At 39.1% G+C, this 259,032-nt stretch overlaps 2 protein-coding genes across 2 annotated transcripts; both read left to right on the plus strand.

Annotated features, from left to right (window-relative positions):
• Positions 1 to 1,345: 1,345 nt before the first annotated feature.
• Positions 1,346 to 18,189, plus strand: LOC122892599 (serine/threonine kinase receptor associated protein). Its single transcript, XM_044229298.1, has 10 exons — positions 1,346 to 1,807; positions 2,526 to 2,661; positions 8,678 to 8,759; positions 9,334 to 9,406; positions 11,724 to 11,820; positions 12,357 to 12,494; positions 13,905 to 14,041; positions 15,922 to 16,071; positions 16,795 to 16,860; positions 17,606 to 18,189. Exons 1-10 carry the CDS (start codon positions 1,696 to 1,698, stop codon positions 17,665 to 17,667), a joined length of 1,053 nt encoding a protein of 350 aa, XP_044085233.1. The 5' UTR covers positions 1,346 to 1,695; the 3' UTR covers positions 17,668 to 18,189.
• A 3,770-nt stretch (positions 18,190 to 21,959) lies between these two features.
• DERA (deoxyribose-phosphate aldolase) lies at positions 21,960 to 137,569 on the plus strand. The gene is made up of 9 exons (XM_044227039.1): positions 21,960 to 22,058; positions 69,245 to 69,342; positions 70,707 to 70,854; positions 72,346 to 72,441; positions 74,458 to 74,592; positions 90,521 to 90,649; positions 132,040 to 132,152; positions 136,397 to 136,546; positions 136,864 to 137,569. Exons 1-9 carry the CDS (start codon positions 22,028 to 22,030, stop codon positions 136,918 to 136,920), a joined length of 957 nt encoding a protein of 318 aa, XP_044082974.1. The 5' UTR covers positions 21,960 to 22,027; the 3' UTR covers positions 136,921 to 137,569.
• The last annotated feature ends 121,463 nt before the right edge of the window (positions 137,570 to 259,032 follow it).

Genomic DNA, 259,032 nt, shown 5'->3' on the forward strand with positions numbered 1-259,032 from the left:
TTATTTTATTCAGTAATGCAGTTATCCAATCAGTAAACAAACATTTGTTGAGCTTCCACTAAATGCCATTCACTCTTCAGTACTAGAGTACAAAGATGCCAAAGCCATAACCATTGCCATTAAAAAGCTCATAATTTTGTGAGTGAATGGAGTCTCCGTGTGTTTTAGGATCACAGGGTGAGGTCGGCCAAGAGGAAGTAGAACCAAAGATATTGGAAAACGCATAGGGCAAGTCTATACAGATGAACAAAATACTAAGAAAAAAGAATGTGGAAGTACTTCAAGTCCCCACTCAAGACTTGAATTTTGAAATATACATTTATTACAAAAAAAGAGGAGGGAGAAGGAAACATTCAGTCATTTGTGCTGATTTATTAGATGTGCTAAAATATTACAGTCTTGGGGCTAAAATAGTGAAGGAATCACAAAAATCTCTGTCTCTGGTTTACATTCTAACATCAAAGGAAGGAAACAATTTGCCCCAGAAAGGACGTTTCCTGCTTACAAAGGTTTTGTATGAAGGGACAACCGAGAGGTCCCGTTGTTACACAGAGCAGCAATACCCATACACCAAGTGGGGTGGCTGCAGGAAGGTAATACCAAAGTTTCTATTTATACTTAGTTTTTAGATACTTCTGTGTTTTTTCCTACTTATAAAGTACATGTGTTTACCATACACATTATTATCTCCATAATAAAGTGCAGACTCAATTTCATTGATGCGAGTATTTTATCAAAAAAGTTTGGGGACCACTGTTCTAGAGTCCTTCCAAATCCTTAAAAGGAAAAGTGATTTAAATTTAACTGTTTTAAAGTCACAGAATACGTCTAAAACGCGAGCAGTACAGGAATTTTTATACAGAGCACCTGGAGAAATTGTTTTCTTACGGGCCTTAACTTGTAGACAACCCGAGGGGTTGCCTTTGTAGTTGTTAATAAGAACTGGAAAAAAAAAAATTCTCAGACGATGTGTGGCGGTTTGGGCCGCCCTGGGCACAGCTCTGCTTGTTCTGTCTAGATGTTGGGATAACAAGCACAGTCCGGCTGGTTGGATTGCTGAGCGCCTCATCCACACGGTCCAGCGTCCGAGACGCGCAGTCACTCACAGCTCTCGCACTCACCAAACTCCGCCCGGAGACAGAAAGACCGTTTGCGGCTGGTCAGAGCTGGGCACGGGGGCGCCCACCCGAGAGTCTAGAATTCCTCCAGGCAGACGTAACCGGCGTGGGGCTAGCGTCACGTGCCCAACGAGTGCGGCTTTCGCGCCTGCGCGCTGCTGTCCTCATGCGCTCTGCGACCCGGCAAACTTGCCTCCTCGCTAGATCGTCACTTCCGACGGACGCTTGGCGTCATTGGGATCGTCATTTCCTGCCAGTACCGGTGTGGACCGTGCGGGTCGTGGCCGCCGGTTCTCCGGTTCTCCCCCTCCCCTACTTTCCTCCCTCCTTCCCTCTCCCTCCCGTGGCGGCTGTCGGTCGCCCGTCGCAGACTCCCTGACCCATCCCCAACCCTTTCCTGACCTCGGTCCTATCCGATTGGCCTCTTTTTTCCTGTTTTTGTTTTTTGTTTTTTTTTTTGGCCCAGTCCCTGCCGCCAGTGTCAGGGCGGGGGCCTTGAGCCAGAGGCTGCGGCGGAGGAAAAAAAAGACAAGACGACCCTCGACACCGCAGCGGGATCGCTCGGTTCGCTGCCGCCATGGCAATGAGGCAGACGCCGCTCACCTGCTCGGGCCACACGCGGCCTGTGGTTGATTTGGCCTTCAGTGGCATCACGCCCTATGGCTATTTCTTAATCAGCGCTTGCAAAGGTGAGCTGGGCCCCTGGATCCGGGTCCCTGAAAGCTAGGACTGGGCCGGAAGGTAGAGTGGCGGGTACTCCCCGTGCGGAAGCGGGACCTCAGTCTTTGAGATCCGGGCCAACAGGAGTCTGATGGGGGAAAACGGTGTATTAGGGAATTCTGCAGCTGGAGCCAAAGGAGGCTGATTGTCTGACAAGGCTAAGTACTGCCCCCAACTTAAGCCTCTCATTTTACTTTTGTTGCTGTGTCTGGAGAAGCGGGATTGTACCCTTGTCTAGACGCCCCAGCCATCATATACTGTAAATAATCTTTCAAGGATGTGGGGAATGGAGAAAATAGGCCAGGCGAAGTGGTATCTTACCTTATTTTACAGACTTGTTATTGCCTTTATTTTACTGGACATTCCTTTGTGGTATTAACCCCACTTTTTCAATTGGAAATCGAGGTTCAGGTTAAGAAGTTTGTCCAAAATAAGACTCAAATCAAGGTTATTTTGATGCAGATCAGTATTCTTCCCACCGAATTACAAATGCTTCAATGAGAATGTCTGGCTCAGCTCTTCAGTTTTTTTATTTCTGGACTTTTTTAGTGACCCCAGTGGATGAGAACAGTTACACAACAAAAGCATATTGACACTTTGTTATTTGACACGATCACTTTATGTTTGAGTCTTAGATTTTAAGTGATTCGAACTTCTAAATCACACGTCTTTTTAAATGTGTTTTAGATGGGAAACCTATGCTCCGCCAGGGAGATACAGGAGACTGGATTGGAACATTTTTGGGTCATAAGGGTGCTGTTTGGGGCGCAACATTGAATAAGGATGCCACTAAAGCAGCTACAGCAGCTGCAGATTTCACTGCGTAAGTATAGCCAAATCGGCCAGTTTGGAAGATCTCCACGGATAGTGTTGTGAAGTCCTCAGATCTTCAGCCTCAGTTATTCATAAAATTCTGCCCCAATGCTTACTATATAGAGTACATGATGTTTGACCTCACTAAAATTCTACTCTGGTCTTTCTTGCTTTTGTTCCTCTTCCGTGGTTCTCATCAATTTTCAGAGACTTTAAATGACTTAATCTGTATGTCTGGATTGGGACCAAGGAATCTGCTTATTGACAAGCAGTCTACATAATGAATCTTGGAGGTCATGCTTAGAAAGGTTCAACATGTGCTTCCTGAGTGGTATCACACTCTTCTGTGATGCCCTAGTGCTGATGGCCTAGATTTTAACCCTCTCTCACTCTGGTTTTGTTAACTGGCTTCACCCATATTTAAAACTCCTAAACTCAATTACTCTTCATTTTCTAAGTTTTTTAGAAAATGTTGAAATTTAAATATTCTTGATTTTTTTCCCCTTATGTGTACGTTGATTCTACCAGCAGAGTGTCTCCGATGATGTTTTTTATGTCTCTACCACTAGTACCTTTCCTGTCTTTTCATCTTCAATAGTCTTCCTAAAAACAAATTTCATGTCACTTCTCTAATGATGTTCCTGGCCTCCCTCTGCAGTTTCAGTGGTTCATGACCTCAATGAACCCAAATATAACCTGAGAAGCTTTAAAATACTCAGATGCATGTGTCTGACAAATTCTGATTTAATTGGCCTGGGGATGGAATCCCCAACATCATTTTTTCTTTCCTAAAGTTCTTTTAGTGGGTTAGGATGTTAAACCTTAGAATCACTGGCCTAAAGGGTGCCTGGTTGGCCCAGTTGGTTAAGCAGCTTCCTTTGGGTTGGATCATGATCCCAGTACTGGGATCAAGCCCCACATTAGGCTCCCTGCTCAGTGGGGAGCCTGCTTCTTCCTCTCCCTGCCACTCTGCTTGTGCGCACGTGCTTGCTCTCCCTCTCTCTCTGTCAAATAAATAAAGCCTTAAAAAAATAAAAAAAGGAGAATCACTAGGCTAAAGGTTAAATTTCAGTTGTTGGCCAGTTTAAAATTTGGCCTCATCCTAGTTTATCATTATCATCTGAATCTGCACACCAAATGCTCTACATCTAGTTATACTAAACTTACTGTTGGCCAGAATACACCTTAACTATTTTGGTTTTTGGCTTTTGCATGTTAGAGTGACTTGCAGTGACCCACTTTCCCCTTCAGGGTACTTTCATAATTTACATAATCTTGGTATTCTAGTTCCTAATTCTATTTATGACTTAGTAGACCCTTAAATGTTTAAACTGATGAAGGCAATGTCAAGAGCTATTGTATATGATAGTAAACCTCGTTAGACTCGAGTCTGGAAAGTAAATGTAGTCTTGTTTTTCTTTCTTCTTTTTCTTTCTTTTCTTTCTTTCACAGAATTCCAGACTAGGAGCAATTGTAAATGTGTTGCTTCTTTGTTTTAAGCAAATCAAATATACCAAGTTTATTTAAAAAAATTAAGGCAGATTGATTGTGGTGATGGATATGTGGCTCTATGCATTTGTTGAAACATGTAGATTTCTGTAGCACAAAATGAATTTTACTGTATATAAAATTAAAAAATAAATTACAATTTTTTTAAATAAGGAGAGGGAGATGTAGTGCTTACCTGGAATTAAATTTGAGATGATAAGAGAGCTGTAAGAAAAGTTTTAAGTGTGAGCAGCCTGAACTTTTTTCTGTGTCTTCAGTGGATAGATTTCTTAGTATGTTTTTATGCATACTAAGGCTTTGTCCTGGACCTTGTTGTGATTGTATGTAATATGATGAAATAAGGAGCTGCTTGAATTTATATAAATCCTTTAATGCCAGTAGCTTCAGGTCAAATATTCCTTTAGATATCAGCTAGCTTCAGGTCAAATATTCCTTTAGATGTCAGCATGCTACTTGTAATGTGGCGTTCTCCTTTGTTAATTTGGCAAAAGTGATTCTCAGGTGGAAGGCATATGGTGAAAGGGTTCATTCCTTGTGCTCACACTTTACTTGTGTTCAGACTTCTAGCACTTTTATAATACTTAATTTATGTGTTCTTGCTTTTTGAGGTCAGGTTCTATTTTTTATATTCTCTGGCTTATTTAATACCTTATGTTTGTTGAGTAAATAACTAGAGGAAGTTTTTTAAACTACAGGGTAAAGAATGGGTGAATGATAGATCTTAATTTTGCTTCTGGAACACTTGGATATGATACCCATGAGTTTAGCTTTTTTCCCCCCTTATCTCCTCCAAAGTTTATTTTTTGCTCATTCTAGCAGGAACATTGTCATTGGGAGTGAATGTCATTGATTCTATAACAAAGATAGAAATCGGGATTTTCAACTCTAGATTTCAGAGGTTTGGTAGGTTGATTTTATTTATTTATTTGGTAGGTAGGCTTTAAAAATGCATTGATCATTATTGAAACTAGGTCCCAGTCTGCTGTGATAAGTTAGTAGTTAATAAAGTGGTATTTAAAATTAAATATAATTATGTTTTAAATGTAACAAGATGTTAGACACTATAAACAGCATTAAAAAAAAGACAAGCTTTTGAATTGCAATTCTGAAAGGATACATTTTTGTTAACCTTATTTCTGGGCCCTATCAGTGTTAATTACTTGAGCAGAATGCTCTGTCACCTCCTGCCTCATGGTCTTGCCCTGATTTTTAAGAGACTTGTGCAAAAACTTGTTGGGAAAGATGCCTGTTTCTGTAAAATCTGCGAAGACTTTTTTGGTTTGTACGTTTGAGCAAGTGATAATACAGTCCTTGGGAAGATAAAGAAGTAGACAGAAATTGCTGCATATGATAAGGGCCTCTGAAATGGAGAGTGAAAAAGGCGTGGAAAAATATGGCACTTTAAATACTTAATATATTGAGTCTTGGAAAGAGTAGTCAGCATTGTATCTTACTGCCAGAGGAACAGTTATCTTTATTTAGGTCACTTACAGAACATTAATAACCCAAGTCCCACATTCTAGGACATGACTCTGGGTAGATATTCAGTGTTGTTTTAACATTTCTAGTCTCAGTGTCTATGTTTAGAAGTAGCCCTGTGTGAGCGTGAGCCCTGTATCCTGATTCTGTACTCGAATCCTATGATCTTGGGAATTCATTTAACCTCTTAGTGTCATCATCTGTAAAAATAAGAATATAAATAATACTTATCAAAAAAAATAGTTACTTTAATGTCAGTTGTGAATATTAAATGAATTAAAATATTTCTAATATTTAGAACATTACCTAAAATCTAATGAGTATGTAAGTGTTATGTATGTAAGGTAAGGATAATAGCTATCATTCCCACTAGACCAAATTCGTATTTGTTATTTTGGAACTTCTGTGGCTAAGGCCATGAAACGTTCTGGTTTTGTGCAAGGAAGGTTGAGGAAATTTAAATATTAAGAGGAAATGCTTTTGGTCCCCCCCTCCCCGCACCACCCGCATTTCCTGCTTTATCATGGTGAAAAGATGTAAGCATTCACTTTGGTTAGGCCTGAGTTGATGTGCTAGCTATGCTTTGTGTTTCTAGTTTGGTCATGGGTTGCTTCTTAAAACTTCGGCTTTGGTATCTTAAAATGGGTATAAGACCACATGGTTATTGAGAGGATTTGAGAGATCTTTTTCCACTTTCATCCTTGGAGTCTAGCATAGCATCTTTGCATAGTAGCTGCTCAGTAAATAGTAGCGGAGTCTTCTCACTTGTTCAGTGTCTCTCTTTTAGGAGTGGGAGTGTTATATATATTCTCTTATAATGATTTGTATAGAGCTTGCTGTTACGGACCTTGAACCAGCTAAAGACTAGCTTCCTCAACTTAACCTGATTAATTGTAGTTGGTATAAATAATTTTTAGGAAGTTCTTCCCCCTCCCCCATTCTTATGTTTCCCAGAAAATTCATGAATGTTATGTTTATGTAGAAGTGAATTTTGCTCTTATGGAGCAAATATATTCAGAGCTGGTCTGTGGGTCAGTTGGGAATGCTATCTTGAGGTAAATTCAGGCAGTTGAGTCAGGTGATGAGTAGTACACTATTGTATGAAACTCCCTGCTCTTACTATCTTTAAATTCATGAAGCTAATACAAGCTTTATTTCCCATGATCCTCTTCTTAGCATCTCCACTTTCATCTCATTAAAATCATCTAGAGGGAGTGCCAAAAGTAGAGATTATTTTGCTCTGTTCCAGAGGATAATTAAATAGATCTGGAGTTGGGCCCTGAAGTCTATAGGTAACCAAAGTGTATGATCACTTTTCTTTCTTTTAAAAGACAATAGAGAGATCCATTTTTCTCTGAATAAGGTTGTTGATACATTGAAGGTGGTGTTTTTGATGACTTAGTCAACATGTTACAATAGGTAGGCAATGTTTTTCACCCAGAAAAGCTTAATTTTTTGTTAATCCTTTAAAAAGTTAAGCAGCCCCTCTTTTGAGACTTGAGATAAGTCTGTTCTCAGGATATGAAAAGTATTGAACAGATAGCATTAATCATTGCATGCATGAAACCGGATATAAGATGGGTCAGTAGTTTAGGGAGGTGACAAGTACTTCATGAGTTGTGCAGAAGATAAATGCTGCGGGGTTACCTGAGGAAAGGATACTGTTAATGATGCCTCACTGTCCTGATTTGAACCCTGCAGCCAGTTAGGTAATATCAGTTTCATGCCTGGAGATTGAAAACATTTAGGTTATTCCAGAATATTTTTTGGGCTGTTAGCCCTTTTTAGGACTCTTAAGTGTTTAAGTGTGAATCATGTATGTCAAAGTTAGTACAAGTGATTGGAGCATGCTGTGTCAGAGAGTGTTCTCTTCAGTTTTAGTAGTGCTTCTAAATAGGAGGGAAAAGTCTATAGATCTTTTGGGCCCTCCTGGATGATACTACTTTGATCATGTGCTCCCCCACCCCTGTTTATTATTCCCTTTATTTTAAAAAATAAATGCCAATTATATTAAAACGAAAATCTTCATGGAGTGTAGCTTGTTCACTCTTAACAATTCTTTTGCCAGTAGTGAAGTTTTCTTGTTTATTTTTCAGTGACTTCTTCTGTTATAAAATGAACATTTTTTTTCCTTCTTTAGTCTTTTTTATTGGGAGAACCCCTTACAGTATTTTTCCAATGTATTATTTAATCATTATCCCTTGATGTAATGCATACATATGTATGTGTATAGACACACATAGATTTTGTGTTGAGGGTGTCAGAAAAACAGTTGAAAGATTAAAAATCCTGTGTTAGCATTATATAATTGAAAGCTGATATTTTGGGGGTAAGTTAATTGGATTAGAATTTGAGAATTTTAAGAGTCAACTTTGAGGAAGAGATGGGGAGAATATTTTTTTCTTCACTGCCTTGACTTAAAATTTTATGTAACCTGTATTAGGGCCTTTCATTCTCCTATAAATTCTTTTTAGGATTTTTTATTTTTCATTCTTTTTTCTTTTGTTTTGCATGTACATGAGAATAGAGAATAGAGAAACAAATTGGAAAGATGAAATTTAAAATTGATTAAAATGTTTTACAGTCTTGGGGGGCTCAGTCGGTTAAGCCTCTGGGATCAGCCCCTCATCGGGCTCTGCTCAGCAGGAGCCTGCTTCCCCCGTCTCTCTGCCTGCCCCTATGTCTACTTGTGATCTCTCTCTCTGCTAAATAAATAAAAATCTTAAAAAAAAATGCTCTACAGTCTTGCTAAAAGGATATTATGGCTGTAGGCTAAAAGTAAGGATGGGATGGTTCATGGTTGTCGTTTACTTAAATTTGTAGGTCTTTTCCATTGTCAAAATAAGATTTGTTATATGGCTTCTACAGGTAAATTTCCTTTAGAGTCATTGAAATATTTAATCAAATGTATCTTAACAATGAGGGATGTTAGAGATGGGGGAGACGTAGTCATTTGTATAACATTTCGCATACCTAACTTTATTTGGTTATCAAAATTGCCATTATATTTATCTTTTAATTTTACATTTTGCTTTTAGCAAAGTGTGGGATGCTGTCTCAGGAGATGAATTGATGACCCTGGCTCATAAACACATTGTCAAGACTGTGGATTTTACGCAGGTATCAGAAAATAGAATTTATTTTAGGGAGTTAAATTGCTGTTACTATAGGACATAATAATGGTTGTATATTTGATTGGTTTGTATATTTGGTGGGGGATAGAAGGTGTATGGTGGCTTATATATGATTTAATTGCAGATTAAGCTGTACAAATTAATTTATTTGGTTACTCCTAAAATACCGTGGAACTTTTGGAGCACTTTTCCACAAGTAGCAACAAGCATCTAAAATGTGCAGATAATGTTTCCTTACTACTTTCAGAAGAGAGAGGATGTACTTGAGATCATCAAAGATGTGTTACTTAGAAGGTAGGGGATCAGGGCAGGAGCAGGGCAGATGGAGAAAATTCTTGTGGTAGGTGGGTAATACATTTGAACTGTAGAGCTTAAAAGGTTTGGCAGTTATAAGAAAGGTAAGTGTTCTCTAGTATTCTCTCAGAAGTAATTGGCATTTATTGCATCTCTTTGTGATGTCTGCAAACTTTATTTGGATTTTAGTTGGTGTTGAAGTTTTGAAGAAATAATAGCTATTAAAAGGCTTACTCTGTTAACAGTTGTCTTGTGTGTGTTTTCAGGATAGTAATTACTTGTTAACTGGGGGACAGGATAAACTGTTACGCATATATGATTTGAACAAGCCTGAAGCAGGTAAGTGTAATTTATATGTGTTATATTATATTTTCTTTTAATTTAAATAAGTTTTCTTGATTAAAGGAATCATGTTCAGTACTCAAATTTGAAATTAAAGATAGTCACAAAGAAAAATGAGAACAATTTATCATCCATTATTAATCACTGTTAATATGTTTTAATTTTTGATTCATAGTCTTCCAGTCTTTTTTTCTGTGCAGTTATCTTTTTCTAATGTTACTACATTGTGCTTGTATCATTTTCTTAAAAATGCAAAATTTATCTTGCTTAGTTTTTATCATTTAAGTTCAAAAAGGTGCATGACAGTGTTAACTACTTTTTGGCAAGAAGGAATGGTTGTCTGTAGAAGGTGAGAAGGGTGAGAATTTTAGTGTGTGCATATTTTGTCCAGATTTTTGAACCATATGACTATATTAGCTAATCAGAAGAATTTTTAAAATTTAAAAAAATTACAGTTTTTTCATGTCTTTAAATATTCTGTCAAGTGGATTAACCAGTCTCTTACTGTGGCCCACTTGGGCAGTTTACAAATTTTAAATATAAGTGGTGCTATGCTTAACTGCCTTATAGTTGCAGATATTTCCACAATTATTTCTATAGAATGACTACATAGAAATAGAATTGTTGGGACAAAAAGGAGGTGTACTTGGAAGACATTGGTAGGTGTTACCAAAGTGTAATACCAAAGTATAAAAATAAATATCTGTACCTAACCTGTTCTGGCAAACACTGGTAACTAACTTTGTCTTTTCCAATTTAATAGGAGAAAAATGATTCTGTGATGTTAATGTGAACTTGAAAAAAAATTATTCATGAGATTAAAATACTGTTGACTACTGTTTTAGTGTGTTTGTGAGTAATAGTCTGTTTATGCCCTTTGCCAATTTATCTGTTGTGATGTTTATCATCATCTTCTGGTTTTAAGATTCTTCATTATATTCTAATTTGTTGTTTGCTTTTAAATTTTGTTAGTAAGTTTTTGGTGGTGAAATTTATTTCCTTTATGAATTCTTTTATTGCACAGAAGTTGGGAAAGATGCCTTTTCTTTCCTGATCCAGATATTCATCTCTTCTGTGGTATCTTAATGCTTTTCTAGCCACATAACATATAATACATATTTCAAAAGCTACCAGATTATGATGAGCAGGATTTTGTCTTTTTTATTTTGTGTTCTTATATTTTTGTATCGTGGGTATTATTTATTCATGAATCTGAACTTCAGAAGTTTGTAGGAAAGTCAAAGCTATATTGGATATTAAGCAGTTATTCTCAAGATAGGCTCTTCCTAAAAGCATTTCTGCGATGAGCAAACAGACTACATTTATGGATGATTCTTCATTGGCACCTGGAGCTATTTCTCTTCATTCTCTTTGATAACTTTATGCCAAAACATAACAAAGTCCTCGGACATCAATCAGTGTGCTTTTCTGATTCAGCAAGGCAGTTCAGGCCTTGGGCAGACATTTTTCATTTTTTGCCTTTCTCAGCTACTTTCTGAAAGTGGCTCTTCCACTGTGCTGGCGATGGAAATAATAGCAATTAACAGCTTTTACTGTATGTCAGACTCCAGGTTAGAACCCTTCGATGTGTATTCTCATTTGATCCTCATACTCAAACTATGAGGTGTTGTAACTGTTGTCATCCCATTTTACAGATGAAGAAATGAAAGGGTTAAGTAACCTTTGCTTCAGCAGATGAAGTAACTTGCCCAGAATCAAGGTAGTTGTTGAATGGCTTTGCCTCCAGCATCTGCTTTTGCCCAAAGAGAACACTGAATGGTGGTTCTTTTTTTTTTAATCCTTTGAAGGGAAAGTCTCCAACAGAGACAAGTTCCTTTTTTGTTTGTTTTAATTCTTTACTGTCAATGTAGAATATTCTAGGGAATTACTGCACTGCATTTTATTCTTGTTTTCTCCTTTCAGCCTCTACTTCCCTCTTTTTTCCTGTTTCTACCAATAGTGGCTTGGACAAGGGTCCCAGTGTTAGTGATAATGTCGGATTAGCTTCTTTTATTTCATTGTGCTACCATAATGCTTTTGAAAGCAGAAACAGAGCCTGGAGGGAGTGATGTATTTACTCTCGATACATATAGCAGCATTGTTCTTGGGTTCTTTGTCATGCAGATAAATTTTTGTTCCAGTGTAGAAAAACTTACTGTAGTCTTTGGAAACAGTAGGTTTTTATTGTGTTGAGCTTTGAAAAGTTACAGTTTAAAGTGTGCTTTTCTTTTTACATATTTAGTTGTTCCAGTATTGCTCAGTTTAAAAAAAAAACAAATAATAACAAATGTATTTTAAATTGTTTCATTTTAAGAACCTAAGGAAATCAGCGGACACACCTCTGGTATTAAAAAAGCTTTGTGGTGCAGTGAGGATAAACAGATTCTTTCAGCTGATGATAAAACTGTCCGGTAAGTAATTTTTCTTTAGTAATTTAAAGTTGAAAAATATTTGACCTTAAGTGCTTATATTTTAAATATTTCTCATAACTGTATGTAGGAAGAATTATCTCTAAACATTGAAACTTAAGCTGCACATAGGTTGCATTTTTCAGATGCTGACCATTTACTGTTGAAAACCTGGAGCAGAATCCACAAGACAATTAAAATTACATCTTTATAAGCCTGTGCTCTTAACCTGATTCAGTGAACAAGCTGGCTACAGAGAGGTCCATGAAATTCTCGAAATTGTATACACAATTCTGTATGCTGACACCTGCTATTTTTTCCTGTGGGCATATATATATAGCCATCATCAGATTCATACATTTAATATTGTATAGGAACCGCAAATTTTTCTGTGTCATCTATAACATATGAGTTGGAATAGAGGAGATTTTATTACAACTGTGATTATTCTTCATTACTTAATCTGTAGATATAATTAAGAATTAAGCTTTTTTCTTGAATGAGTAAATACCACCATATTTTCGTCTTCCTTTTTTCAGCCTTTGGGATCATGCTACCATGACAGAAGTGAAATCTCTAAATTTTAATATGTCTGTTAGCAGTATGGAATATATTCCTGAGGGAGAGATCTTGGTAATAACTTATGGACGATCTATTGCTTTTCATAGTGCAGTAAGGTATGTCTAAGAAATACCTTTTTTTGTTTGTTTTTTTTGTTTTTTTTGTGACTTAAAAACAGAAAGGCACATGTGAAAGGTATTTAACTCTTTAACAAGGCAAATCTTGGCCTATACTATATAATATGGGGAAAATGTTTCCATATCATTTAATAATGTATATTTTAAGTATTTGATATACTGAGAAATTAATCCAGTTAATTTCCATTATTTAGGGGATGTTATTGGTAAATTTGGTAACTTTAAAATTTTCTCTTTTTAAATTATATTTTTCTTAAAAGCATCCCTAGACTGTTGTAATTAATTTTCATCAGTGTATAAAGCCACAGTGATCTTGATTCTCTTCTTAATTTTTCCTTGACAATTTCAGAGAAATAGTGACTTTTTTCGTCTATTCCAGTTTGTGTAGACCTAATGATGTTTTTTAAAAGCAGGTTTAATTTGTTTTGTGACTATAAATATAGTTAAATGCCTTTGTTGAAAATTTGGAAAAGATAATTCAAAAAAATTTACCCACTATTCTTTAACCGTAGATGCCACAATGTTAATGGTAGTTGTATTTTCCTTTAGTCTTTTTTTCTTTGTTGCACATGTGTAACATATGTGTGTATTTGTGTGGGTATTTTTTTTTTTTCAGTTACTAGGGACTTTGTAATTTTGATTTTTTTTTAAACTGTCCTTAGCTATTAAAAGTTGTTTGAAAATATTTTTGCTTGGAATATTGCATTATCGGTTTTACTAAATTATGTATCAAATTCTCTGAAAAGAGCTGATGTCCAAACTCGTTGATGTTCATGTGAAGCTATTTGTATGCATTGATTTTTATTATATAGCTATAGTTTCAGATTTAGTTATTCTTTCAAAAGTTCAGTTGTAAAAACAGAATCATCTTTAGCAGTTTTATATTTTTGTGGTTTGATGGTTTTGTCATAGAAGCTTATAAATTCTTAGCAATTGAGAATAATGTATAAATAATGCATTATGTTACTTACTATAAAACATTTTCTGTTCTTAAAGATAATGTGTGGTTGTCATAGAAAAACCAAACAATACAGAATTAAATTTCTTAAAATGCAAAAATCTGAATATATTAGCCAAACTGTTGTTAATTAGCCAGCAGTCATTTCCAGGAAAGCACTCACTGCACAAAGTGTCTTTGTATTCCTGAAATGAACTCCACTTGGGCGTGGTATCTTTCTGGACTTTATTTGCTAATATTATTTAGAGGTTTTGTTTTGTTTTTGTCTCTGTTTTTGTTTTTTAAACATCACTATTCATGTTTGACTAGATGAAGATACAATTATTTCTTGGGTTTCAGAAATTAGGAAGAGTTTAAAAGTAACTGATTATTTCCCAGTATCATTTATGTAGTATTCAAAATTTATAAATATTATTTAAATTATTTTCCAGTTTGGACCCAATTAAGTCCTTTGAAGCTCCTGCAACCATCAATTCTGCATCTCTTCACCCTGAGAAAGAATTTCTTGTTGCAGGTGGTGAAGACTTTAAACTTTATAAGTATGATTATAATAGTGGAGAAGAATTAGGTGAGTTCTCTTTTTCCTTCACAGGTTACATTTATCAAATGCTGGGTTTCAGTAATTAACACCTAGCAAATTTTTCAGCTAACTAAAGCTTGCTATTTCTAGGTGAAAAAAGGAGAGGATTTTTTTCCACTTTTGGTAGAAGTATTTATAGAGCTATAAACAAAGTATGCCAGACCCTCAATGCCAGATCCTTGTCCTTTTAATGTAAGTTCATTGTATTCTGATAGTCTGTACAATGGTGCAGTATATTTATTGGCAGTAGGAGGAAGCATTCTTACATCAGAATCCTGTTAAACAGCTATAAGGGTATTTGTTCCTTCTGAAATGTAGTGCTGGTATGTAGCCCATTTACCTGGCTCCCCCTTTTGCCAATAAAGAATCTCCAAGCTCTGTAGAGAATAGTGTGAACATGTATGTAATAGTGATATGTATATAACAGCTATGGTATATTACAGGGACACCTTAGGAATCTGAATTGGAGGGGATTTTTGTTTGAATTTTTTTGGAATCTGACTTTTGTTTAACTTTCATAATAGTCCTTCATAAAGGGAGGGGAAGTGCATGTAAGATGAATTTGAAGTGAATGTACATTCTAATTTTACATTTATCTGATTGACTAGGTATGTCATAATCATGGTTCTTGGTATCTACTTTTACCCTTCACAAAATTTGTTTTTTGAACGATTATATTTAGTTTTTATAATTTCTTTTTCTGTAAGCTGCTGCTTTGTCTAGCTGTCCTGCTTTACCACCCAATGAAATTTAGTTTGTTAGAATTATATACAAAAAAAAAAAAGGCAACCTTATGTTTTGTTTCTTTGGGAAACTAATGGATTTGGGTTGGAGAAGTGGAAGTTTGGTGAATGGATCATATAGACTCTATTATAAATGCATATGGTTCATCCTTTGTTGTTTGAATATGTGACTTTTAAATGAGAGATCTGTTTTATTATCTTTATTTAATGTCAGTTTTCAAAGTTTCAGAATATTTTGTCCCTATCTTTTTATCCTTTTTGAAAAAGAAGTAAATTATTTGCCTGAGCTCTATGGTCACAGTGAACACTATACCACACCTCTCATTCTTTGTACTCTCATGAAAATTTGTACTCTTGTGATAATACTCTCTTGATATGCACTGGTTGGACAGAGGTGCGGAAAGATGAGGGTCCTTGAGTTGAATGGACCTGAAAACAGAATAGAAGCAACCATTGGTCTAGTAAATAGTAAAGACTTGGGAAACTACAAGGTGATGAGGCATTAGAAAGTAGAAGAGGAAAGTTTATAAATAAAGGTATGACTTAAACAGAACAACACTATGACTGATCTGTACATTTTCTCATTTGATTCCCCAGACTAAAATATTTAAGGCATTGATATTGTATCTTCATGTTCTATGTGACAGAATGACTAGTAGACTCTAGATAGTCTGGTAGGAAATTAAGAGGCAGAGTGTGTAAAAGAGCTCCATCTGGTGGCTCTCTGTGGTCATAATAAGAATTGGTTCCCTGGTTAAATAGGCCTTGATTTTAGGATGTGGAAATTAGGATTAAGCTGACAGACTTTAGATCTGCTTTCTCTAGAATTTACTCCCTTCCTTCACCCTTTTTGGGATGTGAAGCCTCTTTTTTTTTTTTTTAAAAGAGGGACAGTATGACATCGTAATATGTGCTGGAATTGGAAGAGGGTAATTTTACAGAGGAATGTTATGTATCACTTTATGATAAGAATCACTTTATTTTTAATGAAGTTTAGTTCTTTGAGTTTGCACTTAAGAATTTCACATTTTCCAAATAGTACAGACAGTATTTTCCTTAGTGTATCAATCAATACTTAACTGACATTTAAGTATTAAATTATATAATAGCCCTTCTCTTTTTCAGAATCCTACAAAGGACACTTTGGTCCTATTCACTGTGTGAGATTTAGTCCTGATGGAGAACTCTATGCCAGTGGTTCTGAAGATGGAACATTGAGACTATGGCAAACTGTGGTAGGAAAAACATACGGCCTTTGGAAATGTGTACTTCCTGGTAAGAATTTGTCTTCAAAGTTATCAAGTTAAGGGGATACCCTGGCTGGTTCAGTTGATGGAACATGTGACTTTTGATCTCAGGGTCATGAGTTCAAGCCTAATGTTGGCAGAGTTTACTTTAAAAAAAAAAAAATGACAAAGTATCAAATTAAGCTTCATAATTTTATGTCATTTTTCATCATTAATTTTATTTCTATGTTTCTGTCCTGTATAGGTTTTAATTTAGATTACTTAATAACGGTTTAAACAGAGAAGCCCATAATTATAAATTGGCTACTGTGTTACTTTGTTTGGTTAAATTTTTTTGTTGTGTTTTCTGTTCTTTGTGTGTATGTATATTTTCTGTTCCTGAATTTTTTATACTAGATCATTTTATGAATGATGTGGACCTATTTCAAAATTTGCTGGAGGACAATATAAAGAATTTCTGAGTAAATGTATTTAATCTGTGGCATTACTCACTGATCCTTACTAATAAGGTGGACATGTTTTTAATAAAAATACTTATTGATCCCAAAGTAGTTTGGTATGAACTTAAAAGTGAACTTTGAGGAAAGACATACTCTTTTAAAATCGCAGTTACTAAAAAAGAGGAGGTTCCTATTAGGTTTGGTAGTTCATTGCTTAGAATAGTGTTGGTGTACTCTTCTTACTAATTAAATACTGGAAGTTATTGATAATATCGTAATTGATGTAATCATGGTTGCTTTTCATTTCATAGAAGAAGATAGTGGTGAGCTGGCAAAGCCAAAGATCAGTTTTCCAGAGACAACAGAAGAAGAGCTAGGTAAATACCAATGAATTAACTTTTGTAGAGTCCTGGGGGGTTTAAAATTGAAGTGTTAGGTGAGTTTTGTTGACAAAGGAAATGTATTAAACATGAACATGCTTAAACAATGGTAAGTTTATATATTTATATTTTTATATACATGTTTATAAAATAAATAAGTATCCACTGCATAGTAGCGGTCGAGATGTAGTGTGGATCTGAGGTGGTTACCGTTATAATACTTGGAGTCTAACTTAAGGAGACAGTTGCTAAAATAAAAAAGTGAATTGTTACAGTTATATTTGTTATTTAACATTTATTAAGCACTTACTGTGTACCAAGTATTGTTTCCTAGATCTAGAATTACAGATTGTAAGATACATCAATCATACAATATTGTTTGAAACTTGAATAAATAAAGGAGGGGGCCAAATCTTTCAAGATATGACTTCAATTCAGTGCTTATTAGATAGTTGGAATCACTGAAAGCTTAGCCCAGAAGAGGGGGCCCTGGGAAGTTATGGTGTAAAAGAGTTAGATGGGTGAAATAGATGAACTATTTTTCCATTGCACTTTGAATGGCTTGAGTCTAGTCATGAATGGTATGAGCCCTTGTTCTCTTACCTCCCCTCACCAGCACACTGAAAAAATCTTTTTTATTTTTTCATTACACAGAAATGTGGTTAACACAGAAATTTACACAGAAATTTTCTTTATTAAGTTGACTAATTTGGTCATCGTTGTTGTTATTTTTTCATTACAGAAGAAATTGCTTCAGAGAATTCAGATTCCATCTATAGTTCAACTCCTGAAGTGAAGGCCTGAGCATTGGGCATATGCCACAGTTAATGTACAAGTTATGGACTAAAACAAACAAGCAGAGAAAAGCATCAGCCTCCCAGAGTTACTCTCTGCTTAAGGCAAACATGAGCAGTAAATAATGGGGAATATGAATTAGCTCCAGTGCTGGAACTAACTTGGTGTTACCTGTACATGAAAAGGCAAGAGTATCAGATGAAGGAAGGTGGAATTAGGCTCTTGTGGTATGATGATGGCCTGTTGTCTTTTTAATGAATATGTGCGAGCCAACATCAATTTCTCTTCTTACAGTTAGAGTTCTTGTAGCTGTTTATGTTATTATGGAGAAGAAAAATATATTGGCCTATTTTTCTGACTTTTCCCTTAAAACAGAAAGCCCCCTTTTTTTTTTTTTTTTTTTTTTTTGCTTTAGTTGTAAAGAAGAGGGAATACGTGATAAAGTAATTGGTTTGATTTCTCTTTCATTGTACACTGCTTCTGAACATCTAATTGTTTTAGTTGTCTAAATAAAATGCCTCTAAAACAAAACAATGTTTGTTTCCTGGGAAAAATATAGATTTGAGTTTATAAATGGAAATTGTCAGAAAAGGTTTTTTTCATCATAGCTATATCAAAAGACAATATGGTTAAATGATCTTTCGTAAACATATTGTTTCCTAATTTTAAAATTCAGTTACTTGTACTGGATTTTTTAAATTTCCATGTTTTTCGCTGCGTTTGCACTTAACCTTCCTCCAACATTGGACAGAAATGCTTGACCTGCTTCTTAAAAAATTTTTCAACGTAAAGACTTAAGTGACACGTGCCTAGTTATAAGAAAAAAATAAGGTGAGTCAGAATTGGCCGAAAACAGGAAAATCACTTAAAATCACACCATCCCCCAAATCTTTTAAAATTCAGTGAGCATTAATGGCACTTTTATGTATCTGTGTGTCTGTATGCAGTTAGAAAATATTTTATAAAACTGGGATAATTATAGACCTGCAATGTTTATTTTACTTTATCTTTTTTATATTTTATCTTTCAAGTGCAGATAGTGTTCAAAAAACCTTTTTACCAACCTTCTAATAAAGTGGGTCAATTGGGTTTAGACTTGTACTTTTTTTTTTAACACATGAGGAATATATTAAATTAGTAATGGAAATACTTCAGACCAATGAATAATATCTCTGTCAAATTGCTTTTTGTCTCCTTATTCATCTGTGAATGACCCTTGATAACTTTCCTTAAAAGAAATAACCAAGGAAACAATAAGTTTACTCTGTCTTCAAAGCCAGCAGCTTAGTATCTTCAGATCTTGGACTCTCATGATACCCTCTTTCACTTAAAAGGACATGTGTGACTACATTGGACTTACTGGATAATTTCCCCAGTTCAAGATTCTTAATGACATCTGCAAGCTTTTTTTTGCTATATAAGATCATATTTGTAGGAATTAGGATATGGACAGTCTTTTTGTGTGTGCATGTGGGACATGGACATCTTTTGGAAGCCATTAGTCTGCCTATCAACACTATGTAATGGTAGAATTTTCTAGTAGAATTAACTTCAGCAAAAAGGTCAAGCACATAACTACTTAAGTTGCACTTGTCAAATTCTCCATTGTTCTAACATGTTTCTAACCTAATCACTTTTCTGTTCTTGTTTTACTAAACGTTCAGCAGCATTTAATAGTCGTCTGCTGACTTGTTTTTAAAGATCTTATTTATTTGAGAGAGAGAGAGAGCGAGAGCACAGGCATTACTTCTCAGTTGTAGTATCATCCAGAGGTTTCGCTGAAGAAACACCAGGATTGAGTGTGGTCAGTAAATTGTCTTGAGAATTTTTCCAATCAGTAAATAAAGTTCAATGCATTCTTTTTAATGGCTATAAAATAGTATGGTAAATATGTGCCATGATTTATAATTTAAGATGTTACATTTTTAGTAGTTCAACTTCAGTGGAATTATTAATTGAGCTGCCTTTTCTTCAAGACTAAGGGCAGAGGGGTGGGGCACATAGATGTAATTTTCTAGGAGGAGCAACAACAAAATGGGAATTGAAAATCCAGACTAGGGGAGAACATTTCTTTAGTAGCTTCCTATGTTTTACATCAGGATTAATATTTTGAAACAAAAGTGATTCCTGTTGGGTTGCCATATAAGTTAGTGTACCTGTTGACTCTTCTACCAGGGGGATTGCTAAGGAAAAAAAATTGCTGGAGCAAAACCATTCTCAGGTGGTTTAGCTCTTCTTTCTTTACAAGAATGCATGCACAGTCACCAGTGGGTAGAGTGCCACCTAGACCAGTTGAGAATCAACAGAGTTCCTGAAGGCACAAAGGAGGCATCTAACAAATTCACCTGTGGAAACAAGGCCAGAGCCTATAAATGATAGCTAATGAACAGTAATAATATTTTACAGCTTGAGTCACTTTGTATAATAGAATAGAACATCAAAATACTCCAATAACCCAATGAAGGTAAGATATTACCCATTTTATATACAGAGAACCTGACTTTCAGAGGTTAAATGGCTGGTCTAATGAGTTTGGCTTCCACAAGATTTGGGAACAGCACTGTATGGTCTGGGGGGTTATATTGCCTGGATTTTAAACCACTCTCTAGAACTTAGACTAATTTCTCTGAGCCTTAGTTTCTTTCTGTAAAAGGAGATGGTAGGTCTCACACATAGATTTTCTTTTGAAATACCTAACAGAGTTTTTTGAAACACTGATAATTAGTGTAAGAACTTAACTCGTAGGAAGCACTTAGTATTATATATTTATTGTATCAATGATTCTCTAACTTTGGGATTTGGGGACCAATCAAAGAAAAAAAGGAATAGATCAGTGTAAGAGATAGAATGGTTTGCTTCTAATCTTGGCAAGTGAGGTGGTTAACATTTTTTTTCCTACTACCACAGGCTTCATAAGAGAAACGATTTTTAAAAATCCAAGTTGGTAGTGAAAGAGCTAGTCTCAGAAATAAAGAACTGTTACTTAAATTGAATAAATTTAACTTCTATAAAAGATTCAATATAATTCTTACTACCTTATTTCACTGTGAGGTAGGAGTTAGATACTCTGTAAGTGTCCTTCCAGTTCTGAAGTATGTCAGTTCTGACATTCATACTTTTGCCTAGTTCTACACCTTCCCTCTTTTGACTTAGAAAAACTGGTTATAATCCATAGTCCAAGTCAGTATTTACCCAAGGAATCTGTGCATGCTTTTAGAGATAATAGGCAAATGGAATTGGACTAGATAAAACTTAACCACTGTAAGAAAAATAGCCCAGCTAGAAAATACGCAATCGTTTATCTAACAAATATACACCTGTGACTACTGTGGGGCAATGATTCCACCAGATTGTGAGTAGAGATGAGTCGACTAGTAGTCTATGTTGAGTGACTCAATGACAATTTTAACCTTCTGGTTACAGAAAAGTTAGGCTGAAAAAAATGTTAGTATCACAGATTCAGAAGTTAGAGCTCCAAGAAATTGTCAAGGTCATTTCTTAGAGATTAGGAAAGTGAAGCTTAGAAAGGTAATTGATGTGCCCAGTGTCCCACTTAATTAGTATCAGTGCTATGCTGAGAAACCTGACTTCTCGCCTGGGTGTCCGTCCCCCACCCTCACCCCCGCCCCGGGCTTCCGCCGCCAAGAACAGAACTGCTGCTCCAGTCTAGGTTGGAAGTCCGTGTGCTCTGGGTCTTTTGTTTGCTCGCTGGCCGCCCTTAACACTGCTGCCCTTCAAGTTTGGGGCTGCAGAGCTCTGCACTTGGACAGTAACTGGGAGGGATCCTCTCCCCTCTCGTTATTTAATCTCACACTATAAAGCTTCTAAACGTATTTATTCAGTGCATTTGGCACCTCAAACATTTTAAAACGGGTTTTGAGGGGCACCTGGGTGTCTCTGAGTTAAAGCCTCTACCTTCGGCTCAGGTCAAGATGACAGGGTCCTGGAATCGAGCCCCCCATCGGGCTCTCTGCTCAGTAGTGAGCATGCTTCACCCCCTCGCTCTCTGCCTGCCTCTCTGCCTACTTGTGATCTCTGTCACGTAAATAAATAAAATCTTGAAAAAAAAATAACAAAAACGGGTTTTGGTAGCATTATTTCGGGAGCCAGTGCTCGAGTCCCACAGCTGGGGGCAGAGGACAGGAGAGGGGCGGCAGGACCAGCCCGCAGGGCCGCGGACCGAGGTCGCACCCGAGGTCGAATGTGGGGACCGAGGTCGGACGTGGAGACCGAGGTCCACGGCCCTGCCCCCAGAGGCAACGGGGCGGGGCGAGCGCAGCGACGCAGAGAGGCGGGCGGGAAGCAGGAAGGGCTGGGCGCAGGGTTGCTGGGCGGAGAGGAGCCGGCGACTGCTGCAGCGGCCCGCACCATGTCCGCGCGCAACCGGGGCACGGAGCTGGGTAAGGGCCCCGCGGGTCGTCCCCGCCCGTCTCCCTCGCCTCCCGCCGCCGCCGCCGTCCGCCGCTCGCGGGGCTCGCCGCCGCCCGGTGCCCTGGGGTCTGCTGCCGGGGTGCTCGCCCTGGCAGGAAGCGGCGGCGCCGGGTCGGTCCGCCCCCACCCCGAGCAAAGGCCGGTCCGCCGAGACTTAGGAACTCTTGTGCACATTGGCACCCAGGCCTGGTGTGGTGAGCGGAAGACCTAGGAAAGGATTCGACTTCTTATTTTCCAGCTTAAGTCGTTCACCTTCTAGCTCCCTGGTTGCAAAGAACAAACTCCAAAAACAAAACCCCAAAACCCTCGAGCCCCAAAACAAACAAAAACCTCCAACCCAAATAAAACAAGATAAAAACCTTCTTCACCCGCTCAGTGGAACCCCTGTGCGATTTAATGCTGGATTTCCGTAATTTTACCGCAGCCGTACCCCTAAAACGTCCGTGCTGGTGGAAGAGTTGTCAGATCGCTGTGCTGTATAACTCACTGTAAACTGTGTATGATTTTAGAAGTACAGAGATTTGTGAAGGCACCTGAATTATTTCATCATTTTTCATTTTACTGATATTATCAAATATGACTGGCAAGAAGAATTTAGTTCTGATTTCCTAAAATGTAAAAACTTTGTAATTCAAACATGAGACCCACCATCAGAGCCAAAGGTTAAGGCTCTCAGTTTAAGGATTACAGCTGGGATATCTGTATCCTGGATCTTCATTTTAGCTGTGTGACTTTGGGCAAATTACTTGATCACTCTGTGCTTAAAGTTCTTAATCTGTAAAATGGTTGTACTTCTAAGGGCGATTTGGAGATCAAATGAGAGGATTTAAAGTGTTTGGTACTTTGTGGGTAACTAGGAAGAGTTAATAATAGTATGGTATAGAATTATGGTTTTAGGCCTGATTTTCAGAAAATTAGTTATGATTCTATATAATACATACAAGGCACTTTTTTTCCTTTGAAAGTGACTATCCTGAAGAAATCGTCTACACTTCAAGAGGTAGTCCAGTACTTTTGTTAAATGGTGACCATGTGTCTTTATAAATACACTTGATTTCTTCACCATATTGATTCTCCTTTAGTCATTGCCCTTTATTTAGCAGATTATGTTTTAAATTCTAGTTGTATCCCTGAAATGTGGACTTTGGTAATAAGTGAGTGTTCCCTACATTAGGAGATCCAGAAAGATAGTGAATGGGGGTACAGGAATTGAGTGTAGGTCTTACCTTAATATTTTCAGGGATTTGGCTCTCTAACTTTGTACAGATTGAGGACAGTCCACTCTTTTGCCAAAACTTAGACATTTGTTTATTGTTTTTCAAGAAATACAATTGAAGCCATTTTTACTTTCTTTTTAAATTTTTTATTATTTATTTATTTTTAAAAAAGATTTTATTTATTTATTTGACAGACAGAGATCAGTTAGGCAGAGAGGCAGGCAGAGAGAGAGGAGGAAGCAGGCTCCCCGCTGAGTAGAGAGCCTGATGCAGGGCTCGAATCCAGGACCCTGAGATCATGACCTGAGCCGAAGGCAGAGGCTTAACCCACTGAGCCACTCAGGCACTCAGGCGCCTCCATTTTTACTTTCTTTTTTTTAATTGGCATAATCGACACATGACATTTTGCTTTCTTTATTAGAATGGGCATCATATCCCTACATTTGTTAAAGTAGCAAAACAATTGCTATATAGAATAATAGTAAATTTGATTTTTATGCAACTATTTAAAGGATCATAGTTTTGTTTTATTCTCTTTGTTTAAATAAAATCATAAATTTCAAAGATTTTTTTCCTTCTCTGGTATTAATCATTAATCCAGACAGAGGTTTAGCCTATAATGTAAAATAAGTTATTTGAATTACTTATGTATTGGTGAAAAAAATCATTCAGTATTAATTTATGCAGTATATTAACTAATGCCTTTTATAATTTTCTAATTAAAAGTCTTTTCGAATAAACACGGTCACTGCTTTTTTAAAGAAATTAACTTGTATTCCCTTGTTACAAAAGGAAATCATGTTTATTGTAAAAATGTTAGAAAATACAATTAGCACAAAAAGACTAATATTATTACTAATCTAATCAGTTATTTATATTTTAGTGTGTATAGTTCTAGTTAATAGTTAATAGTTAATAGACTTTTTTAAAATAAATAGGCTCATTTGAGACTGAACCTCATCCTCATGTTAAGACCCTTTAGGGAAAACATTCTTTTATCATGGCATTTTGATATGTGAAAGAAAACAAATCCTCTAACTTTAATGTTAATTTTTATGTCCGTGTTTAGTGATCAGTGCTGTCTGCTTAAGGTGTTTTATATTTAAAACATTCTTTTCTGATTTTCTCCAACTCAAGCATAAAGCTAAAAAGCCTTTTTCTTTGGGCAGTGTTTGCCTTTAGTGGATAAGTGACAGCTGTATCCTCATAAAAGCTTAATCAATTTGGAGTCAGAAGGGGGAAAAACCCCCTAAATCTGGGCCTGGTATTGAGTAGCCTATGGCTCTGGCCAAGCTACTTGATTTGTTTCCAAGTAGTTCAGTGGTTGTCAAAGCTTGCTTCCTGGACTAGCAGCATTGACAGTGTATGAGAACATATTAGAAATGTAAGTTCTCGGGACGCCTGGGTGGCTCAGTTGGTTAAGCAGCTGCCTTGGGCTCAGGTCATGATCCCAGCGTCCTGGGATCGAGTCCCACATCAGGCTCCTTGCTTTGCGGGGAGCCTGCTTCTCCCTCTGCCTCTGCCTGCCATTCTGTCTGCCTGTGCTTGCTCGCTCTCCCTCTCTCTCTCTGACAAATAAATAAAATCTTAAAAAAAAAAAAGAAAGAAAAAAAAAGAAATGTAAGTTCTTAGGCCCTGTTGAGATCTTAATGAATCAGAAGCTCTGGGGTGGGTTTGGGCCTTCTGAGTATTGATCAGTCCTCTGAGGGGTTCTGAAGCACACCCAAGTTTGAGAACCACTAGCTTAATGATCTCATGGTGCTATGGAACGCTTCCTGCCCTATGTATTCTATTAAAATGGACCTATGTTCTTTATTTTCCTAGGCACCTCCAGAGTTTTGCCTAAAGTGTAGCTACAGCATAGGCAGTGATCTTTCTTTTTGCTCACTGACGTGTCTCAGGCACCTAGAATAGTGTCCACCATACCACAGGCCCTCAAACATGTCTGTTGAATGAACAAATGAATTTAGAACTACTCCTTGCTTAGGAGAACTGGGGCATCCACCTAGACCTTCTGGATAGGCAGGTGCTGGTGGATGGACACCTTCCTCTTTTCTGAATGAAATTTAAATTTGTTACTTTTATGTCAAGAGGCTTATGAAGGATGTTGACTGTGTGGCTTCCTTTCACAAATGTGATTTTCTTTGGAGGCATCTGGAGAATGAGGCTATTGTATTAGGTGACTTCTAAGGATCTCCCTACTTGGTATCTGTATATCTGTAAGCTCTTGTGTACAGAAAGAAAAATTTCAAAGTTCTCTGAAAAACAGTTACAAAAAAAAGTAATTTCAAGCTGAATTTTAGTTTGGAGGCATAGAGACAATTCTTGGCTTTCCTGTATAGCATTAACAAGAGATGGGCTTAGGCATTTGTCCTCAATTGGAATGACCAGGGACGATGATGCCTGAGGAATATGAAGATTCTTTTACTCTGTGGAGGTACTCTCTGTAGTGCAGCTTAGAACAAACAGAAAGGGTAGCTTATTTGTTTAAAACACAAATAAAGGAGATTAGCTTTGGCTAGTTGCCAAACCAAGAACCATGATGGATTTTGTATTTTACGAAGCACATTTATTCATTCAAAAAGTAGATCTAGAGTACCCGTTGTGCCCTGGGTAGTATTACCTTGGATACAAAATGGACAAGGATAGTTCCTGCTTTCACAGACCTGGCTCTGATTCAGGGGCTGGGCATCACGCCAGAGCTACAATTAAAATGATTGCAAATGTGATAAGCAGTTATTTTTCATTTATTTTTGTCTAAGAAATCAGATAGATATGCCTAAACTGTACCTTAAATGGGTTGTGATAACCGAGTGTTCTGTCTTCTTACATTATAACTTTTACTTTCCCTTGAGAAACTTAGATAAGAACCAAGAATATAGGGAGCTCATTTTTGCTCCTGCTAAAGCACAACTTTGATGTAGAATGTAGATTTTGGTAATAGTGATTTTTTTCCACCGCAAAGTTATCTTTAAACAATTTTTTTTTTTAAAGATTTTATTTATTTATTTGACAGACAGAGATCACAAGCAGGCAGAGAGGCAGGCAGGCAGAGAGAGGAGGAAGCAGGCTCCCCGCTGAGCAGAGAGCCCGATGTGGGACTCGATCCCAGGACCCTGGGATCATGACCTGAGCTGAAGGCAGCGGCTTAACCCACTGAGCCACCCAGGCGCCCTCTTTAAACAATTTTTAAAAAAATATTTGGAATGAAATTTTAAATCTTAAAGTTAGGCCAAGCACAGGATGCTTGAGAATAATTCTTTAACACCGGCCATATGCCAGACACTGTGCCTAGATGCTAGGTACAAAGATAGTAGTTAATTTTGAGTTCCAGCTATGTGCCTGGGCCTTGCGTTAAATACATTTTTTTGTTATCTCAATTACTCATCACAACGGCCCTGTGAAGATTCTATTATGATGCCCTTTTTACAGATGGGCAAACTGAGGCACAGAGGGTTTTAAGTAACTTGCCAAAAACCAGTTAAGCAGAGCTTAGGCAGTGCTGATGCAGCAGAGCCAGAATTCAAACCTAGGTGGTTTGGTGCTGACGCTGCCTGCTTCACCACCACATGTGGTCGCTGGGTGCTAGCTGGGGGCCTCAATCTGTAATATAAGAGAAGGCAAGTCAACAGCTGGTGACCATCTTAGGTTTTGCCTGTGTCTTTTCTTAAAATAAGTCACATCTTTTTTTTTTTTTTTTCTTAACCTTTTTCTTTCTTTCTTCTTTTTTTCCTTTTTTTTAAAAAGTAAACTCTGTGCCCAGTGTGGGGCTTGAACTCATGATGCCAAGATGAAGACTCAAGTGCTGTACAGCTGAGCCCGCCAGTTGCCCACCCACCCCGCCCCAGTAATCCACATCTTAACCACTGCAATTTGTTTCAGAGAAGATAAAGTTTATCTTCAGAGAGAATGGGAATATCCAGTCTTTGGCATGTTAGGAGAGTAGGTTTACATGTTACTGAGTAAGAAATTTTCTGGGATGACATGTTAAAACCAGCCTTTCTCTGGGAACTTTTTTTTTTTTTTTTAAAGATTTATTTATTCATTTGAGAGAGAGAGAGCGCAAGAGAGAGAGAGCTGGGGAAGGGGCAGAGGGAGAGAATCTCAGACTCCCTGCTGACCATGGAGCCCAAGGTGGGGCTTGATCCCACGACCCATGATACAAAGACATGAGCTGAAACCAAGAGTTGGATGCTCAACCAACTGTTGCACCCAGGTGTTCCTGGGAATTCTTTATGTAGATATGCTGATGTGCTTCAGGGCATCATAGAGTGAGGACCTGGGAGTAATTGCCAAGTGATCAGAGTAAAGGGGTTTTAGGTTTTTTTGTTTGTTTGTTTGTTTTAATTTTATTCATTTATTTGACAGAGAGAGAGACCACAAGGAAGCAGAGAGGCAGGCAGAGAGAGAGGGAGAAGCAGGCTCCCGAGCAGAGAGCCGAGCAGAGAGCCCGATGCGGGGCTCAATCCCAGGACCCTGAGACCATGACCTGAGCCAAAGGCAGAGGCTTAACCCACTGAGCCACCCAGGCGCCCCAGGGGTTTTAGGTTTTTTAATTCCTTTTCCTTGTCTCTGTATTTTTATAAAACTCCAGCTCTCTTTAGGTGTACCTTGGCTTGCTGGGTTTAAGAACCAATCCTGTCTCTTGATGTCATCTTAAGATTAAAAAAAAAAAATAAGAAAGAAAGAAAATAAATACTGAGAATTTGGGGCATCTGGATGGCTCAGTCGGTTAAGCATCTGCCCTCAGCTCCAGTCATGATCCCAAGGTCCTGGGACCCAGTCCCACTTCTGGCTTCCTGCTCAGCGAGGAGTCCACTTCTCCCTCTCCCTCTGCTGCTCCCCTTGCTTATGCTTGCTTGCTCTCTTCCTCTTTGTCAAATTAATACAATCTTTAAAAAAATACTGAAAATTTGTAATTATTTTATTTTGTTGATTTGAGATGAATTTTGTTCATTTTGTTTTTTGGATTTCTGAGACCTCTGTAGTTATCTGAGAACTGAAGTCTCTTTAGTTGTAAACAAGACAAACAGTTTAAGGCAACAAACAAGGCAAACAGTTTAAAATCTATAGATTTTAGGGGAGAAATGGCATAAATCAACCTTGAAGAATTCCATTTAGCTAGTTAGTGAGACAGAAGGATGTTAAAATCTGTCTTTGAGTTACAAAAGCCAATCCCTGCTTAAAAACAGTAGGGTAGCATTTTCTTTATTAGATGGCATGTGAAAATTTGGCTGTAGCTTAGGTTAAGTAAGAACGGACTTTAAAACTTTATAGATTTCTGCAGAGAGTGGCCCAAGTGGAGTTAACCTGTGATTTTTTTAACATTAAAATTGATTTGTACAATATTTTAAGTTGGTGTGAATTTTATATCTGGATCCAGTTACTTTTTCTCCTTAATACTTAACATATGTATATATTTTTTAGGTTTAATAGGGTAATTTTCCAAACATTTTCTCTTTTAATTCCGGTAATCCTTTGTGGAAAAGTATTAATTATCTCATTGATGAGAAAACTAAAGCATTGAGAGCTTAAGTAAGTTGTTTAATGTTTCATAGTAAGAGTTGAGATCATGATTCAAATCCAGAACTTCTGGTTGAAAGTTCTTTGTACCATAGCTACGTGGCTACGTGTGTGTGTGTGTGGGGGGCACCTGTATGCACACATGTGCATGTATGCGTGTATGCTTATGCACGTGTTCACAGTATTCTAGGTGCTAGGAAAGAAAGATAACACGAAAGTAATTATTTTTATGTAATTATGATATTGGTAATGATGAATTTATTATCCCATTAAATATGAAATATAAACCAGAATAACAGAAAAAAAATTTTTTTTTTTTGCTCTACTTTCTTCTTTTAACTTTAAAACAGCCGCAAACTTTTAGGAAAGTTGTAAGGATAGTAGAAAGATCTTTTTCCTCTGAACCATTTGAGAAAAATGGCCGACTGACATGATGTGTCACTACTTCTGAATGTTTGAGTATTTCATCAAGGATCTGTTTCTAAATGGCTACAACGGCATCGCAGCCATTAAAATGAGATCATTAACATTGCTGCATTATTACCATCCAGTCCGTGAATTTCGTTCAAGTGTAGCCAGTTATTCAAATAATGTACTTTATTTAAAAAAAAAAAATCCAGCTCAGAATCACATGTTGCCTTTGTCCTGTGTCTTTAGTCTTCTTCAGTAAGGAATCATTCGTCTTTGATTGACTTGAAGGGTCTTCACACTTTTGCAATCTATAGGCCAGTTGCTTTGTAGAGTGTTCCTCAGTTTCTGTCTGCATTGTTTTTTCGTGGTTAGATGTAGGTTATGCATTTTTGGTAGGAATATCACAGAACAGATCTGTGTTGTTCTTGTTGCATCCTCTTAGATAAGCACACCATTTTGATTTGTCTCATTGTGGATGATGCTCATTTTGATCACTCGGTTAAGGTGGTATCTGCTAGCCTTCCCACAGTCAAGTTCGTTTTTAACTTTTGTGATTAATATGTATTTTGTGGGGGTGTAATTTTTCTTGTTGTTGTTCTTTTTTATCCAATGGAGGGCTTCAACTTATAACCCTGAGATCAAGACCTTAGCTGAGATCAAGAGTTAACTTGCTGAGCCACCCAGGCTCCCCTGTGGGGTGATGCTTTGCAACTATTTAAATATCCTGTCTCTGCAAACTTCTAATTTGCTTATGTTTGCTTGTTTATATTAGTATGTATTTGAGGTTTCGGATCTTCCCAATGGGTCATAACTGTTACTGTTATTATTTAATAGTCAGATTGTTTCTGATTTTGGTAATGGGAGCCCTGTCAGCCTGGCGTCTCTCTTCTTTTTGACATGACTGTTACCTTTTTTTTTTTTTTAAAGATTTTATTTATTTATTTGACAGAGAGAGAGATCACAAGTAGGCAGAGAGGCAGGCAGAGAGAGAGGGGGAAGCAGGCTCCCTGCTGAGCAGAGAGCCCAATGTGGGACTTGATCCCAGGACCCTGAGATCATGACCTGAGCCAAAGGCAGAGGTTTAACCCACTGAGCCACCCAATCGCCCCATGACTGTTACTTTTAAGTACTTTCTCATTTTCCAGCTTCACATCCAGGCTTATTTTATGCTTTCCCTGCCGTAGCACCAGAGCCAGCCATTTCTCCAAGGAGTGTTTCTTCTGATGGATAATGGTATTTAGAAGCCAAGATCTGGGCAGTTGGTCTGCTCATGGTAAATGGAGTGTCTCTGTTCCCAAGCCTCCCACTTGGCAGAGCTAGAGAATGTATGTACTTTACACACACACACACACACACACACACACACATACATTGACTCTATATTTATCTAATTATCATCTATCTATATCTCTCTCTATAATAAAAACCTTGCTTATCCTCCCCCACCCTGCCCTCTCCAAACAATGGTCAGAAAGGGAAGGGGGGACAAGAATGCATCTTTAAAATTTATTTATTTATTTATTTATTTAAAATTTTTCTTATATATTATAAATTTCTAGTTTAAAAAAAAAAACAAAATACGTGGAGTGCCTGCTGTTCATGGCACTTGTTTCTGGATGCCTCTAGTAATGGCTGGGATTTCAAAGTAAGCATTACCTGTTCTCTGCTCTCCCTGGAGCTCCCAGTCAACTAAGGGAGACAGTCTTGTAAATCATTATGGAGAAGTAGTCAGTTTGCAGAGATACAGAGGAATTCACAGACCGTTTAGGGGAGGGGATATTTTTGACAGGGAGTAGTTTCTGCAGAGGGATTGAGTAAAACCAGTATGGTGTATTTCGTTAACTGTAGGAGCCCAGTTTTTAGATTTCTAGTGTAATCTTCTCATTCTCTTATAAGGGCTAAGAGTAATATTTTAATGAAGAAAGAAAACAATCCTTCCTCTTCTGTGTATGAAATACATACACAGTCAATATTATGTACATTTTTAGATTTTAAATTGGGCATCCTTTTATGAATGCTTTTTTATCTTATAAGTCTTCTACTGTTTGTGAGTGTTGATGACGCTGTCTTTTATTATTCTGATACTGTTCTGATAAATGGGAAAAAAACTATAAAGTAATAATCGGGGTTGGTCGTATAATTAAATAATTGAAAGTCCTCCATGGTGCCTCTTAAGTTAAAAAAATTTTTTTTAAGCATCTAAGCCCTGTGGATTTTAATTGTTAGGAAGGAAGAGGAACTTCAGGCGCTCACTTAAAATGGGATGCCTCTGCCAGGAAAGAAAGACTAGTAAATAGGACAGCAGATAGAGCCCTTGAGGATGTGATTTAAACATGTCACTCGAAATTGTTTAAGTGGAGAGCTCTGCCCTTTTAAAACACTGTCTGTCACTTGAGGTTTGGGTCACCTTGAAATGTGTTCGTCTTTGAGTTAAAGGCATAAAAAGGCACTTTGAAATTTTTCAGTTAACTTTGGTGCGTGTTGTGTGTGTGTCTAACGGCTGTACCTCTCGTCAGCTTGCCTCAGCTGTAAGTCAGTCCCCTGGAAACCAAAGTGGTTTCAAGAGAAGGATAAATGTTTCATCTCAGCTCCAGCAAACTCTACAGAATTTTTAAAATGTTGAGACACTGGCTGCAACTTCTGACTTTCTTTGTATAGTCAGGTCTTCCTCCCCTAAAGCAAAGTCTGGGATAAGAGTAGCTTCTGGTAATTACTTCCGGAAAGACTGCCACTTAACTGGTGCTTTGGTTCTTTTGGAATGTGGTTAATGATGTCAAAACTGCCGTCTTTGGGGGCGCCTGGGTGGCTCAGTGGGTTAAAGCCTCTGCCTTCGGCTCCGGTCATGATCCCAGGGTCCTGGGATCGAGCCCCACGTCGGGCTCTCTGCTCAGCGGGGAGCCTGCTTCCTCCTCTCTCTCTGCCTCTCTCTCTGCCTGTCTCTCTGCCTCCTTGTGATCTCTGTCTGTCAAATAAATAAATAAAATCTTTAAAAAAAAAAAACAAAAAAAACCCTGCCGTCTTTGGAGTCTGGTAGGAATATCGGAATTAACTACTCTTGTAATCCAGATTTGGATAAACTTTTCAACTGAACACCTATTGGATACACTCCTGTCCCCATGGCCACAGGGTAGGAGAGAGAGAGAGAGAGAGTGTGTGTGTGTGTGTGTGTGAAGTTTTATTCAGATTTTATATTTGACACTAAACTAGGTGTCCAGAGTACTCAAGGTATGCAGACCCCTCATCTCAGATGTTGAGATCCTTGAATGAACATTTCTGAGCCCCTCAGTAGCTTTAAGAATCCACAGCAGGGGGAGAAGCCCAGGAATCTGCATTTTCCCAAGCTCCCCAGTGGGTTCCTGTGAACACTTCAGATTCAGAACCCTTAAGGAAATTGTAGAGTAATCCAGATTAATTACAGAGTCAAAGAATCTTCAATTACTCTAAATCATTTTTGACAAATCCTCTGTCTGTCACTTTTTTACATTTAATTACTTTATCATATTTTTTTATATTTGGCTAGCAACATTTCTGTAAGCAAGTTTGAGCAGAAATTAGCCTTTTATTTTTTGATTGCAGGAAGTGAAGAAATCAGCATGAAGGCATTTTGGAAAAATCAAGGGGGTTAGGCAGGTACATGGTTGCACCTAACTGAAAGTGCATTGTATTTGAAAAGGAGCACATTTTATACAAATAATGCCAATGACTAATGGGAAATATAAGTGCTTTTCATGGTGATTTTGGAAATTGACCTGAGTGTATCTTCTCCGTGTTCTCAGGCACTGGAGCAGACAGACCTGAAGATTTCTCATTACCTGGAGATGCAAGATGATCTACCAGGAAGAGTGATTTAGTTAATTTCTTGGTGGGAAAAAAAAGAAAATATTGATGTTTCCTTGGAGATTATTAATTAAGTTTGTATTGTGAATTCGGTGGGAAGGTAGGTTGTGACAATTCTTGTTATATTTGTATTTGGCCAAGTAGCTCAAGCTCTGTACGTTTTGTGTTGAGGGAGATTTTTTTTCTCTTTAATGTATAGGGAGAAACTTCAGTGCTTCTGATAGTTTTCCAAAGAAGAAACAAGAAACATATCTTAGTCTTCTGTCTTGTCTTTTTTTTTTTTTTTTTGACAGAGATATCACAAGTAGGCAGAGAGGCAGGCAGAGAGAAAGAAAGGGAAGCAGGCTCCCCGCTGAGCAGAGAGCCCGATGCGGGACTTGATCCCAGGACCCTGAGATCATGACCTGAGCCGAAGGCAGCGGCTTAACCCACTGAGCCACCCAGGCGCCCTCTTAGTCTTCTGTCTTAAAAAGCAGAGTTTATTTTCCTTTTTTTTTTTTTTAAAGTAAGCTCCACGCCCAGCATGCACCCCATGCTATGCTTGAACTCAGGACCCTGAGATCAAGACCTGAGCTGAGATCAGGAGTTGGATGCTTAACCGACTATGCCATCCAGGTGCCCCTATTTTCCTTTTTCTTTATTTCCCAACTTTTGGCTCTTCAGGATACAATCATTATTATAATTCAAATTCTTTTATTCAGCAGGTGTATACACACACACACACACACGTGTATATATATATATATATAGAGAGAGAGAGAGAGAGAGTACCTACTGTATACTCTGTACTTTCCATGTCTTTGTGAAAGGCACAAGAGCAGTAGAAATTAGGAGTCCCTGCCCTTGAGAAACTTCCCTTAATCAAACTACAGTCACTGGGGAAGCTCACTGCTATACCCATAGAGACTTTGCTTGTCATCACCGTATGCAGCTGCCCTGTTTCAAATGATGAACCAGTCAACATTGGCTTATTAACCTTTAGATTATCATTTTAAAATACTGTGGGAAATCTATTCACATAGGCAAAGATCTGATCCAGATTTCTGTGAGTGAAAACACCTCCATAGATCTGGCTTCAGGAAGAAAAAAAGTCTGTTTGAATCTATAGATGGATACTGTGTTTGATTGGTTGTGGTATTCCCTTGGTAATTACATAATATAGAGAAACGGTGGGGGGGGGGCATAGTGATTAGCATGAAGCGTCTAGGCAACAGCCATCGATGCTAACAGTGCTCCCTAAACAAAGTTGTTTTTGCATATGACCGTGGTTACTTTTACAGACCAAGTTGAAATTTGGTATCCTGTGGGATGAATGGTGGGAATCTATTTGGCCCTGTATGCCTCACTGAATGCATTTTGGTTTATTTGGGAAGAATGTAGGATCAGGACTTCAGCATTTTTTCCTACCTCTGCATCTGGTCCTGTGATCTCGGGCAGGGGATGTCAGTGTACTGGCTTACGTGATGGAGGCTCTTCGGTTGTACCTCTGTCCAACTCTGGTGGGGGATGTTGATAATGGGGGTAGGCTGTGTGTGTATGAGGCAGAGGGAGATGGGCAGTCTCTGTACCTTTTGCTCAATTTTGCTGTGAACCTGAACTTCCCTAACAAATGGAGCACTGGGTGTGATGCACAAACAGTGAATCTTGGAACACTGAAAAAAATAAAGTTTAAATTAAAAAAAAAAATGAAGTCTGTTTAAAAGAGATGGGCAGTCTCTGTACCTTTTGCTCAATTTTGCTGTGAACCTGAACTTCCCTAACAAATGGAGCACTGGGTGTGATGCACAAACAGTGAATCTTGGAACACTGAAAAAAATAAAGTTTAAATTAAAAAAAAAAATGAAGTCTGTTTAAAAAATTAAACAAAAAATCAGACACATCTCTGAGAATCCTTCCAGTTCTGAACTTTTGAATCTTCTGGTCATTACTTAGAATTACTATTCTGTGGAATCATAGGTTTATGATGTTCCCTGTGCTTGGAATTCATAGGTTTTTATTCTTCCCCTGGCCATCACTGTCCTCTCTGGCTTTTGAGGCTCTAAGTTCCAGTGATTGTTTTACATTCCCCTTTCCCCCTTCTCTGATGATTGAACATGATTGAATACATATTTTCTTTCTCTCTAGATGTTTCATGAGTGTAAATCTTGACTTCATAAATCTTTATGTAGGCAGAGCCTTTTATTTTGTATTTATTCCTCTGCATGGCAGAATATTGATTATAGTCTTACTGTATCTTCCATAAAAAATATCTTGTGGATTCACCCCTTTTTCCTCTCTTTTATTCCTATGCTAGGCTTGTTCTGTGACATATCTAAATCACAATGGTGGCCTCCTAGCTGATTTCTCCATGTCTGGTCTGTCTTATCGGCCCCAGGAAAAATCTATATTTGGCTCAACTTTTTCTTGTTTGTTCACACAGAACAAATTACATTTATCTTCTTAGATTTTCTATTTTGATTATTTGGCTTCTTTGAGATGTACTACCATTTCATGAGAAGTATATACCCCTACTTAATCAAATTAACATAACCACTGTCTTTAGTCAAAGGAAATACTTGAGTTAGTGGGGACAGCAAAATAGTGCTCTCAGGAAGTAGTGAATGGGTTTAGCTAGAGAGGACGTCTCACAAGACTGGAAGTAGAAAATGTCTATTAAATTCCATTAAAGATATATGTCGAATAGTTGAAATTAAGTAAATGTGTTCCTGACTCTACTGATTGTATGTATAGCATTTTAGAAGTAAGTTGGGTATAAAATCATAGAGACCTGTGTTTGAGTCTTAGCCCTGACGTGTCCTGAGTGACCTTGGACAAGTGATTTCATCTCTGAGTGTCAGTTTCCTCATCTGTCAAATGGAACTAATGCCTGCATGGCAGAGTTAGTGTCAGTATTCAATGAGAAATACTATTGGATCACCCTTAACTTGATAAGTGACTGATAGATGGAGGCCATTATTCCAGTAATCTTCCAAAAATACTGTATGTTTGTTTGTTTTTTAAGATTTTATTCATTTATTTGACAGACAGAGAGACAGTGAGAGAGGGAACACAAGCAGTGAGAGAAGGAGAGGGAGAAACAGGCTTACACTGAGCAGGGAGCCCAATGCAGGATTCTCTCCCAGGACCCTGGGATCATGACCTGAGCCAAAGGCAGACACTCAATGACTGAGCCACCCAGGCAGCCCTAAAATACTGTTTCCATTATTTTATCTTTTCTCTGAAGAGTCTTTGTTTCCTCTATTGGACTGTTCATCACCGTCTGCTGAGGTCCTTTGCCTTCTCTTCTGGTACCTACTGATTTCCATCTTTTGTTTATATGTTGTCATGATACTTTATTAATAAGCCACTTGAGGGTAGGATCTGTGTTTGTTAGGTCTCTGTATCCTTCCTTGCACTTAGAACAGTACTTTTCATGATGTAAGTAATTTGTTTTTAATCAGCGTTTATTTATTTATTTATTTAAAATGATTTTATTTATTTTATTTGACAGACAGAGATCACAAGTAGGCAGAGAGGCAGGCAGAGAGAGAGAGGAAGAAGCAAGTTCCCTGCCGAGCAGAGAGCCCGATGTGGGGCTTGATCCCAGGACCCGAGCCTTTAACCCATGACCCGAGCCTTTAACCCACTGAGCCACCCAGGCGCCCCTAATCAGTGTTCATGGAATGAATGAAGAAGCACTGTTGCCTTTTCTAGAAACTTACTGTGGTTTTTTATTGCCTGGTGTGCAAATTCCAGCACTTCTGTTCTTTCTTTGAGGATCCTGGGTCATTTGGCCTCCTCTACCCGCCCCTGCCCAGGTCAAGCCAGATCCTCTGCCCCCTTCTATGGAAACTTACTCCTCCTATTTGATAGCTATCTTTTAACCCTTACTTATTTTGATTTTTTTTCTCTATAAGTTTTCTTCTCACCATTTTTATCACATTTCCCTTAACACCAAGGACAATAACTACTATATAAGATGCATACCTATCCGTGAACTTTGGAGAATGGATCACTGTGGAGTATTTCACATGTTTAAAACTTATGTCACCTGGGGTGAAATTTTTGTAAAATTAACTATCTCTAAAAGATGTTTTGGTCTATTTACAAAGGCAATACACAGTCATTATACAAGTTTTTGAAAATTCTTAAATATAAAGAAGGAAATAAAAATTCCCCAGATTTATCCCATGGAGCACTAGAACTCTGAAGGTTTCGTTACTGTCTGACGGATAGTACATTGAGTAGAATTTAAGAGTTTTTGTGAGCTTGGAGTATCATCGTTGCAAGCATGTAACTCTTTGTGAGTTCTCAGATTGTAAGTACTCAGTAAATACTAACTTCTAGTATAAAAGGCATAAATGGACTCATGAGGCTTTTAGAGCTACTTTCCTCTAATTAGGTGGCGAGGCTGCTTTGCTTTTTTGGTTCACCGAGTGCATTTTTAATAAACTTTTAAATTTCTCTCCTGTGATCACTCTTCTGTAGAGGTTCCTACCTTCTGACTTGTTTGCTGTTTCTAATGTGCTTGAGACAAGAGCCTCAGGGTTACTAGAAATGTGAATAAATAAACTAAGAGCAGGAGGGTTCTGGAGGAGGTTCTAGTAGCCTTCTGCAGTTGGGGATCTGCATGAGAATTGAGCCTTACTGCCTTAAGGCATCCATTATATTATCACGAATTAAGTTCTCTCTAGTGCATCCAGAAGGGTATTCTCCATGAGGCAGAAAGAGAAAATAGTCATTCAGATCATTTTTTAATTCTCTGGTCCAGATGAGGAGCCTTGTGTGGGAAATGCTGCTGGGCTCTCCTAACGAGTCGTGTGCATGCACACCATCTGTGGATGCTGTGAAATCCCTATTCACGGATCAGAGCCCTTTCCTTTCCTTGCTCTTTGATTCCTGGCAACATGCCAGAAAGGTAAATTTGAAGCCTGCCTGCTTTTCTTTCTAAGCAGTGGTTTACTGTTATCTCATGTCACCAGTTCTATATTAGGCTCCTGAAGGATTCTTAATAAATATATATTGATGGACCAATTGATTCTTTTTAACCTTTTAATTATGAAGGTTTTCAAACATTCACAGAAGTGGAGAGATTAGTGTAATGAACTCGTATACCTGTCCCCCAGTTACAACAGAAATCAATGTTGCCACACTTGCTCTACTCGCCCTCCTTTTTTGCTGTAGTAACTTAAACTCGAAATGACATCCTGCCATTTTGCCCCTACAGCTTTGATGTGTATCTCTAGGAAAACATTCCGTTGTTACAGAACTACATTTTGGATTGTATGCTAGACATGCCACGGGCAAGCAATGAGAATGGGAAAAGGCCAGGGGCGGCGTAGATCCACCTTTTGGATCATTCATCCCGGAGTAATGAGAGTCAGCTCGTGTCGGGGATACTCCTTACGAAGCAGGGGACGTTTTGCCTCTGGGTGCACAAGCCTCTTGTTGCACACCTTAAACTCCTCTGAGGGGTCTACTTTCAGGGTACCCATCTCCTTGTTTAAACACTGGGAGAGGGGCACCTGGGCGGCTCAGTCGTTAAGTGTCTGCCTTTGGCTCAGGTCATGATCTCAGGGTCCTGGGATCGAGCCCTGCATCAGGTTCCCTGCTCAGCAGGAAGTCTGCTTCTCCCTCTCCCACTCCCACTGCCTGTGCTCCCTCTCTCACCGTGTTTCTGTCAAATGAAATCTTTAAAAAATAAATAAATAGATAAATAAACACTGGGAGAACAGAAAGTACACTTCCCACTCATGTTTGAGAGACTGATGGCATCAAGAACTATGTGTACCTGGGAAAGCTAGCTTTAATAAGTACTAAGGAGTGATACTTTAATTTTGTAATTTGAAATATTTACCCTTAGGGAATATTGGGTGATGTGGGGGGGAGCCTTCTTGCTATATCTGAAATCCCACCATTTTCTCTTCTGGCCACTCTGTGTTCTGTCGAGTCGACCTTAAGTCAAATCTCTCAGCCTTCTCCAGCTGTTAAGTTCTGCCTCCAGACAAGAGTAGCCTTCTCTGTGAAAACAGGACAAGACCCAGCTTCCCTAGAGAGCTGACACAGTTGCATGACTTCCACAGCTGCTTCGGGTCCCCCTCCGCCCCTGCCGGCCCCGAGGAGCTGGCTGCGGGAAGCCCAGGGTACCTGGGGTGCACCTCCAGAGGGAAATGCTTCCAGATGAACGTGGCCGCCATGTTGTTATCCTGGAGCTCACTCAGACCAGCTTCGGAGTTGGCCCATCTAATGACTTTGTGTAAGGAGGGGCGGCGGGGCTTAAAGTTTCTGATGACTTGTCACAGAGCATCTGAAAGAACTGGGAAAATCAGCCACCTTGTCAAAACCTGTGCCATGAAAGAACTTGGTGAGGAGACACTGCAGAAGGAGCTGAGGTGCTGGGGGAAGCCGTGTTTTGAATCAGCACCCAGCAGGTGGTGCATACCACTCAGATTCAGTTTGGAACAAATATTCCCAGGCAGTGTTGGCAATCACTGTGCACCATAATGTAGCGGGGGTTTGTTTGTTTGTTTTGGAAGACAATATCAACTCGAGCCCTGTCTGCTTACAGGCAGGGTATTTAGCACATGTTAGATGCCTGCTACTTAAGGGGTACACCTACATGCCAAGTTCCTTCTGCGTGTGTTTAAATATATTTTTGAACACAGATAAAGGCATTACCAGAGAGCATGAGACGGTGGTAAGTAGGGTTCTGGAAAGCATTTGATATTTTCTGTAAGTCAAAGGGTACGGAGGAGGTGATTTAAGGCTTACGTAATACATACGGTAGCTCTACCAGAAATGTTTCTCTTTCTTAAATTTTTCTTTTTCTTTCCAAACTTATTTCACTTTGGCTGTTCGCTCAATTCACATAGTTTAAAGGGTGAACTCTTTGTTCAAGTTTGAGAATTTGGTTCTGTAGTTCTAGGTGACCTGGATTAAAATTTTCTGCAAACAGATCTGTGCTTGAGATAGTTACCCATTTAATTACATAGAGATTTTGGGGGCAAAAGGAAGTTGGACTTTGAAGTCAGACTGCCTGGGATTCAGATCCTGATTCGTCCATCTGTGATTTTTGAATTTGTACACTTAAAATAAGGTGGTGGATAAAGGCTAGGTCGTAGAATGATTGCAAAGATTAAATGAGGTATTACAAGTTGAGCAGCTGGCCTGGTGCCTGGAACGTAGTAAGAGAGAATTATTTACCCTTCCCTTTACACAGATTCAGTAGGGATGGTGGAAAGTTCTGACCTTAAAGCCAATGAATAACTGATTTTGAACAAGGATTTTGTTGACTAGACTGTAACGTGGGGTTATGAGGAAGAGATTCTAAGGGCCTAGGGCAGTTGGAGCCCCAGTGTTTGCTGGAATGTAATGGGGTTGAAACTAGAGATGTACCCAGTACCTTTACAGTGATTTGCTTTCCTTCATTTCGAAATATGATAGAAGATAGGTATCACTGGGGTGTTTGTTTTTTGTTTGTTTTTGGCCAGACGGTAATTTATTCATCCCATATTCTTTTATTTTTCTAATTTTTTTTTCTGCCATCAGCATCTGTGGAAACTGATCAATACCCAGACTATGGAGTAGGTGTTCATTCAGGTCAGTCTCCTTGGTGCCACTCTATGACCACGTTAGGTAAATAATCATAGACAAGTACTTCTATGCCATTCAACTAGAATAGCAAATTTTTTTTGGTAAAAGTAGGCATGGGTTTCAAAATTCAGATATACAAATTTTATTTTTATTTTTATTTTTTAAGATTTTATTTATTTGAGAGAGAGAGTGAGAGAGAGACATGAGATGGGGGAGGGTCAGAGGGAGAAGCAGACTTCTGCTCCCTGGAGCCCGATGCAGGGCCAATCCTGGGACTCCAGGATCATGACCTGAACAAAAGGCAGTCGCTCAAATGACTAAGCCACCCCACCCAAGTGCCCCAAATATACAAGTTTTAGTAGCAGAATTGTAGTGATTCTCAGTAGGTCATTTAAAAAATATTTGTCTAAAAGGTTAAATATCAGAAGTAATATAAATTCACAAACTTTTGGAAGTAATTTAACATCCTTTATACAACTTGCATGCATAGTTTAGTATATCTTACCATAGAGGTAAAACTTAAAAGTAAATGTTCCTGGGAAAGGTCATCTGTTACCTTAAAATCATGAATAAAGTGCAAATGACCAATAATATGAGATTTAGGTAGGACAGTGTATGGTGAGAAGGATATTGAGGTACTGGGTAGTAGAAATGGGGCAATAGGTTTTAGGGAAAAAAAGACTAGGTTTTTTTGTTTTGTTTTTGTTTTATTTATTTTATTTCATTTTATTTTTTCAGTGTTCCAAGATTCATTGTTTACACACCACACCCAGTGCTCCATGCAATACATGCCCTCCACAATACCCACCACCAGGCTCACCCAACCCTCTCTCTCCTCCCCTCCAAAACCCTCAGTTTGTTTCTCAGAGTCCACAGTCTGTCATGCTTCATTGCCCTCTCTGATTTTCCCCTGATATATATATATATATCTCATATCATCTTTATCTGTTCATCTGTTGAAGGGCATCTTGGCTTTTTCCACAGTTTGGTGATTGTGGCTATTGCTGCTGTGAATATTGGGGTACATATGGCCCTTCTTTTCACTACATCTGTATCTTTGGGGTAAATACCCTGTAGTGCAATTGTAGGGTCATAGGGTAGCTCTATTTTTAATTTCTTAAAGAATCTCTACACTGTTTTCCAAAGTGACTGCACCAACTTGCATTCCCACCAACAGTGTGAGAGGGTTCCCCTTTCTCCACATCCTCTCCGGCACTTGTTGTTTACTGTCTTGTTGATTTTGGCCTTTCTAACTGGTGTAAGGTGGTAACTCAGTGTGGTTTTGATTTGAATCTCCCTGATGACTAATGATGATGAACATTTTTTCATGTGTCTGATAGCCATTTGTATGTCTTCTTTGGAGAAGGGTCTGTTCATGTCTTCTGCCCATTTTTGACATGAGTATCTGTTTTGTGTGTATTGAGATTGAGGAGTTCTTTATAGATCTTGGGTATCAGCCCTTTGTCTGTAGTGTCATTTGCGAATATCTTCTTCCATTCCGTGGGTTGCCTTTTTGTTTTATTGACTGTTTCCTTTGCTGTGCAGAAGCTTTTAATCTTGAAAAAGTCCCAAAAGTTCATTTTTGCTTTTGTTTCCTTTGCCTTCGGAGACCTGTCTTGAAAGAAGTTGCTGTGGCCAATGTTGAAGAGGTTACTGTCTACATCTCCTCTAGGATTTTGATAGACTCTTGCCTCATGTTGAGGTCTTTTATCCATTTTGAGTTTATCTTCTGTATGGTGTAAGAGAATGGTTGAATTTCATTCTTCTACACATAGCTGTCCAACTTTCCCAGCACCATTTATTGAAGAGACTGTCTTTTTTCCACTGGATATTTTTTCCTGCCTTTTTGAAGATTATTTGACTATAGATTTGTGGGTCCATATCTGGGCTCTTGCCTCTGTTCCATTGATCTATGTATCTGTTTTTGTGCCAGTACGATGCTGTAAAAATAAGAATAGGTTTTATATAAATTCTAGATTTCATTAACTGGTTATTCTTTATTTTCTTGAGCTTAATGTACTTAGTTAAATTTAAATGAAATAGATTTTATTATTTTTAGTTCTATTCTGTAGCATTTAAATAATGTTTCTGATATTTCCATGGATGAACTGTGTGCAGGTTCATTGTAGCATGTCAGTATCCTTGCAGACTCTTACTTGTATGACTTGCACAGCATCTGGCACAGGTAGTAGCTTTATGAATAATCTTTTCAGTTGCCTTATGGTATGAATGTATTTAGTATCCACATTTTTGGACATTTTCCAAATTTTAATTTAAGAAGGTCTGTCATCAACTCTCTCATTGGAGAGGAAAGAGTTAAATAGATTTTCTTGGCAGCTCTTAGCTCCTGGAATAATTGATCAAATCTTCTCAAAGGACTGAGAGTTAGATCTTTACCCAACAGGGGGCCACAGTTGTCTAGCTTCTTAGTGAATTTCTCTGAGGTCTAATGATTCTTTCTGAACACTAGGCACATTTAGGGGCTTGGGGGAATTCTCATCAGAAGTTTTCCTAGAGTACGTTAAATTGAAAGACTGTGTATTTGGAAATCCAGACAGGGTGTATCTTCATGAAAGTGTAAAGGAGTAAAACCAAGATCTGAGCAATGAAATGCCTTGTGATGTGGGAAATTTTGTCTATTAGCAATTTTATTTAAGATGTTAATTTGACCAAAAGCATGGAATAAGTGATTTTTAAGTGACAGTTTCAAAAGGTATTGTCAGTTTAAGGATTAGTTCTTAGCAGTGTTTGGTATATAAATGTGTGTGTGTGAGTGTGTGTGTTTCAAATTTGACAAGCATGTATGAAATCCATGTAGATCCCAACTTGCTTTGCCTGGCAGAGTCACAGGCATAGATAGAAGCTGAATAACCACTACTTGATTTAGGTGGACAGAGTGAGTTCATTTCTTAAAGGTAAAGGATAGGCCAGTTAGACAGTAAAAAAATCTGTTGAGAGGCACGTATGTGGCTCAGTCAGTTAAGCATCTGCCTTTGGCTCAGGTCGTGATGATCCCGGGGTCCTGGGATAGAGCCCTGAATCATGTCCCCTGCTCAGCAGGGAGTCTGCTTCTCCCTCTGCTGCACCTCCCGCCATGGTCTCTCTCTCTCTCTCTCAAATAAATAAAATCCTAAAAAAACCAAAAAACAAACAAAAAAAAACCTGTAAAGAACTTTTTGTCTTCTTGCTTCTGAGATACTTTCTCTTACCCTTATAAAGCAAATCATCTGAAATGTAATGATATTTTAGTCATGGTGTAAGTCCATATGTTAAGTCTTAAATGTAAGTCCTCATGGTTGGTAAGAAAGGAAAAGCTGCCTCATTTAGGCATATAATAGTTTCTAATGACATTGCTGAAATAGAGGGAAAATTAAGTAGCAGAACAGAACGTAGAGAATTATTGGGAGACAATCAGTGACCCTTAATGTTGGATGTGGCCCTGGCAGCAAATCTCTTGGGGGAATTATTAGAGTCATAAAGGAATTTGTAAATATCCAGTAGTTTATAAACACCAAGGAGAGATTGGCTCTTTGGTTTTAATCTTGGGCTCAAACTCTCAAGATCTCAAAAAGATCCCTTTCAGAGAACAAGAGAAATGTAAACAGTATTCTCCACACCCTTCTGTTATACAACATAAAGTCTGTTGGAATTGTCTTGATTAATTATAAAATGCTTCCCCTCTCCTCCCTTCTAAAATATTATTTTATTTTTATTAATCATATATATGTGTGAGTATGTGTATATGTATGTATATATAAGTATATATATATACACACATATATATGTATTTATTGACCATAGATTATACTAACTCCATCCATGTTGTCAAAAATGGAAAGGTTTCATTCTTTTTTATGGTTGAATAATATTCCATTATATATATATACACCACACCATCTTTATCCATTAATCTGTTGATGGACACTTGGGCTGCTTCCATAATTTGGCTATTGTAAATAATGTTGCAGTAAATGTAGGGGTGTATATAGTTTCTGCATTCTTTGGGTAAGTACCTAGGAGAGGAATTACTGCATCATGTAGTAATTCTATTTTTACTTTTTTGAGGGCCCTCCATACTATTTTCCAAGTGGCCGCACCAGTTTGCATTCCCACCACAGTGTACAAGGTTCCTGTTTCTCCACATCCTGGCCAGTACACGTTGTTTCTTCTGTTTTTGATTTTAGTCATTCTGACAGGTGTGAGGTGGTAGATATGTCATTCTGGTTTTGATTTACATTTTCCCCTATGATGAGTAATGTTGAATATCTTTTCATGTGTTTGTTGGCCATCTGTGTATGTTCTCTGGAGAATGTTTTTTGTTTTTTTTTTTTAAAGATTTTTATTTATTTATGAGGGAATGGAGAGAACACCATCAGGGGAGAGGAGCAGAGGGAGAGGGAGATGCAGACTCCTGCTGAGCAGAGAGACTGATCCCAGGAGCTTGGGATCATGACCTGAGCCGAAGGCAGACGCCTAACTGATTAAGCCACTCAGGCACTGGAAATGTTTCTTTTTCTTTTTCTTTCTTTTTTTTTTTTTTTAAGATTTTATGTATTTATTTGACAGAGAGAAATCACAAGTAGATGGAGAGGCAGGCAGAGAGAGAGAGGGAAGCAGGCTCCCCGCTGAGCAGAGAGCCCGATGCGGGACTCGATCCCAGGACCCTGAGATCATGACCCGAGCCGAAGGCAGCGGCTTAACCCACTGAGCCACCCAGGCGCCCCATGTTTCTTTTTCTTAATAGCTCCCTTTTCTCGTTTTGTGGATGAGGATGTTACTTATAGTCATTTTCAAGTTTTCTTCTGCTTCCTACAATGTTTTATTTCCTTTAAGTACCCTCCACTCCCTCATCTCTACTTCCTTCCACTTGTTTTGATTCTGCATCTTTCTCATTAGAAGCTTTCCTCCTGTAACAGATAATCCTTTTTGTCCATTTATATTTAATAATGAGGCATTTGTGTGGTAAAGAATTTAATCTTGTCCAAAGAGGTGTCTCTTTTTCCCTTGGCCCATGGGTGGTCATCTTAAGCTTCTGAAATGTCCTGCCATGTAGAAGTGTCTTTGTTTACTTGGGGGCTTTGGTCCATGACAGATAGTCTAACAGTGTGGTTCATGTTGAATGCTTTGGGTCAAGTGGTATCTGTTCTTACCCCTAAGGGCTAGAGACAGCATTTTTGTGGCCACTCCCCAACAAAAACTTGGGACACCAAGGCTCAGGTGGGCTTCCTTGGTTGGCAGTGCTCTTCATATTCTCACACGTTGCTACCAGGAGGCGTTAATGCTGTCCGTTGCTCCACCAAGAGAGGACGGCTAGAAGCTCTGCATTAGAGCTCTCCTGAACTCTGCCTCATATGTCTCTTCCCTTAGCTGATTCTAATCCATATCCTTTTGTTGAGATAAACTATCACTATGAGGATAACAGTTTTCTAGCTTTTGGTAAGTTCTGTAAGCCTTCTTGTAAATGATTAAATCTGAGGTGGTCTTGGGGATCCGTCCCCCACAAGCTTGCAATTGGTATTAAGAGTGAGCCTTGTCTTGTACATTTCCTCCAAGCTCTGTAGCAGTGAGAAGCTCATTTGAACCTTTCTATACATTGATGGGGCTTATAAACCATAGAGTGATCTTGCTGGGCCGTTTCATTGAAAGACTCCAAGTTCAGTGTCTGCGAATCTTTTTTCTCAGCGTGGGCAGTTTTTGCAGAACTGAATCCTCTGGTCTTTTGCTTAGGCGAGCATAGCCCTAACTGCTGGTGTGTTCAGAGTTGAGTAGGGGGAGGGTAGTAGCACTGAATACCAACTTTCATTTATTCCTTTTATTTTTCTCTATAATAGTCTTGACGGCAGAAGCAATACAGGGTGTTGAGTGAGCAGATACCTAATGTGTATTGAGCATCAAGGAAGGATTATGGATACCTATAGGTGGGCAGAGGAAGCTAGCTAGGTGAGAATGGATGGAATGGTATTCTAGGCAGAGGGCTTGTAAATTAATTTGAACAGATGTGTCAGTTTTACTTGGGAAGGAGGAGCAAGGAAGGAATCATTTTGTTAAAATGGTCCATATAATCAGAAAAGTAGTACCAGGGATATAATACCACAGACAGTTTGTAGATTGAAGGAAATACCTCTGTTGGTGGTTAATTATGTTAACTAGCCAATACCATATTTTTTTCAGATATGTAATAAAGGCATTGAAGACCTAGAGTAAATTTTTGTTTAGAAATCAGGATTTAAACTTACCACACTGGGTATGTGAAGTTTGACTTCTCATGAAAAGTTGAATATTTAGATAAGTCATATATTTTCTTGTTAATCTGTATTGAGTTCTTTGTTGACTTTGCCTTCCAGATATCACAAGCTTTTGGTTTCATAATGGTAATCTGGCCAACTAGAGTAGTTTTAAGTAGATAGTGAAACTTAGATTAGCTATTGCTTCTACCTAAGTATTTAGATGGCTTGAAGAACTTTTGAATTTACCTTTAGAATACTAAGGAATAATAAGGAAAGTATTATACTTTCCAGGTTTAAAACTTTCAATGTCTTCCATTTGTCTATTGTGTTCAATTCAATCTAATGTTAATCTTCCAGTCTTCGCCTTTCATGATATGTTCCTAGCCTGTCTTTCAGCCTTTGTTCTGTCTCTATGTTAAAAAAAAATTTTTTTTTATTATTCCTGAACTAAATTTGAGTTATTTCCCCTCAATGTTTTGCTTAGAATGCTGCTCTTGCCTTCTCAGACACCATCTCTACCTTAGAGAATGCATGTAGGGTTTCTAAGTTACACTTGTTCAGAATATCCCTTCAGGATATCCCCATTTTATTTATGTCTTCATTTGACATTATAATTTGATATCAAAGGCAAAAGAGCCTACCCATTTGGTTTACCTTTTTACCTTAACCATTTAATTAATTTATTTATTTTAAAGTTTTATTTATTTAAGTAATCTCTACAGCTAACATGGGACTCGAACTCACAACCCAGAGATCAAGAGTTTCATATTCTTCTGACCAAGACAGCCGGGTGCTCTTCTTTTAACCATTTGATTTGATTTGATTTGATTATTTTTTTAAAAAAAGATTTTATTTATTTATTTGACAGAGAGAGAGATCACAAGTAGGCAGAGAGGCAGGCAGAGAGAGAGGGAGAAGCAGGCTCCCTGCCGAACAGAGAGCCCAATGTGGGGCTCGATCCCGGGACCCCGAGATCGTGACCTGAGCTGAAGGCAGAGGCTTAACCCACTGAGCCACCCAGGCACCCCTCTTTTAACCATTTTAAATTAAGCTTTAGTTTTTTCCTTCCACGTTTTTATTTTTTTATTTTTAAAGATTTTATTTATTTGACACAGAGAGAGAGAGATCACAAGTAGGCAGAGAAAGAGAGGGGAGGAAGCAGGCTCCCTGTGGAGCAGAGAGCCCGATGTGGAGCTCGATCCCAGGACCCTGGGATCATGACCTGAGCCGAAGGCAGAGGCTTTAACCCACTGAGCCACCCAGGCGCCCCATCCCTTCCACGTTTTTAAACAAGTAAGTGTTCATTATATGGAACTGGGAGAATTTTGGCTATATTTTTTCCCTTTTTGCATTCTACCATATACACCAACTGCTCAAATAAATTAATACTGGTCTGGTATTTCAAGTCTGGAGTGTCTTGTGTCTGAATTTCAGTGTTCTCTGTGACCTGGTACCACCTTACCTGGGTGACCATATGTTTACTCTGAAACTTTTTTGCCATTATTAGTGTTCTGGGAACAGGCTATAACCATTCCTGTATTGGTCTTCCTTCAGACTATACCCAGTAGTTGAAATGTGTTCCTTCTCCTTGACCTGTGGTTAATTTCTACTAATCTCTCAGGGCAGGTTGGCTTGTTGAAACCTCTGGCCAGCCTAGAGTTCTCATAATGACAGAGTTGGAGCTAGCACCCGGTCTCTTGCCTTGTTCGGCACTGCCATGCCCTCTATAATGTCATGCTTGCTGTTCAGTGGATTGAATGATGCCTGTGGTTAAGGCAATCAGAGAAGACCTACACTGTTAAATTAGCTAAACTGGGAGAAGACCTTGAAGGACACCTATTGAGTGCCTGGCATGGGATTGGTGCATCATTAACAGTTGTCCATGGTTTTCCAATTCCAAGTTCAATGATGACGCAATCCCAGAGCCAGAATGTGGAATTCCTTTTTTCCAGCGTAGTGCTGTGTACCCAGAGCTGACACCCCCAGGAGCCTGTGAATCTCTATCGTTGCCAGTCCAGCATTAGGCCCCAGCAGATAGCCGATGGGTTTGGGTTATTACCACTGTACTATTAAAGTTTTACTGTAAACTCACTTGGAACTATAGTAAATTAAAAAAGAAACGGGAAACTATTGGACAGTTAACTGTCTCTTTCTTTCACTTCTTGATTCAAGCCAGGAGTACATTTCTGAAACAGCTTTGATATGTGAATTGCTGAGGAAAACTACATAGTGTTCCAACTTGGCAGGTTAAGAGTTCTTTGAAATAGTTAATGAAATGCTTCATACTGGGAACCTAGTAGAAATACTTAGTTTCTGAAAAACCTTTTGATAATGCTTTTCTTAAGAGTTTAAGAAAAATGCCAACAGAGTAAAAAGTATTGCTTTTTTTCATAGATTTGAACATATTTAAACAATAGTTTTAAAAAAAAAATGCCCGTGCAAAGCTGCTGTTCATTCCCTGGAGAGGTCCGTCATTGGTTGACGCCAGTTTTATTACAGTGCATGATATTTTCCGTGCTAATAGAACTCTTTGGAAGACAGTTTAGAAAAACAGTGGATGGATATCAAGTTTTGAAAAGCTAAAAAAATACACAAACCTTATATATAAATTAGGCTGAATTTAAAAACACGTGTGTCCACCACATCTAGAGTTTCATTAGTGTTTGAAAGGAAGTTTAATTGAAGTATGTCTTAGCCTGTCTAGGCTGCTGTAACAGAAATACCATAGACTGCGTGGCTTATAAGCAACAGAAATTTACTTCTCACAGTTCTGGAGGCTGGCGAGTCCAAGATCAAGATGCCAGCAGGTCTGTCTTCGGATGAGGACTGACTTCCTTGTCGATGGCTGCCTTTTCTCTAAAACTCCACATGGCAAAGAGCCAAGGGATCTCTCTGGGGCCTCTTTAATAGGAGCACTAATCCCATTCTAAGGGCTTCATTCTCATGACTAATCAATTCCTAAGGGTCCTACCTTCAAATACTGTTATACTGGGGATTAGGTTTCAACATATGAATTTTTTTGTAGGTGTGTGTGTGTGTGTGTCAGGGGAAATGCATAAACATGCATTCATACTGTGTGTGTATGTGTGTGTGTGTGTGTATATATATATATATATATATATATATGGTGAGGTGTACTAATCTAAATGTATAGATTCCTGTACAAACAGTTTCAGTGTAATTTGATGTATACATTTCTGTTAATGGAGGGTTAAATATTTACATTTTAAAGTTTGGGTGAAAGGGGTCCCTGGGTGGCTCTGTCGATTAAGCGTCTCCCTTCGGCTCAGGTTGTAATCCTGGAGTCCCAGGATAGAGCCTTGTTTCAGGCTCCCAGCTCGGCAGGGAGCCTGCTTCTCCCTCTGCCTCTCACCTGCTCATGGTCTCTCTCTCTCGTTCTTGCGCTCTCTCAAATAAATAAATAAAATCCTTAAAAAAAATGTTTGGGGGAAAATAACTCTTAATTTGCCATTTTATACTTGTGACACTGTTTGCTACTGGCAACTTTTCATATTGGTTTTTGTATGTTATGTATTACTATGAAATGAGTGGCCCCCAAACTTTGCAACCTGAAGCAGTAACCGTGTATTACCTAAAACATAACCATGTAACCTAAAACAATGACCACGTATTACCTCAGTTTGAGGGATCGAACTTGGGAGTGGTTTAGCTGTTTGGTTCTGGTGGGGTCTCTCACAAGGGTGTAGTCAAGTGACCAAGTGACCAGCCAAGGCCATAGTTATCTGAAGGTTGCCTGGTGCTGGAGCTCCGCTTTCAAAGTGGCTCCCTCCTGTGGTTGGCAGGTTAGTGCTGGTGACTGGTCAGAGCCCTCTACTCTTCATTATGTGGCCCTCAGGCTAGAGGTACCCAAGTGTCCTTGTGACGTGGCACCTGGCTTCTCCCAAAGAGAGTGATACAGAACAGAAGGCAAGAGCCACACCATGTCTTTTATTACCAGATGTTGGAAGTCACACATTGGTATTTCCCGAGTATCTTAATGGTCACCTAGGTCAGTCCTCTTCATTGTGGAAGGAGCATGAATACAGGAGAAAAGGGTCACTGCAGGCAGTTTTGGAGACTGTCACAGTTTCCCTTAGTCATTATGCTATTCATTTTAGCTTGTCTTTGTTTACCATTTCCTTTAGTTACTAAAAATTTCAAGCATTCTGAAAAGCAGAAAAACTCATGGAAAATCACCAATAGAAACCAGTCACCTAGACGTAATAGCTGTTAGTGGTTTTCAGTTTGCTTTGGCGATTCTTTTCTGAGATATTTTAAATTAAAATTATAGACGTAGTGACATTTCATTTATAAATACTTGTTTGTGTCTTTAGGGAGTAAAGATATTTTCTTACACTATCATTGTCACAATAACCAAATCTGAAATAATTCCCTGATATTATCTAATACCAAGTCTTTATTTACATTTCTTCACTTGTCCCCAAAGTATATTTTGTACCTGGTTTGTTCAAGCCAGAATCTAAGTAAAGACTATGCATTATATTCTATTGTTGTATTTGTCTCCCTTCATTGGGAATAACACTCATTTCTTTCACTGCCATCATTTGATGATTAGGAGTTATTTAACCTGTAGCTTGCCCCAACTTTAGGATTTATCTGATTATTGCCTCGTGAGTCATTTAACTCATTTTTTTTCTCTTCTTCTGTATTTCCTTTAATTTGGAAGTCGTATCTTAGTTTGGGTTCTCTAGAATCAGTACATATATGAATAGACAAATACAGATGAAGAGAGTTAATATAAGGAATTAGCTCACATGATGATGGAGTCTGAGAAGTTTAAGCTCTGCTGTTGGTGAGCTAGAGGCTTGGGAGAGCCAATGCTGCAGTTCTGGTCCAAGTATGAAGGACAGAGAGCCAGGAGATGGTATCAGTTCTAGTCCTAGTCCAAAGGTCTAAGATACAGGTGAGCAGATGGTGTAAGGTCCAGTCTGAGTCTGAGAGCCTGGGAACCAGAAGAGCCAATGGTGTAAGTTCTGGTCCAAGTCCAAGTCTGAAGGCAAGAGAAGACCAGTGTCCCAGCTCAAAGACAGTGAGGCAGAAAGAATGCTTTCTTACTCAGCCTTTTATTCTATTCAGGCCTTCAGCAGTTTGGATGATGCCCAGCTACTTTGGGGAAGACAACCTCCTTTACCCAATCTACTGATTCAAGTGTCGATCCTGTCCAGAAACACTCTTGAAGACACACATGGAAATTATGTTTAAACAAATGCCTGGGCATCCTGTGGCCCAAAGTTGACATATAAAATTAGCTATCACGTTCTTAAAACATGATTAGATTTAGATTAAACAGTTTTGGTAAGAATACTTCATAAGTGATGCTGTGTATTTTATATCATAAGGGTTATATTGAGTGTCTGGTTATCCCCCTATTTGTAATATTAAGTTTGATCATTTGTTTAAGGAGATTATAGCTGCATCTGCCAATCGTGTAATTCCAGTTTACACCCCTATTTTAAAGATTTTATTTATTTATTTGAGAGAGAATGAGAGAGAGAGAGAGCAAGCGAGAATGCACCAGCAGGGGGAGCAGCAGAGGGAAAGGGAGAAGCAGGCTGCTCACTGAGCAGGAGCTGGATGCTGGCCTTAGTCCCAGGACCCTGAGATTATGACCTGAGACAAAGGCAGACACTTAAATGACTGAACTACCCAGGCACCCCTCCACTTTACCCCTTTTGACCTGCAAGTAATGTATGTGGTCATACTAACATACCATGTGAATATCTGGGTCCCCACAAACTTTTCACTCAGGGTCTTTTGCATCTGGGTCTCTGGAATTAATTTCCTCTGCAGCATTGATTCGGGCTGCCCTTGGCTCATTTTAACCAATAGAATGCAGCAGAAATGAGGCTTCAGTAGCTGTTTGTGTGATTTCAGGAGCCCTGAGCTGCCTTGTAAGAGGTTCAGCTACTCTGTTGGGGAGGGCACTTGGAAAAGGAAGAGTTCTGGTCCTACATAGAGATTTACTGTCCCAGCAGATATTGCCTGTATCAATTATTTCATTAAGTGTGGCAAAAGAATGTAGTTTGTTTTAATTTGATTCTTTGTGTTAAGTCCCACATTTTTCTTCTCCCTTCCCCTCAGATGCCAGTACTGTTCCACAGTCTTTGCTGTTTTTGAATCCTTCTTCCCTGTCCCCAGAGGTCTCTCTTCCTTCTGAGGTTTTCTCAACAGATAGTAGCTGTGTGATGAATCTTGGTTAAGTGAACGGTTGTAATTCTTTTGTTCTGTTGTATCAAGGCTTCCTCAAACCTGTCAGTCCCCTTTCTCTATAATCTATGTGGGTTTTTTAAAAAGATTTATTTATTTGAGAGAGAAAGATAGAATACAGTGGGGAGGGCAGGAGGAAGAGGGAGAGAGAATCATATACAGACTCTGCGCTGAGTGCAAAGCCCAGCACAGGGCTCCATCTCACAACCCTGAGACCACGACCTGAGCTGAAATCCAGAGTTGGTCGCTCATCTGACTTGCCCAGGTGCCCCTATAATCTATATGTTTTTATCATTGGTTCCTCAAATGTTTATAGATGATTTTTTGCATGTCACTTATATGCAATGAGGGAGAGCCGGGCTTGGGGAGGTAGAAATTTGTATACTAATGAAATGGTCTGAGTCTCTTAGCTTTGAGGAAGCTCCTCGTGTTGGCAACATCAGAATAGTTCAACAAACAGTGCAAGGTAACCACTAGATTTTGGGCTGGTGTTTAGTAAACACCTAAGTATTTGGCGACTGATTTGGGTAAGAATTGAAACTGTGTGTTATCTATTAAGCTTCCAGTGGAGCCCAGAGGAAGGTTTTAGGTTTGAAAGGCTTGGGTAAGTTGCTCAGGGTGACATAGAGTAGGAGTTTTGATAGGGGTGACCTCGCGGGCAAACTAGAATACTTTGGACATGAAAAGAAGAGTTAAAATACCTAAAATGATACCAAAAATATTTATTTATTGACTGACAAATTGTTTTTATATTTGTAGTGACCTATTCAAGAGAAAATAGTTTTATTCAAAAACTTAAAAAAACCACTTCATTGTAAAAATACAGTCATGTGCATCAAAACCAAAATAATGTATTTGTCTTAATTTATCTCAATACATAAAACAACATAAGTTGAGTCATTGCTCTGCTTTAACCAGTTTCTGAGCTGTTATCAATCTGTTATGTCATTGGTATCTTTTTGAAGAACATTAAAAAAATTCTTTAAATAATTAAAATGTTTGTCAATTTTTTTAAAGTTGCATTTTATGTTTCTTAAATTTGAAATTCTTTTTTTAAAAACAAAGATTTTATTTATTTATTAGACAGAGATCACAAGTAGGCAGAGAGGCAGTCAGAGAGAGAGAGGAGGAAGCAGGCTCCCTGCTGAGCAGAGAGCCCGATGCGGGGCTTGATCCCAGGACCCTGAAATCATGACCTGAGCTGAGGGCAGAGACTTTAACCCACTGAGCCACCCAGGCACCCCTGAATTTGAAATTCTTGACACTTTCAATTGATTCTTCTCTATAGAACATAATATTTCTAATTGAGAAAATATTTTCTCTAAGGATGCTGTGGTATCCTGTAAGCTTAGACCTAATTCTCTAAATAAGGTTGTTCTTGTTTTTTAAAAAATTGAAATGTATCAATATTTTGGCACAACTTGTTTCACAGCTAATATATTTCTCCTCTATGCCAAGGCAAAATAATATGTATTTTTATAAGATGAAACTTGACAAATAAAATGTCTCCATTTAAGGTTCTTTTGAATGTTTTGTGAAATCCAAATACTGTAACATCTCAAGCCTTCTGAATTTCATTTCTTCCCAGTACAGAATATAAATGTATCCCATTTAAAATAGAAGTTGGTGGTACCTAGCTTCCAGAGATGGACCAGGTCTCTAGGACTGTTGTCCCTGACAGCATCAGGCTGCCCTTGACTCACTTTGGCCAATAGAGTCCAGCAGAGGTGAGGCTCTAACAGCTGTTTGTATAATTTTGGCAGCCCTGAGCTGCCTTGTAAGAGGTACAGCTACCTTGTTGAAGAAGGCACCTGGAACTCATGAGGTTCTGGTCCTCCACGGAGAAGGAGAAGGACACCTAGCGTCCCAGCAGAGCCCAGTCATTTAGCGGCTTTCTCCAAGGCCCTGGGTATGAGAGTGAAGCCATATTGCATGTTCCAGCCTCTCGCAACCCACAGAATCAGGACAAACGATAAAGGGGTTGCTGATTTTAGCCGGGACATGCTGTGGTGATTGGTTGTGCAGCAGTGGATCATCAAAACAGATAAGTTGTGGTGTTCCAAAGTGTAATTTTAGAATCTTGAAACTAAGCCTCGTTTACTGGTTGAAATGCCCTCATTTAATTTGTTGAAATCTTGTCTTTACTTCTGTGGGGATACATTTTAGTGTCTTCCTGTTTGCAGTGTTTACAAACATTTGTCATCAGTAATTGTGGTTCATGAAGTTTCAAAAGCTGGAAGCTTTTGGTGTTTTATTTACATAACAGGTTAAAAAAAAAAAAGATTTTCAACAACAATAAAGCCAACTTTAAAGGTCTGATTTACCAAATAGTTTGGGACTAGTTGTATATCAGCTTAGATTGACTGACAAAATGGTTCTTCCTCCGAGTCTTTCTAATACTCAACTGATGATGATCAGTAAAGAGATAGTATCTACTGCCAGGAAGAAGTATTTAATTTTAATTAGACATCAGCTTTCTCACCAAGATCAGGTAGTTCACTTATTCTGTGTGTATATATAAAATACTTAAAATTTGACAGCTACAGCTTGTACTTCATTACAATATGGAAGTTTATTTGGATGAAATGATAAATTATGTGTCTGTCACAACCATATCCAAGTATATTTCTGCTCCATAACTTTCTTAATAAGAAAATTGTTTTTATCATGATACTATCTTCCAACAAAATTCATATCCATGTTATCACTGCAAAATCAAGTAATTATATGTTCAACACCAACTTCTTTGAATTTACAGGGGCAGTCAAAATGATGTCAGATGTTCACCTTCAACAAAATAGACTTCTAAAATTTTTTTTTGATTTGATAAATTAGAGTTGTAAAATGTGCCAGTATTTGAGTTAATTTAACAGATTTTCTCTTTGAAGGACCTGTGCCTCTGATAGAAAGTGGTAATCTTTAGTATACATATACTAGGAAATTTGGATGTAAAAATGAACTTATTTAGAGGACAGATCTTCCTCGACTTAATGGTGGGGTCATGTCCTAATAAACCCGTCATAAGTTGAACATATTGTAAGTCGAAAATGTAATTAGTACAATAACCCACCAAACATCATAGCTTCGGCGAGTCTACCTTAAAAATGCTGAGAACACTTACCTTAGCAAGTGGGCAGGATTATCTAGCACAAAGCCTAGTTTATAGTAAAGTGTTGAGTAGCTCATATATTAAATATATATAAAATATATTAAATACTGTACTGACGGTGAGAAACAGAATGGTGGTTGTGGGTACAGGATGGTTGTCACTGGATCAGTGGTTCCCCACAATGACCTCATGGCCGGCTGGGAGCTGTGACTGCCGCTGCCCAACATTATGAGGGAGGATCCCACTACATGTTACTAGCCCGGGAAAAGGTCAAAATTCCAAACTGGAATTCTGGTTTCTACTGAATGTGTATTGCTTTTATACCATTGTAAAATTGAAAAGTTGTCAAATGAATCATCATAAGTTGGGGACCATCCATGCTCATTTTATCTGACTGGAAAGTCATGCTTCAGAGCCTTCTGTAACCACATCTTCTGAGGCTGTGTTAAATTGCCATCTTTAAGCACAGGCTTCTTAACTGCTAATTTTTGCAGTGTATAAAGATGCTTGTTAGCAGCTTTGGGTCTTGGAGTCAGTGATATCTCTGTAGAGCTATTTTGGCACGTGATAAATGTTGAAAAGCATTTTGTGCAAATTACAGATCATCAACTTTTCTAAGAAATGGAAATTCAGAATTTAATATTTCATTAAGTTCCCTTTTTTGGAGCTCATTGTTGCTAATGGATTTTTTTTTCCCCTTAAAATGAAAGGGTAACCCTATATAGGTTTATATAAAAACGACAAAAGCATTGCTTTCAGTTGGTTCCCCTCTAGGAATCTAGATATTCCCCACACGTACTGCTTAGTCACCTTACCTACAGGTTCTCCCACTTCTCATGCCCTACCTGGTGGCCTGGTGTGTCTGTGTCTCTTGGGGGCTTGGGCCCAGGCCAGGGCATGACTGGCTGGGATATTCAAATGACTTAGGATACACATTGCATACTGGTACCACCACCAAGACTGGGAGGAGTCAGCCGTTGCTAGCCACAAATATTGCAAGTACCCTCAAGGGTCAGTGAGTGGCCCTCCATGCGAAGCATTAGCTTTGCTATGTCTGGGAGATGGGGAAAAATTGTGTTTTCTCCTTACTGAGTGAACCACATGTTCCAATGAAGTCTCTGTTCACTGCACTTTCCTCTTATACTATGATCGGAGAATGTGGTAGAAATGTCTGTGAAACCCAGCCTGACTTATGTTTTTATTAAAAAATGAAATATAGAAGCAAATGCTAAACTGGATGGTACAGGAGAGGGCAAGTGGGGCACGACCTGGGCAAACCAGGGTGATGGGGGTCATTGTAGTGAGGACCAGAAGCTCAGCAGGTGGGACCAGACTGGGAAGAGTGGTCGATTTTACGGCAGTGGTCAGGGCCTGGAGGCAGAGGGATTGGCCCTGATGCTTTGTCCCAGTCTGTGGACTCTTCCGCACAGAGACTTCCCTGAGCATATTTGTGGGTCCAGAGCAGAAGGGGCTCTTGCTTGAATTTTGTGCTCTGTGAACCTTGAAGCTGCTTCTGGAATATCAGCTTTTCCCGGACTGCTTACTCTCCAGACCGGAGAATGAGCAGCTCGTATGTGTTTGAAGGCAGAGTACAAATGCTGCAGTCAGTGTCCTGATGAGGTTCTGACCGTCCTCCCCTCCCCACGACATTGTTCTGGTTCAAGCTACCTCTGGCTGTTGCTTGAGCCGCCTAATTGGCTTCCCTTTAGCAGCCAGGGGGACTTTTTAAAATGTAAATCTAAATCAGATCATTTCATTCCTCTGCACAGGGTTCTCTGAAGACTTCCTGTCTCACATCTGATGTCCTTTCCATGCTAAAAAAAAGTCCTTCTTGAGAGGCTTTCAAACCTTAAGGGCCCTGCCTCACAACAGGCCGTGTATTTTATTTTATTTTTTATTTTTTAAAAATATATTTTTTTAAATTGACAGAGTGAGGGATTACAATTAGACAGAGAGGCAGACAGAGAGAGGGGGAAAGCAGGCTCCCCGCTGGGCAGGGAGCCCCGATATGAGGCTCCATCCCAGGACCCTGAGATCATGACCTGAGCCGAAGGCAGAGGCTTAACCCACTGAGCAACCCAGGTGCCCTCCGTGTATTTTATATTGCAGCACCATACAGGCCTACGTATGTATAATTGAAACAAAATTTTTGTAAGTAACCCTTACTTGTATTGCATGTAAGATGTCCTAATATATTCCATTTTATTGTTTCTTCTTCTTTTTGAAGAGTACTAGTTGCAGCTGACAAACTTGATTCCGTGACATGTCTATGGGTCATGACACAGAGTTTGGAGAGCATTTTCCTGATTGGTCCTTGCCCTGCCTCTCTGACTTGACTCTACCACACCCAGTCCTCCTTGCTTACTGTTCTCCAGTTACACCTGTGTCCCTGCTTGGCCGCAAATATGACATATTCACTCTTAGTTTAGGGCTTTTGCATTTGCTCTTTTCTCTGCCTAGAACACAGTTTGATGGTCTTATTGCTTGCTTTCTTATTTTTCAGAAGATTTTCTTTTACTTACTTGACAGAGAGATAGAGCCAGAGAGCACAAGCGCAGTGAATGGCAGAGGGAGAGGGAGAAGCAGGCTTCCCGCTGAGCAGGGAGCCCGATGTGGGACTTGATCCCAGGACTCCGCAATCATGACCTGAGCTGAAGGCAGACACTCAACCACCAGAGCTACCCAGGCACCCCTCCTTATTTTTTGTTTTAAATATTTTATTTGTTTATTTGAGGGAGAGAGAGCACATGATGGGGGAGAAAGATGTGTATTGACCAAACTTTCTAGGAGCAAAGTCCCTAACCTTTCTTATATCTTAAGTGTAAGATACTGACTTTGGGTCGAAGACCCCCCTAGACTCTGTGAGCAAACCTAACGCCATTTGGACTGGAATTCTGGGATCCTGTGCACCTTGCTCTTGGACTGGAAGGAGGGTGTGATCTCAGGGAAAGTCTGGACCTTTGGCTCCATAGACTCCCTAACGATGGGGAAGGGCATTGCTATGGGTAGGCCAGTCTGGGCCTATCTCTCCCAGGTGTGATCTTTGTTTCAGCTAGGAATTATATAATGGTTTCTGTCTGGTGGCCTGGGGTGCTAATGTTTTAGGGATCTTTTCTATGGGAGCAATGATGGTGGCGTTCTGAGGTCGTCATTTCTGCCTGGCATCACGCAGCTAAGTCAGGCTGGACTCGTGAAAGGACTCAGTGGCAGAGTCTGGTCATGACAGGTTTAAGGTGTGAAACGCCCCAGGGAAGTGTTGTACGATGCTGATGCCTGGACCACAGCGACAGCCATCTTGTTGGTCTATCTACCGTAGTCTCTTTCTACCTGTACTGCACATTGCTGCTTGGCCATGCCTCTCAATTCAAAAGAGTTAAGTATATTTTGTTTTTACTGCTCAATAAGGTAATGCATGCTCTTGGTAAAAATTTTCAGTGTTATGGAACTATATAAAGAAAGAAAGAAAGTAGAAATCTTATGTAATTCTAGCTCTGAAGAGAAACTTCTATCAATTTGGTATATATTCTATTATATTTTGTACCAACAGATATATGTTTTATACTTGTATTTTTGTTTTTATAAACAGTTTTATTTTAGAAATTCACTGCTGTGCAGTCTACTTGTTTGCACTGAGTAAAGTATCATAATCAGTTTTCCATGACAGTACTTACTGATGTACCTCATTCTTTTAAATAGCTGGGTCATGTTCTGTGTTATGGATCTACTCTATTTGAAGCAATCATGGATCTTGGTGTCACTTACAATGCCACCATAAATACCTTTTCATATTTGCACTTGCATATTTGTGTAAGCATTTCTGTGGGACATATTCTGTATGCTGATTATTTTTAGAAAATACTTCTTTAATTCTGTTACAGCCCAGTTTGGAAATCTTCAGTGGCTCTGATCACTTACAGGATAAAGTTTAGACCAGTGCTGTATAATAGAAAATAATGTGCAACACAAAGTAATTTAAGATCTCCTAGAGTGCACGTTATAAAAGATAAAAAGAAACAGGTGAAAATAATTTTATTAGCATTTTATTTAACCAACTATATCCCAGATATTATATTTTTAGTGTCTAATCACTATCAAAACAAATTAGAGAGGAGTGCCTGGGAGGCCCAGTCAGTTGAACATTTGACTCTTGATCTCAACTCCGGTCTTGATCTCAGGGTTGGGAATTCAAGCTTTCCATTGGGTACCCTGCTGGGCTTTAGAAACCCCAAAATGAAAAAACATAATTACACAGATATTTTGTTTTTTGTACTAAATCTTTGAAATCTGCGGAGTACTTTACATTTAAAGCACGTCTCAAATTGGACTGTTCCACATTTCAGATGCTCAGATGGTAACATGTGTCCAGCGGCTACTGATGGATAGTTTTTGCCTAGTACTTCAGAATTTTAACAAATAAGCCACAGTGAATCAAATAGAGCCAGCTTGCCTCTGCCTCTGATACTCCTGCTCCCCATAAACCTTCAGAGCTTCCTCTTTACTTTTCCTGAATCCTGCCCATCCTCTGGGAAGGTTTCTCAGCCGTGGCCCTGTTGACATTGGGGACCAGGTGAAGGTAGCGCCCTTGATTAGGAATGCCTGTGGTGCTCACTTGGGCCGTTGTTTGTGTCAAATTCAATAGACAGTTCCCCTACTGAGGCTCCTAACTTGCGGTTAGGCTAGTCTCTTGCGGTTCTTAGTGTGACTCTAGGACACACAGTTCAGCAAAAACCATCAGGGAACCCTGAGGATCAGGATGTCCTCCTCACAAGTCTTGGAGAGTGCTTGACATGCCCGAGGGCTGTGCTGTGAGGTTTCAGGTAGAAAGAGCCAGCCGGCACACACATGCAAAGACCTGAGTATTTCTTAGGGTCTGAGAGTGGGATGTCTAAGGATTGGGGGGTTAACTCTTTATTGGCTAATTTAAAGCAAAAGAGCAGGGGTTGGGGCATGTGAAGGGGAAGCAGGGTCGCTCAAGCAGGCAGTTCTTTCAGTTACCCAGGGCTTTCTGAAAGAGGAACCTTCGTGCTTGGGGGCTGTCTAGTTCCTTGTTGGGTGGTTTGTTAGTAGCTGTGTCATACCGCTGGCCATGTGCTTATTCAGGATGGATGTCCTTTGAAATGCATGCGTCAGCAATCCAAAGCTTAATGTCAGGCACTTACACTGTTGAGAGACTGACCTGTACATTGCAGGGTGTTTAGCTGCATCCGTGGCCTCTGCCCACCAGGTGCGGGTGGCCCTCTCCCACCGTCAGCTGCGTCAGCCAAAGACGTCTCCAGACTGAGAACCTCCGCCATAGTGTCAGTCTCTTGTCTCCACTTCATCTACTAAGAGTGTTTTTTTAGCCAACTGGATGAGCCTCCTCTGACCTTCCCTTTCTCTGAACTTGACTTACTGTCCAGCCAGTGTGGTAAGCGTATGTTCCGGGGAAAAAGCCATTTGTAGTCAAGTGTTTGAGAAATGCTGAATTAAAGACTATTCAAGAGATTTCTTTCCTGTGGGAATTTGTGATAGTCTCATGTGCTCAATGCTCTATGCATCTCCGAGAGAAGCTCAGCCATCTAGCATGTCCCAAGCTCACTGCTCGTTGTAGTGGAAACCTTTCATTTTTCTGGCTGGCCAGCAACGAACACGCGTCCTCGTAGTGTTGGGTCAGTCTATCTGTCCTACGTAGAACAGGTTGGAGGCGCTGCAGAGGAAGGAGTGGGCCTTCCCTCTTCCCTGCCCCGCTCAGGCATGCATGGGTCAGGCGTCTGATGCTTTCCTCTGGAATGGGAGGTTCTGAGTGAGCTGGGGTAGGCGGCAGTGGTGGTATCTGCAGCGGGGCTGTGAAATCTTGGCCAGGCTGTTGCTGTTCCTTGCTGGCCTTGTTCTTCTAGCTCTGTCCCTGTCCTGTGGTCTTCACTTCCTGTCTGTTGCTTGAGCTTGTTCTTCCAATCTCTTCTCAGTTCTCTGAGCTTTTACAAACATCCTTTCCATTTTGGTCCAATCACCGAAGTCAGTTTTCCTCATTTTTAACTGAATGATTCCTGACTGATATGACCATTGGAACCGGTTGGAAATGTTGGTTAGATGCATTGCTTTGTGTCCCCTTGTGTTGGCTTATATTTTCTATTATTCAGCTCTCCTCAGTCTGGGGCATTATTCCCAAGCTTTGTCAGGACAGCAGCAACCTATGTCAGGCACTGTGTCTCCCATTGTGCCTCACAGAGCCTGCCCGCCAGAAAGGCTAAATGCAGAGGTGGTAGGACTGCGCATGCGCCCCTCCCTCCGCCAGGTGGCTTGTGGCTCTCTAGCTGCATGACCGCAGCCACCACCTGCTGCTGAACCTTGGAGGCTGGGGACAGAAACAGGCAACCTGGTCACCGCAATGGACAGTATGCGGAAGCCAGAATAAGTGACGAGGTTCTCCTTCTAGGGCCTCGATCAGTCCACAGACATTAGCAGATGATCGAGAAGGAGAATAATCGACAGAAATTGAATGGTAAAGAGCAGGGAGCAGTGATAGCTGGGAAAGGGCTCATGGCTCAAGGAGGGATGAAGGGTAAGAGAAAGGAGGGAGGCCTTAAAATCCCCATGTGATGCTGCTGGGGGAAGCCAGGTCCAAGAGCACATGTGTCTTGTAACGTGAACCCAGACTCTCTTCCGCTGTGGTGATGTATTCTGAGAGAATGTTGTACCCCTCGTGGCTGTGGGTACAAGACGTACTGGAAATGCCACCAGAGGGAAGAGGAGTGTAAGCAGAGAGTATTCAAGGTTGGCACCAAAGGAACAAAGAACTGCGCCTTCAGCACAGTGCCAGATTATCTGCATTGAAATATTTTAGGAGGCATAGTAAACTCATCACTCACCTGAACTTGGATTGGTATTCTTTTATTTTTAATTTTTAAATTTTTTCATTAACATATAATGTATTATTAGCTCCAGGGGTACAGGTCTGTAAGTCGCCAGGTTTACACACTTTATAGCACATACCTTCCCTGATGTCCATAACCCCACCACCTTTTCCCTACCCCCTCCCTCTGGCAACCCTCAGTTTGTTTTGTGAGATTAAGAGTCTCTTATATATGCCCGCTTCAGCAGCACATATACTAAAATAAGAATCTTTCATGGTTTGTCTCCTTCCCAATCCCATCTTGTTTCATTTATTCTTTTCCTGCCTCCCAACTACCCCCCCCAACATTGCCTCTCAACTTTCTCATATCGGGGAGATCACATGATAATTGTCTTTCTCTGATTGACTAATTTCGCTAAGCATAAATTCTAGTTCCATCGGTTTGGTATTCTAAATAATGGTTAGGGATGGCAAATATATGTGGGATGGGAGCTGGAGATGAGGGTCAGAGTAGCTGTGGGGAGATGTCGTAGTAGTAAGGCTCTTTGAGCAGTGGCAATTGATGCTGTTTAGTTGTTGGTATCTTGGTTTCTAGACCATCTGTCTGGGTTGTAAGGATTGGGCTTTCACAGTAGCATGTCGGAAGAGTTGGCTCGTGTCCACTGGGGGCATGGATGCCCTTGAGAGCTCACCCGGGGCTTACTGGGTGGTAGACTAGACTTGGTGAAGAAAACGAAGTCTTGTTTCTTTTCTTTTTTTTTTTTTTTAAAGATTTTATTTATTTATTTGACAGAGATCACAAGGAGGCAGAGAGGCAGGCAGAGAGAGGGAGAAGCAGGCTCCCTGCCGAGCAGAGAGCCCGATGCTGGGGCTCGATCCCAGGACCCTGGGATCATGACCTGAGCCGAAGGCAGAGGCTTTAACCCACTGAGCCACCCAGGCACCCCCGAAGTCTTGTTTCTACCAGTTAGTAAAGATGAAGCTTCAGGCATGGTCTCTGTCTGGTTGTATCTTTGGTGGGAACTGGACAGGGCTGAGTCTCCTCATTTATAGAAGTTGAGTATCTTTTGAGCCTGGAGGGATCAGGCATGCAGAAGCATCCAGTGCTCTTTTCTCTTGCCAAGCTAACCTTTTCCCAGGCTAAGACTGAAAGGCCAGACACGATCGGGTTGATATTTCACTGGTTTCAGTGTCTGAGGTAAAAAATAAATGTACTCTGATGCAGGGGGCTTTTTGAGCAACTGTTTCTATGCTGGGCACTGGCACCTATGGGAAGTTGTGGCTGGACATTGAAAATTAGAATTGAAAATAAGCAAAAAGAATGAAAAGAGAAAACATGGGAAATGTAACCTTTCTTTCCCCAAATTTGGGAGAAAAAAAATTTCTGATAATGTATCACAATTTATCTTTCTCCGTTAAGAACAAAGGTAAAATCAAAATACAAAATAAACCTTTCATGGAGTTATTGTTTGGTGTTACATGTTTTAGGAATATTGTGAGGAAGCACGAGAACATCCATGGAAACATCAGTGGATGTGATGGAAGGACCACGTGGTAGATTTGTAGGGAAAGTGATTTGTCTCTACTGAGACATAGGAACAATAATAATAATAAAAAATTTTTTGAGAAGAGTATTTGAGAACAAATTTATAACTGACAGAAGAGCCCAAAAGCCATCAAAATGACATACTAAGAGACACAATAGGATATTTTTTCATTGGACAGTTTTGAGAAAAGAGTATTATTGCCTTCCAATTATGGCTTCATGTCTCTTTTCCCCAAAGGCACGTGTACTTGAAACCCTTCCTGGCCCCTATAAGAGAAGATTCTATGGTACTGATGAGATTGTGTGTATTAGAATCACTTCTCCTGGAAAGGAGACACTAAAGGGTACTCGAATAAAATATTAAAAATTATGAAGGACATAACAAAGGCCAATCAGTCCTTTCTTTTCCCCAGATCCCATAATATGAGAACAAGGGATATTTGATGAAATTAAAGAGTAGCACATTAAGTGCTAATAAAATGAGATAGTCACTTATATAATTCATTACCATGGGAGGTCACAGAGGCAAATTCTGTGGCTGGATTAAATATGGGGCCGGATAATTTTATGACCACTAATGATATTTTTAACAGTGGAGGCTGATACTGCAAGAGAAGTAATCCTATTACATCCTCCAGGAGGTGGTTCGCGGGGACCTCTGGCAAGTGGTGTCTGAGAAGTGTGAGAGCCAGCATCGTGGGTTCTAACCTTTGGTGGGGAATTGTACTAAAAATTAGTTTTTAAGGTGGATGGATGCCCTCAGGTTTTCCTCATGCTTGAGTTCCAGCTTCTCCTGTGGAGATCCATAAGTTCTTTAATCAGAAGCATTGGGGTTTGAAGTTCCATAATTCAAGGTGAATAAGTTCCAGAGATCTAATGTACAGCACCTTGAATATTGTTTTATGTTTTTTTTAAAGATCTTATTAGAGAGCGAGTGAAAGTGAGCCCGGGGAGGAGCAGAGGGAGAGGGACAAGCAGACTCCGAGCTGAGCGTGGAGCCTAACTCATGACCTTGAGATCATGACCTGAGCTGAAATCAAGAGTTGGACACTCAACCGACTGAGCCATCCAGGCCTCCCCAGTGTGACTGTTGTTAACAATATTGTATGGTTGAAATCTGCTGAGAGAGTAGACTTTAAATGTTCTCAACCCACTCAAAAAAGGAGAAAAAAAAGTGGATAATGGGTAAAGTGGTAGATATGTTAATTAGCTTGATTGTGATTATTTCATCCATACAGATGTATACCTTTTTTTTTTCTTTCTTTCTTTTTTTTTTTTTTTTTTTGAGAGAGAGAGCACAAGCAGGGGGAACAGCAGAGGGAGAGGGAGAAGCAGACTTCCCACTGAGCAGGAAGCCTTATGCAGAGCTTAGTCCCAGGCCCTGGGATCCTGACCTGAGTAGGTCAGGGCAGGCAGATGCTTAACCAACTGAGCCACCCAGACCTCCCCTCAAGACGTATATCTTGAACATATACAGTTTGTCCATTATACCCCAGTAATACTAGGGTAATGGAAGTAAACACAACAAAATTTTTTTTTTAGAAAAAGCAGTTGGGCAGATATTACCCAGAATTTGATCATTTCTGGTCTTGAGGACCCATTTATTTTATTTATTGAATGGCACCCACAAGTCGGGCACTTTGCTTAGAGTTTTAAAAATCTGTTGGGACTCTAAACATTTTGACCAATCAGTGCATTTGGAATAAGGGGACTACACTAAAGTCGACTATAAAGTTGAAATAAGTACAACAAAGCAAAGGAATAGCTCAGCCTGTATGATTCAGAAAAAGTTTACAGAGAAGGTGGCATTTGAATTAAGTCTTAAAGGGTGGTGGGAGTTCACTCTATTGGCAGGATAACGAAGGGCAAAAGGAACAACCAGCATGCATAGATCCAGAGACAGAATGTGACATAATTGCCCATGAACTCCTGGTAGATTAGAAAGCCTGCAGCACTGGCTTGGAGGGATAGAGAGGGAGAAGAGGGGTCCTATCAGGTCAAAGGGAGCCAGGTGGTGAGGTCTTGCGATTGCCAGAGATGTCTCTCCAGTAGCCGCGCTTCCCGTGGTGGTCGTGTGGGTGGGGAGTAGAGAGGAGGTGGAGAGGGGTGTCCAGAAGGGGTCATGTGATGGATCAAGGACGGCCGCTCAGAGCCCTGGCCCCCTGCAGCATAGGCTTCCCTCTCTTGGCCACTGTCAACAGTTGCTTGGTGGTGAGTCTTATACTTCACACGACTCTGCCTCACTGATTTTTACTGTCTGTCTGAAATAATCTTTACAATAAACCTAATCACTCTTATTAGTAGTTTTTTTTATAAGAGAAACAACAAAATCTCCCCTTTCTTTGAGAGAGGGGTTCTTATAGGTCTTATAAATTAGGCTGAGTCTGGTCTTACTTCTTTGGGCTTTACCTAGAACCCATCTTTGGATGGGGAAGAAGAGGCAGATATCGTTTGCTTGACCTTGGACTGTGATGTTCGCTCAGCAGATGAGCAGGAAACCATACAGTGTCTTGGAGGAGCAGATGGATTGAAATGTTAAAAATCTGTTGGCGTGCCAAATTTGTTGGCGTGCCTGGGTGGCTCAGTGGGTTAAAGCCTCTGCCTTTGGCTTAGGTCATGATCCCAGGGTTCTGGGATCGAGTCCTGTATCCGGCTTTCTGCTCAGCGGGGAGCCTGCTTCCTCCTCTCTCTCTCTGCCTGCCTCTCTGCCTAATTGTGATCTCTGTCAAATAAATAAAAATAAAATCTTTAAAAATAATCTGTTTTGTTAAATGATTTCGGCTAACAAAATAATTTAATTAGAAAAAAAAAAGCTCCTAGACTCTGCTCCTTATTCAATGATACTTAAATAAGTGTATCATTATTAGTATCAGACTCTGACTTGGAATTTCTACAGTATTAATATTGATAAGAAGAATCATTTGGAAATGAGAGAGAATGCCTTTGTAAAAACATGGTCTTATTTTTGTGGTGGATGCAAATACTGTATTATTATTATTGTTGTTGTTGTTGTTATTGTTATTTGTGTTGTTACATAGTGCAGTAGGCAGTCAGCAGTTTCCCGCCCATATTAGAGAGAAATGTATACGGTGGTCCCCTGTTATCTGTGGGGAATGTGTTCCAAGACCACCCCCAGGGGATGTTCGAGACTTTGGACAGTGTTGGACCCTATATCCAAACTATGATTTTTCCTATTCATACACACTGATGATAAATTTTAATTCATAAATGGGGCACATAAGGGATTAACAACAGTAACTAATAATAAACTAGAACAGTTATAACAATATGGTATAATAAAAGTTACATGAATGTGATCTCTCTCTGAATACTTGATTGTATTTCCATAACCCTTCTTGTGATGAGGCATGATGATAAACTGCCTGTCTGAGGAGAGGAAATGAGGTGAATGACGTAGGCATTGCATGCAGCATAAGGCTGCTATTGACCTTCTGATACCTCAGAAGGAGGAGCATACCTTGTTGGACTGCACCTGACCCCAGGTAACTGAAACTGTGGAAAGCAACGTTGTGGGTAACTAGGGCCTATTCCTCTTCCACAATAGTTCTTTAAGGCTCTTCTAAAAGGAAGGTGCTAGAGGGATATAAAAATGAAGTTAGTTATAGGAGGTAAATGGCTAGGTGCTCAGTTTACTGTGAAGTCACCTATGTGGTAGAGCGTTGGGGGATAAAACTGAATTACGATGGAGATATACCCTGTGTTTGGTGTTAGTCACTCACAGTAAGATCATGACTCACAATATAGTGAGGACAGGAGACCATTCTACCATGACTCCTTGATGAACTAAATCCAAGTTGTGTAGTACAGCTGTATCCAGATGTTAGCTCTATCTGGGGAGCTGGCAGTGTTTTTCGCAAAAGCTAAGGGCTAGGTTTAAAATAGAAACTACTGTTAACTCGGAGAGATGGAGAGTAGGATCAGGGTAGGGAAGAGCATTTCAAAACAGAAGCAATAGAGATATCTCCCAGAATTTTGAACACCTTGTGTTTTTTTTTTTTCTTTCCCTTTGTTCTGACTTCTGTCAATGTTGTAACTTCCTTTTTTTTTTTTTTTCCCAAAAATTTTATTGGGGGAGAACTATGAAACATTTACAGTACATTGTTTACAGTCACAATTTGTAGTGAACCGATTCCCCAAAATATATTATAACTCAAGTTGAAATGTTGTAACTTCTAATACATTCTGAAAATGTCCCTTTTGAGGAAAGAATGGGCTACATCATACTCGCTTCTAGTAGATATAAATCTTGTCAGTAAGGGGGATAGTGATCAAGGATTCCTTTAAGCCCCAACATTAATTCACTTAAGTATTTATTAATCATTTGTGCTCCTGGACTGGGCACTTACAAATAAGTCTTTGCTGTCAGAAGTGAGGCACGCAGCACAGGTAACAATAACATTTTCCTCCCATTAGACATAGCATGTATGCTTCTGGTTCCCAGTGTACTACTCGGTTTTACATGTAGAGTTGCCTTTCTGTGACTGGGTTTCTTACAACAAGGTTCTTTATTTGTAATTGTGCAAAAAAGAAGCACAAGCTTTAAAAAGAGCTTTGATGCAAAATGATGTAACTTTTCAAGGACCATGTATAGGTGAATATATTTATTAAGAAGTGTTTTTCTTTCCCCTTTAGACCTTAGCTGGATCTCCAAAGTACAGGTGAATCAACCCGCGGTTCTGAGGCGTGCACAACAAATCCAGGCTCGCAGAACCGTGAAGAAGGAGTGGCAGGTAAGGTTGCTTCTTGAGCATTCTGCCCCTGTAGTGTACAATGCCTGGTCTCTTCCCTCAAGGCCACAATATTGAATTTCACTCAAGATGCATCTAAACTTAAAAGATTGCAGCTGTCCATGACTTATTTTAATAATTCATATATGATGATGATGGGTTGGAGAAAGATAACACATTTATCCAAACAGGTTAAAAATCTTATCACTCTTGAGTGGCAAAGCCGCAAATGAATTTGAGGCATCTTTATTCATGAGTGAATTAAATGGCACATTTCCTCAACACATTTATTCAGCTCCTTAGACATACCTTCTTTGGTTGTCTTCTATTTTAATTTTTAAGCCGTAACATCGAAACCTGATGTGTCTGCTGTTGAGGCCCTTAGGCATAAGCGTTGACCTTCTTTGACCATTGTGTTTACCTTACTATTAATTTTCATAAAGCATTTTCCAAAACTCAAAAAGTGATGTTTCATAGGGACTAGTGGTCAGCATACCCTTCAGTGTATACTGACCAATGGTGTGATGTGCGTCATAGGACTAAGAGGAATTCAGAGTTCATGTCACAAGTGAAGCAAAATAGTGTGATTGAATCCTTTAGGAAGACATTTTACATTTTGCTTATCCTTGGGAATATTCCAATGGAAAGATAAAAGGAAATTCATTAGAATGAGTTAGGAAGTATGAGTATTATTTTAGAAATGGAATTGAATTAGAGTGAAAAACAACAACATCAAGAAATTAGAGACTCTTTTTTAAATGTCTTATCCCAGATCCCAAGGCTGGAGGTAAAATATTAGACAGAAACCCTCTTCTTCCCAAGTTCTGTCATATGGTAGCTTTCAGGTGCTCCTAGTGGAGGAGATGGAGAGGTCTGGTGTGAGGAGGCTTAATCTATTAGGATTTCACTTTGGGATACCAATGGAAGGCAAAAAATTTTTTTAAAGATTTTATTTATTTGAAAGAGAGAGAGAGAGTATGCACGTGCATGGGGGAGGGGCAGAGGGCAAGAGAGAATCTCGAGCAGAATCCCTCCTGAGCCAGAGCCCAGTTCAGGGCTCAGTCTCACAACCCTGAGATCATAACCTGAGCTGAAATCAAGAGTGGGATGCTTAACTGACTGAGCCACCCAGGCACCTGGGAAAAATAATTTTTGAGGACTCTGTAATCCTCTTTTATTTTATTCTATGCAGTGTTCCTCTTGTTGGTCACTCTTGAGTAATGTTTATATCACATATGAGAAGGAAATGCCTTAGAACAGTATAGATGTCAGATTTTAGCACCCATGTTTGTCTAATGATTTCCTACTAAGTAACTGGGTTGGAGATGATTTTTTTTTTAATCTTGTTTTTACTTTTCTTAAACCAGGCTGCTTGGCTCCTGAAAGCTGTTACCTTTATAGATCTTACTACACTTGCAGGCGATGACACATCTTCCAATGTTCAAAGGCTCTGTTATAAAGCCAAGTATCCAATCCGGGAAGATCTCTTAAAAACTTTAAACATGCATGATAAAGGTAACATTGTTGTGTATAATCTGTCTCTCTTTACCTCTTTACAGTACTAATTACTAAATCTAAGAGGATTTAAGACAAGATTCAGCTGCTAAAATGATAACAGCAATAAAATCCACGGGAGAATTGTATACATAGGCAAATAATTGAGATTCTTCTCTGAAAAACAGCAGGGAGAGAATCTGAGTCTCATTTTTAGGTCAGTTCTTTCCATCCTGGATTAAAGTTGCTGGTAGAGAGTTTCTTTATTTTTCTTTCCAGTTCTTCAGTGTGGGAAATTTTCTGTCTAGTGACTCTAAAACACTGATTCTCATTCCCTAGCCACACGTGCAAAAGCCAGTCTCATTACTTAATAATCACATCTCATACATAAAGTATTTTCTGTGAGTAAATGAAATACTTTTGAGAATAAAATGCAAATGGGGAATATTGCATGCTCGTATATTAGGTTAGATCTTTTGAAAAAAAAAAAGTTATATTCACTTTCTTAGTATACATGAAAGAAAGGACTTTCTAAAGTTGCCATGCGTTTAGAATCTTAACATCCTAGGAATGGAGGAGACCTTTGAGAGTTGATCCCCTTTTTCTAAATGAGGAAACCAAGGTCTGGAAGGCTAAAGGGTATTTCCAAGACCATGTGCCATAGTACTCACTGGGCTGATTTTAGGAGCCATGTCTTTTGGCGGAGGGATGCTTCGTGATTCCAGAGTGCTTACTGGTAATGAATTTGCAACTGGAAATGTGGTATCGGCCCAATGCAGGTATTTTATCCCAAATAATTTGAAGATAATTTATAGACCTAAACAGCTCCACAGCTTTTGGAAAATATGTGTCTTTGGGGTTGACAATAAAAACACCACCTACGTATAGGCATTGCTATACAAAATTGAAGTAACAACTTTGGAGGAGAGGCTGGGGAAGAATGAGGCAACTGTGTAGGAGTCTATGTTCTTGCTTTGTTTTATAGTGGCTGTTCGATTTTTATTTGATTTCTTTTAAATTTAAGAGCTTATTCCTCTGAATGAGGGCTCCAGATCCAGATTGTATTATTTCTTGCAAGAGAGGGAAAAGGATTAGTTAAATATCATTTTGCTATACTACCCTGTCAGGTTCTCATCCACTTTCTTCATCCTCTGTCTGTTAGCTGTACAAATCTGGATTATGTGACCTACATGAAATAAAATATTCTCGTTGAGTCAAGCCCATTATGTTCACCGCTTAGGAGTCTTTAAAAAGTGGCATTATGTTGACCTCAAAGACCAGTGCATCACAATTGTTTTATTGTGTGACTTGAACAAGGAGCAAATGATCCCTGTTGTCAAGGACTGGAAAGGAATGTGGGGAGTCAAAACGTTTTCATTCGGTGCAGTGTTTTAGGGGAGTTATTTCTCCTCTCATTTTGAGTTCTGCCAGGGTGTGGTGTGAATCATGAAGAGCCTGTTGTGCAAGTTGAACTTCCCATGAAGCAAGCTGTTATGATCTCTTTTTTCCCAGGCCTCACGACCGCGGCCGTTTGTGTTTATCCCGCGAGGGTATGTGATGCGGTTAAAGCGCTGAAGGCCGCAGGCTGTACCATCCCCGTGGCTTCAGGTAAGATTATTGTGGCTTTTGCTCTTGTCTCGCAGCCTGTTTTCAGTTTTCAACTCAGACACCTGAGGGTTTTGTATACAGTTTTATACTATGATTTTAATTAGCTTTATATATTTAATGATTTCTATTTACTCATTCTCTCCATATCTACTTGCCTCCTAAGTAGTGGACCACATTCATTCCCCAGAATACAGAACTGTGTCCTTGCCCTTACAGAAACCTGGTTGTTTAAGAGGAATAAGTAGGTTTAAAAGGTCATAATGCAGGATATGTAGTAGTATATATATGTAAAAGATGATAATAAAGACACACAGAAGGTACAGTTGTAACTCGGAGTGGAGAGTGATTTATTTTGCGGAAGTTGGTGATGCTCAGAGAGTAATGGTATTCACAGGGGAGATGATACTGTGTTGGGGGGGTCTTAGAGGGGGAAGGGAATTGGCGGTATTGCTGAGGCAGGGAATAACCTTTTAAACAGAGGAACTAGCCTGTGGGAAGGCAAAGAAGCATGTTCAGGGAACCGAACCACAAGTGGTTTGTCATTGTCAGATCTAAATTGGGATGAAGTTGGGGCAGGGGGTGCCCTGGGAGTTGAAGCTAGAGATGGTAGATCTGGGCCAGATCACATAGGGGGAAATGGCCTAGTGAGGGCATTCAGGGTCTATGCTGGTGTTGGGGAACATACTGCAAGGTTTTCAGCAGAGACATGTCATGATCAGCTGCATGATATTGTGAGTTGGGGGGTGGTTGTGGGTCCAGTAGGGTGGGGTGACAGGGAGTTAAGGAGACTTACGTGAGAGGTGAGGAGTGCACCCTAAAACCTGGGAGTTTAGTAAAGACAAGAGGGTATGTTCAGGAGTCATTCACTTGAGATAGACTCAGGAGGACTGGACTGGGCATGAAAGAAAGAAGAGTATTTAAAGCTTCTGTATAAGTGAGGGTGTAGAGTGTGTATGAGTGTGCGTGTGTGTGTGTGTGTGTGTGTGTGTGTGGAGGGATAGATATAAAACTAGATTGTACTTTTAGAAGATGTTAAGAGGAATATCTTGGTGCTTTAGAAGAGGAGTCTAAAAAGATGATTAATTTATTTTATTAGGGAGACATCAAAGAAACACATAGTTTTGATATACAAGCTATTTGTGAAGATTCTGAAAGTGTTCGGCAGCTACCTTAAATTTTTCATCAGTTTCATTCAGTTCAGCTTTTCTTTTGCACAACAGAGAAACATCTTTCCTCTAAGATAGCAGAACCAAGGAATTTAATAACATCAAGGAAATACAAAAGGTTATCTTTAGTAATGGAAATGGAATTAATGATGCACGTGGGAAAAATGTTAATGATTTTTCAGAAGTATAGCTGTATTTTCTTTTTTTTTTTTTTTAATTTACACCTGGCCTTGCTCTTCCCAACTTGCCCCTGCCCCTGGACAATATTAGGTCCTTTTCCCTCCTGCAGTCTCCTCCCTTTATTCTCATCTGCTTGGCTCTTTAAGATAGGCAATGGGAAGAACCTGTATTGCAATTTGGTTGCAATGGCCATAAATGTGAGTGAGTAAATCAAAACTACAGTGGTAACCAATTTGATTAAGAGCAGAATTCGTAATTAACCAGTCCATCAAGACAGGGCTCTAGCTACTGTGTTTTATGACTGTCACTATGATGATACATATTTTCTTAGTTTCTGTTTACTTAAAGCCCTCTTATGAGCATCTCTGCAGAAACTTAACTTCAGGTTTTCAAACTATAAAATACTAATATTTGTCCTAACACCAATACCATATGAGGTGACATTCTGTTTCTTCACACTTCACTTTGTAAGACAGGCATGAAGCTCTTTAGTGTCATTAATGCTTTGGTCAAAATACTGTTTTGTTTTTGTTTTTATTTTTATTTATTTATTTATTTATTTTTTGTATGAGGTTCCTTATTGAGATACTCAACGACTGAAATTGTCTTCCTCCTTCCCTCCCTCCCTCCTTTTCTTCTTTCCTTCCCTCCTTTCTTTTCTCTCTACTAGTGGCCACTGGCTTTCCAGCTGGACAGACTCATTTAAAAACACGATTAGAAGAGATCAGATTGGCTGTGGAGGATGGAGCTACGGAAATCGATGTGGTGATTAACAGGACGTTGGTGCTGACAGGCCAGTGGGAAGGTATGTGCAAGTCCTTACCTAAAAGGGGGACATAGTGCTACCCGGGGGAATCAATGGTGAGGACTGGCAAAGAGGCAGCATGTTTTGGAAGTCATTGTTCTAGGTTACACATCACCAGATCAGAGGGTAAATTTCAGAGAAAACGTGGCTGGTATTGATCATGGCTTGTTCCCCTCATCAATCCTTGGCAGTTGCCCATACGCATGAAATTTTAGATCCCTTCGAGTGCTTAGGTGAGTGGCTATTTCTATGCACTAGATTATTAATTTTTCTATTCTCTACTATTTTATGACTCAATGCATAAATCACTCTAGGCAAGTCATTTATGCAAAGTTTATTTTAATAGGTGGAGGAAACTTCCCCTTTTTAATGTTAATCTTTGTGGATTTTGAGAATGTGGGATTAGTAATAAGTCTGTTAAGTCTATTTTTACTCCTGCTGTTCTTACACATAATTCCTATGGATACTATTTTATATTTACCTTTGAGATTCATGATTTACTATCACACCGATTATGATAAAACATTACCCATTTCAATAACTAGCTATTGTTTTTTTAATTAGATATTAAAAAATAGATTTGACTGGTGCCTCAAATATATTTTGTATATTAGAGATTGTTGATAGCTAAAATAAGTACAATTTTCTACTTTACAAAATCAGTATAAAAGTAGTTCAACTAAAAATTTTTTTAATCAAATCATAAGATAAAGCCAGAATAATATGTTATCTCTTTAGATATGTGAATATCAAATACATGGTATATTTTATTCTAATTACAGATGTTGTACCTGCTTGCTGTTAAAAACAAAAATTCTAATCTGTAATAAAGGAAGTAGATGTTTCACATAAACTCATCTGCTAGAAATAACCTCAATAACGGTATAATGCACAACTTTTCAGACTTTTTTCTCTTCATATACACACATGCAACTGATGACCTTTTTTAAAAGTTTAAATAAAAAGTAAGATTATGCTTAATGTATTTTTTTCTTAATCTATTTATTGCACTTGCCAATATTTCGTGGGTATCTTTCTGTGACTCTCATTCATCAATCCATCTAGATTGTCAAATGTGAATCCTAATTCCATTGTTTATCCATTAAGAATTGCTTTTGGTTACAGAATAGTAACGATTTAGTCAGTAGTTTATTTACTTACTTATTTATTTGTTTAGTCAATAGTTTAAACCTCAAGGATTTATGTTCTTCTACAAAGTCTGGAGGTAGATATTTCAGGGGTACTTTGGCAGCCCCACAAAGTCCTTGGTCACTTAAACTACTTGGATCTTCCACTCCCAAAGTGTGTGGCTTCTATCCCTGTACTTAAGGGCACTCCATTGTCTGAGGTCGCTTCTGATGCTCCAGCCTTTCCAGCCATCTCCCAAATAACAGGAAAGAAGGGCTGTCCTCTCCTAAAAACCTCCCACAGTATTTTTGCTTCCACCTCTTTGGCTCAGACTGAGTTATGTGGCCACCGTGGCTGCAAGTAAGGCCAGAAAATGTAGTTTTTTAGCTTAGAATATTGACTATGTTCCTGTACATTCTTAGTAAGTTAGATGGGTACATATCTGTGCCCAGATGGAAAGGACTGAGGGGAGTTCTAGCACGGAAGGACAGTGTGCCATAAAGAGCCAAGTGGGGTCTGACAGTAAAAAGCTTAATATTAAGCAAAGGGCCTTGTGAAACCACAATAACAGAAATATTTAAATGAGAAGAGCTAAGAAGTTGGAAGGCACAGCTGTTAGCTATGGGGCAGGTCACACCAGAGATTTCAGTAGCTCCGAGAGCATCAAGATCACCGATACCACAGTTCTGAATGATCTAGAAGGAAATGTTGAAGCCGTTCCTGTTGCCCCACTCCCAACTGTACTCAGTAGCATTTTTAATCCTTATGCAGTTTAAATTCTTGATAGTCCACAGATATCTTTTTGTGCTTTTGATTTTTGTTCCCTTTTTTATGGTTCATGTGAGCTTTAGTTGATTGCAATCATTCTTAAAAGGCATATTTTAAGTGGGTACCCTTTATCCCTATATATTGATTCTTGTTTCTTCTAGTCATAGATTTCAGGCCAGAATTAGAGGGAAAAAATGAATATGCATAATATTGCAAACAAATTTGGAAATAGACTATGTGATTTAGTTAAATAAAAAAAAAATAGCTATATCCCCTGTATGTCTTTTATTAAACAGTTGTAGACATAGAAGTATAGTTTCTATTATAACTTGTGCTCTTGTCTCTAGAATACTAATTGGGAAATAAAATATAATAGGAAATGGGTTTTGATGTAATTGTCCCTTAATGAACTAGGAATGGTTGTTTTTAGGAACTGATAATTTCCTAATAACAGGCATTCATGCAAAATATAATAACACATCTTTGTCCTCGACCATACTTTTCTATTAACTTTTTTATGGTGTTAATAACCTCTTGACCCAAAACAAATTGAAAAGGAACATTTAATACTAGAAATTTAATTCTAAATAGAAACCTGCAATGACTGAAGCCCTTTTTTTTTTCACTGCAGTATTTTTCTTAATTTGCCTCAATTTGATTACGTATTATATTTTTCAGTGTCACGCTTTCATATTTGCTGTTTACTAAAATATGAGCCTAAAATTGATTTCTTGGAATGTGCAGACAGAAATATCTCAGGCTAATACATGTTCAAATGCAGGTCCCTCTCATCTGTGCACTGAGGAATGTAGGACAGTGGCTGAAGCATGAAAGGAAGGATCCCAGTTTTAAAGCTGACCGTTCAGAGTGTACCCTACCCATGTCGTGTGGTCGCAGGGTCCACGGTTTCAGGGGTGAACTCAAAGAGAAGACTGGAAGAGGGGTTTGTACTCCTCTTCTTGAATTCTCCCTGGTGACAGTTTGAACTCTCTACTCCTCGAGCTTCTAAGTCTTCTGCTCACCCACCTTGAGGCTCCTTTCCTCTTAGTGGAAGATGGAGCTGCTACTTTTCAGAGAAAACAGATACCACTAGACAGGAACTCCCTCAGGGTCCTTACAGCAGGCTCTGTTTTCCTTTGTTTCTTCTTTTCTCCTTCCGCCTAAGTCTGGTCCCTTTGCGGCAGCTCCCATCTCCTCCCACATTTCCGGAGACCTTACTCCATTTGTCGGCCATTTTTTTTCCTGCTGTGTCTTTAGTTTCTGTCTCTACTAGCTCATTCCCATCAGCATCTAAACATATGTAAGCTCTTCTTATCCATTAAACACACACACACACACACATACACACACAAACTCACATGCCAACATTCCCCCTCATCCCCAGCTAAGTCTCCCTTTCTGTTCTTTCCTTCATGGCTAAAGTTCTTAAAAGAGTCCGATTTACTTGTTTTTCCTGAATCTGCACAAACCAGGATGCTAATGACCTCTATTTTTCTGTGCCCAGGGAATATTCTTCATTTGTTTGTTTAGCTTTACCATTCAGCGTTTGCCACAGTGCACTGTCTTCCTTCTAGAGATACTGTCCTGTCGTGTCGTTGGTGACCCTAAATTTTCAGGTTTTCCTCCATGTTTCTCATTACTCCTGTGTCCCTGTGTCTTGTTTGCCAGCTACTCTGCCTCCCCCAACATCCCGGAGGTGTTGGTTGTCCTTAGGTCCTGTCCCAGCAAACTCTCAAACTTCTCCTCAGACTCTGCATATTCTCCCTTGGAAATGTTCTGTCTTCACCAATTTCAGCCACACCGTGTGCTAATGACTACAAAACCTCCTGAGCATGGGAACCAACATCCACCAGACTCCGGAATGTGTGCTCTCTTTCCCTGCTAAACCATGTTGCTTTTTCATGTATCATTTTATAATTTTTTTAAAAGATTTTATTTATTTATTTGAGAGAGTGAGCACAAGCAGTGGGGAGGAGGAGAGGGAGAGGGAGAAGCAGGCTCCTCACTGAGCCTGGAACCTGAGCCAATGCAGGGCTGGGTCCCAGGACCCCAAGCTTATGACCTGAGCTGGAAAGCAGTTACTTAACCGACTGAGCCACCCATGTGCCCCTCTTGTATCATTTTTACATACATAGACCAGTGACTCTTGATCAAATCAGAGAATCTAGCCATTTTAGAAGGAAATCTATTAAAAAAATATTTGACTAGGGTGCCTGGGTGGCTCAGTGGGTTAAAGCCTTTGCCTTCAGCTCAGGTCATGATCTCAGGGTCCTAGGATAGAGCCCCACATAGGGCTCTCTGCTCAACAGGGAGCCTGCTTCCTCCTCTCTCTCTTTGCCTGCCTCTCTGCCTACTTGTGATCTCTCTCTCTGTCAAATAAACAAACAAAATTTTTTTTTATAAATTATTTATTTTCAGAAAAACAGGATTCATTATTTTTTTACCACACCCAGTGCTCCATGCAATCCATGCCCTCCATAATACCCACCACCCGGTACCCCAACCTCCCACCCCCCGCCACTTCAAACCCCTCAGATTGTTTTTCGGAGTCCATAGTCTCTCATGGTTCACCTCCCCTTCCAATTTCTCCCAACTCCATTTTCCTCTATAACACTCCTTGTCTTCCATGCTATTTGTTATGCTCCACAAATAAGTGAGACCATAAAAATTTTTAAAAAATTTTAAAAAATATTTGACTTGAACACTTTCTCTTAAACACAGTTTAATTTCAGTACTGTGGTATCAGTGACAGCATTATCCTGGAGCACAGTAACGCTCCCCAGGCTGTGGAAATTGCCCCCGGCTAACAGTTCAGGCCGCTGTGCCCTTTGACTTCACATGACTTTTTATTTAAATTTTTGTTAGTGTTGTTTTGCCTGGCCTTTTGCTGTTAAGCTTTTTACCACCAGATCCTGATTTGCTCATTTTGGAACACTGTCTTTCTCTGCCTGTACTTCCCTCCGTCATTTCTATTCGGGCACAGAAATGTACCCCATTACTAGAAGGGAGTATTACTCTGGGAGACTAGAGGGCTGAAAGCACATCTTTGCATCAGACAGACCTTGGTTGGAATCCAGGTCTACCATTAGTAGCTGTTTTCTCTTAGGCAAGCTACTTCTCTGTGTCTTCTGTTCCTTCTCCTCAAAATAAGAATAATGGCATCCACTTCCCAGGGTTATAATGGGGATTCAGTTGGATGATGTATGTAAATCGATCATCCTGTTGCTTGGCCCAGATGAATCCCTCCATGCCAGCTGTGGTTTCTTCTCTTTCCCTCTCCTCCTTCTGGTGTGATAGTCTGTTGTCAAGGGAAGTAACCATAATAGTAGATGTATTGAGTAAATGAAGTAGAACTCTAAAAGGCTTGGATTTTAGTTTTTGTAATTTTGATAATTTATACCTAGTCCTTGGGCAAACACTTCACTTCTCTCTGCCTCCATTTAAATAAGCTACCAGTGAGGGGATAAAACTTAATGATTTCTATAGTCCTTTAGAGCTATAATGGCCTGTGATTTTATATTTGGTGTTTCCATTGTGTGGGAGTATTATTCCCTTGATAAGGACCTGTAATACAGTATTTTTTCATGATGATATTAAAGTCGACATCTAAGTTGCATTTCTTAAACAGCTCTTTGAAGAAAGCATTCACCAGAAGGGGTTCATCATCTCATAAATCTTATTGAACAGGTTTTGAAAATTAAATACATCCCATGCTCTGTAAATACAGAGGTATTCATTTCTTACAATTTTTTATGACCTCTCTCTGCTGCATACATTTATCTTAATATATTACCAGCGACATGGAAATGGTATCAGATTCTGCCTCGGTCAAGATTCTCCCAGTTCTCTGAGCTCAGGACCTAGAGCTGACTTTACTAGTCTTTGGAAACCCATTCCATACCGGAACGCCATCACACATGACCCCGAAGGTGGCTTCTTCCATGACATTTTCCAGCATAGTGTGTTCGGTGTCACACTTGGGAATATTGTTTGTGCCATGTATCCAGAGCCCTAGTTTACCCTCTTCAGTTCCTCAGCCCCGACTTGCTCTCCTAAACTTTGTTTGTGGCGTACGTGCCTCACACTATTAAGAGTTTCAGGGTGAGAGAATGAAATATTTGGGCCAATGCAATTGTGTCTGTTATTGTGTCTTAGGAAGTGCATCCTGAAAATCTTGCATCTGGGCAAAAATTTATTTCTCTTGTTTGCTTATTTTTGCATAGGAAAGATGGTAGAAGGAACATCTCTTAAAAGAAATTAGAATTTTTCTTCGTTTTGTAGAGCTGTTATTCATACTACGAGAAATCTATAGACACTGTTTGGGGAGGAATCATATAATCTATAATCTGTGCTTTCTCTGTTTGGGTGGTTGTTTATAACAGAAAAATTCTGGAGATACTTATGGCAGCTGTAGGCTTTTATAGTTTTTGTTTTTAGGCTATGATTCTTTAAAACTTCAAATACTATTGACCAAAATGTGTGTGTTTTATCTCTTGTAGGTTATTTTACTACCTGGTGTTTTAGCTCTTCTCTGTTTTAGTCTTACAAGATTAATTAGTTACCTTGGTGGATGAAAACTGTTCTTGAACATTTTGTGACTTTTTAAGTTTCAAAGGTTGCTGTACAATTTATATTAAGTGTTTTACTGTACATATAATTATCTTTTCAGGCCATTCTTGTGCAGTGTTGAACATCTTTCTGGTACTCAAAAAATAATTGCTTAGATATATTCATTAACAGTTATTTTTTAAGTGTCTTTGAATAGCATGAAATATAAAAAGGAAATCTACTTTGTGACTTTTAGATAGGAAACATGGTCTTTAAACAGTGGAATTTTTACTAAAATCATAATTTGTATTCATGAAAGCTTTACTAATCACATAGTTTTCTTTGTCTACAGCAGGGCTTTTCCAGAAAAACCTAACTGATTGCCAGGAGCCTCACGATTAAGAATATACTTTCTTTAGAGGTGGAAGCTGGAGAGAAATAAGATCATTTTGAATAGTGAAAAGTGAGACGCTATAGAAGCAAGCATCTGCTGACACAGGGAGGCAGAAAGTAGCACAGGTTGTCAGCCGTTTGGGATGCTGTCTAGAACAGGGGCAGTGTGGCCGCCTCTGCTCCTTGGATCTACAAACTCATCACACAGGTCTTTCCCACTGTGGCTAGGTTCTCTGATTCATGTCAGTGAACACACTCCATAAATACAGCCTCCCTTGTTTTTCAGCTGGGAATGATGAGCAGAAGGTCAGGCTATGACCTCCATTTCTCCTGCTCAGTGTCGCACTAGTAGGAGGGATGCTGGGGGGACAGACAGGAGACAGCTCCTCTGCTGGCTGCTACCCTATTGATTACGCATCTACAATGTCATGCATCCTGGGTTTCTAGTACACCCACTTTTGCTACTCCTGAAAACCTCATTAGAAGTCAAAACATTTATTATCAGGTTTTTAATGTGACATCACGATGCCAGCCACTTCTCTGGTGTATGTGTTTTGTTATATTTTGCATTATTCTGACTAATTTGCAGTCATGGTGTTTGAATTCCATTTTCGTTTGTCAGTCATTTTTATAATGGCCTTCCAGATTATTATTTTTCTGTTATGTGCAAGAATTAGTCTTTCTTTTTTTTAAATGGGGGAATTTTTAGTTTCTGTAATGTTTGAATTTTTAACAGGGAACATGGATAACATGTGAGTATGGGAGCAGAAAAATTAATAAAGGCTCTAGGGAATAAGGTCATGATAATAAAAAGCTGTAACGGTAGGACGTTTACTGAAGTATTGTTTGTAATAGCAAAAAATCTGAAACCTTAAGTATTATTGGATGCACATGATTGAATAAATTATTTATAACCATGTAGTGGGAGATTGTGCAGCCATTAAAAATTGTGCTACAAACCTCTATTTATTAATATGGAAAGATATCTGTGATATTTCGAAGGGAAAAAGCAGGTTACCAAATAGTACGTACTATATACAATCATATATATATATTTGTTTGTTTGTTTATAAAATGGAATGAGAGGTGTTTGGGTGGCTCAGTGGGTTAAACCTCTGCCTCTGGCTCAGGTCATCATCTCAGGGTCCTGGGATCAAGCCCTGCATCAGGCTCTCTGCTCAGCAGGGAGCCTGCTTCCCCCCTCTCTCTCTCTGCCTGCCTCTCTGCCTACTTGTGATCTCTTTCTCTGTGTCAAATAAATAAATAAAATCTTTTAAAAAAATAAAAAATAAAAAAATAAAAATAAAAAACAATGATTGATAATCTCAAAAGCCCTTTTATAAGAAAAATATCTAGATGCTAAATAAATTACAGCAGCATATGTGAAATGTGTCTTTTTAACATTTTGAATAATTTTAAACTTATAGAAAATTGCAAAAATCATGTATACAACAGTTTACTCTTCACTGAGATTCCATAGTTATAAATTCTGCCCCATTTACTGTTTGCCTTTTCATTGTCTCTTTGTGTGTATGTATATGTGTGTGTGTGTGTGCATGTGCATATATATAAAATTATGAACATGTAATTGTTTTAATTATTTGAGATTAAGTTGCTGGCCTGTCAATCCATTACTCATAAACATTTTAGTGTGTATTTTCTAAAAACAAGAACAGTTGTACCAAGCCACAGTACACCATCAAAATCAGGAAATTAACATTGATACCATACTACCATTAAATCCACAGACTTTGTTCATTTTCCAGATTGTCTCAGTAATGTTCTTTATTAGTTTTAGGATCAGATGTTACATGTCTCTGTAGTCTTCTTCAATCTGAAACAGTCCTCAATCTTTCCTTTAGTTTGAAGAGTAGGCGCCTATTATTTTGTAAAATATGCTCCATTTGGGTTTGTTTGGTGTTTTTCTCATTATTAGATTTAAGTTATATATTTGGGGGAGAAATACCACAGAAATATTTCTCAGTTTTCCCCAGTGCATTATTTTAGGAGTTAGAAGATTTCCCATTATGGATGATGTTAATTTTTAAATAGCTTAAGTACTGTCTGGCAAGTTTCTTCATTGTAAAATTAGTATTTTATGTTTTAAGAAGTAATTAATACAGTATATGAATGAAGGTATCTCAAAGACTAGGTTAATATCCTGTTCCTCATCTAGCTTTTATTCAGTAGTTTTAGCATTCATTCGTAATTCTTCTGTTATTACTCTGGTAGTTGTCAAATAGTGATTTTTCTAATTCTGTCATTTCTTCTATACTTTTTAGTTAGCATTACCTTCTCCTCCCCCACTTTCTTCCTCTCTATAAGAACTCCTGGAGTTCTTTTTTACTCAGCTGGTTATAATCTATTGCTATCATTATTATTTTGGTACTCCAAATTATTACTCCAGATTATTCCAGATTTGGCTAGTGGGAGCTGCTTCAGATGGCTGTTCTACCCTTCTGACATATTTGTAGTATTCATTGAGAACTTCCTTGAATTCTTATCAAAGATACTTCAGGCTTACCTTTAACTTTTTCTGCCCGAGCTCTGGAATCAGCCATTTTTCCATTGAGCTCTGCTTCCTTTTATTGAAGACTGGTATTTAGAAACCAAGATCTGGGCACTCAGTGTGCTCATTGCTGCAAGGCTGTGGTTTCTCGACCTTCTCAGTGGATAGATCTAGGAAACAGATGAATGTTTACATATACACAATGAACACAATATAAACACACATGCATTTATATCTATTTGTCTGTCTGTCTTTCTGTCATCTATTTATATCAGAGACTATGAATTCACACTGATGACTTCCTTACAAGCTGATATCACATGGTTATTCTTGCCCTTTCTCTTTCTATATGCCCCTCTTTCTTGTCACAAGAAATCTTTTTTTTTATTATTATTTCACTTGTATGTGGATTTTTTTTTCCCCACAAGAAATCTTTTTCCCATTATCCTCAATATACTTATTTATTTGATCAGTTGTCTTGTATGTAACAGTCTCTTGACCAGACAGCCTGTCTCCCTGGTCTAGTACTGTGCACTCAAGCTGGTTGAGCTTATAAGTCCTCCAGAACTCCCAGAACTGATGAGGATATCATCCCCTAACCCTAATCTGGCAGCATGTGGGTCCAGAGTTTCCCATGGTCCCCGTGACATGCCATTTCCAAGTTTACCTCCCCTTTCATGGCAGTGTGCACCTGGGAGTATTTCAGCTCCCCCACCTCTCTCTGGCTAAGAGCTCCCACGAAGTAGAGCTCCAAATTGTCTTTCTAAACCAATAACAAGAAGCTGTTTGGGTTTAATTGTACCAATGTAATGTTTTGTAACCAATCAAAGTTTACCTTCATTTTTATAACTGCTTCTTATTAAAGGTGGATCCAAGAGAAAAAGTGAATTGATTACCTTCATTTTCATTTAAGTAATTACTTTTACATTTATCCCCTGGATTTGAGATGTCTTTGAGGTCCCAAACTAAAGGTCTCCTATCCAATCTTGAGTAGAAAAATGATGCTTGGCGAAGTTCAGTAACTTTCCCAAGTGACACACAACAAACAAGTGCAGAAAGTCCTGATTCAGACAAGTGAACTTCACTACAACAAATATGCTCTTCTCATCCCATCCAGAAGGCTCATAGAACAACTCATAGATTTTCTTTTTTAGTTTATTGAATCATACAAAATTAAGTTATTTTATATTTCTGAATTATTCTGGAACATTTCAATTTCCTCTGCTTTGTTTTCCCTGAAAGAATGAAAATCAGGTGCTAGACTTGTGATGCTCGTCTGTGATGTTAGTAATTTGAACTCAGTGGGAGTTGACATCCCTTTAGGTACCAGGTTTCGATTATACTATTATACTAAGTTCTTCAGTTTATTTTCTTGAGAAGGTATTTTAACAAAATACATGTGTGTGCCTCCCTGCATGTATGTTTGTGGTGGGATAGAGAGAGAAAAGTGTGAGGGAATTTTAGGCAAGTCATCATCTCTCTACATTTCACTTTTTGCATATGAAATGTGGAGGTAAGTGCCAGCCACCCCACAGGGATATTTAACTGAGGCATAGAAAACACTGAGCATTTTTGAAGGAAGATGCTTTGAAGACTTAGGGGGTTTCTCATTCTTTTCAATAGCTGCTCCTTATGAAGAGTTTTTTGGAAAGAGGATCTGTTGAACCTGTTAATTCCACTGTAATTTCCTTCACATGTGTATTCCAGTAGCAATTATATAAATCCACATCCTGCTGCTGTCCTTTCCTGCAGATGTGGAGGAAAATCCATCCATTTGTTTTTCTATTGTTTTGCTCTTCTATATCGGAAGGAAAGTGACAGTTGAGTACGTTAGAGGACTTTATGATCTGAGATTGTCTAGGTTACGTTTCAGCCATCAGGTCACTTGGATTTGCATATGTCATCTATTACTGTGATGTCAAGGTGCTTAAAACTACCTGGACACTAATAATGCTTATTTGTGGCTTTCATGATTTGTGCTGGGGTGAAGTGGTCTATTTTCCTTACATGTTAAATTTGTAAATTCTAATGCTTGCATGAGTATTAAGACAGTGCTTGTTCTGTTTTGTTTTTCAAAGTTACTTTTGCATTTCTGGAAGTATATAAGGAAAAGTTTGGAAATCTAGTATTGAAGGATTAATACCTACTAACAGCCTTGTTCTGTTCTAGCCATATATATTAGTGTATCTAATTATCACAAAAATATGTGAGTAAACTGAGGCTCTCTAAGTGATCAGGCTTAGGAAAATTGAATGATTCCTATAAATTTGCATAACTAGCAAATAGCAAAGCTCTTATCACAGAAATCTGGGAGCATGGCATCCAAGTTAAAAATGTTTTTGGGATGTAGTAAACATTTTCCCCCAGCCTGCTTTCTAGGCCCCAAAGAGGTTGTGTTTATGTTCTTCAAGAAATATAAGTCACAGTATCCCTTGTTTTTGTAAGTCCCTCTCTGTTGGAACCTAATAAGCACTCAGCAGTAATGACCACCAAAGCCAGCAGCAGGAAAACTAGTAGTTGACATTCCTTGAGCATTAACATATGTACCAGAAACTGTCCTTAGCACTTTATACATATGGTCCTACTTAATGCTTCAAATAACTCCTTGAGGTGTGCATACCTCAAGGATCATCCCCATTTTACTGAAAAGGAAACAGAGACAAAGTTTAAGAGGTAATTGTCCAGATCAAACAACAAATGAGTTTTGGCACTGCAGTATGAATCCAGGTAGTGGGGCACCCATACTGTTGTCCCACACTGTAGCAGACTTCTCAGTAAATATTTTTTATATAAAATTCCGAGTTGGAAACTAATGAAACCATTCAGATTAAGTTAAATGGAAAAGGCATCTGTTGGGAGGACATAGAATATAGCTCACTGAGTCAGTAAGAAGCCTGGACATATATACAGTGGAATATTACGCAGCCATCAGAAAGGATGACTACCCAACTTTGGCATAGGACTGGAGGGGATTATGCTAAGTGAAATAAGTCAGGCAGAGAAAGTTATCATACAGTTTCACTTACTTGTGGAGTATAAGGATTAACATGGAGGACATTAGGAGAAGAAAAGGAAAAGTGAAGGGAGGGAAGTCAGAGGGTGAGACAAACCATGAGAGACTATGGACTCCAGGAATCAGACTGAGGGTTTTAGAGGGGAGGCGTTGGGGGGATGGGTGAGCCTGGTGCTGGGTATTAAGAAGGGTATGTATTGCATGGAGCACTGGGTGTGGTGCATAAACAATGAATCTTGGAACACTGAAAAAAAGAAAAGAAAAGAAGTCTGGAGAGCCAGGCTTGGCAAACCAGCAGGACCATGAAAGACAGGGAAGTGGAGAATACAGCCAGATGTGCCATGGGAAGAGGGTTCTGGGGCCACTTCTGGTGCTGCCACTGCTGGCGGGTGGCCCTGGGTCATGGGGCTCTTGGATGTGCTGCCATTGGTGATGCTTAAGTAGTAACACTAAGGAGCATCCTGCCTACATTGTCACCTTTGCATTGCTTGGGAAGATCGAGAGGCCCAGGTAGAAGCATTTGCTTGTTGGAGCCCAGGTCGCAATATATGAAGGACAGGTTTGGTATGCTCTTTGATTGAATTGCTCTGGCATATTCTAGGCAGAATAGTAACAGAAAAAAAATGACCAACTTTCCAGTGTGGAACCCAAAAGATTAAAGTACTTGCTCAGAAAAGCTGGAGCCTGTTATGTGGTGAAATAGGTCAGTAAAATGATTTAAGGAGTTGGCAGTTAGAGAATGAGAAGGCACTGGGTTACGTATTCATTTAAATCCAATTATGCTGAGTGGCCAGTTTGGATCATGGATTACAGAGCATCACTTCCAGGAGGCTGATGATTGAGTCATAAAATACATCTCTCTTTCTTTTCTTCTTTCTTTCTTTCTTTTGGGGTGTGTGTGTGGTTATTTTCATGGTAGGGGAAAAAATTGGCCAGTTATCAAAGGTAATACTCTTTAGAAAAAGGCTGGTAATTCCATTCATAAATGTGGTCGGGATCACTGTTTTAAGAATTTTATACAGATCAGGCTTTACCTCAACAAATGTTGTAATAAAATATTGTCAAGCCTTGCATGATGACACACTGGTTGTAAATGCTAATCCATAGAAGAAGGTTTTGGTACCGTATAAGAAGTTGGGTTGGGGGGCTGGGTAGGAAGAGGGTGGTGAGGTTACGGACATTGGGGAAGGTGTGTGCTATGGTGAGTGCTGTGAAGTGAGATTCACAGACCTGTGCCCCTGGGGCTAGTAATACATTATATGTTAATAAAAAATAAAAAATTATAAAAAAAATAAAAGTCTACCTGAAATTTCAAAAAAAAAAAGGAAGAAGAAGAAGTTGGGTCAGGCCACGAATAAGATTTGGCTTTTATTACACTTACTTGAAACTCACTTTACTAGAATTCTGAGCTTAAGTATCATGGTTAACTTTCTGAGCACTTACAATCAGCCAGATAATGTGTAGTATTTTGTATGTATCTTCCCTTTTAATTATCATAATAACCCTACAAAGTAAGTATTATTAATGACACTTCAAGGAGGGGACTGAGGCTGAGAGACTAACTTGCCCAAGGTTGTGCAGGAAGGGTTGGAGCTGTGTTTTAAATCCGCATTTGTCTGATGCTTGAGCCTGCTTTTGATGGCAACGCTGTTCTGTGCGAGAAAAATCATTAATTAAGTCGCGAGTTAACTCTGAGTTAGCATTCTCGAATTTTCAGATCAAGAGATTTCCTTGTCACTGGTTCTTAGCAAACAACTTTCTGTTTTTAGATTCAGTAACTTGAGAAATGTCATTCCATCCAAGATTCGTTCCCTGAGTTAAAAGAATATAAATTACTATTGCCACTTAGTCTTTGCTGTCTATACCATTCCCACACATGTTGTAGTACTGGATATATGGAAGAGATGACTTCTCACGATTTTTGGAGGACGGGCAGGGTGAGGGAGGAAGTGTGGGATCTCAGATCATCTCTAATGTTCCAAACCACTGATTATTAGGGATTTGTGTAACTACTCGGTCCTTTCTTGAAAAACTTTCTGTGGGTGCTAGCTCATGTCAGTGACAAACACTAAAATTTACCAAGTATCCTGTAAGAGAATATTCACTTTTATTTGTATTTTCACTTTGAGCTGCAAGTTACGTTCAGGTTTTCCAGGATTGGGAAGCCGGGTTTTCTTCACCTTGTTATAGTTTTCATGGTTTTGACTGCATTTGCTGACTTGTAACTAATTTTTAGTCTTTTACATGCACTTTAGGAAGCCTGTGAATTTAGGAAGTCTCATGTCTGCATTGAAAACTGCTTACCCTAACCCTGACCCTTATTATGAATGTTTCTTTCCTGCTTGGTTTTGTCCATATGCTTATATCCTACAAAATATACGTGTATGCGGAGGAGCAAAAAAGCCACATAGTCCTGTTAATGTGGTAATAGCCCAAGTTCAAGGAGTAAGAGCAGCTGGCCTGATGCAGGGTCAAAGCCAAAATCACTGGTATCATGACAGAAGACTGTGTTACGTAATTTTTCAAAAATCTCATACTCATAGGAATTTTGTTTACTAAAAGTCTATCAACTTTGTTTGAATATGAAATGTTTTCCCCCTTGATTCTTTTGTTGTTGTTGAATGTAGGTTTGTTGTTTTTCGTTTATTTTTTGTATATGTGTATTTTTTTAAATGACCAAAGTTTTTTTTTTTTTTAAAGATTGTATTTATTTATTTGACACAGAAATCATAAGTAGGCAGAGAGGCAGGCAGAGGGAGAGGGGGAAGCAGGCTCCCTGCTGAGCAGAGAGCGCGATGTGGGGCTCCATCCCAGACCTGAGCCGAAGGCAGAGGTTTGACCCACTGAGCCACCCAGGTGCCCCTGTTTATGTGTATTTTTAACCAAGCTGCTTTCAGGGTGCTGTGTGGAGCCCTCAAAAACCAGATTTGCCACTGGGTTCAGGGGTTAATAGAGTCAAGACTGCACCTGTGAGTCTCTTTCCAACTGGCTTTGTGCACATTCATCCAGCATACCAGGCTGGGCTCAATGCTTTCTTGTCAGATATTTAGAGACATGCCCTGACAGATCGTGGGGAAGGTGGTTATGTCTTTATTGTCATTAGCAGAGCTCTCAGGAAGGGCCTGCTTTATAATTTCACAAGAGAACTTACTATGTGTGAATGGAAGAACTAATAAGGACCTGAGGATTTTTTTTTCTTTAGTTTGCAAAATGGTATACCCCCATATATGGTAGATAAATGTCTTTTTTCTTGTAAGTAACCAACATATGGGAGAGGTAGAAATTATTTGTCATTTGCATGTCATTATAATGATATTTAAAAAGCTGCGTGGCTCTGGACCTTGGGCAGGGGCGTGGAAAGTTCCACGGTAGCTAACCAAGCACTTTTTGTAACAGGATGCGAACGGCAGCAGAACGCTTTAGGCGATATTAAATTGGGGTGATTTTTAGAAAGTGACAAATGTTTTATGTTGCCTAAATCCGAGATGGGTTCTACTAGCTGCACATGGCTGCCAAGTTATGTTATCACTTGCCTGCTTTGTAACTGCTTCAATTATTTCCTCCCCCAGCCCTGTATGGTGAGATCCGTCAGTTTCGCAAGGCCTGTGGGGAGGCTCATCTGAAAACCATCTTAGCAACAGGAGAACTTGGATCTCTTACTAACGTCTATAAAGCCAGTATGATAGCAATGATGGCAGGTAAGTGTTTATATTCACATGACGATAGCTATGGAATTGATATTTTTTCGGAGAAATAAAGTAAGTTAAAAGATTTGGCTATTAGCGAAAATGGGCTAACCACTTGGAAATTTGAACAGGAGGACTCAGCTATTTTGTGAATACACTGCAGTGTGCATTGGTCACAAACTTGGCTTCCTCACACGGTTTTTGGTGGCATTTCCTCGCTGCACTATCCTTGTAAGGCAGTAGATGGCTCTCTTGTTAGCGAATTGCCGTCTTCTTCTTCTTTGATTATTCATTCATCAACATATGTTAGACAGGAATTTCTTTAACTCTGACTTATTCCTCTCTGTGAATTTAAGTGTTTGATTTTCCTCAGAGATGTGCATCTGTACTGGCTCAGGCAGCCTGTGCTTTTGTTTGTGTTAATTTTTCTTTTTAAAGGTAGCGCCGTATCGTTGTTTTTTATACTTTCAAAAGCAGGTTGACTTCCTCTTCATCTCCTTGAACAGCAGACCTGTCCATTCAGCCATCCAAGCCTGAAACCTGGGAGTCAGGCTGGATTCCTTCTTTTCCTCACCTTCCTGTAAACCAGTGAACGAGTCTGGAGAATTCTACCTCCTACTGTATCCAACGCATCTCTCCGTCCTGCGTGCAGCCATCTCCGGCCATTGCCGTACCCCACACGGATCACTGTCTCCTCACTACTCCCCCTGTCTCCACTTTTGTCCCCTTCCAGTCTGTTTCCCACACTGTTGCCAGAATGGTCCCTTAAAAATGCTAATTGGGTTTTGGTCCTGCTTGTTTAAAATCCTTTGGTGGCTTACACTGCCTCCAGACCCAGTCAGAAACAAGGGAACATACCTGTGCATCTGTCCACTTGAGCTGATACCTGCCAGCAGGGCACTTCAGAAGCAGGTGGGCTTTTTGTAATCTTGCCACCAAATGATTCTTTTAAAACATAAGAAAATGTGAAGGTATAGAGCCTATGAAGAGAGAGGTGACAGAGGGAGCGGCCTTCTCTTCAGCAAGATGTGAGGGAAATATAATTATTTCCATGAACAAGAAACAACACACACACACAAAGTCTTCACCAGAAGCTGCACTCTCCACCTCTATACCCCCCATACTCCCATCACTGTCAGAGAGTCAGGGTCACCCCACTGTCAGAGAGTGGTCACCTCAAGGGGCACCTGGCCTGCCCACTCAAAAAAATATATATATCCCTCAGTGGCTTCCCTTCATCGTCAAGGTAAAATGTAAATTCCTTCAGCCTGTTTTTAAGAAAAGGTCCTTCTTAACACCCTGCCTGTGCCTCCCCATTTTCCCTTCACTCCTTATGCTCCAGCTCTATGGAATTCCCCGTAGTTCTCTTCAGAAGGCACCATCTGGACCTTTCATGGCTTGCTACATGCCGCGCCCCCTGCCTGGAATACCTTTTGCTTGAGTAATTCCTTCACCTCTTTGGCTCCAGCACAGGTGTCCCTTCTTTCAAGACCATTTCCCCAATACTGCTTCCCCCCTCACCACTTGGTTCCGTATCTCTTCTGTGTGCCCCCACAACATTCTGTTGCAACCTCTGCCAGGTGACGTAGCACACCATTGTGTGATCAAGTATTGAATTTCGAGGTGCCTTACTAGTGGCTCCATATGTGGGTGAAGATAGATGACTTCTCAGGTCTTCAGTCTGGGCCTCTAGTGTAGTCCCGCCTCTAGACGTTTAGTGTACATGCTGCTGAGGCGAGCACGCCCCCCTCTAGATTTTTACTAGATTTTTATCGTGTACTTTTTGAGTATTGTCAGACCGAGCATCAGTCCCTGGAGCTCTACTGAAAATCAGCCTGCTAGGCACTCACGGATCTATTGCTGTGCTCATTGCTCCTGCGTCCATATGATCTCTGCTCTGGTTGTCTCATTTCAAGCATAATCTCTGAAAACCTAAGGATAAGGAGGAATGGAACATGTTAAACAGCAGATCATCTGTTACGTTGGCATTTCAAAGTCCTGCAATAACAGAAGCCTTGCTGTAGTGTAGCTCTTATGAGCCTGGGCGAAGCCCCTTGGTGTCCTAAGTCCCCGGGTAATTCCCTTCTCATGCTTTTCTCCGGGACAAGGGATTGTTAGCCTAGAGTGCTGTGATCCAGGTCACAGTGAAAGTATATTCATTCTGGGAGGTCAGCCAACCCTATTGTCCTCTCTGCACCTACTGCTCATCATAGAAACGTGGTATTAAGTCATCATGCCAAGAAGCCCCTGTTCTGTCCTCCACCCCATCCATCCGCAGAAGAAAAATGTGAGTAGGAACATGCTCTTCCCATCTCTTCTATCTGCTTATATCCCTGTCCATGCTTATCTCTTGCATTTCTTCACTTAAGCAGTGTCTGTTGAGTACTTGCTCTGGGTAATAAAAATTGTATTTGTGGTGTGCTTTCTCAGATTCTTTAAAATAATATTCCTTAATCTTCACATCAACCCTGTGGTTGAGGAAGAAACTTAAAAGGTGACTTTTGTAAGGCCACAAAGCTAATGGATCACATAGAGTCATTATTTGAACCCAGGCCTTCTGGCTCCAGAGTTATTTATTGCTTTCTCAGCTGTAACACCACTGTCTCCCAGGGCTCTGTGCTTGACCTTATAATGAGTTAAAGGCATACACAGTCTGTGCAAGGTATAATAAGTGAAAGCATCCAGCATACTTCCTGACCCATAGTTTCTGGTTCCTAGTCTCTTAAGAAGGTATATAATAGAAAAGAGCTATGTTTTGAAGAATTGTTTTAAAATTTTGAACTAAATTTACACATATAAGTTACAGCTCTACTTTGGCATTTTTATTGATTTTATTCCTTAAAAATCAACTTCATTGAGGTAAATTTATACACATTGAGGTGTTAAGTGTCCAATGTGATGACTTTTTACAATGTGTGTTTTCCATCATCCCATGAAATATCCTTTGTGCCCCTTTGCTTTCAGTTCTACTCTTTTTACTTCTGCCCCAGCTGCAATCAGTGCTCTGATTTTATCACCATATATTGGCTTTGCCAGTTTTTAAGTTATACAGTTGGTACTCTTTTGTGTGTTTTCCCTCTATCTACAATATAATAGCTGTGAGATCTATCCATGTTGTTCTATGTATAAGGAGTTTGCTTGGGGGTATTCTATTGTAAAAATATACTGAGTTGCCAAACTTCCTTATAAAAAGTTTATAATATTCTGATGTCTATAGGGTCTGTAGTTATACCTCCTTTTTTTTTTACTTTTGGTGTTGTCATTTTTGTTTTCTTTCCTGTTATTATTTATTCTCTTTCTTTCTTTCTGTGGAAAAGAGTTTTGTTAGAAGTCTGCCAATTTTATTAATCTTTTCAAAGAGCTAATTTTTTGCTTGGTTGGTTTTTCATTGTCATTGAGTTAAAAAATACTTTCAATTTCCCTTGTAATATCTCTTGATGTTTAGAATGTTATTAGAGTATTATTTAGAATAAGCCTTTACACTAGAGCACCTAAATACATAAAGCAAATATTAATGGACATAAAGAGAAATCAACAGAATGTTTAATTTCCAAGTATTCTGTTCTTCTTGGATATCTTATTGCTATTGACATATAATTTAAAATTCTGTTAAGCTTAGGGAATATCCACTGTAAGAATTTTTTGTCTTTTGAAATTAAAGAAATTTATAGCCCATTTTTATGTTGTCTTTAAGTATATACTTCAGGGGCATTGGAAAGAATGTCATGTTAGGGCGCCTGGGTGGCTCAGTTGGTTGAGTGACTGCCTTCGGCTCGGGTCATGATCCTGGAGTCCTGGGATTGAGTCCCGCATCGGGCCCCCTGCTTGGCAGGGAGTCTGCTTCTCCCTCTGACCCTCCCCCTTCTCATACTCTCTCTCTCAAGTAAGTAAATAAATCTTTAAAAAAAAAAATAACATCATGTTAGTATTTGACATCTTAGACTATCATGTAAGATATTAGTGGTAGTATTCTGCGAATATCAAGTAGGTCAAGTTGGTTGATCATATTTTTTAGATCCGGTTTTGTTTTGTTTTGGTCTACTTGTTCTATTTATTACCAAAAGACAAGGATGTTAAAGTCTCCAAATATGATTTGTCTCCTTATCCCTTTAGTTTTGTCAGTTTTTTCTAAATGTATTTTGGAGCTTTGATATTTAAGTATGTGCACTTGGCATATCTTTTTTCCATCCTTTTTTATGAATATATATATACATATATACACACACACACACACACACACACACATATATATATGCAGTTTATAACCCATCTTTGTTTATATATTTAAAGCTCTCTCGTAGGCTTTTTAAAAATCAAATTGTGAGAATCTATACTTTTTAATTAGAATGTTTTGTTCATTTTCATTTCACACAATTTTTGATATGATAGAAGTTAAGTCTGTCATCTTGCAGTTAGTTCCCTATTTGTTCTGATCCATTTTTTGCTTAGTTTTTTTCCTGCTACCCTTTGGGTTCATTAAATATTTGAGAGCACTTCATTTTATTTTTTTGTCCATTGACTTTTTTATCTACAGCCTCTTTGTACTTTTCAAGAAGTTTCTCAATTATAATATGCATCTTTAGCTTACCATGATTTACATAGATTTCATATTATTCATGTGTCATGAAAGTAAAAACCGTAATAGTTGCGTTTATGCCTTTCTTAGTCCTTTGAATTATTTTACTGTTTTTCTTCCACCTATGTATAAACTCCTTAATACGCGGTGATTTTTGTTTTAACAGTCATTTGTCTTTTAAAGAAATTGAAAGAAAACTAAGCAAAACTAGTCTTCTGTATTTTCTCACATGTACATCATTTCCTTCTTTATTCCTTCTTGTAAGTCTGCTGGTGACTAATTTTCTTAGATTTTGTTTATCTGAAAATGTCTTCATTTTACACTCATGCTTCAAGTATTGTTTGCTGCATATGGTGTTCTAGGTTATAGTTTTATTCTTATTTCAGTACTTTAAACATGTTATTCCATTTCTTGCAATTCTGCTTGTTCTTGTTTTCCTATAAATAATGTTTCATCTTACTCTGGCTGTGGTCAATCAATATTTCTCTTTATCTTTGTTTTTCACTAATTTGACCATGATATGCCGAACCATGGTTTTCTTTGTATTTATTCTGCTTTTAGTTTGCTAAGCTTCTTGGATTTGTAGGTTGATGTTTTCCAGTTTGGGACATTTTATAACTATTTTTTCAGATATATTTTCTACCCCATTTTATCTGTCCTTTCTAGGATTCCAAGTACATGAGTGTTAGATATTGACCCACAGGTTACTGAGGTCCTATTTATTTTTTTATTTTTATTTTTTTTAAAGATTTATTTGTTGATTTGGGAGAGAGAGAGAGAGAGAGTGAGTGCAAGGAGCAGAGGGAGAGGGAGAGAGAATTTCAAGCAGACTTCTCCCTGAGTGCGGACCCTGACACCAGGCTTGCTCTCACGACCTGAGTTGAAACCAAGGGTCTGATGCTCAACCGACTGCGCTACCCAGGCATCCCCTGTTCATTTTAATTTTAATCTCTTTTCCTCTCTCTGTTCTTCTGATTGGTTAATTTACATGGATCTTCAAGTTCATTGACCCTTATTTTCCATCTCAAATTTGCTCTTAATTCCATCTAGTGAAATTTATGCCATTATACATTTTTAGTTTTAGAATTTCCATTTGATTCTTTTTTATGGTTCTTTTATTTCTCTGCTGATGTTCAACATTTTTCACTCACTGAGCTCATATTTTCTTATAAGTCTTTCAACTTGTTTATTGTAGTTGATTAAAAGTCTTTATCTGCTCATTTATATATCTGGATTACCTCAGGGTCTGTCTCTTGAGCTGCCAGTTTTCAAGTGCCTGAACACAGTTGCCTTTTATATTTTGTTCAGCTGTATGGTTGTTTGTAGCAGGAGGGTAAATCTGGTGCATTTATTCTGTTGTGTCTTTGTGGCTTTTTTTTTTCTTATTAATTTAGCATGAAAATCTGAAAAGGAAAGGTGTTTTATCATTTACATTCATAATAGCTGTCTTGTAATATTGATAGGCATTTAGGTTATTGCAAGACAATTCTCTGGAGAGTAAGCTAGTATTAGTCTGATATCACATATCATTGTACATAAAAAGTTAACCTAGGTATTTGCATTTTTTGGTCAACTAAATGTTTACTAGCTAGCTTACTTTTAGTTTAATTTTCTTTAGGAATCTTTCAGAATGTTTTAGGGGAAGGAGCCATAGGTCATGGGCATTAGAAGACCAGGATTCCTATTCGTTCTTGCACAGTTTATGATTTCAAGTGGATCAGTTAACCTGGTTATCAATTCAAAGAAGTAATGTGTATGGCTGATTTATAAAGTAAAAAATAAGTACTCTGCAAGTTATTTAAAAATATCAGCCTACCTTCCTATGCCATCCTACCTCAGTCAGGAAGGAATCATAATTGAATCTTTTTTTTCCTAGACTATTACAAGGCATTATTCAGACTATCACTTTTTAAAACCATCTGGTGTAGCTGCAGGAGATAGACTATATTGAGCTGGATTCCTTTCTGTACTGATCTCAAAGCTTATTAATATGTTAGTAGGATTGTTAGGAAATGTTTTTGTCAACTTTTGGCTCCGTCTTAAAAAACAAAAGTTTCAAAAGAATCTGATTAGTTGAGAATCACTTTTGATGTGGCCCAGTTTAATTTTTTTATGCCACACTTCTCAGCTATGGTTATTTGTCATATCTCCTAGTTCTTTTGCTCTGGAAAGTATCGCCCACCTTAGCTCTTTAGATGGGTATCAGAATAAAATATTTAACTGGAGATCACTTACTCAGTAACCATAATGATCCAGAACTAAGCCAGGAACCAGGAGGAAAAAAAGTAAGAAAACATTTCAAAGAGATGAAGTATACATAATATAATCTATAGTACAACAGTAGTGATAGACAATAACATTTCTTGAGCATTTACTATGTGACAGGTGCTATTTTTAGGGCTTCATGTATATTTACATTTAACCTTCATAGTGACTCTCTGAGGTAGGTACTTTCCTACAACAAAGTGGGAACATCAGTTAAAAAGGATATTTTGCTGCAATTCTCCATGGTCATTATTGATATTTGGAAACACTCTAGATACATTTGTCTTTGTTACATCATTTCCTCTGTCTTTTATAGCTTTCTTTACGCCTTTTAGCTGTTCTTAAAGATTTAAATATAATTTTCATCCCTCGTCAAATCTCTCTATGATCTTCTGGAGGCAGATTTAATCGTTCATACTGTTGTGCTCCTAGGACAGTTGTAAATACCAGTAGCATTTGTCATACAGTGTTATCATTCACTGTTTTACCTGTTGAGTCTTTTGCAAAACTGTGAACCTCTCTGAGCCAAGGACTGTATCTAACTTATTTATATTTCTCTGTAATCACTACTGTGCTTGCTATCTAAGAGAGCCTAAGAAAATATCTTGAAATACACGAGTGAACGAATGAGTGGATGGAAGAATGGATGGATAAATGAGAAAGAAAGAGATAAGGAAAAGTAAAAACAGGCAAAGTAAATGCTGAAGACCTAGACTCATCTTTCTACATGAGCCACGACCTTGTAGAGTTCGGACATGTTATGTTGAGAGCAAAATTTTACTTCAGTTGAACAAAAAGATAGATAGTTTAAACTGTTGCCAAGGAGATTATGTATTGAGGCATTGTTTGGATGACCTAAGCAGTGGTATGACATATAAAAGGTTTGTGAGAATTCTGAAGGGGCTCTAGGGCTAAGAAAGAACTATAGACAACTTTCTGTCTTGGCTTTTTGGTCAAAGAAAATGGATCTGACTTTCATGTTCCTGTCAGTGTGGTGAGAGCAATGCAAATAAAGGAGAAACGGAGTAGGAGTAAGCAATTTGAAGGGAATATAATCAGGAGAGAGAAATGAGAGCCATATTTTTTCATCACACAATCCAAGAACAAGGTGATAGAAAGTAAGATAGAAAGGAAAACATGCTTAGAGAAAAGAGAAGTCTAAGGCAGGTCCATGTCCTGCTAAGGGATTTTAGCCCCGCAAACGCACACATTAAGAATAATGCCAGAATGTAGAAAAGTGGCTTTATCTTTCAGTAGCGGTGGACTGTTCACACACACGCAACAGCTAACAAGCTCCGCTCTGAAGTTATTCTAGACCTTATCTTTGGAAATAATGCAGGCATGATAAATAAGGTTGGAGTAGAAAAGCACTAAAGATGCAATCATAATGTCATCAGGTTTGAATTGCTGATGAAGATCTGTGGGTAGAGTACGAACACAAAAATATGGGGCTTGAGAAAACCAGACCTTGAAGGAATGCAAAATGAGTTTTGAACTTGGCTGGAATTTTGTAATGTATAGGAAATCAAAATGAAAAAAGTAGGAACCAGAGGAGGGGATATTTGAAATTCAACCCAATAAGATCCGAGTAATTCAGAAACAATAAGATGAAGCAGAGAAATAAAAGAAAATAGAAGAGAAGCCATTAAAAACAATAAAACAAAGGGCAGAAAATAAACAGTAGGAAACTTGTTATGACTGAAGGAAACCAAAGGTCTAAAAGAAATGCTGATTAGTAGCAAATTAACATCTAAGACTTTTAAAAAAACATTTTTTAAAATTTAAATAGGAGTCAAATGGTAGAGTAAATGACAGTGTAGATTTATTTTTCAAAAGATTGTCACCAGTCACACTGAATCCTTCATCTTGGGCTCAAATCTTTGTATACTGAAGAAGTAATGATCCAGATGGCACTTCTAGACCCCTGTGGTGATCCAGCCTGGTTTTTCTCATGGGGGGGTGGTTAAAAATAAGATCTTGCCTTTCATAGGAAGAACATTTAATTTATGAAAAGGTATGCTATAGTTGGAAGTTCACCACTGGGGAAAGCATTAAGAATATAGATGTGTATTGGGGTAAGAGTTAATGGATCTAAAGCATAAATTGATTTACAGTTCCTTAAACTAGCCCTGAGAATTAAACCATTTCTAGGGTAAAAACTAATTAACTTGCCATTTCATTCAGGGAGCAAATTTAAATTTAGCCCCCGCCCACCACCATGGGAGCAAAACTTTCAGAAGATTTACCACGTCACACCCACCCAACCTGCAGTCCTCATCTACCCTCTTGCCCATCCTTTGTTTTGTGCAAAATAGAGAGCTTAGTGGGAGAGAGAATCTGCCATGTTTTCTGGCCTCCTAGCCCTACAGAAACCTCTGATGGTCCATTTTGGTATATGGTATATTGTTCTTAGGAAAATCACTATGGGGGGCCTGGGTGGCTCAGTGGGTTAAGCCTCTGCCTTCGGCTCAGGTCATGATCTCAGGGTCCTGGGATCGAGCCCCACATCGGGCTCTCTGCTCAGCGGGGAGCCTGCTTTCCCCTCTCTCTGCCTTCCTCTCTGCCTACTTGTGATCTCTCTCTCCTGTCAAATAAATAAATAAAATATTTTTTAAAAAATCACTATACATTTAAACACAGAGTGTTTTCTTTGCCTCTTCATGGCTGGACTTCCAGAGAAAAAAAGAAGCAGCTTGTGAACATAGTTTTGTATGTGGTGTGTACTAGTATGCATAAAATTTTACTTTGTGAGATTTTTGAAAATATAACCCACCTTATTCTAAAATCTTGCAACACCTTCTCCAGACCTAGATTGCTCAGAGGAATTTATGGGCATAGAGGCTAACACATGTAAGGGCCTAGGAAGTGCTTGTTGAAGTGCTCAGTTGTCAGGTATGGGGCATCAACAGATAGAGTCATAAACAACATATGTAAAATTCAGTTTTTTAAATGAATCTTTATTTTGCTTTAAAAGAAACATTAAGGGGCTTTTATTTTCAGGTCTCGGTGAAATTCTGATACATGACATAGAGGCCAGACCTGTTAGCTATTGGGTTATGTTTCTGGATTCTGTGACTCATTTGTCTTTGATTTCTAACATGTTCATTATTTATTCTTTAATGTCCATGCTGGATAGTTACGGATCTATTAGCGAACTCTTAAATGCTGGGAAAGCAGAATCCTTGAATGGGTCTCTCAGCATATCGCACAGGGTGGATACTTGATGCACATTTTGTTGAATGAGCAAATGAATAAGATTAATAAACCACGTGAGGTTACCAGTTCACAGATTCTTTTTGCTACTGTCTTGATAGGGAACTAGGGGAGGTACCTTATCACCTTCAAAGGATTGAAAACCTGACGCTCGGAAGTTAAGTGACCAAGTGAGACCAAGGCCATGCACTGAGGAAGTGGCAACATTGCGAAGCACTTCTGGACTCTAAATTCTTTTTTTTTTTTTAAGATTTTATTTATGTATTCGACAGAGAGAGCGAGAGAGCACAAGCAGAGGGAACAATGGGAAGAGAGAGGGAGAAGCAGGCTCCCCGCCGAGCAGGGAGCCCAATGCGGGGTTCAATCCCAGGACCCTGGGATCATGACCTGAGCTGAAGGCAGACGCTTAACCCACTGAGCCACCCAGGCGCCTCTTGACTCTAGATTCTATACACAGTCCTGTTCTCCACTCTGTAATTGCTCTGCATTTAAAATATTATATATAAGCTATGTGTAATCTTTGGGGGACACAAATGTGTTTCTAGAGTCCCTGAATGAGATTTATATGTTGACTATATATGTTGAATATATGTTGAATATATAAAAAAAATTTATATTTTTTTAATTGACAAGCAAAGTGAGGACAATATAGAGGAAGTAAGGACAATAGAGAGACATGGTATTTGGAGAAAAACTATAGGGGGTGGCAGACATGAAATAAACATGAAAGAGAATAGTGAAAGCAGGGCCAGGAGCCCATGCATGATAGGCCTGCAATAAATCCTTGTTGGAATGAAAAGGAAGGGTGCCAAGAGCACCCTCACCTCAGGTAGATTGCACTGTGTGTGTGTGTGTGTGTGTGTGTTTACCTGCTCTGCTGACGATCCCATGACAACACTCTGGGAACTTCTGTGGGGTCATGACTTCACGGTCGCTGCTTGATTTCTGCACTGAAGTTCTTGGTTATTTCCAGATTCCCTTCCTGAGTGCTGAGAGGATAGCTGGGAAGTGATCCGTAAAGTGGACTTTTCTCTTATCCACCTGATGGGGGCAGTCTGAGAAAGAAGGAGCACAGAGGGTGACATAAAAGGGTCATTACCATGCATTACCATTGGAGCCCATGTGGAGGAATGTCCCAGCGTAGGATGGGGGACATGACAAACTTCCTGTGAAGAGCGATCGGGAAGAAAGTGGACACCTTAGTTGGGAAGATGGGGTTGTGGTGTTGTATTCAAATACTTGTATTCACGCATCCAAAAAGGATGAAAAAGCATGATTGTTCCTGATGAATCCGTGGTAGGAGGACTGGGACCCAGCTCTTAGAAGTTACGGGAGGATGGATTTTGGCCTGCTATAAGGCAGAGTTCAGTGAGGGTCCAGATTTTCCAGAAACTGGATGGGCCGCCACAGGAGGTGGGAGGTGTTGGAAGCACAGGCTGGATTTTCCCGATGGAGCTACTGTTCTACGTGACACTCAGCATGTGCTAGAGGGGCTCATCCTTTCACAGCTCGGTGGGATCCTCTACAGGAGAGAAAAACCATCTCTCTCTCTCTCTGTCTCTCTCTCTCTCACACACACACACCCACCCCTATTACATGTACGTGAGATATTTCAGTGTAGATTATAATCCAGTATAGGCAGGGCCCCAAATATGGAAATAATGAGAAAAGAGGGGTGTATTGGTTTCCTCAGTTTCCACCTCAAGTTGGGTGACTTGAAACAACAGAAATGTATTATGGTTCTGGAGGGTAGAAGCCTGAAATCCATGTACCTGGAGGGCCACTCTCCTACTGTAATCTGTAGGTTAGAATCCTTACCTGCCTTTTCTAGCTTCTGGTGTTTGCTGGCAATCTTTGGCTTGTAGATGTAACACTCCATTCTCTGTTTCCATCAACACATGGTCCTGTGCATTTCTGTCTGTGTCTCTTCCTTCTTTACAAGGACACCAATCACTTAATGACCCCACTTTACTCAGCAAGACCTTGTCTTTATTCAACTAATTATTTCTGCAATGACCCTATTTCCATACAGATCACTTTCTAAGGCACTGGGGATTGGAATTTCAACATACCTTTTCAGGGGGCAAGATTCAACCCATAACAAAGAGAAATAGGGTTCTTGTGCTGCTGTGTTTCTGTTGTTTCCTGTAAAGACCTGAAGATGTTAGAAAAAATACTTTGAGTCAAACCAGCAAACTTAAATTCAGGTACAAAAGATTGATTTTTCCCTCTAAGCAATGTTGGATGGTTTTGTGGATAGGGGAAATCTAGTAGATATTAAATATTTTTATCTGCAAAAAGCATTTGGTAAGGTTCTCAATGGGAGATTAATGGCTAAAATAAAGAATGAGGCATTAGGAGATAAATTTGCTTATGAGCAAGAGACAGAGACTAACAGTAGAAGGAAATACTTTTTAGATTGGAAAGGAGTGACATACAGCACAAGCCAGGAATCAGTTTTGGGACCTATGGGTTTTTCACTTTATTTTTATTGGACTTTGTAATAAAAATACAGATCTTCAAACAGTCCAAGACAGAGTGAGTAATACTACAAGCATCAGTAATCAAAAGTTATTCTCTATCATAAACTAAATGACTGATAATAAATACTGACACAAGACTACACAATGTACCATAATATTATAAAACGGAACAAGCGATTCTCCTGTGTTCTGTTTTCTTCTGCATGGGTGAATATTTCTTTATTTGCTCTTTAAAAAGTATTTGCAGATTTCTAGGTTTACTTTATAAGCCAAATCAATGAAAAAAAATATATTTTTTAAACTTGGGAAGATGTGCTAGCTGAGAGAAAAATTGGTTGAAGCAAGACAAAGGTTATATTGCCATCACTAGTATAAAGAAATTAGGGACCCTGTGTGTTAAATTGCTCAGCAAGCTATTCAGTAAAAAGACTTAAGGAGTGAGGGGGCGTTCTGGAAATCATCAGCTTATTCTGCAGTCATGACTTTAATGGAAGCGTATACAAAAAAGTCATTGTTAGGATGATGAGAAGCTATGTATCTGAGGCAGTGAAATATTCTAGTATGGAACTTTTCTCTCTTCATTTCCATTTTAAAAATTTTAACATAATGGCTTGAAACAATCCATAAAATTCAGTGATTGTGTAGGTAACTTGTGTAGGTTCCTCCCAGGAACTAGTTAAGTGGGTGGAAAACACACTTGTAAAATTGGAACTTTGCTTGCAGCTCCTTTTGTCTCAGTCACGAAAAGGTCTTTACAAATTCATCTCTGTTTTTTTCTTATTGTCAGAGGAGCCGAGAGAAAACGGATCCACTAAACATTTAAAAGTTAACTTGTAAAAGTTGCAAATACTTTGAAAACCAGAAAGGATTATAGGTATAAAGAAGCCTCATTAACTTCAAAGCTTTCATTTTACAGGTGAGAAAACCAAGATCCAGAAGGGTCAAATTCACAAGGAATTTACCCAGGGACAAATATTCTAAAGTCAAAACGGTCTAGAAAGAGGTTCTCAGCCCAGGCTGCATGTTAGGATTTCCTGAAGAGCTTTTTATTTTTTAAGATTTATTTATTTGAGAGAGAATGAGTGAGAGAGAACATGAGAGAGGAGAAGGTCAGAGGGAGAAGCAGACTCCCCAAGGAGCTGGGAGCCCGATGCGGAACTCGATCCTGGAAGTCTGGGATCATGACCTGAGCTGAAGGCAGTTGCTCAACCAACTGAACCACCCAGGTGCCCCTGAAGAGCTTCTTAAATAACCTGTTTAAAAGATCCCACCACCAGAGATCCTGATTTTAATTGGTACTAACTGGAGCCAAGAGGGTTGGTACTTTTAAAAACTATCTTGAGTATTCCTACTGTCTAGGCAGGAGGTTTGGGATCCAGGTTTCCTGAGGTTGAGACAAGAGTTCTTCCCACTCACCCTGGTAGTTTCGAAATTATTTAGAGAGAGAATTTCAAATTCTAGGGGTTTCCAAAGGTTCGTGAGCCTAGACAGCTCACAGTTAACAAATCTGATTGTCCTGGTGGTTGGTTCCTTTCCAGATTGCTTGTTTGGAACACTAAGCCTGCACGCCCATAGAAACAAGATCGTAAATGGTCAGCTGTACATCAGTAGTTCTGTAGGTCCTAACCAACACATGAAATAGTGGTTTTGGAAGGACGTGAATTTATATTTTTAATTAAGTCTCCAAGAACTTTAGGATTAAAGATGTTTAACCCTTTTATCTCCTTGATAGAAGTACCTTGGTTTCTCCTCCTTCTGCCTTTAACATATTAGGTGTAAGGTTTGAGTGGGGACTCCCCCAGTTCCAGGCTGTGCCAGGAAGGAAAAAGGGGTCTGGGGCGGGGGGTGGTGGTGAGGCTGCAGTGAGGGCTGAGGAGCCAGAGGAGAGGGAAGGAGGCTAGTCAAGAAGGGCCAAGGTGTTCTGCCATCTTGATGCTGGGGGACATTCCTTTCTTTCTTTCTTTCTTTTTTTTTTTAAAGATTTTATTTATTTATTGACAGAGAGAGATCACAAGTAGAGGGAGAGGCAGAGAGAGAGAGAGAAGGAAGCAGGCTCCCTGCTGAGCAGAGAGCCTGATGCGGGACTCAATCCCAGGACCCTGGGATCATGACCTGCGCTGAAGGCAGCGGCTTAACCCACTGAGTCACCCAGACGCCCCCATTCCTTTCTTTTGAATATGCTTATGCTGTAGGCAAGTATTTAGTGAGCATCTAATGTTTATCAGATGCTGTTCTGCACATGGAAGAGGCATAAGAGGAGAGAAAGGGGAGAGAAAAATCAGACAGACCCCTCCCTTTAAAACACTGACTGCGCCTCTTTGATGAGAGAGTGAAAGGTCAGATTTATGATTGCCTCATTGGCAACATGTTAGGAGCCCCAGGGACACTTTGGCCAAGTGCTGCATGAGCAGGGCTACCCTCTGGAGAAGGGTTCGCAAAGCAAGTGCATTTGTGGAGGTGTCCTTGGGTGCACATAGATGTAGAGGAAGCTATGGTTAGGTTGGAGGGTCAATGGAGAAATGGCAGGAGAGGTGGAGGGGAAGTTGCTAAGTTGCTGGTGGCTTAACGCCCTATGAATTTGGGTTTCCCGTTTGCAGGTAGGGAAAGTTTTTCAGCCCTTGAAAGTGTCTAGCCTGAGAAACTCATGCATCCAGCTCTTCATCACTGGGGTTTATTGAAGTCTTTCTGGGTTAGCCTCCCTCCCCCCATCCCCAGGGTAAAGATCAGTAAGATACCATTACTCCAGATACTTTGTAGTAGTGGAGCAGCACCCCAGTTTTCATTCTAGGAACATGGCCTTTGGGCCGTGTGTTTAGACTGGAGAACAGGGAACCTGTTGGGAAGCTGTTATTACAGGCTAGCTGACGTCATGTGGGGCCGAGTTAAGGGAGTGGGGTAAGGATGAAGAGGAGTGGACAGCTGGGGGAGACGTTGAGGGGACAGCACGAATAGGGTTTGGTGAATGATTCTGGGCTGAGCAGGGGAGGGACAGGACAAAGCAACTCATAATGATTCCGTTTGTCCACACCCTCACTGTAGTTGCTCATAATGGTGTGCCATTTCCCCAGGGCAGGGAGTTCTAGACACACGAGGCTTCTTCCCAGCCCTGGAACCCATCTTTGCTGCCCTTTGCTAAGACCTCCACCGGTTCATTGCTTTGCTGGCTTACTGCAGAATGCACAAAAGTCTTACCCCTTTTCCTCTACTTTTCTGTTCTTGTAACAAGGAGAAAAATATTTAGTGTTTTTAAGGAAATCTGATTAAGGCTGTGGCGGTGAAAAAGAGAGAGGCTATTTTTCTATTGAGAACACATGAACGAGACAGGGCATATAAAGCGAAATGGAGAGGAGAAAAAAGGAAATTCATGCTTTTACTTGAATTATTTGGGTGATACTTTGTTTTGCTAGTGGCACAAGAATGAGTGTTATAGTATGCTTTTTGTAAAAAATTTATCATCAACTGGGGCATCGAAAGGAAGTTTCCTGTGCTACAAAACTGCTAAATTGGGCAGGGACAACAGAAGAGGCACTGAATAGTCAATGAAATTGGAAAGAATTTAGATCATCCATGTCACACAAAGCCTGCAAAAGGCTGTTTGTAGAATGTTAGCTGCTATCACACTGGTTTGATATTAACATTCTAGTGAATAATTAAAATATTCCTGTTTATTTTTTAATAAAAAGCAAAAGCATATAAATTACCTCAGAGTTTATAGTGTTACCTCTAGTTGCATTCGCAGACTTTGCGGTTTCTGCCCAGGATTGTAGATTAGGTAATTTAGGCAATTAAAAAGCAGATTTTCCTCTGCCTTTCTTGGTGTTCTCATTTTAGAGCATTCAGTATTATAAGGCCTTTCAAAAACATAAACCAAAAAATCCTTAAAACAGCTGAGACATTTTCATTATAGATGGTATTCTCTAAATTGAGTGGTTATTAAGTATATCCTCCTACTGAAAGTATTTTTGAAGTACGTTTCTCTTTTTCATCTGCTGTCCGTAAGCACACGCCCAGCCATGGCTGATGCTGGATTTCTTCCTGCTGGCTTTTTAACCAGACTCCCATGAAGTGATTAGGTACTCCTTATTACACAATACAATTTTCAGTTAAACCCATCCCTTTCCACTAACTGTTTTGTTTGTTCTTTCAGGGCTAGACTGGAAAAGTTTTAATTCCAGACAATTGGCTCAGAGAAAAGAGTGACTCCCATAGGGATGGGAACGGGAGTCATGCTCAGAAACAAAGAGAGTGACAGGCGCTTGTGAAACCATAGACTCACGGTCTTACGCGATGTTGTATTTGCTGCTCCTAAGGGATGCCGTGTTCAAGTAATCCATACAGAGATGCGATCACTGGAGGCTCTGCCTGAGTTTCTGTCTGTTGGGTGGGGAATGCAAAGAAGAGGGGAATGCAGCGAGGAATGCAGTGGTATTAGAGGAAGAATTTCCCAAGAGGGCAGGGTCATGAGAGAACATAAGACTGACCGCTCTGCCTCTAGGCCCCAGAGAAGGTCATGGCTGGGACATTGGAAGGGCAGGCATTCGGTTACAAAGTTACTGAGAGAGTGTAGGTGTTCTGGGAGATTAGAAAGGAGATCTCAATGTGGACTTTTCAGCCCAAACATCCCTTTCCTTAGTGCCCCAAATAGGTCCAATTAAATAAAATTAGGATGGCTTACTAGGCACTTTAAATAGCAAGATTATAAACTCCATAAACTGCTAGAGAAATTGCAGATGTAGAAAGAAATACCAGGTAGGACCCAATGTTAAAACCTTGACCCAAATGTGGCTCTTCTTTATGACCAGGGACTAGGAAGAACATTGGCAGAAAACTTGGGAATGCCCCTGCTCCTCAGAGCTGCCCTCACCACAGACCTGGATACCCAGCCCTTCTCTGCCTTGTCATCTTGAGATTCCTTGTGAAAATGCAAACCCTGTTGGTAATTTAAAGCTTTGAGTGGCTCATCCCCAGCTGGCTGATGATATACGGGTTGGGTTATAGAGATGGACAGTCAGAGGTACCCAAACCTTTCCTTCTTAGAGGAATTGCTCTGCAGAATGCTTAGTAGGGGTTAGTAGAACTCAGGTTCATGCTTTTGGGGGCTGACCTGGGACTTACTATCAGGGGAAACATTGTTTATATGGAGAAGCATGGCTTGATTTCCAGGCAGCCATGAATTTACAAACTTTTGGAATGTAATTCATATCTAGATTGAAGAATTGTATATGAAACCTTTTAATTTACTAATTAAAGGTAGAAAAATATAACTGGTTTATCCCTGTAATCAACTAAGAGTTTAATATATGCAGATCATTTAAATCTGAAACCAGCCATTTAAATCTTCACAATACAAATACAGAGAAAAAAATTAAAAACATGCATACTTCCTCCAGAGACCTTACATGAGGCAAAACTAAACTTAAAAAGCTTTACCCCTTCCCTGACAGCTGTCCCCCCACCAAATCTTGTTTCTTTTCTTTAATGTATCAATCTAGAATAATAAAAGAAAACTTTTAAGTGCAACAATTCTCAATTTTTGTTAATGAAATGAAAAAAAAATGAAGTTAATGAGGAAGAGGGGGAGCATTATTTTTTGACATAAAAAGAGAACTAGCCACCTTCCTAAATTTTTATTAGCAATCACTGTAACTTACGAAATTGTATGCTTCTTCTTAAAAAAAAAAAAAAAGGTGTTTGCAAATATAGTCTTTATACAGTGGCAACAAATCACTTAGTGGGACTTTGATTCTTTGTTGCATTCTTCACCTCCCCCCCCCAAAATTAACATGGATTATATTTATGAAAAATGTTTTTTAGGAATTAAAGAAAATCCTACTATAAATTAAGATGGCTATATCTTGGGAGTTTTTTTTTTTTTTAAGATTTTATTTATTTATTTGACAGAGATCACAAATAGGCAGAGAGGCAGGCAGAGAGAGAGGAGGAAGCAGGCTCCCTGCTGAGCAGAGAGCCCGATGTGGGGCTCAATCCCAGGACCTTGAGGAGCCCCCAGGACCCTGAGATCATGACCTGAGCCGAAGGCAGAGGCTTTAACCCACTGAGCCACCCAGGCGCCCCCCTTGGGAGTTTTCAAATCAAAGTTAGGAACCACTGATTTATAAAGATCATCTGCGTATGTGTGTGACTTAGTGCTACGGTTTAGAAACCTTTTGGTAATTTAAGGGGATTTAGGAACCTGTTTTAAGAATTAGTCTGTGAATAACTAGATAAAGAAGAAACAGCAATGATGAATTGGCTTCATGTCCTATAGAGCTCAAATAAAATTTTGCTAAAAAAAAAACAGGAGTTTTAGAAGTTTGAAAGATTATTTTCTTTCTTTTCATGCAGTCTACTTCAAAACACATTTTCATTAGCTAAGCAGATAATGAACTTGACAACACATGGCCTTGGATGATTTGGAATACTGGAAAAGTAGAGTCAGAACTGAAAGGTTATTCTAAAGACCACTTGCCTCCCACCAAATGAATAAAGGAAGGTTGTGTATTGGGGGACAGTTTTTCAGCTACAACCGTGATTTCAAAATTATGTTCTGTGAAACAGTGTTTCAGTGAAAACTTCTCTGACAAAAGGGTCTCTTGGTCATACAGCTTTGGGGATACTATGTCATATATACTCCAGGAAGACACTCCTAGTGCACATGTATTTAGAAAAGACCCTGAAGGCTTACAGAAAGGAAAATTGTGTATTTTTGTTTAAGCCCATCATAGCAAACATTTCAAAGTAAGGCCAAGTTTTTCTCATGTACCATTATTAATATTGAACCAAAGAATAGAGTAAAAGAGTACTCATTAGCTTCTGTCTCCTGTAGACATAGAGGATTGCGGTCTGTGGAAATGTAACTTTTCAAGCAGACAAGATTACAGTCAGCACAGCAGCTACAGAGGCATAAGCATGCCATTCATTGTAAGAGGCCATTTGCAGAAAACCTCCCTTGTGATCTCTGTTAACACCGCCCCCACGTTCCTGTTCCTGTGGCTCATATCTGAAATTCCAGGGGCACCTGGGTGGCTCAGTGTGTTGGGGCTTCTGCCTTGGACTCGGTCATGATTTCAGGGTCCTGGGATCGAACCCGCATTGGGTTCTCTGCTCAGTGGGGAGCCTGCTTCCCCCCCACCCCCACTTGCCTCTCTGCCTACTTGTGATCTTTGTCAAATGAAAAAATAAAATGTTAAAAAAATACTATATGATGGGCGCCTGGTTGGCTCAGTGGGTTAAGCCACTGCCTTCGGCTCAGGTCATGATCTCAGGGTCCTGGGATCGAGTCCCGCATCGGGCTCTCTGCTCAGCAGGGAGCCTGCTTCCTCCTCTCTCTCTCTCTCTGCCTGCCTCTCTGCCTACTTGTGATCTCTCTGTCAAATAAATAAATAAAATCTTTAAAAAAAAATACTATATGAAATTCCACTGTTAGATCCTCATTCTTTAGTTTAAGCCTTTAAAAATTTAAATCTCTGTGAAAGTAGTACCTTCAGTAACTTTGTGACATTACTTGTGTAAAACTAATTGATAGGTGACAAGAACTAGGTGTGGACTTCTTGAAAACATTTGATTAAAGAAAATCTGTTGAGCTGAAACCATAGGTTACAAACCCTTCCTCACCCTGTCCTCCCTCCCCACCGCTGAAGTCAGGACATTTGCCCAACCCCAAGCAGAAACTCTTCCAAAAGAAGAGGAAAATTTCTCTCTAGGCTGAAAGCAGCCTTGCCAATCAAGATATTTTATGTTCTTGTTATAATTAAGTAACTTAGAAAAGGAGAGCAGGGGGCGCCTGGGTGGCTCAGTGGTTAAAGCCTCTGCCTTTGGCTCAGGTCATGATCCCAGGTGTCCTGGGATCGAGCCCCATATCGGGCTCTCTGCTCAGTGGGGAGCCTGCTTCCCCCCTCTCTCTCTGCCTACTTGTGATCTCTGTCTGTGAAATAAATAAATAAAATCTTAAAAAAAAAAAAGAAAGAAAGAAAGAAAAGGAGAGCAGAAGAAATTTCATATAAATTTGCACCCAGTTGTACTTGCCAACTGTCTCTCCCCCTCCAGCACTCTGTGCAGGCACTTAGCTCTCAAAATGGAGCCACTTCTAGTCAGGGAAGCTTCCTAGTCATTGCAGAGCACGCAGCAGTCATCCACAAATACTTGTGTTAGGAAAGAATAAGTCGAGGAAAGATCCCCCTCAGCCAGGAAGCATCTTCCTGCTTCCTGCTTCCTGCCATCAAGGATTTCTCAAGATTTCTTCTTGAGCACATTAGCCGTAAAGATATGTCTTCCCCCTCTGTCACTCCCAGCCAGAAGCGTCCAACAACTGCTTTATTTGTAATGATTTGTAAGGTTATTTTTAAAGCTCTTAGGGCAGTGTCCAGCACATGCTAAGTGCGGTGTTAAGTGTTGATTAAAGAGAATTAATGAAATAAAAATCATTTGTTTATACAAGTAGGCAGCTGTGGAATCATTGAAGAGTTCATTTGTGTTTAGTATGGTCATGAAGTTTCACTAAAGCTTGACTGATAGGGAATTCATGTGGATTGTGTAATTATTGAGCTTATATTCTGACCACTGTGCTAGTTGTATATGACCAATATCATGATGATGAATGAGGTAGTTATGGCCCTCAAAGAGTATATCTTCACTGGCTGAGGAGTGAGGGCAGATATACAGAGAAATTTCTCAACTTATTCAGGCCCCATACCTTCTCCAACTTGCCTTTTTTTTTTTTTTAAAGACTTGTATCTCAGTTTATTCCTGCATTTTCTACTATTGCTAGAGCTCTCCATATTCTCTGTTCGTTGATAAGACAGTTACTCTCTCTCAGTTTCTTCCGTAACTTGTTCATACAACTGGTATGTAGATGCTTCATTGACTGTCGCTCAGATGGTTGCTTCTCTAGCAGAAATCTCTGTTATTCTGTGGCTTTTCACTTTTAGCTTTTCCTAATAATTCCTGACAGCTTTCTTGAATCCCCTTTCATTTGCTACTTTTCCATCCACATTTTATTCAGCTGGACTCAGACTCCTGTCTGATTAACGAACGTGGGTGGAGTGGGGAGTTAGAGGCCTGGATAAGCGTAGTTGGTAGTACTGTAGGAGTCTCAGCTGGGGAGAGCACAGCATGTGTGTGGGAGGGTGTGGGGAGGATGATACTTTGTGTCATGGTTATAGAGAGGGATGCCCTGGGAAATTAACAGATGTCGTGTACCATTGGATTTCTAGATCAGCAGAAAGTGAATAATCAGAGACTGCATCAATTAGGTTTGCATATAGTTGCAAATTACATGGAACTTGACAATAGTGACTTAAATAAATATGGAATTATTTTCCTTACATAACGAGAAGTCTGGAGGTGTAACCTGTCACTGCTATTAGCTCATCATCAGACCAGGATTGATGCCTGTTATTCTCTTGACATTTCCCTCATGGTTGAAAAATGGCTGCCAAGCTCCAGTCATCACATTACATTCAAAACAGGAAGAAAGCAATGATGGTGCCACTTCCTATTGAAGGAAACATTTCAAGTCGGCCAGACAAGATTTTGACTGAGAGAGAAAGAATAGAGAGTACAAAGTTGATAAGGCAGAGGATGTTTTGCCAAACAGTAACTAGTCTAGGTTAGGAGGCAGGGGTGTGTTGGTTAAGAGGCTGGACTTAGAAAAAGCTGTGTTACATTCCATTCATGACATTTTAAAACTGTGGTCATAGGTCAATATCTGTAATCCCTGTTTTTTTTCATTAGTCAGTGGAGATCCTCAGAGCACCTGTCTTTGAAGTTATCCTAAAGATTAAATGAGGGTAGATGTATGAAGGGTTTAGCTGGAGCCAAGCACCTGGTGAGTTCTCAGAAAGGGGGACCTACTCCTTCACTCCTACCACTGTTACTGCTGTGGCATCATCGGCATCAGAGTTGCCTGGAGTCTGAGACGCTTGTGAGTGAGTAGCAGGAGAACAGTGGAATACTATTAGATTCAGATCCTAGCAAGTGGAAATCCTAAAGTGTTATTCTTTAAGCAGTTGAAGGTTGGAGATGAAAAAATGCCATGATCAAACCTGTCTTATCTGTCCTTTCCATATTACAACACTTTTTAGCTCCTCATACTTAAAAAATGTTGTGCTCTTTAGTTTCCATGTGTAAGATATTAAAAAAAAGAAAAGGTGGGCCAGGTCAACTCAGAAAATCTTCTCTCTCAAGAGTAAATTTATGGTATTTCTGACAGAAACACAAGTAAATGGATCTCCAACTTAAGTTGACACTGTGAACTGTCTCTAACCCAGTTTTTTAAATGCCATTTTGCCTTATAGGTTATCATTGTGAATCCCATTTCCTATTTTTGGTAATAAACTTAACAGCTGAAATTTTTTCTTCACCGAGGTTTTACATTTTTGAGTTACCTCTGTGTTCACTTTGGATTTTGACATTTAATGGCTCCCTGAAATACCTGGGAGAAATTATATCTGTGATATAACATGTACTTCCGAGGAAGGAAGTAAATGCCACACTCAAAGCAATTATATAGGTAATATTAAAAACATTAAATATGTATCAATAATTTAAAATGTAGGTTTAAAAGGGAGGTAGGTAAAGACCTAACTTATACATGTTAAGAAACTATTTATATTCTGTTTTCTGGTGGGGGAGAAATCTCCTAAAAATGAATAGCCTTTTAATCAAACCTATTAGTTTTGTAATAGGAAGTTCTGTGAGAGACAGATAAAACCTCCATATTAAGTGTGTAGTGTAAGCTATTTGTCTGAAATATACATCATTACCGTATGGTTATATGTTATTTCTATTTCTATTTAGTTCTGGGAAAGGAACCCATAGCCTTTCTGCTATGAGGGAAATTCAGGCATATATATTCATTGGCAAGGCAGTGCTTTAAAAAAAAAAAAAAAAACGTGTGACATCCAGGGAGATCCTAGATGAGTTTGAGTGAATATGCAAAATGGATCCAGCTTGCAAGCCTGTTGTACTAGTCCATGACTTTTGCAGAGTCTGGGTCAGGACCGTTCTCCCTACCTAGTTCACAGACTTCCCTTTACCTCCTTTCTCCTTGTCTCCTGTGTTTTCAGGAATTCGTGAGGGATTCTGATATCCCAGTGAGACACACGACTTGGCAGAAGTGGTGGTGACACTTTCTGATTAGAGACGCTCCCCCTACCCCCATAGAGGAGCTGTGTGGGGTTCTAGCACTTTCTCCTTTGCCAGCACATACCTCTTTTGGTGGAGGACTCAAGGCCTCTGGTGTTGGTGGAGTGAAAAGGAGGAAGAAAGCTAAAAATGAAGGCTTGCCTCCTTGAGAAATAGAGACAGAATTCTAATGTGAAAACGGTGTACAGTAGGAGAGAGGCAGCATTGTCTTTGGAAGGGGTTGGCAAGTGCTAACTGTGGTGACCCCAGGGGCCAACTCCAAGGCTCCACATGGCAAATACTTTCTGTTCTGAGCCTTTTCAAGGTGTAGATCCGCTAATGAGAAGCATACGATAGGAGTCTCCAGGTACAGTGAAACAATCACCTAGAGATAAAACTCCCCACAGAAAAACTAACACAACTTCTTTTATGAAAGACAGGTCACTGTCGAAAGGAACTCTACACACTTAGCATCCATTGTTGGAAAAAAAAGATTTATGATGACATTGAGGTATGATAATCTCAAATATGCTTTGCATTGTTTTTAAAAGCTTTGTGTTTAAAATTCATAGCACTTTCTAATCCAGATAAAGTAGCCTAATTTTCTAGCTTGCTTTGTTCAGTAAAATGTATTTCTAAATCCATTTTAAGCAGCTATTTCTTCAATTTGAGTAATTTTCTCTCAAGTTAATAGATTCCACACGAGCGTACCTGACTTTTAATGTTAATATATACTATACATTCCAAACTTGCTAGTGACAATAGAAAGCACAATCAAAATGAAATTCAGTTGTTTGAAGCATATCTAGCTTGTTATTTTGTTAAAATGCTGCTTCATTTTACTCTTCTTTGCCAAAGTTTAGTGATACCAAATCACATTTTACCTTGTACTGAGGTTCCATCTCCCTTTTTCTTCCCATCAAATGCAGAGGAAAAAAGAATATGTTAGATATGCTTGTGTCATTTTAAGATAAGATGACTTTAAAACTACCATATCAATAGAGGACATTTGCTTAACATAGTAAATCCCTACATCAGGAGGTTCAGCTGCAGGAGCTGGCTAAAAAGGAAAGCATTTTGATTTTGAGGCATTTGGCATCAGTAACTTGATTTACAGATTGATGTTTTCACTTTATATTGCATCTGAAACACTTTACTACTTTATCCAAACCATTACACCTATACAATAACAATGCCTGTGGGTATTTCTGGCATTTTTGTTTGATCATAGGGTACTAGCCTAATCTCAAGAATCTCATTTTTTCCTTCTCAGCACTGCCACAGTGCTCTCTGAAAAACTGAGGGTAATGTGATGGAGACAGATAAAGATTTTTTTTTTTTTAATTTAAGTAGCCAGACTAAGAGAAAGTGAATATAACATCTATACCTAAGTCATTGTTGCCTCTAATGGTACAGAGTCCTGTAAAGGATAGTCTTGACTTGTACATGCTGCTGTGTCTACATGTGGACAATGGTACTGGTACTTAGTAGATGGTCAGTAAGTGTTAGTTGAGTGGCTATGGAAGGGTTGAGAAGGAGAGTGGTTGGGTTGAGCACAGAGCTATAAGCACAAGGCATATATGGTCAATGCAGTTTCAGGCTTAGTCCTGTCTGTTTGAAAACTGAAAGCAAGGCCAGTTCTAGACAGGATTAAGGGATGGTCAGCTGGCCAATTTCCTAGGGTGCTAACCCATAAAACATATTGAAACCATTGAAAATGGTGGTTTTCTCTGCAGTTACTAGAATTTTGCAGTTACTAGAATTCCTCTACAGTATATGAATGGGATTGGGTATGAGACATTCCAGGGACATGCTCTTAGTTCTCCAGATGGATAGTCTACACTTTTCAAGAAAGGTGGGTCTGGTTAATTACAGAACTTTTGTTTGGCTGAGTGAAAGATTCAGATTTGGGGGCAGAGCTGAATTGCTTGGTTAAGAGAATAGTTAAGTGCTATCACCAGGGATCTTCTTATTCTCCCTCTAAGGCAGAATTAAACCTTTTTTTCCTAAATAAATGTAAACAAACATGCAAAGGATGTTAATTTAAAAGGACATCAAATTGTAGCCTACACAGAGTGATTACAGACTTTGGTGTCTCATTGAAGCTCTAGACTAGTGCCATCTAATAGAGATATATAATTTAAAAAATTGTAATAACTACATTAGTAAAGTAAAAAGAAACTGGTGGAAGTAATTATAATAATGTATGTTATTTAACCCAGTATATATCATTTCAGTGTGTAATCAATTTAAACTTATTTATGAAACATTTTTTAAAGATTTTATTTATTTATTTGACAGAGATCACACGCAGGCAGAGAGAGAGGAGGGAGAAGGCTCCCTGCTGAGCAGAGAGCCTGACACGGGGCTCAATCCCAGGACCCTGGGCTCATGACCCGAGCTGACAGCAGAGGCTTTAACCCACTGAACCACCCAGGCGCCCCTGAAACATTTGACATTACATTTTTTATACTAAATCTTTAAATCCCTTTGTGCCTTTTGCTCTTCTGGCACATCCCAGTGGAGATCAACAACACTCAGTAGCTGTATCAGTGAGTGACTGCCATCTTGGACAGTGTGGACCCAGACTGTGCACAGGGTGCTCTCTGAATCCCAGAGGCATCATTGAGCTGATCCTCAAAGGTCCTTTCATTAAAATTCTCTCTCTTTGACCAGCATGAAATTATCAGTGTTGGTGCCACTCTTCCAGAATCTTTTCAAGGAATGTTAAGTGTGTTGAAGTATTTTTTCTTCAAAAGTAGTGCTTCAAGTTGGTTAGTGCTTTGAATATGAGTGCTGCTCATTTGTTAACTTCCATCTACTGAGCAAAACATTGTCAACAGGTAACATATCTATTTCAAGCAATGACAGCTAAATGTTATGTTGTAATGATTGATGACAATTAGAGAGGAAGCATGGATTGTGGATGTCCTACTTGGGAGCTGGGGGGAACCACTTACAGAGAGCACTAGGCGTTGCCTTTAAACATGAGTTCAGGTGTGCCTGGGTGGCTCAGTGGGTTAAGCCTCGCCTTTGGCTCAGGTCATGATCCCAGGGTCCTGGGATCAAGTCCCGCATCAGGCTCTCTGCTCAGCAGGGAGCCTGCTTCCTCCTCTCTCTCTGCCTACCTCTCTGCCTACTTGTGATCTCTGTCTGTCAAATAAATAAATAAATAAAATCTTTAAAAACAAAAAACAAACAAAATACACGAGTTCAAGAAAGGGGTGAGGGTACAGTTGATTATACATACTTGATTTGTCATCTTATTGATAATTTTACTTAGAGTAAGTTTTATTTTATTTTTTACAGATTTTATTTATTTATTCAACAGAGACAGCGAGAGAGGGAACACAAGCCAGGACAGAGAAAGAGGGAGAAGCAGGCTTCCTGCTGAGCAGGGAGCCCAATGTGGGGCTCTATCCCAGGATCCCTGGGATCATGGTGCAAGCTGAAGACAGACTCTTAACAACTGAGCCACCCAGGTGCCTCTAGAGTTAATTTTATTGGATAGTTATTTTTTTCCTCCCTCTTTCTCATGAATACATTCTCTTTTGCTTTTTTATTTTAAGTTGAGATGTAATTCCCATAAGATAAAATTCACCTTGAAAGTGTGTAGTTCAGGGAGTTTTAGTATATTCACAAAGTTTTGCAACCATCCCCATTATCTTAATTTCAGAACCTTTTTTTTTGTTGTTGTTGTTTTTAAGATTGATTTTATTTATTTATTTATTTATTTGACAGACAGAGATCACAAGTAAGCAGAGAGGCAGAGAAAGGGAGAGGGGGAAGCAGGCTTGATCCCAGGACCCTGAGATCATGACCCGAGCTGAAGGCAGAGGCCTAACCCGCTGAGCCACTCAGGCACCCCAGAACCTTTGTTTTAATTGTAAATCTTCTAGGACTCATTTATCTCAACTTCCCTTCCCGAAAGCCTTACTCAAAAGAGGGAGGAAGAAGAAGAGAGGTAAAAACTCAGAAGTTCAGGGTACCTGGGTGACTCGGTTAAGTGTCTGCATTTCTGCTCAGGTTGTGATTCTGGAGTCTGAGGATCAAGTCCCACATCTGGGCCCTCTGCTCAGTAGGGAGCCTGCTTCTCCCTCTGACCCTTACCCCTCTCATGCTCTCTCTCTCAGAAAAATAAAGTCTTTTTAAAAAACCCAAAAACTCAGAAGTGCAGCCTAATTTGGGGAGCTCATTTCTGAACTGATATTCACAAACATCCTCAGGAGCACTAATACAATATTAAAAATTAGGGGCACCTGGGTGACTCGGTGGGGCTTCCAACTCTTGCTGCTTTATTATGATGATTATTATTATAACATATAATAATTATTTGCCCCAGGGGTACAGGTTTGTGACTCGTCAGGCTTACACACTTCACAGCACATTCACAGCACATACTCTCCCCAGTATCCATAACCCCACAAACCTCTCCCTACCCCCCTTCATCCCCCAGCAACCTTCAGTTTGCCCTGATCCCATCTTGGGGCGCCTGAGTGGCTCAGTCCTTAAGTGTCTCCCTTTGGCTTAGGTCATGATCCTAGGGTCCTAGGATGGAGCCCCACATCAGGCTCCCAACTCAGTGGGGAACCTGCTTCTCCCTTCCCTATTTCCTCTGCTTGTGTTTGGACTCTTACTTTTGTCTCGGGTTATTATCCCGCGGTCATGGGATGGAGCCCTTGGTGGGGTTCCGTGCTCAGCACGGAGTCTGCTTGTCCTTCTCCCTCCCCTTTAGCCTCTCCTGCTCTCACACGTGCTCTTACTCTCTTTTCCTCTCTCTCTTTAAAATAAAGAAAAATTAGAGGAAGAGACGAGTGAGGTTTAGGAAACATTCTGTCGTTTCTCAGTTTGCTGACAGTATGGCGTTGTAAACAGTTAAGTTCAATAATCCTTTTCTTTTTCCGAATTTGTTAAAAAAAAATGAAAAACAAAACATTTAGCGTTGTTTGAAAGAGTAAATAATTTACATCTCCTCTAGAAGAGATGTTGTTTGCATTGGCTGGAAACTCCATCTCTAGCATTATTACAGTTCTGAAACTCATTTCAAATCACCTAAGTTTTAGAAGTGAAGGGAAACTTGTCACATTAGACATAACTCAGGGACTCTTGTTTGCGTCAAGCAGTTCTAACACATATCTTTGTATGGTTAGCGTAATGGTTTAGAATATTCTCCCAGGGACATTACTGTCAATTACCAAGGATTATATAGTCAGAGTCCCCACCTTGTTTTCCATTTGAATCATACTGTTCTGCATTATTTTAAATGGCTACGTTTTTATTTTTATTGAGGGGAAGGCAACTGCAAGGAATGTGGTTATCATGAACTAATCTTACCCTTGGGGTATTTGAGATATTTTCTAACTCTGAGATTGTGATTGCTTTCTGATTGCCATTCTGCTTGAACATGCCTTGCTGCTTAATTGTGATGCTCTGTTGCCTGGCTCACATGACGGACTAGACCAACTGAGGAGTATTTTCAGAGCTCATTCTCTAGATTGAAGGAAAGAACGGAGAAAGCAGGTGTTTTCGGTTTTTTCTTTCCTTCTTAAGCTTTTCCTCTCTCTTTTAAAAAACTTCCCCTTTCACAAGGTTAGTTTTTATCCCTGGACCATGTAAGGATGTCATTGTGGTTTAATTGTCTCCAGATTGAGTATTAGCACCATACCAGTACCTCCCACAGGGCCCTCTGCTTCCGTCTTTAGCCTGGCCAGTTCTTCAGCCGTAACACTGGATCTTTCTATCTCACCCCAAATTATTTTCAAGTCTATGTTGAATGAAAGACCATACTTTCAAAGAAAATGTTTTCATCTGGGGCTTCATATTTCTGCGCATTATATTTGTTTAAAAAAAAAGTGGCCCATTGCAGATTGCAAGTACAAATTAGTATCAGAATCACCATGCAAAACTCTCTTGCTAACTTTAATCGGTAATTTCTTAGAGAGCGATAGAAAACATGGTGCTAATGAATAATGTGCCCAGAAGCTCTTATTATAGGGTTGGCATGAATTCCGCTTAATGACAAGCTTTCTCAAGCAGCAGTTGATTTTAAATCCTATTTTTCATTAGCAAAGTATAAAATGTTAATAATACCTTCCATTGTGCTGTTCTTTTGTACCAGAGGCACATGGTTCTTCCGTGTTCGCCACAACTGTCTTTAAGATCCTGCTAGTAACTTCCTATCTCATAAATAAGATTTGTTCGGGAAATAAAAATGTATGTTTTCCCATTGTTAGCTATATGTTTTTCTAATAATCACATCTGAAGCTTATTATGCAGTAATAGCCTTAAGATATTATTTTTTTTAATGTACTACTGTGGTCTTAATACTAGTTTTTAATCTCTTCTTGTTTCTATGAAGTCTGAATGAGATTTTCAAAATTGAATAATAATTTGATCCGTTAATCTTTTGAAGCTAGTAATTTTATTTTCCTCTCTTTGCAGTCTCTGAGGTTCGCAAATGAATAGAGCTTCATTACTGCAGTCTGCATTTAATAACCATTATCCATTATCTTGTAATTAAGACTCCCTGTAACGAATCATGAGGACAATGCAAAAATACATAGTACATTTCTTTAATGAACTGGAAAATGTTCATCTTGTTCTATTTAGTAATGAGTTGCTGAATAGTCATTAAATCCACTGGAGAATAGAGCTAGATGGATTTTGAAGACTGTCTTGAGTTTGTGGTTAATCTATTAGAATTAAAATTTCATCTTCTATTTTTATCAACAGCTGATTAGAAGTCATTCTGTTTGACCAAATTGATTAGAAGACCATATACAAGGGCAGCTGTTGTTTAATGAAAGTTTTTAATGAAACTGTACCATGGAGACTTGTAATTACAGACCTTAGAAAAGCTTTGAGTTGCTTTAGACCACAAAAAAAGTATTGTGCTAGAGATTTCAGATTAAGAAAATTAAAAACATACAATTGAATATAATACTATAAATTTATTATTAATGTTAGTTTCAACTAACCACATTTGAATTCAGGTCCACTTAATGTGTTACTTTGGACTTTTCAGGTCTTTTATCTCCTAGTTTAGTCATTTCCTTGAAATTGTGGGCACTGATAGAGGAACATTTATATGGATAGCTGTTTTAATTGTGAGATATATTCTCAGAAGGTTTTTTTCCTGAAGCTGAGCAGAGGTGAGTTTGGTCAGTGTTGGATTTACATGACCCCTGAGGAGAGTTTATGGTGCTCTGTGATATTGGTATTTGAAATCTAGCATTTATTTCTCTAAGGTAATTTTGTTTTAGCAGAGGGGCAAGGGAAGCAATATTAAAATAAGAAGTAAAACAAAAGTGTGTGCCCACTTAGTCCCACTGGAAAATCCATTGTTCTTTTGACAGTAGTAAAATACTAATGTACTTTCTGAAGTATTTTGTGTAATTAAAGCTAAGTCTTATTCCTGGACATAAAGAAATAGCTGTATGTCTGAACTGCTGTTTTAATCTCTTGTGTGGTCTCTGGCTCTTAGTTATCCTCAGCCCATCCAAAACACACCAAATTTACTGTCCTTAAACACTAATATCAAGTGGTCAGACCTTATGCTTCCTCAAGAACTTAGGTCTCAGGGTAAGCTGCTACTTCAAAGTCTGGAGAGATGGTGACTCCTGAGAGTCAACCAAGATCTACTAGAGCCATAAACTGGTAAAAACACTTAAGTGATAATGGTGGCAACTTGTTGGAAGCTGAGTGTGATGCCAGCACTTTTGTCGGTCTTACCTCCAGGAACCCCAGGTTCTCACAGTGAAGAGCCGAGAAAGATCTTCTCTTGGCTCTGGCGGCAGGGGTGGGGGGGAGATAATCTTTGCAAAATATGTACAAAGCATTCTCCTTAACAAAGGCCTGCTCTCCAAAGCAAAAGAACTTGCTAGAATCATATCTCATCTGGGAGAGCATTTCCCTTTCACTCTTCCTGCCTCATCAAAGTGGAATAGAAAAGCTAAGACACATTTGGGAAGGTTATAACCTAAAGTCCACTGAAAGACTGAAGTTTAATCATAGAATTATGAAATGCTTGTTCTCCCCTATTTGTTAATATCACACCAACAAGACTCTAGTAATCTAATGGATTACAGCTAACAGAGCTTAAACTCAGCTTCTTTCTGAGAAAGAAGACGTAGGAAGCCTAGAGTAAACAGGGCAGACAAAAAATAAGGATACTATAGCATTGAAGACTTTGGCACTGGTGACTACAGCAAATATAAAACACAGCCAAGCTCCTGGCCAGATTAGCATAAAATGTCACACGAAAGGCCTGTTTATCTCTGTTCCTAATATGTCATGTCTGGCTTCCAACAACAAGTTACAAGAGATGTTAAAAGGCAAGAAAAAACACAGTCTGTGGAGACAAAACAAGCATCAGAACCAGATTCAGATATGACATAGATGTTGGTATTATCAGAAAGAGAAAATTAAAATAATTATGACTAATATGTTAATAATTCCAATGGGAGAAATAGACAACATGAAGGGATGATAGGCCAGGTAAGTAGAGAGGTAGAAATTCTAAGAAATACACAAAAGGAAAAGCTAGAAATCAAAAACACTGCAGCAGAATGAAGAATGCCTTGACAAGACTCATTAGAAGACTGGATAGAATCAGTGACCATGAAGATAAATCCAAAGAAACCTCTGAATCTGAAACATAAATAAAGAGATAAAAGGATGAGAAAAACAGAACAAAAACTGAGGGACAATTTCAAAAGGTGTAACACATGGATAATTGAAATAGCAGAAGAAGAAAGAGAAAATGGAACAGCCATTTGTATGTCTTGATTGGAGAAGTGTCTGTTCATATCTTCTGCCCATTTTTTGATATGTTTGCCTGATTCATCATCACTAGCCCTCAGGGAGAATCAAATTAAAACCACATTGAGGTATCACCTTACACCAGTTAGAATGGCCAAAATTAACAAAACAGGAAACAACATGTGTTGGAGAGGATGTGGAGAAAGGGGAACCCTCTTACACTGTTGGTGGGAATGCAAGTTGGTGCAGCCTCTTTGGAGAACAGTGTGGAGATTCCTCAAGAAATTAAAAATAGAACTTCCCTATGACCCTGCCATTGCACTCCTGGGTATTTACCCCAAGGATACAGATGTGGTGAAAAGAAGGGCCATCTGTACCCCAATGTTTATAGCAGCAATGGCCACGGTCGCCAAACTGTGGAAAGAACCAAGATGTCCTTCAACAGATGAATGGATAAGGAAGATGTGGTCCATATACACTATGGAGTATTATGCCTCCATCAGAAAGGATGAATACCCAACTTTTGTAGCAACATGGACGGGACTGGAAGAGATTATGCTGAGTGAAATAAGTCAAGCAGAGAGAGTCAATTATCACATGGTTTCACTTATTTGTGGAGCATAACAAATATCATGGAGGACAAGGGGTGTTAGAGAGGAGAAGGGAGTTGGGGTAAATTGGAAGGGGAGGTGAACCATGAGAGACTCTGGACTCTGAAAAACAATCTGAGGGGTTTGAAGTGGCGGGGGGGTAGGAGGTTGGGGTACCAGGTGGTGGGTATTATAGAGGGCACAGATTGCATGGAGCACTGGGTGTGGTGAAAAAATAATGAATACTGTTTTTCTGAAAATAAATAAATTAATTTAATAAAAGAAAAAAAGAAAGAAAATGGAACAGCCAACATGTTTGAATTAATGGCTGAGAATTTTCCAAACTTAATGACAGAAAACCAAACCATGGATCCAGGAAGCTCAGAGAACACCACAGGATAAATATGGAAAAAACCAAGCCAAGCAAAAAAAAACTACACCTAAATATATAAAATCAACCTGAAGGAAACCAAAGACAAATAGAAAATCTTGAAAAAAGCCAGAGAAAGAAAACACCATACCTATAGAAAATAAAGGAAGTAATTACAATGACTTCTCACTGGAAACCACATCAGCAAGGAGTGAGTAGAACGAAGTACTTAAATGTTCAAAGAAAAAAAAAATCCCAAGCAAAAAAATCTATATCCAGTGAAATTTTCCTTCAAAAGTGAAAGCACTCGGATTTACGTAACTCAGGGAATATGTTGCCAACTGACCTGCCCTCTAAGAAATGTTTAAAAAAGTTCTGTAAGGAGCAGGAAAATGACATATATCAGAAACTCTCATCTCCATTAAAAAAGGAAGAATATCAGAGAAGGAATACATGAAGAATAAAAATAAATTACTTTTTTTTTTCAATTGATCTAAAAGTTAACTGTTTAAAATAATAGCAATAGTGTAGTGGGTAATTAATACCACATGAATGGGATAGGAGGGAAGAATTGGGAATTCTTTGTTCAAGGTACCTGCAGTACCTGTGTTGTGGTAGACTATTATTTGAAGGTATACTTAAATTTGTTAAAAATGTATTTGACTCTCTCTGCTTGACTTATTTCACTCAGCATAATCTCTTCCAGTCCGGTCCATGTTGCTACAAAAGTTGGGTATTCATCCTTTCTGATGGAGGCAGAAAGGATGAATACCCAACTTTTGTCAAGCAGAGAGAGTCAATTATCATATGGTTTCACTTATTTGTGGAGCATAACAAATAGCATGGAGGACAAGGGGCGTTAGAGAGGAGTAGGGAATTTGGGTAAATTGGAAGGGGAGGTGAACCATGAGAGACTATGGACTCTGAAAAACAATCTGAGGGGTTTGAAGTGGCGGGGGGGAGGGTGGGAGGTTGGGGTACCAGGTGGTGGGTATTATAGAGGGCATGGGTTGCATGGAGCACTGGGTGTGGTGAAAAAATAATGGATAATGTTTTTCTGAAAATAAATAAATTGAAAAAAAAATCTGTATATTGTTTTGGGTAATATGGAAAATTTAACCATATTTGTTCTTCCAACCCCTGAGCATGGAATGTTTTTCCATTTGTGTGTGTTGTCTAAAAGTGGAATTTTTAAAAAAGTATAGCTTTTGCTGAAATCTAGAATTTATACTTTATTAAACATTAAGAATTTCTAAAATAAAATTTTGTAATTGAAAAAAATGCATTTTGAAAACTCTAGGGCAACCAGTAAAGAAAATATAAAGAAGAAAGTATAATTGATATGCTGAGAGGAGATAAAATGAAACCATATATAATACTCAGTTAAATCCAGGGAAAACAGAAAAAGAGGTATAAATATTAAGAAAGAAAAATAAGACAAAAAGCCCTATCTTGATAAATGTCCTCTGTGAACTTGAAAATATGTAGTTTGCTGTTGTTTTTTGTTTATAAAACTTTCTATAAATACCAGTTTGATCTTGATAACTGATAATTCTCTTAAAGTTCAATATATCTTTGCTCATGTTCTCCCTGTTTATCAGATAATTACTGAGAGAGGGGTTTTGAAGTCTCTAGATAGAGTGATAGATTTGTCTGTTTTTCAGTTCTATCAAATTTTGCCTCACATATTTTGATTCTCTATTATTAGTTGCCTACATGTTTAGGATTATTGTGTCTCCTTGGAGAAATGACCCCTTTATCATAATGTAAGACCCTTTTTTATCCCTGATAATATTGCTTTTTCTGAAGTCTGCTTTGTCCAAAATTAATATGGGTACTCTGCTTTACTTTGATTAATGTATCTTTTTCCATCCCATTATTTTTAATCTTCTAAATATTTATTTTTAAAGTGGATTTCTCATAAACAACATAATCATAATCTATGATTTTATTTAGACCACTAACATTTAAACTGATTATTGATTTTCAAGTTGGATTAATATCTGCAAGGAGAAATGGTCCACATGAGCCCTTATCTATTAAAGAAATTATTTTAATTTTATTTAGTTTGTAAATATTATATATAATAATAAATATGCAAGCATGTATTTACTTACAGAAACTATGTTATAACCTTTTATAAAACTATATTTTAATTCCAGAGTATTATAAAATAATTTTCTTTAGTATTTATTTAATAATTTATTAAATTATTGAAAAATTAAAAGGAAATTAAGGAAAACACTGGTCAAAAATGGTGTCACTGATGAATTCTACCAAACATTTAAGGATGAAATATTACCAATTCTCTATCTCTTCCAGAAAATTGAAGAAGAGAGAGTACTCACTTTGTGTGGCCATAGCAAAGCCACATAAAGATATTGCAAGAAAGGAGAAGTATAGATCAGTATTACTTATGAACATAAATGCAAAAAAGTCCTCAACAACATATTAGCAAAATGAGCTCAACAATGAATAAAAAGAATTGTATCCGATGACCAAGGTGGATATACTCCAGGTACGCAAGACTGGTTCAGTGTAATGTAATCCACCATATCAGTACATTACAGGGGAAAAATCATATGGTCATATCAAATTACACAGATGAGTCATTTGACAGATTTTAACATGCATTTATAATAAAAGCTCTCAGAAGACTAGGAATACTAGAAAGAACATCTACAAACAACCTTTAACTAACACACTCTGAGAAACTAGACACCATTCCCCGAAAGTTGCCCTAAGAATACACCAAGAATGTTCCTATTCGACACTGTTCTGGAGAGTCCTAGCTAGTGCAAGAAGACAGAAGAAGGAAATTAGATAAGTACGGATTGGGAAGTGGGGCAGGCCAATAATGGGTCCCAGAGATATGACCACGTCCTAATCCCCCCTCCCCCGCAAACCTGTGACTGTTACCTCATTTGGGGAAAAGGGTCTTTGCAGTTGTGATTAAATGAAGGCTCTTTGAGATGAAGTGATTATTCCAGATTATCCAAGTGGGACCTAAATGCCATCCCAAACGTTATTATCAGAGAGAGGCAGAGAAAGAGACAGTTTCTGCCCAGAAGAGAAGGCGATGTAAAGATGGAGGCAGAGGTCTGAGTGATGCATCTAAGGAACGCTGGCAACTCTAAGAGGCTGGGCGACTTAGGGAACAGATTTCTCCCTCGAGCCTCCACAAGATGTGCATCCCTGCTGACAACTTGATTTGGACTTCTGCCCTACAGAACTGTGAGAAAATAAATTGCTGTTGCTTTAAGATACCAAGTTTATTACAATTTGTTACAACCACCCCAAGAAATTAATACAGGAGGAACCATATAAAACTGTCTTTGTTCACAGAGCAAAAAATCCACCCCCCAGAACAACAGGCTCTTGAAAACTACTGAGTGAGTTTACCAAGGTTGCATGATACAATATTAATATAGAAAGTCTCTTGCCTTTCCATCTACTAGCAGTGTAAACCATGGGAATTTGAAATTCAGAACTATTATCATTCATAATAGCAATCCATAAATTCATTATTTGGGTATGAGCCAACAAAAATATGTGTGTAATCTATATGTCCACCAAATAGATTGGATAAAATCCGAAAACTGATAACACCAATTGCTAGTGAAGATATAGAGCATCAGGAACTCTCATTCCTTCTGTTGGGAATGCAGAATCTTTGGAAGATAATTTGGCAGTTTCTTTCAAAGCAAAATATGGTCTTACCATATATTCTAGCATTTGTCCCTCTCAGTATGTGCCCAACTGATTTGAAAATTTATGTCCACACAAAATCCTGCCTATGAATGTTTGTACCATCTTTATTCATAATTGCCCCAAACTGAAGCAACCAAGATATCCTTTAATAGGTGAATAGTTAAACAAATTAGGGTACATCCAGATAATGGAATATTATTTATCAATAAAAAGAAATGAACTGTCAAGGCATGAAAAGACATGAGTATTAAACCTTATATGCATATTGCTAAGTGAAAAGACAGCCTAAAAGGCTGTATGATTCCTACACATGACATTCTGGAAAAGGGAAAATGGTTGCCATAGTAAAGTGATCAGTGGTTGTTGGCATGGTGGGGGAAGACACAGATGTGGCACATGGGGGATTTTTAGCATGGGGAGAATGTTCTGTGCAAGCCTGTAATGATGCATATGTGACACTATACATTTGTCGAACTACTAGAACCTCCATGAAGACTGAACTTTAATGTATGCAAATAAAAAATCATTTACATGATCAGGGGATTCCAAGATAGAATGTGGACTGGGAACAAAGAATCTTTAACTGTATTACAAATATACGAAACGGCATCCCTGAAGGAGGTAGAAAGAAAGGTGCTGACCTGAATAACATTATAAATGAGGGTCGGCTGGGTGCCTGGGTGTCTCAGTCGGTTAAGCGTGTGCCTTCGGCTGAGGTCATGATCCCAGGGTCTGGGGATTGATCCCCGAGTCAGGCTCCCTGCTCAGTGGGGAGTCTGCTTCTCCCTCTCCTCTGCTCCTCACCTTGCTCTTACTCCTTCTCTCTCTCTCTCAAAAAAAAAAAAAAAATCTGTAAGCGAGTGTGGGCTGTAAAGCTAAAGATACAGGAAAATGCACATGAGCATTGTATAGGTGTTGATAAAGTTGTTTCCCATGGTGTAGGTAACAGTTCTGAGATCACTATGTGTGGAGACTGAATGTGAACAATGAAATGCGTGACACATGTCGATGCTTGGTTTCTCACTGTTGAAGTGGAAGTTTACAGGTAAAGAAGGGGGAGAGGGCTGGAATGATCCATGCGGTAATGGGTTAGAGTTGGAGTCAACAGTATTATGTGTGTTTAGTTTAATACAAATATAGATTGCTAAATGTGGAATTATTAAAAGATGTGTTTGTATAAATGGATTATTGTACATATGTAGATTTCCTTGCTAGGCAGCAGAGAGAGCTGGAAACAAGACCCCACTGTAGCAGTGAGTACACCTAGCACCAAGATTTTGGGTTCTAATACCATCCTCTAAGAAGAGAAACTAGAGCTCCTTAGAGAAATGGCTTATTCTAGGACTAGAGCAGAAAGCATAAAAGATAAACCTGGAGCATTTGGCAATACCAAAGGAAGTGCTTTAAAAAACAAAAATTCTACGTGATAGAGGTGTGTCAAAGGGATATAGGAAGGAACTGAAAGAGCCGCCAGTGGTCAAAGCTAGAACCATTTGAGCAATGAAATAAAGTAATATCGGATTATAAAGCCAAGTATAAAATAAATATCTCTGAGTCTGTACTGATATAAATAATTGTAAATAAGCAAATGAGAGGAGACTAATCTCCCATGTACAAAAAGCCCACATAATTTATTCCCCCTAAAGGTGGTAAATTATAATTCCTCATTCCGTAAGTGTGGGATACACATGAGGGCTTCTTCCCAAGGCAGACAGTATGGAAAGTAGGGGAAAGAGAGTGACTTTGCAATAGAGAAACCCAGAAAACACGACCTCCCAGGTGCATACAGTCAACATCACTAGTGGTAGATCATGTTGATGGAAGGTACACTTGATATGATATGGTGAGAATGGCACTTTCCCTCTATGGTCTTCCTCCCCAGAAACCCAAAACCCCAGTTTAATCATAAGAGAAATGTTAGACAAGTCCCAACTGAGGGAGCTTTTATAAAATACTTGACCGGTACTCCTCAAACTGTCAAGGTCATAAAAATAAGGCAAGTCCAAGAAACTGAGACAACTAAGAGGAACCCATGGCAGTATTATAAATGTACATATCAGAATATTCTGGATGCGATTGGCTTCTAAGTAAAACTAAAGAAATCTAAATAAAGTATGGATTTGGGTTAATAGTAATATATCTGTCTTGGCTCATTAATTGTAACAAATGTAGAAATATTGTTAATAATAGGGGAAACTGGGTGTAGGGCATGTGGAAACTGTACTAGTTTGATGTTTCTCTAGCTTTACATCTGTTCTAAAATTTATAGTTTATTTAAAAATAAGTAAAATAATATATTCTTCTGAGCCACCTGTCCAGTTTTGTTACCTGAACTGGAATGAAACTCAAAACTGCCTTCCCTTTCTCATTAGTCAGTTAAGGATGGGAAATATTATAGTTTGCTTTTTCTTGGTAGCTGTGGCCATCCATCTATCAACCAACTTGATCCATCCATCCATCCATCCATCCAGAACTCATGTATTGAGCCTTGAAGGTATGTCATGCTCTGGGGATTCAGAGTTCCTAGAAAGATAACTGGTTCCTAGAAAGAACCTGCCCTCAAATGTTCTTAAAATACAGTAAGAAAGGGGGACAAACACATGATGTGCAGGCTGTTGTTAATATACCTGGGCTCTTGTTGCTCTCATGATAGGGGTTCTGCTTTGCTCCTCCCAAATATGTTAAGAGAGTCTCATCCCTTACCCTAACTCTGGACTCTTTCAAAGGAGTTGGCTCTTTTGGTTAACTTTAAATTGTGTGTTTTTTTAAGTGACCGTACCTTTTTCTTGGGCCTCCGAATGTAGCCTTGGTCTTGTAATAATCTTCTCTTCTAAGATGCGTGGAAGAATTTAGATGATAGCTGGTGTAGTACCCAGAAGCGTTCTAATGATTCAGAAGACAGTGTCACACCTTAGGAAAGCACATCTTGGTCTCTTGGTGAATTCTTTGGGGATGTTCCCCTCCCTCTTAAGATCTGTTTGGAGGCTTTGCTCTCATCCCCTTGATTGTCTTATTTCTGGTGCTGTGGGGATCAGGCCTTGCTTCTGTGGTCTCATTCATTCACTCATTCATCAATCAGTTTAGCGCATGCCTACTTCAGGGCTTTTGTACTTGGCATTTCCCTGTTTATGGTTCTTTTCATAGATGCCTTTCATTCAGTCTGTATTTGAATTTCAGTCTTGAGAGATGCCTTTTTGGTAACTGTTTAACTATAGCTACCTTTCCCCAACTCCATCACTCTCTAACTCATTGCATTGCTTTTTTTCATAACACTTCTCTCTGCCTGACATTTATTATATATTTACTCATTGTCTTTCTCTTCTAGAAAATCAGCTTACAAGGGTGGGAGCTTTATTAGTTTGTTTAGTGCTCTCTTCTCAGTATCAACAACAGTCTAGGACTGTTTGGCTACCTGACTTTGTCACCCTAGGTAAGTTTCTTGGAGACACTATAGCCTGTTGATTCAGCTGTGTTACTTTGGTTAGAATTCTACCTCCCTCACTTAACTGTTACCCCAAGCAGGTTATTTAACCTCTCTGTATCTCCATTTCATCTTTTAAAATGGGGATATTAGTACTTACCTTATACACTTGTTGTGAGGAGTGGCTGAGTTATTACTTGTTAAGCACCTAGAACAGAGTATAGCACACGGTCATCATCATTTCTTTGTCTCCTTGTGCTATTCTGTTAAACTACATCAACAGGTTTAGGACACATGTGAGAAACAAGAGGCAGAAAGTTGTTTAAGGTGTTTATAGGTTATGAAATAGCATGACATCTTTCTTGAAACTCCTAATCTCATTGGAAGACAGTGCTTTCCTTAAGGAACGGCGCAGTACAAATCATTCTTCTGGTGTTGTCACAGCTGGACTCTTACTTCCCATCAAGCACAAGACAATGAGGGGAAAATGCGTGAGCACTGCAGTTTTACAGTAAAGTGTCGTGATATATGATATTAAGCACATAGCATAACGTCGTTCTATTCATCTCAGTTATGCATTAAATAAACCACCTTGATTTTCATTGATGATGTGGAAATGTGGAGGCAGGGGCCCCAAGAATCTGTGAGAACCCAATTGGTACTTAATTTCATTCATTTTCTAGTAATTGGAGTGGAGGACGGGAAGTATGGGCAGAATTATTTCAAAGAGAGATTTTGTTTTTCCTTTTTCAAATAACTAACAAAAAATAAAGTTGTGCTCCTCAGGAAAAAAAATTTACTAGCTCATTTCTTTCAGTGACTAAAAAGTGTAAAAATAAGTTTTTAATTAACATGGAGGTTTTTTTTTTCTTTTTCCCTTTTGTTTTAGGATCAGATTTTATTAAGACCTCTACTGGAAAAGAAACAGTAAATGCCACTTTCCCAGTAGCTATAGTAATGCTACGGGCCATTAGAGATTTCTTCTGGAAAACTGGAAACAAGGTATATTATTGCCAGCAAATCTTTCTTTAGAGTAAAGAGAATGTTATTTATAATACTAGTTACAGCCACAAAAACTGTCTTTATATGCAGAAGGTGTGAATGAGTTACCTTTATGAAGATAAATGTTTAATTTACCTTTCATTACAAAAGAACACATTCATGGAGAAAAATGTGCGATTAACAGAAAGTGAGTGTGAGTGTGGGAGTAAGTATGTGTGATCAAGATGTAAACTCACTTTATGTGCTTTTATTAACTGAAGACAATTTTATCACTGACAAGAGATTCCTAAATGGGTTCTTTAACGAACTAATTCTGCTACAACACAGAGGCTTTCTGGTAAGGCGTTGGCCAGCGAAAACAGGTTAATGCAGAAATTAAACTTCCTTGAGGAATGGAAAGAATTGCAGAGTAACATTTATTGAATGATAAGCTGTGGTGGTGATATGAAAAGTATGCAATATAATGGGAAATAATCTTTTCCTGTCATTATTGAAGGACACACATAAATTGGTTTTTCTGTTGGGAAACCCCCGGTCCAGAAAAACTTATTACTTTTAATAATATGAGGTGAAGAGAAAATTCTCGAGGAGATGAACTTATTAAACAAAATAATGAAATGCTGTGAAACAGCAGGGAAAAGGTAGCTAGACGTTATATAGCTCTTGAATTAAATATCCATTTTTGCGTTTTATGGCAGTTGGATGTGCTCTTTGGAAGACTGTTAAGCTGAGGAGGGTATGTGCTAGCTTTTGTCAGCTTTTCGGAAAATAATACATATTTTTTGAAACATATGAAGTTAAAAAGAAAAATGCGTATGAGGTTTTTTTTTAAAATGAGTTTGGATTTTCTTTTTCACTTCCAGTTGCTTATTTAGCTGCAAATTATCTCAAAGGATTTTTTTTTTTTTTTAACATCACTGGTGAGAAAGGTAGTTTGGTTTTCTTTTGTTTTTGTTTTTGTTTTGTTTAATGAGACTGCCCCTCCTCAGAAGGCATCTTTTAAAACCAATCTCTGGATTTCTGCCAAATGGAAACCCGAAAAAGACCTCTAATCCTTTGCCACCTAGATGTGATGACTTCATATGTGACTGTTTCTTCGGTTCATTTTGGAACTGGAGACCGTTTTTAGAATGTACTGGGTTTGAGAGGACGCGAACCCCTTCCAGAATCTTCTCCTTCAGAAAAAGTTCCTGTCTTAAAAAAAGCACAAATAGGAAAATTAGCTACTGTGACCTTACATATGACAGTTGACTCCATTTGAGTAACCTCTTCTTTCGGTTTTGCCTTTCTGCACTGACCCAGTTAAAAAAATACTTAGCTGTTACAAAAGAGACTCTATCTTGGGTCCCCTCCGCTGAGACCACCACCCTTCGTTTAGACCGCTGGTTCCTATTTTCTGCCAAAGTACAATGAAATAAATGTGAAGCTTTTTATGTTTGTAGATGCCTGGGCCCCTCATCCCTTGCACTTCCAGAGGAGAAGTAATCCTCAGGCATCTATATGTTTCGGAAGCTCTGTAGTCAGGGTTAAAACTCACCATTGGAGACACCGTCCTGCTGTGTTCTCAACAAACATGTTCCGAGTAGTTAACTGTGTGCCATGTTCCCCTCTGTTAACAAGGATGCAAAATGAGCAAGGCCCTTCCCAAGAGAGCTCATGACAACAAGCGAAGAATTTCAATAAAAGTTTTAAGTGCTCCATGTTCTAGGCCAGAGTGTAGTAAGAAGGGACTCTTTGCTGCCTCACAGTGCTTGTTTTTAATTGTATGGGCCTCTTCCTCAGGTAATAAACAAAGCTCGTCCCAGTTTTATTGGGAAACAGACAGATGCAAGTCAAATCCCATTCATTGGAGTCACGTTTGATTTCACACAGTGAGGACCTGTGTATGTATCTGCAAATCAGGAGCATCCTCTCAGGTTGTTGACAAGTTGCCTGGGCAGCCCTCACACTGTAAACTTTCTACATCATTGATTTAAGGGGTGTTTTAAAATCTGATGGGCCGTCTTCCAGACCATGATTAGTGTCACTCTGAGCAGCAGAGGTTTAATATTTCATAACTGATTTCATTGCAGATTTATGTTTTCCATATTCTCTCCCTTAAAAAAAAAAAAAAAAGGATAAACTTATGCTAGAACCTCTCTTTAGAAATGTTGCCAAACAGACTTGCTGACACAACTGAACTGTATGGAAAAATCTATATGCAGCACAGCCTAATTGACAGAAATGCGCTTATGATTAACATGTATGCTAATACCAGCTAATTGATTTTGGGGGCCTATTCACAGTAGTCTTATCCTATGTATCTCCCGTACTCACCCCATGTCCCTGCAGTCTTTCAGAGCCTCCTGAGCTCCTGGGTAATAGGCAGGTAGGGTTAGGATCAGTGGATGGCTGCTGCTTAGCTGTGTGGCAATGGGTGATTGAGGCAGGGAGACCAAACAAGAGACTGACCGATGTTAGTGAGAACCAATGAGGGTCTGAACTAAACCAGCAGAAGTGAGAGGATGAAGGAAGCGTGTGGGGGGTGGGGCGACCTACAGAAGTTAAGGTGGGAAGATTGGGAGGACTTGACCGTTGATTGATCGTGTGTGGTGTAGTGGGGAAAATGGCGGCGTCCAGGTTAACCCTGAGTTTTCAAGCATGTATGGGACCATTTGTTTATTGTCTCTCTTGTTTAGCATTCTTTTAGCCATTAACCCCCTGTTGGGGCTACCTATTGAATCAATGGCTCTCAGGGTTCAAACGCCTAAGTTTTAGTTTTTGGGCTGTGCTATGTTTTCTCGATTGTTCCTGTCTGTAGATTCTCTCCTCTACTGGATTCAAGTTCTTGAGACAAGTAAATCCAGAGAAGCAGGTTTTACTGTTTATAGAACACATTTATCCATTTCTAATGGACTCAGGGACATCATTTGTAAACATCAGATATTGGCTGAGTCGTGCTGTTTTATGTTCACCTTCAAAGACCACTGAACTGTGAAGAGCTCCTACACTGTCTTTTTCTACTGTGCTTTTTCGACTGCTCTGGCTGCTTCATAGAACTCTTTCCACTTACGACTTAGAAAAAAGTCCTTACACTAAAGTTGGTGAAAATAACTGTCAACTCTCCTTCCTGATTGCTGCCAGTTTGGTTCCTGTGGTCTCCCTGATTCTCTTCTCTTATTTTCAGTACATGAGTGTGCCTTTTGCATCTCAGGATGAAGGGCTGAGAGGTGACTAGACAGGCTTACTTGTAGAAATGTAGGATGAATGGGCTTTTGTGATCTCTGTTTTCCTTATTTATTGACACCTCTCTTGTTTATCCCCAGTTTATAGCTATAGTCTAGATGGTTGAAGTTTATGACTTTCCAATAAGTGCAATGTTAATGAGGGTTATTAACGCTCATTAGTGTCTCCTTAGAAGCAGTGACATTCTTTCCATTAATCTTGGAAAAGTCATTTTGTAGTGTGAATGGGCATGAGTCCGTGATCTAAGCTCTTGTGCTGGGTGAAGTGAAGTAGACTTTAAAAAAAGGGAGAGTTGGGGTGCCTCGGTGACTCACTTATTAAGCGTCTGCCTTTGGCTCAGGTCATGATCCCAGGGTCCTGGGATCGAGCCCCTCATTAGGTTCCCTGCTCCGTGGGAAACCTGCTTCTCCCTCTCCCACTCCCCCTGCTTGTGTTCCCCCTCTTGCTGTGTGTCTCTCTCTCTGTCAAATAAATAAAATCTTTGAAAAGAGAGAGAGGGAATTGAGATCCTGTAGTAATGCAGTACCATTTTTTTGTTGTTAAGGATTTTATTCAGTTTTGATAAGGAGTAAAAGCAAGAGTGTGCATGAACAGGGGGAGGAACAGAGGGAGAGACTCTCCTGCAGACCCTATGCAGAGTGTGGAGCCTGACGAGGGTATAGATCCTGGACCCTGAGATCCTGACCTGAGCCGAAACCAAGAGTCGGAAGCTCAACCAACTAAGCCACCCAGGTGCACCCATGCAGTACCTTTTTTTTTTTTTTTTAAATATTTTATTTATTTAGTTGACAGAGATCACAAGTAGGCAGAGAGGCAGGCAGAGAGAGAAAGAGGAAGAAGCAGGCTCCCTCCTGAGCAGAGAACCCGAAGTGGGGCTCGATCCCAGGACCCTGAGATCATGACCTGATCCAAAAGCAGAGGCTTTAACCCACTGAGCCACCCAAGTGCCCCTGCAGTACCATTTTTTAAAGCTTTCCAGTGATAATAAACCTTGTTCTCTTTCCCACCTTCCCTTGTAGGTAGGCTTTAAACCAGCAGGAGGCATCCGCAATGCCAAGGATTCCCTTGCTTGGCTCTCTCTGGTGAAGGAAGAGCTGGGCGATGAATGGCTGACGCCAGAACTCTTTCGAATAGGCGCCAGTACGCTGCTTTCGGACATTGAGAGACAGGTGTGTAGTAATCCATTGTCCTTGTGACAGATCGACAAGTGTGTTTTTGAGAAAGAAATGAAAAATTCCCTGTCGGGCTATGAGAACTAGAGAAACCAACTCATCTGATTTACCTCATTGCACCCAAACTTCTGCTTTCGTCCAAGCAAACTTCCACCTGAAGCGGGTTGAATGGAGAATCTGCTGAAATGCAAAATAATATGGGGCTTTATAATGAAACTTGAATTATAATTATTATTATTTAATAGTATACTTATTAATTGATATATATGATGCATGATAATTATTAATTAGCCAAACTCTGATTTTCCTCACAGATTTACCATCACGTGACTGGAAGATATGCGGCCTATCATGATCTTCTGATGTCTTAAATCAGTGACCAGTTACAGGAGAATTCTTTATAGCAATGTTTAAAATGTGTTTTTCTATGTAATTGCGAAAATTGTTTGATTAAAATGTGAGGGATTGGATAGGTAACTGACTTTTTTTCCCTTAAAACTTTCACTGAATTTAATTCAAAGAATGAAAGAAAAAAACAGCAATTAATCCGTACATGATATTCTTTTCAGGGAACACTGAAGTAATCCTAATTACTTGAAGATCTATATTGTTAATTTTGTGAAGATTTTTTCTTAAAAATTTGGAGTGAAATATTAATGATAGCTTTGACAACATTAAATTCTAAGGAGAAAAAAAATGTTAAACTGGCCAAGAAACGTGCCTTAGTGAAAGAAAACACGGCATCCTGAGCTGCTGGCCATACTCTAATGACTTCAGGAGTCACTGACTTGGCACTAATTTCCTGCCAAGAAAATCCGTCTTTTGATTTTTGCAACAGATACACTTTTTTATTAATTGTTTTGCTAATGAAACCTCTGTCATCATTTCATGATAGTATGGCTATTGCATTTTTTAAAATAAAAAATCTCTAGTTTATTTTTTTGAAAAAAAAAAAGAACACTGAATTGTAACAATACCTACTAAAAAATGAATCCATTAAACAGAGATTTTAGTAATGTCTTTCTGAATCTAATAGAGCCTGTATATTTATATCAAAAGGCACTTCAGTAACACTATTAATGAATACAACAATATCCTGAAACTTTTAAGATTTTCTGGCATAATGAATAGGGGCAAAAATAGCCAACAGTAATATGGCACTTAATACGTGCTAAGCTCTTTGCATAGATCAATGTATTTAATCCTTATTTAATCCTTGTGACAATGCTAATGTTATCGCCCTTTTATACAGACAAGGGACTGAGGCACAGAGAGTTGAAGCAACTGGTCAAAGATCACAGAGCTCACAGTCGGCAGAGTTAAGAATCAAGCCCAGGCTGACTGGCTCCTGAGTGTGTACAGTCACCCGAGGGGGGAACCACTGTTCCTCAGCACACACAGGCTCATCATCAGAGCTCACTATCCGCTCTGAGGAAGTGTCATCTGCTTTGTGGGCTACTTGTTCCTTGACTTCCTGTCCCTCCCAGTTTTCCCTGTCTGCCATTTTTGCTTGCTAGCCCCTCTCCTGCATGATAGAACTCACGTTTTCTTAAGGGGATTTTTGTGGATTGAGTCTCCAGCTACTTCTAAGCAGGAGACCGCAGCCTGGGCGTCCATTTTGGTTTCACCTTCTGATTGTGGGATGGTAGCCAGCCTCTCCCTCATTCTAGCCCTATGACCTTGGTCCAGTCAGTTCACATCTCTGGACCTCAGCTGCTTCATCTGTAGAAGAGAGGGGTTGGGCAGGTACTATCAAAGTCCTTTCAGACCTAAAATTATATTACCCTAAGGATGATTACAACAAATTCTAGAAAATGTTTTATGGCTATAAAGAGAAAACACTTGTGTAGCAATCTAAATTAGAATTTGCCTCTCGGGAATCAATTAGGCAAGTCCCCAAAGCTCCTCTCCAACTGTAAAGGAAATGACTAAAATAAGAAAGGAGAAGAAACCCTGCTTTCCCCCATTCCCTCGGCAGAAAGCTGACTCTTGACTTACACCTTCGGATACGGTCAGTAGCTCCGAATGCCACATCCACCCTCATAACATGGCAGCCCAGGTGCCCATAGCACAATGGCCAGTCACCTTTAGAGAAGAAACTTTGCAGAAAAATAATTACATTCTATCACCTTTGCAGCTATTCCAGTTTCACAAGGGTTTCTGTTTTCCTCCCATTAAACCCAGCTGGTCATTTTAGTTGATCAAGTGAATAGGCATCATTATCTTCAATTCTGATTTATATGAGGCATCCACTGAAATTGACCCCTGCGGACAATTATAGATTCACATAGGAAATTAAGACTGTGAGTCCCTCCAACCTATTAGAGGCTGATGAGCATGGCCTGATCTGAAGGTATGTAATCTTATATTTTGGGGGACAATTTATCCAAGGACTCTCAGGTTCTTCATCAGGAATGTCTGCCCCTTACCTGACTCTTGAAATCAAATGTAACACAGATGACTCTAATAGGAAGACCCTAGTAAATGTTGATTGCTATGAAAACATAAGAGGAAGAGGTCATTTTCGAGGTGACTGTGATTTACTACCAGCCAATCTGTGTACTTCAGAACATAAGCAGCAAATGCTTAGGCCATCAGAAAATGAGGGCCGTGTCCTGTGTTTAAAGCCAAGTCAATAAAGCAGCCCCTGAACCAGTGTCCCAATTGCTCATTAAAGCATCTGAGGCCTTCAAGTTACTTTTTAAACAACAAATCATATAATTTGGAGGTTTAAAGAGACTTTAGAGAATATGTATTTCTAACTATCACTATTATTCTTTATGAAAGAAAAGAGTCCAAATGGGGAGGTCATGTACATAAGACCATGTAGACACTCAGAACTGAGACCAGAACTTGCGTCCATATTTTGGCTGTGAAATAGTTTACAAAACATAGCCAGGGCTCTGGAATTGGAAGTTTCTTTCTTGTTCATACACTCTATTGCATCTAACATGAAAATTGTCAGTGTGTGAAATTCAGACTTTGAAAAGACCCACTTTTGCCTCTTAAGAAGGCTTCGGGGGGCACCTGGGTGGCTTAGTGAGTTAAGTGTCTGACTCTTGATTTTGGCTCAGGTCTCGGTCTCAGGGTCGTGGAATCAAGCCCTGTGTTGGGCTCTACACTCAGCACAGAGTCTGTCCCTCTCCCTCTGTCCACCCCTGCCCCCAGCTCATGCTCTCTCTCTCTCTTTCTAAATAAATAAATAAATAAATAAATAAATAAATAAATAAATACAAAGTCTTCTAAGCGGTGTTTTAGAGACCAAACATGTAAATCTAACCCAGATGATACCCAGATGATGGTGTGGTTAATTCCATCCATTAGACTTTGCAAATTTGGGGTGACCTCAGAAACTGAAATATTTTTTAAAAAGAGAAAGTTGAATGTGGCTTTATTGTGTTTGTTATTTTTTTTTTAAGGACAAAAATGAGAAGGGGCTTGTTTGGATTCTGGTTTGTCTACAAATGTAGAAAAAATGACTAGTGCAATCACAAAACAATTTCATAATTACAGTATCTTTGCCTCATTTTAGTTTATTTCAGTGCTAACAGGAAATTTAGGCAAATTAGTTTGCATGAAAAATAGCTTCTAAGGAGACCTGTATAAAAGCAGGAACTGTTAGAAATCCTATCTGGAAGTCTCATCCTCTGTGCCCAGAGTCTCTCTCTTGGCAGAGCAGAACAGTTTGCTAGGCCATACATAGATATCTTATATAAACCACGTCTAGAGAAATCAAATTAGTTTTTGGGGGGGAAAAAACAACTTAAACTTCTAGTATAGAGAGAAACCAATATTAATTTTTCTTCTACTGACCTGATAATTTTTTGGTGCAACATAAATAGGGCCAGAGTGGAGACAAAAGAAAGAATTTGAATAGACCATACTTTCAAAGGAAATGAAGCATTATGGCCATTTTGGCACTGAGAAGAAGGTATGAGGTGAAATCAATTTCTACATTTGTTTTCCTGATTGTGCTCAAGAGTCTGGCTTCCCAAAGGAAAATATGTATTTTATAACCACCACCAAATGATCCTTTCCAGAAATGACCACAGGTAACATCTGGCCAATATATAATACATGTAGTAAAAATAATCATTTTTAATTAACTAAAACCTGCCCAGGAGAGAGAGTCAGAGGAATATCCATCTGGTCAATTCTTACTTAATAGGGCAAATGAGGATCAGAATGTTTAATGCAATATATGTGAAACACTTAGTGACCTTACAATGAACTAAAACTTTTTTTTTTTTTTTTAACGAAGAGCAAGGATGAAAGGGAAGAATCAGAATATCTTGAAATGACAGATCTAAAATTTGATTTTTTTTTTTCAGAAGTACATGTTGTACTTTAAAACAGATGGAATATAAGAGACCCAGGTTTGGGGGCATTATTTTCTATGGTCCAATGACAGAAAGCGTGTTTTAATCTATTTGAATGGTAAAATGAGGTTGTACTTCATTCTGGAGATTGACAAGGATTACGAAGACTTTTAAGTGGTTAATAATAAAGAAGAACTAGGATTATTTAGCCCAAGGAGAAGATTGAAGAGTACTTGATGTCTAATGGCCCAAGAAAAGTTTTATATTGGCTCATAGGAACCAAGAGTCCTATATCCCCTCTGTAGCAGAAGAAATGAGTGTATGTTATACGAGAAGTTAGGTTAATTCTAGGGCAGAACTCCTTTAATAGGTACATCTTTCTCTTCCATTCTCAGAAGTAGATTGTCCTTTGATTGGAGTGGTTTGGTTGTGCTTCCAAAGAAAGTGGTTCTCAAAATTTAGTATATATGAAAATCACCAAGAGAGTTTTTGTTTGTTTGTTTGTTTGTTTTTAAAGATTTTATTTATTGATTTGACAGACAGAGATCACAAGTAGGCAGAGACACAGGCAGAGAGGAGGCAGAGAGGAGGAAGCAGGCCCCGCTGAGCAGAGAGCTCAATGCGGGGCTCGATCCCAGAACCCTGAGATCATGACCTGAGCTGAAGGCAGAGGATTAACCCAGTGAGCTAACCAGGCGCCCCTTTGTTTTTTTGTTTTTTTTGAAGATTTATGTATTTATTTTAGAAAAAGAGAGAGGAGGCAGGAGAGGGGCAGAGAGAGAGAGGGAGAGAATCCTCAAGCAGACCCCACTGACCATGGAGTCTAATGTGGGTCTCAATCCCAGGACTCTGAGATCATGACCTGAGCCAAAAGCAAGAGTGGACACTTAACCAACTGAGCCGCCCAGGCACCCCGAGTTTTGTTTTTGTTTTTGTTTTTGTTTTTAACTAAAACACTGAATTCTGGGCCTCAAAGTCAGTAAATTGTCTGTGGAGCCTAAGAATTTGCATTCCCAAATGATGTTGATGCTCCGGAACCAAACTGGGAGAACCACTGGACTAGAATGCCTTGTACTCAATACCTAGACTCTGAAGTAAGTGCATCTCTTTGTTGGTAAAATCTGCAAGCTACGGTACTTCTTTACCACGAACCTGCAGAATGAATGTGTATATTCTGCTGCTTTTCATAGCCACGAACCAGAGAGGGAGCAGTGGAAATAACACTATCCCTTAACCCATTCACAGTAGGCAGTGAACTTGACTGCACTTGGGACTCAAATGCAAGCTTTGGGGCCTCGAATAAACATGTTGATGAGTTTAGGATCATTATCCATAAAATCTTCCCAAGGCTTTCAGCAAGCCAAGCTAGTAAGTTTCAGCTGTATTCCATCTTCCCTATTTGGAATGTTTGACTTCGGTGATTCCAGTGTAATTGCACTTAAAACTAAGACCTATTGTAACAGAGCCCATTCTTTAACTTATATTTAAAGTAGATAACATGTTGTAGGGAAGGGACTTTTCGCAGATACTTGGCTTCTTAATTTGAAGCTACTGTGTAAGTGATCTCTAAACTAGGAGCGAATGAAAACATTAGGTGCTTGGTCTTTTTAACATGAAAGGATGTTTTAAATTTGTTTCTGGCTTTTTAAGTGTGTGTTCTGCCCCCATGATGCCTTATCAGGCATGGTTCATTGTTGCAAATAACAGAACCCCCCTCTGCCTACAAGGTAGCCAGCTAGAAATAATGCCCAAACCACTCTTTTTTTTTTTTTAAAGATTTTATTTATTTATTTGACAGAGAGAGATCACAATAGGCAGAGAGGCAGGCAGAGAGAGAGAGAGGAGGAAGCAGGCTCCCTGCTGAGCAGAGAGCCCGATGTGGGACTCGATCCCAGGATCCTGAAATCATGACCTGAGCCGAAGGCAGCGGCTTAACCCACTGAGCCACCCAGGCGCCCCAATGCCCAAACCACTCTTGAGAGCCACTCCACTCTTCAGACAATGTTACCATTGCTGGGTGCTTGATACCAGAACCTCTGCCTTTGCTGTCCCTGAAAGTTGGAGCCCTGACTTACCATGGTAGCCAAATATGCATTGCTCTCTTGGATGTCAAAGTCCTGTGTGGTTGTGTCTAATTGTTGGAACCTCGGTTACATGCCTGTACTCTAGCTATAAAGGAAGCTTGGAAAGCCAGTTTGGCCTTCTTGGGGGAAAGTGACACATGGTATTCCAAAGATGCTGGGTGGTCACTCATCATGATAGTTCTCAACCACAATATAATAAGGTAGCACTGGAGAGACTGTTCATGTTTTGTGCTAGGAAAGAGTTAATTGCCCCTCAGCTGTCTTTCCACTTCTTATGAGTCCCTCCAATCAACTTCTGCAAGAGCTGCCCTTTCTCTCTTGATCCCACACAACAGGGCTGGAGAAGCCCTATGAAGTCCTTCCTGTAGTCACTCTCATTAGCCATATATGACGGCGCCCCTTATTTTTAAACTTCTATATCTCTAGACAGCTATATATTGACTTCCTACCATGCGTAATGATGAAATTAGTTCTTCTACCTCCTCCCCCATTTTCCTTGCCAGCACACCTGATTCTTGATGATCATATAATTTTTCATATCATATTCTTTACACTTTGAAAGTACTTATAGCTTTATTACATGATTTATCAGCTTCAATAATCTTTCTATCCTCTGCTCTAGCAGATGAGAAAATCAGCATATTGACATTACTACCCACCATCTGTCCTCTTTCCCTCCAAACCTTTGCTAGATTATTTCTACATCATTAGAGTTTATCACATTTAAATTCTGCTCTGTGACCATAACCTCCACAATTATTTTAGTTTTAGTCCTACAGTTAAATGAAGTCAATACTTAGGATCAGTATGCCACTTACCTCTTTACTTTTCAGAATTTGGCCTGCATTAGTTTCTTCAGGAAGGGCTTAGAGTATATTGCCCGAGTATTTGCAAGCTCAAAAAATGTGCATTTTCATTATACTTTAATGACTCTTTGGCTGTGTATAATTTTTGGATCATGTACTTTATTTCCTGCAGACTTTGCCATTATACTATTGCTCCAGTGACTTCCAGCACTCAACATTTTTGTGGAAAGTAACAATCGGACTTAAACTTTTTGCCTTAATGTACAACAGCTTTTTTCTTGGAATTCCAGCAACTTTATTAAAACGTGATTTAGGGTTGAATGTTTTGCATACATTTTCCCCAGGGTTCAGTGAGTCCTCTCAGTCTACAGAGTCATGAATTATATTTCTGAAAAGCTACTTTGAAGCATATCTTTAAATTTTTTCCTATTTTATTTTTTAATCTCTTCAGGATATTAGTTACTGCATATGTTACGGCCTTTTTATATCTGTCCTGTCTAGCTATTATTCTGTCATAATTCTTTTGAATTTTTTTTTCTACTTCATTGAATTATACTCTATTTCTATTCCTCACATACTTGTTTCTTTCCATGTTTTTAACAGAATCTGGTTGCTGCCAATGAAATGTTTGATTCCTGGGCCCTGCCAAATTGTATTTCATTTCCAATTGACTTGCAGTATCGTCCCCAAGCTCTTGTATATCTGATATGAGCTCTTGCTTTATAGGTACGAGAGCTCTATTTAGGTCTTTTACCTTTCAAGTTTTTGGCAATATTTTTTGGCCTAAATGTTCGTTTGTTCTATGGGAAGAAAACATTTCTGTTGTATATTTTTTGCCTTCCATTTTATCTCTATTTCTTTTATTTTCCTATAGTAAGTTTGCATGGATGCATATTTTTCAGTGAGGTCAGATTTTTTTTCTGGACCAGCTACTGGTGGGAGCTTTGTGAGGGAGAGATGCCATGTCCATGTTTTCCACTAGCAGGTGTTCTTGCTGTTTCTAGATGCCTAAGTTCCTTATGACACAAAACTGTGTGTTTGAATTCTTTTTCCCTCACAACCAGAGATCACTGGCTTTAGGGCTGCTCACAGAGCAGTCTTGTCATCTGGCCCTGTCTCAACAATAGGATACTGCTTGCAAATTTGGGGTTGCTACATGATTTTTCTTTTAACCTTATCTTCCCTGCTTTTCTCTGATGCCAAACTGGGCCCAGGGAAACCGCTGCTGCCAGTCCATGCACCATCTATCACAGTCAATCCACAGAAATTCTGGGTCTCTCCTTGTAAGATGGGCCACCTGCTTTGATCTGCTGCCTTTGTCTGAGGCCACTAGTTGGAATTTGTTTTTTTTGTTTGTTTGTTTGTTTTTTAAAGATTTTATTTATTTATTTGACAGAGAGAGATCACAAGTAGGCAGAGAGGCAGGCAGAGAGAGAGGAGGAAGCAGGCTCCCTGCTGAGCAGAGAGCCCGATGCGGGACTCGATCCCAGGACCCTGAGATCATGACCTGAGCCGAAGGCAGCGGCTTAACCCACTGAGCCACCCAGGCACCCCCAATTTTCCATTTAAATAGGAAAAGTTGTTAATTGTGTTTGGGGTGAATATGAATTCTGACTCACTTTGAAATCAGGAGCAGAAGCAATAGCAATTCCAAAATAGCAAGTGCCAAGAAATGGGCTGAGTTTGTAGTGCCCAAGACAGCTGGCATTACTCAGTATCTCACTCTCAGATAAAACATCTTGCTGGGGCACCTGGGTGGCTCAGTGGGTTAAACCTCTGCCTTTAGCTCAGGTCATGATCCCAAGGTCCTGGGATCCAGCCCCACATCGGGCTCTCTGCTTGGCAGGGAGCCTGCTTCGCCCCTCTCTCTGCCTGCCTCTCTGCCTACTTGTGATCTCTGTCAAATAAACAAATAAAATCTTAACCCCCCCCCCGCCATCTTCCCAGCTTGAATGTGGAGAGGAATAATAAATAGAACTGGGCTTGGAAAGTGCCTGGCATGAAGAAACTATTCAAAAAGTTCTAGTTCTTTCCACCGTCATCATGACATTATTTTTAAGAAGGTAGAAAATCACACATGTAAAACTGTACTATTTAGGTAATAAAAATCTAATCATTTAAAGAGTATAAACAGGCCTCTGCTCTAGTTTGTCCTACTGGGATCCTTGAAGCCCATCCCTAAGCAGCATCAAAAAAGAAGATCGGAAGCCATTTCTCACTCTTCCAACTTAATGTAACGACTGCTTTCTATCATTCTGTATGTCATTATTATACTAAAATTATTGTCTAGTATTTTTTTTCTGATTTCCCCTCTGTGGCAGGCAGGTTGTGAGGAGAAGTGGAAGCAAGTGATGGGGGGGGGGGGTTCTCAACTAAGTAGGGCCAGTCTTACACTGCAGGACCAGCAGGCAGATCTCTTACCTGGGGCTGTGCAAGTATGGGGCTCAAGAGTGGAGAAAACTTCAAGTCAGCAATGAGGCTCCAAATGTGTCTGTTAACAAATGCATCAAACTGGGGTGGGCTTTGGGGGACATTTAAAACTAAGAGATCACAGAATAAGAAGTTGGAAGCAAATAGCAAACAAGTCAAGCAGAAGTGCTCTAGGACAGGTTCTCGATCTTCATCATGATGACACAGTAGGCCTAGAACTTGTAAAGGACAGGGACAGAGCAGATAATCTTATATTTTGTTTATTCCTTTGCATTACCTTTCTGCCTTCCCTAATTGGGAACCCTGAGGAATAAGCCTGTTGTCACCAGCTGGATCCCCCCTTTATAATATCCAGCTAAATACCGCATAAAGAATAGGTGACCCAGAGTTATTTACTAATTTAAAAGATAATTATCACTTCGGATAAATACGGGGGAAGATGTGATTATAAAATAATACCGATCTGTAAGATAAACATAAAATATCAGTTCCATCCAAGGAGACAAAAGTGCAATTTCGCTAGTGAATGCAATTCTAAAGTAAATGTTTTTAGAGCATTTTTTCATAGAATAACCACACCTTGAGTTTAATGCATTTTAATCTGGGGGAACAATGATACATTTCACCAATGGTTTCTATAATTTCAGACCTGGGATTTGCTGGATGGGTTGCAAATGTATGAAAAATGGTTTGAGAAAACAATTTTTATTCATTAAGTTGTTTGTTTTGATAGATATAAAAGCACATATCTTTCTAAAGCAATGTTTATTTCGTGTTTTGAATGGCAGAAAAAATAATTGCATGTTTGAAATCTTTGAAGTATGTTTTAATGCTTTTAAAATGACTTAAGAGCAAATGTACCAAATTTACCCACTTCTTGAGCCGTCCTGTGGTTGAAAGTTAGCTTTGCTTTCTAAGTTTTATGGAACTGTTTAATATGTTCCTTGATAGTATCTTTTAAACTGCAGTCAGTGTCTGTACCTGTGGTATGATTAGACCATCTGACACACCTATAGCAAGATTTTGCAAAGACGAGATACTACAGATACTGTGTAAAGGCTTGATTGAAGCTCTAAAAATGGATAGGAATATTTTTAAATATAATAGAACTATACAAACATGGTCTTTAATAGGATTTTGTTGGTAGATTCAGCATGTATGTGCCTGGTATATATAAGGGAATTAGTGCTCAGTAAAGACTAACTGCCTTTCTCATTTGAAATGCTTTTATTTTGATGAGACAGGGTATTTTAAAGGATTTGGATAAGCCTATAAAATCAGAGCCAAGATCAGTCTATAGAACTTCCTGAGTGCCTATTCAATGTGTATTTTTTTTTAAAGATTTTATTTGTTTATTTGACAGACAGAGATTACAAGTAGACAGAGAGGCAGGCAGAGAGAGAGAGAGGGAAGCAGGCTCCCCGCTGAGCAGAGAGCCCGATGCGGGACTCGATCCCAGGACCCCAGGACCATGACCTGAGCCGAAGGCAGCGGCTTAACCCACTGAGCCACCCAGTTACTGAGAATTCATGCTGTTGTAGCATTCTCTGAACACATACTTGCCAGTAGTAACTAGTAATTGATACTTTATCATACACTAAGTATGTGGCAGCTATTGTTCTAAGTACATTATATATATTAACTGTTCAACCTTCACAACATGCCTATGAGACAGATATGATTCTTATCATTTTATAGATGAGTCGATGGAGGCATAGAAAAAGGAAGTGATTTGGGACATCTGGGTGGCACAGTCGGTTGGGCGTCTGCCTTTGGCTCAGGTATGGTCCCAGGGTCCTGGGATCCAGTCCCGCATTGGGCTGTCTGCTTGCGGGGGAGCCTGCTTCTCCCTCTGCCTGCTGCTCCCTGCTGCTTGTGCTCCCTCTCCCTCTCTCTGGCAAATAAATAAAATCTTTAAAAAGTATATAAAAATTAAAAAAAAAGGAAGTAATTTGTTTTAAAGCCGCATAGATAGCCAGGGCTTGATGCCAGTTACTCTTGGTTTCAGCATCTGTACTTCTAACCACTGTGACAGACTACGTGCCAGGAGCTTGGTAAAATGGAGACTTTGTGCCATATTTCCAAGAAAGGGAAACTCACCAGAATTATAGAATTTCAGGGGTAAAAGCAGACCCCCCCCCAAAAAAAAGGTCATTTAATCTAACCGCTCTGCTGATGATTGTGCTCTCAAGGAGTCTGCAGGCTGCCGTGGAGATGGGGAGAAATAACAATACAGTGGAATCTCTATAATGAGCTGTTCAGGGACAGAAACATTGCCCTCCTTATAGGTTAAACATGTTATATCAAGCTTTTATTATATTTACTGCTGGGTCTTAGGATCTGGGATTTGGCCCATGTTATTTCCAAATCCTTATATAATGAGCTGTGCTACTGCAGGTTTCTACCATTATAGCTATAAATACAAAACACACAAACACACAAAGGCATGCACCCAAGTATAAAATTACTAGGGAAATGGGAAGGATAAAAAAAAAAATGAATTGTTAGGTTGGAGGGATTATTACTGGTGGCACTGGTCTGGCTAGATCTTGATAGGAAATGAGAGTCATTTGGAAAGATTTCAGGGGCATCACACAAGTTGAGTACAGATTTGTGAGGGTCAAATGATGTAGACAGATTTCAGATGGTGCAATGACACACGTGAATTATTTTATAGGAAAGGGGAGCCTGTGTACTTAGTGCTTCCAAATATGTTGACAGAATAAATGTAGGGGCTAAGAATCTGAGAGCTATATCAGAGATGCTGTCATAAATATCATTTCCCCAAGTTTTGGAAGGCAGAAATAGTTCATTATTTGTATTTGTGTTCTTCATGTCTTCGTGTAATAGTCTGAGTATCACTTGTTGAATTTAAGTGTACAAATGTTATGTAAGCAGAGAGGAGAATGCATCAGGCAGTTAAAGTGTCATCCAAAAGGTAACATTTGAGTATGATAAGGGGGTTTGTAGATAAGGGATCTTGTTTGTTGGGGGGGGGGTGTGGAAGTGGGATGGAGGGTATGTTACATTCCCATTCCTGTTTTCTGTCATGGGAAAGAAAGCTACTAGGATACCACTCCCCTCAGTTTCTCCCGGCTTTTCCCCCGCAGTCATCTGCCTTCCAGAAAGATGGCACAATGTACCTACTTGTTGACTCTGGGATAAGGAACTCAGGCTTGCATGTAGCTCAAGTCTTTCCTCCTTTCTCCTCTTGGGAGCAAGCCCTTTTTCTCTTTCTCAAAATTTAATAATGGAGGGGCGCCTGGGTGGCTCAGTTGGTTGAGCTTCTGTCTTCAGCTCAGGGAATGATCCCAGGGTCCTGGTATCTAGTCCCACATTGGGCTCCCTGCTTGGCAGGAGTCTGCTTCTCCCTCTGCCCCTACACCCTGCTTGTGCTTTTGCTTTCTCCCATGACCTCTCTCTCTCTCAAATAAATAAAATCTTTGAAAAAAATTTAATAATGGAGCAGGGAGCCCCGCAGTTGCCCAGCACTATCTACATCTGGATGGGTGTATCTGCAGTTCCAGGGTGAGCGTATCAAGAAGCCCATTGCTGCCAAATATAAGCTAGCTCTGTCCTTCACAATCAGCCATGTTGGTAATGAAAGTGATACTTGGTTCTCTCTCTGCTTGTTTTTTTTTTTTTTCCTTAGTTTATTCAGAGCTTGGAGAGGGTTATAATTTATTGAGTTCCCTCAAATCTCAATATAGTCACCAGGGACAGGCATTCCTGGAAGTGAGAATAGTATTTATAAAAACATACAGGACTGAAAATGCATAATATATTTGGGACTTCTGTATGTCTGTAAGAATGAGCGTGATAGAATAACTGATGAAAGTTTAGGGTTGAATCAAGAAAGGACTCATGGCATGCTAGAGTTGGACTTGATCCTTTGGACTTTATGGTTCTCTAAGTACTGTCTGCAGACCTCTGAGGTCTCCAAGAACCTTTCAGGGAGTCCAAGAGGCCAAAACTACATTCATAATAATACTAAGACCTTGTTTACTTTTTTCATTCTCTTTCTCTCCTGAGTGTACAGGAAAGTTTTCCAAAGGCTACATGATGTGCAGTATTGCAACAAATTAAATGCCAAAACAGATAGGAGACTTCTGCTTCTACTATAATAGAATATCTTTTAAGCCAGTAATTAAAGAGATTTGCAAAAATGTAAAGCAATGCCATATGTCTTACTAGTGGGCTTTTTTTTAATAGTTTATCTCTCATAAACATGTTATTTGTGTTAACACATAATGGGTTTATTTTTTACTGTATTAAATAAAAAATTCAAATTTTTGTTTATATTAACTTACAGTAACATATTAATTTATAATGCAGCAAATATTAATAACTGTAACCCATGTAAATAAAAGCTCTTTGGGGCCCTGAATAATTTTTTAAAACCATGAAGAGGTCCTGCTACCAAAAAAGTTGATAGTGACTCCTATGGACAATGAAGAAATTTTGGAGGTTTTAAAATAGAGGAGCAACATGATCTGTTTTATATTAGACATTAAATTCTTCAATAGTTACAAAGGATGTCCATGACTAGTGTTGGTAAAGATGTAGGAAATGAATGTTCTTATGTTCCATTGGTAAGAATATGAATTGGTACAGCCTTCAAATGGGTGTTTTGGCAATATGTCCCGAATGATTGTAAATGAGCATATTCTTTGGCTTAGAAATTCTACTTTTAGGAATTTATCCTAAAGAATTACTGAACAAATGTTAAAGATAGAAACACCATATATTAATATTTATTATAGTATTGTTTATAGTGATTAAAATTTTTTAAAAAAACAGGCACTTGGGTGGCTCAGTCAGTTAAGTGTCTGCCTTCAGCTCAGGTCATGATCCCAGGGTCCTGGGATCAAGCCCCATATCAGGCTCCCAGCTCAGCAGAGAGTCTGCTTCTCCCTCTGCCCCTCCCCCTGGTTGTGCACATGCTCACTCTCTCTCTCTCAAATAAAATAAAAACTTTTAAAAAATTAAATAAAACTATTTAAGTGCTCATGTTTTAGGTTCTGCCAATTTTGGAAATCTCCACTGCATGGGCCAGACTAAGCCTTGATTCCCTTCTTTAATTATAATGAGATGGAGACTTCTACATTTCAAGAGGCAGAGGCTCATGAAAAGTTTGCACATGCCCTTTATCCTCAGTCAAACTTGGTGCTCAAATAATGTTCCAAATGCAACTGCACTGCCTTCAGCCATCTCCCCCCGAGGTGAGAGAGAGACTTAGAAGTCCAAAGGGTCCAGATAATCAGGGCTGGCATCATTCCCCCAGGACCTGCAAGGCAGCAGGAATAGAAATAGTACACAGTTCTACATCCACAGATTTTACTGGGCTACCTTTTCTAGGACAAAATATTGTGTAAGCTCAATAAAATTATTTTACATCTTTCTGTTGCCCTGTGTAGGATGTAAAAATACGAGTTTTTTTTTTTTTAAGATTTTATTTATTCATGTGAGAGACAGAGAGAGAGCATAAGCAAGGGGAGTAGCAGAGGGAGAGGGAGTAGCAGACTCCCTGCTGAGCTGGGAGCCTGACATGGGGCTCAATCCCAGGACCTGGAAAATGTGACCTAGGTGAAGACAGATGCTTAACCATCTGATCCACCTAGGTGCCCCAAAATATGAGTTTTTCACAAAGTACTTTTTTTTTTTTATATAAAGGAACAGAGTTCATAAACTACACAAGTTCTAATCAAAGGGTTCATTGATGTGACTCTGTTTACAACAGTGCAAATATACATATTTCTTAGTGTGAGAGTACAGTGGCCCTTGACAATATTAGATTTGCTCTCACAAGAAGAAAAGGAAACTTACATGGTTGACACCAGAATTTTCAAGCCCATTTAGAATTTCCTTAAGAAATCCCAGCAGTATGGGGCGCCTGGGTGGCTCAGTGGGTTAAAGCCTCTGCCTTCGGCTCAGGTCGTGATCCCAGGGTCCTGGGATCAAGCCCCGCATGGGGCTCTCTGCTCTGCGGGGAGCCTGCTAACTCCTCTCTCTCTCTCTCTGCCTGCCTCTCTGCCTACTTGTGATCTCTGTCTGTCAAATAAATAAATAAAATCTTAAAAAAAAAAGAAAAAGAAAAAGAAATCCCAGCAGTAATCCAAAAATACGCACTTTGTAAAATTCTGGTATGGAAAGACTACTAGTAACCTCAAGAATGAAGAAAGATGTACTTCTAGGTTTTTTTTTTTTTTTTTTTTTTTTTTTTTTTAAGATTTATTTCTTTTAGAGATAGAGCATGAGAGCTCACAGACAAGGAGTCGGGGGAGGGGCAGAGGGAGAGACTCTTAAGCAGTCTCCTTTCTGAGCATGGAGCCTGTTGTTGTGCTGGATCCCATTAACCATGAGATCATGCCCTGGGCCAAAAGCAAGAGTTGGCGCCTCAACTGGCTGAGCCACCCAGGCGTCCCAAGTAAGATGTACTTCTTATCTTTGTGCCTCTATAGGTAAGATTTTGGTTTTGGAAACCCTTTGGTTTCTTTCTTCCTTCCTTCCTTTCTTTCTTTCAGATTTTATTTATTTATTTGACAGACACAGCAAGAGAGGGAACACCAGCAGGGGGAGCAGGAGAGGGAGAAGAAGGCTTTTGGCTGAGTTGGGAGCCCAATGCGGGGCTTGATCCCAGTACCTTGGGATCATGACCTGAGCTGAAGGCAGCCGCTTAACGACTGAGCAACCCAGGAGCCCCAGAAACCCTTTGGTTTCTTTCGGAATTTCTTCCTTTGACTTTCTCTGATTTGAAATTGATATGCCTAGGCATTCTGTTTTTGGAATTTATCCCATTTGGTATTCTCTGAGCTTCCTGGATACGTGGTTTGCTGTCTGATAATCACTTGAGGATATTCTCAGTCATTATTGTTTCAAATATTTCATTTGTTCCTTCCTCTTTCTTCTCCTCTGGTATTCTCATTATGTGTATTTTACACCGTGTATAGTTGTCTTGGATATTCTGTTGTTTTTCTCAGACTTTATGCTCTTTGCTGTTTGGTTTTCAAGGATACGAGTGGTACATTATCTAAAGACCTGGATGAAAAGAAGGATGTGGCCTAGAAGGTCCACAGGAAAGGCATTCCAGAAAGAATAGCAAACAAAGCCCCTGCCTAGAGGCTTTAACTGGAGCAGGAGGATAAGTGAGAAATGGTTTTGAGAGAGAAAGGAGATCGAAGAGGTGAGTGGAGGGCCTTGTAGGCTATAGTGTGGGGGTTGGACTCTTCTACATATTTCAAGTAGGTAAGGGAAGGGGAAGCCCATAAGAACTTAAGCAGAGGAGTGACACAATCTGAATTAGGTTTTAAGATGATTACTCTTCCTGTATTGAGAGTGGATTGTAGTGGAGCAGGCCACGGCAAGGGCAGCCGGTTAAGGGACCATGGCAATCAACTGACCACCAAGGAATAATAGTGCTTAGGGCTAGACGGGTGGCAGTGTCGGTGAAGGTGGGTGGGTAATGTGCAAACACCTGTATTCAAACTGTCTTATGAAGAAGTCCAGTTTACTGCCCCATTTTACAGATGGGGGATAGGGTAATCTTTTTTTTTTTTTTTTTCTTATCCTAATCCTTTTGCAGATGGTTGATAGGTTTTAATATTTTCCCCTAATTCTAACCTGCAATTTTTTCACTCCTATATAGAAAGGAAAGCACAGAGTGTTACCTCCCTATTACAATCAGAAATCCACATTTGTAGATATCCTTTCTGAGAAAGTGCACATTTCAGATTTCTAATTCTAGCCTAATTTTTCTTTTACCATTTTTACATGTTGTGACAGGTGGCTTAGAAATACTTTGATTTTTGTCTCTTCATTACAGTGCATTGAATGTTGAAATCCAGTTGTTGGGTTTTTATTAGTTTAATATGTCTTTCAGCATTTTAAGCCTCAAAATGTCATCAATATTAGAGGCTATTTCAATATATATCAATAGTACTCAGGTTCTCAGAAATTCTTTCTTCAGTGGTGTCCAGAACAAGACCCCCAAATTCATACCTCATTTCTGTTGCAGTGTTTTTTTTTTTTTATCTCTAGCATTTTGTTTTGATCCCCCCCCTTTGAATTCTCTCTGCTTATATTGCCCATCTATTCTTTCATGTTGTCTACTTTATCTATTAGCACCCTTAGCATACCAATCATATTGTTTTATTTATTTTTTAAAAGATTTATTTATTTGAGAGACAGTACATGCACAAGCAGGGAGAGGAGCAGAAGGAGAAGCAAATGCCCCACTGAGCAGGGAGCCTAATATGGAGCTCGATCCCAGGACCCCAGGATCATGACCTGAGCTGAAGGCAGAGGCTTCACTGACTGAGCCACCAAGGCGCCCCTCATAGTTGTTTTAAATTCCCCATCTATAATAATTCAATTCTAACATCTCTGCCTTGTCTGCTTCTAATGCTTAGTCTGTCTCTTCAAATTGTGATCTTTGCCTTTTCTGATGTGCTCTAATTGTTTCTTGATAACTAAACATGATCTACTGTTATAAATAGACCTTTAGTAATGTGGTGATAAGGTGTGGGGGTGGGGAAGCGTTCTATGGTCCTATGATTAGGTCTCAGTCTTTTAGTTAGACTGACTGGAATGCGAACTTCACAAGTGTTTCTAAGTTTTTCTCTCCCTCCTTAAGTAGGACAGGATGGCTAGAGCGAGCTGGAGTTGGGTATTTCCCTTCCTCAGGTTAGTTACACTTCGATAATACCTGACTAGGTTAGAATCTGGTTAACTCTTTCCCCTAACAGTAGGTCTTATTAAAAGGAGAATCCTCTGAGGTATTTCAAAGTAATTCCTTTCCTCTCCCCCTCCGGAAGCCCAGGGGGATTTTTCTCTTATATTTACTGTGGGAATGTGGTTGCGCTCCTAAGGGGTGAATCTCAAAATATTGTTAGGGCTCCCCTATGACTGGGTCCCTTTGGAATTTTTAACTTAGTCAGACTTGTCTGCACTGAGCCTCTGGCAATTCATCAGTTAAGTTCGGATTTTCCTACCCTGGCACTGCTTCCCGTAGTGGTTTCTGCTTGTGAGTCTCCACTCTCCTAAACTACAGCTCTTTGTATTTGCCTGTCTCTCCAGTCTTGGAGGTGGTGGTTTGCCCTGGGTCCTCTCTCTCTTGCAGATCCAAGAAGAGTTATCGATTTTTCAGTCTCTCCAGCTTCTTCCTTGTTCTTAAGGTGGAGTGGTAACATCCAAGCTCTTATATGTGGAACTAGAAACTAGAAGTGTAAATGACTAAAAAAAAGAAGAAGAAGGAATGCATTAAAATTGGTGTTTAAGATCTCCATTAATAGATTTTAAAATAAATGAAGAAATCCATATAGGTCTGTAACCCATTTAACCATTTTTTACCAATTGCAGTTTCTTGGTCTTGATAATACATTACAATTAATGTAAAGATGTTACCAATGCAGGAAACTTGGTACACAGGAACTCTGTAGCATATTTTGCAACTTCCTATGAATCCATAAATATTTGAAAATAAAGTTCTTAAAGTAAAATGAAGTTAGCCCAAGAAGAGAAAAAATTCAAAGCCTTGATGTATAAAAAGCTTACCAATGAAAAAATACATTCTAGTAGAAAAGTGGACAAAAGTTATAAAGAGCTATTTTACAAAACATAGGTAGCTAAATTTATAAAAAGTAGTTCAAACTCACTAATAGTCAAGAAACAGCAAATAGAAGACTTACCACTTTCTACTGATCAGCCTAGTAATGTTAACAGTGGATGTAATAATACCAAATGTGGCCAGCTGTATGAGCAGGGGGGGCACTCCATCTACTGCTAGTAGAAAGGTAAGTTGGCACAATTTTGTAGGAAGCCAATCTTATAACACACACAGTCACAAAAAGTTGCAAATTAATATACAGGGATTTATTTAAGGAAATAAGGATATATATGGATACATTTGTAAGAATATTTTGGGGGGCACCTGGGTGGCCCAGTTGGTTGAGTGGCTGGCTCTTGATTTTGGCTCAGGTTGTGATCCTGGGGTCCTAGTATCAATCCCTGCGTTGGGCTCCATGCTCAGTGGGAAGTCTGTTTGGGACTCTTCCTTTCCCTCTGCTCCTTCCCTGCTCTCAAACTCCCTCTCTCTCAAATGAATAAATAAAAAATTTTTTTAAAAAATTTTAAAATGTGTTCCTCAAGCCTTAAGTATAATAAGGAATCTTAAGGAACAGTAATAAGAAATGATTAAATACAAGGGCTGTCATCATTGTGGAAGAATGTTAAATGGTATGGGAAAATGAAGTTTGCTACAAAAAAAACAAATTTAAAAACATGAGAGGATATTTTCCAAAGGCTCCTTTCATGCCTCCATTAGGTCACTACCAACACTTCTTCACAAATGCAACCATTATCTTCTAATAGTATATCTTAGTTTTGCTAAACTTTAAATGTATTCAAACAATATACATATAACTATGTATGGTCTTTAATCATTCAAATTTATAGTTTTGCATTTTATCCATGTTGCATGCAAAAATAATATATTAATTTTCATAGCTGTAGAGTATTTAATTGTATGCATATAGTAAAATGTAGTATCCATATATTTGTACTGTTACTAGTTTGGTACTATTAATAGTATAAGAAAATCAAAGTATATATAAAGTACTATGTCAATTATATTTATAAAGGTTATACATAGGGAGAAAAACGTGGAAATAAATAGTAATAATTGAATGTCCCAGAGTAGTAGAAGCATAGATGATTTATTTTCTTCCTTGCAGTTGTGTAAGTTGTGTTTGATCATTTATTCTTTTTAAGATTTTGTTTTTAAGCAATGTCTACATCCAGCATGGGACTCGAACTCCCAAACCGGAGACCAAGAATCACATGCTGTACTGACTGAGCCAGCCAGGTACCCCAATCATGTATTACTTTTATAAAATCAAACAGACTTACATAAAATTTGTCAACCAAATTTATTAGACTCTGATTATTCTAAGTATACAGGAACAATACTCTTTTATATTTTTAGAGCTTATAATCTCAAAGATAAGCTAAGATGGTAGGAACACCTAAACAAGCATAAGTCAAGTAACGCTCTTTGGAGAGCTAAGAGGAAATCTGTAAAGAAAAGAACGTGAACTTGGCACTTAGATCCAGCCTTAAGTCCTACCTTTATGATTTGAAAGAAAAAACCAAATAGCTCAGGTTTCTCGTCTAAGAATGAGAATAATAATATTACATCATCTGAGCTATAATGAGAATTAATCAATACATAGATGCCTAATATACAGAATACGCTTAATTATTAGGAGTTTCTTTTCCCAAAGAGAGTTGTGGTAATAAAAGAAGTAGGTCTTGGAAAGTTTGGAAAGAGAAAAGTAAAAACACAGCGAAGAGCCTTGAGGTCCTAGATTATTCCGGTGGAGTCAGATAGGGTGGGGCAGGGCTGTGGGGGAGAAAGAAGGCACCCACAAAGACTGAAAGGGAAGAGAGCTACCCCCTGGGCAAAGTACCGCTTCTGACTGTGGGTGGGGAGGGATCGTAGTAGAAAGGAAATGGGAAACCCGCTAAAATATTTCTTATTGTCCCCCTCGATTTATGCTTCTCGAGGACTGCCACATGTCCATCCAGTTCCTCTTCAATCTTAGCTCCTAGAACAGTGCTTGGCCCCTGGTAGGTGCTCCCTGAATATTTATGGAACCAACAAATGCTAAATTACAGTATTTGTTCACGTGGAATGCTTGTTCATACAACTTCTTTTTATTGCCTGGGTCAGAAATACATTATTTATTCATTGTTTTCATTCATTGACTATAATAGAGTTACTGGATGCCTACCTGTGCCTGAAAGTTGGCCTACGGTCATGAATAACAGGGTGAGCCCTGTCCTCCGGCACCGGTGGGCTGGAGCCAGCCACCCTTACTTGTGAGGGTCAACTGTTAAGTTTTTAGGAATCTCGTTAAGCAGAGCCATTGCAAAAAATTAAATTATATGACTTTATGAATAAAATAAATTATATGACAAATAAAGGTAATAAACACCCCAATATATTACTTCCCAATTCCCTTGTATTTTACCATCATGGATGCTTTGGAGGTTCTTTATCCCATGGTTTCCGCACAGCAGAAATACTCTTACCCAGCATCGCTGCCCATCTGTTCCAGCTTCTGATAAGTGACAGTCGTGATGGTAGTCTGAGTATGGTCCTGGTGGAAGTGTCTTTACCACAGAAGTCGATAAACACCATAAATCAGGGCTGTTGCCCCCCCAACCTCTGGTTGATTTTTTTTTTTTTTTTTTTTTTTTTTGCTTTTTAAGTATTTTATTATTTTTTAAGATTTTGTTTTTGGATAATCTCTACACCCAATGTGGGGCTCCAACCCACAAACCCGAGATCAAGATTCACATGCTCTGCTGACTGAGCCAGCCAGTCCCCCCAGGAGAATCCATTTTTAAAGATTATAAGAACATCATTGAGTATCCTCAAAGAGAGAATCCTACCATGCATAGAGATCCCTAGGAAAGAATCTGGTTTGTGGGGTTTATGGTCAAGGAGCAGAAGGTGTGGCTAACTAGGGGTGTCTTGGTAGAGCAGGGCTTGGGCCCCTTTATGAGGCTAAGAGGCAAGGTGTTAGTCCCCCCAAGAAGGGGGACCAGGAAGAGCAGAATGGGGCAGGGGTGATCCAAGTGGCAACCTATTCCTGAGAGCTGATATATCCCAGGTGGTAGCACGGAGGATGCCAGTGATCACCTTTTGGCCACCAGACCCTGGGACTTGGTGTCAGGAAAGGGACTCAGGAAGCCCCTTGGTAAGCATCAGAGTACATGGGAGAATGACTGATATTAAGTCCTCCTCAACATAAGTGTACGCACATGTACACACACGTGTACATGAATAGACATGTGTATGTGTTGTGGGAGGAGTAGAGTTGAGACTATTTAAATACTCACATCTGAGTCCTTGTGTGTGATGTAGGAGCAAAGATGATGTGACTTGGCAGTACAGTGTGAGAAATAAGAGGAATAGATTTAACTCGAAGATTCTGGGGCAGGCAGAAGTGAGGAACAGAAGTAGGCACATGAATCCTCGAAACTGGAAGCCCATGACCTGAATCCAGTCCATATGTGTGACTACCGCAGGAAACTCTCCTGTGCCCACCTCTCTGCAGTGGACCCTTCCTTGCAAGTGACCCATGTTCTTGTTTCCAGGTTGGATAAGGCTTTCTCTTCCTTCTTGACAACAAGGTCCTGATAAATGTAGAAATATAGTAAATAATCCATGCTCCATGATTCATTTCTTCTTTATTGCAGTGTGATAAATCATCCTGGGTTAGTAAGTGCTGATGAATTAGGTTTCATATTTTGTCAAAGCAAAGCCTAGCACTTAACAGCTGAGGTCACTGGTTTCTCCTACAGGATTTAGACTCAGATGGATGGGAGTGCAAGTCTCAACACCTCATTTCTAGCCATGTGAGAGCAGTTGCCCTTACCAGGCCTCAGTTTTCTTGTCCATAAAATGGGGATAATAATAGAACCATACCCATTAAATGATGCAATGAATATAAAACACCTACCACATGTAGAAAGCATTAAAAAATTTAGAGTTATTTTTTGAATTAATTTATTTATTTTAGAGAGAGAAAGAGCACAAGCCAGCGGGGTTGGCTGGGGATGGGCAGAGGGAGAGGGAGAGAGAATCTCAAGCAGACACCATGAGCATGGAACACAGCACGGGGCTTGATCTCGCAACCCTGAGATCACCACCTGAACCTAAACCAAAAATCGGTCTCTTAACCAATTGTGCTACCCAGGTGCCCCTAAATTTAAAATTATTTTTATGGACTTAATGTAATGATTTTACATTCTTGCGAGCCAGAAATTGTGTGTATCTGTGCACGTGTGTGTGCGCGTGTGTGCATGCTTGTGTTTGTGTGACTAATGAGCATGCTGTGGAAATGAGGACCAGTCTTTGTGGCTCTAATAGCAGAATAGTCATTGCCAAGCTGTTGATATGCTCAGCTATCTGGTTTCTTTCATGCAAGAAAATGTCTGTGAGCTATATCCCTATCGGTGCTGTATCAGGAGTTTTCTCCTTTTTACTGAGGAGTGGTATCCAATTTTATGACTATACCACAATATTTTCACCTATGGATGGACATCTGGGTTATTTCCAGTTTAAACTTTTATGAATAAATTTGCTATGAACTTTCTCATACATGGTTGTGCACATCTGTTTTCACTTTTATTGGGTAGATACCTAGAAGTGGAATTGTGGGGTTATTGTACAGGTTATGATTAACTTTTTAAGAAACTCCCATACCCATTTCCAAAGGAGCTCCACCAATGAACATCCCCCCAGCAATTTATTTGTGTTCCGATTGCTTTAAATCTTCACCCATCTTTGGTAACACTGATCTTTTTACTTTTATTCATCTGACTGATTGTGTACGTATCTCTTTGTGGTTTCATTTGCGTTTCTCTGGTGAATGACAATGTTGAGCATTTTGCCAGATTTTTGTCCTCTGTGCTAATTTTGTGTTCTCAGTCAAATGGAAATGACAATAATCAAAAATCAATCACATCCACAGTATAAAATACCTTACAGTTTGCTTATTGATTAACCTTTATTCATACCCCAGCTGAATGAAGGGTCACCGTGTATCCACCTCTAGGACATGTGTTAGTTTCTGCCTTTTCTGTGCATTTTTATTATTACTATTGTTATCTAACCGGTTTTAGCCCAAAGGAACCGCTCTTTTGGTAAAAGCCTCCTGATTATTTATATGATAATCATGAAGTGGAGCCTTTCAGATTACTTAGTACCTTGTATTTGGAGGCGTGCCTTTCTTTAGGAGTGCTCAAAGCCCTTCTAAGTTAATATTCATAGCATCTTTGTGAAGTGGGCGGGAAGCACTGGGAGAAGAAACTGCAATTTCAGAAGGCAAAGAGACTTAGCCCAAATCTTGAAGCAAACTGGTGAAATTTAGGCTGTCACTTGAATCACAGTCATCAGCTCTATCGCCAGATCTACTGACAGCCCATAAACCAAGGTATGTCTCTTCATGGGGTCCGGCTGATAAAGGTTTCAAATAGGGGCACCTGGGTGGCTCAGTGGTTTAAGCCTCTGCCTTTGGCTCAGGTCATGATCCCAGGGTCCTGGGATTGAGCCCCGCATTGGGCTCTCTGCTCAGCAGCGAGCCTATTCTGCAACCGCCCCCACCCCCCCCCCGCTCCCCTGCCTGCCTCTCTGCCTACTTGAGGTCTCTCTCTCTGTCAAATAAATAAATAAAAATCTTAAAAAAAAAAAAAAAGGTTTCAAATAAAGTCAAGTTGCTTCATCTGCTGATATAAAGTTAATATAGTTTTCCCCCCAAATCTTTGAGAACTGGAAAGTTATCACAAGCCGTGGCATGGAGAGTCCCTGTGGATTTGTGAGCTGATGGTTATAAAGAAAACCAGAGTCATTCTGCCCCATGGAAAAAGATGTGTGAGAATGCAGTAATGTAGAAAAAAAAAGTTTCAAAGAACAATGTACAAAAATCTCCTATCCTCTCGTACACACATAAATATTTTCAAATAAGAAGACTGTGTTTTGAAAAAAACAACAAAGAAAAGGATCGGACCTCTAGCAATAAAGAAATAAAACACACCAGTGTTCTGGGTTGGTTTTTCCCACATCTGAACATATTGCATATTTAAAGAGTCACTCTAAAGTAATATGTGTGATGTTTAACAAATATGCCAGAATCCACACACCCAAATAGGTGCTTTTTTCTCCAAAGTAGGCATCTAGGGATGTTTATACACTTTCTTCAATGTCACTTTGTCACTGATGAAAACATTTTTGGAATTGCTATTTTGGAATTGTCTTCAGTGCCTTAGGAACGTTCTTTTGAATGTCTTTAGGATTCTGTGGCTCTGTAAAAAAAAAAAAAAAAAAAAAAAAGTACCCCTCAAATATTCTCTCACACTTTATTGTCTTAAGTCTTAGGCTCCTTATCTTGGGTCTCTTATTACTCATCTTGTCATTCAGACATGACAATTAGCTCCACAATTTTAACTGCAATGCTCACTGCTCTTCTTGACCACCATCTGGATTCTTTTTTTTTTTTTTTTTTGGCCTGATTTGCTACACGTAGCTCCGTGTGAAAACTCTTTTGGTCCAGCCTCACACCAGGAATAATTTTCTCACCCAACCCCAAGGTATACAGAACCGCACATCCAATGCCTCCATCATCCCCAGGAGCAGTAAACTGAGATCTAGTGGCAGCAATTCTCATCCTTTAAGAGCAAAACGAACCTGGTAAAATGGCCCACGATCATTTGGTACCAATGACAGACGTGTAGTGGATGCCATGTAGGTTCAAGATGCACAAGGAAAATAAAGGTTGCAAAATGGCTATGAAGTGGTAGGACGGGATTTCTGCTATAAATATGAATGCTGCATTGACTCTCCCACTAGATGAAGGAAGGCTGATTTCAGGGGCAGCTCAAGTTCGTGTCTGGCCCCCACTATATTGGGTTGAGCTATGGCTCTGCTCCATGCCTTCTCTCTGGGACCCGCACTGATGAGACCTGTCTCTAGATAGAGGAAAATGAGACATAGTGAAACATATCCTCACATTCAGGGCGCTGACAGCAGGATTACAATAAATATACTGCTTGCCGTTGTTGGCTGAAGGGAAAACTAGTTCAGATTTATTTTTTAAAGGTAGAGTTTTTTAAAATTATTTTTATTCTATTGTATTTTTTATTATTGTTTGTTTTAAATATCTTTACTGTAGGGTGGGCGTTTATGTTCCTATATATCTCCAGCAACTTGAAACTATTTACACTGTATAAGCAAAAGCAATAGATGGGTAAATGGAAACACCAACAATAAAAGTACATTAGTATTTTCTTTTGGATAGTACAGTTTATAGTGGCATTTACCAGTTTATTTTCCTAATTGCATTTTGCCTGAATTAATATAAACACGAGAAGTATTTTCAAATTGCAGGAAAGCAGTTTATCTTAAATACAGAAACAGGGAGGCTCTATTTGTTGGCAACTCCAGGAGTTTCCAAAGAGAAATATGAAACTGGCCCCATACCCAGAGGGCAAGGAGAGACCAAAGAAAGAGGGAAACCATTCCCAATTGGTAGGGGACAGTTTCTGTTTTATTTTTTGTGGGGGTGATGGGAGGAAGGGGCTGAAGGAGAAGGAGAGAGAGAATTTCAAGGAGGCACCAGGCCCAGCACAGAGACCAAAGAGGGGCTCAACTGATCTCATCACTGAGAGATCACGACCTGAGCTGAAATCAAGAGTTGACCACTTGGGGCGCCTGGGTGGCTCAGGGTTAAAGCCTCTGCCTTCATCTCAGGTCATGATCCCAGGGGTTTGGGATTGAGCCCCGCATCCTTTCCTTCGCTTCCCTGCTCAGCAGGGAGCCTGCTTCCTCCTCTCTCTGCCTGCAGCTCTGCCCATTTGTGATCTCTCTGTCAAAAAAAAAAAAAAAAAAAAAAAAAGGCTTGCAAAATTTTACGTAGAGGTCTTACTGAGGCTCAGTCACGTAGATGGCCATGTGGATGTCCATGGTGTGGACTCGGCAACACTATACAGCCAAGGTTGCATCCTTGAAATCTCCAGGGCTCTGAGAATGGTGGGCGGAGCATACATTCCAAAGATAGAGAAGGCTGGGGAGCCTCTAATTGCCCGGTTGCCCGGGCCCAGTGCTCAGGACATCCCGACATCCTGTGCCCTTCAAGGGCCTCCTCCAACACACTGTGGTCATGGCTGCTGCTCCAAGATGACCAGTTTGTGGAATCCGTGGATACTGCTCATAGGATGGGGTAAGTCAAAACCCAGTGCATACTTGGCGGTATTTCTCATGCCAGATTTACCTGACGAATCTGAGTTAAAACCAAAAAGAAACCCACCTACTTACTGAAGGCACAATGGATTCATGTCAGCATATAGATTGTGCCTAAGAGAATCAGTCTCCCAGTCTCCCAAGCACACTTGGGAAGGATGCAGTCAGGAGTTTATGCGGAGAGGAGGGCAGGGGAACCGAGGCAGGCTTCTGGGCATGGAGGGGAGGCCCGCGCCTCTTTGTTCTTGTCTCCATCAGCGAGGCTGCTACATCTCCTCGTGGAAGAGGAGCAGAGTAGTTAAGGCAGGAAGTTATATTGCATTTTGTCTTCTGTCCACGCACTTAGTTCGGTTCCCCACATGCAGGGGAGAGGATAGCAAAGGCACTCTGTCAAAGCTCCATCATCGAAATCCTACAAAGGAAACAGATTTTAAAAGCCGCAAGAAGGATTTATGACTTCAGGGACCTTTGTGAGTCCTTTTATTAGCCTAGTACATCACTTCTCCCCCATCTTTATGCTGACAACACTGCTCAGCCCTTCTCTGGATTTCTTGTCAAACTGGGCAACTATATAAAATGAACAGACAAGAGCTGCTGCTGATTGATTCCCAGGTTCACCTGTACATTAGGAGCAATTTTATTCTGCTAAGAGATTCTCTTATGCAGTCTTCCGGTGAGGGGGCTCTTGGATTGTTTCTGACAACTATGTGTTTTTAAAGAGTTTTATTTTTTCTTATGTTGGTCTTCCTAGGATCATAAATCAACATGTAAAGAGAATAACATGCTAACCTAAATGGCTCTACAGAAGTTCTTTCAGAGTCTGGAGATGGCGCTGAGTAATCTGGCTTGGCCACCGTCGGTAAATGGTGTTGACCCTTCCAAGCTGTCTACATGGCTGGCCTTTTTTTTCTACTCACTTTACTTAGAAATGTGCAGTTCATAAGGGAAATCTCAAATATCTTCTCCGTAAAGCTTTCCTGAATTTTGGCAAGAATGAGTTAATTTCTCCCTCCTTTGTATCCCAACAACAACAACAAAGTAGTTGCAAAAGTTTCATGAACATTTACATGATCTCCTGGCATTATTCGTTGACCCACCAATTCTCTACAACAACCCTGTGATGTCTGCACTGTCATGTTCTGAGACCCAGAATACTTAAATGACTTGACCAGGATCACACAGCTACAAAGTTGAAGAACGTGAATTTTAACCTATACATACGTGTATTTAACCTATACAGAAGCAGTGTGCCTCCAGACTTTATTTTTTTATTGTTGATATATTTTTTAAAGATTTTATTTATTTATTTGACAGACAGAGATCACAAGTAGGCAGAGAGGCAGGCTGAGAGAGAGAGGGAAAGGAGGCTCCCGGCTGAGCGGAGAGCCCGACTCAGGGCTTGATCTAAGAACCCTAGACCACGACCTGAGCCAGAGGCAGAGACTCTAACCCACTGAGCCACCCTGTTAATATTTTTTTATTGAAGTGTATTCGACATACAGTATCTTGTTAGTTTCAGGTGTACATCATAGAGATTTCAGTATTTTTATATGTTAAGAAATGATACTCACAAGAAGTCTATTTACCATGTGTCACCAAGTTAGACGGTATTTAGGGCATTAATCTGGACCCTCCACAGCGTCCTCTTTATACTATTATATAGTATAATATAATAGCCTAAAACTTCAGGAAAGATCACAACCTTAGTAGCCAATCTTTACTGGGTATTGAATATGGCTGAGATACTCTGCCAAATGATTTCACAAACAAAGATTGGCTACACAGTTTGTGGCACTGAATGCAAAACGAAATTGGGGGTCTTTTGCTCAAAAAGGTACTAAAATATAAAGCTTTTTCCCTTTCTTCCTTGGTCTCTCTCTTGAGTTGGTCACAGTGTTTTTCCCTTTGCTCCTTAATTGTGGTTCAATTTTTTTTACTGATTACTAATGTAAAATTTACCTTTTAACTTCATATTTATGTGTGCTGATTTTAAACACAAACATAATATTTAACTTAGCTGCCAAACCACTAAAATTACATGACTAAGGTTGCTTGTGTATTTTGTTGCTTTTTATTTCGTCGTTTTTGTTTCCGTCGGAGTAGTGGAATGCTGTGAGAAATAGCTCAAGTGTTTTTATTTCACTTCTTGAGAAGTGCACATTCTACCAACACTCTCTACATTTGATTGATTGCTGAGTAAGTAAGGGCTATAAGAAGAACCGGGGGCTACCCTATCTTTCCCTTTCCTTTACCCTCATAATTTTCAGCATAAGTGTTTGCCTAATGCAGGGAAGTGATATGCAAGTCAGAAAGGGTGTCATAGGGTTCCTTGGTTGTTCCTGCTTCTTTGCAAACCCTGCCTTCTTTTCTTTAATGGAGATAGAGCTGACCTATAACAGTCCAGTAGTTTCAGATGGACAACATAATGATTCAGTGTTTGAATATATTGTGAAATGATCACCACAATAAGTCAAAACCCATCACCATACATAATTACATTTCTTTTTCCTTGCACTAGAACATCTATTTTCTTTCTTTCCAACAGGTTCTGGTTGTGAAGGGAAGGAATACCTCTCAGTCTGTCCGTGCCCCATTTACTCAGTTAGAGACCCATTGCATGTACCTGATTCTTGCTTTGAATCTGACTGCACCTCTGTACACAATGGGTCCCCTGGAATTCTGTGCTCATGGGCATCCTGAATGTTATCTGCTTGTGGAGTGAACAAGGAACTCACCGAGGCACATACCGTGCACATCGCCTCCCCCTGCAGAGGCTCCATTGTCACACTGCACTTCACTGACAACACACGAACTCCATGATGAAATTATGAAGAATTTCAAGTTAGTGAGAGCAGAGCTTTATGCCAAGTATGGGGCCCTGTTAGTTCTCAGGTTGCATGTTCATGAAGTTGGCCCTGGCTATGAGATAGTACCTAAATTTTTAAAATAATTTTCAGATGAGATAGTGATGGTGGGAGAAGTAATATTCATTCCTAAGAGGCACCTGGATGGCTCCGTCTGTTAAGCCTCCGACTTTGATTTCATCAGTTAAGCCTCCGGGTCAGGTCATGATCTCAGGGTCATGAGATCGGGTTCCACACTCTGCAGACAATCTGCTTGAGATTCTCTCTTCTTCTGTCCCTCCCTCTGCCTCGTGCACTCTCTCTCTCTATCAGATAAATAAATAAATCTTTTTTAAAAAAAGTAATATACTTCAGTTCAAACAAACAGAAAGAGGAAGAGCCTCAATTGGAACTTTGGTTTATCTGTCTAATCCTAGAGCTCATATTTCTAACTATTCAGTACTGTAGTAGCTCAACTATGCAACTTCCTATAACCATTTGTGGATTTTAGAAATCTAAAAATAATGATCACTGTGTGGGCTACGAAGAGTCCAAAAATGGTGTACCCTCTCTACTCATTTTCCCCTGTAGCACTTAGCTAAAGTACCTTACCTCCTATTGTACTTTGTATTTTCTAAATACATTCTTTCCCAATACATTACCTTATTTTATCATCACCACAATCCCAAGAATGACTTGGAGTTGTTACTCACTTTGTAGGTGAGGAAATCGGGGCTCAGATATATGAAATGACTTTTCTAGGCTACTCTTTCTATCAAGGTCAGATCCAAGGCTGGAGTTCTTCCCTTTCCAAGTCACCTCTTGAGTTAAAACTCAAACATAACAGGACTGTGGACAGATGGTAAAGGAAGGGAAAATATTGGCTCAAAAAGCAAAATGAGGTTTTCAGATTTCCTTTCCATAACGGGGAACATGATTTAGTGGGCAAAACCTGTGAACTGAGGTCAGAAAGGCTGGACTTTATGGCTGCCACTAATTAATTAAAGAAACTTGGAAATTTCCACTTCTAAGCCCCCAGATTCTCATTTGCAAAAAAAAAAAAAAGGTATTTATAAAACCTCAGAAGACTATTGTATCAAATAAGAAAACTTCTGGAGTTCAGTAACAGTTAGTTTTTCTATCCCTACCACTCATAATCTATTGATCTACAGATACAGAGAACTCAGTCCAATATCCTTTTATTCCAAGGAAGCTATTCTGGCCAGAGATGAGTTCATAATGAAAAACACCTAGAGTCTTGTGTTCCATTCTTCATCTTCCCATGATCTCTGACTCTGAATCTATCATGTCATCATTATTTAGGTATGAGGAAGACACACCACCATGTCCTGTGGTTAATGCATTAAAGATAGGCTAAATGTGCAAGACTATGGACATCCCAGTCTTTGTACGGTACCAGTTCAGAAATTTCATTGCAAGTCATTTAAAAATATGAACTAATGTGTACTCACTAATTGTCTAGTTTGACCACACTTACTAGATTTGAGATCATTATTAATTTCTTTAATATTGTAATAACATTAATTTAAATAAACCTTTATAACATAGAAAGAATATAGTATTTAGCAGTAATTAACATCTTTAAATGAGGAAGAATTGCCAAGTAGTTTTCTCTCTTGGCTTTGTTGTAGCAATGGGCAGCTGGATGAAAATTCCACTTAATCACAGAGAGAATATCTCATGTGTTAAATTTGCCTTCAATGGACTAAAAAACATGCTTTGGTACTATATTTTATCATAAAAAGGCACATTTGAATCACCAGTGTCATTGTGTGTGAAATGTACAAATGCCATAAACTTTATAGATAAAGCCATTCACCTAGAGATCACATAGATGATACAGAATGAGTGCAGAAATTTGATCTGTCTGTCTGCTCACTGACTTGTGTGGGTCTTTAATACTGGCTTTGCTATTATTATTCCTCTAGAATCACAATATAAAATTTCATATCTTTATGTACATTTATAGTAAATGTTACCCTTTGCTAACCAGAGAGGCATTTAGGCAATTGCCGGGTATGAAAATTGCTGACATTTTCTGAATTTCAAATGACAAATGAGATGCTCCTGTCAGTTTACTGTAGAACTCCAGAGCATATGGTGCTTCTGCTGGTGGGTGTGATTTCAAAGTTTGCAAATCACACCATGAGAAAGTCCCTCTGGTGGGCTCCTGGAACACTTAGCAACTGTGAATGTGAAGTGACAGTACAGAGGGAAATGACTAAAAAAAAAAAATAGCTTTTTTTTTTTTTGGACAGTGAGAAAGCAGTACAAAGTGAATGCTAAGTTAATTCAAGGAGGTGGTGGGATAAAGACACCCATCTAGCAAAGGGGAAAAAAAAAAAAAGAAGCAGTTTTCCCTTTTATAGAACAAACCAGGAAGTTATCTAAATTCTTAAAACAGAGTGTATAATATCAGATTTCAGAGCAAGAATAAGAATTAAGAGACTGACTGCAATTAGAATAGTCATCAACTCGGCCACACAGAAGCTTAGAAATGGAGGGGAGATCATTTCAAGGGACAGAGAATGGTGCTGAAATCATAGCTACACCGGAAAGTACAAAATAACTCCAAATGGTAAAGATTTGAAAGGAAAGCCTCTGCCATTCAAAATGGGGCAGCTTACTTAAGACCAGCTTGTGGCAGAATCCCAGGTCTTCATTGTAGCCTGAATTAATGGGTCCCTTAGTTTTGCTGTGTTCCATAATGTCCACATCCCAGAGAATTTCTACATAATGCTGAAGCCACCAGTCAGTGACATGAAAAGCCAGTGAAATTTGTTACTGGAACTGATCGACTGGCCAGTTCCATCCCAGTAGTTCAGCCAACTGCCCTAAGGACCACGGCCCCAGACTCTTCCTTGGAATTCAAAAACATTTCCTGTTACCAACCACAAGGTTTTAATTTAATTGCATGCCTCAGGAGTGCAGAAGTGTGAGTGACTTAAAACGATGCCTCCAAACTAGGATTGAACTCGACCACCAGCTTTTTTGGGTCTCCAGCTTGTAGACAGCTGACGTGCAACTTCTGAGTCTCATTAACCATTGTGAGCGAATTCCTAGAGTAAATTTCTACCTTCCTACCTACCTATTTATCAGTCATCATGTTCCTTCTGTTTCTCTGGGGAACTATGATTAAATACACTACCTAAGGGCTTACAACAGTGCCTGGCTCACTAAAAGAGTTCTGGGAATGTTCACTTTAATTGCTATTTTTAGTATCATCATTATACTTCTGACCCCTTTCCAATGGCATCATTCCTACAGTCTTTGGATTAGTCCTAACCAAGCTTATTTCCAAAATTCTGTAGAAAGACATCATTGGTGAGTAAATTTGATTTATAGGAGCTGTCTGTTTCTTTTCTTAAAAGTAATGGTTATTAGGCCCACTCCATCTTATTTGCTTGCAAATCTTAGTTTTTCCGTACTTCTCCAAGAAATATGGCAAAACATTCAAAGCCTCTATAGATTTTTGTTTTGTGTGACACTTTTCGAGCAGATAAAGAATTGCTTACTGAAGACATTTGAATAGAACTAGATTTAAATTTACTTCCCAACTGTTTACCTTTTCCAAGTTTCTTTAGTAAATGAGGGTATACATCTTGAGATAAAGGAGATGGCTGTTGATATTAATGCTCAACAAAATCCAGACAGTCACACAGTGCAGCTCTCCAGTGTTCTGCTTTCATTTAATATCAAAGTATCATAGAAAAAAGGAGAAATAATGTAAAAAAAAAAGTGTGGTGTATGGAATCCAACGGAAAATCATGACAGGAAATATTAGATTGTGTGTTACTTTGGGGCAAGGTTATAATACCTTCTTCATTCTTTGTAGCTTCACCAGACTTAATAAATGTTGAGTGAACTAACAGTCATGGATTATGCCCTTCATACATTAGAAACAGAACTTTTCCTTCAACATATAATTAGCGTATTTCTTCAGAGCATCAGGATAAACAGAGACTGCTAGGTGTTTATAGCAATGCTATCATTTCATTTTATAGAGAAATAATAGGAAGAGAAGGAGAAGATAAGTCATAGTTTCATGCTGGGTAACTCTAGGCAATTATCTATACTATTATATCCTTATTAGAAGAGATGCTATTGTGATTCGATGTCACAAAACATTACCCTTCTCTGACAGATATTATAAGCCAAGCTGCTTACAAGAGCTAGTCAGCCTCAAAATGACAGAAGTCCTGTGTCCCCATCAGATCCAGTGTTAAGAAGTTTCATCTTTCATCTGTCACACTTAATTGATGGATGTAACATCAATTGCAGGACCCACATTTGTAATAAAAAGGTATGTAGGTGTTCGACTGACATAATGCTCTGAGGATATGGGCTGCTGCGTCGTGGGGAAGGAAGCCACTGGGATAGGGAATCGATAGCCTTGCAGGGGAACGTAGTCGGATGTGAGACATAAAGGAGTGCCAGGAAGCTACCAAGTTCAGCTTGAAGGCATGGCCAGTGCAAATCACTCCAAGATTACAGTAGTACCAATTGTCTCTGAGAAGCAGCCATGGGAACACAACGGTTGCCAAAAGCAAACCAGACTAATAATGACCCTTGAACACTAAATAAGTACTTCAAACCAGGTTTTCATGACCCTGGTACACAGAATGCCTTGGTGAAAGGGAACAAAGCATTCCCGTAGGTGGACACATGAGAAGAAGGCTGCTTTCTAGTTGGTTGGGCCCGTTAATCATCTCTGGCCCCTCAACCACAAAACCCCTCTTCATTGCCCTGCTAGTGATACTGGAACTCCATCTAAGATGAAGATGAATTGCTGTGATGTCTCAGCTCTGAAGATGTCCTCAGGATAGGGGAAGAGACAGACAAGTAAATAGACAATGGGGAGTTCCTGCCCCTGTTGGGCAGGAACACAAGGTACTTTGGAGAAGGATAGGATAGAGACCCTGTTTCTATTGCTGCATAACAAATTAGTCCAAAACACAAAACAACAATAAATATTTATTGTCTTACATAGTGTCTATGCATCAGGAATCTGAGAGTAGCTTAGTGGAATGATTTTGGCTTGGGATCTCCAAGGTTATAGTCAAGGTGTCAGCCGGGGTCAGACATTGGAAGGTGCACCTAGGGCTGCAGGACAGACTTTGAAGATAGCTCACTCACATGATGAGCAGTTGACACAGCTGTTGGCACAAGGCTTCACCACACTGACCTTTCTGAGGGCTGGATGAGTGATTTCAAGATGTGAAAATGGGCTTCCACCAGAGTAAGTGATAAAAGAGAGCCAAGTGGGATTTATTATTTTTATAATGACAACCTCAAAAGTCACACATTTGGCCATGCCCTCCATGTTACACCGGACAACTTTATTCAGTCAGAAGGAGCCCACAGGAGCACAAGGTCAGGAAGTAAGATCACTGTGGGCCATCATACCCTCTGGCTACTGCAGATTCCCCAGAACAAGAGGGGGCAGAAACCTTCCTGCAGGAGAGAACACTGAACCTGAGTTTGAAGGGCTTTGCTAGAAAGTATGTAGAATAGAAGGGTTTTCTGAGCAGAGCTATGAGTGTGTGCAAGGGTATGACAAGATGAAAAGGTAATGGCAGGTGTTCTAGTACCACTCTGTGGTAGGATTCAGTGTTTTGAGGTTAGGAAGATGGTACTGGGCAAATGCAGGGAGAAATGAGTCTGGATAAATCATCGGTAAAGTCACAAAGGACATGTATTGACATTTTGCTCAGAGGAGATGGGTAATTATGAGCCAATTTTAATCAGGATTATGTTTCCAAATACGTGCATTTCAGAAGGAAGGCACCCAGATTCCAATACAGTGTTAATTTCCAACTCTTCTTAGAAGGAGAGTCAGATGCCTTCAGTGTGGACTTCCTGCTTTCTTCTTTGTTCCTTCTCCAGTGTTCTTCTCCTTAAACACATCTGAAGCATAAGGGGTGTGGCCAGGATATTGAGAAGTTGTGTTCCAGATTTCTCCATCAATCCTGGGAAGTTTCCTTTAAAGATCTGCTGCTCAGCTGTGGGTGTTGCAAGGGACTCTGGTTGAAAATAGATCAAGAGAGATCAGCCTTAGTCACTGACAGTGGTTGAGCCAAGGGACATCGTTGCTTTGAAGGACATTTTATACGTGTCAATGTGGCAGATTTTTCAGCTATAATCATAAGCAAGAAAAATAATGCTGTCAACATTAGCATTTTCTTTGTTTTGATTTTTAACATTTTATTTGATTTTTTTTTGAGAGAGAGTGTGAGTGAGCGGGAAGGAGGGGCAGAGGAGAGGGAGAGAGAATCTTAAGCAGACTCCATACTAAGCATAGAGCCTGACTCAGGGCCTGTTCCCTTGACCCTGAGATCATGATCTGAACTGAAATCAAGAGTTGGATGATTTACTGACTAAGCCACCCAGGAACCCTAACATCCCAACATTAGTATTTTCAAAGGTGAGAGACAACTATGCACACACACATGCACACCACACAAACACATACACACACACACACACAACAGTCCTGGGACCATGGATTAGGAAGCATTATCTGTCTCTTCCAGGAACAGAACCAATCTGTTAAATCCAATTTCCAGCTTTCCATAAAAGAAGGAATAGGAATAAGACAGAAAATTAAAATCCTTACATAATACTCCAATCTTACTTTTTATTACTACTGTAATATTCTTCTCTTGACAAACTTCAGAGGTGTAAGCTAGTCAGTTTACATGTAAGAAATGGCCTAATTTTAGTCTCTTCCATGAACTCATTCCCATGCCTTGGTGCTTTGCCTTCCTTTCTTAAGACCACTGGCTAACCCACTAAGCTAAGGAATAGGCATGGTAGCCTTTAAGTCTCTGGCAGATTGAAAAGATCCCATTTTATAAATTTCACTTTTCAAAGCTGTACTCTTATTGGAGATGCTAATGGATGTGGGGAGTGTGAGATATGGAAGGAGATATAGTAAATCACAAGATATATAATCGGTCTTTGAATAATTTAAAATTTAGTGTACTACTAAACCCTGTGTTTTGCTTGCTACTGACATAATTAGATAACAAAGGGAAGAGTCATTAAAAAACTCTTAATGAAGAGGAAGTCCATATTGCTGATTCCTGGCCTACTATTTTCCCAGACGTTCCGTAACTGAACAAGTATAGCTCTTAGGAAATGCTCATACACTTTTAAAATTCATTGTCCAGGGGCTCATTGGGTTAAGCCTCTGCCTTCAGCTCAGGTCATGATCTCAGGGTCCTGGGATCAAGCCCCGCATCGGGCTCTCTGCTCAGCAGTGAGCCTGCTTCCTCCTCTCTCTGCCTGCCTCTCTGCCTACTTATGATCTCTCTCTGTCAAATAAATAAATAAAATCTTTAAAAAAATTCACTGTCCATTTAAAAGAAATATAATCTTTTTTAAGAGTTTACCTTGGGACCTTCTACCTCCTTATTCAGTCTACTCTGAGATATGTCTGGGTTCCTTATATGTTTTCTCAGTGCTTTGCTACTTTTACCACTCATGATCTGTAGAGGTCCAAGCACTGAGGAACCTTCCCAGCAGCTGACAGAGATACAGGAAACCCTGGCTGACAGGGGCAGAACTCCCAAACAGGAGAGAGGCAGCAGAGTTCACAAGGCAAGAGCAGGGTGGAGGGTGCTAACTGACCCCAAAGTTCTCTTCCTCAGTTCCAGCTATTTGAGTTGACTGTGGACAAAATCTCAGTTGGTCACTTAGTTTGTTAGCAAATCCAATAGTTAATTTGGTGGGTCGACTTAACTGGCACAGATATGTGGTCAAACATTATTCTGAATATTTCTATGAGGGTGTTTTTGGATGAGATTAACATTTACATTGGTAGAATGAGTAAAGCAGATTTTCCTGCCTAATATGGTTGGGACTCATCCAGTCAATTGAAGGACTGACTAGACCAAAAAGGCTGACTGTCTCCCAAGTAAAAGAAAATTCCTTCTGCTTGTGCGCAGAACTGGCTGCCTCGGTAGAGTATAATTATTTCGGGGGCGGGATGGGACAGGGAAAACGTCTCTCTTTCTAACGTCACAAAAGTCTTCTCTATTTCATGGAAGGTACTCAAAATTCTCCCTCATTCTTTTTTTCTTGATATATTTCCAGCACTTTCAGAGCTTCCTGGGGGGCTCAGGGGCTAATCATCAACCTTTGGTTCAGGTCATGATCTCAGGGTCCTGGGACTGCACCCTGTTTGGGGCTCTCTGCTCATTAGAGAGTCTGCTTCTCCCTCTCCCTCTGCCTTTCCTCCCTGCTCCTGCCCTCCCTATCTCTCTCTCTCTCTCTCTCTCAAATAAATAAATAAATCTTAAAAAGAAAAGAATACAACATTTCAAACAGTTATTTTTTAGCATTTTTGAATCACCTGGGATCCTGAGAGGAAATCGGAAACTGCATTAGGTATTTCCACAGAAGGAATTTAAAATAAAGCATTACTTAAACAAAAGCTGGAAAAATGAAAAAGCCAAATGTGAACATTAGGTAACACAGAGACAGTAATTACAGTAGATAGCCACCACTCTGGGCCCTGGAACAAAGGAAAGAGATTGGAGTTATTTAAACCCAGAAGCTTAAGGAAGTGGCCTTTGCAAGGTTAGAATTCAGGCTTCTCAGAAAGGAGAGCTATTTAGCAGCTTCTAGCACTTCAGGAAATCAGAGGAGTGGCCCCTGGATTTAGGACTCAGAGCTTGGAGGAAAGATGATTTCCATCTGGTACTTCTGGGTATCTGGGAGTGAGGAAGAAAGCTGAAAAGGGTACCACTGCTACCACTAGGCTATTGTTGCCAAGTTGGGAACAACTGGCATATAAAAAGCGTCTCCATGCTCTTTCTCTCTACTGCCCTCTATTGGTCATCTCTAACAGAACTAAGAGAACTATAGTACTAGCCCCCCATTGTCTGGGGTTTCGGTTTTGTTTTCTGTGGTTTCAGTTACCTGTGGTCAACCTTGGTTTGGAAGTAGATATTCTTCTTCTGACTTATCATCAGAAGGTCAGTGGTAGCCTACAGCTATGTCACAATACCTACGTCATTTGCCTCACTTCATCTCATAATATAGGCATTTTATTACCCGATATCATCACAAAAAAGAAGGATGAGTACAGTTCAATAAGATATTTTGAGACAGTGAGAGACCACATAATACAACGTTTATTACAGTATATTTTTATGATTGCTTTATTATCATTGTTGTTAGTCTCTTACTGTGCCTAATTTATAAATGAAACTTTATCATAGGTACTTATGTCTAACAACATAGTACATATAGGGTTCAGTACTATCTGTGGTTTTGGGCATTCACTGGGGATCTTGCAACATATCCCTGTAGACAGTTTTCGCCACATCTGAGCCCTAGCATTACAGAATAGAGAGGGATGGGTTTTGGTCTAAAAGACAGTAGCTTAATAACCAGCAAGTTTATTGTGAACAGAAAGATTTGAAAACTGGTTTTGATAGAGAAGAAAACCTAGGGAGATAGATTCTAATGGAATTAGAAGAGAATATGAATGAAATTTCTAGCAGGGTAAACAGAGAACAGGAAGTTATTCTTTTGCAGTGTCAGCTTTGAGATATTTGATGTCTCTAGATAATAATGTTAACATGGAAAGGTTAAAGCTAGTTGTAAATACTAGCAGGTATGTAAATAACAAGATAATAATATACATCTGTGCTTATAATCTATATTGCCTATCCAACTATGCAGAGAATGGTATGGAAATACTTTATGTCCACATGGGTATTTTGTAATCTTCAATAACCTTGTAAAAGTGATTAAACTTATTATAGATACAAGAAATAACTGTAGTAACATAATTGAACATTTAAACATAATCACTTTGCGGGGTGCCTGGGTGGCTCAGTCAGTTAAGCATTGGGCCCTTTTTTTTTTTTTTTTAAATTTATTTATTTGACAGAGAGAGAGATCACAAGTAGGCAGAGAAGCAGGCAGAGAGAGAGAGAGAAGCAGGTTCCCTACTGGGCAGAGTACCTGTTGGGGAGCTCAATGTGGGGCTCAATCCCAGGACTCTGAGATCATGACCCGAGCTGAAGGCAGAGGCTTAACCCACTGAGCCACCCAAGAACTCCAAGCATTAAGCTCTTGATTTCAGCTCAAGTCATGATCTCGGGGCGATGGGATGGAGCTCTGCAACAGGCTCGGGGCTCAGCGCAGAGGTGGCTTAAGATTCTCTCTCTCTCTCCTTCTGCTCCTCCCCCAGCTCCTGCTCTCTCTCTAAAATAAATAAATAAAATCTTGTTAAAAACATGATCACTTTGGGAAATTATATATAACATTCCAAATATTTAAAGAGTTAACGCTGGATAATTAACATGTGACTGGCAGTAGTTTAAGTGCTTTCTCTGTGTTAACTCACTTAGTTCTTACTGTAACTATTTCTTTTATTTTCCCATTTTATAGAGTAAAAACAAAAACAAAAACAAAAAAACTGTGATAGAGAGAAGTTATTTGCCAATAATCCCATAGCCTTAAGGGGCAGAACCAGGATTTTATTCCAGTATTCTGAATTATTAGTTTAAAAAAAAAGTATTTAAAAAATCCCTTCAAGTTGTATAATAAACCTTAGTTTCCTTCTCTGTAAATATGGTTACTCATTCCTGCAGGACGGGATTTGTGTAAAGATTAGATAGTATAATATTTGTAAAAACTACTTGTACAGGATGTGTCATGTATTAAGTCCATAATACATGGTAGCTATCATTCATACTTCTGAATATCATGATTGAGAGAGGTGAACTGTAAGTCGTCTGTGGGTGCATGTGATATTTTGGAAACAAATAAAAACATTGCCATATTGCCTGAAACCAAGATTAATGAGGGAAGGGAATAGTCACATCGGCCACTAATACAGCCTGATAAATAGCAAGCTGTTCTATAAAGAGAGCATGGATTTGATTATGTACTTTCTAAATGGCTACTTATATTAAGATCATTATCAGAAAAATCATCTTAACTTTTAAAATCTCAATTTCCTAAATAAATGAGGAAGCAACAAAACAGAGCAATTACTAGCAGAGCCCTATTACGGAGCTTTACCTTTTGGCCTGCCCTACTAGCCCTACTCAATCCGCACTCAAGAGGGAAAACACCACTTTGGGACTGGAATACTGATGGGCTGTAAGGTGATTTATTTTACTGTTTGCTTTAGAAAAAAAAGAGAGATGAGAGTATAATATAGAGTAATGGCTGCATTGTGTGATTGTGGATAGAGCAAATATAATAATATGCTTCTCTAACACAAAATAATAACTGATTCCTTCTCATTATTCTTTAAGTGCATGAACACACAATACAAATGTTCTGAATGAAAGCCCTGTGTTTCAAGGTTATTGAAGAGACCTCATAAAAGTGTCTGTATAAGACTGTGACTCCATATTGGCTAAAACTAATTTACAGGGGCCACAAAGAAGAAAAGAAGGAACCCTTTGCTCTTGGGGTGTTTTAGGAAATTTCGAAACACAGTTCGAACTCCTAATACCCAAAGCAGCTCAGGTTTGTAACCAAGGCAACTCCTCCCGCTCCGTGTTCAGGCTTTCCTGTTGATTATCTATTGTAATGCCAATAATTGCAGCTGAGAGGAGTCTGTTTGTTGTGAGAGACAATTAGCACTTGAAATAAAATAACAGATTTAAATAAATTGGGAGACTCAACAGTGTGACCTGATCTCTTCGGAACAAGCAACAGCTTTGGAATATGACTGACTGTTGTGTTTGCAGTAGCCTCCAGAGTGAGAGAACCATGTCCCAAGTTACTTGAGGTCTTACTGGAGATTACTCTAGTTGTTATGGCTGAAAACCATTTGTTTCTTCTTAGATTATAGTGGAAAATCGTTTAATAAGCCCAAACCTGCAAGAAGGTGATACTGAATTTTCAATGATAAGCTTATTCAAGCAACTTGTCTCTACATGTAATGCTTCTTTAAAAATATTTCTTCCAATTACTGTCATAATTACTCTTCACTGTTACATAGACTGTATTTTAAATTGCTGTTTACTTTAATTCAGATGTGAATGGAAAGCTTGCAATTCCTGATCTCACCTGCAATTTTTGCTTTCAAAATGAAAGTCATCATTAGCACTACGACTTTTTACTGAAATCATTACATGGTAGAAATTCTCAAAATCGGTGTTAATTAACCCATGGATCCATGACTCTTGGGGAGTGTTCCTAAGTCCCCATAAATCTTTAGTGCTCTGAGGAAGAATAAGATTTCCCTGACTCAACTAGTTTTCAGAGTCTCAATTGTTATTTGTATAAAAAGTCACTCTGGTTCCATGTTTCCATGTGATGGGATTTCTCCCAGAATGAGCCTCTCGGCCTCTCCCTTCAGCTCTCTGATTTGTGAATTCAAGAGATGGAACCCAACATGCTGGACCCAGCACCTTCTGGACTTCTCTTTTTCAGGGTGAGCATGTCCACCGAATTTATGCAACCCTATGGCCCCTCTTCCATGTGGTAAGGGCTCTGTTTCTAGGGCAGAAATGGCCTGTGGCTGTCAAACTATACCAGTGAATAAGGAAAAAAGTTTTTTAAATTCAGTGATAATGGCAGATCTAAACCCACCTTCTCCAATCAGCTTTAACAGTAATAAATCTGGTGGTTTGACCTCCATCTGTCTATCTCTTCTATCTTCAAAATGGTTCTGAATTCAAATGGGGAAGAGAGATGTCATTTACTGGCTGGCCAAAACACCTAATATATGTTTTTCATATCAAATGTAGTTGATAAATATTAAGTAATGACAAAGTCATAAAATGTAAATTCCACGAGAACAGAGTCCTTCTGTGTCTCATTCACTGCCATTTCTCTTGTACATAGAGGTTCTTAAAAACATCTGTGGAATGACTGAAGTTACAGCTTCTCTAGTTCAGATCACTTGTATTCTCACTCACACCTTAGAATAAAGCATTTGGGGCACTTCCTATTTTTCTAACACCCAAAAGATTAATGAAAGATGTTCTCAATGTAAATGAAAGGACTGGAACCACAGAATCATTGAATTATTCACAGTGGAGATTGGCAGCATGTTGTGCCTGGGACTGGAATGTAGGCTTATCTAATTCTAAGGCTTGTTCCTGAGCCTAGGACCACAGTACCAGAAATCTCAAAGGATGGAGAAGGAACAAAGGACTCTGTTGTGGGCCAGTAGCAAAAACTAGTCCTAAGGAACACAAAGAAAGGATTTGAGTATGTGAAACGTGGGTCACATAGCAGATAAGGAGCTCACATGATACTGGATATGAAATAATCAAAGAGTAATGTCTCTGAGCCACTGTTTCTAACAGGATGTGTAGACTGACAGACAGTATCATGGCATGGGATGCTGGGAAATTCGTCTTCAAAACAGGAAACCCTTCTTGTTGCCAACAAGAGCGTACATTCAAATCTTCATTTTGATCCAGTCTGTCAAACAGACAGTGACTGGCAGAGTGACCTCCAGCAGGACAGACATTAGCCAAACACAAGTGAGGAGTGTAAGGTCCTGGGGGTGCTTATAAGCATTTGTAAAGGAAAAGACAAAGATTTTATCCCAGATGCCTCAAAACAAAGAGAAGACAGTCCTAGAGCCCAAGAGTGTAGAAGAACTGGGGCAACGCACAGAGAAAAAGAATTGGGACCAGAACAAAACAGAGATGATCTATTGTTTTGCTCAAATGAGGTTAAGGTTCCTACGAGGAATTGGTATGTCCTCTCCAGTGTATGGTGCTGTCATCTATAACCAGACCTAAGAATAGCAAAATGTATGTGGGTCTCATTCCCGTGTATGGCTTCAGGCATTCCCCAGAAATCCCTTAATGAAGTCCCCAGGCTGCATTATTCTTTGGGGTATTGTTATATATAGCCCTTGACTATTACTGTTAGGATCGTGGCGCCTAGCGTGGATAAGAACATGCAAACAGAATTGCATAATCCTGTCTTAATAAGGCATATTACTTAAATAAGAGAGTCCCTGGAGTTCTAACAGAGCAGTGCCTGAATGCAAGCACTAGAGTTGGAGCACCTGGTTTTGAACTCTGCCAGGCCATTTACTAGCTAGTTGTAAAAGCTCAGGTTAGTTACTCATCCTTTTGAGCTTCAGTGCCCTCATCTGTAGACACGTACAAATACAGATAGACTGTAATAGTCCTTACGTCATAGAGCTGTAGCAAGAATTCAATAAGGGGAATCATACACACTAAGTATATCAAATGAATTATTACCCATTTACATAAATCTGATGAATTTTCTGAAATAGGAGATTCACGTAAAGCCCTTGCATTGTGCTTGGCATATGATTGAGTTTATACAAATGGTGAGATAGTACTGTCAATGGGTCCTGCAAACATGTGCCGAGTCCCTGCTGTGTACTAAGTGCCTGTCGAAAATGCATGGAATAGCCTGCTACCGCTCTCTTACCAATGCTTTATATTTCGGGTTAATTTCAGTCTCTTTAAGAGCTGATAATTTTCCCTTTCTCTACCATAGTAGCCATTTTTTCATTCCAAATAGCATAAGCAGTATATGATTGGGCTACCTCTCCCCTTCCCTAAAGAAATTTTAGTGACAAGTGAGTTGGTGGGATGATCAATAAGCCGTGGGTCTCCTGCTTTTCCCATTCTGGAAGTGTTATTTAAGGACTCATGTTTGTGGCCCACTTCCTCTCCCTTTCCCTCTCTTCTTTTCTTCTTAATTTCTAAGCCTCTATCATGTATATTGTGTAGTGCTAGAACCCTGTGGAAAGTCCCAAGAAACAAATACACACACACACACACACACACACACACACACACACAGTCCTTGCTCTCAAGAAAGGTGAATGGCAATACAAGACGCTATCGTGAGATACATATTAAAGCTGTTGACGATACGTGATCAGTGATATATATCCCTTACACATTTAGCACACCACATTATCAATCTCTGTTGTGATTTAGTTTTTTTATTCCTTCTTTCACCTAGAGATAGCTTTAGTCTATAGATCATGATGTTGAAATCATGTTATTTCAATGATACTGGATGAACTTAGTACCTTAAGCAGGAGTAAGTTAGAGATCCAGATGACTACACGAAAGAAATTCAGTTTATCGGTAACATTTTTGAAATTTGATGCATTATTTTTAGAGGGGCTGTCAAAATCATCACCAAATTCCTATGGGTGTGTGTATGAGCATAAAACGTTAAAAGAAAATTTGCTGACTAATGATACACAGAGAATTGTTCTAAACATATCAAATGTTTTGATGAATGGAGCCAAAGTATTTGGGAAATGTGCAATGAAACACAGACACTCACACAGGAGGAAAAACATGAAAAGTAGTAATGCTAAATGGACTGAGTGATAACCAGCAGCAAATTTATATGAGCATGTAATGCAAGGGGGTGCAGGAAAGAAAAAGCAATATGACTTCAGGCAGACGAGACAAAGAAATCACATTATAGATCAAGAAAAATGTAGACAAGTCTGTTTATATCTTCTTGGTGAAACACTTTTGGAATAATACACAAGATCTCCGGATTTCAACATAAGGAAGACGTTGAAAAACAAAAGAGATTCAGATGTGAAAAGCACAAGTGATTATAAGGACCTGCCAGATTGATTTATGAGGTATGAATGGCACAACGACCACCTAAATATGTGCATATATGTGAGTATCTCTTCCAGAAACCCAACGATTATCAAAATAATTATAGTCTCCTTCCGTCGTTCTATTGTCAGGGATAAGCATTTGTTGGCTTAAGTAAAATCCGTTACCTTGAAAAGGAGATTATTTTAAAATTTCTCATCAGGCCAGCCCTCTCCAGGAAATAAAAATGTGTGCAATTCACATACAATTGTCATTTTCAAGCTCATTTGTAATAAACTAAGGAGACTATGTTCTAAAAACAAATGGTTCTCGTGGCAATAGAAATGAAAAATAACCCTAGGTGATAGATAACTAGTAGCCGCTGCTGAACTTATTCCGGGCCAACAGCCCACGTGCAGGGTTTGAAATTTTATAAATATATTATCTCAAAGGCAGAGGTGACTTAAAAACCTTGGGAGGGGAGAGCTAATAGAATGGAAGAAAGAAATGGGGAAAAATAAAAAAGGCCAAAGGCTGAGATGTGTCCATTCAGTGACATAGTTTCTTAGAAAAGGTGAGAGAGTCTGAACTAATTGAATTATCACCAAGAAGTGCATAAATTTATCTTGGTCACTTGAAAAAAAAAAAAAAGAGAACAATATTATAAGGCACAATATTATACAGAAAATTATACAGAACAATATCATACAGAATATTATACAATTATACAGAACAATATTATAAGACACAAATTACTGAATGTATTATTATGTGAATATATTAAAACACATGCATGTTTTACTATAGGATGAAAACAGTCCTTGTTTACAAATCCTATTTATTCAAAAGGCTGACTACGCATATAGAAACGTTACAAAAGCAATAACTTTACATTCTTTATGTAATCAACTGACGTTTTGGCATTTTCAAGTGAACTGCAAAAAAACCCCAAAAAACAAAAAAAAAACCCAATAGCAAACATGGAGAATTTTAGAATACATATATTTCAGAAATGATTACCTTTTATTTATAAATAGACTGTAGAATATATTCACTATGAATTACTTTCCATTTGGAAATAATTGCCTGTAAGCGATATAAAGAAAAGGAAAATTATAGGCAAACACACAATTTGTAAAGTATTTTAATGATTGTGGTTCCACATATATTTATGCTGGAGTTTATGGGAAGTGTTTTAAAATTCATATAGAGCACTGAAAAAAAAAGTTGTAAGACAAATGATTCAAGCTGAGGTCAACCAAGTTACAAATCAAAATATAAATGTACTTCGCAGTACATTTATTTCCAACATAGTTCATAAAATAACCTGTTTATTTCCTGAAATAAAGCATATACATTTTACATTTTATTTTAGTCAGAATTACCATCTTTAGAAAAAGCCAGAAGTAGCTACAATCCTATCACTGCTCTAAGTAAAAATTCTGATTGTTCACCATTGTTTATTGAATTAAATGAACAATTTTCAGCTTATGGGCAACAATGATCTTTTCCAGTCTTCTCTGCAGTGTGGATGACTCAATCAACTCTTCTGTTCTCATAATTCATGACTTATAACTTAATAGTTGGTTACTTCTTTTTGAAGTGAACAGAATGATTTTAAGCTCTTTCTTAATCATATTGACATTGTTTCAAGTTCTTAGAAGAGATTTCATGTGTTTCTTCTGGATTTGTTGTTGCAAATTCAAATGTCTACCAAGGTAATATAAATAAGGTCATTGGATCTGGAGAAGACAGACCAATGGATGTAAAACACACCCTAAGGGTCAGCCTCTACAAAATTTTGATTGTTGACATGCGATAATGGTGTCCTTGGTTGCCAGCTCTTCCAATTCTTTAAGAGGAGCCAGAAATTACTCTTACGTGAAACTTCCCACTTGAGAATATGAAAATTCCCACTTGGGAATTGATTGGAATTTTTTTAAAAAATGCTGTAGACCGGGCGCCTGGGTGGCTCAGTGGGTTAAGCCGCTGCCTTTGGCTCAGGTCATGATCTCGGGGTCCTGGGATCGAGTCCTGCATCGGGCTCTCTGCTCAGTGGGGAGCCTCCTTCCCTTCCTCTTTCTCTGCCTGCCTGTGATCTCTCTCTGTCAAATAAATAAATAAAATCTTTAAAAAAAGAGAGAGAGAGAGAGAGAGAGAGAGAGAGAGAGAGAGAGAGAAATGCTGTAGACCCCAAAAGAAAATAAAAAAGTTTCCAGGCCAAATATGGTCTATGGACTGCTAGTTGTAACCTCTGTGACAAACTCTAAACCAACTGAATCCCCAACCCCTAATTCAATTTTCTGGCCCAATCTCCTTGTTCATGACAGCTCATGAACCAAGAACTGCCTTCCCTCTTTTCCCATCACTTCACTCTGAAACTTCCCTTGATCCTCTTCTTTGAGATCTCGCTCCTCTATCTTCAGATTTGCTTTTTTTTCTCTGAATCTGTGTCATAATAAACCTTTTCTACACCAAATTCTGCCTTGTATCTCAGTGTCTTTTATTATTACTGCTAACAGTATAAACTCCCTGAAGGCACAGGTTATTTTACTATGCTTGGCACTTAGGAGACATTCAGTAAATGTTTACAGAATTAAATTGAATTGGAGATGGCGGCTATCATTTAGAGATGCCCCATCAATAGTATTTTTCATGGAGACTTTCACTTAAGCTGAACAATGTAGAGTTAATATTTCTAATGCTAGAATCTAGTGAAAAAAAATCAGTTAAATCACGTTTCCTTAACAGATGGTGCATCTGTGTTTCCTAATGCAGTACCCTGATTGTGTATAGTTGTCATAATTAAGTAATAGCTGCCTGCACAATCTTTGGTAACAAGAACCTTTCCTAGATGTGGACTTCCATTATGTTCCAATCTTGATCGATAACTGTTCCTGCATTTGATTCAGTATGGACTGTGTCTGAATGGATATCTTTCTTTGACCAAGTGCAATAGCCTTTGAGATATTGAGATATCCTTCTTTGATGAAGTTCTTTTTGGTTTCAGTTTGGGGAAATAGGCAGTTTAGAGTGAACTGGGCCTCGACGGTTAATTCCTGAAATGACCTGGGTCACAAAATTTTCTGGCTTTGTGGTTATTCACAGCTTGGCATAATGCTCAAGTGAGTATCATGGGGGACTCAACAGAACTTGAGGAGTGTTGTTGAATTTTTTTTCAGGCTCTCGAGCACTAACTACACTTACCCATAGAGCATTATTTAGAAATTGTTACAATTCAAAATTCTTCCCGTTTGATCTGTTTGGAGTGCATTGTTTATGAGACAGTTGGGTATGTGGTAGAAAGATCCTTGAAACTGAAAACAAGAGATCAGCTGTTTGATCTTGAAAAGCAAGCAAGTTACCTGAGCACCCTCAGTCTACTTTTCTCATGTGTAAGATAAAAAGATAATGTGCCTGCCTCTTAGTGTAATCCTTATTTCAGGATTAAATGAAAATATTGTATGTGAAAACCCTTTGTGAACATGCTTTCCAAGTGTTCCGTTTTTGTTTATTTAAAGGACTTATGCACTTGTTCCTTCGGTGGTAGATATTTAATTTCTTGGGAACCCTTCTGAGTCAGCAAACAATGGCTGGATCAAATCGGGCCAAGCCCATTGGTTACCTCTTGTCTTATGGGTGCTTCGCTCAACTGTAGCAATGCTGAGTACTCACCACAGAAACCTTCGGTCCCACAAAGTAAAAAATACTTAATATTTAGTTCTTTACAAAAAAGTTTGCCTACTTCTGCAGTTTTTCATTTGCAGGAGATATTCAAACATTTGGCTTCAGATCTGAACTTGAAGAGCACCCCAACTAGACCTTCTCAGATTTACTGTTTATTTTTCCTGTGGTCACAGGGCAGGAATGAAAACACCTGTGGGATTTGGGACCAGAACAATAATTACTTCTCAGTCTTATCTCCTGCAGCCAGAAGAAAACATCTGCTTTTTTAATTCTGCAGAGAAGGGCAGAATTAAAACTCTCTAGGGACTTGGGCTATATCTCTGGCACAGAGAAGGAAGAGTAGAGGCAGGCAAGAACATTTCTGGTTTAACTGAATGCAAAATTAACACAAATCGAATTAGCTGAGGGTGAAGCCTTGGCTTTAAAGTTTAAACCTAAATAGGTCTCACTGCTGTTCTTGAACCAATGGATAGTTGTTGGCAAAAGTCCCACTAATTCTTTGATTTGTTTAATAAAAGTCATTTAAAAAAAATCAAATGGATCACTGGGCAGGAATTTGACCAGAAACACCTTCCAAGTGATAATTAGCTAGCCAATTTTTTCCCGAGTTTTATGTTACCATAAATATTCATGACACATTCCCCATCAAATTGTAAGTTCTTCAGGAAACACTGTTATCAGTTTAAGAACATGAATCAGACTGATAAAGCTAATTGGTTAGGGTTCTTTTTTCTCCTTCATTTTAAATAAAGCTGTCGAAGGTACCCAGGGTAATGAAGAGCTTTGTTGTTATGACAACTGCTTATTCCTTTCCTTCTGAAGAAGGCTGTGATGTGATAGGCAACACATCAGGAATAATTAAAACAAATGATAAGCGAGACACATCCGCTTGGAGGAATAAGCCAGCACAAATTTAAACCATTTTACTGGTTTTTAGGTACTCTTTGTCTGGCAGAAAGTTCGCATCATCTGTGCTGGTCATTTTTGCCAATTTCCACCATGTCTTGGTCCAAGAAATGTGTCACTCTGAGAGGACGTAGGTACAGACTGAGATCTTTCTTTTGTCCCATGCTTCTCACTGTCTGACCTACTCTTCTGCATATGGTCTGAAACATAGAGCTGATGGTTTATCAGGGCAATGGGGGCACTCTAAGATGATTCCAAAAGCTCACATGATTTACTTAATTCTGATTTCTTCAAGTGAAAGGGAAATTGTGCTGTGGCCTTTGTGCTCACTTCCCAGAACCATAACACGGTGTTCACTTGTTGCTTTGTTCCAGGCCTTTCACATTCCCTCTCTCCCTCAACCTCTACAACGACTCCAGAAACTTATTGATATTACCTTCATATCACAGAGGACAAATATAAACCCAGAAAAGTCTAAGGGACCTACTCAAGGTAATATGGCTGAAAATGGTAAAGCAAGAATTCAAACTCAAGTGCTTTTTGACTCCAATTGATCTTTATATAATTCTATCACTGAAGGAGACAATTGGTTTGAACAATTAAACTTTAAAAGATAATTCGCTACTTCAGTAGGCTGTTACCATTAATCCAATTCCTCCTCATTTAAAAAAAATTATTTTATTTTATTTTTTTACTATTTAAAAAATTTTTTTATATTAGCATATAATGTATTATTTGCCCCAGGAATACAGGTCTGTGAATCATCAGGCTTACACATTTCACAGGACTCACCATAGCACATACTCTCCCCAATGTCCATTACCCAGCCACCCTATCCCTACCTCCCCAACCCAACAACCCTCAGTTTGTTTCATGAGATTAAGGGTCTCTTAAGGTTTGTCTCTCTCAAATCCCATTTTGTTTCATTTTTTTTTCTCCCACCCTCCAAAACCCCCTGCCCATATACCACAGCTTCTTTATCCATTCATCTGTTGATGGACATGTAGGTTCTTTCCATAGTTTGGCTATTGTGGACATTGCTGCTGTAAGCATTCAGATGTACGTGTCCCTTCAAATCACTACATTTGTATATTTAGGGTAAATACCCAGTAGTGCAATTGCTGGGTCATAGGGTAGCTCTATTTTCAACTTTTTGAGGAACCTCCATACTCTTTCCCAGGGTGGCTACACCAGCTTACATTCCCACCAACAGTGTAGGAGGGTTCCCCTTTCTCCACATCCTCACCAACATCTGTCATTTTGTGACACTTTAGCCATTCTGACTGGTGTGAGAGGTGGTATCTCACTGTGGTTTTGATTTGTATTTCCCTGTTGGTGAGTGATATTGAGCACTTTTTCATGTGTCAGTTGGCCATCTGGATGTCTTCTTTGCAGAAATGTCTGTTCATGTCTTCTGCCCATTTCTTGATTGGATTGTTTGTTCTTTGGGCGTTGAGTTTGAGAAGTTCTTTATGGATTTTGGATATGCCATTTGCAAATATCTTCTCCCATTCTGTCGTCGTATTTTGGTTTTGTTAACTGTTTCCTTTTCTGTGCAAAAGTTTTTGATCTTGAAGTACCAATAGTTCATTTCTCCCCTTCCTTCCCTTGCTTTTGGCAATATTTTTGGGAAGAAGTTGCTGCAGCTGAGGTCGAAGAGATTGCTACCTGCGTTCTCCTCAAGGATTTTGAGGGATTTCTGTCTCACATTGATGTCTTTCATCCATTTTGAGTCTATTTTTGTGTGTGGTATAGGAAATGGTCCAGTTTCATTCTTCTGCATGTGGCTGTCCAGTTTTCCCAGCGCCATTTGTTGAAGAGACTGTCTTTTTTCTACTGGACATTCTTTCCTGCACTGTCAAAGAGTTGAAGGTCCATTTCTGGGCTCTCTAATCTGTTCCATGGATCTATGTGCTTGTTTTTGTGGCAGTACCATACTGTCTTTATGTATTTATGTATTTTATATCTTTATGTAAAAAAGACTTTATGTCTTTATGTATTACAGCTTTGTAATAGATCTTGAAGTCTAGAATTGTGACGTCACCAACTTTGGTTTTCCTTTTCAACATTCCTCTGGCTATTTGTGGTCTTTTCTGGTTCCATATAAATTTTAGGATTATTTTTTCCATTTCTTCAAAAAAATTGATGGTATTTTGATAGGGATTGCATTAAATGTGTAGATTGATTTAGGTAGGATAGACATTTTCACAATATTTTTTCTTCCAATCTCTGAGCATGGAACATTTTTCCATTTCTTTCTGTCTTCCTCAATTTCTTTCATGAGTACTTTATAGTTTTTTGAGTACAGATTCTTTGCCTCTTTGGTTAAGTTTATTCCTACGTATCTTATGGTTTTGGGTGCAATTATAAATGGGATTGACTAATTTCTCCTTCTTCTGGCTTGCCATTGTTGTGTAGAAATGCAACTAATTTCTGAGTATTGATTTTATATCCTGACACTTTACTGAATTCCTGTATGAGTTCTAGGAGTTTTGGAGTGGTGTCTTTTGGATTTTCCACATAAAGTATCATATCACCTGTAAAGAGTGAGAGTTTGACTTCTTTGATTTAGATGACTTTTATTTCTTTTAGTTTTTTGATTGCTGAGGCTAGGACTTCTAGTACTATGTTGAATAGCAGTGGTGATAGTGGACAGCCCTGTCGTGTTCCTGACCTTAGGGGAAATGCTTTCAGTTTTCCCCTATTTAGAATGATATTTGTGGTGGGTTTTTCATAGATGGCTTTGATGATATTGAGGTATGTATCCTTTATCCCTACATTTTGAAGAGTTTTGATCAAGAAAGGATGCTATACTTTGTCAAATGCTTTTTCAGCATCTATTGAGAGTATCATATGGTTCTTGTTCTTTCTTTAATTAATGTATTGTATCACATTGATTGATTTGTGGATGTTGAACCAATCTTGAAGCCCAGGAATAAATCCCACTTGGTGTGGTGAGTAATCTTTTTAATGTACTGTTGGATCCTATTGGCTAGTAGTTTGGTGAGAATTGTTGCATCCATGTTCATCAAGGATATTGGTCTGTAATTCTCCTTTTTGATGGGGTCTTTGGTTTTGGGATCAAGGTAATCCTGGCCTCATAAAATGAGTTTGGAAGTTTTCCTTCCATTTCTATTTTTTGGAAGAGTTTCAGGAGAATAGGTATTAATTCTTCTTTAAATGTTTGGTAGAATTCCCCTGGGAAGCCATCTGGCCTTGTGCTCTTATTTGTTGGGAGATTTTTGCTGACTGCTTCAATCTCCTTATATGTTATGGGTCTGTTCAGGTTTTCTATTTCTTCTTGGTTCAATTTTGATAGTTGATATGTTTCTAGGAATGCATCCATTCCTTCCAGATTGTCAAATTTGCTGATGTATAATTGATCATAATATATTCTTATAATTGTTTGTATTTCTTTGGTGTTAGTTGTGATCTCTCCTCTTTCATTCATAATTTTATTAATGTGGGCCCTTTCTCTTTTCTTTTTGATAAGTCTGGCCAGGGGTTTATCAATCTTATTAATTCTTTCAAAGAACCAGCTCCTGGTTTCATTGATTTGTTCTACTGTTCTTTTGGTTTCTATTTCATTGATTTCTGCTTTGATCCTTACTATTTTTCTTCTTCTGTTGAGTTTAGGTTTTCTTTGCTGTTCTTTCTCCAGCTCCTTTAGGTGTAGGGTTAGGTTGTATACTTGAGACCTTTCTTGTTTCATGAGAAAGGCTTGTATTGCTATATACTTTCCTCTCAGGAATGCCTTTGCTGTGTCCCAAAGACTTGGAATAGTTGTGTTTTCCTTTTCATTTGTTTCCATGAATTTTTCATTTTCATTTGTTTTTCATGAATTTCCATGAATTTGCATCTATGAATTCCACGAATTTTTTAATTTTTTAAAAATTCTTTAGTAGGATGCTCTTTAGCCTCCATGTATTTGAGTTCTTTCCAACTTTCCTCTTTCCTGAGTTTTAGCTACAGAGCATTGTGCTCTGAAAATATGCAGGGAATGATCCCAATCTTTTGGTACCAGCTGAGACTTGATTTGTGACCCAGGATGTGATCTATTCTGCAGAATGTTCCATGTGCACGAGAGAAGAATGTGTATTCTATTGTTTTGGGATGGAATGTTCTAAATATATTTGTGATGTCCATCTGGTCCAGTGTGTCATTTAAAGCCTTTATTTCCTTGTTGATCTTTTGCTTAGATGATCTGTCCATTTCAGTGGGGGGGTGCTAAAGTCTCCTACTATTGCTGTGTTATTGTTGATGTGTTTCTTTGATTTTTGTTATTAATTGGTTTATATAAGTGGCTGCTCCTATGTTAGGGGCATAGATATTTAAAAGTGTTAGCTCTTCTTGTTGGACAGACCCTTTAAGTATGATATAGTGTCCTTCCTCATCTCTTATTATGGTCTTTGGCTTAAAATCTAATTGACCTGATATAAAGATTGCCACCCCAGCTTTCATGTCCATTAGCATGGTAAATTGTTTTCCACCCCCTCACTTTAAATCTGGAGGCGTCTTGGGTCTAAAATAAGTTTCTTGCAGACAGCATATCAATGGGTCTGGTTTTTTTTTTTTTTTTTAAAATCCATTCTGATATCCTGTGTCTTTTGACTGAAGGATTGAACCCATTTATATTCAGGGCAACTATTGAAAGATAGGAATTTAGTGTCATTGTATTGCCTGTAAGGTGACTTTTACTGCATATTGTCTCTGTTCCTTTCTGCTCTGTTACTTTTAGGTTCTTTCTTTGCTCAGAGGGTCCCTTTCAATATTTCCTGTAAGTTTTGTTTGGTGTTTGCAAATTCTTCAAGTTTATTTTTATTTATTTATTTATTTTTTGTCCTGGAAGCTTTTTATCTCTCCTATTTTCAGTGACAGCCTCACTGAATATAGTATTCTTGGCTGTATATTTTTCTCGTTTCCTTTTTTTTTTTAAAGATTTTATTTATTTATTTGACAGACAGAGATCACAAATAGGTAGAGAGGCAGGCAGAGAGAGAGGGAGAAGCAGGCTCCCCACTGAGCAGAGAGCCCAATGTCGGGCTCAATCCCAAGGCAGAGGCTTTAACCCACTGAGCCACCCAGGCACCCCTATTTTTCTCGTTTAGTGCTCTGAATATATCATGCCAGTTCTTTCTGGCCTGCCAGATCTCTGTGGATAGGTGTGCTGCCAGTTTAATATTTCTACTATTATATGTTACAGACCTGTTGTCCTGAGCTGCTTTCAGGATTTTCTCTTTGTCACTGAGACTTATAAGTTTCACTATTAGATGACAGCGTGTGTACCCATTTTTATTGATTTTGGTATTCTCTGTGCCTCCTGGATTTTGATGCTTTTTTCCTTCACCAAATTAGAGAAATTCTGTTATAATTTGTTCCAATATACCATCTGCCTCCCTCTCTTTCTTCTTCTTCTGGGATCCCAATTATTCTAATATTTTCATCTTATGGTATCACTTGTTTCTTGAATTCTCCCCACATGGTCCAGTAGTTGTTTGTCTCTCTTTTGCTCAGCTTCTTTATTCTCCATCATTTGGTCTTCTATATCACTAATTCTCTATTCTGCCTCATTTAGCCTTACTGTAAGAGCCTACATTTTTTATTGTACCTCTTAATAGTTTTTTTTTTTTATTTCAACTTGGTTAGATTTTAGTTCTTTTATTTCTCCAAAAGGGGATACTCTAATATCTTCCATGGTTTTTTTGAGCTCAGCTATCACCCCAATAATCATCATTCTGAATTCTAGTTCTGACATATTACAAATATCCATATTGGTTAGGTTCCTGCCATTTGCCCTACCTATTGTTCTTCTTTTTTTTTTTTTTTTGGTACTGATTTTCCACCTTGTCATTTTATCCAGATAAGAATAGATGAATGAGAGAACAAAATACTACAGGGCAGTAATGACCCCAGAAAAATATATGCTAACTAAATCAGAAGAGACCTGAAACTGGGGGGAGAAGAAAGGAGGAAAAAAAAGAAAAAAAATATATATATTAGACTGGTGAATAGAATAGAGGCACACACTTGATTTTGGGTATATTTTGGTCTGTTGGAAGAAACTACCTCCCAAAATTTTAAAGAAAGAAAAACTTATATATATATATATACAAAAATAAGGGTAAACACAATGAAGGGATGGAATATGACTGTAAAGATGAAAATGTAAAAAGATTCTAAAAAAAGAGTTGATAGGATAAGAAGTTGGTTGAAAAGGAAAAGGAAAAAAAAAAAAGAGGAAAGAATGTGATCAAGCTGGAGACTAGGACAAAGCCATGCACTAGATTTAGGGTATATTTTAATCTATTAGAAGAAGTGTACCCCAAAATTTTAAAGAAAAAAACCTATATGTATACAAAAAATAAGGCCAAATGCAATGCAGGGATCAAATATGTCTATAACGGTAAACATTTAAAAAGATTTTTAAAAAGGTATTGATAAGATAAAATAATTTAAAAACATTAAAATTAGAAAGAGGAAAAATGAAAAAGGGAATAAGAAAAAACTAAAATTTAAAAAAAATTTTAACTGAAAGACTAAAGGATCATGGGAAAAAAGCCATGAATTCTGTATGTTGCTTTCCCCTAGCTCTGGAGTTCCACAGTTCTCATTGATTAGTAAATTTGGTCTTGATTGGATGTTCTTGCTGATATTCTGGGAGAGGGGCCTGTTGCAGTGATTCTCAAATGTCTTTGGCCTTGATGGAATTGCACCACCCTTGGCAGAAGCCAAGCTAATTAATCTCCTCAGGTTTGCTCTTGGAAGCTTTTGTTCCCTGAACTCTTTCTATAGAGCTCTTGAGGATGGGAATGAAAATGGCAGCCTCCCAGTCTTTGCCCAGAGGACCTGAGAGCTCAGGGCCCCATTCCTCAGTGAACCTTCAGAGAAAAGCAGTCAGTTACTCCCCTCTCCCTGGTCTCTGGCTGTGCTTTGAGCTCACCCAGCCTGTGACTAAGAATTTCTATCTCTGGCACATGGCCCTGTTTGGAGTCTCTAAACCCAGCAGATTCCTCCAGTGTGCTCCTACATGGCTTGCTCTGGAGGAGGAAGGTGAGTCTCCCTGGGTCTGCCACTTGTGGGGTCCCTTCTCAAAGAGCAGTGCCCCAACTATGCCATGGATCATGGTTTAAGGTAAGCCTGAGCTGAAAGCCCACTGCTCCGCTCCTCTCTGCAGCTGGCTTCCCCTCTCCGATGCCTGGGAGATTTGCCACACTCAGACACCCCACGACTTTTTGTGACCCCACGGTCCTGAGACCACACTGTCCCCGTGAGGGCTCCACCCTGCTTAGCTTCTGGAGTGACATTCCTCAACCTAGCAGATTTCTAAAAGTTCCAATTTTGTGCTCCATGGCTCTACCACTTGCAGGGAGCCAGCCCCTCCAGCCATGGTCTATCTTCCCATCTGTTGCCTCAGATTCACTTCTCTGCAGGTCCTACCTTCTGGAAGGTGGTCGATTTTCTGTTCCTAGAATTGCTGCTCTTCTTTTCTCTCTCCTGTTGAGTTTGTAGCTGTTCAGAATGGTTTGTTAACCTGATGATATTGAGGTCTCCTATACCTCTGTCACCTTGCTCCTCTTCCCCTCCTCATTTCTTTGTTAAGCACTTAACCTAATGCATTTTCCATCAACCTCAGGACTCGAACAATTGGGAGTTAAAAAAATTGTATAGATAAGACACAAATCCTTGTATTTAAAAAAAAAAGTAAGACTAAGATAGAAAATATTGGGGTTCCTTCACAGATAGGGAGGGTAAGTATTGTTTTATGATTCTTTTTTACTTTATATGTGCTTGTGTATATGTGGTGTTAAGTCATTGTCTAAAATGTTTCAAAGCCAACTCTCTAATACTATCATCGTTCCCTTGCTGAGTCTCTAATTTCATTTTACTTCTCTTTCTCTGCCTTTTATGGTGCTGATAGACATGAAGTGCACTAGGAAATATTTGTCTTTAATAAGTGGTATCTGCAAAAACAGACTTGGCTATTTCTCTCTGAGATAATACCAAGAAAAGGTATGCTGTCCCTTTCACATGAAAATTTAAGATATTATTTTGTCATCATGAGGGTCAGGGAGTTGAACCTCAATGAAAATGATGCTGCAGGGGCGCCTGGGTGGCTCAGTGGGTTAAGCCGCTGCCTTCAGCTCAGGTCATGATCTCAGGGTCCTGGGATTGAGTCCCGCATCGGGCTCTCTGCTCTGCAGGGAGCCTGCTTCCTCCTCTCCCTCTCTCTGCCTGCCTATCTGCCTGCTTGTGATCTCTGTCTGTCAAATAAATAAATAAAATCTTTAAAAAAAAAAAAAAAAAAAGAAAATGATGCTGCAGCCATCTAAGCCAAACTGCTGTGCACACATTGACATGCTTTTCTTCCACATTTTCTGTTAACTTCTGTAGTTTTACTGAATGGTTCCTGGGGCTTACCTGCTGCTCTTCTTGGAAATAGCCACAGAGAATTGGGAGGGAAATTATATGTGAGGAAGGAATATGAGAGTGTATTGGATAGATGTGTATGCTTCTATGAAATCTTCTTGCCCAAAATATTTAACCTGAATTCAGTGAGGCTGTAGACCTAATGTGTAAGGTTGGGAGAAATATGAGGATAGAGACATAAGTTAAATGATGCCATAGAGAAACAGATGAATCCAGAGTATGGGATACTCTAAAGGACAAATTAGTGTGGGTTTTCCAAAAAAGGAATGCCACAGAGATTATGAGAGACTAAAGAAATAATTAACAACCAAATGTACTAAGTAAGGCCTGATTGAATACTTCTTAGAAAAAGAGTTTATGAAATTCATTTTTGACAAAACTGAGGAAAATTAAATATGAACTGGATGTTAGATATTACAGAATTATTGTTAATTTTCTTAAGTGTGATCATATTATGGTTATATAACAGAATGGCTTTGTTCTTAGGACACCCATGGTGAAGTATGTAAAAATGAGTGGTCTTGTCCACAATCTGTAATTTAGTTTCTAATCATTTATCTATCTCTCTATCTATCTATCATCTATTAATCAGTGATCTATTTATTTATTTTTTTAAGTTTTTATTTATTTGACAGACAGAGATTACAAGTAGGCAGAGAGGCAAGCATAGAGAGAGGGGGAAGCAGGCTCCCTGCTGAGCAGAGGACCCTGGGATCATGACCTGAGCCAAAGGCAGAGGCTTTAACCCACTGAGCCACCAAGGCGCCTCTGATCTATCTATTTAAAAAGAGAAAATATACTGAGAAGGGTGGCCAAATATTTGCAACTTGTAAATCTAGGTTAATAATATGTGGGTATTTTTTAATACATTCTTATCACTTTTCTTGAGGTTTAAAAGTTTTCAAATAAAAAGTTGGGATAACAAACAAAACATAGGGTATGATTTTCTGTTTATATAAAGTTCAAGAATAGACAAAACTAATTTATGGTGTTAAATGTCAGGATTTCCATTACCTCAGGGAAGGGCTGCATAGGGATTATGATTGGGAGGGGACACATGTGGACTGAGGTCTACGACTGTACCAATTCTTAACTTGAGAAGTAGTTACATGACTGTGTTCCCATTGAGAACTTCCTATTTGTGAATGTTTTCCATATACCTTGTGCTTAAACAATTAAAAGAGAGTAGAGAAATGATATTTTAGAGTAGCTTGTTTTTGCTAGGGCTAGTGATTGGATTTTCAATGTGAGGAAAGGGAAAGTAACGTGTTGGACCTATCAAAGACCATGTCTGAGCTTTGGCAAGGCTTTCAGAAATCTCCTGAGTTTGGGAAATGGGGGCTTCAGCTAATTTGTATAGTTCTGTATGTGGCTAGTTAAAAAAATGTTTTGCTGTTAAAATTGCTTATTTAGATGTAAAATAAATCATAGTAATTAAAAATGATTATTGCTTCAGATGTTGAACTTGAAAGACCTCCCATACAATGTATGATTATCATACTATTTTAGGTTTATTAATATACAGTTGTCTTATAACTATTTATGTAAGATTTTTACAGTAAGATCCAAAATAATATCTTTTTTTTAATCATGAGAATTTGTGCTTATCTTCCAAAGGTAATGTTACTGCCAGGTGGAATGGAATCTGGTTTATGAGCAAAATTGGATTTCTCTCAATTGGTATCTCTCTAAGCATTTACTCTGAATTAGGAAGAGACTGACTAATTCTCCTCAACTTGTATGACTCAGCTTCCACTATGGATGGTTGCAGGTCTACTGGATGATTGGAACATTTTCATTTACCAAAACATTTGCTGCTCATGGGGGATGTTAGATGTGTGTTTAATTTTTTGAGAAATTGTTGAACTGTTTTGGTTCAACAAAACAGTTGTTTTGTGGTTGTTCCATTTTCCATTCCTTCCAGCAGTACATGAGAGTTCTAGCTGCTTCATACCATCATTATTTTTAATTTTAGAGATTTTAATACATGTGTAATGGTATTTCATTGGGGTTTTAATTTACATTTCCCTAACTACAAATGATATTTAAAATCTATTCAATACATGTGTATTATTTTTGCTTTACATACTAATTATCCTTTAGGGGGAGGTAAATAGAAAGAAAAAAGATTCTTTTATTATTCCTAGTTTCTAATGCATTATCTATGCTTGTACCTTTTTTTTTTTAAAGGTTTTATTTATTCATTTGACAGAAAGAGATCACAAGTAGGCAGAGAGGCAGGCAGAGAGAGAGAGGAGGAAGCAGGCTCCCCGCTGAGCATAGAGCCCGATGCGGGACTCGATCCCAGGACCCTGAGATCATGACCTGAGCCAAAAGCAGCGGCTTAACCCACTGAGCCACCCAGGCGCCCCTATGCTTGTGCCTTTAAAAAATATTTTGACTTCATTTTTGAAAGGGTTTTTACTGGACATAAAATTTGAGGTTGATGCTTTTATTCTTCCAGTACTTTCAAGAAGCAGCTCCACTGTCTTCTCAGTTATCTTGTTTCCAATGAGAAGTCCATTATCCTCCTTATCTTTGTTGTTCTGTACATAATGTGACTTTTTTCTTCTTGCTCCCTAAACAATTTTTCTGTTTACAACTGACTATTTAAGCCTTGTAATTATGATATTGCTTGGTGTAGTTTTCTTTGTGTGTTATATTGTTCTTGGGACTTGTTCTGCTTCTAGTATGTATGGGTTTATAGCTTTCACCAAATTTGGAAAAGAATTAATATTATACCTTTAAATATTTTATCTGTCCCTTCTCTTTTATGGGTACCATTTCTAGATGTTCTACAACTCATGGAAGATCTGTTCATTTTTTTTTTTCCCAGTGTTTTTCTTTCTGTATTTCTTTTTGGATGGTTTCTAATTCTATATCTGAAAATTCAGTAATATTTTAATCTGCAGTATCTGATCCATTGCTGTTCCCATAAGGGGCATTTTTCATTTCAGACACTAGTAGTTTCATTCCTAGAAGTTTGAATTTGCATCTTTTATATATTTTCGAGTCTCTAATTAACATGTTCAATCTTTCCTCTAACTTAGTAAGAATATCTAATAGTTACAGTAACTGTTGCAGTATCGTTGTCCACTAATCCCATCATTTGTGCGATTTCTGGGGCAAATTCTGTTGTGGGGTCTAATTCTTTTATACTCCAGGTAGACCCACTGTAGATCTCCACAATGCTGCTCATAGCTCCCTCTTTCCTGTGAATTCAAGCTGCCATGGCTTACCCAGAATTCCAGTTCTGTTTCCTCAACTTAGGGACATCTCTGGGCTCTACTTGGGTTCTTGGGTTCTCCTTGTTTGTGCTACAGCGTGGAAACTCTCCCAGTTAGGGAGCTGGGGCATTCCTAAGGCTCACCTCATTTCTTTCTTGTCTCTTATTGATCCTTGTCCTTCATTTTCTGATGTTTGATTTCTTGAAAGCCACTCCTTTAATATATTTTGTCTGGCTTTTTTTTTTTAATTGTTTTAAGAAAAAGGGTAAGTCTGGTCACTGTTCTTTATCTTGGCTGGAAGTGGTTATCTCTATGTCATTCTTAACCACCCCTTAGAATTTCACTACAACCACCCCTACTATCACCACCAAAAGAAAAAAAAAATGCCCTCTCAGAGGACTGAATAATGGTGAAGGGCATAAGTGTACACATAATTGATACTTAACCAATGTTACACAGGTAAATAAATGAAGTACTGTGGAAAAGATACTTCTGAGGAGAAATAAAAAAGGAGGAAAAGAAGCAGAATCATGTTTGCTTTCTTCATACCACATGTTGGTGAGGATAACAGAAATAAACCTTCAGTTGTGCCATTTGTCAGGTATTACTGGTTTAGAAAGCAACGTTGGCAGCTGTAGATGCCAGTGAAATGAAGCATTACTATTTAGCAGAATGGGAACACTTCAATTTTTCATGGTAATATTTTCATAGGAATAAAAGAAAATATTATTTTAGCAGATACTAAAAGAAGTGGGCTGAGATTTATAGTGTCTGCAGTGTAAAATATCTTTGGATTGAGATGTGTGGTTTGTGAAATAATGTCATAGCTCTTCAAAGACCAGTCTCTTGTTGCCCTGATCCCACCCTGAAATTGCTTCCTTCCGCACCAATGAAACCATGGATTGTGTGAATGTGGGCATGTTTGGGAGACCCCAGTGTGTCAATGTAAAACATCATTTTAGCTGTGTGTAATGAGGAATCCTGCAGCCTGAAAAAATGGGAGACCGCTGTGCCTACCAGCATTACTGTGAGCACGTTGTTCTCCACATAGAGCCGGGGGCCGCTGTTAGTTTGAAAAGAAAAAAAAAAAAAAAAGAGGTGCAAACTAAGCCAACTTAGTATTATACAAATCTTGGAATACAAACTGCCCTGAACTTTTCTTTTAAATCCACTTAAATACCCAAAAAGCTTTAAGAAGGGATTTTAATAACTTAATATAAGAAGTGTGCATAGAATTAACGTGTCTAGAGTTTTTTTCTTTTAAAATTTTGAATAAAGGATGATAGTTTTTGAGATTGAGATATGTGGCTTATTGACATAAAAACCATGTATCACAGGGACCATTTTAGACAGTGGGAATATGGCTTTGTTTTTATCCCTCAGGGAGGAGGCTGCCTCTCCACCGACTTCCACCACACAGCCCAGGTCACCAAGGTGGCAACTTAGTTGAGCTAAGACTGTGGTTTCTATATGGTGCATAAAAAGTCCTGGAATCTACCCTGACATATTTTTCAAATCAAATTCTACCTCATGTGAAAATTCTGTCTCTGTTTTACCCAAGCAACATGACTTGGTTGCAAACATCCTCCGATGAAGCCCAAATTTTCATCCACTTCTCATTTGTTTGCTTTCATTAAGCTGTGCTATCCCATTGACCTCTCAACTTGCAAATATTCCTGGGAGAGATATCATGCATCTCACAGTGAAAGCTTTTATCAGATCATTTTTTCCCCCTCTTGGTCAAGATGAAAGGTCTGAAAACCTTGGGAAAGGAAGGAGTAATAGAAGGGTTGCAGGATAGGGAGATAGGATCCAAAGATAAACCTCCTGCCTTAGCATTTTGGTAAGGGGTAGCAATGCCTTTATTCATTTGTTTATTTATCCAATTATCAAGCATTTACTGAGTGCAAACAATTTATTATTTTTTGCCCTCCTTCTTGCCGAAAAGGAACTACTGTGTTATGGACTAATAGCACAAAGCCAGTTCTCCATGGAGACATGACATAGACCCCAAAGCTACAGAATAACAAGTTATAGAAAAAAAAAAAAAAGACTGACCATAGTTCAAAGTCCAAAGTGCTATATAAATGAATGTATCAGGTTATAGCAGGCACAGTTCAGAAGAAAGGAGAACTCTAGGAAAAACTGTGGGATTTAGTGAGGATGGCTCTAAGATTTCTAGTCTGGGCAAGTAAGAATCATCATAACTGAGATACAGAATACAGACAAAGGAGGACATCTGGGGAAAGATAATTAGTTCAATCTTGGAACCATCAAGTTTGAAGGCAACATCCTGTTGGTCTTTGGATATAGTCGGCCTGGATCTAAGGGGAAACATTTCTAAACTAGAGGCAGAGATTTTGGAGTTATCAGTCTCTAAATGGTAGTTGAATATGTTGTTTGATGGGATTGACCAGGAAGATCAAATACACTGAAAAGAAGTTCAGACAGTATGATAACTTTAATGGGCAACATAAGCAATGCAGAGAAAACTGAATTGGGAGGTAGGGGTTCAGAAAGGCAAGAAAGAAACCAAGGGACGTGATGTGACGGAAACCAAGAGAAGAGAACATTTCTTGGAGGTGGGAGGGAATTGACCGTGGTGTCAAATGCTTTGGGTTAGTGCAGTCAGTCTAGAAATTGGAAGTTGGAGGACGAATCAAATAGATTCAGAAGTCAGACTTCAGTGGGTTGAAGGGTGAATGTCAGGTAGAGAAGTGTAAATGCTAAATGCAGTCTCTGAAGGCACGTTGTCTGTGAGTCTACTGAGCCCCTCCAAAATGTGGTCTCTGGCCCAAAAAAATCACACTTTGTTACTAAAGATATTAACAGAGATATACACAAAAATGTATACATATGAATACTAATCACACATTATTTATAATGATAAAAAATTGGAAATACCTTTGATGTTCAGTTAAGGCACTAGTTAGGTAATTCATGATTTAGTCATAGGATGAAAAAAATTCCTCCCCTAAAGTTATATTGAAGGAAATACATACACATAAAAAAAAAAGATTATATAGTATGTTTTCTAAGACTTAAGCATTCATTTTTTTAATTTTGGGGAGAGTCATTAAAAATTTCGCCTACATCCAAACTAAGCCTGGCTATGAAGGCAGGGCAGAGATAAGGTAGTTAGTGGAAGGATCAGTCAAGGAATGTTTTATTTTCTTCATCTTCCTCTCCCTATCCTCCTTCTTACTCTTTAACTGGAAACACTGGAACATGCTTATTAGCTTAGAGGAAGGGGACAGTAGAGAAAGGCTTACTATACTGAGGATTGGGCATGGATGAGTTAGGGATGAATAAGTCGGAAAGCAAGATTCACCTGAAGTTGGGAGAAAGTTAGATCCAGTGAAGAGATGAAGAGTGTAATGTTAAGCAAGAATGAAGATGGGCGGGGAAGGAGATAATTGGTGGGGATATATAAAAGCATGTAGGTGGGGGACAGGAGAGAGAAAGTTTGAGAAATGTTCATTCAAGGAGCTTTACTTTTTCTGTGAATGAAAAAGCTAGATCATCCATCTGCAGAATGTAAATGGGGCATTGCAGGACTGAAGACTTTTGAGAAAGGCTGATGTTTAGGAATAGGACCATTTGTAAGGGATGGGAAATGACACAGCAATCTTATGAATGGAAACTTACAGTGCATGCCTTGTTTCCTTTCATGTCAATTCCATGATAAGGCAAAAAAAGGGGAGTAGAGTGTTCATGTGTTCATGATAGGAATTTACCTGCACAAGTGCGTGAGTGGGTAAGGGCCCATCTCTCTAGCTCATCACCATCATTAATATGTGTTTATTAAATTCTTGTGATCAAGGCACTGAAGAGATGGCAAAAATGATGAGATACGGTGCCCATCCTTAAGGAACTTACATCTGGTTGGGGAGATGAATCATAGCCACTTGAAAAGTTAACTACATTACAAGGTAATTTTGTCGTAAGTGATGAAAGTGGCATAAGGAATCAGAGAAATGATTGATCACTTACAGCTGGAGTAGTCAAGGAAGATTTCATTATTCTTACATTGCCTTTGTGTATTTATTTATTTCTCCTTTCCAATAGAGTACGCACTGCCATATTCATCTTCAACTTCATCACATTTTTTAGTACATGACAAGCACTCAATAACCATTGCTGAATGAATGGACTAATGAATAAACGAAAAAACAAGTCAAGTAAGATTTGAATGGGCGGAGGGGTAGAAATTCATTTTAGTGGGGGGTATGCTAGCGTATAAAAATGTACAAGGAGAAATGAAGAAAGGAAACAAGAAAATAGCATTTACTACGTAATTATATGCCAAGCCTTGTTATATATGCCTTTACCTATGATTTAGGCTCATTTCATTGTCATGATAATGTTGTAAAACATGTATAAATAGCCTCACTTTGAAGGATGAAAAAGTTTCAGAGAGATTAGGGGACTTGCTTGTGTAGTGAATAAATGTCAGCTTTGGGACTGGAACCTCTCAACACAGGCTGGGACTTGGGCAGTGGAGAGGTGGGTTTTTGTATAATCCCTTGTGAGGATGTGGCTCTCTCCAGTTTGATCATTTTTAAATTTCTGTAACTATTAGTTCCGTTTCAGCTCAGGCTGTCATAGATGGCCTGAGTTCCCACTGTTTAAGTTGTCAAGGCAAAGGGAAGCCTTCAATATGGCAAAGAAACCCTTGGTGGCTTGGCCCTGGCTTGTCTCTCCTGGCAACTCATTCTCAATAACTGTCCTTATTCACCAATATGAGTATGAATGCTCCTGGTGTCCTGAACTCTGCTCATTCACTCACCCTTCTCCACCTTCCCTCACGCTGTCCCAAGGGCTCTTCCTCATCTCTGTACCTGTTCATCTCTCAAAATTTAACTCCATGGCCACTCCCTCTTTTTCTACTTGCAAATAGTATTAGTCAGCATGAACTGATATTTTTGGTTTATTAGTTTTCCTCACGTTCTCTTGGCTTTTTCCTACAAATAGCGATGTTAAGGGATTCTTATCTTCTGTCTTCTCCCCGAGAGAGACCCCTGGCCAGCTGAATATGTCTATAGCTACAGGGGGCCTCTGTACTGCAATAGTGTGAAACACAAAGGAAACTTGTGCACTTATCCCTAAGGCTATGACTCTGAGATTTTGTACCCTCTGTAACTATGGAATGTTCTCCCCTAGTTCCATAGGATAAAGAAAAAAGAATCGAAGTTAGGCATACATGCATTGATTTATTCAGAGCCTGTAAAATTGTTCACTTTTCTCAAGTTCTAGAATTCCCAAACTGTTCTATCTACCTTCTGTTCTGCCCCTATTACATTTCTATCCATTTTGGGGGTATCTGCTGAGCTACTTAAGAGAAGTAGAGAGGATGCTTCCTCAGGCTCTGCCCAGAGGGGGAAGTCAGCACGCAACCATGCAGGCCTCCTCCAGAAAGCCTTTGAATTTCAGAGGCTGGAAGGGAAATGCTAGTGCCCTGAGTTAGGCTGTCTCTCAGGAATAGCATGAACTAACATCCTTGTCTAGCCCTAGAGATTAATTAGCACTGTTCTTAAAATAAATTTCGTAGAAGACTTTTGCTTCTCTGCAATGGGAAGCCATTTTGAAATTTGGACTAATTTCCTCTTAAGTGAGACTAAGGATGACCTCCTCATAGAGTCATCTCCTGGAAGTAGCTGATACATGGAAGCCAAGCACCACTCCTACTAGGGCTATGGATATTCCCCTAAGGCATGCAGAGGGTGTGGCAAATGTGGTCTTCACCATATGCTCTACTTAGGGTTAAGTGTTCCATGTGGTGGTGGTAATGGAGATTGGGGTTGATACACAGTTAAACCTGATTCAAGTTCAAAATATTTAGACAGCCCTGTTGGCATCCGCTGGGTAGAAAGTCAGGAAGGGAAAGAGGACTCTTCCAGGAAATCTTAGGAAAGTCTTTGTTGATCTACTTCTCTATAGTTAAATGGCAGCTAGAAGAGTAAAGCAGCCACTAGGCACCCACAGAGCACCAAGAAGTCCACGAAGATTCCCAGCTTGTCCAATCCTTCTTCCAATCTTTCATCTCTCTCTCATTAGTGCTGAGAAACTCCCCAAGGGGCCCTACTCTGCAGCTCTCCTGCCATCTTGCTCTAGTAAAGTGGTATCAAGAACAATTTTAGACTACCTCCTGTACCTCATTAAGTTTGACAAAATGTGATAAAATTTTTGCTTCTTATCAAAGAGAACAAATTTTGTCTTCCAACAGGTATACAGGCCAAATAAGGATGTGCACCTAAGGATGTTATGACTAGAGGTGGGAAGGACAGGATGCGGGAAGGTATATTAAGTACACTAGGAGACCAGTGCCATAAAGGATCAAAATTAAATCTTAAAGTGTTCGTTAATATGGTGACTAAGATTCCTAAAATCTCTGTGTATTAATAACAACTAAAACACATAAGCGACTTAAATAAATATCTAACCTTTTTGCTAAAAGTTCAAGTTTTTTGTTTTGTTTTATTTTGTTTCTTTTTGAGTTTAGACAAGGAAATTTAAGGCATCCTGGAAACCCTTTTCTATATAAAATATATTCTCTAAATTACAGGAAGTGACTAAATTACAGGAAGAGAAGAGGAATTATCCAACTTTCTAAGAGCACAAAAGATAGAAACAAAAGCAAAAACTCAAACATCATTTTGGCTACACTTTTGTATACAATTAAGATTATTTAAGATAAATTCTTAGATGTGACTTTGCTGTGTTAAAGTATATAAAAACCTTATAGCTGTTACCATTATAATGCAGTTCCAGATCCTCAAGCTTAATTCATTTTCACACACTTATTTAACACACTAAAATTTAACACATTTATTGAATCCCTTCCATTAATTGCAATTCAAAAGAACCATTTTAAGGCTGGAGGCAAAAAAGTAAATAGAATATAATTAGTCCCTACTCTGAAGGAGCACCTAATGGAATGGAGGAGGCCGACATGTAAGTCAATTATGATAAAAGAGTCAGAGAATGTATCAGGTATGTGAGTAGTTAAGAAGGTCGTGACTCCTTATGCCTAAAGGTCTTGAGAAAATCTACTTAATCTACTCAAAATTTTAGTGAAGACCTTGAAGGATAAGTAGATGTTCACCTGGTGGGGAATAACTTGGCAGAGGGATTCCAGAGCCACCATGAAAGAACAATGGTCCTGAGGACCTGATATGGCTGCCTGTGGGGTTCTGGTGGAGTGGAGTGAGAAGACATGAGTTGGAAAAGCAAGTTTGAGTCAGAGTGCATCTTTTGTTCTTTTGACTGGGGGGGAATCTTAAGAAGACATTCAAGCAGAGGAGGGACACCCTCTCATATGTTTGTTTAGAGTAACACCTCTGTTGGCAGCATTGTGACTAGAGAGAGACAGGAGGTAAGAAGGTATACTAGGAGGTTATGGTCATAAAAAATCAGAAATAACGCAGAAGGGTGGGGAAGAAGGGATGAATCTATTTGATACCTTTGAGTGAAGTAGTGAGTTTGGTAACCGCTCAGTGTAGGGTAATCATAAAGAAAAGAAGGGTTGAAGTCACTTGGAGATTTGGGTTAGGTGACTGGATGGATGATTATGATGACGATTACGAGAATAGTGTGCATAGCCTTGAATGTACTGAGTCTGAAGTAGGTAAAAATGTCCAGGTAGAAACACCTCCCAGAAACAACTGTAAGAATATTCGTGGATCAGGAGGATAAATACTTGCAAAGATGAAGGTGTTTGCTTTGAAGCAAATACATGACAATTAAAATTGAATATGGGGGTAAAATTCCCCAAGGGTACCTAGTAGGGATGAATGGAAAAAAAATTGCTTTAAAATATCAAATTTAGTGAACATTTGAGAGGAGGAGAGCCGATGAATTAGAGTCAGAAAGGTAAGAGAACTAGCAGAAAGTTGTGTGGAAATGTTAAGGGAGGAAAGAGTTTGAAGAGGAAGAGTTTGGTGAAAATCACCTATGCTATAAATAGGGAAAATACAAATGAGTTGCACCTAATGATTGTCTTAGTCAGTGTTCTCCAGAAACACGAACTACTAGGATATATATATAAAGATATTTGTAAATAAATAAATATAAAACATTTATATATAAATAAGTATGAAGCAATATGTTATATTGAATTGGTTGATGCAGCTATAAAGGCCGAGAAGTACTAAGATCGGTAGTTAGCAAGCTGGAGACCCAGGCCAGCTGATGGTATAGATCCAGTTGGAGTCTGAAGGCAAGAGAAGTTGGATGTCCCAGTTCAAAGACAGTCAGGCAGAGAGAGAGAGGGAATTCTTTCTTACTGGGCCTTTTTGTTCTATTCAGGCCTTCAGTGGTTTGGATGTGTCCTAGCCACTTGGGGAGGGCAATCTGCTTTACTCTCAGCCTACCAATTCAGATGTTAATCTCATCGAGAAACCTCACAGACATACCCAGGATAATGTTGAACCAAATATCCAGATACCTCGTGGCCCAGGCAAGCCGATACATAGAATTAACTATCACAGCAGTGAAAAACAACTAGTGACCAGCGAACTTATAAGAGGAATTCTAGTTGAGTGGCTCTAGTGATATCTAGATATCAAAGGACTGAGAAATAAACAGGGGAGTGTGTACTTCTCACCCAAGAAAGTTAGCTGATGGACAAGGAAGAAAAGAGAGAAAGCAATAAATTCAAGAGGAACATAAGTTGAGGAGGAGGTTTTTTTTTCTTAAGGTGAAGGAAATTTGAGTGTATTTAATATTTATTGGCTGAGATAGGCACTTGTGAAGAGCAAATGATTGAAGTGACACATGAAAAGAAGAAATAATTGATAGGGCAGAATATTGAGGAAGGCCAGAAAGAATAAGGTTTAAATGCAAATAATTAGAAAATAAAGCAACCCAATGATGATGATGATGATGATGATGATGATATAAAGTAAGAAACACATTCCATTGCTCAAGTACTAGGTTTAGGCTTTAAATATTCAGAGATGTGAAAGATCCATAGAGAGTTATATCCCAATACATGTTCCATGCATTTATGCAAGAAAATAAATACTATCAAGTGATTACAAACACAGGTGGTAGGATTTTTGTTTTCAACTGCCCCAGGGTGTGAAACCTGATCATTATAAAGGTGTCAGGAACACTATCTTGAATTGCTATCTAAAGCCCCTGCCTAATTCATCTGGCTACAATCTCAAACAGATATCAAGTCAAAGAAGCTACTAAGCTCAGAGAAAAAAATGTCACAGAAAAATCTTGAAGTGTTAGAGATTTTTCAAGAATGACATAATTATCTTCTGTAACATTCAACCCCAGAATGGAAGTGAAATGAGAGATTACTCTGAACAGATGCAGAATGTCATCGTTACGCAGGATTGAACAACACTGACTGACTGACTGACTGACAGGAAGCTTTAGCCAATAGGGCACTCTGTTCTACTCATCACTGTCTTCCAGGGCTTGGCACCTAGAAGGCATTTAATAAATATTGGTTGAATGAGTGAATGAGAATGTTGTGATCTTAGAAACGTGTTCAAAGTCTTCACTTAAATTGGATTTCAGCATACAAAGAAAATTCTTCAAAGGCAAAATTCCTGGGCATCTTTGGAACTCTGAAGCAAAACTCTTCTTCAACACCTAAGACCAAAAGGTCCTGAAGGTGCAAGGTGAGATGCAAGCCTGTGGAAACAAAATTTGCCTGATACATGGCTCGACAGAAGAGAAGTAAGGTGTAGTGGAGGCTCTGGTGGCCTGTCCAATTTTCCTGAAGACTGAGGCATGCCTGTCCTAACACGTGGGAACCTTGGTGGCTGACAGCCCTTAGCTGAGGGACCCTCAGGGAAGAGAGAGCTATTTAGCCTAAGGCCCCACTGCTTCTCCAGGAGCAGCACACGTTCACTGACTGGGGCAGTGGTGGTGGTGATCAAGCACCCCTGCCCCTAGCCTCAAGGTGAGACAACTCTGAATGGCTATCCCAGCTCCAGAGCTTTCTCTAGGATTGCCTGAGGCCAGTGTTTTGTCACAGTTCCATTCTTTGCTCTACCCAGTTGGTTCACTCCTTCTCAGCCATTGGTCCCCATGAACACAACCTATCAACCTCGTGCATGCAGTTCTCTGTCAGAGCTGGCCTGCTCTGGAGGCTGACTGCATACATTCTGTGCCACTTTATGTTTCTGGATAGATAAGAGGGCTCTCTTTGAAGAGCTAAAAGATTCCAGGGAGAACTGGGCTAAGGGCCCCGGTTCTAGTTCAGTGCTAGACTCCCAGGTGTTCGGAAAAATTAAAAATGGCGGCCAGAGAATCCGGGAGGGCTGGTTTGGCTCACATGGGTCTGAATGATGGAGAGAAGGTGCCTTCTTATGTGGAGAAGGTCAATTCCTCACTCTTGTAGCGCACAACGGCTCGAAGCTATACATACGTTAGTACCATTGAGCACCAGAACATGCTTCGCTAGGGTTCTCGTTTCCTTATCCCAGTTCCTCCAAAGGTTATTCCCCTTTTGTTTTGGTTGTTCTTGGCAGTTAGAATTAATTCCTTTATTCTTATGGGAGCTCTAATTCTGAGCGAATAAGCAACTTCTCTTTCTGACCCAGGAGAATACTAAAACTCTTTAATTTCTTATCTTCACTAGAGTCTCTTCCCAAGACTAGAGCCAAATCTAGGTATTTCCTGAGACTCTTAGAACACCTTAATTTTGAATCTCTTTTTTCTATCACTTGGTTCCTTATTATAATGTTTAGACATTTAAAGATGGTTTTCATTTAATTTTAAGTATTGGTAATATTTATTTAGCACTTATTTATTTGTGTGGCATTTCTATTTAAAATAAAACACCTACAGAAAATCACACAAAAATATGTAGATTAGTGAGCTATGGAATAGGACTTTTCCAGCTCACCAGAAACCCCTCCATGTACCCCACCCAGATCTCAGCATTCCTTCTCCCCAAACTAGTCACCATCTCGAGTCTATAATAATGGCTTCTTTGCATTACTTTATAGTTTTCTCAAAAAGTAATGCATCTCTAAACTGTAATTTTGTCTTGCCTATTTTTCAAATGTAGGTCTTTTAAATCTCTTTTAATCTGCAGTTCCCCTTCCATCCCTTTCTTTTTCTCACAAATTCTCTATTGGAGAACCTGAGGCCTCAGATCTGCAGTTTCTCATGGTCTAGATTTTTCCCTTTAACATTTCCTTCTCTCCTCTGTAGTCCCTACAAATTGGCAGCTGGATCCAGACACTTGGCCAGACTTGTGTTTGGTCCCTTTTGCAAAGAAAGGAATTTTAGTCCCATTTCATCATTCAAATGTCTTTATTGAAGCTCAGATTGCCCTGTATTTGGCTAGTAGGAGCCTCTACATGTGGCTTCTGAGTCCTTTTAACTGGCTCCTTGATAACTTCCTTGTTATTTAGTATAACAAGGTTTCCAGGCTCATTTTGTTGATGTACAGTCCCAGACATGGAAATAGTTATTTCTCTAGGAAGCATTGGGTGGTGTGGGGTGATGTGGCGGTGGTGGTGGTAGGACTTCAAAACCACAGTGTGTTTTCTGGGAACGGTGCTTGTTTCCAGGTCTCCTCAGTGGACAGAGTTACTTTATGAGATGCTATCCATAGGCTTGATTTAGATTCAGGATTTTTTTTTTTTTCTACTAAACTTCTGTATTACATTTCTATTTTATTCTTCCATACGAAAAATCAGTTCTTGAGGACACAAGGGATGACAGAATCAGAATACCACACTGTGGTTCATTTGCACAGCTCCAATATTATATACACAAATACTGATAATATGGTCCCTGAAAGTAACTGCAATGTTTTTTCATATACTTTCCTCGTCTCACATTAATTTTAACAGCTGTATTATATCTGCATTGCTTAAGAATGTAGCCATTAATCCTATACTTTCCCCTTTTAATGCTCATTTGATCTTAGTTCTGTAAGAACTATATATTTTATATATTTAGCCCTTACCATCAACCCTTGTGTCTATGTCTTTCTAGTGATTTTCATTCTCACTTATAGCATATTCTGAAGACCATTTACAATATATTCCTCAGGAAGGGCTCATGGGAATAACATTCCTTGAATTCTTACATGTTGATAGCAGTTTGTTTATGCTTTTCATAGCTGAAAGTCAAGTTTTGCTGGATAAAAAAATCTTTTTCTTTGGGTTTCCTTTAGACATTCCTTGAGTATGTTAATTAGGTTGCTGTATATTTTTTTCTATCATAAAACATTGCTGTTGTAAAGTATGATGGTAGCTTAATTTTTTTCCCTTACAAATCACTTACCTTTCCCCTAGATGCTCAAATAATTTTTTTTCTCTTTAAAACCATATGCATTTTTTAGAATATGCTTTGGCATTGGTCATTCTGAGTTGATACACGCAGGTAGGTAGTGTGCTCTTCCACTATATTTTCTCAGTTCTTTTTTAATTTCAGGGGAGTTTTCTTGAACTATTATTTTAGTGTCTGTTCTCTTCCTTGCTTTGGTTTTCTTCCTTGGGAATTTCTGTATTACGGAATTTGAATCTTCTTTGCCTATCTTTTTCTTGTTACCTTCTTTTTAATCCTTTTTATCTCTTTATTTATTTCTTTTTGATTTTTAAAATCTTTGTACTTTTCACCTTCTACTTTCTGGAGGCATATTTTGTGCTTATTTGCTTTTGTGTTTCTTCTAATGTAGTCTTCATTTCTGAAATGTCTTTTCATTAATTTATAATTCTTTCCTATGCTCTGTCACCTCATTTCTGAGTTTTTCTAAATCTGATTTATATTGTTCTTATACATCTTGCATCATTTCTTAATGCTTTAGCTCATTTTGAAATAGGTTACAGTTTGGATCTGTCCCTGTCTTTCTGATATGCTTTTATTATCTGTAGTGATATTATTCTGCTCTTTATTCTCTTTTATCTTATAATAACTTTGCATAGGACTTGACTTCGATACTTTTCTGCTGCTCATTTTTATATGAAATCAGATTTCTGAAATTTTAGAGGCCTGGTTCAGAATAGCTTTTCTAACTTCACAGAGTTTCCTCTTCTGTTGTTTTCCAGAACTTCTGTTTCTGAAATTTTAAAGGCCTGGTTCAGAGTAGCTTTTCTAACTCAAGAGAGTTCCCTTTTCTGTTGTTTTCTGAGACTTCCAAGTCTTTTCCAAAGCTTCTGTTTTCCTTCTGCACTTTGATTTGTATCTTTGCTTTCTTGTCTCTATTGGGCCTATTCTGTTCAATTTTTATTGCATTCCAGCAATTTCTCTGTAGTGCAGAGCCCTTTCCCAAAAGGAAGCCTTGTCTTGGAAGAAAAACTTGAGCACCCTCTTTACACTCACCCCTTACTGGATTAGCTAAAACCTTGGATTCAGTGGCTATTGCTAAATGGGTACATGGTGCTTTGTCTTTGTTTCTCTCTTCTTTCTTCTGCACAGACCCTGATACTAGGCTTACTGGTGTTGTGGCTGTGGTAGTTTATCCTCACTGGCCGGTATTCTGAGGTTTATAAAGAGATCTAATTATCTAGTTCATTGTAAACGTTGACCATGCATTTTGGTTTGCTATTTAATTGACTTATGTGTTTTAATGTAGAAAAAATATAAATGTAATATAATGTAAAGAAAAATATACCATGTTCACTGATGTGGGAAACAAAGGCAGAAGAAAAATAATTAAAATTTATAAAAATTATTAAATTTCCTCACTACCTACAGCCCATTGACAAGTCCTTGAAACAGTGACATCCCTCTAGGGGTTCAACTGCTTCACTGTTAATACTTTGCTAAGGGTAAAAGACAATCCTAGACTAAGGCCCCCCAAGATCCTGTAAGTCTACTTTAATGTATAAAAAATTGCTTTGGAAATTTCCTTTATCTCTAACCTCCTCCAAGATATGTGTTGGCTATCATCCCCTAAGCATATCATTCACCAATATACATCTGAAGGGTCTCATGACTAAAGTTTTACAGGATGGTAATAAATGACCTTTTCCTAACAATAGATAGCCCTCTCAAGGTTCTGAAACCTTGCTTCCAAAATTCCTTAGAGACTTATGCTATCCCTAACCCCCTCCCAACTTGAAAGCATATAATGGACCACTCCTCATGACCCCAGTGCAACGCTTTCTGCACAAGGGTCCTGTCCCCGTGCTTTACTAAAATCACTTTTTGCACAAAACTCTCTCAAGAATTTTTTTCTTGGCCTTCAACTTCGAGCCCTAACATCATCTTTCCTACATCATCCACCATCATCTACTCCCTAGCACTAAGCATTTGCCAAGCACTCTATATATTGACTTATTCAATTTTCAGGATGTCCCAGTGGGTAGGAATAATTATTTTTCTTATTTCACACATAAGAACACTCAGATTGGGGGCACCTGGGTGGCTCAGCGGGCTAAGCCTCTGCCTTCAACTCAGGTCATGATGTTGGGGTCCTGGGATCAAGTCCCGTGTTTGGCTTTTTGCTTGGCTTGGAGCCTGCCTGCCTCTCCCTCCCTGCCTGCCTCTCTGCCTACTGTGATCTCTCTCTGTCAAATAAATAAATAAAATCTTAAAAAAAAAAATAAAGAAAACTCGGGCTGAAGGAGTCAAATGGTTTTTTAAGATCACCTGGCCAGTAAGTGATAGTGCTAGAATTTGGACCTATGTTTGTTTGATCCCTATGTCTGCTAACATTTTTTGTAAAAAATATTTTTAGATTGGTTCTTTAAAATTTAAAACATACATTTCCATAGACTGTTTTCCTAATGAAGTGGTTGTAATTAATGGTTAAGAAAATATTTGCAACTTTTTTATTTTGAGCAACAAGAATTTATAAAATTTAATTCTACAGTCATGCAATTGTATCTACATAGGCAGGAAGAACTAACATTTGTTGGTCGATTCAAATAGCATTAAAACCTCCTTACGGTTGGTCTATGAAATTCATATCATTCGCATTATACTAAAGAGAAAGCAGGCTCAGAGAGGACAACAGGACCTTAGGTAAAGCAAAATTACTTCCCTTGAACCATAATCTTCAGCCTCCAAATCCCAGGGTTAATCCCCATTATGCCATAGAAGTTCAGCACAGAAGTATATAATGCTTCCTCTTCACTATATTTTTCCCTCTCCATTTCTTCAGTCCCCAATATCTCCATATATTTCCCTAGTTCCATCACAGCTCCTCATTTTCACATTTCTGCCCAAAGAGGAATTGTGTAGTTCACCTTAGTTATCTTTGATCTCATAGTCTTGGTGTTTATTTATGCCCATTAACTATTCTTAGTACATTCAAAATTCAAGTCAAGTTTAATTCTAGAATTATTCTTTAAATCTAAACTACATGGAGTCCTGTTAAACTTAAGAACATGATTTGTGGGGCACCTGGGTGGCTCAGTGGGTTATGCCTCTGCCTTCGGCCCAGGTTATGATCTCAGGGTCCTGGGATGGAGCCCTGCATCCAGCTCTCTGGTCAGCAGAGAGCCTGCTTCCCCCCTCTCTGCCTGCTACTCTGCCTACTTGTGATTTCTTTTCCTCTGTCAAATAAATAAATAAATTCTTAAAAAAAAAAAAAAAGGACATGATTTGTATTAGGTGCTGAGGTGGCAGTCAGTTATTTTGGAAGGGAAATAACTTTAGAGGCAGAGAAACCTGGGTTTATGACTTATAAATGGTATGATATTTTAACGATACTATATTTCAGCTTTCTTAAATATAGTATCTATAGACCGTTAATGGCGGTAATAGCTACCACATAGTTTTATGAAGATTAAATAAAAAAAATAATGTCTAAAATATTAAACAGTAATTGGCACATGGAAAGTCATTAAAAACATTATTTTCCTTCTAATTTTTTGTTGTTATTGTACGTCCATGAAGTCTTAACATCTATAATGAACACAATCAATACATTCAGATCACCTGCTGTCTTAATCTAGCTTTTTAACAATTGATGTTCACCAAATGATACAGCAACACCACTAGTTCCTGGAGGATATTTCAAATGAAAGGAAAATTTACATGTGTGTTTTACAACAATCTTCCTTTTAAAACTTGATGTGGCAGTGTTAGCTTTCTGGTCAAATCAGAACAACGTGTATTTTGTTGGGTCTGACAGTGGAAAATGTGCATCTTTAAGCATAAGAATGGGATGATCTTTTTCTTTTGTGCATATCCCCAAATCTCTCTAATGAGTATATATTATGTTCAAACTGAAGACCCTGACACACTCTATTTTAATAATTGAAATGAGCATAGTTGAAAAGTCCTTGGCTAGTCTCAAAAGTTTACTTAACCCATGAGGTACCTGAAATACAGTGCAAATACGTGTATACATGTATATGTAAATATATAAATATGTATACATACACACATTTGATTAAAGCAACAAATCATGCATCTGCAATATTAAGTTTTAGCATAATTATTTAGATGCATAAGGGTCAAAGATATAAGGTTTGTGTTCAGAGAAACAGTTTGAATTCTAGATCTTTATCTTATTTCAGTTACCTTGGTCAAATTTTTAAGCCCATTCAAAATTCAGTTTCCTTTTTTTAAAAAAAATAAAGATTTATTTATTTGGCACACAGAGAGAGAAACAGCAAGAGAGTAAACACAAGGAGGCCGAGTGGGAGAGGGAGAAGAAGGCTTCCTGCCAAGCAGGGAGCCTGATGCAGGGCTCGATCCCAGGACCCAAGCCCAAGGCAGATGAGCCACACAGGTGCCCCAAAATTCAGTTTCCTTGTAGGTAAAATGGGGATCATTTCCTATAGTTGTTCTGAATATAAAATGATGTAATGTACAGGAAGCAAAGCAATCACTACAGTGCCCAGAAAGAAAGAGCACTCACTAAATATGAATAGTTGTTAACACAAAAAAACAATAAATAAATTAGGCTTGGTTAAGGGAAGTAGAGGGAGGATTATAGCCATCCTGAAAATAAATTTTGTATCATATCAAGCTTTTAGAAATAGATGGATTTCTTATTTGTTTTAGAGGGGAAGATTTTTAGTTATCAAAGATCAAAGAATGCCTTTAAAAGATTTTCTCACAACTGGGAGAAACAAGAGTTTAAGCAAGTAGTCTTAGAGTAGGTGGTTCAGTGTAGACTTACACGTTCACACATGACATAAAAAACATGTACAGTTGAGATCTTTGATGTGTAGGGGCCAAGGGCAGCCTACCCCAAGATGGGCCACTTTGGCATGAACATTATATTGACTGGAAAATATAGAAACAAGAAGTACAAAAGTACAAAATCCAGAAGTTGCAGGGAACTGCTTAAATTTACATTGAAATTTAAATTACAAAATTTAAATTTGTAAATTCAAGTTTATATTTGAATTACATTAAAACTCAACTGCTTAAATTTATATTGAAAAGAGAGTTTGTACCAGGAAGAGAGCTATTAATGAAGAGCCTTTACCTAAGAAACTTATCTGCACAATGGGGTAATCTTTCTTTTATAAACGTCTCCTTTCACCTTCTTGCTAATGAGCTTTCTGCCCTTTGTATCCTTAGACCCTACCCCTCTCCTTAGCTCATATAGGCATCATATTGCCTCCTTGTCTTTAGAATTTCCATGCCTGGGTGGATTCCCTCTTTGTATACCTATGTGTACATCTTTGTATACCTATGTGTACAATGTGACTTTTTCCTCTTATTTTGTCTCATGTCAATTTGATTCTAAATTCAGCTAGAAGGATCTTAAAGGGAAGAAAGATTTCTTCCTCCCCAACAGGTGTCACTTGGAAATTGACTTCCTGTAATATTGTGGGGCCAAATTGGAAATTGACCCACTGGACCAGTATGTACTTGACAGGAAACTTTGTCAGGCCTCCCCAGGACATGATTTGGAAAGCCATTTGTAGCACTGGTAATTCAAACAAATTGTACTGAAGTGATAACTTGAAATATGCATTGGTGAGAATTATTGGAATATTCACCTGCAATGAGTTTAACTGGATATAAAAGTGTGGTTCTTTTTGGATAAGGTAATACACCCTACCTTTCCCCAGTATGTTTGTTATTTTGTGACATTTGCTGTAGAGATATTAGAAGTATTTAATTTTACTGACCAGAATATAAGATTTGAAATTTATACATGTGAGGGCTCCTTCTCTAATTTATGACAGTAACATCATTTGCTCAAGGATAAGATGCCTGTTAATACACAGAGGCCAACACAGAGGTCATTTTCTGTGTCCAGACCTGGAAAGGATAGAGAAAGTTTGGGTATAGTGCATGTATTACAAAAGAATTCACATAGTACCTCAGGCAGTGTTGCCAGTTGAGATGCATTCCTGCTGATTAGTGATTGCATCTGTGTACCTGCCTTCCTGGCTCAGCTCTTCCCCCCACTTCTCTCCTCAAAACTACCTGGGAAGTCCAGTAGTGTTGATGATAAACATGGGTGAGAGCCAATGGGCAGTTGCCTCCAGTGCCTTCTATGAAATAAAATCATAATGTGAAAAGAATCTGTTAGCTGATGTTAACTGTAAAACACCCGCTACAAATGTTAGTTGTGATAAATACATAACAGATGATATTCAGCTCTAAGAATCTAGACAATTCTTTTCATGTTCCCAGTTCTTAGCAAAAGTGCATTTCTTAGCAACTAGTTGTTTTTATTTTCTGATAGATATTTTGTGAACTTTGAAACAGATGTCAGGAAGGAAGACTCCTCTGCCCTTCAAGGTCCTTCTAGCTGGATTTGAAATCAAATTGGCATGAGGCAGATGAAAGGAGAAAGTCACATTTAATAAGTGTACATATCAGAAATCCACACAAACCCAGAAATCCTAAAGACAATGAGGCCACAGGAAACTTAAATGAGCTAAGTAGAAGGGGAGGGGTTTGAGGATATAAAAAGGAAGAGGACCATTAGCAGGAAGGTGGAAGGAGATGGTTAGAAAAACAAGGTTGCCCCATTATGCCTGTAGTTCCTTAGATAAAGGCAGGGGTGGGGAGGATATATCTGTTAGTACTTCTCTTCCTGTATAGGCTCTCTTTTCAATGTAAATTTAGGCAGTGGAGGACTTGAGCTTTTCCTGCAACTTCTGGGTTTTGATTAATTTCAACTCAAAATAATGTTCATGCCAAAGTGGACCATCTCAGGGCAGCCTACCCCTGGTCCTTACACAAATAATGATTCACTCTTTATTTTGGTCACTAGGAAGTCGCACTTGTAGTCCATCTCACAAATCCTATAATGCCTAAGCTCTAAAAACATGAACTTTTAGGTAGTCAGTTATCTGGGGAACAGGGATCTTTCTCTAGATATTTCTGTCTTCATTTTCCCTTTATCATGATTTCCTCATTTATCATCTATTCCCTAGCATATATGCATTTCTGTCAGTCATTTCAAATTCTGTTCGAATCTAGTTAAATTAGATCCATACCTAACATTTTCCAAGCCAGAACAAGAGTTCATAAGGAGGCCTACATTCTTTCACATTGTTTGATCCAGTAATGAAATCCTCGTTTCTTAAAGAAGATAAAGTTGCAAGGATTTAATATGGTCTGTTCCATTTATTGTTTTTTGGAAAAAAAAAAAAACAAAAAACTTTCTTGCTCATTTACTTGTTATGATCAGTAATTACATCTTTATCAAATAAAGAATTTGTAAGCTCCTGTTTCTGAATTCCATTTGTGGTGTAATATAGTTTTTAAAAATTCTGTATTGACTTAGGTTTGAAGCCCTGGCTAGAGGCTGGTCGTTTTCCCTCTTGAGCTAAGTTCACACTCACAACCACCTGCTTTATATGGGTCGGGCATACCTGAGGACAGTATATACCTGCTTTAATTACCCCAGGGCCAAATGCTTGGCAACAAGAGACAGCCTGCCCACTTGCCCACAGCCTAAAGAATTTATTCAAATTAGTGAATCCCAAACCTGCTTACTCTGCCTCATGCTTTCCTTCCCACAGAAACCACAATAAAGGTGCTTATTCCCCACATCCTTTTTCTGCCTCATGATTGACCTGGTTGCTTCCCTTTTGTGGTCCTTTGTGGCCTGCTGTGTACTCCTCAGGGAAATGCGCAACCAAACTGCAAGCTCTTTTCAGTTTCTCTCTCTTGATCTGCATCTGGTCTTACTGTATCTCCCTCAAGGTGATATGGTTAAACCAGTGAGTGATACTTAACAGATGTCTATTCGTTTTTATTGTTCCTGGTTTTTAAAAATTTTAACAGCCCACTCTTTAAAGATTTTCCATTTATATTTTTAGGCTTTTTGTTTTGTTTTGTGAGATTTGCTTTGGTACTTTCTATCATGCTTTTGATTAATTTAAAAGATTAAAAAAATGTAATTCCCATAAAGTAACTGCAATATATTTTTGTCAAAAAATGTAAATTCAAATGCATGTATAAAACAAACGATTAAAAATTTTTCATATGTGCAAAAAAGTTATATTCTCCTAAAATATTAAAGATCTATTAAAATTAAAAGGCAAAATACAAATTATAATGAATGGATGTCAAAATTTAAAATATTATTTAGTAGTGCTGACATTTTAAATTTAATTTTTAGGATACTTAATTAAATCTTATTAAATATTTTTAGGCAGAACTATTCACAATCTGAGAGTTCAGTATCCATCAGGTTGCAAATGTAATGAAGCAGTGTCATGTTCCATGTGTGTAATGTCTAGCCTAGGGGTTCTCAACTGGGGAGATCTGACAATGTCTGCGGACATTTTTGATTGTCATGAGCAGGGCTGGGGAGAAACTCTTGGCTCCTAGTGGATGGAAACCTGCAATGCTGCCAAATCTATGTATCTTGCAGTGTCCAGGGGGGCACCCCCTCTCCACCAAAAAACAAAACAGAAGACCAAAAACAACGTGAAGAACTATCCTACCCCAAATGTAAATAGCTCAGGGGTTGAGAAATCCTGCTGTATGTCTATGTATGTGTATGTGTGTATGTGTGTGTATGTGCCTATGGGTATTGCACACACACAAATGTAAGGGTAGTAAGAATCATTTAAGATCGTAAAATGTTTCTCAGCGATCGAGCATAATGGCGGCACCCCTTGTATTAATTTGTGAGTACCATGAATTGGAACACAAAAAAAGTCAAGGAAACATTTACATGGCTGGGAAATAACACTTTGTTATACAATAATCTTTGGTGTTCATGCTCCCTCTGAGGAAACATTTGGCAGGTTAAGTAATTTGTCTTGTCTCTTGAGCACCTCTGCCACTGAGATCTTCTTCATACGCCAGAGCAAGGTCCATTCATCAGCAGTGACACCACCTACAAACTTTTCCAGCAAGCGAATGAAGTCACTGTATGTGTGCTGGATATGGGGCATGGGGAGAAGGGTGTTTCTCTGGGGTCTTAACAGTCTTGGTCATAAGGCTGGATGTTTAGACTATAAAAGGCTCTGTGCCAGGGCCAGATCCCAAGGGCCAGAGGCAACTGTGTGGTCCTTAAGACATTTATTTGTGTGTGAGCTCAGTGTGCTACGGCGACCTTATAAAGCACCTGTGCAGCATAGAGACCTTTAGGCTCACATCTAAGGGGAGTACTAACATTAATACTTAAAAAAAAAAAAATGTGGGAAATTTGAGGCCTTGGATTTTTCAGCTTGAAACCACAAGATATTTAGGTGGGAACCTAGTCAGAAATGAATGGAGCCTACGGTGATATTACATTTTGTTATACATTTTTACTTGAATACTGTAATAAAGAACCAGCATTTCTGTACATCTGGTAGACCCCTGAGCAAAGGGGAGAGCATGTGTAGACTAATCCCAGGCAAAGTTGTTTGTGCCTAGAGCAGTATTACAAGTGGAAAAGCCTGATGTGGGCGAGGCCTGGGGGCACAGGGACCCTTGATCCTGAAGCTGCCTTTGCTTGATTCTACCCAGGGGATCACAGTGAAAGAAAACTTAGGTTTAAATACTTTCACTTTGCTGGATCTTATTTCCCTTCCCCACTCCAATTTCCCTGGTTCATTTTCTCTTAATTGGTCCTGATTGGAAGTCATCATAAATCAGAATAATTTCTCTTTCATGCTCTTCAAATTTTAACTTACCAAAAAAAGTCTTTAGCTGGAAATGTCCATAAAAGATGAATGTCAGTGGTTTCATCTCTAACAGGGAGAAAATGAAACTCAGACATTTTGGAGTCACAGTCAAACTACCTCAGTATGATTGTGAATTGATTTATACAGGGCCTTTAAGAAACTTCATGTCCTTTTTGGAATATACTAAGCAGGAATCACTCTCTCACAAATCCAGAAATTATAGCCACCCGTGAAGTTAAATGCTGTATCTGTCTTAGCCTGGGTCTGTACTAGGCTGATAATTTACTTCAAGACTCAAAAAAGCGATTTGACTTTGCTATCTAGTACTTGAAATGGCTTATTTAATACTGAGTATTTAGATAAAGCCTGAAGGTTTCTTTCTTTCCTCTCCTTCCTTCCCTCCATTCCTCTCTCCCAATCTCTCTCTTTCTTTCCTTTTCTTATTCTCTCCCTCCCTCTCTCCTTTCCTTCTTCCCTTCCAGATTTCCTTCTAGATTGTTGAGATTGAGAAGAGGTAGGATATGTGTGAGTAATGTCATTTTATTTGAATAGTCACTGAATTTATCCTATCTATTCACTAACTTCCTCAGTTAGAATCTGGGCATAAACCTCAGAGAAAGCTTAAGAAGATATTTTAACAAAACAAATCCAAGTTCCCAACTTAAATCGTGGACTAGTCTATTTTTTGGAACAGTTTAAAAATTTTTCAAAATTCAGTACATTGCTGTGCAGATAAGTCATGAAGGTCAACCAGAAAATTCCAGAAAAGATTAATATTCAAAGAGTAGAACTTTCATTTTGGAGCCATGTCTCACTCTTTCTCTCTGTTCAGTAGAGACCCTTCCAAATAGAGCGCCTCTCATGATGTTGTCTTGGTTAAGGTCAATAGAAAGGCTGCTTTACATTTTTACTTTCTAGCCGTATGACCTTGAAACCCTGAGTTTCATTTTATTCATAAAATGAGACAACCACTTTATTTGCTTTGCAGAGTTGTGAAGCCTAAGGGTGGTAAATATTAGTTACACTCCTGGTCAAACCCCAAAATTTTATGCTGATGCAAGACAGTAGTACTGTGGCAAACATCAGAGGGTATGTGTGTGTGTGTGTGTGTGTGTGTGTTTGTGTGTGTTTTAAGATTTTATTTATTTATTTATTTATTCTGGGAGGTGGGGTGGGGAGAGAGATCATACGCACAAATGCTAGTGAGTGAGCATGCAGAGGGGGAGGGGCAGAGCAGGGAGGAGCAGAAGGGGAAAAAGAGGGAGGGGGAAAGAATCCCAAGCGACTCCACGCGGAACACAGGGCCCAACTTGGGTGATCCAACTTAACCTACTGAGCCACCCAGGCGTCCCCAAACATCAGTGATTTTAAAGAATGAAGATAGGACTGTTGTTATTTTATGGAGAACAAAGGGTGCAGAATAGAATCCTGGGATAAGGTGGGTGGAATGGGTAAGGTGACTCTAAGAGGAGGGGTAAAAAGGCAAAATATAAGTTTTTCTCACTTTCGGTTTTGCTCAGGCTTTGTCTAGTATTTAATCATTACTCTCATCTGATAGGGCCATTTACATTCAGTTTACTGAAGGAAAAACAGATCTTAGGGTTTTCAGATTTAGGAGTGGCATCTACATGAGATACAGAAATATTTTCTCCCATAGGATGTATAAAGGACTACCTGGCCAGCAAACAGTGCCCCTTCCCTTAGCCTTCCAACATTTTGGGGAGGAACCCCCAAAATGAGGACTTCTAAGTATTCATGTCTTAAATAGGATTTCCTGTTTTACTGAAGTACTTGGGTTTATAAGATACACATCTGCCTATTTTTATGCCTGTACATGTACAATAAGGTGGTAAAAGAAACAGATGGGAAGGGGAGGAAAAAGAAGGGGCAGCAAAGGAAGGGGAGAGAAAGGACAAGAACAATGTGTATAGGGCATTTGCTCTTTGTCAAGCACTGCATCAGACATTTGACATTTTAGAAAATTAAACCATATAGTCTAGTATTTTCTTTGCCAACTTCAGTGACTATTGGACATTGAGACTAAGTTATAGTTTTCAGATTAAGTGGTAAGAATTTGGTGAAAAATTACTTTTTATTCCTCTGAGCCAGGTGGTATCTTTAGGTGGTCTTATAGTCAGTTTGGGCTGCTCTAACGAAAATACCATAGAATGGATAGCTTTAACAGCAAACACATTTCTCACAGTTCTGCAGCCTGAGAAGTCTAAGATCAAGGAGTTGGCAGATTTGGTATCTGCTGAGAGCCTGCTTCCTGGCTCATGGGCAGCCGTCTTCTTGTTGTGTCCTCACAGGGGAAGTAGGGGATAGCTCCCTGGGGTCTCTTCTCTCACAGCAGTAAACCCATTCTAGAGGGTTCCACACATCATCTCCCATAGGTCCTACTTCCTTATACCATTAGGTTGGGGGGGCTAGGATTTCCACATATGAATTGGGGGGGGGTCACAAACTTTCAGTCAGGAACAGATGGGGAAAAAGAAATGCCTTCTGCCTCACTAGATAGACAAGGCATAGTCCTATATTTTTAAGCCAGACATTGGTACTCTATGGTGCAGCCCGGCAGCTGAGTGTCATAGACTCGGCCAGAAAGCTGAAAGTCCTGATGAAGCTACTCACCAGCTCTTGAGAATTTTTCTGTGTTGCCTCCTTAGGAACAGCAAGTTTAGTGATAAGAGACAGATGAATAAAGCCTAGAGACCAATTAACAGGCTAGATGTGCCTTATCTAATCAGACTGTGACAGTCAAACAAAAGCTTTCCTTGAGTGCTGCCTACAAGGTGTTTCGTGGAGAACATACATGCTTAAAATGTGTGTTTTTTAGGTGAACACACTGGGATTACAGATCTGATTCTTTCCAGGGTTGATGGAATACTATTGCTTTTTTTTTTTTTTCCTTTTTTGCCTTCTTTTTTCTTTTTTCCTTTTAAGAGTCTTATCCTTAGGGTAAGGGGATTTGTAGTCTTCAGTGAAACTTTACATTTTCCACATTTCAGAGAGACTTGACTCATCTGGCCTGCTGGAATTTGTGGACCGATTCATAGAACTCATAGAAAAACAGGGGAAACAAAGATAGGGATCATGCTGAATTTGGCAGTCCACAGGATTTCTCTCAGTAAGCGTGGTGAAGTGCTTTCGCATGGTGGTCCATGTGATCTGCTGTTTTAAGTGTCTGATACAGCCAACTCTCTGGATAAAAAGTCCCCAATCCCCCCCCCCCCATTTCATATGTGGATGAACAGCTCTTCTGTGAGAGCAATAGAGTTCTGGGACAGCGGCTATTTTGACTTTCCATCTCTTTACTGTAAAACAGCTCTCCCCTCCAATTAACTAAGATCAAGAATGCCAAAGATGGAACCAGTTCAGGGAGGAGTGGGTTGGGAGAGGGGAATGAAAAATGAATTCTATCTGGACAATTGAAGGTCTCCATGTACAGATACCTAAGAGATGGGTTAAGAAATAGGTCTGGAACCCAGAAGAGAGGTATGGGTGACAGACAGAGACGTGGCTCTTATAGGCGTAGATGGTAATTGACACTATCATGGCCACTGACGCATAAAATGAGAAAAGGAACCTAGGGTGGGACTGTGGAGGAATACCAGATTCTTGTGTGGTGGTGTTCAAAAGAAAATCACTACAAGAAAATCAGCACCAGAACATATGGTTTCCAACTGGAATTGAAATGGAAACGTTCTGTTGGTCTAAGCCATGATGATAACTTTTCAGCCGTCTTCATAAATTATACTCTGAGATGGATGGTCCAATTAGTGGTGGCTGGTGGCAAAACACGGAATCTTTCAGAGTCCAAGAAAGCATAGAAATTTGTGTGTGCAGGAGCCAGCAGACCAGAGTGTAGGAAAATGAGAGAGGTAGAGAAGAAGATGCTGAAAAGGAGGGCAATGCAGAGGGGTATGTGTGTGTGTGTGTTTGCGCGCGCGTGTGCATGTGCCCGAGTACGCAGTTAGAGCTGCCAAATATTCAGTGAGTATCCTTGTGTTTAGCAGTCATTTATAAATGAACTAATACTGTGAACAGAAATGTACTCCAAAAATAACTGATTATGTACTTGACTCTTTGACAACCTGCATCAGCTACCTAGGAAAAGCGTCACTACGAAGTTTAAAATTATGCTTCCAACAGTTAATCTCTGCCATCAATGTGCATTCACAATTCAAGAAATTCAAAATATGAGTGCCCATTGTCTTCCTTGGATTCATTTATTAATTTTCAAATGTATTCATCAAACATTAGTTGACTTCACTTTTTGTCTAACATTTATATAAACATATACAAGATCAGGGAAAATTATTTCCTCCACTTGTAGGGCAACAGAGTCACACAAGAGAAGTATGAAAAGTGTGGAACTGCCTCCTTCGGATCCATCCAGCAAATCCTCTACAGATAGACCTCCCTGGAAGGTCAGCTATAGAAGCCAAAGTTGAGGCCATCAAACAGCTGTATTGCAACAAGAACAGCCTGGGCAAATCTTGGTCCCTGACAAGGAACATATCTAAAACTTGATTTTTCACCTTCCCATTTTCTCTTCAACTTCCTCTTCTCGTATTTACTTTCCTATGATAGCATCACCACCCCTCAGGAAGAGTTTTCCCAAGCACTTTCTAAATTTTGACCCATTCATGGGGTGTAAAATCACTTGGGTGGGTTGTGACCAGCATGTAAAAACAAAGCCAGGAAAGAACACACCATAGTGCATTGCATGTCATGAGGTTAAATGTTGTTCCAGAAAAATCCAGCATCTGTTCTACACACATGTTTATCTATGTGCGTACAATGTAAAATGTTTCTTGGTGAATCACCGTATAACAAAGGAAAACAAAAGCAAAAAAACTTTCTGAGAGCTGCTGTTCTTTATCTAGTTGTTATCCAGCTGAGAAACCTGGGAGTCACATTAACTTTCTTCTTCTGATTAGATATATTTCCTTTCCGTCCTTTCCATTACTGCTTTCATTCAGGTCTCCACTGCTTTATTGAGATCTACAGCAGTAACCCACTCTCTAGTCTCTGTCTCCAGTGATGTCTTTCTCCCATCATCCTTCATGCGTTTGCTGGCGCCATCCTTCTGGTGCATGGTCTGGCCCCAGCCCAGCTCTAAGGTCCCATCTCCTTCTACTTTCCCTCATACAACTCTTCCATCAGTCGCACTAAAAGAATGCTAGTCCCTGGATACTCTTTCTTACCTCTGTGCCTAAGCTCATGCTGTTCTTTGCCTGGAAGCCTCTTGGATTTTTCGTGTCCTTCATTGCTATGTATTTAATTCTTATTCTTCCTGTGGGGCTTAACTCAAGACTACTTCTGATAGTCCCTAGACCATCCCTCTGGTTTTCCTGATCTTTCTGGTCCAAAAATACTTTCTATACCTCATCACATGCATTGCATTATCTGAATTTCTGTTCCCAACCTAGGGAAGGAAGAAGTATAAATAAACTATTTTGCTACACCTTAATTTATATGTTAAGCCCCCATTCTTCCAAGGGAGATGGGCACTTCATATCTGTTAAGTTGAGATTTATTTATTTTTTTTTCCTGGAATAGAGGCTGAATTTTGGGGGCTTGCATGGTGCTAAGGTTCGCTCAGAGGGGAGAATCTGGGGAGGGATAAGGAAGGATCCTTGATGTTTTCTCTAAAAACCAGCATCTACTAAATCTCTATCATCCCATGTTCTGGGTTGAGTTGTGGCCCTCAAAGAATATGTCAAAGTCCTAACCTTCAGTCCCTGTAAGCATGACCTTATTTGGCAATAGGATCTTTGCAGATATAAAGCCAATTAAAATGAGGTCATACCGAATTAGGATAGGTCCTAAAATCCAATGACTGGTACCTTTATAGAAAGAGAGAAATTTGAAGACATAGGGAGGAGAGCTCTGTGAAGATAGAGGCAGAGATTGTAGTGACGTGCCTACATGGGATTGCTGGCAACCACCAGAAGATAGGAGAGATCCTTCCAGATCCTTCCCTAGAGCCTTCAGAGGAAGCATGGACCTGCTGAGACTTTGGTTTTGGGCTTCTGGTCTCCAGAATTATGAGAGAATGCATTTCCGTTGTTTTAAGTCACCTAGTTTGTGGTGTATAGTTATAGAGTCCCTGGGAAATGGATCTACTCCATCAACCATGTGGGCCCTTCAGGCCCCTGCTGCCACCATGCCTTGCTAGGTAGGAAATCTTTCTTATTTCTACTGGATTTCACTGTCTCTTTTCTCTCCTCCTGTGTTGTGCTTCAGTTTGGCAAAGTTACTTAAAGAAGTAATATCCTGCCACATGATTAACACACTTTCCTATAGTCCATGATTTACTTGACTGTTTCTGGAACAAAGCGACTATAATTTTCTGATTTTATATCTGTAGTGCCCAACCCATAGTGTGTGTTTAATAAATGAGTCTGGTTGACAGTATGTCCAGAGGAGAAAATAATGAGCAGAGGCTCTCAGATATCTGTGTGTCAACACCCTTTGCAATACTAGAATTTCTGGCAACACACTTAAAGGGATTAAAACACAAAAGTTGGTTAAATAAGCAAATTGGGAAAACAGAGAAAAAAAATGTTCATTGTGATCATCTATTCCCTTGCTGCCATTCAACAACACAGGACTGACTGTTCACTGCCCAGACCATGTTTTCTTGTTTATTTACTTACGAAGCAACATTCTGACAATTTTAGTAGTCACATGATGTGGGATCACAGATATATTCAGATATGCAAAGAAAATGTAAATTCTTAATTTTTTAAAGGTTTTATTTATTTATTTGACAGAAGAAAGAGCACAAGTAGGGCAGAGGGGCAGGCAGAGAGAAAAGGAGAAGCAGTCTCCCCGCTGAGCAAGGAACCCAAGACAGGGTTTGATCCTAGGACCCTGGGATCGTGACTGGAGCCAGAAGGCAGTCGTTTAACCAACTGAGCCACCCAGACACCCCTTAAATTTTCAATAGTAATCTGTTCCTCACAAGCTTTCTACCCTCATGGGGGGAGGGGGACCCACCTATATTTTATTTTTATTTTGTTTTATCTTTTAAAAATATTTAGTTATTTGAGAGAAAGGGTGGGGAGGGACAGGGGGAGAGAGGGAATCTCAAGCTGACTCCCTGTTGAGCATGGATCCTGACCCAGGGATCAATCTCATGACCCTGAGATCACGACCTGAGCCAAAACTTAGAATTGGGCGTTTAACTGACTGAGCCACCCAGGCACGCCATTTTTGTTTTTTAAAGATTTATTTTTTGAAAAACCCACCTGTACTTTATTCTAGTGCTTTTAAATAGTCTCTTCATGTAATTTGGCCTTTGTGTAGAGACTCAAATAAAATGCTCAGTCTTGGGGCGCCTGGGTGGCTCAGTAGGTTAAGCCTCTGCCTTCACCTTGGGTCATGGTCTCAGGGTCCTGGAATCGAGTCCCACATTGGGCTCTCTGCTCAGCGGGGAGCCTGCTCCCCCCATCCCTGGCCTGTCTCTGCTTACTTCTGATCTCTCTCTGTCAAATAAATAAATAAAATCTTAAAAAAAAAAATGCTCCATCTTGGAATCCCATCTCCATACATGTAATATTAGTTTCCCAGCAGGGTTAGTTTCCATAACAAAGAACCACAAACTGGGTGGTTTAAAACATAGAGATGTATTGGCTCACAGTTCTGAAGTCCAGAAGCCCAAACTCAAGGGGCTGGCACCTGAAGTTTTAGGGGACTCCTTCCTTGCCTACTCCTGACTTTCGGTCATACATTAGCAACCTTTGACGTTCCTTGGCTTAGCTGCATAATTCCAGTCTCTGCTTCACTATCACATGGTGTCTCTGTCATCCCATGGCTGTCATCTTATACGATCACCAGTCAAATTGTAACAGGAGCCCATTCTTAGCTAATAGCACTTCATCTTTTTCAAAAAAATTTTATTTATTTATTTTGAGAGACAGAAGAGAGAGAACGCACTTGCAAGCAGGGGAAAGGGCAGAGGGAGAGAGAGTCTTAAGCAGACTCTGTGTTCAGCACAGAGCCCCATGCCGGACTTGATCTCATGCCCCTGGCATCATGACCTGAACCGAAATCAAGAGTAGGACACTTAACTGGCTGAGCCAGCCAGGCGCCCCCAGTATCATTTCATCTTAACCAATTATATCTGCAATGACCTTATTTCTAAGTAAGGTCATATTCTGGGGTACTGGGTAGGAATTCAACATATTTTTTGGGGGGCACACAACTGAAACCATAATACCCATCTTTTCTTGAAGGTGGAATTGAGGTGCATAAAGGAAGGTGATTGTTTACTTGGCACTGGGTCACTACTTTTTGCATGCTTGCTGGTCTCTGCTGAGAGGCGGCTGCCCTGAGTTGCCTGTGGGCATGTGTGCTAATGTGCAACTTTGTCTGTTCTTGTCCTAATGGTGTCCTCTGCTAAAGTGTGATATTGGTGTGACCCATTCTCTCTCTGGTCAAAACTTTACTAATATCCTGGCCTTCCTTTGGGAGCATGTGGGAAATTTGCTGTCCAGCTTCTCAACCCTGTCTCGTCATCAGAGACTGAGAGCATTCAGGAGAACTGAATTCTGGTTTTCATTTTGTCGAAATGTGATGCGTCATGGAGATTACATTACTGTAGCCACTCACGGATAAAAGGAAATGCTTAGGCAGTTTATTTCCAGACTTATAAATAGGAGATGCTTGTGTTCTTACATAACTAACTATAAGTTTTCCCCCTGTTCCCTGAACCTAGCTTGCTACTTCTACAAGGTTTGGAGAAGGCATGGGTAGGAGAAGAATATAATAAAGTGTTCTGATACCCGCCTTCTTCTACCAGAGTCTTCCAAATTTTTCCCACAGGTCCTTAGGATGAAAGGGACAGGCCTTGTTTTTCTTGTGTCAAATGGCCTTCTACCTTAGGACAATAAGCCTACTGACAGGTGAGAAAGGAGGAAGGCATATGCCCTTTCCATTTTAGAAGGAATCTCTATGATTTGTGTCTTCCAGATGTGGGTTTACATCGCGACCTTAATATGTCTTTGAATGGAGCATAACCGAAGATAACCAAGTAGACGGGCTTCATATGACAAAAAAAATCTTATGTGCTAATAACTTGAATTAAAATGTATAAGTTAAAAGAATAGGCTTTGGTGTGAGATTGCTTGGGTTCAATCCTTGGCTCTGCCACTTTCTGTTTTGGATTTGGGAAGGTTGCTTGTTATGAGTCTCTATTTACTGGTCTTGAAAAAAGGAATAATACAAACAACCCCCTGAGGGTTATTATGAAGATTCAAGGAAGTGATAAGGGTTTCAAGGACACCAGGCACACAGCGATTTCTCAGTACACGTTGGCCGACATGACTAGCGGTATTTGTTTGGCATTACCTACTTTGCTATTATGCTGTGTCTTTTGTTTTTTTTACTCCCAGTAGTCCCCTCACTACGGCATTTTATCTGACAAGACATTACTTGTCACACAACGTATATAATCTCAGTTTTAACACAGATGCTTCTCACACTGGGAACACAGATTGCTGTTGTGCCTATGGAGGGTTGGCAGGCCCTCAGCTTGTGGTGGAAGACCGGTTCAGGAACCCCGATCTCGTGGTAAATAACCCCGTAGCCCCAACGTAGGCAAGAACTTTCTAGTTGGTTAGCATCTTCAGTGCTAAAAGAGACATGAATTATTTAATTTTTGTTTCATTTTTAACTGTTTTTCTTTGTATTCTGAATATATAGGCAAGATGGTAATTTTCATCTGTAGGACGATTTTCATCTTTCTATGGGAACTATGTAGCAATGCAAAATAAACTATGGAAAACATTATGAAAAAACCTTATTCTTCCTTATGGAAGTCCTCATGGAAAGAGGAATATCTAAATTATTTATTTTTTTTAAAGATTTTATTTATTTATTTGACAGAGAGAGATCACAAGTAGGCAGAGAGGCAGGCAGAGAGAGAAAGAGAGGAGGAAGCAGGGACTTGATCCCAGGACCCTGAGATCATGACCCGAGGCGAAGGCAGAGGCTTATCACACTGAGCCACCCAGGCGCCCCAAGGAATATCTGATTTTTAATTCATACTGCTGTATGGAAAACTGCCTAATGATTTATTGATTTTGAGAAAAAGATCTCAACGAGAGGGACAGTACTATAAGAACAGAAGACTGCCATCGCCAAGTTTATATTTAGCTTATTACTTTTGACAAAGGACTTTGTTTATTAGACTTATTACGTGGAACTCTAGCAAATGGTTTTGCGGCAGATTTTGGAGAGCGATGGAACCTAATTGATGACAGCGCTCCATCTACCTTTGCGCTATTACATGCTTATTGAAATATAACTAAGTCTACTAGTTTTCTTTCTGGAGATTATAGGGTTGAAAATTGTTGAAGTGAGAATTAGTGAGGTTCTGCTCTATTTAACTCAAGTTTTGTCTACTATAGCTTAAAAGCCATTAGTTCTTGTTCTGTCTTCTTGAGTAATGAGAATAATTGATTCCTGTCTTCTTTTTACATTATCCATTTATGTATTTTTGTCCATTAAGCTTTCCCTTTTAAAGTGATGTTTTCAAGAAATGCCATATAGATGATGTGTGAGTAGAGGTTCCTGGTTATACTAATATGAAAGGGTGAGTAACCTTATTTCTGGGTCATTAAACCAATTGGTGGAATTGGAATTAGACAAACAGATCTTTTCCATCTCTAACTTTAGTCTGTCTATCAGATTGGAATAAAATGCTCTGCTTAATGCTTTTCATTTCCCTACTTACCCACTAATTACTTGAGTCTGTTCTTTATAGAATTTTAGAGCAGGAAGTATCATTTAAAACCATGTAGCTCAATTTCATCAATCTGTAGATGGCCCAGGACAGTTAGGTTCTTTCCAGTCTCAGGTTTTCTCACACGCCTGAAACATTTTCTCCCTCATTCTTTATATGGGTATTGTCCCATTACCCGTTAGCTGAAAGGTGAAATGTTAAATGTCATCACTTTAAAAAGACCTTCTCTGACTCTCGTATCTGGGAAGGCTCTTGTCCTTCTCCATGACTGTTACCTTCTTGATTTTCTTCCCAGTACTACTGTATGAGTCGTAATATGCAGTGAACTATATGTTCATTTTCTGCCTTTTCTGCTGCACTGTAAGACTCACAAGGGCAAGGTTGGGGATGGAACTGGTGATCACCCAGTGCCCCGTGTCCAGCAAGGTGTCTGATACCTAGCTGGCACTCGCCTTAACAGCTGGAGCCAGAACTTTTTCTTTTTTCTTCTTTAGTTACACACACATGTGGTTGTGTGCATGCACACACATACACACATTCCTGCTATAAACCAGCAACAATGTTTACCTAAAATCCTCAGTGGTTTTGACAGCGTTAGGTTTTTCATAGTGTTGAATACTCAGTCCACATAGAAGTTTTCATGTTAGTGTTAGGGGCAAGGGGCTACTACAATTATGCAGAAAGCATTAGCTAGAGCATCTGGGAAGTAGAAGTCACTGTACTTCCTTTCCCAATAGGAATGTAGATTTCAAAAATGGAAAACACAGTAAGTTAAAGATCTGACTTTGCAAACAGTATATAAACATGGCTCAAGTAACAAGCTGAGGGCAGATGTTTTGGAACTTGGTTGCAACGAGAAACTGTGCAGAGCCCTAGTTTGCTGCTGTTGTGCAATTCAAGATCACCTGTCGAGTTTTCGAAAAACACAGATATCCTGGTTCTGACCCTGGAGCCATTGGATCAGAAACTCCCGTGGGGGTTCCTCGAGTCTATATGTTTAAACATTGCCACTTGTCATTCTGTCATGTACCAGAATTTAGAACAAAATAGGGAAAGAACTTTGGTCCTGGATAACCAAATTCGTGTTCAGTGTGTGGAGTGTGTCCTCTGGAAAGCCAATAAGACTGTAACTGCTGTTGATGCAAGATTATGCCCATTATTTAAGTTTCTTTTCTTTTTTCCTTTTTTTCCTTTTTTATTTATTTATCTGATAGAAAGAGATCACAAGTAGGCAGAGAGGCAGGCAGAGAGAGAAAGGAGGAAGCAGGCTCTCTGAGGAGCAGAGAGCCCGATGCGGGGCTCCATTCCAGGACCCTGGAATCATGACCTGAGCCGAAGGCAGAGGCTTTAACCCACTGAGCCACCCAGGTGCCCCTTAAGTTTCTTAATTGAAGATATTTTGTAGATAATCTCGGATAGTGTTACTTTAGGCTCCGGTCTAAAAGGACTAAAGAACAGTTCTGAAAGTGGTTCGGACTTATTTTAAATGCAGCCCATCTACATGGTAACTTTGCAGGAATGATTACTTTTCCTGGAAGTAGGCCAGTTGTGCCTTCATGTAGATTTGTCACCTCTCTCTGCCCACTCACCATATGGATTTCTTCTCCTGTTTTAAGTCAGGGTTCAGGACTTGCCCCGTTCAGAGAGATTTCCATAAATAGCTCCTTGAGCATATGGTCTGTCACACTGATCCTGATCGACCTTCATAAGTAGCCATGTCTTGTGCTCAGGCTTCCGTGAGTTGCTTACAAGTCGCAACGTCTACCTACCTAGCAGTTTAGCAACTTCTTAAAATGGAGGACAAGGGCGCGGAAACGTATGGCCCAGCTGATACACCTTCAGTAAATATGCGTTGACTGAATGAATGGCCAGTCCTGCTGATTTCAGGCAAGCGTTTTTACAAGGGAAATTTTAAAGGAAAAAGTTGGGGCAGAGAGTTGTTGGCGGTTTGTTCCTGTGAAATAAAAATGAAATAGAGTTTTCTTTTTTCTTGTGGCTGATTCCCTTTCACAGGTTTCTTCACCAATTGGCTAGTGTCCAACTTTGTCAGAGCGGAAACATCAGACAGCTAGAAAAGAGGTTCTCAGTTGATAAATATTTGATTTACAAGGAATTGAGAGGTTTAAAGCAATGGAAGAGAGTTTGCCTAATGGGGGATGTGTTTAATATAGCGAGGAGGATCACCAATAACCAGGTCTGTTTTTCTTTCCAATGGCCAGTGGGCACCTAACTTTATCAGCTTTGTTGCAATACAGATTGTTCTGGACCGAGCTGACAACTAAGCCAAACGAGGAGGACTGGGACGCTCCTGGTTCCACAACAGAAACACCGCTGAAGGGAATATTCTTAGATTTTCTTTTCTTCTTTTCTATAACCTGTGATAAATATTGTATGTCTCCACAGCATAGGGGGAAAATGATTGATCCTTTCTCAGTAATATAGATATGTGGCTGTATATGTTATATGCAGAATGAAGGATGGAGAGAGGATGGGGAGGGGGCAGAGGGAAAAAGCAAGCCACTATGTATAGAACTGCCAATAGCAGTCTATCAAAAGGCATGTCAGGAGTGCCAGCATAGATGGCGGATTTTATCTCTAATTTAATCATTTGTTATTTTTCGGTTCTCAAAGTTTGGTTTTCTTTTTAAGCGTTACTTGTCACTCCACCGCCTCCAAGTTTCAAAGAAATAGGAACGATTGGGGGAAAAAAATAAAAACAATGAACTGATTGAATCAAAAGCTTAAGAAAATAACGTGCTTCCTTTTATATATGCTGTAAATCTTCGGTTCAAAGATAACCCTACAGATCCAGCATTGCATTTTAAGAGCATTTCACTTTAAATTGCTTTTGTTTGTTTGTTTGTTTGTTTTCTATAGGAATGGTGCACGCTTTTCATTCTCAGTGGGGATGATATTGCCCCCAAGGGAGCCAGAATTGTCTTGGGGGAGGCAAAAAAATATTGGATCTTATTATAGTTTATGATCCTCCTAAGGGCTATTGGACCTACATAGATATCCAGTGTCTATCTTTTATTTTAATTTCCCCTGAACTATTGAAATTTTTCTTTGCTGAATAGATTGTATTTGAGGACATTCAACCAGGTAACATTACAAAGATCGTGTTTTGTTGAAAACTTGGTTTCAACACTAACAGCTGAACAACAAAAAAAAGACTTTGTGGAGGCTTAAAGGTGTTAAGTCTGAATTCTTCATGGATTCCTTAGCTATGTAACTCTCCAAACTGCTGGAGTGAAGAGGAATGGGAATGGGGGACAGTGATCACAGCTTTGGACAAATGTGCTATCCTTTGATTGCGAATACGATACAACTGTTGAAGGGTTAGTAGCTAATATACTTGGGTCTGTTTATCCAAACAGTGGAGATGGTTTTATGAGTTTTCACCAAGACATTTTCTTGCCCCCTCCCATCTCCCCACAGTACGAACATAATTCAGTACTTTATTATGACTCTCACAGTTGTCTGCACTGAGCCTCCAGCGATTTATCAATTACAGTTCAAATTTTGCTTCCTGGCACTCATTCCCATGATTTCTGCTTGTGAGCCTGTGTTCTGGGAAGCTGTGACCCCCTCTATTTACCTATCTGTCTTGGCAATCTTGGGAAAGCTGTTTGCCCTGTGTCCTCCCCTCTCTAACAGATTCGAGAAAAGTTGTTGATTTTTCAGTCTGTTCAGCTTTTTTACTTTGTGTTCTGAGGGACTGGCAACTTTGAAGCTGTTTACATGCGGGGATGGAAGCCAGGAGTCAGGGCTTACTTCATTGCCGAGTGTTCTTTGGTTCACTGTTCACTCACCGGGTTTATCTTGTCTCCGCATTTAAATTGTATGCTCTGGAACAGAAGAGATCATGTAGAATCATAAAGCGTTAGAGGAAAAGAAAGGGAATTTCACCAAGTCGAAATTCACTTGTTTATTCATTCATTTATTCATCATTTCACAAATATCTGTTATGCAGGGAGCACATGGAAGGCTCCTTGCTGGAATTGGGAAGGTGCAAATGTAAATTAGTCATCAACTAATCATGTTTATACAGAGCTCAAGTCCGGCAACAGGAATACCACGTTTTCCCCTGCCTCATAGTTTCCTCAGAAGAATAATTTTTAGTGGTTGTATTTTATATGAATATACTGTGATTTATTTGATTGTTTGTCATTGGACTTTTTTTTCTTATTATAAACCATACTGCAAGAAACATCCTTCCATAAGAGACTTAATTTGTTAATTGCTATTTCTAGCATAAATTTCTAGAAGTGAAATTACTAGGTTCAAAAGTATGGGTTCTTTAAAATATCTTGACTTTAATATTCTTTTTATATTGTTTGGCGGGAATTTTTTTTTAATCGATTTGCATAGCTAGTGCCTATGTGTGAATGTGACCATACCATTATACCTTCACTGGAATTGAGTATTTTGGGGAAGATTATGGGGAAAATCTTACTTAGTTTAATATGAAAGAGAAAAAAATGTGACTTAAAGCCAAAACTGATTGCAGCAGGTCTTGCTTTTTAAATGGGGTGGCATAATTCAAATTGCCAAGAGAACACACGTCTAAACCTTTCCTTCTTTTCAAAGAACCTTGTGGAGTTGACTGTAAGGCAAGGCAGGACATTTCAAAGTCTCTGGCAGTTGGTTTTTCCGTGCTGAAGGCGGGGGGGACACAGAGATTTATTATTTAGGAAAAAATCAGTGACTGAGGATGCCTTGAACCAAGTAGGGGATGAACAACTGCAGGAAAAATTGAGGGAAGTTAAGTTTTGATGTATGTAGGTAGGAGATTCAGGGCAGGGGTGGAGGGGTATGGGTTGAGGAGCAGGGGAGGGGTGGGTCGAGTCTGCGGACAGGGATTCTGAAAATCAAGGGAGGAGGTAAGGCTTAGAAAAACAGTGACTCACAACCTCTCTGGTCCTACAAACCTTTGGTAAATCTGTTCTTTATGTGAAAATTAAGAAAAGAGGATACGCTCTATGTCTGGCACATTGTTTGCAAAAAGGACCGCATTATGAAACGGCAAGAGGCTCCATCCATGCGCTAAACTCAGGGAGCCAGAGTGGAATGAGATTTATAAAGAATTGTAAGTGATTCTGAAGAATTTCAAAGGCATTAGGAAGGATTTAGGCTTTCCCCTGTGAAGACTAAATTGGGTTATATATCATTGATGCTTAAAGTTGGATTTTTTTATTAGTTATGAGGCTGAACATTTTTTCATATGGTTTTTAATTTTTTTGGCTGTTCAATTTTTCTTCCATGAATTATCCACTCAGATCTTGTTCCACGGACGTTCACATCTTACATGAAAATATTGCAACTGGGCTATACGGGAACAGGACAAAGCAGACTTTTCTCATGTCAACACAGGAACGGGATTTCTAAGTGATAAATAAGATTCAGTCAATAATACTACTCCTGATGTTCTTTCTTGTGGATGAGGGCTAATGAATGTGTGTACCATTGTGGGTCTCCCACAATTATTTGTTCAATGTATGAGAAGACTACTTTGATTCTTCTGGGTGCCTTTTGCTAGGGAAAGGCTAGGAATATCCCACATACATTCCAATAGCAGTAAGAAATTCCTTCTCTACCAGTTTCCCCCTGAAGCATTATCTCTTATTTTCAAATTAGTAGGGAGGGCTCAGAAGAAAATGAATATTTTCTCAGTGGGCTGAGCTATAACATACGTTTTTCTAAAGAGCAGGAGTGGAGGGAAGGCACTGCTGGTAGATTATGTTTGGGATTGTGTCTAACGGCACACTAAAGTTTGGACAGACCTTATTATAGAGACCATCAAACTCTACCCAGGGCTACCTGATTTTGGCGCTAAATGCTAGACTACCTCATTGGTCTCTTCTTGAACTGAGGTGTTTAGTTTTCAGTGAAGTACACTCCTCAGAAAAAGAAATCCAAAGGTGACTTTGTTTTGCCTCCGATTTGAACACTATCAGAATATCCATGAGGAAAAAAAAAAAAAAGCCAATCTCAAAAGGGCTTATCATCATAATAGCAATATTTTAAAAGTGATAATCTTCAAAAGCAGGATGGGCTTTTGTTTGTTTTCCTGCTGGGATAGATAGTGTCCCCCAGGGTCTTCCTTTGGGAATCCTTGTCAGAGGATGAAAAGAACAAGGTTTATATAGGCAGTGCCAGCTCCTATTTCCATCAAAAAAGCAAAAACAAACAAATAAGCCAAAAAAAAAAAAAAAGTTACCTCTTCTGGTAGTTTGCCATATGGGTATAGTAAAAGTTCAATTGATGTGCTATTAATTGATCTGTATATAAAGATAATAGATTTATTTTAAAAGCCGACTTAATCAATACATTTCCTTAATTTTCTGCCTAAATAAGAGGAGGCTGAAGAAGGAGAATATTGAGATCAGAATCCCTTTGGCCCCAGATCATTGATAAATTGATTATGACACTAATCAAACCCCCAAGCTGAGAAGCAGGAAACCTGGGGAAAAGTTTATTAGGTTTGCTTAGATAAACCTAGGTCTTGGAATTGCAATGGCATTGCTCATAGCTACAAATTATTCTAAGGAGCAAAATAGAGCTGGACAACCTGATTCAAATTGTCTTCCCATCTCTAAGGAAATCCTGATCTTGTACTCCCTGGGCCTGTGAGAGCTGAACAAATCTTGCCTCTGCTAGATGAGGGCAGACTGAAGGGCTAATTTCACCTGAAAACAATAAGATGACTTCCTCCATCAGCTTAACCCTGAAGAGACTGAAGGCAGATTCAGAGTTCATGAGTAGCCCTGTTACAGACGGGCCTATGGGCATGATGCAGGGTTTTGATCCCCCCATAGACCACCTACAGATTGTGGCCTGGATTTTTCTTCCTGTGCGTATCTGCATTCGACCATTTTTTATGTATCAGACTCCTTGATACATAAATTACAGGAAACCTAATTCAAGTCAGCTTATACAGAGGAAAAAAAAAAGTTGATGGGCTTGGGAACTGCAAAATGTCAGGCTAAAATTAACTCTTGATGTGCCTTGATCCAGGGGCAAAAACAGGGCCACCAGGACCAAATTCTCCCATCATTTCTTCACTCTACCTTCTTTGTTGGCTTCACTCACAGTTCTTTTTGGAAGCCAGTGGGAAACTTGTAGTTCCAGCTCAGCATCTTCTAAGGCTCATGTCTCATGAAGAAATAGAACTCCATTCACTAAATAAACTAGGCACAAGTGTTGGGACTGTCACTTACCAGCCCAGATAGGGCCATAATCTCACACCCAAATGAAACGCTGTGGCCAGGAGAATGGAATTTTCTTCCTGTGTGGTCTGATCCGCATGCTCACCCCCGGGCCTGGCGGGTGAAGTCAACTACATTAGAGTTCCATACTCAAGAGAATAGAGAAGGGAGAAGGAAATGGGGATACACTGATATCACAGAAAGAGAGTAGGTGATGCACGGCCAAAAGTGCAACGTGTAGTACACAGTTATGTAGGCCTATTGAAAGGATCATGAAGCCCAGCTCCCTTGAAAGGCAAAAGACACAGATTTAACTAGAATAGGAATTAGCCAACTAAGTTATTCACTGGTGCCCATACCTCATGGCAGTAATTGAAAGACCTTTCCTTGCCAGCCCCTTGGAAAACAGAAATTGCTCCTCTGGGAAATGGGCTGTGGACCTCAAAAGAAATGCATGTATGAAACACTATCATTTCCTATAGCCACTTTTCCTTTTTCCTTTTTTGTTTTGTAGTTATCATGAAAGTTGAAGGCTTGGCGTTACCTTACTGGTTTGTTGTTCATTGGAGAGAGTTATCCTGGTTTTGGAGTCAGAGTTGGAGCTTAGTTAAGCATGATACCACCAGAGAGCCACTTTTAGGCACATCTGGCACCAATGTCAATAAACAATTGGCTTCTTAAGCCCTTTCTTGGTCTTCTTTGTTTGACAGAAGATCATCTACTTCTAAGACTTCTTTAAGACTTCGAATAAAGTCATATGTGGATAGATGCTACTCACATCTTTCTCCAGATGAGGTTCATTTTCTAGATTCAAGCAATAATTTAATTTTTACTGGTTTCTCAAACCCATTATTTTAATATTATACTCATTATTTTCATTATTACTGTGTTCTCTATCTTGGTTTACTATACTATCATTAACTCAATTACTCAAGCGATAAATTCCCCTCCCCCTATTGATTTTCATGCAACTTCCAAACCATCTTTTATAGGTTTCTTTCTTGAATATTTATTTATTTATTTATTTAAGTCACCTTTCATGTTCCTAAATTTCATGCCTGCTATGTGCCAGGTCCGTTTGGGGTGTTGGGGATACTACAGTGAACAAAACAAAGGTCCCAATCTCTCTCTCTCTCTTTTTTTTTGTTTATTTGTTTTGTTTTTTGTTGTTTTTAAAGGTCCTTCTCTTATAAAGACTATATTTCAGTGGGAAGAGAGAAACTATATCTATATCTATCTAGCTAGCTATATACACACACATGCAGATATATATATATATATATATATATGTAAATAAGACAAGTAAAGGGTAGATAAAAGTTGGGAGTGGGGAATTATTTTTTTCTGTAGGATAGTCATGGGAAGTTTCTTTAATAAAATAGTATTTGACCAAAGAGTTTAAGGACGTGAAGGAGCCAGTGATGTGGATATTGGGGTAGAATGAGATTAAATTTATGAACCACTGCAAAGTACAGAGCTGAGAGTATGTGCAAAGAATAACAAGGAGTCCCTTGCTGCTAGAGTGGGGGGATAAAGGGGTATAATGGTAGAAAATAAGATCAGAAGAAAGAAGGGGGTAGGGTGGGATCAGATCAGGGGAGAGCACTGTAAAGTTGTGGCTTTTTTGGGGTGAGATGAGAATCCACTGGAGAACTTCCAGCCAAGAGAATGCACTAATCTGACTAATTTCTTAAAAGGAATACTCTGAAAAGTCTGTGGAAAATAGACCATAGTTTTAAAGTTGTTATGGACTCCAAATTCATACACTGAAGTCCTAACCTCAGTGTGACTATATTTGGAGATAGGGTTTTTAGGGAGGTAGATAAAGTTAAATGAGGTCATAAGAGTGGGTGCTGAGGAGGAGTGTTCTTATCAGAAGAGGAAGAGACACACGAAACCTCTCTGTCTCCGCATGGGCATAGTGGAAAGACTGTATGAGAACACAGCAAAAAGGCACGCTTCCACAAGCCAAGGGGAGGGGCCTCACCAAAAATCAACTCTGATGCCACTTTGAACTTGAACTTCTAACCTCCAGGACAGTGAGAAAAGAAATTTCTTTGGTTTAAGTGACCCAGTGTGGTGTTTTATTATGGCAGCTTTAGCAAGCGGATACAAGGGTGATTGATGCCTGTTGCTAAAGCAAGGGGAAGAGTGGCAGACTATGTCAGATGTTGCTGATAGATCAGTGAAGTGGAAACTGACACTGACTGGCAATGTGGAGAGCACTGGTGACCTTGACAATGTTGTTTCATTGCACTGGAGTGAGTTGAAGAGAGAATGAGAGAAGTGGAAGCAAAGACCAAACATGGACAAAGTTTATAAGAGGTGGTGAACTGGAGTAGTAACTGGAGGAAGGCTGTGGGAACATGAGAGGGGTCTTGTAATATGAGAGATACTCAAACAGGTTTTATGTTGGTAGGAACAGTTCAATAGAGAAAGAAAACTATCAGGACGATAAGAGAGAGAATTGCTGGAGTAGCCCTAGAAGGTGAGACCTAGATCTTGGTTTTAAGTAGGAATGCAGTTTGGGGTGCCTGGGTGGCTCAGTCAGTTAAGCTTTGGGCTCTTGATTTTGACTAGGGCCATGATCTCAGGGTTGTGAGATCAAGCCCTGTGTTGGGCTGCATGTTGGGGATGGAGCCTGCTTAAGATTCTCTGTCTCTCTCTTCCTTGGGCCCTCCCCCTGCTGCTTGTAGGAGCGCGCTCTCTCTGAAAAAATGAAAAAAAAAAATCATCCACTATAACAAGGAAAGAAATAGGATTGCATCTGAATCTAAATGGATTTAGATGCAAGTAAGCTGACAGACAGTAGAAGTGTGTGGCCATTCTCTTCTGATGGCTTCTCCCTTAGCAGAGAAGGAAGCAGGCTCATCAGCTGAGAGTGAGGACCAGGAGAAAGGCATTGGGGGTGGAGGAGAGATAGGAAGATGTGAAATAGTTCCGAGAAGACGAGGGGTGTACATACAGCTTGCCAAGGTGGAATTGTTGCTTAATACTAGTGACTATGGATTTAGAGTGAGGCAATAAAAAGAATTCATTGTTTTACTTCAGCTTTAAGGTTCTAGGTCAAAGTAGACAAGAGTTAGTTTAACCAGCACTGGGGTCAACTTTGAGTCAGAAGAGAAATCATACGTGGAACTGGAATGGAGAAAATTCAATATAAATACTGAGGTGAACGATGGCTAACTACTGAAAAGGGGTAAAGGACAACTGTCTAAGGTACACAGAGGTAGCGACTGCAGAGAGTGGCTTCCAGTTCTCTGGAGGAAGGAAACAGGAAGAGGGGAAGGATCTGGAAACTTGGAAGAGGGCCATGCCGGAGGGGGAATCTGGTCTCTGCGGAGGCCCCTGGCGGTGGCAGTTGTGTGCTGCACAGCGACACCTGCTGGTAAACCGAGGAAGGCAGTCTTGACGCCAACATGCCAATCCACTTGTGTCTGGGGGTAGGCACAACACCAGAAGAAAAGGCACCTTCTTTCTCCCTGGCCTTGCAGTCTCCCTCCAGCACCCTCAACTGGCAAAGCCCATCCTCGAGTAGCCGGCAAAGAGGACATGAGGTCTGCAGAATGAAGCTCCAGTAATACAAAGCAAAGCAAAGAAGGGTGAGCTTGGAGCCGGAAGGCAACAACAGTAATTGGCACAACCAAGTGAACCCACGGCAGACGGAGAGGGGGCGAGAAAGTGGGGGTGTACATCAGAGAGTGATTACGAGAATGAATCATGGAATCTCATCTGGAAAAGGAAGGAAGAGAGGACGGTAAAAAGAAGTGGCATGAAGGCCACCGCACACTCTAGGTGGTACAGGGGAATGACTGTGCCGAGGTGTGTGGGGCGTGACCAGCCCTACAGTTTGCCGAGGCCCTGGAATGCACCAGAGGACTGAGTGGGACCGCAGAAGAGCCGCGAGAAGGTTCTAGGTGCGACAAATGTGATCCTGTGATGATGCTGCTTTCCCAAATCCTTTCAAGTTCAAAGCAAGCCTGTAAACTCATTACCCCAAGGCATTCCCATTTACTCTTAGGCCCACAGAGAAGGAAACTTGCCACCTCAACTGATAGCTTCAACAATGTGAAATTCCGGTGTCTTTCAGCGCTGGTCTTCTCTATTTTCTAAGCTCAGAAAGATAAAGCCAAGAGATTGAGTTCTACTATCTGTGCAAGCGAACAAGGACCTATTAGGTCTGTTTTCCAAACTACGTGAAGATTCCCATCTTGCCTTTCTCCCTCCTTGCTTCCGTGCCTCCCACTCCCACATTTTTGGGAATCATGGACCTACACATATAAATGCCTAATAGGGGCATTTCAGGTATCTGCTAAAGGCCACACAGGAAGAGATCTGAGGCATGAAGCATTTAGCCCACGAAAATCCTACTGGTAACTGACAGCCAACTCTGCCTGCCAGTAATTACAGCCTGTCAGAGTTCACAGGCACTTGCATTTCACAACGATGTGTGAAGTGCACAAGCCTTCCATTTCTCAGGAGGGGCCGGCCCTACGGCAATATTTTTACAAAATGACAGTTTTCCGCAAGATATAGGATCTTATTTAGGCAAATAAATAAATAATAATAATAATAAGCGTCATTCTTCACCTATAGGACTGTAAATGAGGTTGTAATTAATGAGCTTGCAGTGAGGAACACTGCCAAAGGCACTTGCTCAAGTTTGGTTTGGAGCTATTTATTTAGTCATCATTAGGAGACCCCAGACCTCTTTGGGGCGACAGGCAGTGTGGTCTTAATTCCTTTATCCGCTTTTTTTTTTTTTTTAACCGATTCATCCAGATCTCTCAAGGGTAAGCTGCCTCTTTTTAATCTACCTATGCAATATAAAATTAAGAGCCAATTACACCACCGTCAAGCAGTGGAGGGCTTTTAAAGGATAACTGGAGAGTGATATATAGGGTTTGCTAATCACTACACCTAATTGGAAAGAGGAGTAAAGAAATTTTCATGTGTATCTGGACTAAAATTAAGCACAAATAATCAACTATGAACTTTCCATTTTTCTAGCAGTGTGTTCTCCGAGGCAACCACACTTTCCCCAGGAGGACATAGATTACTATTTGTGGTAAATCAACTGTGTATGGAAAAAAAAGGGGGGGGGGAGGGCATACAACAGATTGGGAAAGAAGAGAGATAAGACTCCAAGAAAGTAGCTGTAAGAATTCCTGAGCCAGGAAGAGGTGGGGGAGCTTTTGGGAGCCAAATGGAGAAGAATTAAAGAAAAGAAAGACCCCAATAAATATGAAATGGAAGGGAAGGGTCTCTGGAAAAGCAGAGCTAAAAAAGGAGGGATACGGATCCCATCTCTAACATGCTAGGTGAATCCAATCCCAAGGTATCAGTTTCCAAGCTGTACTTCATTAAAAAAAGAAAAAAAAAATTCCTCACTCAATGGGGACAAATTCAGCTGCTAATTTGTTTACACACTGTCGTTGATTACTGGGCCAAGATCACTCAGAGTCAGTTTCCTCTCTGTGGTGGGATGACAGATTCCGGAAGGAAGGCTGTTCACTGGGGATAAATGGGCAAAATGGAAAAGTGTTCTTGCCATTCTAAAGGCAGGGGATTTATTCATTTTTTTGTTCAATTTCACATTTCTTTGGCATGTGCCAGGTTCTAGGCTAGAACACTTTCCTGAAACCATGAGCCAGACCAACAAGTTTGTTTTCATCGTCCTTACTTCCTGGCTAAGGAGAAAGATAACCACACAAGTAACCAAGACAATATCAGGTAATAAGATCGGCTATGAAGAAATCATAGTGAAATGATGGGATAGAGGATACACTTTCCTATATAGAATGAATTATTTGGCTGTTTTCTCTTTCCTCCCTCCCTCTCTCTTGCTGTCCTTTCCCTCTTTCTGTTCTTTACATGTTTTATTGAGCCCATAATACATGCCAGGCATGTCTGGTTCATTTTTTTTTAAAACTTCCCAACCCCCGCCTAAGATAACAAGTAAGTGTTTTGCACCTGACAGGCATTCAGTGAGTTGTTGGAAAGACTCAGTTGTTCACAAACTTAGATTCTACTCGATGAAGAACATAATATATCAAAAGAGAGGAGAGACAAAATTCTGCATAATTAACACAGAAACAGGTTAAAATTAGATGACAGTGAGCCTTATTGGCACAAATAATGACTATATCAATATGGCATTTCAAATAGCAGGACCGCATCACAGCTCTCACTTTTGTATCTCATCTGTCCTATGAATTTGGAGAAAGCAAGGCATTTTGCCAAATTTAGAAGCAATTCAAATTTTACGTATTGAGAGTTTCGACTGAAACTTGTGTATGTCTGTATTTCAGCTCTGATTGCTGGCAAGATAAAATTTCCTAGTTAAAGGAAAATCGGTCCTCAAGACTGAGAGAAGGAGGAGGGGGGAAAGGGGGGAGGGGGAGAGCACGCCAACTCACAGAGTTAACTGTAAAGAATCAGAAACAGATGGACTGATGTCTTCAGAGGTGGAAGGGAAAACAAAGGGAAAACAGTGATTGGCAGAATGCAATTTGGAGGTTGTTGCCTTTGATCACGGAGCCTTCGTATGTTGGGTGCCTAACAAGCTTAGGCCGATTTCCCCTGGTAAAGAAGCTTTGGATGACATAAGCCAAACATTTTCCCTCTTAATTCTCCTGGTAATAGCCATTTATCTTTTTCAAGCCGTGGTGGAAACGGAGGAGTGTACATGAATGCAGATGCTGGACCTCTCTGCCCACCTCACATGTAAATGTTATAATAGGATTTCTCTGACTTAGCAGCACAGAATCAGAATTCATTTGGATTCCCACCCCGGCTCATGAAGACTACCACATAGGTCTGTAGAAAAGATCGGCATGAAGCGGAAAAAGTCACCGCCACACTAACACCTCTGGGTTTATCCTAAAATACAAACCGATCTGAAGTCCTCGTAAGAAAGTCATGGATGTCTTAGAATTGGGGGGAACTGATCCACAACTGAGTTCGGCAGATGTGGCAACTGGCATTATCTTGCATTTCAACATTCATGAATAAATTCCTTCAACCTAAGGCATATAAACACACTTTCATGAAAGAACCCACACGACTCTTTATTTGGAAGAGATTACATAAAATATTTATGTCCCTCTGTCCTCCTAACCAATTACTTTCCCTTCGAAAAAAAAAAAGTATATATGAAATGTGATTAAAAATTTACCTTGTAACAAATAACTGGCAATTAACTAATTCATTTCCACATTTCTCCATTTCTCCTTACAGTCGGGATGTATTGTAAAATAACTATCACTTTGGAACCTTTCAAACTGGAAATACACCATATCAATGGTGGCAGGCAAGTCAAAACACAGTGTAGATTTCGTATCAATCAGAATGTCAAATGATCTCATTAGAGTTTCAGGTCTATATGTGGGTGCATTTCAACTGCTCGGCTTTTGCGGCATAAAAGTTTAGCAAAGATTAATTCATTTACCAGCGACATTTGGCTAAGGCAGCTGAGCGGAAGCTTTGATGAAATGTGTCAGTCATTTCCCAGCAACCCTGCCTTCGACAGGAGGCTATCGGGAGTCACCCCTGTCACTGAGCTATTGCCAATGTGGCTGGAATTCTTTTGACAGAATATTCCAACTCTAAATTTTGTCCTTAACTTGCATGTGAACGTTTTATGTCTATGATGGTCTTTACCATTAAGATGAACTTTCTCCACATCATAGCCTGGAATGACTATTCCTTTTCTGAAAATAATTTTGGGAAGTAATGTATTGAAGCGATAGGCTTTAGAATTTCTATAAAGAAAGAGTAAATAGGTAGTGCACAATGAAACTTATGTAAAATGTTGTTCCAAGTTTTCCTTAAAATTAACGATCCACTCTGACTTAGCTTGGTTCTGGGAGTCAAATATTATTTCTGGTCTTGTCCCTCTCATCGGCCAGATGCAAATCCAAATGTCTGGTGGTGCTAGTACACAGCATAAACTCTAAACTTCTGCTTGTGGCATATTTATGTAAAGCAGAAAAATCTTGGCCTTCCAAGGGTCTCGGTAACAGATCAGTCTAGGAGCTCTTCCAACTATTTCAGATACCAAGCTTCCAAAACATTGCCACTTCTCTTCTTCTGAGGAATCGATAGCAATCAGATCCTAGCAAAATTTGGAGTCTTTGAGCATGTGTACACAAATATTACATAAAATGAGAAGCAAATGTAACACATAAGAAAATGGATTTGAAGTAATGACCATCTGTTATTAAAACAGAGATTTTACCCATCTTTCAACATTTTTCTTAAGCTAAAGGAAGCTGCTTTAAATTGATCTTACTGCAAAAATCTGCACAAGGTTCATGACTTCTGTTTGAGAAGCACCTTGTGGAATTCTTAGCCACACGGTACTGATTTTAACCAGCAACTCAGTAATAACTGAGTAGACCGACCTTTAATAACGAAACCTATCAACCTGGCCAACATGACCGTCAACTGGAAACAGAGGACCTTCTAGTTCAAAACTACCCTCTAAAATTAGCTTGTGTATATTTCAAAAATGAAATATTCATTTTAGGATATTGCATATTAATTTAAGGCTTTAGTGAAAGGCGCATATTAAGGAAATTGAATCACACGGTGGGGCACTCTTAAATATTTTCTAAATATAAAGGAACTCTCTTTGGGGTTAATTTCTTAAGGAGAAAATTTCTCTCAAAAAATTCTGAGTCGTGTTTTGAGATCTTGAAAACTTTCAGTAGGTGAATAATCAAGTGGCATTGATTTGAGGGTGAAAAAGACATGTCAACAGATAATTACAATAAAATGTGATAAGTGCTATTACAAGGATTTGTGCCAAGTCCTCTGAGAGGGCTCCTCCCCTTCCATATGGGAATTTTGGCAATGACAGAGTCAGGGTGTGGGTGAATTTGCTGAAGTGATTGCAATCAGGTCAGAGAATGAAAGAACTCTTGAAGTAGGGACTTAAAACAGTCTTCCTACTGATGGTATATTGAGTATGAAGGAAATAATGTTAAATAGGATAAAAAAAGACATTATTAAGATTATCTAAGAACTCACTGTGGCATTCTAATTGAAATTAAAATTCCACCTAAAATTGACTACAGTTATAATGCTTAAAATTTATGTAACACTTTGTGCTTTACAGAGTAATTTCTCATTGTATTAGCATTTGCTTTAAAAGGTAATTTAATTTTTAATATATTCATTCATATACCATTCATTCACTCAATAAATATGCTCTGTGCCAGATACTCTGTCAGGAGTTGATAATTCCAAGATGAATAAGGAACTGCCTGTGTGTTCATAGAATTGTATTCTTGCTAGACTGTGAACACCGTTTTTATTTTATTTATTTATTTTTATTACATTAGTCACCATACAGTACATCATTAGTTTTTGATGTAGTGTTCCAAGATTCATTGTTTGTGCTTTAACACCCAGTGCTCCATGCAATACATGCCCTCCTTAATACCCACCAGGATCACCCATCCCCCCCATCCCCCTCCCTCTAAAACCCTCAGTTTGTTTCTTGGAGTCCACAGTCTCTTAAGGTTCATCTTCCACTCTGTTTCCACCTCTCTTCATTTTCTCCTTCCTGCTCCTAATGTCCTCCATGTTATTCCTTATGCTCCACAAGTAAGTAAAACCATATGATAATTGACTGTCTCTGCTTGACTTATTTCACTCAGCATAATCTCCTCCAGTCCCATCCCTGTTGATACAAAAGTTGGGTATTCATCCTTTCTGATGGAGGCATAATACTCCATTGTATATATTATCCATTCTTCTGTTGCAGAGCCTCTCGGCTCTTTCCACATTTTGACTATTGTGAATCTTGTTGCTATGAACATTGGGGTGCATGTGGCCCTCCTTTAACTGGAAACACTTTTGAAGGAAAGGTATTACAGCATATATATATGTATATATATATGTGTGTGTGTGTGTGTGTGTATACATATATATGCATATAGTGTATAGTATACCAAATGTTTGCCGATGAATAAATGAATGTGTATATTGGTCAAGTTGGCAAATAAACAGTTGTTTTACTGAAGATAAGCTTGGGCATGATAAATTCATAGGGGCTGGAGTCAGAAGCCCTGGTTTTAAGTTTTAGCTTAGATATATAGTAGGATACTGGGAAATTCACTTAACCTTTCCAGTCTCAATTTTTCTTGCTGTGGGCATAACTAATATATCTCTTATAAGCTTGCTATGGGGATGGATGTGAAAGTGGTTTCTAATCTGAAATGCTATTTAGATGTTAGTCATTATTAGAAATATGATCCCAATATTCTACATTATAGAGCAACATTTAACAATAAGTGGCTCCATCAGGAGTAAAGTAATATAGACTTTCCAGAATGGATAATTCAAGAGTGCTAGTTATGGAAAAATGCAACCCTGAGGCAAATTGCACCAGTGATTAGAATCATAGTTTGAGACACACGTCTCTGTATAGATAGGTAAACCAAAGGGGACTGGAAGCACTGTGACTTGGAGGTAGGGCAGATCCCAAGTAGTTATAATTGAAGGTATGGGGTTCTAAATCTGACCAGCAACAAGCACACCTGTTCCAAGGTCAATGAATGGTCCTAGCAGTCACATTTCAGGCATCTGAATTTTAGTTCTGGTTTTCTGAAGGCACTTGGAGTTTCATCGAATGGAAGCTAAGGAGCTGGGTGAGTGTATAGATCAAGGGGTATCATGGATCTTGCTAAAAATATGTGAAGACAGAAGTAATTGAAATGAGGTTGGGCTCATAGACAGTGGGGTCGATAACAGGGATGATGATTATGATACTATGACTACAAGGACTGCCACCACTAGCACCAGTAACTGTATGTTGATAGTTTGCAGAGTATTCCCCATTATCTCTGTTAATACTCATTAGAAAGTTGTAAAGCACTTATTCTCATTCAATTTTACAGACAAAAGCATACATTCAGATGAATCAAATCACTAGTCTAAGGCCATATTTCAAGGAAATTGACTCAGCTCCTGGGACTCCACATCAGATGGCACTTCATATAAGATGATTAGCCCTTTATGTCATGGTCCCAGGATATCAGGGTTCTATGCAGAGTGGACTGGGGGAGCAGAAATTATTTCTGGGTAGTCTATAGCATTTACTACAGGATGCTTTGAATTTTTTTTTTTAAACATATATGTGTTTTCTTCTTTAGGAAGTGAAAAAATCCTTGAGAGCAATAAACTTATTCTCCCTTTTCATTGCTATAGCTTCAATGAGGACAGTATTCATATCTGCTAGATAAGTACATTTAGTCATTATTAGTATTTCAGTAAAATTATCTACTAAAATCTATTAGAATTTGCTTTTCATTCAAATAGCTAATTCATGAATTGCTGCCATTTCTGTCCTCTCTAATAGACATATACAGATTTCACTACTATACCCATATCTTTTTCATGCTGCTAGATCTCTCTGCTGGATCCTATGACCAGCAAATCATGGCAAAACTCTTCAGGCAGGGAAGTTCCTGAGTATGGCTCCTTGCTGACTTGTTGCCCATGACCATGATTCTCTTTTCTCTCTACATAGCCTGTGGTTCATCTAATCTGCCATACAGTATCCCATTTCTTTTTCTTGTTAGTTTCTCCATTCTTCATATTCTTCAAATTTCATCTTTCAAAACTAAATATTTAGCTTATTAAAGAAGGATAGACAGAAATGGAAAGTGGAAGGTTAAAGTGGAACGAGTAAAGTGAAACAAATGAAATAATTGTTAGATTTTAAAACACAACTTGTATTTAAAATTAAATTGTGTGTGTCATCATTAATGACTATAAACTTGTTCATAGAATGGAAGCTTAGGTGAGACCAAAATGTAGGTGCAAGGCCTATTTTTGTTGTATATGAATCTTCTTCTGGTAGTGTAGGATCTGTCTGGCTCTCCAGTCATACCAGACTCTTTCTCTCCTGGCCCAATCTTTTTAGAAACCAAGTGGGATGGGCTTCAAAAGGGGCCAGCTGAAACTGGCTATGCCAAGATTGAAGACTTAGTAGTTCTTGACCAGCAGGCTATAGCAGAAACATCTTGGGAGCTTTGAAACCCATCTGGCCCACTTTTCATCTCTCTAATGAGTTACCAGAATGTCTAGTGGGGTAATGACCTGAACTGAAGGCAGACACTTACCCAACGGAGCCATGCAGGCACCTGACTAGATCTGTGGCTTTGATTGAACTATATAACCTCTCTCTCTGATCATCTCATTCTCTCATTTGAAAAATGTAGTTAATAATTCCGGAAATACTTAGACAAATTTTGCTGAAATACATGCTAGACCTGTCTGGTAAAAACTAAAGTACACTGATAAAAGAAATTAAAACCTGAATAAGAGGAAAGACATATCACATCCATAGAGTGGAAGGCTTTATGCAGTTAAGAGTAATTCTTCTCAAATTAATATAGTCACTCTAGTGTTAATAAAAAATCTTATTTTGAGTATGATTTTTATAGAAAATGACAAATTGATTTTAGAATTTGTAAGGATATGCAAAGAATCTGGAATAGGCAAAAACGATTTTGAAAGAGAAAGGAAGATGGAGAATTTACGCTACCTGATTTTAAGGCTTACTATAAAACTGTAGTAACTAATACGGTGTGATCTTGGCATAAGGCCATATAGATCAGTGGAGCAGCATAGAGTCCAGACATATATTATCAATTGATTTTTGACAAAGGTGCCAAGATAATTCAATGGGGAGAAAGGCAGTCTTTTTAACAAATGGTGCTGGAAAGGGTGGTTGTCTGTATGGGGGAAAACATGAATCTCTGCCCTTATTTCACAACGTATACTAAAATAAACTGGAGATGGAGCATAGATCTAAAGACAAGTGGTAAAACTGTAAAACACCTAGAAGAAAACATAGAAAAAAATCTTTTAAACATTGGGTAGACAAAAATTTCTTAGGACACTAAAAACATAAGAAAATATTTAATAAATTGGACGGCATCAAAATTAAAAGTTTCTGCTTTTCAAAAGACATTAATGAGTGAATGAAGAGGAAAGCAATGAAAAGAGGGAAAATATTTGTAATATTTAACAAAGAACTTGAATCCAGAATTGATCAATTACTTTCACAACTCACTAAGAGAAAATCAACCCACCAAAATGAGCAAAAGATTGAACAAAAGCTTTTTTTTTTTTTTTTTGGTAAAGATCTTATTTATTTATTTGACAGAGACAGCGAGAGAGGGAATACAAGCAGGGGGAGTGGGAGAGGGAGAAGCAGGCCTTTTGCTGAGCGGGGCCGATCCCAGGACCCTGGGATCATGACCTGAGCTGAAGGCAGATGCTTAACAACTGAGCCACCCAGGGCCCCTGAACAAAAGCTTTTAAAAGGAAGAAGTAGAATGGCCAATAAACACATGAAGAGATGCTGAACATTGTTATGTATTAGGGAAATTAAATTAAAACTGAAATGAATATGATTTCACACCCACACCAGTGGTAAAAATGGGGGGTAAAGACTGATAAAAAGACTGGTAATTCCTAGTGTTCACGAGGATGTGCAGCAATAGAAAAAATAAAAACAGGAAACAAAAACAAAAACAAAACAAAAAACCCTAACCTGTTATTTTGCTGTGGGAATGTAAAATGATACATCCACCTTGGAAAACAGTTTAATGTTTTTTACAAGGTTAAATGTACACTGCCCATATACGCTAAAAGCTCATTCCTAGGTATATGTCCAAGAAAAATAAAAACAGATGTCCACAAAATGCTCATCATAAATGCTCATATTAGCTTTTTTGGTAACAGACCCAAACTGGAAACTGCTCAAATATCTCTCCACAGGTGAATGGAAAAATAATTGTGCTCCAGCCATACAATGGGCTAGTACTCAACAACCAAAAGGAATAAACTCCTCATACAGCCACACTGATGAATCTTAAAAGATAATATCGAGAAACACAAAACAGACCCAAAAGAGTTTGTACTATATGTTTCCATTTAACTGAAATTCTAGAACAGGCAAAAAGTAATCTATGCGACAGAAGTCAGATCAGTGATTGTTTTGGATGGGGAAGGGGGGAAAGAATTGACTTAAAAGGGGTCCAAGGAAATATTTTGAGATGTTCTATATTTTGATCTAGATGGTGGTTACATAATGTATTCATTTATTGAAACATATCAAACTCTACACTTCAAATGAATGCATATTATAGTTTAAAATTATATCTCAGAATAGTTGACTTCAAAAAAAGCCTGCCTTATATTGCTGTGAGGAAAAAAAATTGTACACATGTAGTATAATATAAATATATTATATAACAAGTGTCTTGTATATAAAAATGAATAAATGAAAGTATATTTCATCTACTCTTAAACAGTTGTCATCAGGACACTCTGAATGAATTATAAGAATATAAGCTATGATCATTATAATGTGCCAGCAATTTATAGACAGACTTTGGTAAAACAAACAAACAAACAAACAAAACCCAACACAAATGAAGAAGCAGATACTTCTTTCGGATAAAAATATTTATATAAGTTCTTCACTGAAAGTTGGTCAACATTAGCAAGAAAAAAAGCTTATTTGTCCTTTTAAAATTTTATATTAATTCCAGTAAAGTTAACATACAGATTATTATTAATTTCAGATGTATAGTATAGTGACTTGACAATTCCACACATCACCCAGTGCTCATCACAACAGATGCACTCTTTCATCTCCTTAATTCCCATCATGTATGTATATACATACATGTATACATACACACACTCACACACATAGACACACTACAACTTCTTTTTCCATTCATCTATCGCTGGACTTTTGTGTTGCTTCCATAGTTTGACTATTTGTAAATAATGCTGCTGTAAATACAGGGGTATCGCTATCCCTTTGAATTAATGTTTTTGTAAATACCCAATAGTGTGATTACTGGATTATGGGCTAGTTTTGTTTTTAACTTTTTGAGAGACCATGATACTGTTTTCCACAGTGGTTGCCCCAGTTTGCATTCTCACCAAGAGTGCAAGAGGGTTCCTTTTTCTCTACATCCTTGTTGACATTTGTTGTTTCTTGTGTTTTTTATTTTAGCCATTCTGACAATTGTGAGGTGATATCTCGTTGTAGTTTTGATTTGCATTGTTCTGATGAATGATGTTGAGTATCTTTTCATGTGTCCATCGGATGTCTGCTTTGGGGAAATATTTGTTCATGTTTTCTGTGAATTTTAAAAAAAGATTTATTTATTTATTCGAGAGAGAGAGCATGCATGCATGAATAGCAGGGAGGGGCAGAGGACAAGAGTCTCGACCAGAATTCCTGCTGAGCAGGGAGCCTGTTTTGGGGCTTGAGATCATGACTTGAGCTGAAACCAAGAGTCAGACGCTTAACCATCTGAGCCAGCCACCCATAATTGGGTTATTTAAGGATGTTAAGTGATATAAGTTCTTTATATATTTTGGATACTAACCCTTTTTGGATAGGTCATTCGCAAACATCTTCTCCCATTTGGTAGGTCGCCTGTTAGTTTTATTGTTTCCTTCACTGTAAAGATGCTTTTTATTTTGAAGTAGTCCCAATACTTTTTTTTCTTTTCTTTTCGTTCCCTTGCCTCAGGAAACATATCTAAAAAATGATGCTACAGCTGATGTCAGAGACATATCTACCAGTGCTCTCTTCTAGGATATTTATGGTTTCAGGTCTCACTTTAGGTCTTTAATCCATTTTGAATTTATTTTTGTGTATGGTATGAGAAGGTGTTGAGTTTCATTCTTTTGCAAGTTGCTGATCAGTTTTCCCAACACCATTTGTTGAAGACACTGTCTTTTCCCCATTGGATGTACTTTTCTTCTTTGTTGAAGATTAATTGATCATATTATTTTTCTTTTAGATGCTTCATTTGGAAGAATCTGTAAGACATCCTTTACTATGCATTGGTGCCATAACCATATTAAGTGAATGTTATTACCTCAGGGAGAGATGGACCACCAAAATGAAGGTGGAAACCTTGAAGTGGGCCAGTAGTAGGAAGTGATGCTGGACACATTTCTGAGACTTCCTCTGAGTGAATTAGAAGGGTCTGTCCAAAAAAATAGAGGAATGGATCTGTACCATCTTCTGGGTTCTGTATGTTTATGATAGGCTAACAATAAAATTGTTCTGAATCTGGCAATGGACTTGACTCATGTACCTTTCCAAGTACTAACTGAGATCCTAGATTTAGGCAAAGAGCCCAAATGTACAAAATGTTTATACGATGGCTTGAAAAATATTTGTAGTTTTAATAGTTCAATGTTTGATATATTTTGAGTTAATTTTTTAAGTTAAAATCATTTAATCAATCAACCACACACCAGCCAACCACAACATAAAATCTAGATACTATCTTAGACTGCAAAGATAATAGTTTCTGCACTAAAATGACTGGGGATCATGTTAGTGAAGAACATGAAAAGAATTTTGGAAGAAGAATGCTTGAAAAGAGAAAGGAGAAGTATTTGAAAGTCTGTCATGTAGAAAAGAATTTTTCTTCATAGCACTAGAGGCTGGAAGCAAAGCCAATGGGTAGGAATTACAGTGTGGGAGGTTTGGGTTTAAACCATTACATTATATAGTTTTCAGATGTTTTGTTTCTGCTGGGGTATTTCTAGGGAAGGGAGAGAACTCACCTCACCACAGCGTAGCTCAATCTTCAATGAATGGCTCTAGGTGTTAACAGAAGTACAGTTTCATAGTTAAGAGAGTAGACTCTTGAGTTTGAATTCTGGCTCTGACATGTACTAGCTATATGACTTTGGACATGTTGCTTCATCTTCTGGAGCTCATTTTCCCCAACTTTCGGATGGTTCTTACCTTCTAATACCTTTGTGAAGAACTAACGCACAAATGGTACTTAGAACAGGAAAGCATTTGGTAAATGTAAATTAAATGTTAACTACTAATTAGAATTATTACCTTTCTGGAGGACTGATCAAGATTTCTGTGTGAAGTAGGAGGCTGGTTAAGATGATCTCAAAGATTTCTTCCAATTCTGTGTTTCTGTAGATTCAGCACATTGTTTTAAAGGTTTACATATCATTAGAAAATGACATCCAGCCTTGGATGTGGAATTCTCTTCCATGAAGATTTTGAAACAGTAAACCCATCTGGTATGATTTCGCATGACTTTTTAGGCTAGTTAAAATACTTCCACATGAGAATGACTTTTCTCTCCAATTCCTTGATCTATTGTTCCAGGGTCACTTTTCATGTGTGATATTCATGTGTGAGAAAAATAGTGGGACACAATACCTCTTTCTGTTGTTTCCCAAGCATTGTACAAAAGGGCATAGTTCCATGTTATGACAGTTTATTAGAACATACTGACTAATAATTCTAAAATAGAGAAATCTGGGGTGCCTGGGGGGCTCAGTTGGTTAATTGCCTGCCTTCAGCTCAGGGCATGATCCTAAGATCCTGGGATTGAGTCCTCCATGGGTCTCCTGGCTCAGCAGAGAACCTGCTTCTTGCTCTCCCTCTGCCCCTCCCCCTTGCTCATGCTCTCTCTCTCTCTCTTCCTCTCAAATAAATAAAATCTTAAAAAAAATAAAATAAAATAGAGGGGCACCTGGGTGGCTCAGTGGGTTAAAGCCTCTGCCTTTGGCTCAGATCACGATCTCAGGATCCTGGAATGGAGCCCTGCATTGGGCTCTCTGCTCAATGGAGAGCCTGCTTCCCCCTTTCTCTGCCTGCCTCTCTGCCTACTTGTGCTCTCTCTCTCTCTCAAATAAATAAATAAAATCTTTAAAAATAATAAAGAAATCTCCACTCAACTGTGAATTAGTAAATATGTAAGAATGCATGCTATGACATAAACATTGTATGAAGCTTTGGAAATACACTCATCATTTTAAGTCCAAGTTAAATATTATGTAAAAAAAAAATCTGACCCAGATGTGTATCCATTACCCATGGCTGTGTTACCAAGCACCTCTAAATTAATGATTTTTTTTTTTTTTTTTTTTGGTCTTAGACTCAGCCAAGCAGTTCTTCTTGTAATTGGGGTGATCTTGTCTTGGCTGGGAATATCTCTGCTTCTGGTTGTTGTTGGGTGTTGCCAGGAGCTGTGGGTGACCGGGCCACATATCTCTCATTTTTCTTCAGACAAACCTGGGCTTGTTTTCCCTGCAGAACCAGGGGTTCAAGAGAAAGACTCCAGAGTCGGCTTAGAACATCATCTTTTTCACCAAATTCTACTGACCAAAGCAAATCCCAAGGTCAGTCCAGATTCAAGACTTGAGGAAACAGGTCCCATCTCTTCATGGGGAGATCTAGAAATTCGCATTTGCAAAGAGCATAGATACAGGGGAGGCCAGTGATTCAGGCCATCTGTGCAATCAACCCACTTCAAGATGCAACCATCAAAGAGATGAGAAATGTTACTATAACCCTGACATAGAGTCAGACACTCTGCAAGACAGTGTAAGAGATTAACCATATTCACTGTACAAAGCTTCTCACAACTAATGGAAAGGTAAGCCACACTGGGGCTCTGCCTGCCTGACTTTTTTTTTTTACTCAGACAGCATTCCCAACAGATGTCCAAGAAGCTGACAAATACGTAAAAATTTTAAAACAGCAAACGATATCAATTATAAAATTAGAGTGTCCAGAGTAATTTAACCGGAGGTGCCAGAGTAAATAGCCAGCGATGTGAATGTTCTAGAGGTATGCCAATTAATTACACAGTGTGAGAACCAGGGACTTCTGTTTACAGACAAGGAGTTAAACTCTCACAGCAGCGCCAGAGAAGACTTTTGAATTAATGGCTAATTTCAAACAAAGCATTTAATGTCACCACTTGAAATGTTTCAGTAATAATTCAAATGGTTTAATTCTAAGCCACTTATGATTAAATTTCAAATATGCTAAGGTATTATTAGACATTTATAGGAAAAATCATTTTTTTCCCTGCAAATTAAATGTTCTTCTGTGACAACGGTTCAAGTTATGATGGGGGGGTTCCTGTTTCCTTTTAATTATAGCCCAAACACTTACACGGATAAAGCAGCAATGCGATCGCTATTTCATTTCGGAGCCATTATTACCGAAATGCAAACTATCTCAATATCTACTCCCTCCCCCTCCCCCTAGGTTTTCTTTTTAATCCCATAAAAGCATCTGTCTTTGATTTCAAGTGGAGTACCTGCTGTGCTAGATGCAAGGCAAATCCAATTTGTGTGTAACAAAACCAAATGGGCTGAAATGAACTCTGCATTTTAAAGATGTTTTTGTTTAATCATTGCCATCACTCGTCCTTAATGAATGCATAATCAAGTTAAACTTCAGGCAAGAAACGGAATGACTCTTCTTAAGACGGAGAAAGCGAATTCCTGTGATATCCCTTACCGCCGATCTGCCTCCTATTCCTGTGTTGGCAGGAAAAAAAAAATAAGAAAGATCTTCAAATGCGTCTTATGGCCAACTGTTGAGAACCACGGCGTGAGCGGCAACACTGCTCATTTTTTTTGCTTTCTTCAGAAATCATTATAATGATTGTTTGGAGCAGAAAGTGAGATGTAAGGGTCCTGGGTTCTCATTTCATCCTCCCCTTTGCTACATGGCACAGAAATAGGAGGTGCAATAAAGTACTCTGGGAGTTTGCAGGAGGATCTGGGGGCATTTCTGTGCCGCACATCACCCAGCCCCAGTGTTGGTATGTAATTAACCAAGGTCAGAGTTTCTTTGTGGTAGTGAGACTTCGGTGGTTTCTTTCTTTTGGAAGGAGGGAATTTACTACAAAGATCTCAAGGTGTCCGATGATTTTTGTAACGTCGTGACACTTGACAAATGGATCGGTGACACACAAGGAAATGGTAGGAGAGGATGTTTCATTCATTTCACAGATGGGAAAGCCGAGCTCGAAATGTGCACTGACTAGTGTGGAGTCACAGGGTTAAAAGTGGGATCTCAGGGTCCTGGGATCGAGTCCCGCATCGGGCTCTCTGCTCAGCGGGGAGCCTGCTTCCTCCTCTCTCTCTCTCTGCCTGCCTCTTTGCCTACTTGTGATCTCTCTGCCAAATAAATTAAAAAAAAAAAAAAGTGGGAGAGTCTGAGCAGAAACACTACTCTCTTGGTCCTCAATCTAGGCAATCCTAAAATACAAAATCACGTTACTATGAAGCAGAGATGACAGACTTCAAAAGGGGAGTATCTGGAAGACCCGTTAGGTCTGCATACATGAGCTTTGTATTTAAGGTGATTGTAGGTGACGTATGGTTAAGTACAGTGTGTACCTGTTTTTTTGTTGTTGTTGTCAAACAAAAATCTAGAGCTTTGTGAGGGTGCCTTCTGGCATTTCTTCTGGTTACTTTTAATGGATAAGAATTAGGTTTGGTTTTATTTATAGCTGAGAGTCTACATGGCAGGATAACTAAAGCTCTGAGATGGAGAGTTTGAACACCTGCCATTATGTTTGACATTCCGACACTGCAAGTTA

The sequence above is a fragment of the Neovison vison genome, chromosome 12, assembly GCF_020171115.1.
Source record: "Neovison vison isolate M4711 chromosome 12, ASM_NN_V1, whole genome shotgun sequence".
Taxonomy (NCBI): domain Eukaryota; kingdom Metazoa; phylum Chordata; class Mammalia; order Carnivora; family Mustelidae; genus Neogale; species Neogale vison.

Excerpts from the sequence above, each read along its gene's own strand:
- DERA (XM_044227039.1), top strand. The coding sequence starts at position 22,028 with ATGTCCGCGCGCAACCGGGGCACGGAGCTGG. Across the intron at positions 72,442-74,457 it reads TACCATCCCCGTGGCTTCAG|TGGCCACTGGCTTTCCAGCT; the intron begins GTAAGATTATTG and ends TCTCTCTACTAG. Across the intron at positions 132,153-136,396 it reads TCTGGAAAACTGGAAACAAG|GTAGGCTTTAAACCAGCAGG; the intron begins GTATATTATTGC and ends CTTCCCTTGTAG.
- LOC122892599 (XM_044229298.1), top strand. The coding sequence starts at position 1,696 with ATGGCAATGAGGCAGACGCCGCTCACCTGCTCGGGCCACACGCGGCCT. Across the intron at positions 9,407-11,723 it reads TTTGAACAAGCCTGAAGCAG|AACCTAAGGAAATCAGCGGA; the intron begins GTAAGTGTAATT and ends TTTCATTTTAAG. Across the intron at positions 16,861-17,605 it reads GACAACAGAAGAAGAGCTAG|AAGAAATTGCTTCAGAGAAT; the intron begins GTAAATACCAAT and ends TTTTCATTACAG.